The following is a 227,095-nucleotide window of genomic DNA, read 5'->3' as shown; positions in this document are numbered from 1 at the left end:
TGATATCATCAGTGCCTGAAACCGGAAGTGACATCATCAGGGCCGGAAACAGAAGTGACGCCGTCAGGGGGCAGAACCAGAAGTGATATCATCAGGGCCTGCAACCGGAAGTGACATCATCAGGGCTGGAAACCGGAAGTTATGTCATCAGGGCCTTAAAACCAGAAGTGACATCATCAGGGCCAGAAAACTGGAAGTGGTCTGCAGTGGAACGAGAGAAAGGATAAGCGCACTCTGTCACCCACTGGTCAGACATGGAATACATGGAATTGTCACTATTCAAGCCCTTTAGCTGTCTCCCATGCGCACGTGTGTGACAGCCTGTATGGATGCATGGACTGTCATGTTCCTGCCTGTCGTGTGAGTACAGGAGTTAGACTGCTGGATGTGCTTCGTCAGAGGATCACGCTCCCAATCTCATCACCCCTCACACATCAGGAATACCAGTAGGATTGTTTTAACGTTATTTACAGCGAACCGTTCCCTGGATTTTCTTTTTTCCTTCATTCCACATCTTCAGTTGCCGCTTCATTGGGACAATGCATTGGACTGGACTTTGTGTTGACTGTGCTTGTTATTGTTTTCAAGTTTTGTTAATCTCTTTGTTTCCGTGTCTCTGTGTGTAAATGTGGCTCAATTAGTTCACTCACGGTTTTATTTAGTCACATATAACCATGAAAATTGAACATTTATTTTTTGTTTTTTAGTGCATTTATAACTAAAGAAAATAAAATTGTTTTACTTAAAAATTGTTTTTTATATATACTAGGGGGCTTCGCCCACCCCCGGGTTTGGTTTACCGGATATGGAATTTAAACAGATTGTTATTTTCGTGTGAATTGTTACATATGCATTATTTTAACTTTTACTTTAAAACTTTTGTAAAAACCTGCCCTGGGCTTGGTTAAATCTCTTTCTCGCGGGACGTGTAACGCTGCTCGCCTTGTGAAGGGCGGTGGCTGAATGCACGCTAAGGAGATGCCGTTGGATTGGCTGCTGTCTTTCTGTTGCATGTTCCCCTTGTTTTGCTTTGCGTCGATCATTTCAAAGCCTGTACTGCAGCTGTTCTTTTGCTACTTTGTGTCTCTGCAGCTCACATTGTGAAGGGGGCTGAACACACGCTAAGGAGATGCACTTGGATCATCTGCTGGCTTGCTGTAGCTGCTGCTGGCGAGCTGCATGTTCTGCTTGTCACTTGTCATTGTCTTAAGAGCTGGGAGCACATGATGTCTGTCTGCCAAAAGCATTCCAACAACTGCTTGGTTAGATGTCCGTGAACTTGTTTTAAATTGTTTGTAAGTAGTGCATGACGTGCAAAAGTCACCATCTCACGGGTTTTGCTTCCTAAGGTCATAATGTCTAGTCTCGTGTGTCGTCAAAGTGTCTCACAGAGGTGATCAGGTCTCGATTGTTTTGCTCAATTTAGAGGTGCGCTATGCTCCCACCACTTTGTGTCTCTCCCGCTCATGTTGTGGAGGGTGGGAGCTGAATACACGCTAAGGAGATGCGGACGGATCAGCTGCTGTCTTGCTGTTGCTGCTGCTGAGGTACGTGTTTTGCCTGTCCCGCTGCGCGTCGCTCATTTCAAAGCCTGTACTGCAGCTGTCCTTTTGCTACTTTGTGTCTCTGCAGCTCACGTTGTGAAGGGGGGGGGCTGAACACACGCTAAGCAGATGCACTTGGATCATCTGCTGGCTTGCTGTAGCTGCTGCTGGCGAGCTGCATGTTCTGCTTGTCGCTTGTGATTGTCTTAAGAGCTGGGAGCACATGATGTCTGTCTGCCAAAAGCATTCCAACAACTGCTTGGTTAGATGTCCGTGAACTTGTTTTAAATTGTTTGTAAGTAGTGCGTGACGTGCAAAAGTCACCATCTCACGGGTTTTGCTTCCTAAGGTCATAATGTCTAGTCTCGTGTGTCGTCAAAGTGTCTCACAGAGGTGATCAGGTCTCGATTGTTTTGCTCAATTTGGAGGTGCGCTACGCTCCCACCACTTTGTGTCTCTCCCGCTCATGTTGTGTAGGGTGGGAGCTGAATGCACGCTAAGGAGATGCGGACGGATCAGCTGCTGTCTTGCTGTTGCTGCTGCTGCTGCTGAGGTACGTGTTTTGCCTGTCCCGCTGCGCGTCGATCATTTCAAAGCCTGTACAGCAGCTGTCCTGCTGTCTCACTGCCTTGTCTCGCGGGACGTTTAAGTGTCTCTCGTGGGACGTTACTGTAAATTGTCTTCTGAGAAGATCACATCTCATCTCTCTGGTCTCCCTGCCAAGATTTTTTTTTTTATAATAGAAAGATTTTATTTCTTTCTCATATACCAAATATAGGGAAAGTATTGGAGTCCTCCAAAAAAGTCATTTTCGAGATTTTAACCAATCTCAACATTTTAGACCTCCCTGAGTCTGAAAGTACCGCTTTTGGAATTATGTCTGTGTGTGTCTGTGTGTGTGTGTGTTTGTAGGTGTATAAATGAGATAACTTGAGTACGCATTCACTTAGGTCAACCAAATTTTGGATACAAGTATTAGATACAAAATGTAGATTTCTATCAACTTTTGGGCTATTTCAGTTATTATCTTAATGTTCGATATTGTGAGGGTCACGCGGAGCCCTACCTCGATACAGGCTTGTCAGACCCTCTCCCTTGTAAAACATGAAGCAGAAAATAACAATCCCTCAGGTTGATTTGCCGTCCATGCCTGACCCCGGGCTCACTTGATTCCTTCTGTTAGAAACGCAGTTTCCTCTTCAGTTTTTCAGTTTTCCTCTGCCATTGTTCCTTGACTTTTTTTCTTCATTAAGCCACTGTCCCTTCACCTTTAATTCAGTCTGGTGAGCCCCTCCCTTGTAAGATTTCATTGGCTCTCCGAGTCAGGTGTTCCTTGACAGGTAATACCCAAATCCCTAATACCTGTTGAGTTTTTGACCTTCTGGAATGTACGGAGAATGTACAACCCGACAAGGACGCTTGCCCACGCGTGACAATTGTTACAACCTTAATAAAAGGACAAGTGTCTGTGTGTACCTGTGTGTCCGTCTAGTCACTACGGTTAGGAAGAAAAATGTAAAAATAGGAAAAACATTTGGAAGAAGGGTAAAAAAAAATGGAATATGAAAATGAAAATACCAAGTAAGGGTCTAAAAAGTAGGAAATTTGGCCTTATCGGCCTGCTCTGTTATGTAATGCAGAGCACTCCTGGGTTGGCCTCCCTGTTTTCCTAACCATATGGGAGACCAATTCAATGGAGAGATCAGCCATCTCACTAGATGGCAGCATCCCTGAGCTTCGGTACTCATTTGGACACCCACAAGGTATGCTGGGAATTGTAGTCCAGGGAGCTGCACATTCTACTTTATAGGATATTTCCTTGTGACCCAGAAGTGCTTCCATCTGGCAATGCCCTCACAATGGAAGGACTCCTGGATATTCAATAAAAGGAAGTTGGAGCCGGGAGAGGAGACAGGCATCACTTGTCTGGGAGGAGGAGCGAAGGAAAGAAAGAAGAAGAAAAAGAGAGAAACATTGCCATGCTGAAGGATTCTGTTGTATAAAAGTTTGCACTTTGAACACCAGAACTGTGTCAGTGCATCCGTGACTGGGGTTTGGGACTCTGTGGTGGCCCCCTGTTGATCACAGCCGGCAATAGCATCCTGGTAGAAACTTTCCTGTATCTCTTTGGGCGACATGAATGATCTTCATAACTGTCATGATAATACCTGATAACTTCACGTGGGGTCAATGGATGAGTGAAAATAACGATAACTTGAGGTGCATCTTGGGACTCCAAAGCTTCAGACAAAACTAAATCAGATCAATGAGGTAGCCATCAGAGCTGCATTTTCCTAATAAAATAATTTAACTATAAGAGCAGTCAGTCCGACAAGCAACACCGAGATGTACGAAAAAGGAAAAGGCCGCCACTGCAGGAAGGAACGGGGTGTGCATTGTTATTATACGAGAGCAAATGGAAAAAGCCAGGTATGAAATAAAAAACACGAGGTCTTCATTGAATGTTTAGATTGCAGTTTATCGTAGACGGGCAGCTTAATTAGTAAGCATTTACTGTAAAAGAGAAGCAAATTCACAAATCACAACATGGCGTTGTTTTTCAACTCAGGTTACAACGTCGCAGTGCAAAAACGAGTGTGAAAGGTTCGGTGAGTCAGCCTGAGTTACTTTAGAGCACAAGTATTGTCCAGAGTGTGTGGGTGTGTGTGTACGCGTGTGTGTGTGTGTGTCTGTCTGTGTGTGTGTGTGTGCGTATGTGTGGTGTGGTATTTGTGTGTGCACGTGTGCATGGTCCTTGTGCGCAGTGTGTGTGTGTGTGTGTCTGTCTGTGTGTGCGTGTGTGTGTGTGTGCGTGCGTGTCTGTCTGTGTGCGTGTGTGTGTTTGTGTGTGTGTGTGTGTGTGTGCACACAATTCTGCAGACAGCCATGTTGAATGCCGAGCTCTCAAAACAAAGGCCTTTATTTACTTTCCACCCCCAATCCCTGGCCCACAAATCAAAAAAGTGGGGGCATTCTGGAATTGCCCAGATTGTTGAAGAATTAAAGAAATAAAAAAATCAGATACAAAATATTTTAGGCACATCCTAACTGAGAGTTTATGAGAGGTGCTACTCGTTTAGTGCAGGTGTTGGTTTGCATGTGTGTGTGTGTGTGTGGGACGCAGGGCAAAAAATAATAAAACAACTGCGATGAGAACTAAATGAGCAGCCATCTAAAAAAAGAGCGAAACAAAATAGAAAGCCAGCCAAGCACATTCTCAACTCGCAGCCCCTCTCTGGCAGATCCTGCCTCAATTAACCTTCACGGCCTCTGACCCCCAGAGCTGAGGCACCCTGGGCCCAGACTGACTTCTGACCTTGTCGGCTGAGCCAGAAAGCGATAAATAAACAGGAACAGGAGAGCTGAGCAAATGGAGACCATCTGCTGAGGGAATCGTGAGAGCGTCAGAGACAGATAGAGACACGGAGGAGTGAACGAGCCATCTACTCAAGGGCCTCCCATGACCCTCCTCCTCCTCCTCCTCTATGATGCTCATACTGCTCCGGTCTCCATTGGTTTATTTGTTCTTCCACAATGAAAAGTACAAAGTCTGGCACTTGATTGAGGAAGAAATAGTAGGGTGGGAATAGGCACTCATTTTATTTGAGCTCATAATATTGACTGTTTTACATAATAAGAATTCCAAAATACTTAGAGGAGTAGATTTGAAAGGTGCTATATGAGATGGATAGATAGATAGATAGATAGATAGATAGATAGATAGATAGATAGATAGATAGATAGGAAAGGCACTATATGATAGATAGATAGATAGATAGATAGATAGATAGATAGATAGATAGATAGATAGATAGATAGATAGATAGATGTGAAAGGCACTATATGATAGATAGATAGATAGATAGATAGATAGATAGATAGATAGATAGACACAATATAATAGATAGATAGATAGATAGATAGATAGATAGATAGATAGATAGATAGATAGATAGATAGATAGATAGATAGATAGATAGATAGATAGATAGATAGATAAATGGGGAAAATTACATCAGGAATGGTATCAAGTGTAAAATTTTGCCATATCAATATGTGGGCAAGAATACAAATTTCCTTACCAGTCGAGGCCCGTGTTAACAAAGGCCACCACCAGTACTGTCAGGGTACATCAGGGTGCTGGTGGAAATAGGGCTATTTTTGGCTGAAGAAATAGAAGAAGATGGGGATGGTGTTTCCGTAAACAGGAGGAAGGTTAGGAAAGCGGAAATGAGAGTTGGAACTTTGAATGTTGGCAGTATGACTGGTAAGGGGAGAGAGTTAGCTGATATGATGGAGAGAAGGAAGGTTGATATATTGTTCATGCAACAGACCAGATGGAAGGCGATTAAGGCCAGGTATATTGGAGGTATGTTCAAATTGTTCTACCATGGTGTGGATAGGAGGAGAAATGGGGTATGGGTTATCCTGAAGAAACAGCATGTCAAGAGTGTTCTGGAGGTGAAAAGAGTGTCAGACAGAGTAATGATTATGAAGCTTGAAATTGGAGGTGTGATGATGAATGTTGTCAGCGCATATGCCCTTCAAGTTAGGTGTACGTTGGATGAGAAAGAAGATTTCTGGAGTGAGTTGGATGAAGTGGTGGAGAGTGTACCCAAGGGACAGAGAGTGGTGATTGGTGGTTGTTGAAGGGAACAGAGGAGATGAGTAGGTGATGGGTAGGTATAGTGTGAAGGAGAGGAATGCAGAATGCAGAAGTAGTAAGGATGACAGCTAGAAGGGTGTTTGGTGTAACATCTGGACAGAGGAATGAGGATAAGGAAACCTGGTGGTGGAATGGGAAAGTACAGGAAAGTATACAGAGGAAGACGCTGGCGAAGAAGAAGTGGGATAGTCAGAGAAATTGAGAAAGTAGACAGAAGTACAAGGAGATAAGGTGTAAGGTGAAGAGAGAGGTGGTGAAGGCAAAAGAAAAGGCATATGATGAGTTGTATGAGAGGTTGAATACTAAGGAAGTAGAAAAAGACCTGTGGGCTAGACAGAGGGACTGAGCCTGGAAAGATGTGCAGCAAATCAGAGTGATAAAGGATAAAGATGAAAACGTTCCCATAACTGAGGAGGCTGTGTTGAGCAGATGTGTGTTTGAGAGGCTGATGAATGAAGAAAATGAGAGAGAGAGAAGGTTGGATGATGTGGAGATAGTGAATCAGGAAGTGCAACGGATTAGCAAAGATGAAGCGAGGACAACTTTGAAGATGATGAAGAATGGAAAGATGACATACCTGTGGAAACATGCAGGTGTTTAGGAGACATGGCAGTGAAGTTTTTAACCAGATTGTTTGATGGAATCTTGGAAAGTGAGAGGATGCCTGAGGAGTGGAGGTGAAGTGTACTGGTACCAATTTTTAAGAATAAGGGGGATGTGCAGAGCTGCAGTAACTACAGGGGGATAAAATTGATGAGCCACAACATGAAGTTATGGGAAAGAGTAGTGAAACTCGATCAAGAAGGGAGGTGATGATTTCATGCCAGGAAGGTGCACCAGAGATGCGATGTTTGCTCTGAGGGTGTTGATGGAGAAGGATAGAGAAGGCCAAAAGGATTTGCATTGCATCTTTGTGGACCTGGAGAAAGCATATGACAGGGTGCCTCTAGAGGAGTTGTGGTATTGTATGAGGAAGTCGGGAGTGGCAGAGAAGTACGTAAGAGTGGTACAGGATGTGTATGAGGGAAGTGTGACCGTGGTGAGGCCTGCGGTAGGAGCAACAGATGCATTCAAGGTAGAGCTTGGGATTACATCAGGGATCGGCTCTGAGCCCTTTCTTATTTGCAATGGTGATGGACAAGTTGACAGATGAGATTAGACATGAGTCTCAATGGACTTTGATGTTTGCTGATGACATTGTGATCTGTAGCGAGAATAGGGAACAACTGAAAACACACAAGCCCACATCAACATGGCGAATGCCTTTAGCAGAAAAGACCAACGGACTACATTGTCCACTGTTGCTGCATGTTTGGATATCAGCTCTGGATCTGCGCCCGCCAGAGTGCGTGACAACTTGTGGTACCATAAAGTTTGCACAAGATGGTGTAAAATGTGTGCGCACAGGGGACAGCTGAAGGGCTCTAGTAAGTGTAATACCCTGCCACTCCAGGGGTTGATGCCATGTACTAATGTGTCTACTCCCTCTAAACTAATGTCACTTCCGCTTGGACCAACCTCTTCCTGCTCGAAGTCTTTAAAGCTGGAATATTCACCATCTAAGGGCAATCAAGATGTTCCTTGACTCTGCAAAAGGTCAGGGCCTGCGAATTGCTGGATCCTGGTTCCAGCGCCCAGAATTGCATTGTTGGACTTGGTACTCCAATACTGGTGGTGCGGTGAAGGAGATTGATCACATCCTCATGGGCAGATGCTGGAGGCTCTTGCAGGGTCTACAAAAGTGCCCAGTTTGTGAATTCTGACCACAGACTTGTTGTTGCTACTCTTAGGATCCAGCTTAGGTCCAGCAGGTCACCACCTACTAGGAAAATTCCCCTGGACTTGGCCAGACTACAAGACCAGGCTGTTTCTAATGAATTTGCATGCAGTTTGTGTGAGGAACTTGCAGATTTGGGTGTGACTGCCAATCCTAATGTGATGTGGGAGACCTTCCGTAACAAGACCTTCTGTGACAGTGTATAGGCCGGCCATGATATCCAGTGCAAACAGTAGAGAAGAAATTCAAACAACAGCCCTCCATCAAGAAAATCACAATGACCTTCCTTTGGGACATGGAGCGCCCTATTCTGGCCCATTTTCTTGAATATGGACAATCAGAGACCAGTGCAACGTACTGTGCAGTGCTTAGAGAGACACCTGAAACCTGAAACTGTGCCATACTGATAAATTAATTCATGTTTTTATTTCTTGTAGGACTGACTACTGCAATGTGGTGTTCACTGGATGTTCAAACTGTTCTTTATTCAGCCTTCAGTTAATCCAAAATGCTGCTGCAAGAATTATTACAAGAACAAGAAAATATTAACACATCACACCAGTTCATACATCCTCACACTGGCTCCCAGTTAAGTTTAGGGCCAACATCGAAATACTCCTTTTAACATATAAAGCCTTAAATGGCTAAGGTCCGGCTTACTTATTATGACTTACAAACCAAAGCGTACATTAGGATCTCGAGATGCCAGTCTGCTTACGATTCCAAGGATTAATAAAATAACAGTGGGAGGTCGAGCTTTTAGTTACAGGACACCCCTAAACTGTGGACTGGTCTGCCTGCTACTATAAGAGATGCCCCTTCGGTCTCAGCTTTCAAATCCCAGCTGAAGACTCACAACTTCAGTTTAGCACACCCTGACTAGAGCTGCTGATTAACTGTGCAGACTGCGCTTATCTCTATTTATTATCAAATTTTAAATTAAAACAATATTTTCACACTTAGGGAGGTTGAAAACAGTGGTGGAGTTTTTTCATATAGTTTTTATATATGCATTACCGAGATTACGTACAAAGTCAAAAGAGTTATAGTCACCATCCATGGTGGCCCAGATCTAATTATGCAGATCCAGATCGTCTGGGTGACTTTGATTTATGTCGGGACGATTCCAGTTCGGCGCGAAGACGATTCTTCATGTTATCAGTTCTCACACTTCTCGATGGTCCGGGATTTTTCGGGTGATTTTTCTATGTAATAAACTTAATAAGCTATAGCGTAATTAAAATTGCATAATTAGATCTGGACCACCCTATATATATATATGTGTGTACACATTTAGATTTTCCATGATACAAAAATTCGGATGGTTGTTTAAATAAAATACTACTTCCAGGTGAGTCATTTTTATCAAAATTCATATCTGTTTGCTTTTAATCATTATAAATATTTATACAAAATTTGAATCATCTCTCTGTAATTATAACCACAATTTACTTGAAAATGTGCAAAAGTACTCTGTTAAAGTACCACTTCCGGTTGAGCGATTTTTCTCAAATTTCATATCTATTTATTTTTCATCATTTCTAATATCCACACAAAATTTAAATCATATATCTTTATTAATAGCCATAGTTTACTTGAAAAAATCCAAAATATGTTCAGTTAAAGTAAAACTTCCATTTGCCAGAAGTGGCCCAAAAGTTGACAGGATTTCTTATTTTCGATATAAAGCAAGTGTACAAAATCTCATTGACCGAGGGCAAAGCGTTTTCGAGTTATCGTGTTTACACACAGACAGACAGAATTTCAAAAATTTTATTTTCAGACTCCGGAAGGTCTAAAACGTCAAGATTCATCATAATCTTGAGGTCGCATTTTTTCACGATTACTATACTATGCATACGAGAAAGTAAAACGTTTGTTTGTAATACCGATAATCTCAACAGTTTTCGTCTCATTTCTCATTTACTTGTTCTGTTTAAAGTTCTTAAGCGTGTCGTGGCCTCCTACTTCACCAATCACTTAACTTGTAATCAGCTTTCAGTCGGGTTTCAGAGCTGCTCTGCTTCAGGTAACTAATTATGGCGGCAGACACTGGACAAACCAGCACATTCATTCTGTTAGATCTTAGATTTGACACTCAGGTCAGACATGACATCCTACTGTCCAGAATGGAGAACATTCTGGATGTCTCTGGCGCAGCCCTCCAGTGGTTCAAGTCCCATCTGACTGATAGGTAAGAGCTTGTTAGCCTTGGCCACAGCAGATCCAGCTCAGTGCCAGTCACACACAGTGTTCCTCAAGGCTCAGTCTTCTGCCCTACATTTATTTTAATAACATTTTAATTTAGATGATACTCAGATCTAGTTCAGTGTTAAAAGCGAAAGACCATCAGAACTTTCACAACTCACAAATTTCCTCAGTGAAATTAAAACCTGGAAGGAGTTTATCCCTTAAAAATAAAACTCCAACTTAACCAAAGTCATGCTGTCCCTTCGGACCCTTCTGTCAGTTGTACCCTCTCTGCTCAGATGCCCAAGAAGATGTGTGTGTTGTGATTGACAGCCAAAGGATGGAAGGATGGGGAAAGCAGCTACTTTGTGACACTGCCTCCCCCAGGACACTAGATGGCGGTTTCCCTGCAGCATAGTGGTGCCCCAGATTACCGCAGGGCACCATGGGATCTGGAGTTCGGCTTCACAGCCCTGCTGGGTACCGTGGGTGCCGCCAAGAGATGCTGCAGGAAGACCGGGAGATTTTTAATTTCTGTATAGACCGGAAGTACTCCCAAGTCATGGGGGCGGAAGCCCCGAAGTATTTCCAGGCTGAAAAAGACTCAAGCCGTCCATCTGACCTGGAAGTGTTGGCAAGTCACATGAGAAGAAGAACAAAAGCACTTCTGGGTCAAGGACTATATAAAGGGCTGCTGGGAACCCAGCAAGTGAGCCGGAGTTGGGAGGAACATGACAGAGCTTGCCGGGAGGTGTGGAGGAGAGAATTGTGAATAATTATTGCATTTATTACTATTTTTACTTGCCTGTGTATGGTGGTTGGGGTGCTTAGTGGCACTATTACCTGGTGTCCTGGGCGTTTGTCTGTCGGGTTAGAGGAGCGACTACACCCTCTAATGTCACAGTGTGTACCACAAATAATGCTGTTCCTTCAGAAATTTCTTATTTTTCATTTTTTTGTTTCATATTTTGTTTGTATGTTATTTTTTTTTATTATGGCTGTCACACCCGTGCGCATGGGAGGCAGCAAAGGGACTCAAATGAGGGTCATTCCACGCCAGACCAGGGGGTGGCGGAGTGCGCTAATCCTTTCTCACTTTCCACTGCAGACCAGTTACGGGAAACTCCTCCTGGCCAAGATGACATCACGTCCAGTCCAGATGACATCACTTCCTCTGCTTTGCTTTAAAGCCGCCATCTTTACCTCACCCAAGCAGTTCTGTTTTGGACTCCAATCTGTACGCAACTGTACAGTCGGTTTATCAAAATTTGGGTTCAAGTATACGGGAGAGGCCACCGCAAACCTGTTTGTGGCTCATTTTATCTTTCTTATTGTCTCTTATTCTATCTGAATGCTTTTCTGTATCTTTATTTATGGTTTATGTGTTTTATGTGAATATTATTTCTATCCAATATTGTATACGCCGTGTTGTTCTTTCTAAATTTATGTGAAGCACTTTGAATGTGGGAAAGGCCCTATATGAATAACATTATTATCCATCCATCCATCCATTTTCTTTTTTTTTTTTTTTTAATTTTTATTTATTAATTTTATTACAATCAATACATAGCAATCAAGTTTTTACAAAAAAAAGAATTATGTTAAGAACAGATCGATCCCACCCTTGAGAGAGAGAGCAAGCAAAAGCGGTGTAAAATTTAAGGCTTGTAAAAATACCTAAATTAATAAATTCTCTGTGCTTTATAAACTTATTTTAAAATATTACTGATTAGATCCTGCCATGTTTTGAAAAAAGTCTGCACAGATCCTCTAACTGAGTATTTGATTTTTCCAATTTTAAATAATATAACACATCAGTTTCCCACTGACTTAAAGAGGAGAGTTTGGGTTCTTCCAGTTTATCAGAATAAGTCTGCGTGCCAACAGTGTAGTGAATGCAATCACAATTTGTTTGTCTTTCTCCACTTTAAGACCCTCTGGAAGAACCCCAAACACAACTGTTAATGGGTTAGGAGGGATTGTGAGTCCAAGGCTGTCTGAGAGGTAATTAAAAATTTTTGTCCTGAATAATGTTAATTTGGTGCAGGCCCAGAACATGTGACCTAGTGAGGCTGGGGCTTGGTTGCAACGTTCGCTGGTTGGATCATGACCTGGATACATTTTGGAGAGTTTTAGTCGAGACAGATGTGCTCGATATATAATTTTGAAATCATCCATCCATTTTCTAACTCGCTGAATCCGAATACAGGGTCACGGGGGTCTGCTGGAGCCAATCCCAGCCAACACAGGGCACAAGGCAGGAACCAATCCTGGGCAGGGTGCCAACCCACCGCAGGACACACACAAACACACCCACACACCAAGCACACACTAGGGCCAATTTTGAATCGCCAATCCACCTAACCTGCATGTCTTTGGATTGTGGGAGGAAACCGGAGTGCCGGAGGAAACCCACGAGACACGGGAGAACATGCAAACTCCACGCAGGGAGGACCCGGGAAGCGAACCCGGGTCTCCTAACTGCGAGGCAGCAGTGCTACCACTGCGCCACCGTGCCGCCATAACATTATTATTATTATTATTATTATTATTATTAATAATCTGCATATAGAGAGCCAATGGACTGGGATTCACATTCAGGACTCCAATGTACCGTCAACAATTAAACTTTTATGTTTAATTATGCTCATGTATGCTTTTATGTTTATGTACGCATTTTAATAAAAGAACCCAAGAATTATCTATATATATAAAGGAGAGTTGGGATCCGAGAGACTGTGTTTGTGTGTTTGTGGAGGGATGGAGAGTTAAGGTAAGTGGGGGAGTCACGTGATCATCTCCCCTCCCATTCACGTCATTTCATTCATTTCGCTCCGATCTGAGCTCCGCAGCTGACGCGGTCTTGCCGTTCTTTTTCCTTACTGTTTAGTCCTCTCTCCTTTACTGATTTACTGTTTACTAGATGCAGTACTTAGTGAATAGTATTTTTTCCTGTAGTGTTTCTACTTAGTGTTAGTGTTTAGTAGACACAGTGTATCGGTGTTCCCGGCGGTGTTCCGGTTTACTGTTACTTTCTACTCTACTTCGTTTTTGTATTTTAGTGTTTAGTAGACTTTTACTTTATGTCATTTACTGTTGTTTTTTACTGTTGTTCCCGGCGGTGTTGCCGTTATTCCCGTTTCTATTTTTTGTACATGTTCACAAATTAGTCATAGAGAAAATTTATATACTTCGGCTCCAGGAGGACAAACCAAAAATGTTGTATGTAAAGAAGCTCAATAAGTCGCGTGTAGATATATAATTATTCCAACTACAGCAACTGCAGCGAAGCGCACGAGGTCTGCTAGTTAAAAATAAGTGCTAATCCATTCTAATGTTTTACTTTAAATTGGACTTCTAGAATCTTTACAATCTAGCATTTTCAGTTTCTCTTAAAAAATAAAATAATAATAATAAAATAAGGAGCCCATTGCAGCGCTGCCCCCTCCTTTATGGTTTGTGTAAAGCGGCCGCCTCGTCCTCATCAGAGCTCTTTGTCTGCCAGGGTGCCACGCTACTCAATCCGTGCCGCTCTGACAGCAATATGCGACTGTGCTACACAACAGGGGGGAACCGCTGAAAAGACAAATTCGGCATCCCACCCCCTCCCTCCCGCCGGGGCCGATAGAGCCTTTACAGAGTGGCCAGCACAGGGTCACTCCTTTCTCTCGGCTCCGCACAAGAGTGGGCTCGTTTGAATGAGAAAAGGGCGCTGCGAGCAAACAAGTTGACCTTCACCCCGTGGGTCATGGCCCCCATCGCTTGGCTGCTCAGTGATGTGTGGGCGTTTGGGCCTCTCAGGGGAAATAAAATCTCCTTCGTCCAACCAGCTGTAAAATCGTTCTGTCTCTGTGCCCCGGCGTGACACTAAAAGCCGAAGCCATTGTCAGTCTTTTGTTGCGCTTTTCTCAATGTGGCGACGCCAGGGACAGACTCACAAAACGGGGCGAGGCTCAGCGGAGCGGCACAGACAAGCAGCGGCCTTTGCTCTTCAATAGTGGAGTCACTGCAAATCACAGATGGTCATTTAAAGGAGAATTCTAACTCCCCAACTATAAAAATCTGTGGAATTATTTGGCAAGTTTCAGATTTCAGACAATTATCTATTATATCCCAAAAACTTCATGTCCAAAGATGGCTCTGGTTCTCCTTAGGTTTTATACACTGTGACCTGGTGAACACACCGCAGGAAGCCAGGAAAACAGCAGAAAAGAAAAGTTGTCTCTACACAAAAGGATCCATCAGCAGGAGCGCTCTGTCCTGGTTGAGGGTTGTACGGTCAAAATCGGACCTCTTCAAATGGAAAGGGTAGAGCCTACTCGGGGCACTGTGGGTGGAGCTAGGCATCTTCCTAGTGCACCTTCTTGGTACGACGGGGAAAGAGAAAGTCACCCACCTGAAGCTAAGCACGTTCAGGCCCAGTTGGATGGGATACCATCAAGGAAAAACTTGGGTTACTGCTGGAGGAGGTGTTGGTAAGGCCAGCAGGGGGCACTTACTCTATGGTCTGAATGTGGATCCCAATGCCACAGTGCAGTGACAGGGGGAGACTGTGCTGTAAAAATGGCACCGTAGGAGACGTACAATCGAGGTCGTCTACGGTCATAAGACTATAAAACCATTTTACAGTCCCTCCCTTTAAAAGATCCAAGAGGACGGTGGGAAAAGGCGCTGTTGCCTCGCTTCCTGGGTCCTCCCTGCGTGGAGTTTGCATGTTCTCCCCATGTCTGAGTGGGTTTCCTCCCACAGTCCAAAGACATGCAGGTCATGTGCGTTGGCGATCCTAAATTGTCCCTAGTGTGTGTGCTTGGTGTGTGAGTGTGTGTGCCCTGTGGTGGGCTGGTACCCTCTCCGGGGTTTGTTCCTGCCTTGCGCACTGTGTTGGCTGGGATTGGCTCCAGCAGACCCCCGTGACCCTGTGTTAGGATATAGAGGGTTGGGTAATGACTGACTAACTGACTGACTGACTGACTGACTGACTGACTGACTCAATTTCTTATTCACCTATTAGTTAATTAATTGATTAATCTGCTATATAGTGCCTTTCACATATATCTATCTATCCATCTATTATATAGTGCCTTTTATATCTATCTATTTATCCATCTATTATATAGTGCCTTTCACTTCTATCTATCTATCTATCTATCTATCTATTATATAGTGCCTTTCATATCTATCTATCTATCTATCCATCTATTATATAGTGCCTTTCATATCTATCTATCTATCTATCTATCTATCTATCTATCAATTATATAGTGCCTTTCACACCTATCTATCTATCTATCTATCTATCTGTCTATTATATAGTGCCTTTCATAGCTATCTATCTATCTATCGATCATATAGTGCCTTTCATATCTATCTATCTATCTATCTATCTATTATATAGTGCCTTTCATATCTATCTATCTATCTATCTATCGATCATATAGTGCCTTTCATATCTATCTATCTATCTATCCATCTATTATATAGTGCCTTTCATATCTATCTATCTATCTATTATATAGTGCCTTTCATATCTATCTATCTATCTATCTATCTATCTGTCTATTATATAGTGCCTTTCATAGCTATCTGTCTATCTATCTATCTATCTATCTATCGATCATATAGTGCCTTTCATATCTATCTATCTATCTATCTATCTATCTATCTATCTATCTATCTATCTATTATATAGTGCCTTTCATGTCTATCTATCCATCTATTATATAGTGCCTTTCACTTCTATCTCTCAATCTTATTCTAATTGTTTATTCTCCCCTTTGGCCTTCAAGAGGCTCCTGCGACATTTCAGCATATTTTCTTTATACGTTTCTGGGTTTAAAGGATCATTATAAGTAATCTTGTTTACATTTTCATTTTATCAATCAATTATTTTATTCATTTTGGCCTTGCAGGTTTATCATATTCTGGCCAAAATCAGAACAGCTCCTGCAGAGTTTTCAGCATTTGTCTGTGTTTTTCTTTCTTCTTTATACATTTGGATTCCGTTGTGGCCAAAGCTATCAGAGATCTCCTTCCACCTTCTATGTTTCTCTCTTTTTTGCCAGTGTCTTCTTTGGGGTACGCACTTTAAACTGAAATCAAAGGGTCTGCCCAGACACCGTTTAAAAGCACTTGCATGTCTTTTTTAATATTCCCAATTAGAGCAATGATGCCGGTGTCTAAGATGATTAACGGATTCATTTTCATTCTGAGGCTGCTTATGTATTTTTAAATGGCACGTCTCTGTTCCGTGAGTTGAAGTTACGCCAAGCGCCATCCATCTCCCCACAGGGCCTTCTGCATGTTTTCTGTTTAATCCGCGCAGACAGAAGGTCAGGAGTGGCTGTGTTGCTTCGCGTTGTCATCATTCTCTACCCTTTGACACCCACATGACGCAGACCTGGAGCCACTTTGACCTTTACTGGGGCCCACTGTGACTCCTCATTCTGACCCCTCGCTGCTTCTATTGGCCCCGTTAGGTGGACAGCCGGGTGAAGGTGGCAGGAGAGCCGCCGTGGTGCCGCTCAGTTCCAATCCCAGGCGCTGTTCTCGTGACCCCCCCAGTGCTTCTCCCAGCTGGTTGGGGGGGTGTGGGGGGCGGTTAGGGGGTTGCCTGAGGTCAGCCTGACAAGCTTTGATGGAAGAGGAAAATAAAAAGCTTTGCCCTGAATTGTTTTGACAGAGCCGAGGCCGAGCTGTTCAAACAGCAGCACCACATTTTTTTTTCTTCTTTCCCAAAACAAATGGCTCCGTGGGGTTTGTTTATCAAGCTGCTCGGCATTCCTGATTTGACGGGCTGAATGACACTTTAATTCCATTTTTTTTTTTTTGCTCTTTTTAGTTATTCAAAGGCTTGAAGCCCCTTGGAATTCATTACTGGCCCCCTTTTTTCAACATGCAGGCGTCAGCAAAAGTGACACAAAGGCCGAGCTTGCAGAGGAAAGGAAATGGCAACAGCATAGGGGCCGACAGAAGAATGTGTGTGTGTGTGTGTGTGTGTGCCAGTCCTCACAGGGTCTTCTGAGTGTTCGGCCCACTCCTGTTCCCTGGGTATTGCTGTATGATTTTTAAGGACAGGAGAGCCAACATCATGCCACACACCATGGTGTGCCCCATCAGTCCCCAATGGGATGGGATCCAAAGTCGCTATATAATAAGCAGGCACTTTAATCTCTTGACTTTTATGCATGGTGCTCATTGTGAATAGAGATACTGTATATTATATGCATATACACACATATACACATATATACTGTACATATATATACACATATATACACACACACATATACACATATACATTGTCACACACGTGCGATTAGGAGGCAGTCAAAGAGTCTGAAAGTAAGTGAAACATCGCAAGAGGAAGGGTTAATCATGTGGTACTTACCTGAACCTCTTCTCTCATCAGGAACACAAAAGGAAACTAAAGGCGGCTATTTCCAGGCTTCAAAATGGCCGCCATGGCTCCACTTCTGGCGATTCCATTTTGCATTACTTCCGGCTCTCCCCATGGACATCACTTCCGGTTCCTCCATCATGATGCTGTTTCCGACACCTAAATTCATCGTCATTTCCTGCCAACCATTTCCTGTTACCATAATCCTCTATGCTATAAAAACACCATTTTGTCAACTCCAAATCATCAACTGTATTATAATTATATGTACTTTTGATCTTGACCTTTTCGTGCTCCTTTTGCTTCATTTGTCCGCAAGGTCCCCAAACGTTTATATTTGTGAAGATTCTTTTATTGTGGGTTTTATACCACAAAATACACATATATACACATACACACACACATAATATATAATATAATATATTCCGTGTATTGTATATATATATATATATATATGGTTTCCTCCCACAGTCCAAAGACATGCAAGTTGGGTGGATTGGCAATTCTAAATTGGTCCTAGTGTGTGCTTGGTACGTGGGTGTGTGCATGTGTCCTGTGGTGGGTTGGCACCCTGCCTGGGATTGGTTCCTGCCTTGTGCCCTGTGTTGGCTAGGATTGGCTCCAGCAGACCCCCCGTGACCCTGTGTTCGGATTCAGCAGGTTGGAAAAAGGATGGATGGATGGATATATATCTCTATACTAATAAAAGGCAAAGCCCTCACTGACTGACTGACTGACTGACTCACTGACTGACTCACTGACTCATCACTAATTCTCCAACTTCCCGTGTAGGTAGAAGGCTGAAATTTGGCAGGCTCATTCCTTACAGCTTCCTTACAAAAGTTGGGCAGGTTTCATTTCAAAATTCTACGCGTAATGGTCATAACTGGAAGGTATTTTTCTCCATTTACTGTAATGGAGTTGAGCCCGAAAGTCGTGGGGGCGGAGTTTCGTGTGACATCATCACGCGCAATCACGTGAACTGACTGTCAACGCAGTGCGTAGAAAACCAGGAAGACCTCCAAAAAGCGCTTAAGAAAACATGCATTATATAATTGAGAAGGCAGCGAAACAATAAGAAGCAAGCGAGTGACATATACTACCATATTAATGAGTGATGCTACCTCGGAAAGAAAGCAAGGTGTAAACCTAAACTTTAAATTAAGTTCATAGACAGGCTACCGCTGGCAATTCACATGCCCACAGGTAATGCGGGATACAAGTTTAATGAGAGGACGCAGGATATAAATGAGAGTTTTGATCACTTTGTAACTAAGTTAAAATTGTAGGTGAAGGGGTGTGCTTATGCAAATTCCGAGAGACTGTGTTTGTGGGGGATTGACAGTTAAGGCGGGTGGGGCAGTCACGTCATCATCTCCCCTCCCATTCATCTTATTTCGCTCTGAGCTGAGCTCCGCGGCTAATGACGTCTTCCGAAGCAACTTCGTCACACTGCCACCAAATACTCACAGAAAAATCCACAAGTTAATACACACGCTGTCTCTAGAGTTTCTCTACACTGAATCCTCCAGGCACTACTTACAAAAGGTCACATTGACAATCGTGTTACGTTATTTTTAAAATGTTTCCTTTTCTTAGCACTAGCACAGCTGAGAAGCTTCGATGCATGTGCTCCATAACGCGTTAAAAATCACGCATTTAATCACACTGCATTACAAGCAAAGAGGAACTTCTGTCAATGCATGATTTCCTGGTACACCGATTACATTGACCAGCACACCCCGATTCATTTTACCCTCGTACCACCTTAGTTTGAGAAGAAGTATGAAAAAATATGAGGTTAACACAGAAAAACAGATCACCAATTCAAGCTTTATGAATAATCGATTAATTCGCCATCAATAATTGTTTTGGTAAAGCCATACTCAGTGTAATCCTCCTTCCATTTTATCATTTTTCCGCCACTAGCCATAATTATATGAACGGTAAAAAAGTAAGAGCGAAGCGACGGTGACTTATTCAGGCAGGCAGGCGACAGCTCAATAGCTCGAATTTGGATATAAGTAGGTTCTACTTAGTCGCCAGAAATATTTTAGTTAGGAATGGAAGTTGAATTTAGTCTTAAAATTTCTATGGTAAAGAAAAAGTTATGCAATGATAAATAAATTTAACTATATAAAGTCAAAACTTGATTATATAAAGTCATTCCCGAATATATAAAGTCAAAACCTGAGTATATAAAGACAGCGTTGGAATATTTCGGAATATATAAAGTAAGCGCTAGAATATATAAAGTCAGCGTCAGAATATATAAAGTCAGCGTCAGAATATATAAAGTCAGCGCTGGAATATATAAAGTCAGCGTCGAAATATACAAAGTCAGTGCTGCAATATCCATCCATTTCCCAACCCGTCGAATCCGACCACAGGGTCACGGGGATCTGCTGGAGCCAATCCCAGCCAACACTGGGTGCAAGGCAGGAAAAAATCCTGGGCAGGGCACATGCATCATTTTCAAAACATTAACCGAACAGTGTTTTTTTAATTTATTTTTCTGAATACGTTTTTGTTCACTTAGTTCAGTTCAGAGTCGTTTCAATCAATAGACTTTGACTTTATATATTCAGGAGTGAGTTTATATACTCCGATGTTGGCTTTATATAATCAGGAATGACTTTATAAATGCTGACGCTGACTTGCTATATTCAAGTTTTGACTTTATATATTCCAGCGCTGACTTTATATATTCTGACGCTGACTTTATATATTCAAGTTTTGACTTTATATATTCGGGAATAACTTTATATATTCAAGTTTTGACAATTACATTGTCAATCATGTTACGTTATTATTAAAATGTTTCCTTTTCTTTTTACTTCTCCGCTGCCAAGCGCGGGTATTTTGCTATATATATATATATATATATACACTCACCTAAAGGATTATTAGGAACACCTGTTCAATTTCTCATTAATACAATTATCTAATCAACCAATCACATGGCAGTTGCTTCAATGCATTTAGGGGTGTGGTCCTGGCCAAGACAATCTCCTGAACTCCAAACTGAATGTCAGAATGGCAAAGAAAGGTGATTTAAGCAATTTGGAGCGTGGCATGGTTGTTGGTGCCAGACGGGCCGGTCTGAGTATTTCACAATCTGCTCAGTTACTGGGATTTTCACGCACAACCATTTCTAGGGTTTACAAAGAATGGTGTGAAAAGGGAAAAACATCCAGTATGTGGCAGTCCTGTGGGCGAAAATGCCTTGTTGATGCTAGAGGTCAGAGGAGAATGAATGGGCCGACTGATTCAAGCTGATAGAAGAGCAACTTTGACTGAAATAACCACTCGTTACAACCGAGGTATGCAGCAAAGCATTTGTGAAGCCACAACACGCACATCCTTGAGGCGGATGGGCTACAACAGCAGAAGACCCCACCGGGTACCACTCATCTCCACTACAAATAGGAAAAAGAGGCTACAATTTGCACGAGCTCACCAAAATTGGACAGTTGAAGACTGGAAAAATGTTGCCTGGTCTGATGAGTCTCGATTTCTGTTGAGATATTCAAATGGTGGAGTCAGAATTTGGCGTAAACAGAATGAGAACATGGATCCATCATGCCTTGTTACCACTGTGCAGGCTGGTGGTGGTGGTGTAATGGTGTGGAGGATGTTTTCTTGGCACACTTTAGGCCCCTTAGTGCCAATTGGGCATTGTTTAAATGCCACGGGCTACCTGAGCATTGTTTCTGACCATGTCCATCCCTTCATGACCACCATGTACCCATCCTCTGATTTCTACTTCCAGCAGGATAATGCACCATGTCACAAAGCTCGAATCATTTCAAATTGGTTTCTTGAACATGACAATGAGTTCACTGTATTACAATGCCCCCCACAGTCACCAGATCTCAACCCAATAGAGCATCTTTGGGATGTGGTGGAACGGGAGCTTCGTGCCCTGGATGTGCATCTCACAAATCTCCATCAACTGCAAGATGCTATCCTATCAATATGGGCCAACATTTCTAAAGAATGCTTTCAGCACCTTGTTGAATCAATGCCACGTAGAATTAAGGCAGTTCTGAAGGCGAAAGGGGGTCAAACACCGTATTAGTATCCATCCATCCATCCATTCTCTTCCGCTTATCCGAGGTCGGGTCGCGGGGGCAGCAGCTTAAGCAGAGAGGCCCAGACTTCCCTCCCGTATTAGTATGGTGTTCCTAATAATCCTTTAGGTGAGTGTGTATATATATATATTTATCTATATCTATATATCTCTATCTATCTATCTATCTATCTATCTATAGATAGATAGATAGATACTTTATTAATCCCAAGGGGAAATTCAGATAATCCAGCAGCAGTATACTGATAGAAAGAAACAATATTAAATTAAATAGTAATAAAAGTGAAAAAATGAAAAAAAAATGGAAAAAAAAAAAAGCAGACAATAACTTTGAGTAATGTTCGCATTTACTCCCCCGGGTGGAATTGAAGAGTCGCATAGTGTGGGGGAGGAACGATCTCCTCAGTCTGTCAGTGGAACAGGACGGTGACAAAAGTCTGTCACTGAAGCTGCTCCTCTGCCTGGAGATGACACTGTTCAGTGGATCCAGTGGATTATTCATATATATATTTATAAATATATATATATATATATATATATGCATATACAGATAGATATATATAGATATGAGAACAACACTCATATCAATGACAAAACAATTACATTAACAATCATGTTACGTTATTTTAAAAATTTTTCCTTTTCTTTTTCATAACTTCTTGAACACACTACTTCTCCGCTATGGCTGGTATTCTGCTAGTATAATATATATATATATATATATATATATATATATACATACATACACACACACTCACATATATATATATATATACACACACACACACACACACACACACACACAGAGTGCACATAGTCTACTCAACAATGCACATTCTTCTTGAAGTCATTTCCTTTGTGCCAGTAGAAGGAGGTGTGGCCAAGATGACATCATCTTCACCTCTGACCCCTTAATCCCTAATGTAGTCACACCCACAGTCTGGTGAGAAAAAAAAAGAACATGTCAAAGAAAGCTTTAAAATTCATCAGTGTGGTGCTTAGAGAGGCCCACTCTGGCAGGAAGAATATGGCAGCCAAGACAAAATGAGAAAACTGGATCAGTTGGGGCTTTCATTTTACTGTAGGGAGATGAGAGGTTGGGAGCCTGTGCTGATTTTAATGATTTTCTCTCCCTCCCCATGCAGACAGAATGACTGACAGCTCTGACATCTCCGACGTGAATTACAGTGTCCATCCGCCAAGACCCAGCCTCTTACTACTGGAAGGACATGCTGTATAACTGGAAGTTCGGACATTTTGAAATCTATTTAGTGGAACTCCTGTCTGAAAAAACATTGCTTTATAATTGCTATCTCTTATATAGTGCCTTTCATATCTATCTCTTTATCTGTCTCTCTGTCTAGATATCCATTTTCCAGTTAAACTCAAAAAATAGAGAACCCAGAGCTAAAAATTCAGGTAGCCTTTTTCATTTTATTTTAATAGTGTGTGCCTCTACCAGCCACTGGTAATAATGCCAGCGTGACGACTGCAGTGTTAACAGTTGGTATTTGCTGGTCTGTTCCGTCGTGTTCAGAACACCTGGATGTTTCCCTCCTTCAGTCCGTTTCTTCTCCAGGGTGAGTTCCCCACATCTCCACATGTTTACAAGGCTTTGGAATTCTTTAACACAATTGGATTTGACAGGGTTCACTGGACAGCGTGGTGCTGGGCCTGTCACAGGGTGGTCTCTGCCCGTTTATTTTCCAGCTCTCGAAGCTCGTTCTTCAGGCCACTGATCTGCATGCTGTGCCGTTCCTTCATCGCCACCATCTGCCGATCCAAAAGCCACAGCTGCTCCTGGTACTTCCTGCGAGCTCCCTTGTAGGCAGTGGCCACGCTGCTGTAAGAGTTTGAGATAAAAGGTGTTTAAAATGGGCAGAGGAGGGAGTGAAGAATGTGGATTAGTTGAAATGCATGCATGTTATTCATGTAGAAAATGGAGGGTAGCGGCTCTGCAACAGCACAGGATAATTGGCAGTTATGTCACAGATGGAAGTAAAGTGTTTTATATGATTTGTCTGCTATTTATTTCCATCTGACTGTCTATCAATTATCAAACATGTGCCCCTGAGGATCACCTTCAGGGCTCACCTAAGGTATGTGGTATGAGAGGGGGCGCTGTCACTGGCAGTCCTGTCTCCCTTAACTCTCACAGCCTCGAAAAACTGGCCCTTGATGGCAATTGAACCAAAAATGCCACAAAAGATGCTCCCAGTAAGTGGCGGCTCACACTGGACCTGACTGCCCACAAGGACGGTGGTCACACAGAATGCCTCACGTGCTTAAAAATGGCAACTTTGCCCCGTTGGTATCCCAACTATTTTTGGTCTCACGTTGTGTCATCCTTTGACTGACTACACTATCTATCTATGATATAGTGCCTTATCTATCTATCTCTCTCTCTATCTATTATTCAGTGCCTTTCATATCCATCTATTTGTTATATAGTGCCTTTCATAGCTAGATAGCCATCATTCTATTATATAGTGCTCCATCATTCTATTATATAGTGCCTTTCCTATCTGTCTTTTATATAATGTATGTCATAGCTCTCGTTCTACAATTCTATTATACAAGAGTGCCTTTCCTATCTATTATATATATAGTTCCTTTCATATCTATCTATCTATATGTTTGTTATATAGTGCCTTTCATATCCGTCTACCTGTTCTAGCATGCTTTTCATAGCTAGCTAACTATCATTCTATTATATAGTGCCTTTCCTAACTATTATACCGTATGTATAGTGCCTTTCATATCTGTCTGTCTTTTCTATGTATAGTGCCTTTCGTGTCTATCTATTATATAGTGTCTTTCATAGCTAGCTAGCTAGCTAGCTAGGTTTTATTCTATTATATAGTGCCTTTTGTATCTATTATATGTGTAGTGCCTTTCATGTCTATCTTTTATACAGTGCCTTTTGTATCTATCCATCTATGTATCTATCATATTGTGCCTTTCAAATCTATCTATTATATAGTGCTTTATTTCTTTGCCTTGTTGGTTGTTTCTGTTGGTCTTATTCTCTCATTTTTATTGTTTCTTGATTTCTTAACCAGCAGCCAATTCACAATGATATCCACAGCTCAGAGGAGTCAGCCGCTAGGCTTGTCTAACCCAGGGTGGGCTCGTCATGACGTGTCTGTCATCAGGAATGATTTGGAGAGAAATTAAAAAAGAAAAAAACTGAAGATCCCAAAGTTATCGATTTGCTGTGGGCCATAAATCGTAGCTGATATTCTCATCTACAACGTAAGAATGGCCTGCTGTGGCACAATGAAAGCCCTCACATGAAATCACTTCTGTCCTTTGTAAGGACCTTCTTCTAATCAAGCACTCTGCGGCACTCCAACCCCGTCGGTCAGCCCTCTTAATCTCCGGCGGATACTTCTCGGCGCTGTCGAGCGTTACCTGTGCGCCCTCGTCAGCTCCCTCGTCAGCTCCCCCGTCCGTCTTCCTCGTGCCGAACTCTCAGCCATGACCGCCTCCAGGGAGCTGCGCAGAGCCTGCGTGCGCTTCTTCAAGGTCTGCTCCCTGCACGACAGACGGGGAAGGTGGACAAGAAAGAAGAGCACAAGAGAGATAGATAAAGACAGCTTAAAACAAGAAAAAAGGATACTGGAATTACGGAGAAATACCTGCAGCACGTACAGCGCGTTACCAAAAACTAGCAGTTCACCTGCCGCCGCACACCTGAGTGGACAGGAATGTCATGTGACCACAGTCTAGTTCTGGGGTGAACGTCGTCGGTCCTGGGGGGCTGCAGTGTCTGCAGGTTTTTGATCCAACCCATTTACTTAATTAGAAACGAATCCCTCCCTGTGTTAGATCTTATCTAATTTCAATTCTTCTTAGTATTTTAATTCAGCCATGTCAGGATATTGTTATTTCACATATTTCCCCTTCAGTCTCATTCGTTCACTTTTTTTCTTTTCAATTTCCTTCTAAACATTTTATTAAACCGGAGAACTGACGATGAATCAACACCAAGGTGTAAATGGAGAACTGCTGGCTCATTTGTCGTTTGCATCTTATTGCTAATATGAAGCCATTAAAACAGAGAATGCAGCTCTTTAAGAGTGAAAACAGCAATTAAGGGTGGGGAACCTCAACAACCGAGACCACCAAAGTGAAGTATAAAAATGTCACAAGAGCAGTAAATGCTTCACCAGCAATAATGGTCTCCTCATGAAGAAACAACAACCTACAGCCACTGCAACTCTCCAGGACCGACGTCTCTCACCCAGGGGTCTAATCTGACAAGGACGAGTCACTGTCACCGTGCAGGGTGACATAGGAGCAGAGGGGCGTGTCACATTGTCATGACAGCAGACTGCAGTGAAATGGTCACTAGCCTGTGCTAATCATAAAACATCACCACTATAAGGAGCCATAATTAGTGACAAGAACAGATAGATAGATAGATAGATAGATAGATAGATAGATAGATAGATAGATAGATAGATAGATAGATAGATAGATAGATAGATAGATAGATAGATACTATATATAAGTTAGAGACATAGACAAATCACCATATGATCGACAGACAGATAGATGTGAAAGGCACTATATAATAGATAGATAGATAATCATATACATACATAATTTATATATATATTTCCCGTAATACACATATACATATATATATATATATATATATATATATATATATATATATATATATATATTGTCACACACGCGCATGGGAAGCAGCTAAAGGGCTTGAGTGAAGGCGGTTCTGAGTCATGCCGGGATGTGGCAGAGTGCACTGACTCTTTTTCTCCCTTTCCTGTAGACCATTCCCAGGAGATTCCACCTGGCTCTCTTGACGTCACTTCTGCGACCAAGCCAATGGAAGTAGACCATACCGGCTCCGGCCCCTGTGATGTCACGTCCGGGCTTGAACCAATGATTGAAGAACATGGGCCCGATCCTTATGACCTCACTTCCTGTCTTCCCCTTTAAAAGCTTGCTCTTTTTCCCCTGTCCCTCAGTCTTGTTCTGGACTCAGTTGTATGCACATCAGGATACCATATTATATGGGTGGCTGCCCCAAACCTTTATCTGTTTATGTCTCATTTTGTGACTATATATATATATATATATATATATATATATATATATATATATATATATATATATATATATATATAAATGTTACTAGATAGATAGATAGATAGATAGATACTTTATTAATCCCCAAGGGGAAATTCACATACTCCAGCAGCATACTGATAACTGGCCACTCTAATCTGGCCCTGTGTGTGTCCTGCAATGGAGTTGTTCCCTATCCAGAGTTGGTTCTTGTCTATGAAATTTTGTTTCTAAATGGATGTAGGTTAATTTGTAAAACAGTAAAACAGTTACGTATTAACTGACCAGTTATTCTTTTTCCGCTCTACTGAACACTTTCTGTGCCAGGAACAAGGCGGAAAGGTGTAACAGAATGGAGCAGCAGTGTCCTCTAGTGGCCAGGATCAAAAAGCTCCAATCCGTTTTCTGTATATATTAGAATATTAGAACAGCACATGTTATGTGAAACCCTTCTCTTTGTATGGGTATGCGCATCAGAGGCACATTTTCAATTTGGAACTTTTGAATTATTAAAAACTTAATGACTCTAAGCAAAACTTATATCCAGAAACTTGTTTTAACTGAATATATTATTTTTTTTTAAAGGTAAAAAATATTTCAAAGAAATGTTATTGTATGTTATAATTTAATTTCTATCTATCTATCTATCTATCTATCTATCTATCTATCTATCTATCTATCTATTATATAGTGCCTTTCACATCAATCAATCTATCTATATATTATATATTGCCTTTCATATCTATCTATCTATCTATCTATCTATCTATCTATCTATCTATCTATTATATATTGCCCTTTATCTATCTATCTATCTATCTATCTATCTATCTATCTATCTATCTATCTATCTATTATATATTGCCTTTCACTTATCTATCTATCTATCTATCTATTATATATTGCCTTTCACTTATCACAAGTTCAGAGTGGATGGTTTTGATTATGTGGTTTTTGTATCATCAGAGTCCATGAAATGTTTTAAGTGCGGTCAAGTGGGACACAAGGCTAGCCAGTGTAAGCGCTCTGAGGTAACAGCAGACTTAACAGTACCTGGTGTTTCTAAAAGTAGCCGTGAGGACTACTCGATATTATATGACGATGAAGGCAGTGAGTCTTCCGTCAGTTTTTCTGATATGGAGGAGGACTTAATGGAGGGCCCTGGTCAGAGTGTGCAGGATCAGAGCAGTTCTTTACCTTCTACGATGGAGCAGCCAAAACCTGAACATGCAGCTGAGCCGGCGGATGCGGCTGAGTCCGCGCCCGCAGCTAAAGATGTGCAGAGTGGTGAGAGCGCCCCTGAGAAGGACGCTGCGGCCGAGGTCGGATCACTGCCTACGGACGGTGTTACTGTTAATTCTGCACATACGAGTGACAGCGCTGAGCTGCCTGTGAGTGTGGCTGCCGTTCATGATGATGGGGCTCTGCCCAGCGCCGAGCTCATTGAAACAGAAGCTGTACAACAGATACGGGAGGTTGAGGAGAATGTTAGGGCTGAGAATGCGATCAATAAGATCAGCACCCCAGCAGACGACAGCGAGAGTGCTGTTCTAGAAATAGAGGATGAGACAGAGTGGGTAAAGCCCGTGACAAGAAAAAGGAAAGACGGGTCCGCATGTAGTGGTGTTGCAGTTAAGTACAATAAAGTTGAGAGCTCAGTCTCCGCAGCTGACGACTCTGAGAATGTTCAAGATGAGCCTGAGGTGCCTGCAGACGTCGGTACTTTGAGTCAGGATGAAGGCGGTGGCTCGGGGACGTCAGTGAGGTCCAATCTGTCACCTCAGCTGAGCTTCCATGGTGGCTACAGTAATGATAGCTGTGGAGGACTGCCGGCTTTGTACTCCGGTCCTCGACCCCAGGCCGCCAGGAGGAGCTCTCCCGACAGCAGGATCGTGCCCTGACTTCCAGCAGGGCATCATGGACCTTGGAGTGTTTTTACACAGCCCGGCTGGATACCTTGGGGGCCGCTGGGAGTCGCTGTAGGGGGGCTCGTGGGCTCATCTGTGCCCTATAACCCGGGAGTACGTCATGGTCACGTGACAGGAAGAAACGACGTGCTCCCGGGTTGAAGAAAAGGACTGTTTACCCTGACCCGGAAGGAATAAGGAACTGTGGACTGATTGGGCAGGAACACCTCCGGGTCAGGGTGTATAAAAGGACTCTGGGAAAACCCAGAGCTGGGAGGTAGGGTGGCTAAGTGTCTGGGCGAGGAGGAGAGTATTATTGTGGTATTGTAGTGTAATTTATGAGTAGTGTGGAGGGTGCTTTGTGCACGTTGTGTGAAGAAATAAAAAAGTCTTGGACTTTTATCCATTGTCTAGAGTGGTACCTGAGGGTTCAAGGGAGCACTAGCGCCCCCTACTGCCACATAGCATAATCCGCTTTGTGAAATTTATTGAGGGCAAGAGGGGTGTGAATGTCAGTCACCATTTCCCTGATCTTCATCTGTTTTTGAGCTCGGCTAAGGGGGTCCTACGCCAGGCTACAGCTTTAAGAGAACAGAAGCTGTGCGGCTGAAAAATGTTATGAGCAGGGTGAAACGCTCCTTAAATCCCAAGCCAGTATGATGTACTGCTGGACACGTCCTTCCACGTCTTTATTAAAGTTGTTTTTGGTGACCGCTTTTCTTTTTTGCCTTTTCATGCCTTTGTGTAATTTTGGCACACTTAACATCAATGGAAGTCGACATGACAACAAGCGGGTCGCGGTGTTTGATTATCTACTTAATAAACAGCTTGGAGTTATTTTTTTACAAGAAACTCACACACTGACCCTGCTAACCAGGCAGACTGGCACAGAGGCTGGCAGGGGCAGGTGTGTTTGAGTCACGGGTCGAGCGTTAGTGCCGGGGTCGCCATTCTCTTTTCTACTCTTTTCTCACCCGAATCAACTAGCGTGACAGAGGTGGTTAAAGGCAGACTGTTGAAAGTGGAAGGGGGCACAACGTGGGTATTCATAAATGTTTATGCACCCAATGAAGGCAGGGAGCGTTTGCAGTTTTTCTCTTTACTTCATGACTTACTTGTGCGGTGCAAAGATGAAGATCTTGTTTTTGTTGGGGGGGATTTTAACTGCACAGATGATGCCACCTTAGATAGGAATGGCCTGGAGCCTCACCTCAGCTCCGTGGCTCACTTGAAGTCAGTCCTCAGCAAGGCCGACCTTTTTGATGTCTGGAGGGCATTACACCCAGGAATTCGCCAGTACACGCGGGTGAAGGGTTCGGGAGGCTCAATCTCCATGGCGAGACTAGACAGAGTGTATTGCTTGAATCACCACAGCAATCTTATAGCGAACTCCTCCATTCATCCTTCTGGCTTCTCTGATCACAGTCTTGTCCTTCTCAAAGTTTCCCTTCCATTTCAATCTTCCTTTCCGTCATACTGGCACTTCAACAACAGCCTACTGAAAGATCTCCGTTTCATTGAAGTTTTTGAATTCTTCCAGAAGAGGTGGAGGTTGACGACAAGTTACTTTTCATCTCTGCGGCAGTGGTGGGACTGTTCAAAAACTGAAATCAAAGTGCTGTGTCAGCAATACACGCAGAATGCAACTCAGAACATGAGGAAGGCAATGGCAGAGTTGGAAGAGGACATCTTAGAGCTCTCTTCGTCTTTAGACAGCTCTTTTAACGATGGCGTCTTTGAGAATCTAAAGTCAAAAAACAAGATCTCATGGACTTATTGGACAGACGGGTGCATGGTGCTCTTGTGCGCTCAAGAATTCAGGAGTTGGCTGAAATGGATTCTCCCTCTCAATTTTTTTTGGACTTGAGAAAAAAAGATCACAGAGTAAAGTGATTCACGCTCTGAAAAATGAGGATGGGAGCATCATCGAGGAGCCTGAGGCCATCAGAGCTCTAGCTCAGGATTTTTATAAAAAGCTGTTCTGTGCCGAAACAACAGAAGATTCTTCTGAGACCAGGAGCCTCCTAGACAACCTGCCACAAATCCCCAAAATGGTAAAAGAGCTTCTGGATACAACCTTCAGCTTAGAGGACTTGACTACGGCCCTCAGCAGACTAAATACAGGAAAGTCACCTGGCATAGACGGCCTGACGGTTGAGTTTTTTAAGACATTCTGGAATTTATTAGGTGCGGATTTATTGGCAGTCTTCAGAGAGAGCATAATGAACAATGAACTGCCATTATTTTGTCGGCAGGCTGTTATTGCTCTGCTCTCAAAAAAAGGAGATTTGTCCGACCTCAAGAACTGGCGTCCTGTTAGTCTTTTATGTACGGATTACAAGATTCTGTCCAGGGCTCCGGCTACTCGCCTGCGCAGGGTAATGGGGTGCATCATCAGGTCAGATCAGACTTACTGTGTGCCAGACCGCTCCATCTTTGATAATATATTTCTGGTGAGAGACCTGATTACGACTTCAAAGCTTCTTGGTTTAAAGGCAGAAATGATCTCCTTGGATCAAGAAAAAGCTTTTGACAGAGTGGATCACCAATATCTGTTCAGAGTCCTACAAGCTTTTGGGTTTGGGTCCTCCTTCTCCAAATACATTGGAATGCTTTACTCAAATATATATGGCGTTCTGAAGATTAACGGTGCCCTGACAGCCCCCTTCTCTGTCACCAGGGGTATTCGCCAGGGCTGCCCCCTCTCAGGGATGCTCTACTCTCTGTCAATTGAGCCACTCCTAGAGCAGCTCAGGGTGTCGTCTTTCTGGTCTCAGCATCCCAGTTTGCCCCACTACTTGTTTTAAGGGCGTTACCTACGCAGATGATGTTACTGTCTTTGTGTCTTCTACATCTGAGGTAAACACTTTAGTCAACTGCTTAGACGTTTTTCAAAGACTGAAGTCGGCTCAATTGGCTCAAGAGCAATGCTTTCTTGCTGGGTGATTGGGGACTCGCGTCTCCTTCAGCTCTTCCTGGGATCCTCCAATGGAATACAAACGTGTTTAAGTACCTGGGGGTGTATTTAGGCACAGATGGCACCGCTGTAGACAATTGGGTGGGGTGGACAGATCTGATCCAAGCAAGGCTGAACCGTTGGAAGTGGCTTCTGAGGGACATTTCATGTAGAGGCAGGGTGTTAATCCTGAATAACTTGATTGCCTCCATGTTTTGGCACAAGCTCAGGTGTGCTGATCCACCAGTAGCTCTGATCAAATCCGTACAGATGATCATCCTTGACTTCTTTTGGGACAGTCTACACTGGGTCCAGAGAGGTGTGCTGCACCTACCAGTGGCAGAAGGAGGGCAGGGACTGATTGATGTCAGGAGTAAAATCGAGGCCTTCAGGCTCCAGACGCTGCAGAGGCTGTTCTATGGTCCAGACGGCCTGCCTTGGAGAGACCTGGCGTTTGTAATTTTACACAAAGTGAGCGAGTTAAAATTTGACAAACAGCTACTCCTCTTAGACGTTTCCAAACTAACTTTATCATTTTTGCCAAAATTTTATCAGTCCATGTTGCTTACTTGGCATAATAAATTTATGAGATCTCGTTTTGTTTTTGGCAATCTTCATTGTTTTTTAGAGGAACCTCTGATTTGGAATAATGTGCTGAAATCTCCTCTGCTCTTCTCTTGTCACTTCACCTCAACCCTTATTTAAAGTGGAATCACGAAGATTGGCCATCTTTTAAATAACCACACTGGCACATGGCACACTTCAGCACACCTCACATCGGTCCTGGGCGTGAGGTCTGAACGTCTTGTACACCACTTTCTGTGCCAGTTTAAGGAGGCCTTGGTCAACTTAGGTGCAGGGTCACTGTGCCAGAGCGTCTCTCCGGACAATCCGATCTTCAACTCAGATGTCACAGATCTCGTCATCCAAGTCAAACCCAACGTCACAGACTGCACTGACCATCTAGGATCCATTCTGATATTTGGCAACTTAATAGACAAGCAGTTTGACACAATGGGAAAAAATGAGCTCTACCGGGTGTGTGTTAGGTGACTTTTTATAAATTACTGAGAGACTTGCCAGACACACAGTGGAGACAAGAACTGCATGTTGGAGTGAATGAAACTCCAGCATGGAGAACTTTTTACGAACAACCACTGCAAAAAAGAATTGGCGACCTGCAATGGAGGATTCTTCATGGGGCTCTCGCCACCAACTCCTTTTTGTCGGTTATTTCACCAGGAACATCAGACTGTTGTCCGTTTTGTCAACAGCGAGAGACTGTCTTTCATCTTTTTGTTAACTGCAAAAGGCTTGAACCATTTTTTACATTTCTCAAGACACTTTTGGATAGAATAGGACTGTCATTGTCAAGTGTTTGTTTTATTTTTGGTGTTAAGTATACTATGAGACAGAGAAACAAGTGTGTGCTGGGAAATTATCTTCTGGGCCAAGCAAAACTGTCAATCCTCAAAACCAGGAGGAACAGAGAGAAAAACTCAAAGACCACCGATGTGCTCTTGATGTTTAAAGTGCTGGTGAAGTGCCGATTGAAGCTGAAATTCACTTACCATCAACTCATTGGAGACATGCAGACCTTCTGTGATTTATGGGGGCTTGGGGGGGCTTTGTGTTCTGTTGAGAAAGGCAAGCTGGCGACTTGGTGGTGACTTCTTTAAATGTCCTTCAAAATATTTTCATACTGGATGGTTGAAAGCGCAGAATAGGAGACTCCTGGGGAATACAATGCTGTGTGTATAATGGAGAGCGATGTACGGAGTAGGAGACGAGTACAGGGGGAGTGATGGTGGAGTAAACTGATTATGAAATGTGTGTTTATTATGGACAATTATTTATATTTGTGGATCAGGAGGCATGTTTAAGGGAATAGTGGTTTAATGAACAAATTATGAATTACTTATTTATTATGGAAATTCGGTACTTTGTGTCTGGAGTAGGAAGTGTGTACGGGGCAATAGTAGTGGAGTAATGCAGCATATTTATTAACTGCATACTACTGATGTGTTCATGTTTTTTTGTCATTGCACAAAGTAAAGTTAAATTTAAATTTTAAAATAATCTATTAATGTGTGGAGTGGGAGAAGTGTAAAGGGGGAGTAATGGTGGTCTCTGTGTTAATGTGTTATAATGAATTAACATTTGATTTTCTTATTAATGTGCGGAGTAGAAGGAGTGTAAAGGGGGAGTAATGGTGGTCTCTGTGTTATAATGAATTAACATTTGATTTTCTTATTAATGTGTGGAGTAGCTGCGGTGTGTTGGCACCCTGCCCAGGATTGGTTCCTGCCTTGTGCCCTGTGTTGGCTGGGATTGGCTCCAGCAGACCCCCGTGACCCTGTATTCGGATTCAGCAGGTTAGAAAATGGATGGATGGATGTGTGGAGTAGGAGGAGTGTAAAGGGGGAGTAATAGTGGTCTTTGTGTTATAATGAAATAACATTTGATTTTCTTATTAATGTGCAGAGTAGGAGGAGTGTAAAGGGGGAGTAATGGTGGTATGGTGTATGGTTCTTTTGTTTATTCTAAAATTTGGCTTTTTTTTGGTCATTTAACTGTGTATATTGTTATATTGATTTTTTTTAATGTTCACAATAAAGGTTGTTTTAAAAATAAAATATCTATCTATCTATCTATCTATTATATATTGCCTTTCACTTTTCTATCTATCTATCTATCCATCTATCCATCATATAGTGCCTTCATGTTTATCCATCTTATGTATAGTGCCTTTCCTATTTATTATACGGTACCATTTATGTCTATTGTATCTATTTATTGCCTATCAATCTTCATTAAAAAGGTTTCAGTTTAAAACTTGCAGCTCAGAGTTGACAGGACTTCTTAGGTTGAACAGACAGAATGATTCAGGAGACAAGGATAGAAAGGCGTCTCTTCTAGGCTCAGTAGCATTTAGCAGTGACCAAATATTTAAATAAATAAAAAAATATACATATATTGAAAATCTGCAGTGATGATTTAGGATCTGTTAATTGGCAAGGACAATATTCATAAAATCCTTTTCAAGGTTGAATAAAATGAAAATGCAGACAAAGTTACTTATAATGACCATAAAACCTACAAAGAAACTTCCTGCTTTGTATGTTGAAATGTCATAGGCGCCTCTTGAAGGCCAAAGGTGGGCATAAAGAATTCAACTAATCCTCAAGATTGGAAAAGAGCAAAAAGCCAATAGACAGATAGACAGACATGTCACAGACAACATTTCCATAATATTTAAAAACATTTTAAAGACCTTTCCCTTTTAAAGATCCCAGAGTAGAGTTCGAAAAGGATCTCTTACTCGACATTTCAGAAATGGAGTGGAAGGCAGCTGTGCACAGAATTCACTCGAGCTTCATATGCGCAAAGCATACAATTATTTAATTTAAAATCTTTTATCAAGCACACCTGTCTCATTTAAAATTCTCCAAAATGTTTCCAGGATGAAATCCAACCTGTAAACGTTGCAATCGAGCTCCAGCCTCTCTGGGCCACATGTTTTGGGCCTGCACCAAATTAACATCATTCTGGACCCAAATCTTTAAATGTCTTTCAGACAGCCTTGGGGTCACAATCCCTCCTAATCCACTAACAGCTGTGCGTGGTGGGCTTCCAGAGGGGCTTAAAGTGGAGAAGGACAAACAAACTGGAATTACCTTTACGTTCACTATTAGCACGTAGACTTATCTTACTCAGCTGGAAGAATCCTAGCCCACCTTTACTAAGTCAGTGGGTAACTGATGTTATATGTCAGTGCTGCCCAAACTCAGTCCTGGGGGACCCCCTGTGGCTGCAGGTTTTTGTTCCAACCAGCTTCTGTGTTTAGTTGGACTGCCAGCCCAATTATGTGAGCTGCTATTTCCAAGTTTCTGTGTTTTGGAGTCAATGGAGAAATAACACAACAAAATTTATTAAAATGTACTAAGCCAGTGGTTCTCAATCTGTGGGGCAGGCCCCCCTAGGGGGGCGCGAAGATGTGGAAATAAAGAAAACAAGAATCAAAAAAATGAAAAATACATCTGTTGAAACCAAAACAAATGAACTTAAACTACATTCTGATACTAGAAAAATAAATATAGAGTTAGATAAATGTCGATAAAAGTTAAGTAGGTGTAATAAAATATGCATCTATGATACATCATTAATTGAAATTGGTATTCGTTGGCTACTTTCAAAAAAAACGTTAGGGGGGCGCGATTAAAACTGTTATGAAAACTCGGGTCGCAAATACTTAAAGGTTGAGAAATGCTGTCCTAAGCACTTTAAGTTTTTTTAACTTTTTAACAATTTTCAACCTGATTTTCATTCTGCTTGTACAGGTGTCCCAATTGTTTAATTTATTTATCTACTAATTAGTGGGTCTGCTGCTAACGTTATTGCAGCCTTTCATCATTCAGTGTTGGTTACCCGCCTGTCAGCTCTTTTTGTTTTTAATTGTCATTATTAGGATACAATTTTAATACTAATTTGCAACGGTGATGGACAGGTTGACAGACGAGATTAGACAGGAGTCCCCGTGGACTGTGATGTTTGCTGATGACTTCGTGATCTGTAGCCATAGTAGGGAGCAGGTCGAGGAGACCCTTTAGAGATGGAGATCTGCTCTAGAGAGGAGAGGAGTGAAGGCCAGAAAAAACGTTTTGCACTGATCCTCTAAGTGAGAATTTGATTTTTTTTTTCCCAATTTCAAACAGTCTAGACCAGTGGTTCCCAAACTTGGTCCAGTGGGCCCACTGTGGCTGCAGGTTTTAATCCCATCCAAATTCAAAATTTGGATCTGATCAATAACATTTAAGAATAAGGATTTATATCGGAGGAAAGGATTTTCTTCCCCTTGGTCTTCCAAGGCTGTTGACCTTCCTCTCTTTCTCATAGGCGGAGGGGCTGATTTGATTTGAATTTAGTTTTGTCAAGTCTGACTTGCTTGTTTGGAATGCTTTTAATAAATTCAATTAAATGTTAAAAAGAAGAAAAAGAAAATGGCGGCACTCAATAGAGCGTTGTGAAATACCATATATACTCATGTTTAAGTTCTCCAGCGGATAAGTCGGGCCTTGATGTTACCGTATAATTTCCTGTATTTTATAATGTCGGTCGTATAAGTCGAATGCAGAAACTCACGCTATTGGTCCAAGAGATTACGATATGCTAACGCCCACCTGAGAGAGTCACCACGGAGCACACGGCCTTTTTCTTCTATGTATTGTGCCTACGTGACCACACAGTAATACCCGAACTATCCCAAAGTGATGTTTGCACTGATTTGTCTTTTTGGTATCTCTCACCCTCATACACCTTTATCGTAAGAGCATCCCTTATCTACGATGGAGTGCTCGATCAGAAGAAAATATGAAGCTGGCTTTAAATGTAAAGTCTTTGAAGTGGTGAAAGGAATCGGTAATTGCGCTACCGCAACAAAATTCAATGTGTCTGAGAAACTGATGAGAGACTGGAGGAGTGTAATCAGAATATAAGTTTAAGATGTCACTGTGCTCTGTGCATATATTTTAAATCTGTTTTTCTTTTCTTTCTACATGCACAGCTGAGGCAGATTTAGTACAAAGGGGCTCAGCATTTAGAACTGCTAGGCCAGCGGTTCTCAAACTTCCGTATTTCGTGCATCCCCCTTTTCTACCTGGAATAATTCTGTGCCCCCTGCATAATATACTCGACAAAAAAAGAAACGTTCCTTTTTCAGGCCTGTGTATTTCAACAATAATGTTTTAAAAATCCAAATAACTTTACAGATCTTCATTGTAAAGGGTTTAAACAATGTTTTCCATGCATGTTCAATTAACCCTAATCAATTAATTAACATGCACCTGTGGAATGGTCGTTAAGACCTTAACAGCTTACAGAAAGCAGGACACTAAAGAGACTTGTCTACCGACTGTGAAAAACACCCAAAGAAAGATGCCCAGGGTCCCTGCTCATCTGCGTGAACGTGCATTAGGCATGCTGCAGGGAGGCATGAGGACTGCTGATGTGGCCATGGCAATAAATTGCCATGTCCGCACTGTGAGACGCCTAAGACAGCGCTACAGGGAGACAGGAAGGACAGCTGATCATCCTCGCAGTGGAAGACCACGTGTAACAACACCTGCACAGGATCGGAACATCCGAATATCACACCTGCGTGACAGGTACAGGATGGCCACAACAACTGCCTGAGTCACACCAGGAACACACAATCCCTCCATCAGTGCTCAGACTGTCCGCAATAGGCTGAGAGAGGCTGGACTGAGGGCTTGTAGGCCTGTTGTAAGGCAGGTCCTTACCAGACATCACCAGCAACAACGCCACCTATGGGCACAAACCCACCTTCGCTGGACCAGACAGGAGTGGCAAAAAGTGCTCTTCACTGACGAGTCGCGGTTTTGTCTCACCAGGGGTGATGGACGGATTCGTGTTTATCGTCGAAGGAGTTGAGCACGTCTGGGACCTGTTGGATCGCAGGGTGAGGGCAATGGCCATTCCCCCCAGAAATGTCCAGGAACTTGCAGGTGCCTTGGTGGAAGAGTGGGGTAACATCTCACAGCAAGAACTGACAAATCTGGTCCAGTCCATGAGGAGGAGATGCACTGCAGTACTTCAAGCAGCTGGTGGCCACACCAGAGACTGACTGGTACTTTTGATTTTGAGCCTCCCTTCATTCAGGGACACATTGTGAAACATTTTTAGTTTATGTCTTATGGTGTTGACTCTTTTAGTGTTCATACAAATATTTACACATTAAGTTTACTGAAAGTAAAAACAGTTGAAAGTCAGAGGACGTTTCTTTTTTTGCTGAGTATATAAGATAGATGAGAATAACCCATGATACAACTAACAAAGGTGTGATACTCGTGTGGTGTCGCGGTGTCTTATCATTTTTACTTCCATAGGATTTGCATGTGTTCGGCTAACTTTGATGAAATATTAGCAATTTATTTTTTTTCAAGTGCTTTAATAACTGTTAAAATGCTTTGTGTGGTTTTTGGTAGCAATTCTAATCCCAAAAACAAAGAATAAATTATTTATTCTTATTTAATTATTTTTTTATCTAAAGAAACAATTAAATATGTTTTAATTTTTTAAAATCTCGTAAACGAGGTGTGGTCCATGGCCGGCCATTTATCCCGGCCAATACCCCCAGGCCACCAGAGGGAACCCTCCCTGCGACATGAAGATGCCTCAAATTCCAGCAGGGCATCATGGACTATGGAGTTTTCCTGTAAAGCCCTGCTGGATAACGTTGTGACCACCAGGGGTCACTCCAGGGAGAACCAGGGACTACTATTTGCCCTACGCCCCGGAAGTACGTCCGAGTCACATGGACAGGAGGAATGATGTACTTCCGGGGTGAAGAAAAGGACTTTTTAACTGACCCGGAAGTGATAAGGAATCATGGACTGAAAGATTGGAAACACTTCTGGGTCAGGGACTATAAAAGGACTGTGGGAACTCCCAGATGGCGAGCTGAGCTGGGTGGAAGGGTGGCAACGCGTCTTAGAGTGGTGGAGAGTTTATTGATTAGTGTATTGTTTAATTTAATGAGTATTGTGGAGAGGAGGGTGCTTTGTGCACTGTGCATTATTAATAAAGTCAATATTTGGACTTTTACCTCATGTCTGACGTCTTGGTCAAGGGTTCAAGGGAGCGATAGCGACCCCTATCTGTCACAGAGGACACAGATGAAGTCAATCTGCACGAGACGAACATATTTTCGTCTGACAAATATTATACTGCTGTTAGTTGCATCATGAACATAACCTAATACGCACTAAATTATTTAACTCAATTTGGCAATATTGGCTACGCTGCCAATGTGATGCAGTCGCGCCGCATTATCACCTGATCTACTGTTACCCGAATGTTCGCGACAGATACCGATACGTCTCAAACTTTCTGGATTGAAAATACGCGACTATAAAAGCAGCAGCAGCAGCGGCGCCACTCATCATAGAAACAAACTTCAAATAGAAAAGGAGCTCAGAGTGTCGTACCTCAAATATCAAACCAAACTGGACAGGCTGTGTACGTTAAAGCAGGCACATATTAGTCATTAGATCTACGCCTTAGAAATGTTTGATTTTGATTTTAGTTATAATGCATTCGTTGTGATTATATGCTTGCAAATTTAAATTTGAAATAAAAATGTAAAAAATTAATTTTGATGTCATGTTCATTTATTCAACACCCCGTACAGCTTCAGGGGGCGTGCCTGACAGTTTGAGAACCGCTGTGCGAGGCCAAGCATAGGACAAGATAGACAAAGACAAATGAGCAACGCACTATTTCTGCGTGTTCGAGTCAGCATGATATTGGATCTCCATTTCCTTGTTTGGAATATCATGAGGTCCTGCACATGGAGAAAGAGTATAAAGCCTTGGAACTTTGCCCAGCACACCTTTTGAAGCCGACAGATGGATGAAAGATTACGTCACCCGATCCTGAAAATCCTTCCAGCGCAGCAACGAAAATGGCAGACTCTACACGAGGTCTTGTCATGGCTTTCCGTCTGTTATGTCGCATAAACCATCATTAAAGAAAGCTAAATTATTTTCTCTTATGTGATTTCTTACCGCTGTATCACTACGGGAGGGATATCGCCTTGTTTTAATATATCTATTGTGGGAGACGGTTGGGCACCATACCCAGCTGGGACACCTGGATGGTCCAAGAGAAGGAGAATACCTTCCCTGGGCCACAAGAGGGCAGCCGCCCTGATCTGCTTGGGGGCCACCGGAATAGAGCTGGGAAGCTCATCCCTGTGGGAGGACGTGGCCACTGCCAGGGGGCGCCCGGACGGTCAGGGAACCGTGGATGGCAGCACTTCTGCCATACCGAGAAGTGTCGTTGGACAGAGCACCTGGAGCCCTTCCGGGCAATTTATAAAAGGGGTTGCTTCCCTCCAGTAGATGATCCGGAGTTGGGAGGAAGGAGACGGAGCTTGTGAGAAGGGGGAGTAGATAGTTGGGGACTAAGGCGTTGTGGTGCTGTTTAAGAATAAAACGTGTGTGTTTTGGACATTCTGGTGTCTGTCTGTCTGTATCCGGGGGCTGGCTTTCCACACTATTTAGGTTTGGGTTACTTAAGAAGCCTCAATTAAAAAAGAACGTATTCCAACCAGGGAGTTAGCGCCCCCTAGAGGAAAACAAGGAGGCAAGAAGATGTCAAAGAAAAAAACTAAGTGTCGCATTTTTCAATGGGCGTATAAATCGTGGTCTGATTTTATGATCGATTTTTCAGGTTTCAAGACCCGACTTATACGCGAGTATATACGGTAACAATAAGAACTGATAACTTTTCTTAGGAGGCTTTAAGTTATTGCTGTTCTACCGGAAACAGAATCCCTCCAGTAAAAAAAATCAACAACATCAAGAGACAAACTCGTTATTCCCACAAGATTCAGAAAACTCCAAATTAAAGAGTGGATAACATCCATCGTAACGTCTCACCGTTGCTGTGCTGCCTGAATCTGACGCATTACAGGATGGTTTCTGAAGGCCAGCGCCGCCTCGCCCGTTGTCACCCAGTCAGCTGAGCTCTGCTAGGATGAAGTGAGAATTGTGTTAAAATGCGCCCGTTCCTTCCTCTTGGCATCCTCTTTCCCCTCACTAGTCTATATATTATGAGGGACGTTCAAAAGGTTTCCGCACTTTTTTTAAACTCTATTTATTAAGAATCTCAAAAACAAATAACATCACTTCTCTACATAGTCGCCTTCGTTTGCCAGGCAATTTCCCCAGCATCGTACCAACGTTTTAATGCTCAATTACTACTCTTCTGACCTTCACCATTTCCAACAAAATTTAAAAGTGTGGAAACTTTTTTAACCTCCCTCGCATATATATATATATATATATATATATATATATATATATAAATTATTTTTTTTAATGGTCCCCACCGGTTTTCATTCCAACCCCATTCCTCACCTTCGCCCCGTCCTTCTCTTCCTCCTCCTCCTCTTCACTTCTCCGACACTCCAGGATCAAAGCAGTGGCCACCTCCTGTGCTTTCTGAACGGACAAACACCATTCCAGGTATCGGCGCTCTTTTTCTGCAAGTTTTATTTCACTCCGGAGCTCTGCCATCTCCTCCTGGCGTCAGAGGGCACAAAATAAAATGGCTTCATGTTATTAAAGGTAGGGAACCGAAAGATGAGCTCACAACGGCGGCTCTTAGATTTATGCTGACGGGTGTCTGATGGCTTCTTTGATTTTTCAGAGGCTTTTTCTATGATAGAACGATGATAATCTGCCAGTTTTAACAGGGTGAAATCAGTGAATTGGAAAATGTAGAAGTAACGTTTTGATTCAATTGGCCCAAAAACAAATACATCCCCAGGTCTGCTCCATACTCCCATCACTCTTTCAGGGAGCCTCTTGAACCCGACACCATTGGTAATGTAACCGGATGAGCTGGACAATGAGGACACCAAACGAAAGCAAGGGGAAGGTGGAAAGTACAAACACAGTGTTTTTGTTAAAAACAGTCAAACCCAAAACAGTGTTCAAAAGAAAGTACAATGCTGCCAAACGTCAATCCTCTTTAATAAAAGCCCTGTGTGCGTCCAGGTGTCCGTGTGTGTGTGTGTCTTCTGGTAAAGTGCGCATGAGTGGGGCCGGCACATCACACCATGCCCCGCCCATGCGCACGGCATCTTGGTCGCAAGCACACTCGAAGCTGAGAACACAGTGAATGGCCTATCCGCGGCAGCGCATAATAAGCAAATAAAGCACACACACTGGAAGCTGGGCACACAGTGAATGAGGTCAGGGTCCTTGCCATTTAATATAGACTGTTCCTACTAATGTTTATGCACTACCTGTTCTAGCGCCTGTTAATGTAACAGGCTTAATGTCTAGTAAATAAATAATCCGTTAAAAACAGTGCAAATGTGGAGGTTAAAATCCAATAAATAGTTATATTAAAAATGAGGTTAGAACCAAGGTTACTATAGTTAACAAAAACTAAAATCAAAACTGAAATTGTAGACACGCGACGGGCGCTGAGCAGACTCCTGTCAATTATGGAGAATCCACTGCATCCACTGAACAGGATCATCTCCAGACAAAGGAGCAGCTTCAGGGACAGACTGCTGTCACCGTCCTGCTCCACTGACAGACTGAGGAGACCCCACACTATGCGACTCCTCAGTTCCACCCGGGGGGGTAAACGTTAATATTATATAAAGTTATTGTCTGTTATACCTGCATTGTTATCACTCTTTAATTTAATATTGTTCTTTATCAGTATGCTGCTGCTGGAGTATATATAGCGCCTTTCACATCTATCTATCTATCTATCTATCTATCTATTATATAGTGCCTTTCACATCTATCTATCTATCTATTATATAGCGCCTTTCACATCTATCTATTTATCTATCTATCTAATATATAGCACCTTTCACATCTATCTATCTATCTATCTATCTAATATACAGTGCCTTTCACATCTATCTATCTATCTATCTATTATATAGTGCCTTTCACATCCATCTATCCATCTATCTATCTATCTATTATATAGTGCCTTTCATATCTATCTATCTATCTATCTATTATTAAAAAAAACATTTTCGTAAACAAATAAAATAATTAACAAAGCCGAAATGAAAAACTAAACCATTAAAGTATTTGGAACGACTAACGGAAATAAAATAATAACATACCAAAAGTATTTTTAGTTGTCATTTTTGAATGAATATTCTTGCCATTAGTCTTTAACCCTTGTAACTTTTAACTCAAAATAGAATGTTATCCCCCACAAGCCACCCCATTATATTCATCCAGTGAATGGCGGCTGGTGATGGCGGGCAGATGTTCACATAGCATTTGCAGTGACAGAGCGAGCTGACTATAGGCGTGTAAAGCATGTGGAATAGAAAGCGATTACTGTGCTTTCTTTGTGCTTGTTGTATGTCAAGATGTAATTGGAACTCCTGAAATCAGAATGTCAGGCAGTCAGTCAGTCATCTTCCAACCTGCTATGTCCACCAATTATTTATTTAAAATCTGTCCTTTTCTTCTAAGCCGCGGACCCGCTATACACTGAAAAAAGTATAACATTGATGTTGTTCATTCAAAGTAAAATTTTCCTTTAAAGCAACTTAAGATTAGTCATTTAGTATTGTAGCTTAAAATATTTGGTTTCTGATCTGAATCAAAGTAAAACAATTTGTTTGTACCAAAGTAAGTTATGGTGGAGGGAATAAACATCCATCCATCCATTATCCAACCCGCTATATCCTAACTACAGGGTCACGGGGGTCTGCTGGAGCCAATCCCAGCCAACACAGGGCACAAGGCAGGAAACAAACCCCGGGCAGGGCGCCAACCCACCGCAGGGGAATAAACATAAAAATCCTATTTCAGTTATCCTAATACTTTAGGTTGTTCGTGTGCTGCGTGGGAGAGGCCCTTTGTATTTTCTTCCGGTCGAACTTTCCAGTGTGCTGGCTTTCCAACTGCCAAAAAAGAAGAACACTTTCCTGAGTGGAGTGGACGTGGCTATACAGGTCTGGTCATTTTCAGTAGCAGACTTTTATAACGGAGGATTTCTGGTAGGTAACCCTGTTTCTCAACTGTTCATTTTAAGTATAAGAACTCATAATAAAACATATTTTCAAGAAAGCTGTAGAAACATTAAATATTTTTTGTCATTTATTTGAGATTTACACTGCAAAATGCTTATGTATTTGCACTAGATTTTTAAATAAATGTAAAAAGTACAGCATTGTAATATGTTATGTTCATAATATTTCTAATAGCATAAAAACAGGTCACAACCAATAAACCATTTTAAATTGTAACAACTTAAAAAACAGATTTACTTCAGTAGAAAACAAGTGAATTACTGTACACCCAATCACTCTAAATGATTTACCTCAACTTAAAAATTGTAGGTTCAATAAGATAAAAAGAATTATATTGGTTCAGATTGAAAATATTAAGTGTGAATCATTATCTTAATTATTTTAAGTTGAATGGTGGTTGTACTTTTTCAGTGTACCACAAGGGATAGAAAACATTTATGCTTGAGTGCTTAACACGTTGACTACTGGACCGTTCATTACCAGGACTCTGCAGTATTGGTCTGTGCATATACGATAAATAATGAACTCTGTGAAAACTCGTACAAAATGTAAAGAAATATATTTGGGCCAGTTTATACACATACCTAAAGGATTATTAGGACCACCATACTAATACGGTGTTTGACCCCCTTTCGCCTTCAGAACTGCCTTCATTCTACGTGGCATTGATTCAACAAGGTGCTGAAAGCATTCTTTAGAAATGTTGGCCCATATTGATAGGATAGCATCTTGCAGTTGATGGAGATTTGTGGGATGCACATCCAGGGCATGAAGCTCCCGTTCCACCACATCCCAAAGATGCTCTATTGGGTTGAGATCTGGTGACTGTGGGGGCCATTTTAGTACAGTGAACTCATTGTCATGTTCAAGAAACCAATTTGAAATGATTCGAGCTTTGTGACATGGTGCATTATCCTGCTGGAAGTAGCCATCAGAGGATGGGTACGAGGTGGTCATGAAGGGATGGACATGGTCAGAAACAATGCTCAGGTAGCCCGTGGCATTTAAACAATGCCCAATTGGCACTAAGGGGCCTAAAGTGTGCCAAGAAAACATCCCCCACACCATTACACCACCACCACCCGCCTGCACAGTGGTAACAAGGCATGATGGATCCATGTTCTCATTCTGTTTACGCCAAATTCTGACTCCACCATTTGAATGTCTCAACAGAAATCGAGACTCATCAGACCAGGCAACATTTTTCGAGTCTTCAACTGTCCGATTTTGGTGAGCTCGTGCAAATTGTGGCCTCTTTTTCCTATTTGTAGTGGAGATGAGTGGTACCCGGTGGGGTCTTCTGCTGTTGTAGCCCATCCGCCTCAAGGTTGTGCGTGTTGTGGCTTCACAAATGCTTTGCTGCATACCTCGGTTGTAACGAGTGGATATTTCAGTCAAAGTTGCTCTTCTATCAGCTTGAATCAGTCGGCCCATTCTCCTCTGACCTCTAGCATCAACAAGGCATTTTCGCCCACAGGACTGCCGCATACTGGATGTTTTTCCCATTTCACACCATTCTTTGTAAACCCTAGAAATGGTTGTGCGTGAAAATCCCAGTAACTGAGCAGATTGTGAAATACTCAGACCGGCCCGTCTGGCACCAACAACCATGCCACGCTCCAAATTGCTTAAATCACCTTTCATTCCCATTCTGACATTCAGTTTGGAGTTCAGGAGATTCTCTAACCTCTCTCTCATTTCTCCTAGGGCACGAAGTAGAAAATGGCCGACAGTGGGGTAACTCGCGTTGAAATCGTAATTGAGGAACTCCAAGCACTTGATGAAAAGATTCAGAAACTCCTGTCCCGACGGAAATACCTGAGAAATCTGAAGGCCCGGCTGTTGGATAAACCGTCCTTGCCATCTGGAACCGGCGAAACATCAACCCCGCGTTGTGCCGACCTCACCCCCGCGTCTCGTAGGAGCGAGCCGCTGCTGACCTCGGTGGATTTCAGCTATGCAGGCGGGGTTCAAGGCCAGAGCACCTCCATCGGCACAGGCAAGCATTTTATCTCAGAACCGGTTTGACCCTCTCCGCGTCCCCATTTCGCCTTCAGCACCTGGTGATGTATTAGTGGTAGGTGATTCCATCGTTAGAAACCTTAATGTCGCATGCCCTAATGCAAAATCGTTTGTTTCTTGTTTTCCCGGTGCTCGTGTCCGAGATGTAATGAAACGTGCGCCAGCAGTCTACGAGAAACACAAGGAGAGGGCAGTTGGATCAATCGTCTTGCATGCCGGCGTAAACGATATAAGGCACCGACAATCAGAAATCCTGAAGGCTGACTTCGCAGCTCTGATTAGAGACACGAAGGAGAGGACCCCATCGGCAAAGATCTTCGTTTCGGGTCCACTACCTCTCGTCAGACGATCCAACGAGTACTACAGTCGTCTGCTAGGGTTGAACAACTGGCTACAGGGTTTCTGCAAGAAGAAGGATGTCGGTTTCATCAACAATTGGAATCTCTTTTGGAAAGGCGCGTCTCTTCAAGCGTGATGGCCTGCATCCGAACAGTTTCGCGCCGGGTCCTCTCCGAAAACATATCAAGGTAATTCGTTTTTCTTGACTATCTATCTCTGCTCTTAACCCCTTCCGAAATAATACTGTTGTGCCAGGACATGATGAATGTTTAATAGAGTCTTCCGTTAAAGTGCACACCATTAATACTGTAATAAGCAATCTCAATGCACGTAGAAAACCTAGGAAATACGGCATAAACTCCAATAATCTAATTAAAATCACTATTTTAGAGGAACAATGTATTAAAACTATAAAACAGATCACAGATTAAACAAAAATATACACAGAGCGCTAATAATAATAATTTAGTTCCTATTCCAAATAACAATAACGCACATAGTACTCATCTCTGCACCTCCGAAACATTAAATATGGCACTATTAAATGTTAGAGCTTTAACTAACAAAACGTTTTTTATCAACGATCTTATTAGTGATAAAAAATAGATCTTATTGCACTAAATGAAACATGGCTTAATTCAGATGCGCGCAGTTTTAATCGAATCTGCCTCCGGATTACAGTTTTACTCATTCAAACCGCCAGGGAAAAGGGGGCGGATTGGCTAACATTTACTCGAGCGATTAAAATGTAAAGATGTCAGTTTTGGTAAGTTCAAGTCCTTTGAGTATCTCGCCGTTGTTATTCATGGAGATTCTCAAGTTCTAATACTATCCGTGTATAGACCTCCTAAATATAACGCGCTTTTTGAGGAATTCTCTGACTTAATGTCAATTTTAATTACTAATTATGACACACTCCTAATAGTTGGCGACTTTAATTTTCATATAGATAATCAGTGTGATCTAAAAGTAAAAGAATTTATGAACCTCCTGGATTCTTTTGATTTGAGACAACTCATAAATCAGCCTACACATAAAGCAGGTCATACATTAGACTTAGTGATTACTAAAGGACTGAAAGTTGATATAAAACAGATCATTGATATTGGTCTATCAGACCATTTTCTTCTACTTTTAATATAGAAATAATGATAAAAACACTCATGAGAAGCATATTGTTAAAAACGCTTCTTTGATTGGCAGCAGCTTTAAAACTTACAAACATTTTAAGCAATCAGTCCGTTTATAGTGCCAGCTATAATAGCGAGGACAATGTAAATAGTAAGGTGGAAAGATTTAATTCTAAAGTGAGAGCTGCTGTTGACATAGTTGCACCTGAAAAGACAGTGAAAAAATCTTCTAGCATTGTTATACCATGGAAGACCCAAAGAGTGTCTGATTTAAAGAGAACATGCCGTAGAGCTGAGCGTCAATGGAGGAAGAGTAAACTTACTATCCACCACGAAATATTAAAAGTCAAAATAACAGAATACAATAACACTGTCCGTCTTGAGAGACGCTGCTATTTCTAAGATTATAAATAACAATTCTAGTAATCCTAGAGTCTTATTTTTCAACAATTGATCGCCTACTAAACCCAGGTAGCTCAAAGGAATGCCTCCTAAGTGCTTCCAGTGAAACCTGTGAGGCTGTCGCTGTATTTTCAATCAAAAATTAATGATATTAGAAATAACATAGTATATCTCCCCAACACTAAGGATCCCCTAAACCCCAACATCCTGTTATAAACAAATTAAACTCTTTCACTAGGATAGATTTACCTGATTTACAAAAATAATATCTCAATTAAAACCCTCCACCTCGTCCTTGACCCGATACCAACAAGGTTTTTCAAAGAAGTATCAGGCGTGCTAATTGATAATGTTCTTGACATAGTAAATTCGTCACTAGATACTGGGGTCTTCCCAGACTGTCTTAAGACTGCTGTAGTTAAACCCCTACTTAAGAAACATAATCTTGACCCCTCGCTCTTGAAAATTTTAGACCCATCTCTAACCTGCCCTTCTTAAGTAAAGTTCTAGAGAAGGCAGTCATTATGCAGTTAAATGACCACCTAAATAAACATGCTATTCTTGATAAATTTCAGTCAGGTTTTAGAACAAATCACAGCACAGAAACTGCACTCGTTAAAGTAGTAAATGACTTGCGGGTAAATGCAGACAGAGGCCATTTATCTGTTCTCATCCTCTTAGATCTGAGTGCTGCATTTGACACCATTGATCACAACATTCTTAGAAATCGCCTTAGTCAATGGGTGGGCCTCTCTGGCAGTGTCTTAAATTGGTTTGAATCCTACCTGACAGGGAGAAAATATTTTGTTAGTTGTGGGAATTACAACTCAAGACACATGATATCCAATATGGTGTTCCACAAGGCTCTATCCTGGGTCCGCTGTTATTCTCAATCTACATGCTTCCGTTAGGTCAGATTATCTCAGGGCACAACGTGAGCTACCACAGCTATGCTGATGACACACAGCTGTACTTATCAATAGCACCTGATGACCCGATTCTATTGATTCACTAACACAATGTCTGACTAGTATCTCAGAATGGATGAATAGTAATTTTCTCAAGTTAAATAAAGAGAAAACTGAAATTTTAGTGATCAGCAATAATGGATACAATGAGGCTATTAGAAATAAACTGGATACATTAGGATTAAAAGTCAAGACGGAGGTAAAAAGCTTAGGGGTGATTGTTGACTGTAATCTGAATTTTAAATCACATATTAATCAGATCATTAGGACAGCATTTTTCACTTAAGAAACATAAGTAAAGTTAGACCTCTTATATCACTGAAAGATGCTGAGAAATTAGTTCACGCGTTTGTTTTCAGTCGACTAGATTACTGTAATGCACTCCTCTCAGGACTACCCAAAAAGATATAAATCGTTTGCAACTAGTGCAGAATGCAGCTGCTAGAATCCTAACTAGGAAAAGAAAATCAGAACACATCACACCAGTTTTGATGTCACTACACTGGTTACCTGTGTCATTCAGAATTGACTTTAAAATTCTGCTTATGGTTTATAAAGCCTTAAATAATCTCGCCCCATCTTATATATCGGAATGTCTGACACCTTATATTCCAAATCGTAACCTCAGATCCTCAAATGAGTGTCTCCTTAGAATTCCAAGAACAAAACTTAAAAGAAGTGGTGAGGCGGCCTTCTGCTGTTATGCACCTAAAATCTGGAATAGCCTGCCAATAGGAATTCGCCAGGCTGATACAGTAGAGCACTTTAAAACACTGCTGAAAACACATTACTTTAACATGGCCTTTTTATAACTTCATTTTAATCGTAAGTTAACTTAATCCTGATACTCTGTATGTTCAATTCATCATAACAACTATTCATGGTGGCTCTAAAATCCGTACTGACCCCTACTCTCTTTTCTGTTTCTTTTTCCGGTTTCTTTGTGGTGGTGGCCTGCGCCACCTCCACCTACTCAAAGCTTCATGATGCTCCAACAATGATGGACGGATTAAAAGGAAGAAGTCTACGTGACCATCATCATCATCAAGCCCTTCCGTGAGAACCCTAAATCCAAAGAGGACTGTTTCATTTATGTTAGGTAGAATGCCCAGAGGGGACTGAGCGGTATCATGGTCTGGAATCCCTACAGATTTTATTTTTTCTCCAGCCGTCTGGAGTTTTTGTTTTTCTGTCCCCTGGCCATTGAACCTTACTCTTATTCGATGTTAATGTTGATTTATTTTTTTTATAATTATGTCTTTCATTTTTCTATTCTTTAATATGTAAAGCACTTTGAGCTACTGTTTGTATGAAAATGTGCTATAGAAATAAATGTTGTTGTTGTTGTCTTGACCAGGACCACACCCCTAAATTCATTGAAGCAACTGCCATGTGATTGGTTGATTAGATAATTGCATTAATGAGAAATTGAACAGGTGTCCCTAATAATCCTTTAGGTGAGTGTACTTCACGCTCAGAACACTGTCATGGCTGCCAGAGCTCTTTTGATGCGTTCCTTTGAGTACGTAATCAGAAATGAACGCAATGTGTGTGCGAGTCGCAGTACCAGCAAAAACCTGAGTGGCGTGTGTGTTTGAGTTTTGGTACGTGACGTCAGCATCGTTGTTGACTATCAACATGTGACAGCAAGGGATCAATGTGAGCGCTTCAAATGTTTTGATGTGGTGAAGCAATTCATCAAACTAAAATGCTGACATGTGAAAGTATTCACTTTGCTTATTTTCACCCATTTCTCGCACAGGCAATACGAGTGTCGCATATTCCCCACCATAATGACGCGATACATTTAAAGGTCTCACATACCACTGTTACAAGAAGAGACCCGAGACATTGCAAAGGTTTGGGGCAGCCACCCATATAATGTGTTCATGGCTGCAAAAGTAAAGGGTTTGGTAGCGAGTAATGTTTACAAGACAGAGTCCAAAACAGAACTGCCCTTTTATAGGAGGTCCGGGGGAAGTGATGTCATCCTCGGGGCCGGGGCTGGAAGTGGCATGTCCTGGGTCGAGGCAGTGGTTCCTGGTGGGATTTCCTGGGAAAGGTCTGCAGGGAACTTAGAAAGAGCGTTAGTGCACCCTACCAACCCCTGGGTGGATGTGTTACCATTATTCTCCAAGCCCTTCAGCTGCCTCCTATTCACCTTCTGTGTTGCTGTTAACGTCTTTTCTTTTTTTTTTTTGCACCTTCACAACAGCATCAGAATGCCAAAAATGTTTATCTTAAGATCTTTACTCACAACACAGCGAAACTGGATGTTGTTCTCTCAGCGTGCTGGTTTCTCACACTGCCACCTGGTGCAATCCTCCAGATTTACATAAAGTACGCGCGTAAGTATAGTCAAAAACTGAGCCGAAGGTTGATCTTCATACAACATAATGACCCTAAGCACAAAGCAAAGACATTGCAGGATTGGCTAATGGACAATTCTCAGAATGTTCTTGAGTGCCAATCTTGAAGCCAATCGAATATCTTTGGAGTGTAGGAGAAAGTGGGCACAGGGCCATCTTAACATATGGGCACTGGCTGGGGCCTCCAGGATCATTGGGGCCCACGATGTTTCTGATGCCTATGTATGTTTCTGGTTTTCTATCAAAACACAGGCCCCAACATACTACTTTGCCCAGGGGTGTATGATGCTGTTAAGAGGGACCAGAGTGGGCTTTGCCCATTCTGCTAGGCTTTAGAGGCACACCAAGCCTGTTAAGACAGCAGATTTAAAATGGATGCAGACAGGCCACTTCACCTACCCTCAACCTACATTCCAAAAAACTGGGTGAACTCTTCATACCAGGGCCAGCCTGTACTGAATTTAAGTCACTTCCATCTACACAATCGTTCATAGATGGTCAACCCTTCATCTCACTCTAGCTGGACGAATTAACATTGTTAAGATGAATAACTTTCGTAGCTTCTCTTTTTATTTCAAAACATTCCATGATACATCAATAAATCATTTTTTAAGAGGATAGATTCAACCCTAACCTCATTTATTTGGAATTCAAAACATTCACGTATCCAAAGAGCGACTCTACAAAGACCTAAGGCAGAAGGTGGCATGGCTCTACCTAACATTCAATTTTATTGCCGGACAACAAACATACAAACTATAAAAACCTGGACATGGACACAAATAGATGAACACACACAGGCTTGGTCCACAATAGAAATAAAATCTTGCAGTACTTCTTTATATCCCTTGCTTTGTGCTCTAATAAATGCCAGTTATGGCCAATATACTAACAACCCAATTGTGCTTCACTCATTCAGAATATGGAACCAATGTAGGAAGTATTTTAAGATAGGGAAGCTTTAATCTGTGGCATCTCTGCATGAGAACCACCTTTTTCCACCCTCTCAAATTTTTATTGCCTGTAAAACATTTGGGATTAAATCACTTAGAGATCTGTACATAGACAACATCTTCACATCCTACGAACAATTGCACTCCAAATTTTACTTTCCAGCAACAGATTTATTTCACTACCTTCTAATCAGAAACTTTGTTAAACAGAACCTGCCTAATTTTCCTCACCTCTCACATCCCTCTATGCCGGAAAAAATATCGATCAGTCTTGATAACTCAGACAGCTTTTCTGTAGTATATAAAAGCATTTTACAGTCCCAAGAGGACGGTGGGAAAAGGATCTCTCACTCAACATCTCAGAAAAGGAGTGGAAGGCAGCAATGCAGAGAATTCACTTGAGCTCCATGTGAGCAAAGCATACAATTATTCAACTCAAAATTATATATCGAGCACATCTGTCTCATTTAAAATTGTCCAAAATGTTTCCAGGGCAAAACCCAACCTGCGAACGTTGCAATCGAGCTCCAGCCTCACTGGGCCGCATGTTCTGGGCCTGCACCTAATTAACATCATTCTGGACCAAAGTCCTTAAATGCGTTTCGGACAGCCATGGGGTCACAATCCCTCCGAATCCATTAACAGCTGTGTTTGGTGGGCTCACAGATGGGCGTAAAGTGGAGAAGGACAAACAAACTCCCTTTACTACACTATTGGCACGTAGACTTATCTTGCTCAACTGGAAGAATCCTAACTCTCCTATTCTAAGTCAATGGGTAACTGATGTTTTATACGATTTGAAATTGGAAAAAATCTAATTCTCACTTAGAGGATCTGTGCAGAACTTTTTCAAAAAACATTTTAGAATAAGCTTTTAAAGCACCGAGGAAGCAGATTCTCTCCCCTTTTCTTTTACTTCTCTATTTATCTTTATTCACTAATTCATTAATTCATCTATTTACTTTTTTTTAATAGCTTTAAGTTTTACTCTGCTGGCTTAGCTCTCTTTCTCAGGGGTGCGGGTTGATTTGTTTTTGATCTTACTTTTGTAAAAATTGATTTATTTGTATGAAATGTTGTGTGATTTCAATAAAATAATAATTAAAATAAAAGATTGAAAACATCTACACAATCGTTGTCTTCACATAGGCGCATTATTTTGTCCGTTACAGTTATCATTCGTTATAGCTGTTAATTTGGTCTTTTAAACCCAACATGTACTTCATTAGATAACAGAGGCGTAAATCAGAGTTGAACTTCTTCTGACCAAAGGCACCAAAGTCCAAACCAAGAGCTATGCTTCAACGAATGACATCTGTGACGGACTAATTAACACGCCTAGGAGAAGGCACTGATTTTGTAATTGGATGTGACTTAAATTCTAATCATTAAAGATTACACATTCATGCATAAAGTAGCTGCACTCCTCACATGAAGAACTTTCTCTGAAATGACCTCTTGCACTCCCTGAAATAAAAAAGCTGATGAGCTGCTACCTCTTTTTGGGGAGCTTAAACTTGACAGTCTCTTCTCTTTGTGGACCAGAAAGCTGAGGCGCAATTAGCCAAGCCGAGTGCTAAGCCTAGTCTGAATAGACTGAGTAGCATCCATTATTTCAAGAAGGGAACTTGACCATCTACACTCTTGGGTCAGGAAGAGTAACGCTGTTCCATATGATGTTGCAGAAGACACAGCAAAGAATTTGGCAAGAAAAAGCACAACACACCAGATACAAAGGACCATGTCGCTAAAAGACACCTGAACCCGGACTCCACACAACATCCAACAGCATCCTTAAAGACTGTGCATCATAAAATTGTTAATCTTTGCTAAGATAAACTCTTTAACTTCTTCTTTATCTTGTCTATGTTAAATGGTTGTCTGTCTCGTCTGTCTTGTCGTGTCCTGTCTTATATGTCAATATAAGTTGCAGTTATGATATTTTTAAAATTCTTGTGTTTATTAATGCATTTTAATATTCTTTTTCTTAAATCAAGTGTTCTTCAGTTAAATTAATATATGAGGGGATACCTAAAAATAACTGGAATCTGTACCTGGTGCAAAATCTCGACTTAGTTGCGAATTTCGCCGCTAGGTGTAGCCTACTTACAGTATTCTGTGGCAGTCTGCCAAGTGGTGTTGTCCTGTACTGTTTGTACGGCATTCCGTGTCGGTTTTTCTTGGTGCTTATTAAACGTGTTCTGCGTTTTTTGTGACGGGTGATTATAAAGAACAGCGAGTCTGCGTTAAATTTTGTTTTCTCTTCGGGAAAACAGCTGCTGAAACTGTAGTCGTGCTTAAAACTGCTTTTAAAGAGGAAGCTTTAAGTAAAACACAGGTCTACAAGTGGCTTTCACATTTCAAACGAGGGGAAATGTCACTTATTGACCAACCAAGATCTGGCCAAACTTCCACAATTAGGAATGATGAAAATCTTGGAAAAGTTCGCAATGAAATTTACGAAGATCGTCGTTGGACTGTTGAAGAGATTTCTGAATTGACTTGTGTGTCTTGGAGTTCTTGCCACCTTCCCTACTCGCCTGATCTTTGCTCCATGCGACTTTTTCTTGTTCCCGCATATGAAAGAAAGAACTTAAAGGAAATCAGTTTTGTACCGTGGATGAAGTCAAAGAAAAATCGTTGCAGGCCTTGGACAACGTTCCCCTTCAGCAATTCCAAAAATGTTTCCACCAGTGGGACAAACGTTGGGACAAGTGCATTCATTCACATGGAGAGGACTTTGAAGGAGACTAAAGTTTCAGTACGTAAAAGTTATTAAAACATTTTTTTTTCAATTCTAGTTATTTGTGGGTACCCCCTCAGACGTCTAATGGCCAGAGAATGCTTCCTACAACTGAACAAGGTAAGGTAAATAAAAGTATAAGCCTTACCGAATTCTTCAATTAATTACAGGCATTGCTGAAGGCAAAACTGATACCAAATTAAATCTTTTCCTTTTCCTATAGGAGAGACTTGAAGACAACTGTCTAATGATGGTCTCCATCCAACCTGCGAGAGGCTTAAGAAGAAAAATCCCCAAATCCAACTTGAGTGAAGCTTGTCCCACCAAAACCCAAGAATACTGCAGGCTGGAATGGCTAAAGGGGCTCCAACAAAGGGTCTGAATACTCGTGTCAATGTGAGATTTCGCATTTAATCTATCTCTCTATTACAATAAAAAAAATCTTGGGAAGAGAACCAAGACGTGATTTTCTCAGAGAGATACTTTCACGTCCCGCAAGATGAGACTTTGGGCCAAGAGATTTATCCACACCTTGGGCCGGAAATAAAAGACAAAGAGTAGATGACAAAGTAGAACATTGTAAAGAATTCAAAAATGTTGGTTAGGTACACATTAGAGATTACAGAAGTACGAAAATTTGAAAGTCTCAAAAAAATGATAGTAAAGATCGCATTAGCGCAAACGGAAATTATTACTCAGTGAAATAATGGAACATCGAAAAGAGATCGAATATATCGTTCAGATTTAAACTTTAAATTGGAGACTTGTAGATCGTCTAATTCGTGTTGCCATCATGGAAAAAAAAAATGTAGTGTTTCTTCCCAATGAAGAGGTGTATCCGGGAGAATTAAAAGATTTGTTGTTTGGTGTAAGTGAAATCTCGCAGGAGAAAATTTCAAGCCCCGCAAGACAAAACTTTATGCAAAGAGATTTGGAAAAGTCCTGCCCACATCTAAAACATTTACAACTATGCACACGGTTCAATCATTTTTCATTTGAGTGAATGCTACAGTTAGATACAGTTCGTGTAGAGAGAAAGAAACAATATTCACTCACGTTATATATTATACGATGTGTTGTCACGATGTAATTCCAAACACGGAATCAAAATTCAATGTGATATTGATAAAAAGGTTAAAGCGAAAAGAGATTAAATATATAGACATAGGTAATATGACAGAAGTATGTAGATATTGTCAGAAACTTGTAGATTGTCTAATTCGTGTTGCCATCAGGGAAAAGTAGTGTTTCTTCTCAATAAAGAGGCGTATCCACGAGAAAAAAAGTTTTGTTGTTTGGTGAAAGTGAAATACGCGAGAGGCAGAGACACGAAGTTGCTGGCATGTAGCGCAGGCAGGGGGCTTGGCGAGCAAAGCGAGCAGGAGGCGAAGTCCCCTAGTCTATTATATTATAAAATACAGAAGCCTGTGTGTCAGGTACCTCTACACAATCTGATTGGTCAGTTTGGCTTTGATGTGATTGGTCAGTCTGGTGATGTGACTGTTAGAGGAAGTGTGAATGGGAGACGCACAAGGCACACTGAGAGTGTCACCTTCAAAGACGACAAGTATAAAACTGGACCTCAAAAATAATGGCAGACTTTATGGGAATGTGCTTGAGAGATGGAGCGTTGGTGAAGAGACGATAGTAAAGGGGTAGGACGCACAATGACAGAGGCGCGTTAAAAGGCTCAAAGTATTAAACCAGATAGGAGGCAAGCAAGGTGCCTCGAAAATCATGACAGGGTCTGAGGAGCAGGCTTTACAGGAACGCACGCTGAGAGAGTCGCCTTCAAACTCTGAAAGTGAAAAGCCAAGATACGAGTGGAGAAAGGCTTCTCGAAAATAAACACAGAGACTGAGAAGCAGACTGTATGGGAACACGCTTCAGAGAGGGGGCGCCGGTGAAGAGATGTCAGTAAAGGCGTAAGACGCACACAAGGACAGAGGCGCCATTCAAAGACTGAATGTATACAACCGGATAGGAGGTGAGAGAGGAGCCTAGAAAACAATGACAGGGTCTGAGAAGCAGGCTCTATGGGAATGCACTCGACAGATGAGGACGCCGGTCAAGACGTAAGGGTCGAGATATACTTGATGCTATACGACACGTACACTTGAAGATGCTACCGCTATGCAAGATGTGTACTGACTATATTTGCATGTGTACTTTATATAAATCTGGAGGACTCCACCGGGTGGCAGTGCGAGATGCTGTTGTGAAGAAGTAAAACAGACGAAAACAGCGACAAGAAAGATGGTATGTGAGACCTTTAAAAGTATTGCATTATTACGATGGGGAATATGTGATACTTGTATTGCCTATGCAAGAAATGAATGAAGAAAAGCACCATGAATGTTTCATGTGTCAGCATTTAAGTTTGATGATTTGCTTCACCGCATCGTATCATTCATCAAACATCGAAACGCGCACATTGATCCTTTTGGATCGGCATTGCGGCTTGACGTCACACTGTGTTATCTTGCAACGGCCCCCACTTCTTTTCTCGTACATTTTCTGCTTTGCACTGACATATCCGTCTCGAATTTGTTTCCATTTTATCTTGTACGTTTCCACATCGACTTTCAAAGAGCTGCTGATTTGACGGCAGCAGTTCTGACAGGCATCTTTGTCACTTTGGAGACGATTGTAAACAACAATGCCGATGTCACATACCAAAACTTTGACACACACCGCACCAAAATTTTTGTTGGTATTGCCACTCATGCATGCGTCGCGTTCATTTCTGACGACGTGCTCAGAGGACGTGTCACAAGGGTGCTGGGAACGCGTGGCAGCCATGAAGTGTACGTAAGTATACACCAGCCCTAAAACACACAGTGAATGAGTCACCTTCAAAGTCTGAAAGATTGGAGGCGAGCAAGGCGCCTCGAAAATAATGCCAGGGTCTGAGGAGCAGGCGTTACAGGAACGCACATGAGAGAGAGGGAGCATTGATGAAGGCACATTAGTAAAGGCATAAGACACGTGCTGAGAGAATTGCCTTCAAAGTCCGAAAGTATAAAACCAAGATAGGACCGGAGACAGGCATCTCAAAAGTAAAGACAGAGACTGAGAATTAGGCTGCACGGCAACAAACTCGCCGGTGAAGAGACATTCAGACCCACATGAATAAGGAGGAGAGGTGCCAAAGGTACACGTAAAACAAGAGGTAGCAAATATTCTTTAATAATTATTACCTATTTTCGATGGGTACCGTGCTTAGTTTTTAATAAATTTGCAAAAGTTTCCAAAAATCCGGTTTTCGCTTTGTCATTTTTGGTGTATTCAGTGTTGCTCGAGATTAATTTCAATGATTTTAGCACAAAGCTGCAACATATTAAAATATGAAAAAAGTGAAGGGGCCCGAAATTCACTGTATGTTCCGAGACGGGTTTAATTAGGACTTAATTATGAATTTTGCAGTTATTGGGAAATGTTTTGTGGCATTTACACCATCATTTTGTTCTTACAATTTTGTGACACCATGGAATGCAGTCACATGATTAACGTTATCAGCGCAACGCTACAAGAATCTTAGATTACGCTCCTTTGTCATTAGATCCGGGGAAGCAGCCATAGGAGAAACGCTATGTCCCTCGGAACCTTTGTTGGCAGCCCCCCTGAGTTGTGTTGGGGCCACTTTCATGGAACACCGGAGCTCATCTTGGCATAAAGAGTTGCACGGCTTAACGAGCCTGTCTAGGCGAGGGGCGCAGCCACAACCGGAAGTAGGTCAACGAGCACCTGCAGCACTTCCGGGTGGGTTATAAGAGGAGCCTGCAGCCACTACTCAGGGCGCCAGAGTCGGGATGATGACGATGACAACGATGCTGCACTGGGAGGAGTGGAGGAGAAAGAGTATGTTTTGGGGTGATTTTTCTTTGTTTTTTAGGACTGTGTAGGGCTAGTGGGACACGGGGAAGACATGCCCCTCAACTGAAGAAAATAAAAACTTTTTGTTGATTTTGCCCGTGCCTCTGGTGTCAGTCTGTGTCGGGTCGGCGCCAACCAAGTGCCAATATCACAATTAGTTAGATGTCAATTCTTAGATGAGTTAGATGTGTCACTATCTACATTTGCGGATATTCTAATACATTATTTGTTCTATTTAGATCTCTTGGTTCCCGACGATTGCTCTGATTATCTATACTTCAATTTCGGTATTAGTGATTTGGCTTGGTTGAGAGATTGGACTGATTTGTGGTTTCGATTCTCTCCTTATCTTACGTTACTTCCTATGGCTGTCTCTTTAAACTTGGTTGCCTTCCCTGAGAGGCTTAACCTGATACTCCAAGGCTATGCAATAAAGCAGATGTGAAGGGAAAGTCTTCTAGAGCGGATGTCCTCTGGCCTTACCCTGACTCCTACAAGTTCTTGCAGCAGGGTGGCTTTCTCCCGTTTCGGACTCGGAGTGTCCAAGGCGTGTAGCGGTCTGGGCCCAGGAAGGGTGTCTGTGTCCGGCGTAGGCCTCCCCTCTGCGCTTGCTTCCAGTATGGGGATCTTCATTGCTGCTCTTTCCTGCTTGAGCTGCTGGATGTGGGCCCGTAATGCTACTTCTCGACCTGTAGGGGGAGCCCCATGGATTCTGTGAAAGAGACAGGGGGACATAACAATGTAGAGAATCGTATAGATGAGAGAAGGTCATTTAGTCCATGTATAACTTGTGTGGTTTGTGCTGACTGCAGCAGTAAAAGTGTTACAAGGAATCAAGAGATGAAACAAAGTCAAGAATCGTAACTGAGAATTTAACAAACCAGTAACCCGAGCCAAAATGTTTATCTTAAATCGTAGTCGGAAAACAGAGCAGCATTTTGTAAGCCAGAAACTTCAAAAAGAAAGTAAGGAAATAATCTAATCAAGGACTTTGTTAAATGGTGCGACTCAAACCACTTACACCTGAACACCAGCAAAACCAAGGAGCTGGTGGTGGATTTTAGGTGACCCAGGCCCCTCATGGACCCCGTGATTATCAGAGGCGAATGCATGCGGAGGGTGCAGACCTTTAAGTACCTGGGAGTGCAGCTGGATGATAAATTGGACTGGACTGCCAATACTGATGCTCTGCGCAAGAGAGGACAGAGCCGACTATACATACAAGGCTGGCGTCCCTCAACATCTGCAATAAGATGCTGCAGATGTTCTACCAGATGGTTGTGGTGAGCACCCTCTTCTACACGGTGGTGTGCTGGGGAGGCAGCATAAAAAAGAGGGACATCTCACGCCTGGACACACTGGTGAGGAAGGCAGGTTCTGTAGTAGGCACAGAGCTGGATAGTTTGACATCCGTGGCAGAACGATGGACGTTGAGCAGACTCCTGTCAATCATGGAGAATCCACAGCATCCACTGAACAGGATCATCTCCAGACAGAGGAGCAGCTTCAGCGACAGACTGCTGTCACCGTCCTGCTCCACTGACAGACTGAGGAGACCCCACACTATGTGACTCTTCAATTCCACCCCGGGGGGGGTAAACTTTAACATTATACAAAGTTATTGTCTGTTTTTAGCTGCATTTTTATCACTCTTTAATTTAATATTGTTTTCATCAGCATGCTGCTGCTGGAGTATGTAAATTTCCCCTTGGGATTAATAAAATATCAATCTATCTATCTATCTATCTATCTATCTATCTATCTATCTATCTATCTATCTATCTATCTATCTATCTATCTATCTATAATGTAACTCCTTTCCTATCTATCTATCTATCTATCTATCTATCTATCTATCTATCTATCTGTCTGTCTGTCTGTCTGTCTGTCTGTCTGTCTGTCTGTTTGTCTGTCTGTCTGTTATATAGTGCCTTTCACATCTACCTGTCTTTTTCACATTATTTGCCATTGTACAATATTGGTCACCATTGGTTTCTATTATATTATGAACACATTTCTTTCCATTCTGCATGAAATCACAAGATTACATATTTTCTCTGTCATCAGTACAAACTACACGGTGTAAGTTACATATAAAAACATGCCATTTTTGGGCCACTGTGTTCCTTTATTAACAATGAAAGGCAGAGGCTCCCAAAAACACAGTTAAACGAAGGGTAGAATATGCCTACAGTAATTCTGCATTTGTTTCATTTTTGGTTATTGAAGTCTAGAAATCATACAACATTGACCAAAAAGTTATGCATGAACCTTTTGTGCATTGCTCCTTCTGATCCTTCCAATGGTTCCCGGAGTGATTTCTCCATCTCTGGACTTTTCCCTCTCCCATTTGGCTCCCCTACAAATGAAATCAAATATTATATTTGAAACATGAAATGGCAGAAGAACATAAAAACAAAAGGCCACTCTGCTTTGGATCTTCTTGTCTTAGCTCTCCATTTAGAGTCGGTATGCTTCCTAATCTCATCAGCCATAGAACATCATGGTTGCAGGTTCAATCCCTGCCTCTGGCTCACCAGGTTAACCTCAGGAATTCATTTGATCTTTTTGAGCTTCAAACGTATAGGGCTGTGTTTTGTTATCACTAAAGGTAAACCAGTAAATGACTGGGAACTTTATTTTTTGTTTGCCTGCCCTGTCTCTTTTGTGCTGTGCCAAGTGAGGCAGGGCCACCTGATTAGGCAGCCGGGGTACTCTGTTACTCCAGTTATTCTGTAAATGTGCCACAAACAAACACACAACAATGGAGCATATCGACAGAATGGTGTTCTTCATTCCGTGTCGCCCCATCCAGCTCTCGCTGGATCCGCTCCTCGGCTACCAACGAGAGTAACGTCTGTACTTCCTCAATAGACCAGGAAACAGCCATTTTTGGTTAAAACAAAATGGCGCGTCCGAACCTTCGCTGGCTGTGCTAAAAATCTAGCGGGTCTGTTGTGTCTCGTGTCGCAAGTTCAGTGACGCAGTAATGACGATTTTCTCTGGCCAATCAGTGACCAGCAGAGTTTACACGTCACGTTTTGGTAACGGTTCTGCGCGCTTGGAACCTCGGCTGAGGTGGTACTAAAAAAAGGACCAGGTACCAGGTACTCTTCCCTGTGGAAAACCCCCCAAAAGTGAGCTGAACTGAACCGTGTCGTGCCGTACTATGCAGTGGAAAAGCCCCTTATTGTGTTGTATTTTGCTCTCTCCAGAGTTCCATCTTTTCATTCACTTACTGCTGTATTCTCACACCAACCCATTTTAGACATCTGTGTCTTTCCAGAAGTGCTTAGCATTCAATAAATAATTATGCATGACATTGAGCGTGTGTCTACTTGGCGTGGGTAAGCTGTTGAACCCCATTCGGGCTGCAAACCGTGGAATTCCCACTAAGTGCGACTCATACGCTCCCACTGGTTATGTCCCAACCCTTTGTACACACCCCCCTCCCACCTCGCTACTACCGTGGTCGGGTGTCTTGGTGGAGGTACATCTGGACTGTGTAAAGACGACGACTCAAGTGACGAGTTGGAGGTGGGCACATGAGCGGGCAGTGCATACTGAACGAGAAATTAGCAGACTAGCATGAAGGAGGGAGCTGAATGGACGTCCTTCTCCTCTCCTCCCGTTCCACACTCCGCGCCGTGCACCCCCATCCTTCTGTCTGGCAAGAGAAGGTGCGAGGACGGTCCGTCAGTTTTCAGTCACGAACGATTGTGTGTTGGTTCGTTCCTTGCATTGTTACAATGTTGCTTTTCTTGCTGATTTATTACATTACCGATTTTTCAAATGTTAATTTTCTCCCTGTGCTTAAAAATCATTAAAAGTCCGGCCTCATTATGGGCGTATGGTACGCCGCGGGTTGGCTAGTACGTTTTAAAGCTTTAAATGGTCAGTACTCACCTGTCACTTGTGTGCTAACCAGGTCCACATTCCTCGTCTCGTACATCTCCAGCAGCTCCCTGAACATCTGCTCACAGGCCTCACTGCAGAATACAACACAGAAAATCACCGCTGACGGGATTAGACAAGGATTTGTAAAGAACAAAAGTCTGTGATGCCGAGTAGAAGTCAAGGTGCAACCTGAGACGATGGAATAAAAAAAGAGAAGGAAACCCCTGGAGCTGCCAGTCATTCATACCTGGACTTGAGCGCCAGCTGCAGGGCAGTGTGACGTGATTCATGCTGATCCAGCACCATACTGATCTGCTCGGCCTCTCCTTTCCTTCTGTCCAGAGCTGCAGACAGGCGGTCATTACGTGCTTTCAACCTCTCGATGCATCTTAAGGAGGACAAAACAAAAAGGAAGACACCATGAAAACAAAAAACGACAAGAAACAAAAAGGCACAATGCATACAGACTATGGTTTGGACTCCTCTGTAGACTGACTATCTATCTATCTATCTATCTATCTATCTATCTATCTATTATATAATGCCTTTCACTCTATCTATCTATCTATCTATCTATCTATCTATCTATCTATTATATAATGCCTTTCACTCTATCTATCTATCTATCTATCTATCTGTCTATCTATCTATCTATCTATCTATCTATCTATCTATCTATCTATCTATCTATCTATCTATCTATTATATAATGCCTTTCACTCTATCTATCTATCTATCTATCTATCATATAGTGACTTTCACATCTATCTATCTGTCTATCTATCTATTAATTATATTATGCATTTCACATCTATCTGTCTATCTGTCTATTTATCTATTTTATAATGCCTTTTCTTTCTATCCCTCTATTCCATAGTATCCTTCATGCCATATCTGTCTCTATAAATTATATAAGGCCATTTATGTTTGTCTCTTTATTCCAATTTTCCATTTCTACCTATACATCTATTATATAGCACTTCTCTCATTTATATTATATAGTGCCTTTCACATCTGTTTATTGCATAGTGTCTGTCATATCTGTAAATCTGTCTATTGTGTATTTCCCATCTGTTACATAGAGTCGTTTACATTTTCTGTCTATTATATAGTGCCTGTTCTCTCCTGTCCATCTGTCATATGCCATCTTTCACATCTGTCTGTCTGTAGATGACGTTCTGCACTCTGTGAGGCTCCAGGCCTGTGTATTTGATGTAGATGGGAGTTACACTGGAGTGCCACATGAACAGGCCTGTTTGCTTCACTCTTCACTTTGTACGTCTCCAATTATAAATATAACAGCAGGTCAGGTCACTTGTGGAAATTCTCAGATGATTCTGTACTCATGGGTGGTATTGATAAGGGGGATAGAGACTAAAGAGAGGAGTCTGGGGGTGAACTTTAAGAAGTGTCTGCAACGTAACATCAGGAAAACCAAAGAAGTGCATATCGACGTTGGCCAGGGAGGGGATCTGGAGGTGTTGCACTGCTACAAGTACTTGGGGGGTCCATATCTGCGATAGGCTGGATTGGTCTAACAACACAGAGGAACGATTTCAGAAAGGACAGAGCAGGCTCTTGAGCAGGTGATTAAAACAAAGTGAGGGTGTGATACATTTATGAGTACCTCAAATACCCGCAATTGGAATCAGGAGCAAATCATTAGCACTTCAGGAGAGAGGATCCTGACTTATTTAATCCTCAGACATTTAGTTTAGTTTGAAGTTTGAGGTTCTACCATGCTGAAATTAAAAGAGCTCTCTGACTTTCTCACTCAAGATCAAATCTTGGGATTCCCACATGTGTTAAAAACAAGAAAAAAAAACATTTTAAGGGGGTGCACTTACTTTGCCACATGACTACCATCATTGTCCCCTAATCATAATAAAGGCCCACAAAAATAAAACCCTATGGCCAAGCACAGCCCACCCAAAGACGACTAACCCAGCATTACCTTTGAAGCCGCTCAGTTTCGCTCTCAAAGCCGCCTGCCATCAAAGCCTGCGGAGACATCTGTGCCCTGGTCAGGGCTGGCGGGCTGCCTGGTGTGTCACCTCCGCTGTCCCCCAGGGGTGAAGAACACAGTTTGCCTATCGCGGGCCCAGGAGAGCTGGTGTGGGGAGGTGAAGCCCAGCATGAACTGGACACCTCGCTTGAGGAGCTGGAAGGGCTGAGAGGGGGTGAAGACCCAGATGACCTCACCTGCAAACTGCTCTGAAGATCCAGCACCTGGAGAGACCAAAACCATAACGTGAGCACGGCTTGACATTTTCCTGCATGTTAGTAGCATTACGTGGCTTCAGATGTCAGAGTGTTTACAGAATAATAAAGACAATGTGGTGCGGACATCGGTCACACAGATGTCAGCATCATCTAATCACTTTCTTTGGTCAGAATTTATGAAGGTAAGCCAATAATTATCTGCACTTTTTGTTTGGGCTGGCCTTCCCCGCTCATATGTGGAAATATGGCGTGTCTGAGTGCCTGAGTCTCTTTCTAGCAGAACATGAGAACATGACCACTCCACTCTCCATCTTCACCATAGAAGAACAAACAGTAGTGGGCCACTTTTTATGAGCTGCAGATGTACCAGGAGCTGAAACCCTCGTCGGTTTGTTAAAATCACGGCAAGCTCGAAGTCATCATCAGTAGTGGAAGTGGATGGGCCTCTTGCTGCTTCTTCACTCTGAACACTTGTTCAACCAGTTGTGACCTTCTCGATCCATTGGTAAAAACTCTGCTGTGGTAAAGCGGCATCTCCGTGTAATTTAGCAGAACAACTTCTATGGATTTTGACTGAGGAGGAGGTTGGGAGCGCACACTGATACAACACACGACGAACCACCTTAGGCTCCCAAATTTGGACCCGAGTTCAGCCATGCAATGGGTGACACCTCAGCACCACACTGGAACAGTGTAACTTTTTTTTTTTTTATGGTGGCTGTAGTGCCAATCCTGTCACCAACCCCCAAGTTTTCCTGTAAGTTGGAAGACCTGCTTGCAGGTTAACGTCCTTCATATCTAGAATGGAGCAATTGCAGGTTAAGGGCCCAATGGAGGTGAATCGCTTCTGGCATTTATGGGATTCAAACTCGCAACCTTCTGATTAGCGGGCTCAGAGTGACCACTCCGACATTGTTGGCTAAGATTAGTCATTATAATGGGTGGGTTGTGTGGCGGTCCTACAGTGGTGTAAATGCCTAGAAGTCCATCTAAAGAGTAACGTGGTCTTCATCATGCTATAAAAAATGAGCAGTCCAGAGAATAACATGAGCTCCCTTAACTGAAGCGTTCTTTGTGAAAATCAAAGACAAGCCATACGGTTCAAGAAAGATCTAATGTTAGAACGCAATGGAGACTTTAGAGACGTTTTGATATAAAATAAATCAGGAGTGGTCTCCCCTCGACTTTTTCATATATTCAGATATGGGGATGGATATTTCTGCGGGGGGCTGGCGCCCTGCCCGGGGTTTGTTTCCTGGATGAGATGGATATTTGAGGAGTAAACTGTAAGATGATGTTTATATTTTTAGATTATGTGCATTAAAGAACCATCAACAACAAATCAAATGAAATGAATAATATATTGAACAATTATTATAAAAGTAAAGTTGAATAAATTGGACTCTGCAGCTGCATCAATAAAAGGTAAAGTATACTTCAGTTAGCGGAAATTGCCCAAAAATTGATAGAAATCTACGTTTTGTACCCAATACTTGTATGCAAAATTTGGCTGACCAAAGTGAAAGCGTACTCAACTTATCATGTTTACACACACACACAGACACAGTGTCAAAGACGAGACATAAAAAGGTTTGGAGAAGCTACAAAGTATCATTTTTCCTGCCTCCAAAAGTGTTGGATAAAAAGTGCATATGTGTACAGATCTGAGTCCAAACCAGAACTGACTTGATGAGGCAAAGATGGCGGTTTAAAGGGAGAGTAGAGGAAGTGAGGTCATCAGGGCCAAAGGCGGAAGTGACGTCATCAGGACATTAACTGGAAGTGACGTCATTGAGCCCACAACCAGAAGTGACATCATCGGGGCCAGAGGTGCCATCACTGGGCCCAGAACCGGAAGTGATGTCATCGAGAGCAGGCGGAATTTCCCGTAATTGGTCTGCAGTGGAAAGACCTCTCGTTCAGACCCTTTAGGTGCCTCCCATGCACATATGTGTGAGAACAGACACACAGACATAACATATTCTTAACAGTATTTTTTGTGGTCTTCTTCTTAATGGACTTTAACTTTTGGTTTTCATTTCAAAGTTGTGACACTCTTATTATTGTCTTCTGGTTAGAATACTTGCTTGCCTTTCAACTCTTTCTGTTCTCCTGATATTTATCTTCTCTTTCTTTTCTCCTGATATTTATCTTCTTTTGTTGTTATTTTTCTACTCTTAGTGCCATAAAGATAATTATTTGGATTAGGAAGTCAGAGGTTTCCCGATAAAGAAGACATCAGTTTTAAGGTGAGGATGACAGAAGTTTCAAAGTAAGGTCATTATTTTCACGGGTCTTGACACCAGTTAATGGTGAAATGGGGGCAGCTGGAGGGCTTTGGTGACTGTAGTTCTACTGCTGCTCCAGGAGATGGCGCTGTGCCCTAATGCCTTTCTCCTCCACCTGCAGACTAGATGACTGACAGCAATAACGACTCTGATGTCACTTCTGGTCCCACCTCTTCCTTTCAGAAGGATCCAAAACCAGTAATTCCACCATCTTAGGACGGCTCTTTTCTAAACTCACAATTATTGTAGATGACTCTACAATAATTGTGTGTATTTTTTGTTTATTTCCCAAAACCAATTTTAATTGGTGACCTGGCTGGTATCCCAACTCTTTATCATTGCCATCTGTTTCTCTTATGGCACATATGAGTAAGAATGTCATTGTATTCTGTACATGTGACAAAACTGGCCCTATAAACCTACTGTATGCTCCTACCCCAGTTGTCACACCCATAACTCCACACACATGTCACCTAAATGGTCAAGCTGAACAATGGCATCCCCGTCGTCTCTAGTAAAACACTGACAGATCAGACATCTTTAAGGAATGTCTCAGGGCCCACTGTCTCCCTATTAAGTGTACAAGTGGCACCAGTGGGTCCGACAATTTCCTTGTGATGTTCATAGTGTAATGGACTGCATGTATGGGTTGGCATCCTTACTGGGGTTCATGGAAGTTCCTCAACTGTCCAGGATGCCAATATCACAAAGGGATCGTGGGAAGCTTCATTTCAAGGCTGTATGTTCCCCCGACCAACTGGATGCCAGCATCCCTGGACATTGGTACCCATTCTGACATCCACAGAGAATGCTAGGAATTGTAGTCCAGTAGCACAACCCTGCTGGGGTGTGTGAGTACCACTAGGGGGTGCTACAGGGAGTTACACTCCCTGCTGTTTAGGACTTCCTTACAGCCCACAAGTGCTTCCGATGAGTGAAGCCCTGGCATCGGAAACATTCAATAAAAGAGACCACACTGCGAGTTGGAGCCGGGAGAGGAGACAGGCAACACTCACCTGGGAGGAATAGAAGAGAAGAAGAACAAAGAACTGTGCCTTTTTATTGCTGTTTGGAGATATTTTGTTTAAAATAAAAGCCCTTTGGTTTATACCTGAGACTTGTCTAAACATTCATGATTAGGGTTTTGGGGGCTCTTTGGTGCCCTCTAGTGGCCACAATGGTTATACCTTGTAGTCTTTCTCATCATCCCTTACCTTTTTCAGGAATCTGACCCTTTCTTGTTCTAGCGAGCTCAGGCTGACCTTGGACTTTTTAAGCTCCTCTTCCTTACACGCCAAGGCTGCTCGGAGCTCCTGATTTTTACATCTGTAGAGGGTGACGTCCTTCTCATATCTGCTGCTTTCCTCTGAGTTCAGTCCCGAAGCAGATACAATCCCGAGGTCTCGTTCCAATTCCTCAAGCACCTGTGATGAAAAAAAAAACAAAAAAAATAAATCACCAATTAGCCAAATGACATCAGACTCAGAGTGGGATTATTGGAAAATCTGGTACAGTTAGGCAGAGCCAGTCCTATTTCTTAAGAGCTTGTCACACACGTGTGCATAGGGGACACCTTAGGGGGTTCCGGCCACTCCAAGGGTTGGCGCTGTGTTCTACTGCTTCTTCTCATCCTCCCTCTGTAGACGATTAACGGCTATAGCATCAGTGACGTCACTTCTGGTGTCTGTCCACCTGGATCCTACCAGATGAACTAAAGACCAGATGATCGCCATCTTGAGACAATTCAATTGGAAACTCATATCTGGAATGACCTTTTTGCAATTATTGCGTGTTTTTGGTGCTTTTATTTGTGATTATTTCACTTCAATTACGCAGGATGCCTGCTCAATAGAAGGACCGGGGGAGAGAATATACACAGAGCAGTATCTCTCCCAGAGCGATAGATAGATAGATAGATAGATAGATAGATAGATAGATAGATAGATAGATAGATAGATAGATAGATAGATAGATAGTGTGGACGCTGGCCCGGACACAGACAGACGGACAGCATATCTCACCCAACACACGTTTATTTTTGACTATTATTAACAATTACATGCACTCACAAACCCCAGTGCCTCCAGCACCGATCCCCCAAAGTCCAGGCCACACAGTCCTTTTCTGGCCGCCTCCTGTCCTCTCGCCAGCTTTGTCTTGCTTCCTCCCGACTCTCGCTGTCGACTGGAGGGAGGTGGCCCCTTTTATGTATGCCCGGATGGGCTCCAGGTGCTTTCTGAGGAGCTTCCGTCGACAGACCCGAGTGTGGCGGAAGCACCAACTGTGTAGCCGGAAGTCCTCCGGTTGTTCCAGGTCCTCTTCCCCCCAGCACTTCTAGGCATTGGGGCGCCGCCTGGCGGTAGCCACGGGCCCCTACAGGGCTGGGCTTCCAAGCCCTCTACCCGTGGCCCCCAATACAACCAGGGCGGTCGCCCCCTCACGGTCTGGAGGAGGCACAAGTCCTCCTCTGGTTCTCCTGGGCGTCCCGGCTGGGCTCCAACCCCAGCCGCCTGTGACAATAGATAGATAGATACTTTATTAATCCCAAGGGGAAATTCACACAGGGGGTGCTGCAGAGCCTGCGGAGCTTTACTATGTCAGGTTTCCACCTCACAAAAAATACAGTGATCCCTCGCTATATTGTGCTTTGACTTCTGCAGCTTCACTCTGTCGCCGATTTTAAATGTAAGCATATCTAAATATATATCACGGATTTTACGCTGGTTCGCAGATTTCTGCGGACAATGAGTCTTTTAATTTTATGGTTCATGCTTCCTCAGTTTGTTTGCCCAGTTGATTTCATACAAGGGACGCTATTGGCGGATGGCTGAGAAGCTACCCAATCAGAGCACGTATTAGGTATTAAATAAAACTCCTCAATGATATACGATATGCTTCCCACGCGGTGCTTTGCATACTTAAAAGCTCTAACAGCCCGTATTTATTTTTGATTCTTTGCTTTTCTCTGTCTCTCTCACTCTCTCTGACATTCTCTGCTCCTGACGAGGTGGTGTGAGCTGAGGGGCTGTTTGCTTAGAAGATACGGACGCTCCTCTCAAAAATGCTGAAAGACTACCTTCACATTGATTCCTTCATTCCGGCCACTTTATCACAGTGCTTCACATACTTAAAAGCCCAACAGCCCTATTGATTTTTGATTGTTTGCTTTTATCTCTCTCTCTCTGACATTCTCTGCTCCTGACGCGTGCACTCCTTTGAAGAGAAAGATATGTTTGCATTCTTTTAATTGTGAGAAAGAACTGTCATCTCTGTCTTGTCATGGAGCACAGTTTAAACTTTTGACTAAAGGGTGTTATTTCATGTCTAGAGGGCTCTAATAATGTTAAAAAACGTATTTAGAAGGTCGTAAACAGGTTTTCTATGCTCTAACTGCGAAAATATTAGATTTATAAATAAAGAATCCTACTTCGTTGAAATTCATTTATCTGTCTGGAGCGGATCAACCGCTATAAACGAGGGTTTACTGTATAACTGTGTGGAGAATATTTATAAACAGTGTGGGAGAGTTTCTAAGGGCTTCAAATATATAAAAATAACTACACAAACATATGGTCTCTACTTCGCGGATTTTCACCTATCGCGAGGGGTTCTGGAACGCAACCCCCACGATCGAGGAGTGATTACAGTAATCCCTCCTCGATCGCGGGGGTTGCGCTCCAGAACCCCCTGCGATAAATGAAAATCCGTGAAGTAGAAACCATATGTTTGTGTAGTTATTTTATATATTTTAAGCCCTTATAAACTCTCCCACACTGTTAACATTATTAGAGCCCTCTAGACATGAGATAACACCCTTTAGTCAAAAGTTTAAACTGTGCTCCATGACAAGACAGAGATGACAGTTCTTTCTCACAATTAAAAGAATGCAAACATATCTTTCTCTTCAAAGGAGTGCACGCATCAGGAGCAGAGAATTTCAGAGAGAGAGAGAAAAGCAAACAATCAAAAAATCAATACGTGTGCTTTTAAGTTTGCCGCGGCATTTTTTAGAGGAGCGTCAGGATCTTCTAAGCAAACAGCCCCACTGCTCACATCTCCTCCGTCAGGCGCAGAGAACGTCAGAGAGAGAGAGAGAGACCGAGATTAAAGCAAACCATCAAAAAATCAATAAGTGTGCTTTTGGAAGCACCGCGATAAAGCGGCATTTCTTAGAGGTGCGTCCGTATCCACTAGGCAAACAGCTTCTGTGCAAACAGCACCTCTGCTCACAGCCCCTCCGTCAGGCGCAGAGAATGTCAGAGAGGGTGAGAGAGAGGCAGAGACAAGCAAACAATCAAGCTCAATAGCATTGAGGAGTTTTAGTTAATATGTAATACATGCTCTGATTGGGTAGCTTCTAAGCCATCCGCCAATGGCGTCCCTTGTATGAAATCAACAGGGCAAACAAACAGGAAGCGTGTAGCATAAATTAAAAGACCCATTGTCCGCAGAAATCCGCGAACCAGCGAAAAATCTGTGATATATATTTAGATGTGCTTACATTTAAAATCTGCGATAGAGTGAAACCGCGAAAGTCAAAGCGCGATATAGCGAGGGATTACTGTACTGCACTCCCAGGTGCAACATGAAAGAATCCCACTGTCAGTGCCAGAGTCGGGAGGGAAACACAATTCTTGCTGGAAGAGTAGTGGAGGTGGACAGAGAGAGGAGAAGAGAGAAAGAAAGCAAAGGCAGAGAGTGCTTTGTACTGCGGCTGAATTGTGGGAAACACTTAAGGAAGACTTTTCCACAGTTAAATAAAAGTCCGTGTGTTGTGCTGAACTCATGTCTGCTTCTGTCTGTGCGCCCCCTGCAGGCCACAGGGGTCTTCAAGGTGGTGCCCTAGCTCTTTATCATGGTCAGGCAGTTTTCTTACAAGACACAAGCCTATTTCAAATCCTCAGTTGGATTGAGATCTGGACTCTGACTCGACTACTCCACCTTATTATTTTGAAGCCATTCCTGTATTGTTTTGGCTTCCTGCTTGGGGTTGGTTGTTGTCTTGCTGGAAATCAAATCTCCCAGAGCGTAGTTTTCTTGCTGACTACGCCAAGTGTTCCTCTGAGATTTCCTTGTATTCATTTACTCCACACAAGCCTTCCATATCCTGCTAAAGAGAAGCATCTCTACAGCCTGATGTCGCCACCACCATGCTTCACGGCAGGGCCGCTGTGTTTTTGATAGTGTGCAGTGTAACATGCCGTTTAGCCTGATGGCCAAAACGCTTCATTTTGGACTCATCTGATGAATGAACCTTCTTCCAAGTGTCGTCTGACAAACTCTGTGACCGAAATGTGTGTTTTTCCTCTTTGCCGCTCTCCCATAAAGCTGCAAAAGGTGCAGCACCCGAGCACAGCTGTTGTCTACACAGTCCCTCCAATGTTAGGCACTGTAATTTGTAACTCCTTCAGATTGCTCAGTGGTCTCTTGGTGGCCGCCATCACTCATCTTATTCAGTTTTTGTGGGTGGCCTGCTCTAGCCGATTGCAAGCAGATACTAATTGTAAGCCGTTCTTCTATGGACAACGAGCCAACAAAAAAGAACAAGAATCCATCAGACTGGCCCTGGAAAGCACCAGTATGGTTCTATCATCCGGCTGAATGTAGCATACTGTATATCTGTAAACTAGGGGTGCCCACACTTTTTTGGCTTGCGAGCTACTTTTAAAATGACCAGGTCGAAATGATCTACCTACATTAAAAATGCTATATATATATGTATAAATATATATATTGTCAGGGATGCCAGGGGCCATGACCCGGCCGGGACGCCATGAGGGACCGGATGTGGGTCTGTGCCCACCCTGGATCACATGGGGGTCGCCTTCCTGGTTGCTTTGGGGGCCACGGGTACAGGGCATGGAAGCTCCACCCTGTAGGGGCCCGTGGTCACCGCCAGGAGGCGCCCCAATGTCTTGGGCACCTGTTACTTCCTGGTGTGGCGGAAGTGCTGGGGGGGAAGAATTAGGATGGCGCCCGGAGAGCTGCCGGGAGGACAGCCGGCACTTCCGCCATGCTGGGGCGTGGCTAGAGGAGGAATGCCGGGGACACCTGGGGCTCATCCGGGGACTCTATAAAAGGGGCCGTCTCCCTTCATTCGAGGCTAGAGTCGGGTGGAAGGAGGACGAGGCAGAAGAGAGTGGAGGCGGCCCGAAGAAAGGCATTTGTGGCCAGGACTGAGTGTTTTGGGGTTTGTGCACTACTTTGGACTGGGTCTTAGTGACCATATTATTGTAAATAATATTGTAAATAAACGTGTGGTGGTTTGATAACAACATGTCCGCCTGTCTGTGTCCGGGTCGGCTCCACAATATATATATATATATATACTGAGTATCAGAGGTGGGTAGTAACGAGTTACATTTACTCCGTTACATTTACTTGAGTAACTTTGTAAAAAATTAGTACTTCTAACAGTAGTTTTACTGCAGCATACTTTTTACTTTTACTTGAGTACATTTGTGAAGAAGAAATGCTACTCTTACTCCGCTACTTTGGGCAACACTCGACTCGTTACTTTTTTTCTATTTGATAAAGTCTGACAGACAATTTTCAATCAGCTCTGTGTAGCGGACGCTGTCAAGTTGCACACACGCCTTCCACTGCGTCTTCAGCTCTGACGCGAGGTTTTCGATGTTCCCCAAATCAAGGCGCTGCAGCTCTGAGGACATATGTTGCATTTTTCGTTTGAAAGCATTAACTGAGCTAATCATATTGACCATATTGGTTTTCTCTTTTCCTTGCAGCTGTAAATTAAGCTCGTTCAACATGTTGGTCAGATCGAAACAAAAAATGGCAAGTCTAGCAGCCATTGATCGTCATTAAGTTACTTGTATTCTGCATGTTTAATAACAAGGAGAAACTCCTTTATCTCCGGCCAGGGATCTTGAAATCTCAGCAGGAATTTCTCCCTAGCCATCTGCCTCAATGAAGGCCTCTTTTTATCATCTCTCCATCTTGGAAGGACTTCTTATGCTTAATGATCGAGTGACTCTCCCTGGAACGATGCTTCGGTGTGTCTGCCTTTGCTTTTGAATTCAGCCGAGTGAAAAATGACGGCTGTCCGATTAACTGCGATTTTAGTTCCTTCTCCTTTCTCTTTTTCAGATCGCCTTTTGGAAGGACGTCAGTTTCGTAGTTTTTATGAACAGTTCGAAAGTGCCTTTCCACATTTTCCTTCTTTGGAATAGCAATGATAGATTGACAGATCAGACAAACGCACTTCGATTGTGACATTGTAAGAAAAAAATCCTCTTCCAATCCCACATCCAGCCCATAAACAACACATTTTTTTTTAAATCCCTTCTTTAGTCGATATAAATTGGAAGGCTAACTAGAGTTTTGCAGTAGCTTGCGCGTTTGATCGTGCGTGCGGCATGACCAGTGTGTTAAAAGAAAAGAGATCTCAGACTGGCCGCCCTGTATGTCAATCAAGTGGCAATGCCATAGGGAGGATATATGATAGACTAACGTTTAAAAAAAAATTTATTTTTTTGCACTACCTTTGCGATCTACCAGTCGATCACGACGTATTGGGCTCCCCTGCTGTAAACACACACACACACAACTTGTCATTGGTGGTGTCATGTGGCTTATTTTAATTCCTTGCAGGTGTTTTCAGACACCTGGACAGGTGACTGGAAGTTCTCGTCATATCAGTACTCGTGATTCCCTGTCAGGACCCCCAGCAGTTCTTTCGACTGCCCTTGCCACTGGACTTTAATGCCACCTGGACAGTCTCAGACTCCTCTTGGAAGTCTGTATGAAGATCGTCCACCTGATATGGATACCTGCTTCATTTATGTCACAAGCAACAATGATTTTATATGCTACTTTAAGATTTAATGATGGCACCCAAAGCAACTTCACAATAAAGAATTCTGGAGCACAGTAATTAGCAATAACTCTTGAAACTGGATTTTTTGTGACTTATAGTCTTGCCAACTTAGCTGCTATGGCACACTAATTAATAGATGAGAATTGAAAGAAAAGGTGCCAATAAGCCAATAAGGAACACAGAACTCCTCAGGAACGTGTGAAAGTTGCCATCTATATCTACGCTAGCTGTACCCCATGGCTTTGCCCACATAGTAATGAAACAGGACGGGTTTAAAAACTCAATAGACGTTGGCACTGTATCTGATCGCGTTCAGGTCTAACAGAAAAACGTTCCCTCTGTAAGGAGAAAAGCAAATGGCCGTGATATCTCTGCCAATCAGCAGCTACCCTCTAAAACACATGGAGCTCTGATCTCTCTCTCAAAAATGTCAAACGTTACTCCTTAACAATCTCTAGATGATAATGTCTGTTGAACAAACAGGTATCGCTAACAAAGCGGAGGGGAGGTGCACTACAACAGGGAGACGTGAGACCAGACGTGAGACGTAGACCAACTCGAGCAGAGGCTGGCGAGTGAAGGAGGAAGGTCCCGCCCCCCTGCTCTCAGCCCGCAGCCACTCCGTTGGATTTGCATAAATACGTGAACTCTGGTACTTAGCGCGATGAGAGAAGTCACAAAATCAACCGGAAAGTTCAAGCAAAGTATAGAAAACAACCAGATCTAAATCCGTTTTGAAAAGTGGACAGACATACAGACATAGAACGTGCTTGGACCACAAAATTTTTAAAACCGTTTGTTAGCGAGCACCAATGGGCCAAGTTTCAAGTCCCAAGTCCTCATGGTTCGGGAGATTTCATGATGAGTGAGTCAGTGGTATTTGGCTTTTATATACAGGGTGGTCCAGATCTAATTATGCAATTTTCATTACGTACACTATAACTTATTAAATTTATTACTCCGAGCCTGTATCCAACTGAATGGAGGACAAGTGGGACATTACATGGAAAATCAGTGAATTAATTCAATGTAAGTCCATTTTCATTTATTCCAAGATATTTCAAGCAATTCTTTTGTCTTGTATTGTGTTCCTGCAGTGCATTAAAAGTTGCATAATTAGATCTGGACCACCCTATATAATGCCCTACCGTGGCTGTTTGTTTGTCTGTCCAAACTTTTAAATCACTTTAGCTTGCAAATTGTTTCACCTATTGACCTGAAATTTGGTACACATATACTACATGACGTCTACTATCCACTTTTGGGTGATGATTGACCTCCAAGGTTATTCCTCTTTTTATTTTTATTTAGTTTTATTGTAGAATCAACTCCCGGCAACGGGCAGCAGGGCAGTCATGTGGAGCAGGCATACGGGTGCCGTTCTCATCCCTACCACCTTCACTGTCACTTCCCCTACCTCTTCATATCTTAAATCATTCTTGAGGCAGATTGAAGACTTAAGTGCCAGCTTCAGTGAAAAATGAAGGAAAACATCCTAAGTAATTGCAGCACAAACAGTTTTAAAGTGAAAAGATGTCAACGAAAGAAGAGAAGAAGCGGGCCACTAGGGTGGAGAAAAGAAGATCTGGTCAGGAAGCAGCAAGCGCATCAACCTCTGAGCAAATGAATGATAAACGTACAGAGAAAGAGGAGGAAAACTAGGAATACTCAAGTCAAGTGGATTCACTGCACGTTATCGTGCAGTACGCCGTCACTGCTTTCTATATAAAATCAAATGTCTGTCTGTATGTCTGTCCGCTTTTCACCAGAGGACTACTTCACGGATTTAGATTATGTTTTTTTCTCTAATTCATCTGAACATTCTGGTTGATTTTGTGACTTCTCTCATCACACTAAGTATCATAGTTTGCCTGTGGCACCGATTTATTTGTGCGAATCTGAGAGAGACGCACTGGGCTGAGGGGAAGGGGGCGATACCCTCCTCACTCATGCGCCAGCCTCAGGGCGTATCTTACATCTACTTAGATAACGAACGAGAGGATGACTTCACGGATTTAGATCGGGTTTTTTCTATAATTTGCTTGAACATTCCGGTTGATTTTGCGACTTCTCTCATCGCGCTAAAAATCATACTTCGCTTCACTTCTCTTCGCTCCGAGACAGAGGCTGCGGGCCGGGGTGGGGGAGAAGCGTGATACCAGGAGTGGGGAGTCAGTCCACCTCTGTGTTTTGGAGTGGAAACCTCAGCTTAGCTAGCGATACCTTTTTGATTATTGATTTTTAAAGTTTGTCCTGTTTCACTACTACGCGGGCGGAGCTGCAGGGAACGGCTAGTATCTATTGTAGAGGACTGCCGGCTTCCCAGGCTGGTCCACACCCCCAGGCCGCCAGGGGGAGCTCTCCCGACAGCAGGATCGTGCCCCGAGGTCCAGCAGGGCCTTATGGACTCTTTAGTGTTTATACACAGCCCTGCTGGATACCTTGGGGACCACCAGGAGTCGCTGTGGGGGGACTTGTGGGATCTGTTGTGCCTTATGACCCAGGAGTACGTCACGGTCACGTGACGGGAAGGAATGGCGTGCTCCCGGGGTGAAGTAAAAGACTGATTACCCTGACCCGGAAGGAATAAGGAACTGTGGACTGCTGGGACAGGAACACCTCCAGGTCAGGGGCTATAAAAGGACGGTGCCTCAGTCCAGACACTGAGCTGAGCTGGGAGGTTGAGGAGCAAAGTGTCTGGGCGAGGAGGAGAGAAAATTATAGTGTTGTGTTTGGTTTACTTTATGAATAGTGTGGAGGGTGCTTGGTGCACTGTAAAATATAATAAAGAGTCTTGGACTTTTATCCGGTGTCTAGAGTTGTACCTGAGGGTTCAAGGGAGCACTAGCGCCCCCTACTGCCACACTATATAAAATCCAAACATCTGTTTGTCTCTCTGTATGTCCGATTTTCACGAGACAACTACTTAACGGATTTAGATCGTTTTTTATTTCTATAATTTGCTTGAACATTTCGGTTTATTTTGCGACTTCTCTCGTTGCGCTAAGTTTCATAGTTTGGTTGTGGTAGCGATTTATTTGCGCAAATCTGAGAGAGAGGCAGTGGGCTGAGGGGAGAGAGGTGTTCAAATCGCTCTGCCTCCCGCCACGTGTCGCCTCCGCTTAGCTAGCGATACCTGTTTGTTCAGCAGACATTATCATCTAGAGATTGTTAAGGAGTAACGTTGGACGTTTTTGAGAGAGAGAGATCAGAGCTACGTGTGTTTTAGAGGGTAGCTGCTGATTGGCAGAGATATCACGACCACATGCTTTTCTCCCCATGAAGGGGACGCTCTCCCGTCAGAGCTGAACACGATCAGAAACAGTGCCAACATCTATTGATTTTTAAAGTGTGTCCTGTCTCACTACTAGGTGGGCACAGCCATGGGGGACAACTAGTGTAAAAGACAGACTGATTGAGACACTGAAAGATAATTAAAAAAAAAAAATGGATTTAGATGGCGTACCTGGGTGGCATGTGTCCAGCACTCTTGGGCTGCCTTCAGGTTCTTGTGGGTTCTTTCAGCATCTTGTGCGGTGGTAGAGGCCGCCTCTGCCCTCCAAGTCCGAATGCTGTTCTCCAGGTCTGTCATGACGTGCTGCAACTCCAGCCATGACCCTGCGCTGCCCTCTGCAGGACAACACAGTCACAAGTTTTCAGCAGAGAATTACTGACCCTACAGGTTTGAGAAGTATCCAACTGCAGAGCAGCATGAGCCGTACGTCACCGTAGTTTGGATGTGTCACAGCAACTCTTGACCACAGTTTCTTAGCGGAAGTGACATTACGTCAGGTCTATACTACATGTACAAGCTAACAACATAAACCCCTAACCTTACGCTACCCTTAATCTGACTTTGGCCAAAAAACTGCCTTGACGTATGGCCCTGTGGAGCTGCAGTTGGATACTGTTGATGGGCTTTGCAGTAAATTTGGTTTCAGTTAATTGCATCTAACCATTCATCATCACAGGTGGGTGAAGGGCAGAATCTGCTCTGGCTGAGGAGGCAGAAGATCATATGGACTCACACAGACAACAGCAAGAGAAAGAGAAAACTGCAGACCTGATATCAAAATTTGAAGTGTTAGTTCAAGTAAGGTTGGGACGCATACAGGGTCGTCTTAACGCATGGGCATGCTGGGCAGTTGCCTAGGGGGCCAAGCTAATCTATGTATGTTGTGACTTGCTGAGATGTTTTGTAGGTAGGGGCCCCACTGCACTGCTATAATGCTATTAAGACGATCCTGGGAGCAAACACTGGTAGAGCGCATTGCCACACCCAAAACACAATGAAATAGCTCGAGATCCCAGCTGGCAGCTCCCCAGCTCGGTAGGACCATCTTGCCCTGGGTATGACGTTAAACTGCCTCCGTCCCTGCAAGTGGTCCTCCATACTGCAGGGAAAAACTTGAGGGTTGGTTGCAGGATTGACACTCCAGCTACTGTAAAAATTTCAAACAGCTCCAAAATGGCAGACAGGACTCCTATATGTTCACCGCTCTGTGCCTAGCTGCTCGCATTATGACAGGGATGGGGAAACGCCCTCGGGAGCCTCATCCCTGAAAACGTCAAGACCGCCGGAGAGCCAACATGGTCCTGCCTTTTGGGGATCGGAACTGGTGTGCTGTTAAAAGTGTTGCCCATTGCATGCCAGCACTTGGGTCCCAAACGTATGAAAGAACATGTTAATATCACACATGCAGCACCCTCTAGTGGCACTCACACAACCCAGCAGGGCTGTGCTACCGGACTACAATTCCCAGCATTCCCTGGGGATGTCCAAATGGGCACTAGCGCGAGTTGTAAATGACATTCTGATATCCTCTGATGAAGGAAACTCCACAATTATGTTGCTAGATTTAAGTGCAGCATTTGACACCATTGACCATTCTATTGTACTGCACCGGCTAGAAAACGATGTTGGGCTCACAGGCCCTGTGCTCGCTTGGTTTAGTTCTTATTTAACAAATCGATTCCAATACGTACAGAAATGTGCTGACAGGACTCCATCATTAAACACAGAAGTGAGATTTGGTGTCCCGCAGGGCTCAGTACTCGGACCTTCTGTGTTTCCACCTTACAGTCCGTTTACAGTGCCAGCTATAATAGTGAGGATAATAGAAATACTAAGGTGGAAAGATTTAATACTAAAGTGAGAGCTGCTGTTGACAGAGTTGCACCTGAAAAGACAGTGAAAAAATCTTCTAGCATTGGTATACCATGGAAGACCCAAAGAGTGTCTGATTTAAAGAGAACATGCCGCAGAGCTGAGCGTCAATGGAGGAAGACTAAACTTACTATCCACCACGAAATATTAAAAGTCAAAATAACAGAATACAATAACACTGTCCGTCTTGAGAGACGCTGCTATTTCTCTAAGATTATAAATAACAATGCTAGTAATCCTAGAGTCTTATTTTCTACAATTGATCGCCTACTAAACCCAGGTAACTCAAAGGAATGCCTCCTAAGTGCTTCCAGTGAAACCTGTGAGGCTATCGCTGTATTTTTCAATCAAAAAATTAATGATATTAGAAATAACATAGTATATCTCCCCAACACTAAGGATCCCCCTAAACCCCAACATCCTGTTATAAACAAATTAAACTCTTTCACTAGGATAGATTTACCTGATTTAAAGAAAATAATCTCTCAATTAAAACCCTCCACCTGCGTCCTTGACCCGATACCAACAAGGTTTTTCAAAGAAGTATCAGGCGTGCTAATTGATAATGTTCTTGACATAGTAAATTCGTCATTAGATACGGGGGTCTTCCCAGACTGTCTTAAGACTGCTGTAGTTAAACCCCTACTTAAGAAACATAATCTCGACCCTCGGCTCTTGAAAATTTTAGCCCCATCTCTAACCTGCCTTTCTTAAGTAAAGTTCTGGAGAAGGCAGCCATTATGCAGTTAAATGACCACCTAAATAAACCTGCTATTCTTGATAAATTTCAGTCGGGTTTTAGAACAAATCACAGCACAGAAACTGCACTCGTTAAAGTAGTAAATGACTTGCGGGTAAATGCAGACAGAGGCCATTTATCTGTTCTCATCCTCTTAGATCTGAGTGCTGCATTTGACACCATTGATCACAAAATTCTTAGAAATCGCCTTAGTCAATGGGTGGGCCTCTCTGGCAGTGTCTTAAATTGGTTTGAATCCTACCTGACAGGGAGAAAATATTTTGTTAGTTGTGGGAATTACAACTCAAGACACATGATATCCGATATGGTGTTCCACAAGGCTCTATCCTGGGTCCGCTGTTCTTCTCAATCTACATGCTTCCGTTAGGTCAGATTATCTCAAGGCACAACGTGAGCTACCACAGCTATGCTGATGACACACAGCTGTACTTATCAATAGCACCTGATGACCCCGATTCTCTTGATTCACTAACACAATGTCTGACTTGTATCTCAGAATGGATGAATAGTAACTTTCTCAAGTTAAATAAAGAGAAAACTGAAATCTTAGTGATTAGCAATAATGGATACAATGAGGCTATTAGAAATAAACTGGATACATTAGGATTAAAAGTCAAGACGGAGGTAAAAAGCTTAGGGGTGATTGTTGACTGTAACCTGAATTTTAAATCGCATATCCATCAGACCACTAGGACATTTTTTCACTTAAGAAACATAGCTAAAGTTAGACCTCTTATATCACTGAAAGATGCTGAGAAATTAGTTCACGCGTTTGTTTTCAGTCGACTAGATTACTGTAACGTACTCCTCTCAGGACCACCCAAAAAAGATATAAATCGTTTGCAGAATGGAGCTGCTAGAATCCTAACTAGGAAAAGAAAATCCGAACACATTTCTCCAGTTTTAATGTCACTACACTGGTTACCTGTGTCATTCAGGATTGACTTTAAAATTCTGCTTATGGTTTATAAAGCCTTAAATAATCTCGCCCCATCTTATATATCGGAATGTCTGACACCTTATATTCCAAATTGTAACCTCAGATCCTCAAATGAGTGTCTCCTTAGAATTCCAAGAACAAAACTTAAAAGAAGTGGTGAGGCGGCCTTCTGCTGTTATGCACCTAAAATCTGGAATAGCCTGCCAATAGGAATTCGCCAGGCTAATACAGTAGAGCACTTTAAAACACTGCTGAAAACACATTACTTTAACATGGCCTTTCTATAACTTCAAAAAAAACTTAATTTAACTTAATCCTGATACTCTATATGTTCAATTTCCTCATAATAACAACTCATGGTGGCTCTAAAACAGAAGTAACATGATAGTTAGAATTTGTTACTAACCCTCACCTATTCTGTTTCTCTTCTTGGTAGTCAAATGTGGCACTTGGTGCCACGGCCTACCTGCCAAGTTGTTGTGCCTGCTTATAGTAAAGTCATCCCTGATGGAGGATTTCAGGAATTGTGGGGTAGAGGGGTCCTTTCATCAGATTAGCTGGCCCAGCACTGACTCAGCGGTGGAATGGCCAAATGGGGGAGTTGTTATACTAAGGTTGTTATAATATTAAGAATTGTGTCACTGTATCTGTTTTAGCCCGCTTTAAATGTATTTTTCATTCTTTTTCTGTGTAACATGCCATGAAGAGCTGAGCCAGCTTTAGCACAGGGTGTCAACTTTCAGAAGTGCTGGGCTAGGCAAAGCATAAAGATAGACAAGAACAGCTGTTGTCAGCCCTAAAAGGCCTAAGTGTTATATGATCTGACTGTCTGCTGCTTAGCCTAAGTTTGTCTACCTTGTTTGGCATTGTACTGGGGGATTTGGTCGTGTGGACACAATATAAAAGAACACTGGAACCTTGCCAAGCTTTGAAGACCTGCGGGAGTGGAAGCTATAGACTCCAACGCCACCTCCGCTGTGACAGAAAAAAGACATTTCTACACGACCGAATCCCCGGGTTAAAGATGAAATGTGACTGGTCTTCCCTGTCATTTTAAAGCAACGTAAGCCGCATTAAACAAGCTAAGTATATTCTGTCTTTTCTGTGACTTTGTCGCCGCCTATCACCGAAAAGAGGGATATCGCCGTTATACTTTATACTTATTTAACTAAAGGGTTATTAAAACGTCGCAATATAAAAGAACATATTTCCACGGAGCTAACACTCCCATCGGAAACAGGAGTCCGCTTGATGGCTGAGGTCTCCAGGACTTTAAACAAATCCAAATCATATTATGTGATAACATCCACAGTTAAATTCTGGTCCATACTTGTAAAATTTTTATTTTTATACTGTATTGAGGATTTGTTCTGTTCTGTGTACTGTACTGTATTGTATTGACCCCCTTTTTCTTTTTGACATCCACTGCACACCCAACCTACCCGAAAAGGAGTCTCTCTTTGAACTGCCTTTCCCAAGGTTTCTTCCATTTTTTCCCTACAAGAGTTTATTTGGGAGTTTTTCCCGTTGTCTTCTTAGAGAGTCAAGGCTGGGGGGCTGTCAAGAGGCAGGGCCTGTTAAAGCCCATTGTGGCACTTCCTGTGTGATTTTGGGCTATACAAAAATAAACTGTATCGTATTGTATTGTATTGACATCCGGGGATGCTGCCAGTAGGCCACATGCCTGTCCCCATGAATGACAAACTCAGTCCATTTGAATAACTTTCAGCCTGTCTATCTGCCCATTCATTGTTGGACTGTAATGACGCAGAGCAAATAAAGGACACGATGAGAGAGGTGCATATGATATGAGCAATCTGAATTCTCAGAAAGCATTTGATTGATTTCATTTGATACCATTGATCACAATATTCTTAGAAATCACCTTAGTCAATGGGTGGGCCTCTCTGGCAGGGTCTTAAATTGGTTTGAGTCCTACATGTCAGGTAGAAAATTCTTTGTTAGTTGTGGTAATTATAATTCAAAGACCCCTGCTATTCTGTATGGTGTTCCACAAGGCTCTATCCTGGGACCGCTGCTCTTTTCGATTTACATACTTCCGTTAGGTCAGATTATCTCAAAGCATAATGTGAGCTACCACAGCTATGCTGATGACACACAACTGTATTTATCAGTAGCACCTGATGACCCCGACACTCTTGATCCACTGACACAATATCTTACTTGTGTTTCTGAATGGATGAGCAGTAATCTTTCAAACTAAACAAGGAGAAAACAGAAATTTTAGTGATTGGCAAAAATTGATATAATGAGATTGTTAGAAATAAACTTGATCCATTAGGATTAAAAGTCAAGACGAAGGTAAAAAATTTTGGGGTAACTATTGACTCTGACCTGAATTTTAAATCACATATTAATCAGATTACTAGAACAGCATTTTTTCACTTAAGAAATATAGCAAAAGTTAGACCTCTTATAGCCTTGCAAGATGCTGAGAAACGAGTTCACGCTTTTGTTTTCAGTCGACTAGATTACTGTAACGCACTCCTCTCACGACCACCAAAAAAAAAGACATCAATCGATTGCAACGAGTGCAGAATGGAGCTGCTAGAATCTTAACTCTTTTAGGGCTAATTTTTTTTTTGTTTCTTATCTCCCAGGGCTGAATATTTTTCCAAAAACTAACATTTTTTAAAAAAGAACACAAAGCAATTGTTTAACATATCAAATCAACAAAAATATTTACTTTTGACAAATGTTACTGTCTTGCATGTTGTATGAGCCTGCATACCCTATGATTTCATATACATATCACATACATTTTACACAGCAAAGCACGTTTGGACCCTGAAGTTATATCACCAGTTCTGTCCCATCTCTATTTGTAATACCACAGCACGCGTCATCTCGTCTTTTGTTGTGGGTTTACACTTTGAAAATCGAGAATGCGATGCAAACGCAGCCCGCAATTCAAAACATTTCTCTGCCTACCTGTTTGTCTCGTCAGCATCAGGAGAGAGCAGCCTGAAGTACAGCAGCTGGTGATCTGTCGTGTCCAACAGCGAGCCATGCCGTCTTGTGAAGTCCAGTAGCCAGATCGGCTCTCAACGGATCAATGTCTGTGTATTTATCCCACGCGAACCTTGCCGTAGATGCATCGGCTGCATAAAGGCACTCAACTGGCAGCAGATCCGCTGGCGTGGCATCGGCTGGTGTTTGATCAGCTGATGCCGGCTTCTCACTCTCTTGCTCGATCTCCTGATCACTGTCAATAAAATCCGATTCTAAAAAATCTGAATCCGACTCCGCGATAATGCGCAAAACATTGTCTGCCGAGTGTTTTCTTTTCTGCACTCACTTCGCTCCCTTGTCACATGTCGATGCCATCTTGCCATTGTTTACATTTCGCAACTCACGCACACGCAAGGATTAGTTGCCGAGTCAACGAGTCTAGCATTCCTCCAAGCACAGAGGGAATGCCTGTGACGTGACAGTGAGATTTGTCGCCATTAACAGCTGATTATCGCCTCTATCCCTGGATGTCGACTTTAGTCGACATTCACCCTCAACCCCTCCTGTCGACAAAAGTCGACATCCGCCCTAAAAGAGTTAACTAGGAAAAGAAAATCTGAGCACATCACACCAGTCCTAGCGTCACTACACTGGTTACCTGTGCCATTTAGAATTGACTTTAAAATCCTGCTTATGGCTTACAAAGCCTTCAATAATCTGCTCCATCTTAGAATGCCTGTCACCTTACACTCCAAATCGTAACCTTAGATCTTCAAATGAGGGTCTGCTTAGAATTCTAAGAGCAAAACTTAAAAGAAGTCGTGAGGCGGGCGGCCTTCTGCTGTTATGCACCTCAAATAGGGAATAGCTGACCGATAGAAATTCACCAGGTTAACATGGTGGAGCACTTTGTAAAACTGCTGAAAACTCATAACTTTAACATGGCTTTCACATAACTTAATTTTTGTTTAAGTCTGATGCTCTGTATATTCAATTAATTATCATTATCATTCCCGATGGCTCCACAATCCATACTAATAACTCCTCTCTCTTCTGTTCTTTTTCCGGTTTTCTATGGTGGTGATCTGTGCCTTCACCACCCGATCAAAGCACCGTGATGTCCCTACATTGATAGATTAAAGGCCAGAGGTCTGCATGACTGTAATCATCAAGTTCTTCCATGTGAATCTTGAATACAATGAGGACTGATGGAGGTCATTTATGTTAGGTACAATGCCTAGAGGTGGCTGGGTGGTCTCGTGGCCTCTGAACCCCTGCAGATTTTCTTTTTTATCTCCAGCCATCTGGATTTTTTTTTTTTATTGTTTTTTTCTATCCTCCCTGGCCATTGGACCTTTATTTTATTCTTATGTTATGTTAATTAGTGTTGCCTAGTTTTATTTTCTTATTTATTTTGTCTTTTTTCTCTTTCCTCATTATGTAAAGCACTTTGAGCTCCATCATTTGTATGAAAATGTGCTACAGAAATAAATGTTGTTGTTGTTGTTGTTGATTAATACAAAATGGGAGACACTGACCTACAGGAAGCAACCTCTGCAAAGGATTGAGGCAGGTCTGCCGGTCGTGCAAAGCGTGCATGCACGAACATAGGCCTCCCTCAACAAAACGAGCAAGGCCCAACACGTGGATTGTGGCAGCTCAAGTACGCAGCACATCAATCAAAAGTTTTTGTAGTGTTCAATGTTTAAACAAGTGAAGGTAAGGTAAGGTAAGGTAAGGGGGCAGCTGAAATTAAGTGGCACGATGGCGGCTTCGCCTCTAGAACTGGGCCTGGATTGAGGGGTTTATGTTGACCAAAGTACAGAAGCAATTAAAAAACCAAATAAAATGTTACATTATATCATACAAAACTGTGGAATTTAAGTCAAGGAACGTTATGCTTCTTCCTGAATTGTACCTCACTTTTAAAACATCTGTGCTGATGACAGATTGAGGTCATTGATATTAGGTAGAATGCCTAGAGGGGGCTGGGTGGTCTTGTGGCCTCGGAATCCCTGCAGATTTTATTTTTTTCTCTGTCTGGAATTTTTTTTTGTTTTTTCTGTCCTCCCTGGCCATCGGATATTACTTTTATTGTGTGTTAATTAGCGTTCCCTAATTTTATTTTTGTTTTTTTCCTTTTTCTTCATCCTGTAAAGCACTTTGAGCTCCATCATTTGTATGAAAATGTGCTGCTTCACCAGCTGAGGCCACAAGTCCGCCACGCCCTCAACCATCTGAAGTTCGCATACCAGGAGAAGGTGGGAGCGAAGGATGCCATCATCTACATGCTACACCGATCCCTCTCCCACTTGGACAGAGGCAGTGGTACTGGAAGAATTATGTTTCTGGACTTCTCTAGTGCCTGCAACACCATCCAACCTCTGCTCCTTATAGACAAGCTGACAGAGATGGGAGTAGATTCACAACTGGTGGCAATGGTGGATCGTGGACTATCTTAGAGGCAGACCTCAGTATGTGCGTCTTGGGAACTGCAGGTCTGACATTGTGGTCAGCAGCACAGGAGCGCTGCATGGGACTGGACTTTCTCCGGTCCTGTTCAGCCAACATACATCGGACTTCCAATACGACTCGGAGTCCTGCCACGTGCAAAAGTTCGCTGACGACACTGCTATGGTGGGCTGCATCAGGAGTGGGCAGGAGGAGGAGTACAGGAAGCTAATCAAGGACTTTGTTAAATGGTGTGACTCAAACCACTTACATCTGAACACCAGCAAAACCAAGTAGCTGGTGGTGGATTTTAGGAGGACCAGGCCCCTCATGGAGCCCATGATCATCAGAGGTGACTGTGCAGAGGGTGCAGACCTATAAATACCTGGGAGTGCAGCTGGATGATAAACTGGACTGGACTGCCAATACTGATGCTCTTTGTAAGAGAGGACAGAGCCGACTATACTTCCTTAGAAGGCTGGCGTCCTTCAACATCTGCAATAAGATGCTGCAGATGTTCTATCAGATGGTTGTGGCAAAGCCATCTTCTACGCGGTGGTCTGCTGGGGAGGCAGCATAAAGAAGAGGGACGTCTCACACCTGGACAAACTGATGAGGAAGGCAGGCTCTGTTGTAGGCATGGAGCTGGACAGTTTGACATCCGTGGCAGAGCGACGGGCGCTGAGCAGACTCCTGTCAATCATGGAGAATCCACTGCATCCACTGAACAGGATCATCACCAGACAGAGGAGCAGCTTCAGCGACAGACTGCTGTCACCGCCCTGCTCCACTGACAGACTGAGGAGACCCCACACTATGCGACTCTTCAATTCCACCTGGGGGGTAAACGTTAACATTATACAAAGAATTTCTCCTTGGGATTAATAAAGTATCTATCTATCTATCTATCTATCTATTATATAGTGCCTATCTATCTATCTATCTATCTATCTATCTATCTATCTATCTATCTATTATATAGTGCCTTTCATATCTATCTATCTATCTATCTATCTATCTATCTATCTATGTATCATTTTCCTAGTTATATAAGATTCATGAATATTTTTGTAGATGACAAAGCACAAGCGGTTCCTATAACCCCTATAAGTTGAGTAAAATTGGTATATTCCATCTATTTCTATCTGCTCTGACTAAACCTTATTCTTCAGTTAGTGACCAGCCTTGCCATGCGTAAGGTGAAGAAGGCATATGGTTTTAAACCGTGCCTGTGCAAGTGCCCATGTGCCAACGGGCCTATGGGCCTTTTGAATATGTGAAGTAACACGTAAAACAGCACTTATTTAAGTGTTGAGCCGTACGTTTAAAGAGTACAGAAAAAGAAACTAAGAATCTTTAAAGATAGAAGAAGTTAAGAATCTTTAAGTAAAGAAGAAGTAAAGAACTTTTAAGTACAGAAATAGCTAAAGTTTCTCAAGAAAAGCTAAGTTTAGAGAAGATACATTTTTCCTTTTCTTTTTTTTTTTGCCTTTTATTCTACGTGGGTAACTATTTTTTCTTTTATTCTTGTGTGGATTATTTGCTTTTAACTTTCACTAAATATTTTTAAAAATGAACTTTGGGACTGAGAGATTCTTTCGGCACACGTTTTACCCGTGTTTGATCTCACCTTATACCAGTGGTTCTCAAACTGTGGGGCGGAAAAAAAGAAAAAAAAAGAAAACAAGAATCGAAAATATGAAAAATACATCTATTGAAAGTAAAAAAAGTTAACTTAAACTACATTCTGATGCTAGAAAAATAAATATAGAGTTAGATAAATGTCGATAAAAGTTAAGTCGGTATAATAAAATATGCATCTATGATACTGTATATCATTAATTAAAAAAGAACAAATTGGTATTGGATACTTTAAAAAAAAATGTTAGGGGGACGCGATTAAAACTGTTATAAAAACTCGGGTCGCAAATACTTAAAGGTTGAGAAACGCTGGCTTATACTTCGGCGGCTGCAGTGCTATATAAATAAATGTTGCTGTTGTTGTGCTAGCAAGCAGAAGCCCAGGGAATGGCGTCTTTATGTTTACTTTATACCTTGCGAACGGATGGGCACCTGGGACAAGGAAGTGCCAAATTGGTTTACATTCTTAAACAGATCAAAGAATTTGAGTGAGGACCTCCATCATATCGACAGCCAGCCAATCAGATGTGTGTAACATCACATATTCCGGGATTCCACATGGAATTTTAAAATAAATATAGCTTGTCTCCCATAAAAGCGACTCTATTCTGTTGGGCCCTTGAGTAGGCCCTTAACCTGTGTGGCGAGTAGCTGGGCATGGTACCCAGCCGGGACACCCAGGAGGACCGGAGGAGGGCTTGGTGGCTTTGGGGACCACGGGAATGGAGCTTGGAAGCTCAACCCTGTATGGGCCCGCAGTCACCGCCACGGGGCACCCCAATGCCTAAGGAGCCCTGGCCCTCAGCACTTCCACCACACCAGGAAGTACAGGGGGGAAGAAGATCAGGGTCACCCGGAGTGCTTCCGGGTGTGCAGCTGGTACTTCCGCCACACTGGGGAGTGCCGGCAGGAAGATTATCGGGAGGCACCTGGAGCACATCCGGGTGGGGATTATAAAAGGGGCTTGAGTTGGGAGGAAGCAAGATGGTGCTCAGGAGGAGAGGAGTGGAGGCGGACCAGAGAAAGAGAGGCATTGTGAGGCCTGGACTTTGGGGGTTGTGTGTGCACCTTTGAAAATATTAACAACTAGACATTAAGCCCGTTACAATAACGGGCGCTAGAACAGTAGTGCCTAAACATTAGTAGGAACAGTCTATATTAAATGGCAAGGGACCCTGACCTCATTCTGCTTCTTGTCTTAATTTTTTTTTTTGTCAAAAATATTTTCGCAAGAAGCCTAAAGTAAAATAATAATAAAAATAAAATAGAAACGTATGACAATACAGTAAGTATTATTAATATTGCCTTAGTGTAAACCTTTGTAAAAATCTGTAATACACAAAATCTGAAGAAGATATTTAGGAAAAATTTTCTATTTTTTTACCTCATGAAATTTTTCTATACAATTTCATTATAGACAACATTTCTTGTAAATATTCTGTCTGAGTTTGCCTTGTTCAGGACCCTCTACAACCTTGACAACAACATCTGGAAAACGTCAAACTCATGATAATGCAACATATAACTGACCGTGGCTGAATACTGGCTCTAGCAAGTAAACTCCAACTTTTTGTAAGGTTCGCTCTTCTGAGTCTCGCTCTTTTAGCGTTTTTCTGACGCTCATTTTCTTTTTCTTCAATCGATCTATTTGTTTGTATTTTTTTTTTTTTGTGTCTTTCAGCCTTCATTTTGTTGATGTTTACTTGTTGAGCTGACTGTTCTTCCAGGAGATGTTACTTATATTGGATTTGATTGTCTGTGTCTTTTGTCCTACTTGACGTGTCCTTTTTGTTTTTTGGGTGGCATGTTGTTAGTAGATACGTCCGTAATATTTTCTCTTACAGTAATACTGGCTTGTATGTGGCTGTAATTTGCGCCAGTGTATTGTGTGCCTTTAAATTTCCCTCGCAGTAATACTGGTTTGGATTTCCTTAAAATGCCTGGAATTTTCTCTGACAGTAATACTGGCTTTGATGTCCGTAATATGACTTCAATTTTCTGTCACAACAGTGGGCAATCAGCAGAGTGTCCCCAGCAACTGATGTAATGTGTGGCTTGCAGTTGATAATCGTGACTGTGTCGTCTCCCCAGCAAGTATTTTAATCTGTGTTGGCGTGCAGCTGATTATTGTATGTGTGGCGTCTCCCCAGCAATGGATTTTATGTGCGCGGCCGTGACTACCCAATCAGCAATCTCCCCAGCAATGATGTCTTTTATTTGCTTATCATGCGCTGCCGCGGATGGGCCATTCACTGTGTGCCCAGCTTCGAGTGTGTGTGCGACCAAGGTGCTGTGCGCATGGGCGGGACACGGTGCGATGTGCGTCACGTCCCCGCGCATGCGCACTTCAGCAGAAGACACACACAGACGGACACCTGGACGCACACAGGGCTTTTATTAAAGAGGATTGTAAATAAACGTGTGTGGGTGATTATACGATGTCTGCCTGTCTGTGTCCAGGCTGGATACCAAACCTGCAATGGCTCCGTCCTGGGAGTGACGTTAATCTGCATCCAGTCCTGCAAGTGGGTCCTCCAACTTACAGGGAAAAGTTCGGGGTTGGTGGGCAGGATTGGCACTCCACAGCCAAGGTGTGGCAACGCACTATCAGCACATGTTCACAACCTCCTCCTCCTCCTCCTCCTCCTAAGAGGAGAAAAGACAGAGTGACGTCAGGAGAGGGCGAGAGCCGTGTGACTGTTTCATCTAATTGTCAGTGAAAGCCTCTCACGAACAACATTGACTGCTAATTCAGCGCCGACAGGGGACATTCATCTTTAACATCTTCGTGAGCTTTTTCTAAAGACTATATACAGTGGTGTGAAAAACTATTTGCCCCCTTCCTGATTTCTTATTCTTTTGCATGTTTGTCACACAAAATGTTTCTGATCATCAAACACATTTAACCATTAGTCAAATATAACACAAGTAAACACAAAATGCAGTTTTTAAATGATGGTTTTTATTATTTAGGGAGAAAAAAAAAATCCAAACCTACATGGCCCTGTGTGAAAAAGTAATTGCCCCCTGAACCTAATAACTGGTTGGGCCACCCTTAGCAGCAATAACTGCAATCAAGTGTTTGTGATAACTTGCAATGAGTCTTTTACAGCGCTCGGGAGGAATTTTGGCCCACTCATCTTTGTAGAATTGTTGTAATTCAGCTTTATTTGAGGGTTTTCTAGCATGAACCACCTTTTTAAGGTCATGCCATAGCATCTCAATTGGATTCAGGTCAGGACTTTGACTAGGCCACTCCAAAGCCTTCATTTTGTTTTTCTTCAGCCATTCAGAGGTGGATTTGCTGGTGCGTTTTAGGTCATTGTCCTGTTGCAGCACCCAAGATCGCTTCAGCTTGAGTTCACGAACAGATGGCCGGACATTCTCCTTCAGGATTTTTTGGTAGACAGCAGAATTCATGGTTCCATCTATCACAGCAAGCCTTCCAGGTCCTGAAGCAGCAAAACAACCCCAGACCATCACACTACCACCACCATATTTTACTGTTGGTATGATGTTCTTTTTCTGAAATGCTGTGTTCTTTTTACGCCAGATGTAATGGGACATTTGCCTTCCGAAAAGTTCAGCTTTTGTCTCATCAGTCCACAAGGTATTTTCCCAAAAGTCTTGGCAATCATTGAGATGTTTCTTAGCAAAATTGAGATGAGCCCTAATGTTCTTTTTGCTTAACAGTGGTTTGTGTCTTGGAAATCTGCCATGCAGGCTGTTTTTGCCCAGTCTCTTTCTTATGGTGGAGTCGTGAACACTGACCTTAATTGAGGCAAGTGAGGTCTGCAGTTCTTTAGACGTTGTCCTGGGGTCTTTTGTGACCTCTCGGATGAGTCGTCTCTGTGCTCTTGGGGTAATTTTGGTCGGCCAGCCACTCCTGGGAAGGTTCACCACTGTTCCATGTTTTTGCCATTTGTGGATAATGGCTCTCACTGTGGTTCGCTGGAGTCCATAAGCTTTAGAAATGGCTTTATAACCTTTACCAGACTGATAAATGAGAACAGAAGTAATTGAGATCTATTCTTGAATTTCTTTGGATCTTGGCATGATGTCTAGCTTTTGAGGTGCTTTTGGTCTACTTCTCTGTGTCAGGCAGCTCCTATTGAAGTGATTTCTTGATTGAAACAGGTGTGGCAGTAATCAGGTCTGGGGGTGGCTACGGAAATTGAACTCAGGTGTGATACACCACAGTTAGGGGGCAATTACTTTATCACACAGGGCCATGTAGGTTTGGATTTTTTTTCTCCTTAAATAATAAAAACCATCATTTAAAAACTGCACTTTGTGTTTACTTGTGTTATATTTGACTAATGCTGAAATGTGTTTGATGATCAGAAACATTTTGTGTGACAAACATGCAAAAGAATAAGAAATCAGGAAGGGGGCAAATAGTTTTTCACACCACTGTGTATGGTTTGTGTATGTAGAGACATTGCTATCTACAATTTTTATGCTTTTCTCTATTGGTTTTATTTCCTTTAATAAACACCACTTTGCTTTTAATTCTCTATACTTTTTCTTTAAATCTAATTGTACTGTCATGAGTGTTAACATTTAGCAATTTGACTGAAGCCTGTAAATCATGAAATGTAGCTTTTGGGTTTTTCGCAGTTTCTCTGAGCATTACACGGTCTGACCTTGGGGTGAATTGCTGGGACGTCCACTCCTGGGAAGATTGGCAACTGTCTTGAATGATTTCCATTTGTGAATAGTCTTTCTCACTGTACAGTCGGGGCCAGAAGTTCTGAGCATGACCCAAGTGTTGGTTTTCACAAAGTCTGCTGTTTCAGTGTTTTTAGATCTTTTGATCTGTTTCTATGGTGTACTGAAGTAGAATTACAAACATTTCATAAGTTTCAAAACTTTGATAGACAATGACATGAAGTTTATGCTCAGAGTCAATATTTGCAGCGTTGGCCCTTCTTTCTTTTTCAGGACCTCTGCAATTTGCCCTGGCATGCTGGCAATCAACTTCTAGGCCAAATCCTGACTGACGGCAGCCCATTCTTGCAGAATCAATGCTTGGAGTTTGTCAGAATTGGTGGGTTTTTGTTTCACCACAGCATACTGATAAAACACAATATTAAATTAAAGATTGATAACCATGCAGGTATAACAGACAATAACTTTGTGTAATGTTAACGTTTACCCCCCCGAGTCACATAGTGTGGGGTCTCCTCAGTCTGTCAGTGGAGCAGGACGGTGACAGCAGTCTGTCGCTGAAGCTGCTCCTCTATCTGGAGATGATCCTGTTCAGTGGATGCAGTGGATTCTCCATGATTAACAGGAGTCTGCTCAGCGCCCGTTGCTCTGCCACGGATGTCAAACCATCCAGCTCCGTGCCTACAATTGAGCCTGCCTTCCTCACCAGTTTGTCCAGGCGTGAGGTGTCCCTCTTCTTTATGCTGCCTCCCCAGCACACCACCGCGTAGAAGAGGGCACTCGCCACAACCGTCTGGTAGAACATCTGCAGCATCTTATTGCAGATGTTGAAGGACACCAGACTTCTAAGGAAGTATAGTCGGCTCTGTCCTCTCTTGCACAGAGCATCAGTATTGGCAGTCCAGTCCAGTTTATCATCCAGCTGCACTCCCAGGTATTTATAGGTCTGTACCCTCTGCACAGTCATCTCTGATGATCACAGGGTCCATGAGGGGCCTGGTCCTCCTAAAATCCACCACCAGCTCCTTGGTTTTGCTGGTGTTCATTTGTAGGTGGTTTGAGTCGCACCTTAAAGAATATGTATGGGGACGAGGGTCACCCTAGGACCCTACCTCAATAATACAGGACGCTAATAGAATGTTAGCGTTCATGAGGTATGGACTACAAGTCAAGGGAGGTTATGCTTACATTACTTCACACATTAGTGACACCCTAGCCTGGAGTTCTGTGTGCAGTTTTGATCTCCATATTACAAAAAAGACATAGCGGTACTAGAGAAAGTCCAGATGAAAGCGAGCAGGGTGATTAGGAGTGAGAAGTATGAGCGGTGAGGAGAGACTGAAGGAGATGAAGTATATGGAGATTAGATTAGATAGAGACATAACTGAAGAATTTAAAATTACAAAGGGAATAAGTCCAGTCGATCCTGACTCTAACTTTAAAAATAACAAGAAAAATGGGACATAGTTATACAATTGAAGGGCAGATTTCATATAAATGTTAGGAAGTTTTTCACAAACACAATCCCAAGCACACAGAATAAATTACCAAGTGATAGATAGTAGGACTTTAGGGTCCTTCAGATCTTCACGGATGTCATTTTGTCAAAAATGGGTGGAAAGGATTTACAACATTATTGGGATGAACAGCCTGTTCCTGTCAAAATTATCCTACTGCTCTATTTACCTTTTGCGTCAGGAGATGCTCTAGAGGACTCTAGAGATGCTCTGGCCTGCAGGAGGCACTGTTTTGACCCAACAGTCTGGGATTCTCTCATGGGAATGCTGGGTGCCCCCATTTCAGCTGGTTCATCACATGCATTTGCCCTGCACGTAAAAAAAAAATGTCAACGTGTTAAGTTATTAGAGCAACAAGGAGCCACTTTCACTCCAAAGTGTATATTCAGTCCCAAGCCATAAGTCCCTCTTAACATTTATTTTAGTTTTTGTGAATGTCTGTCTTCCCTCTTATGGCCCTTTCTCTTCCTGTCAGCCTTACCGAGATCCACTCAGACCGCCGACCTTTGCGTTGAGTTCAGCAATTACATTCAGGAGTGCGGTGATCTCGTTCTCACAGTGCAGCAGCTCCTGCTCTGACTCCATCAAAGACGCTGACTGTGGGCCCTCCTGACTTACTGATGTGTGTGCAGCCGAAACGGACACCTGCTGATAGGCATATAAAGAAAAAGGAGAGTTTAAAATATAACACTCATACACCCTCACAGACACATTACAAACAATCAAGATAAAATGATTTGTGATTAAGAATTTTGAGTTTTGTGGATTTTCTGTTTAATTTTAACACTTTCTCTTTCAATCCACAATTCCTGATGAAACGCACGGTGGCAGCGTAATGAACCTGGTCAGATGTGAAAGGCACTATATAATAGATAGATAGATACTGTAGATAGATAGATAGATAGATAGATAGATAGATAGATAGATAGATAGATAGATAGATAGATAGATAGATAGATAGATATGAAAGGCACTATATAATAGATAGATAGATAGATAGATAGATAGATAGATAGATAGATAGATAGATAGATAGATAGATAGATAGATAGATGTGAAAGGCACCATATAATAGATAGATAGATAGATGTGAAAGGCACTATATGATAGATAGATAGATAGATGTGAAAGGCACCATATAATAGATAGATAGATAGATAGATGGATGTTAAAGGCACTATATAATAGATAGATAGATAGATAGATAGATAGATAGATAGATAGATAGATAGATAGATAGATAGATAGATAGATATTTTATTTTTAAAATGACCTTTATTATGAACAATAACAAAAAATACAGTCATAAGACAAACAATCCCAATATTCAGGATATTAACAAAAAAGTCTGTATCACACAACCACCACTGCTCCCCCTTTACACTCCTCCTACTCCGCTCATAAATATAAGCAAAAGGTTGACAATTCATTATAATACAAAGACCACCACTACTCTCCCTTTACACTCCTCCTAATCCACACATTAATAAGAAAATCAGATGGTAATTCATTATAACACAAAAACCACCATTACTCCCCCTTTACACTCCTCCCACTCTGCATATTAATAGATTATTTTAATATTAAAAATTAAACTTTACTTCGTGCAACAACAAAAAAAAAAAAAATTGAACACAGCAGTAGTATGCAGTTAATAAATATGTTGCATTACTCCACTACTATTGCCCCGTGCACACTTCTTACTCCACACATAAAGTACAGAATTTCCATATTAAATAAGTAATTCATAATTTGTTCATTAACCCACTATTCCCTTATACATGCCTCCTGATTCACACATAAATAATAAATAATTGTCCATAATAAACACACAATTCATAATCAGTTTACTCCACCATCACTCCCCCTGTACTCGTCTCCTACTCCGCACATCGCTCTCCATTATACACACAGCATTGTATTCCCCAGGAGTCTCCTATTCTGAGCTTTCAATCATCCAGTATTTAAATATTTTGAAGGACATTTAAAGAAGTCACCACCCAGTCACCAGCTTGCCCTTCTCAACAGAACACAAAGCCCCCCCAAGCCCCCATAAATCACAGAAGGTCTGCATGTCTCCAATGAGTTGATGGTAAGTGAACTCCAGCTTCAACCGGCACTTCACCAGCACTTTAAACATCAGGAGCACATCAGTGGTCTTTGAGTTTTTCTCTGTTCCTCCTGGTTTTGAGGATTGACAGTTTTGCTTGGCCCAGTAGATAATTTCCCAGCACACACTTGTTTCTCTGTCTCTGAGTATACTTAATACCAAAAATAAATCCAACAGTTGACAATGACAGTCCTATTCTATCCAAAAGTATCTTGAGAAATATAAAAAATGGTTCGAGCCGTTTGCAGTTAACAAAAGATGAAAACAGTCTCGCTGTTGACAAACGGACAACAATCTGATGTTCCTGGTGAAATAACCGATAAAAAGGAGTTGGTGGCGAGAGCCCCATGAAGAATCCTCCATTGCAGGTCGCCAATTCTTTTTTGCAGTGGTTGTTTATAAAAAGTTCTCCACGCTGGAGTTTCATTCACTCCAACATGCAGTTCTTGTCTCCAGCGTGTGTCTGGCAAGTCTCTAAGAAATTTATAAAAGTCACCTTAACACACACCTGGTAGAGCTCATTTTTTCCCATCGTGTCAAACTGCTTGTCTATTAAGTTGCCAACTTTCAGAATGGAGCCTGGCGGTCAGTGCAGTCTGTGACGTTGGGTTTGACTTGGATGACGAGTTCTGTGATATCTGAGTTGAAGATCGGATTGTCCGGAGAGACGCTCTGGCACAGTGACCCTGCGCCTAAGTTCACCAAGGCCTCCTTAAACTGGCACAGAAAGTGGTGTACAAGACGTTCAGACCTCACGCCCAGGACCGATGTGAGGTGTGCTGCGGTGTGCCATGTGCTAGTGTGGTTATTTAAAAGATGGCCAATCTTCGTGATTCCACTTTTAATAAGGATTGAGGTGAAGTGACAAGAGAAAAGCAGAGGAGAGTTCAACACATTATTCCTAATCAGAGGTTCCTCTAAAAAACAATGAAGATTGCCAAAAACAAAACGAGATCTCATAAGTTTACTATGCCAAGTAAGCAACATTGACTGATAGAATTTTGGCAAAACTGATAAAGTTAGTTTGGAGACGTCTAAGAGGAGTAGCTGTTTGTCAAATTTTAACTCGCTCACTTTGTGTAAAATTACAAACGCCAGGTCTCTCCAAGGCAGGCCGTCTGGACCATAGAACAGCCTCTGCAGCGTCTGGAGCCTGAAGGCCTCGATTTTACTTCTGACGTCAATCAGTCCCTGCCCTCCTTCTGCCACTGGTAGGTGCAGCACACCTCTCTGGACCCAGTGTAGACTGTCCCAAAAAAAGTCAAGGATGATCGTCTGTACGGATTTGATCAGAGCTATTGGTGGATCAGCACACCTGAGCTTGTGCCAAAACATGGAGGCAATCAAGTTATTCAGGATTAACACCCTGCCTCTACATGAAATGTCCCTCAGAAGCCACTTCCAACGGTTCAGCCTTGCTTGGATCAGATCTGTCCACCCCACCCAATTTTCTACAGCAGTGCCATCTGTGCCTAAATACACCCCCAGGTACTTAAACACGTTTCTATTCCATTGGAGGGTCTCAGGAAGAGCTGGAGGAGACGAGTCCCCAGTCACCCAGCAAGAAAGCATTGCTCTTGAGCCAATTGACTTTCGCTGGCGTCAGTTTTGAAAACGTCTAAGCAGTTGACTAAAGTGTTTACCTCAGATGTAGAAGACACAAAGACAGTAATATCATCTGCGTAGGCAACGACCTTAAAACAAGCAGTGGGGCAAACTGGGATGCTGAGACCAGAAAGACGACGCCTGAGCTGCTCTAGGAGGGGCTCAATTGACAGAGAGTAGAGCATCCCTGAGAGTGGGCAGCCCTGGCGAATACCCCTGGTGACAGAGAAAGGGGCTGTTGTGGCACCGTTAATCTTCAGAACGCCATATATATTTGAGTAAAGCATTCCAATGTATTTGGAGAAGGAGGACCCAAACCCAAAAGCTTGTAGGACTCTGAACAGATATTGGTGATCCACTCTGTCAAAAGCTTTTCTTGATCCAATGAGATCATTCCTGCCTTTAAACCGAGAAGCTTTGAAGTCGTAATCAGGTCTCGCACCAGAAATATATTGTCAAAGATGGAGCGGTCTGGCACACAGTAGGTCTGATCTGACCTGATGACACACCCCATTACTCTACGCAGGCGAGTAGCCAGAGCCCTGGACAGAATCTTATAATCCGTACATAAAAGGCTAACAGGACGCCAGTTCTTGAGGTCGGACAAATCTCCTTTTTTTGGGAGCAGAGCAATACCAGCCCGCCGACAGGATAATGGCAGTTCATTGTTCATTATGCTCTCTCGAAGACTGCCAATAAATCCGCACCTAATAAATTCCAGAATGTCTTAAAAACTCGACCGTCAGCCGTCTATGCCAGGTGACTTTCCTGTATTTAGTTCGCTGAGGGCCGTAGTCAAGTCCTGTAAGCTGAGGGTTGTATCCAGAAGCTCTTTTTCCGTTTTGGGGATTTGTGGCAGGTTGTCTAGGAGGCTCCTGGTCTCAGAAGAATCTTCTGTTGTTTCGCACAGAACAGCTTTTATAAAAATCATGAGCAATAGCTCTGATGGCCTCAGGCTCCTCGATGATGCCCCATCCTCATTTTTCAGAGCGTGAATCACTTTACTCTGTGATCTTTTCTTTTCAAGTCCAAAAAAAAATTGAGAAGGAGAATCCATTTCGACCAACTCCTGAATTCTTGAGCGCACAAGAGCACCATGCACCCGTCTGTCCAATAAGTCCATGAGATCTTGTTTTTTTTTTAGATTTTCAAAGACGCCATCGTTAAAAGAGCTGTCTAAAGACGAAGAAAGCTCTAAGATGTCCTCCTCCAACTCTGCCATTGCCTTCCTCATATTCTGAGTTGCATTCTGCGTGTATTGCTGACACAGCACTTTGATCTGAGTTTTGAACAGTCCCACCACTGCCGCAGAGATGAAAAGGAACTTGTCGTCAACCTCCACCTCTTCCAGAAGAATTCAAAAACTTCAATGAAACGGAGATCTTTCAGTAGGCTGTTGTTGAAGTGCCAGTATGACGGAAAGGAAGATCGAAATGGAAGTGAAACTTTGAGAAGGACAAGACTGTGATCAGAGAAGCCAGAAGGATGAATGGAGCAGTTCGCTATAAGATTGCTGTGGTGATTCAAGCAATACACTCTATCTAGTCTCGCCATGGAGATCGAGCCCCCCGAACCCTTCACCCACGTGTACTGGCGAATTCCTGGGTGTAATGCCCTCCAGACATCAAAAGGTCGGCCTTGCTGAGGACTGACTTTAAGTGAGCCACGGAGCTGGGGTGAGGCTCCAGGCCATTTCTATCTAAGGAGGCGTCATCTGTGCAGTTAAAATCTCCCCCCACAAAAACAAGATCTTCATCTTTGCACTGCACAAGTAAGTCATGGAGCAAAGAGAAAACAGCAAACGCTCCCTTCCTTCATTGGGTGCATAAACATTTATGAAGACCCACGTTGTGCCCCCTAAGCAGGCTTCCACTTTCAGCAGTCTGCCTTTAACTACCTCTGTCACGCTAGTCGAGTCGGGTGAGAAAGAAGTAGAAAACAGAATGGCGACCCCGGCACTAACACTCGACCCGTGGCTCAAAACATCTGTCCCTGCCAGCCTCTGTGCCAGTCTGCCTGGTTAGCAGGGTCTGTGTGAGTTTCTTGTAAAAAAATAACACTAAGCTCCTTATTAAGTAGATAATCAAACACCGCGACCGCTTGTTGTCATGTCGACTTCCATTGATGTTAATTGTGCCAAAATTACACAAAGGCATGAAAAGCAAAAAGAAAAGCAGTCACCAAAACAACTTTAAAAAGACATGGAAGGACGTGTCCAGCAGTACATCATACTGGCTTGGGATTTAAGGATCTTTTCACCCTGCTCATCACATTTTCAGCCGCACAGCTTCAGTTCTCTTAAGGCCTAAAGCTGTAGCCTGGCGTAGGACCCCTTAGCTGAGCTCAAAACAGTTGGAGATCGGGAAATGGTGACTCACATTCACACCCCTCTTGCCCTCAATAAATTTTACAAAACGGATTATGTTGTCGTTACTGTAGCCACCACGGAAGCTCAGCTGAGGTGACAGATTGGACCTCACTGATGTCCCCGAGCCACCGCCTTCATCCTGACTCACAATACCGACGTCTGCAGGCACCTCAGGCTCATCTTGAACATTCTCTGAGTCGTCAGCTGCGGAGACTGAGCTCTCAACTTTATTGTGTTTAAGTGCAACACTGCTACATGCGGACCCGTCTTTCCTTTTTCTTGTCACAGGCTTTACCCACTCTGTGTCATCCTCCATTTCTTGAACATTGCTCTCTGTTGTCTGCTGAGGTGCTCATCTTATTGATCGCACCCTCAGCCCTAACATTCTCCTCAACCTCTCGTATCTGTTGTACAGCTTCTGTTTCAATGAGCTCGGCGCTGGGCAGAGCCCCATCATCATGAACGGAAGCCACACTCACAGGCTGCTCAGCACCATCACTCGTATGTGCAGAATGAACAGTAACACCGTCCGTAGGCAGTGATCCGGCCTCAGCCGCAGCGTCCTTCTCTGGGGCGCTCTCACCACTCTGCACGACTTTAGTTGCGGGCGCGGACTCAGCCGCATCCGCCGGCTCAGCTGCACGTTCAGGTGCCAGTTGCGCCATCATAGCAGGTAAAGAACTGCCCTGATCCTGCACACTCTGACCAGGGCCCTCCATTAAGTCCTCCTCCACATCAGAAAAACTGACGGAAGACTCACTGCCTTCATCGTCAAATAATATCGAGTAGTCCTCACGGCTACTTTTAGAAACACCAGGTACTGCGGAGTCTGTCGTTTCCTCAGAGCGCTTACACTGGCTAGCCTTGTGCCCCACTTGACCGCACTTAAAACATTTCATGGACTCGGATGATATAAAACCACATAATCAAATCCATCTACTCTGAATTTGAGAGCCACATCAAGTTCACCTTGTAAATCGTTTAAAATCATGTGAACTTGTCTCCTGAAAGAAACGACATGTTTTAAGTCGGGTGATCGACAGCCCAAGGGAATCATTGAAACTTTTGATATGATCTGCCCATATCTTTCAAGTTCTTTGATGAGAATATCATTCTTTAGAAACGGAGGAACATTTGAAATAATCACTCTCCGTGCAGGAGTAGAAAGAGGTAAAACTGAAATTAAGGTACCGTTAATAATCACACCATTCTGAACAAGAGTATGCACCAAACTCTCATCATTTAGAAACAGGACAACACTTTTATTCATCCAAGACGCTGAACGTACATTTTTACAGCCGATTAACTTGCCGACTTCCACTACACACGCCTCAACAGAGACCATCGGATCAACCAACAACTTCACGCCATGCCGGCGTGTTAAGTTTTCAAAATTGCGCGCATCAAGCCAGGCGGTGTTTGTCTCGGCGCGGCCATTGCGGCCACGCCGCAAATACAATACTGGAGTCAATAAGAAAAACAATATGTAGACAGCAAAATAACCCCTACACATTAGAGAAAACAAAAAACAAAAAATATAAAGATTAGGAAAAAAAGAATAAGAAATACTCACGAGCCCACCCGGCACGCCACCACCTCCTTCACCTCCCGCCAGCAACCCACAGACACGCCCACGAAAGACCTACGCAATCAAACCACAGACCGACAGCGAAACAGCATAGAGAGATAGAGAGATAGATAGATAGATAGATAGATAGATAGATAGATAGATAGATAGATAGATGTGAAAGGCACTATATACTAGATAGATAGATAGATGTGAAAGGCACTATATACTAGATAGATAGATAGATGTGAAAGGCACTATATGATAGATAGATAGATAGATAGATAGATAGATAGATAGATAGATAGATAGATAGATAGATAGATAGATGTGAAAGGCACCATATAATAGATAGATAGATAGATAGATAGATAGATAGATAGATAGATGTGAAAGGCACCATATAATAGATAGATAGATAGATAGATAGATAGATAGATAAATAGATAGATAGATAGATAGATAGATAGATAGATAGATAGATAGATAGATGTTAAAGGCACTATATAATAGATAGATAGATAGATGTGAAAGGCACCATATAATAGATAGATAGATAGATAGATAGATAGATAGATAGATAGATAGATAGATAGATAGATAGATAGATAGATTGTGAAAGGCACTATATAATAGATAGATAGATAGATAGATAGATAGATAGATAGATAGATAGATAGATAGATAGATAGATAGATAGAATGTATTTCATGCACATCTTTGCAGGCGTTTCTTTTTTCCTTTCCTTCTGCCCGCTCTAATGAAGGGGAAGCGCGTGTTTTTCCTCAGTGGCATTGTTTTAAAGGGATACACAGCAGGAAAAGAGAAAAATCCTGTAACGCAATATCCTGTGAAGACAATAAAACAGCAAATTGTAAACAGAACTTGGAGAGAATGAAAACACAGCAGTTTTCTCGGTGTAGGCTTGCATACATGTGGTTTTGAAAATATGAGACATTAGAATGTGTAATGAAATGTTAATTTGAATAATATAAATTTGTGATTTGTATAATATGTCATGCTTTATCCTAGATTATGCCTTCTGTGGTACTAGTTTATAGTGTTTTCATGACAAGCACTGTATATCCAGTCAATTAATGAATCTTTATTTTTATAACACTACTAAGACGCTGTATTCTACAAAGGAAACAAGATTACAATATTAGTTGTTCAGTCCAGTTAGACAAACAGCACATACAGATCAAAACAACACACTGATAAAATCAGAGGTGGTGCAAGAAAGTCTGTGATTTACTAACCCACTTAGTCCTGAAGAGGGTCGCTGGGGGTGCCAGAGCCTGTCCCATGTAGCATAGGGCATAAGGCAGGACAAACCCTGGACAGGCCAACAGTCCATCACATGGCAAACTCAAACACAGACGCACTCCAGTCACACACTTGAGCCAACTTAGTATCACCAATACACCTGACCTGCATGTCTTTGAGCTGTGGGAGGAAAGTGGAGCACCCGCAGGAAATCCACACAAGACAACATGGAGAACATGCAAACACCACGCAGGGAGGACCCAGGACTCGAACCCTGGTATCCTAAATGTGAGACAGCAGTACTAATACTGTATTAGTGTTCCTCCTGGTGCAAGAAAGTATAACTGAAAATATTTGAAAACAATAATACATCTAGAGGTACTTTGTGACTAATCTATTCTCAGAAGTGTGCAGGGCAAAACTGAACAAAGTAATAGTGAAGAATAAACTAACTGAGTCATGTTGGATGTAACTATGGCAGCAGAGAAGATGGACTCGAATGCAACATCAAGAGAAATTTAAACTCAGGAAGAGAACAGAGAGAAGAAAGCGCAATACTGACTGTCCTGATGAGATTTTCTAAATGTCAGATGTTAACTGTCTAACAAGCAAAGTATACATTATACTGTGTATATATACAGTATATATAATAATAATAACAATAAATTGCATTTATATAGCACTTTTCACGGTACTTAAAGCGCTATCTACACAGGGAGGAACCAGAAAGCGAACCCACAATCTTCCACAGACTCCTTACTGCAAAGCAGCAGCACTAAAACTGCGCCACCTGTATCTTTATATACACACACATACAGTATATGTAGTATATATACAGCATATATGTCTAAATATATATATATATACTGTATACAGTGTCACACACGCACTATTAGAAGGCAGCCAGAAGGACCGATGGAGCGTGAAAACTTAGAAGACATCGAACTAATGCTTCTCTCCTTTTTTCATCTGAAAGACCGAAGACCAGACGAATCCCGATACGTGAATTCTCCAACAAAAACCCAGTCCCATGATAGGAAGAACTTCCACATTGTGACCGTCCCAACTTGATGACTTCAACCCGGTGGCCCTCTGATGACATCACCTTCGTCACCCTCTGTTCACATCATCTCCTCCCTGCACCAATTTCTGGGTCATTCACCATAACATCATTGTTGAATGTATGTGCTTACTTTGACTGTGCTGTATAAAGAACAATTAATTTTGGTTCATCGACCGTATATGGAGACGGTTCCCCAACCCTTAATCTGTTTCTCTGGTCTCTTTTCTTCACAACAGTAAATATACAGTATATACATATATATGTATATATTTATTGTCACATACACCTTACAGGAGTATACTTGTGGCTCTGCATAGGAGGTAAAATGGGGGACAAGTAACAGGGGACGGGTTTGGGGGAGACACTGGCATTAACTTTTCTTCCTTCTTCAACCCCAGAGAAAAGGATGCCTTCACATACTAGCGACTTCACTGGCAGACTGCTTCAGAAGTGCCACCTCTTCCAATTCCAACCACATGAAAGAACAGAGCCAGCTAGAAGTTTCCGTACACTCCAAGTTTCCACTTCGGTCCCTAGAATGGAAGAGAAGTCCTGACGTCACTTCCTCATCAGCGCTTAGTCCCACACCTTCTGGTCCCACGGGTATATAAAGCAACTCCACACTGGAAATTGGCATTTATTGGGTTTCCAGCCTATGAAGAAGGACACAGTCACGTGATACAAACCTGAAACTAAGCTCCTCAAAGAGGTTTTCACTCATGAACTCAATCTTTCTTTTTTGCCTTACAATTTTGGACGTTAAACACGGTCCCAGTGGAACTACAATTGTTTTTAAGCTTACATGTGCTTTCTCGACTATATGCTGTACAGTATATACTAGCAACGGTACCTGTCAGAGACAGGCAATAAGAGGAGGAAGAGGAGGCTGGAAGCATGCGCTCTACAGCACATTACCACACCCACCACATGACAAAGCACCTGGATTGGGACCCGAGTGAAGAAGGTGATACCTCAGCACCACACTGGAACTGTGTGAGGTTTTGTTACGGTGGCTGAATTGTCAATTCTGCCACCACCACCACTACAATGGGAAGTTTTCAATCCCTTACCCTTTATGCATCTTCAGCACCTTTCCTCACGTGTCCTCACATTCCCATGTGTGTGAACGTCTTTTCACCTGCACTCCCCTCCTGTCTGGTTTTGCCTTAAAATTCTGCTTATGGTTTATAAAGCCTTAAATAATCTCGCCCCATCTTATATATCGGAATGTCTGACATCTTATATTCCAAATCGTAACCTCAGATCCTCAAATGAGTGTCTCCTTAGAATTCCCAGAACAAAACTTAAAAGAAGTGGTGAGGCAGGCGGGCGGCCTTCTGCTGCTAGGCACCTAAAATCTGGAATAGCCTGCCAATAGGAATTCGCCAGGCTGATACAGTAGAGCACTTTAAAACACTGCTGAAAACATATTACTTTAACATGGCCTTTTATAACTTTAATTTAACTTAATCCTGATACTCTGTATATTCAATTTCCTCATAATAACCACTCATGGTGGCTCTAAAATCCGTACTGACCACTACTCTTTTTTTCTGTTTCTTTTTCCTGTTTCTTTGTGGTGGTGGCCTGTGCCACCTCCACCTACTCAAACCTTCATGATGCTCCAACAATGATGGACGGATTAAAAGGCAGAGGTCTACATGACCGTCTTCATCAAGCCCTTCCGTGAGAACCCTAAATCCAAAGAGGACTGTTTCATTTATGTTAGGTAGAAAGCCCAGAGGGGACTGGGCGGTCTCATGGTCTGGAATCCCTACAGATTTTATTTTTTCTCCAGTCGTCTGGAGTTTTTTGTTTTTCTGTCCCCTGGCCATTGGACCTTACTCTTATTCGATGTTAATTAATGTTGATTTATTTTGTTTTCTTATTGTGTCTTTTATTTTTCTATTCTTTATGTAAAGCACTTTGAGCTACTGTTTGTATGAAAATGTGCTATAGAAATAAATCTTGTTGTTGTTGTTGCCTTGTGCGTCTCCCGCTCACGCTTCCTCTTACAGTCACATCACTAAACTGACCAATCACACCAAAGCCAAACTAACCAATCACAAAAAAACGAAACTGACCAATCACACCCCAGCCAAACTGACCAATCAGATTGCATAGACAGACTGGACACACAGACCCTAGCGTTTTATATACAGTATAGTGTATGTGTATACTGTGTGGTGGACGGCCGGGACGCTCCTTCGACATATGTTCAATACCTCCCCCGGGATGCTTGGTGGCAGCCTCCCTGGGTGACGGTGGTGCCTCAGCTTCCTGCAGGGCTCCATGGGAAATGGAGTTCTCCACAGCCCTGTTGGGATCTGGGGTGGCCACCAGGAGGCGCTGCATGGGTCCCTGAACCCGGCTGGATGAGTCTTCAGCCCCACCCAGAAATGCAACTGGAAACGGGTGATCAAGCACCTGGAGCACTTCTGGGTGGGCTATTAAAGGGGCCAGCAACCACCACTCAGTGGCCAGAGTCGGGAGGAGAAGGACGAAACTTGACGGTGGTGGTGGTGCCAGAGAAGAGTGTTTTTTGTGCTTGTGTTGTTTTGGACTGTGTTGTGCCAGTGGAGTTCACGGGGAAGACGTGCCCACAGATGAAGAAAATGAAAGTCTTTTTGTATTTTTACACGTGCCTCCGTGTCAGTCTGTGCCAGGTCGGGCGCAATATAATGCCTTATAACAACTGTCACAGGTGGACTGGCATCTTAGCTGGGGTGGCAGGTGTGTCCTTAACTGGCCAGGAGGCCTTGAGGATGGATGATGGAAGGGGATGAAAGAATATCCTAAAGAAGAAGAACGTTGTTCTTTCCACCAGCCAGAAATCTAGCATGAAATTGCAATATAATGGATGGACAGACAACCTCCCCAGCTGGTATGGGCCAGAAGAGGGGTGATGAATGGATGGGCATCTCAACCTGAATGGGCACTGTTTTCTGCCTCAATTGGGTGACCGGAATTGCGGATAGACAGAGGGATGCTCCCTCCCAAACTGTAGGTGGCAGTGATCCTATGGAGTGGCTTCGCTTTGGATACCCGCACATCTGCATGGGACCTGAAGTCCTTAGAGCAGCGTTTCTCAACCTTTAAGTATTTGCAACCCAAGTTTTCATAACAGTTTTAATCGCGCCCCTCCTAACAGTTTTTTGAAATGTAGATGCATATTTTATTATACCTACTTAACTTTTATCGACATTTATCTAACTCTATATTTATTTTTCTAGTATCAGAATGTAGTTTAAGTTAATTTGTTTTGGTTTCAACAGACGTTTTTTTCTTATTTTTGATTCTTGTTTTCTTTTTTTCACATCTTCACGCCCCCCTTTTTGTTACTTCACGCCCCCCTAGGAGGGCCCACCCCACAGGTTGAGAACCACTGCCTTAGAGGGCAGCCCTGTTGGGTTCCTTGGGTGCCAACAAAGAGTGTTGCCAGGTGAGGACTCCCTTACTTTATGACCCATAAGTACAATGCACTGGTGCTGGAAATATTCCTGGGGTCTGGCAAAAAAACAGCCATGCTGCCCTGCTCAGATGATTTGGAATCTGGAGAGGAAGATGACAGTGATCGCCTGGGAAGAGTAGAGGAAGAAGGGAAAAAAGTCTAAGAATTGTGCACTGTGCGGTTAGGTGTCAAAGATTTTAGGCTCTGCTGCACCCCCTAGTGGCTACACTTCATATTTGGTTTATATGTAAATATATTGACATTAATATATAATAAGAGCAGTTCTTTACATTTATATTCTCACTACTTAAACACTTTACATAGTTAGTGGAGAGCCACGTCAACCACCACTAATATGCAGCATCCACCGGGATGATGCAATGGCAGCCATTTTTGTGCCAAGACATTCACCACATACGAGCTGTTAGGTGGTGAAGTGGTGGAAGATAGTAAGCCAATTAGAGACAGGGGATGACTAGGGGGCCAGAATGACCAGGCCATGGAGGGCAATTTAGCCAGAACATCAGAGTGCACCCTACTCTTTACGAAGGATGCCCTAACAGGGATCTTTAATGACCACAGAGAGTCAGGCCCTGTCTCATCTGAAGGATGGTGTCATATTTACAGCACAGTGTCCTTGTTACTGTCACTTGGGCATTGGGATCCCCATTCACACCACAGAGTAAGCGCCCACTGCTGGCCTCACCAACCCCTCTTCCAGCAGCTGCAACCCAAGCTTTTCCTTAATGGTCTCCCTCCAAGTACAAGCCAGGCCTGAACGTGCTTAGCTGCAGGTGGGTGACCTCTTCTGAAGTACATGTGGGTACAGCATGGCGGGTCATCTGCCCCCAGGTTTGAAATCCACCCGTAAGTCTTTCCATATGATAAATGCATGCGTGTTTCATTAATTGCTATTGACCCCATGTCATTGCGTGCTTGAGTGAGCCCTGAGATGGACTGGCATCTGACCCGGAGCTTGTGTTGGATGTTGCTAGAGTGGGCATACTCAGAGCGATGAGTTTTGAGAATGTTATGTTGTAAACGATTAATTGATTGGTTGGAATCTCATGATGAAGTGTTTTGTATTAATATTCACGTGTTACTGTAACTGACAGACTAAAAGAAAGCTTGTTAGTGTCCGGTTGATGCATACAATGGTGACAAAACAGACAGAAAAGCTTGCCCACTGCGTCATAAAGAATCACAAAGTTAAAAAAAGGGTATCTCAGATGCTGAATCAGCTTTCGGAGTCAGGACCCCACACAGATGCCTTGACCCGATCTGATCTGCTTTCTTTGTTTTAGCCTTAAGCATACAAACGTGACAAATTCTCTCTTCCTGTCACACAAAGCAGCTGATCGGAGATCCATGAACCCACAGCCCCTAACCCCAATCTCACTACAACCTTGAAATATGTTTCTTAGCAACTGATGAGTAGCCGTCCAATTAGAAATGTGGGTTTAATGAGTTAAAATTGCTCAACTAAAGTGATTTTTTAAAAAAAAAAATGTGGGCTACCCACCTCACTTGGAGACCACCGCTCCCGTGTGTCTCTCTGGGGTGCCTCGTAATGACGGGTATCCATTGAAGTAGCTAATGCTGTTGGCATCAACGTCTTGGCTGTGCTCCACCTTAGCTGTGAGCTCAGTAGCCTTGTCCTAGTAGTGGTCTCCTTCTCCAGGGTGGTCTCTCCGGTGGTCCTATACGTTTCACTCAGCTCCCCTTGTTACGTCTGTATCTTTACGGTCTCAGATGCTGGATGTGAACAGTTGTGTTGAACAGTCAGGCTGGAAAATCAAGCTTGGCTGTACTTACAGAGGAAAAAAAGCAGGGGCTTCCTGCCTCACGTAGTGCTTTTTATCTGAAACACACACACACACACACGCACTCACACAGAGAGACACACACATTCACATGCGCGCACACCCAAAGATACATAATATGGGCCTTCATAGCTCTTTGTCTGCAGTTGTAGCAATTTAAAGTGAGAACCTGAAGGTGTTTTTTATCTGTGAACATCTGCTTGAGGTCGGTTTCATTTACTTATTTGGCTGATGCCTTTTTCCAACGCATCTTATGACATTTTTCATAAAATTGGTTACATTTCTTTTGGTTTTTCTAATTGGCGCACAGGCAGATCAGGGGCCTCATGTATAACGCCGTGCGTAGAACTCGCACTATAACATGGCGTAAGCACAAAAGCCGAAATGTGCTTACGCACAGAAAAATCCAGATGCAGGAATCTGTGCGTACTCCAACTTCCACGTTCTTTCGTTACATAAATCCCGATCAGCGTGAAAACTAACGCTCGTGCACGCGCATTATGGAACGCCCCAAATCCTCCCAGAATTACGCCTCTTTGAATATGCAAATCAATATAAATCGCCCTTAAGCGCAGCCTTCTGTGAAAAGACAATGGGAAAAGCGCGGGGAAAATATAAGAATTTCAGCGAATACCAAGTGGAGGCAAATGAAAAACATACTATTTGTTCAAATAAACCGTGGTATAATCAACAAAATGAAGTTAATCGAGTGACATAGCGTGTTGGAGAAACTTGAAAGCTCACATTCACAAAATCGCACAGTGCCGGAAATAAAAAGAAGTCACATATCAAAGTCGCCGTGAAAAGAAGAGTTGTAAGCCCACTGTCTGAGTGTCATATGAAAGCTTATTAGGGTACAGAGAAAAAAGGCACACGGTGGGGAAAAAGCACGAAATGTCAACTTTAATCTCGAATTTTCCACTTTAATCACGTAGTTTATTTTGTCATTTAGTAGAACATTATAAACTTCATCTTAAAATCGTTTAATTAACCAGTTTCTCAAAATTACATCGTAATTAAAGTAGCACGTTAAATGCTTTGTTTTGTATTTGATCTTCTACTCGTATGTGATCTATGTGTGTGAATCACTACTTGCTTCTTAAACCGGCTCTCTTCCTCCAACTGGACACAGAGTCCATGACATTCGTGATATTACAGCTCTCTGAATAACTAAAATACTGAGATGTATACGTGATGTCATTTTCATGATGATAGGAGCTAAAGCACATTATTAAACATGGGTTTCATGAGCCTCGTGCTCATGACAAGCATTATCTTTTGTCGAAATTTGTCGCTGCGTTTTTAGCTGTGTTGTTATTTTCTCTTTCTGTTTTATATTCAATATATATTGGCGTGGCCGCCCCAAGAGTCCTTGCTTTTCTTTCCCCAAGTAACCGATCGCCACACAATCAGCTCTGTAATAGAAGTTAAGCCATCTGTAAGCTTAGCGCCGATTCTTCAAAACGTTTAAAGAACATTGAAATATCTTCGTAGTACATGTTTAATTATTCTATCCTTCACGACACTCCCAGTGAAGAATATAGATTATTTAAATGAAGTTAAAGTTTTATCTGTATAATTTAACAAACATATTTTGCTGCATTTCACCTTAAAAATGATATTGTCATCATATGTAAATACGCGCTTTATAAAGTGGCCCAGGTTGTGAGATATTATAACTGTAGTGCAAGTTTACAGTGGGGTGATTGTACTTATAAGTACAAACCGTTCTACAAGGAGCAATTGATTTGAGTGCATTTAAAGTTCTTGGGATTAAACTGTTTCTGAACCGCGAGGTCTGTACAGGAAAGGCTTTAAAATGTTTTGCAGTGGCTGAGACAGCGTGTCCATGAAACTGTATATCGATAATTCTCTTTCCGATCAGCTGCTGCTGTGATTCACACTCAGATACAGTGATATAAATACTCCGAGTCGTGCAGTGAGAGTAATATGGAAAAAGATGATCCGCTGTGGCAACTCCTAACGGGAAGAGCTGAAAGAAGAAGAAGAAGAAGAAGAAGAAGAAGAAGAAGAAGAAGTGAGAGTAACAACGCTAAAGCAGTTATGGTATTTGGAATACTATGGCTGTTCCCTCTACCATTATATTGTTACAAGTTAATTACAATCAGATGCATTACACTAATAAACAATATGCGGTTAGTTTCTGTGTATTTATAAAGCCGCGTCATGAAAATAATGAGTAATCACACAAGAACAGTACCATTGCTTTGACGCTGGGTGCCTCCAGTTTGCAAAACCGAGCGGAGAACTTGCATACGACAAGGAATGAGGTACCGTGAGAAAGTGCGTGGATTTACGCCAAGTGTAGGTTTTATACATCGCGATTTGAACGTGGAAAAGTTCTTACGCAACATTTCTGTGCGTACGCACCGTTTATACATGAGGCCCCAGGTGACTTGCTCAGGGTCACACAGTGTCAGTAGCAGGAGATGAACCCACAGCCTCAAGGACTGAAGTCCAAAGACTGAATCATCATGCCACACTACCAGTACGCCACCGCATAACATCATGAACTCCTTCTAGATGACAATGGACATCAGGCCACGGCCTTTTTTTTTTCGCCACTTTTTAAAGTTTTTGCTGTTTTTTACACTGTTGACTAAAACATTTTTATCTTCACATGGACAGTTCTGTTGGACCAACACATTGGAAAAAATCAGGAGTGGTCTCCCTATATTTCTTATTCAAGAAAGTAAAAAGGAAAAAAGCTGACTTCGGAAAGATTTGATATTAAGCTTTTATATAAAAACATTCTCTCTTGGTAACAGTGTTGGTGCATAAAACTAAAAGTACTATATTTATATTAACTTTGTGCAATGCTCATTTTTTAAATTTTTTTTATAATTTGTACTGGGTTGGCACGGTGGTGCAGTGGTAGCTCTGCTGCCTCACAGTAACGAGACCTGGGGGTCCTCCCTGCGTGGAGTTTGCATGCTCTCCCCATGTCTGCGTGGGTTTCCTCCCACAGTCCAAAGACATGCAGGTTTGGTGCATTGGCGATCCTTAATTGTCCCTAGTGTGTGCTTGGTGTTTGTACGTGCCCTGCTGTGGGCTGGCACCCTACCCGGGGTTTGTTTCCTGCCTTGTGCCCTGTGTTGGCTGGGATTGGCTTCAGCAGACCCCCGTGACCCTATAGTTAGGATATAGCGGGTTAGATAATGGATGGGTGGATATCCAGAAGATTGAGCTGCCACAGATGGACAATGTGCAGACGATTCCTCCACCCTATGTGATTCGGACGCTGCTCATCTACAGCCGACACACCAGCCAACCCCAGTTTAGCCTCTCTGAAGGAGTCAGTGTAAGAGTTTGTGCATCTCCTAGATCTCTCGACTGGTTCTGTTGTGTGCAGGAATTCTGCAAGCTATGGCTTCTGTTGTGTGTCCAGTTTCCAATGTAGGTCAAGTAAGTGAGTAGTTCCTACTTGTAGTTCAGATTGCTTTTGGAGCAACTGTGTCTCTGTCTAGAAATCAGGAGCGGCCTCCCTTCAACTTTCTCGTATACTTAGACATGGGAATGGATATTTGAAACCGCAAGACAATGAATATATTTTTATATTATGTACATTAAAGAACCATCAACAACAAATCAAATCAAATCTCTCTATGTATAAAATCCAGTGTCTGTCTTTCTGTCTGTATGTTTGCTTTTCACGAGAGAACTACTTAACGGATTTAGATTGGGTTTTTTTTCTAGAATTTTCTTGAACATTCCAGTTGATTTTGCGACTAAGAATCATAGTTTACTTGCAGCATCAATTTATTTGCATGAAACCAAGAGAGACGCAGTGGGCCGAGCGGAAGGGGACGGGGCCCTCCTCATTCACGCGCCAGCCTTGGGGCGTGTACTTTACCTCTGCCGAGCTAGCGAACAAGAGACCTACTTGGGGTTTTACCCATAATTTACTTGAACTTTCTGGTTGATTTTGCGACTTCTCTCATTATCAAAGTTTGCTTGCGGTACTAATTTATTTGTAATCCGAAGAGTTTGCCAGCCTTGCTTACCTCCGTAGCTAGCGATACTTAACAGATTTAGATTGGGGTTTTACCCATAATTTACTTGAACTTTCTGGTTGATTTTGCGACTTCTCTCATTGCGCTAAGTATCAAAGTTTGCTTGCGGTACTAATTTATTTGTGCGAATCCGAGAGACACACAGTGGGCCAAGAGGATGGGGCACGTGCCAGCCTCGGGGTGTTTCTTACCTCCGCTTAGCTAGCGAACGAGAGACTTGCTTAACAGATTTAGAGCAGGGTTGTTTTTTCTAGAATTTGCTTGAACATTCCGGTTGATCGCACTAAGAATCAGAGTTCATTTGCAGGAGAGATATTTTCATGCTAATCTGAGACAGAGGCTGCGAGACGAGGGGTGGAGGAAGTGTGATGTCAGGAGTGGGGAGGCTGGCGGGGCCATCCTCACTGTCCTGTTTCACTACTATGTGGGCAGAGACACGGGGGATGGCTAGTCAATAATATATTGAACAATTACTATAAAAGGAAACTTGAATAAATCGGACTCTGCAGCTACATGAATAAAAGGTAAAGTACCACTTCCGGTTAGTGAAAATATCTCAAAACTTGATAGAAATCGACGTTTTGTATCTAATACTTGTATGCAAAATTTGGTTGACCAAAGTGAAAGCGTATTCAAGTTATCGTGTTTACACACACACACACACACACAGACATACAGACATTATTCCAAAAATGGTAAAACATCGAGATTCATCAAAATCTCAAAATCGAATTTTTGGATGATTCCAATACTTTCCTTACACTTTCTATATGAGAAAATAGAAAGGAGTGCTCACCTTACAGCTTTTTTACACTCCTAGTCCATTTGCTTTGTTTCAGATTGTGAGAACATTAAAGCAACCTGAATGAGAACAGGCCATTCAGCACAAACAAATCTCCCTAAAGTCCTCCTGTCTGCCACACTACTTGGTGGCTTATTTCATGTGTCTGTGGTCCCCTGTATGAAGCAAAACTTCCTAATGTTTATGCGATGATGAACTCATTTTAAAGTCACCGTCTCGATCCACTGGACTAACTCCCTTCATTATTTTAAACACTTCAGTCAGGTCTCCTCTTAATTTTCTTTTGCTCAAACTGTAAACTCAAACTGTAAAGGTTCAGCTATTTTAATTTTTCCTCATAATTCATCCCTTTTAGCCCTGGAATCAGCCTAGTCGCTCTTCTCTGGACCTTATTTCCAGTGCTTTTTCTAGCCTGGAGAGCAAAACTGCACACAATACTCCAGATGAGGCCTCACCAGTGTGTTATAAAGTCCTGATCATGGGATGATTCATTACTTTGTTTCCATTTCCAGCTAGTTTGGTTGCATTTCACACTGCTAACGTTCAAACAAACTAAACATCCCATGGGTATCTCGTTGACTTCTTTCATTGGGCAGAACATTGTTTTTTTCCCAGGAAAAAAGTAGCATGGAAGGTCAACAACCCTTCTGTTTGCATTTTCAATAATTACTTGGTTTGCTAACCCAAACCATCTCTATGAGCAAAACAGCCACCTGTGTCTGAACTTGAGAGGGAAATAATATTAGTAATACTGGAAGTAATAATAATAAACTGGAAATAATAATGTGTGATCACCTGGGTCTGAACTTGAGAGGATAATAATAATAATACTGGAAATAATATCTCTCTATTATTTAACAAAATCAAGAGACGAGACGAAATTATTGCCAAGAGATTTTTTCAAGTTGGTAGAGGGGGTCCCAGCCTCTTCTCAACCATTTCCGTTTAACAGCCCACGCCCACGATGCTCTCACGTCTCATTGGTGTGAATGCTTTTGTCAGTCACAGTTCCTGCACTCTCAGCTCTTATAAATTTTAACATTTTCCTCACTTTAGGTTCCCAATAAAAGAAGACTTATTATATCCAAATCTTATTGGAGAATTTTATCAAGAAGGGTTATCAACAGCAGAAATGACTACGCGGGCAATTCTAGCACCAAGAAACGATGCCAGTTACACAGCAAATTGGTTAAATGAGTATCAATAGACTCTGCTGAAACAGTTGGTGGTGATGGTGCGGAAGATGACAACATCAACTTACAATATCATGTAGAATATCAACAAGTGTTAACACCGTCTGGTCTTCCACCGGCCAAATTACTGTTGAAAGAAGGATGTATCATAATGTTATTGCATAATTTTTGTATGAGTGATGGGCTATGCAATGGGACAAGATTAGTTGTATTGAAAATTGGTGAAATAATTCTAACATGTAAAATTTTAACAGGCGACAAGAAAGACATCTTCAGAGGATAACATTAGACAATAAAGAAGATCTTTATATGCCATTCGTATTAAAATGTTTACAGTTTCCTGTTAGAAGAGCTTTTGCTATGACAACAAATCACAGGGACAAACATTCAAAAAAAGGTTGGTTTATTTATTAGATAGATAGATAGATAGATAGATAGATAGATAGATAGATAGATAGATAGATAGATAGATAGATAGATAGATAGATGTGAAAGGCACTATATAATAGATAGATAGATAGATAGATAGATAGATAGATAGATAGATAGATAGACAGATAGATAGATAGATATGAAAGGCACTATATAATAGATAGATAGATAGAATTAGAATTAGAATTAGAATTAGAATTAGAACAATCTAGACGAGAACAGGCCATTCAGCCCAACAAAGCTCGCCAGTCCTATCCACTTGTTTCCTCCAAGAAAACATCAAGTCGAGTTTTGAAAGTCCCTAACGTCTTACTGTCTACCACACTACTTGGTAGCTTATTCCAAGTGTCTATCGTTCTTTGTGTAAAGAAAAACTTCCTAATGTTTGTGCGAAATTTACCCTTAACAAGTTTCCAACTGTGTCCCGTGTTCTTGATGAGCTCATTTTAAAATACAAGTCTCGATCCACTGTACTAATTCCCTTCATAATTTTAAACACTTCAATCATGTCACCTCTTAATCTTCTTTTGCTTAAACTGTAAAGGCTCAGCTCTTTTAATCTTTCCTCATAATTCAACCCCTGTAGACCTGGAATCAGCCTAGTCGCTCTTCTCTGGACCTTTTCTAGTGCTGCTATGTCCTTTTTGTAGCCTGGAGACCAAAACTGCACACAGTACTCAAGATGAGGCCTCACCAGTGTGTTATAAAGGTTGAGCAGAACCTCCTGTGACTTGTACTCCACAGATCGTGCTATATAACCTAACATTCTGTTAGCCTTCTTAATGGCTTCTGAACACTGTTTGGAAGTTGATAGCTTGGAGTCCACTATGACTCCTAAATCCTTCTCATAAGGTGTACTCTCGATTTTCGACCGCCCATTGTGTATTCAAACCTAATATTTTTACTTCCTATGTGTAATACTTTACATTTACTGACATTAAATTTCATCTGCCACAAATCTGCCCAAGCCTGTATGCTATCCAAGTCCTTCTGTAATGATATAGCAGTTCCAAATTATCTGCTAATCCACCTATCTTGGTATCATCTGCAAACTTAACCAGCTTGTTACTTATATTCCTATCTAAATCATTTATATATATTAAAAATAGCAGCGGCCCTAGCACTGACCCCTGTGGAACACCACTCTTAACATCGGCCAGTTCTGATGAGGTTCCTCACACCATCACCCTCTGCTTCCTGTGTCTGAGCCAATTCTGCACCCATCTAAAAACATCACCCTGAATTCCCACTTCTTTTAACTTGATGCCCAACCTCTCATGTGGCACCTTATCAAATGCTTTCTGAAAGTCCAGATAAATAATATCATAAGCTCCACTTTGATCGTATCCTTTTGTTGCCTCCTCATAGAATTCCAACATGTTAGTAAAACACGACCTCCCTCTTCTGAACCCATGCTGACTGTTCAGAATAACTCCTGTCCTTGTCATGTGTTGCTCAATCTTATCCTTAATAATTCCTTCCATTAATTTTCCTGTGATGCTTGTTAAGCTTACTGGCCTATAGTTGCTTGGATCTGCCCTGTCACCCTTTTATATAATGGGATGATATTTGCCATTTTCCAGTCCTTTGGAATCTCTCCAGTGCACAGTGACTTCCTAAAAATATGTGTCAAGGGTTTATATATGTACTCACTAGCCTCCTTAAGAACACGAGGATAAATATTATCTGGGCCTGGTGATTTGTTTGATTTCATCTTATTTAATCTGAGCAGCACTTCTCCCTCTACAATTTCCAAATCCCTCAGTACCTCCTTAGTAGTTGTGTTTACCTCTGGCAGGTTATCCACTTGCTCACTTGTAAACACCTCAGAAAAATGTAAGTTTAGGGCATCTGCTATTTCATTGTCTGTATCTTTTAATTCCCCTTTACTATTCCTGATGAACTTGACCTCCTCCTTAACTGTTCTTTTACTACTAAAATACTGAAAGAATCTCTTGGGGTCTTCTTTCGCCTTATCTGCTATATTCCTCTCCAACTGTCTTTTAGCCTCTCTGATATCCTTCTTAATGGTTGCCCTCATTTTCTCATATGCTCACGGTTCTCTTTGCAGTCATTAGTCTTATATGCCTTATACAGCAGTTTTTTCCTTTGCAACTTCTTTTTTAAATCTTTATTAATCCATCGTGGAGATTTTTTTAGTTTCCTATTACTTCCAAATTTAGGTATGTATCTGTCCTGCATTACATGTAAAACATTTTTAAACCTGTTCCACTGCTCCTCGACTGTCTCCACAGTCAGATAGATAGATAGATAGATAGATAGATAGATAGATAGATAGATAGATAGATAGATAGATAGATAGATAGATAGATAGATAGATAGATATGAAAGGCACTATATAATAGATAGATAGATAGATAGATAGATAGATATGAAGTGCACTATATAATAGATAGATAGATAGATAGATAGATAGATAGATAGATAGATAGATAGATAGATAGATAGATAGATAAATCTTACTGCAGATGTTGAAGGATGCCAACCTTCTCAGAAAGTATAGTCGGCTCTGACCTTTCTTACACAGAGCATCAGTATTGGCAGTCCAGTCCAATTTGTCATCCAGCTGCACTCCCAGATATTTAAAGGTCTGCACCCTCTGCACAGTCACCTCTGATGATCACAGGGTCCATGAGGGGCCTAGGCCTCCTAAAACCCACCACCAGCTCCTTGGTCTTGCTGGTGTTCAGGTGTAAGTGGTTTGAGTCGCACCATTTAACAAAGTCCTTGATTAGGTTCCTGTACTCCTCCTCCTACCCACTCCTGATGCAGCCCACAATAGCAGTGTCATCAGCGAACTTTTGCACGTGGCAGGACTCTGAGTCATATTGGAAGTCTGATGTATATAGATTGAACAGGACCGGAGAAAGTCCAGTCCCCTGCGGCGCCCCTGTATTGCTGAACACAATGTCAGACCTGCAGTTCCCAAGACGCACATATTGAGGTCTGTCTGTAAGATAGTCCACAATCCATGCCACCAGGTGTGAGTCTACTCCTATCTCAGTCAGCTTGTCCCTAAGGAGCAGAGGTTGGATGGTGTTAGAGAGAAAGAAATGATATTCACTCACGGGCAGTTACTGTATGTGTTGCATTGTCACGATATAAGTCCAAACACAGAATCAAAATTCAATGCGATATTAAAGAAATGTTAATTCCAAATATTGTTTTTACTGGAGTTTTATAGTAAAAGTGTAAGTTTAAAAATAGTAATAAAATTTTCTTTCAATTTATTACTTTTTACTCTTTTTTTACTCACTGTAATGTAAAATAATTAGTTCTATTATGCATATGTAACAATTTCCATGAAAATAACAATCTGTTTAAATTGTACATTTGCTTCTCCATACACCCGGGGGTCAGCAAGCAAAGCATGCAGGGGGCAGAGCCGCCTAGTAATATATAATAATATGCACGTTTCAAATAGGTCAGTGTACAAAAGATGGCGAGCTCCAGTGAGGACACACACTGAGGTGCTTCAGTTTTAGGACAGTAGACGTGTCTGGTGAGTTTCATTTAACTGTATGATGCTGCGTCTTTCCTCACCAGTAGCCACCATACGAACAAAACCTGAATCTAGGTTATATCTGATCTCATGTGTACTGTTTTAACTCCTTTAACTGTTTGTTAACAATATTCATTTTCATTTTTGAATGCCTGATTAACATTTAATATATACATACCTGCCAAAAGTTTTAGAACACCTCAGTTTTTTCCAGTTTGTGTTCAAATTAAATTAGTTGAAATACAATGAATGACCTAAAATGGTGAAAAGGTAAGCAGTAAACTGCCAGAGGATTACATTTAAAGTTTAGGTAAACAAAAACTGAAAAAAAATAAATTTTAGAAAATTAAAAATGGACCTTCTACATGGAACAACTAATAGGTTGCAACCTACAGAAGTGCTGCAGCAATTAAAGTAAATTAAGTCTTACAAGTTGAAGTAAACAGTTTGCACAGGTGTCCCAACTTCTGTTGATTACTTAAAAAAATCATCAATGTGTCGTAAAGCAGAGATGGAACAGACTACGTTACTACACCCTGTGAAGCTCTACTTGGATTCCAGTGATAATGGTAAGAAAACGGCAATTAACAAATGAAATGAGACAGAGTGTTATTACCCTTTGAAGTGTAAACGCAACAAAAATCCAAGTGTCAGTGAGTCCGGTGGTGTTCTACACAATCTAAAGGCAATTAGATAGATAGATAGATAGATAGATAGATAGATAGATAGATAGATAGATAGATAGATAGATAGATAGATAGATAGATAGATAGATACTTTATTAATCCCAAGGGAATATTCACATAATCCAGCAGCAGTATACTGATACAAAGAAACAATATTAAATTAAATAGTAATAAAAATTAAAAGAATTTAAATAAAATTAATGTTCGCATTTACTCCCCCGGGTGGAATTGAAGAGTCGCATAGTGTGGGGGAGGAACGATCTCCTCAGTCTGTCAGTGGAGCAGGACGGTGACAAAAGTCTGTCACTGAAGCTACTCTTCTGTCTGGAGATGACACTGTTAAGTGGATGCAGTGGATTCTTCATGATTGACAGGAGTTTGCTCAGCGCCCGTCGCTCTGCCACAGATGTTAAACTGTCCAACTTTAATCCTACAATGGAGCCTGCCTTCTTAACAAGTTTGTCCAGGCGTGAGGCGTCTTTCATCTTTATGCTGCCACCCCAGCACACCACCGCGTAGAAGAGGGCACTCGCCACAACCGTCTGGTAGAACATCTGCAGCATCTTACTGCAGATGTTGAAGGATGCCAACCTTCTCAGAAAGTATAGTCGGCTCTGACCTTTCTTACACAGAGCATCAGTATTGGCAGTCCAGTCCAATTTATCATCCAGCTGCACTCCCAGATATTTAAAGGTCTGCACCCTCTGCACAGTCACCTCTGATGATCACGGGGTCCATGAGGGGTCTAGGCCTCCTAAAATCCACCACCAGCTCCTTGGTCTTGCTGGTGTTAAGGTGTAAGTGGTTTGAGTCGCACCATTTAACAAAGTCTTTGATTAACTTTCTGTACTCCTCCTCCTGCCCACTCCTGATGCAGCCCACAATAGCAGTGTCATCAGCGAACTTTTGCACGTGGCAGGACTCCGAGTCATATTGGAAGTCTGATGTATATAGACTGAAGAAACTGGAAGAAACTCTGATAGGACAAGATCAGGCAAAGCCAGAGTCACAAGGCAATTTGTGAGGGTCACTAGCTTGCAAGATGTGTGCCTCGCAACACAAGAGCTTTAATCACAGCTTAACAGTGCAGGTCGTCAAAAGCAAATATTAGTTTGTACTGTGAAGAGGAAACTTTGCGCGCAGGTTTGACAAGGTGAGTGGCAGAAAGAAAGCCATTCCTTATAGGAAAGAATAAGGCCTTGAAATACCAGCTCTGGACTACTGCAGACTGGAAGAAAGTCTTATGGACTGATGAATCCATATTTGAAATGTTCAGGTGTCTGTACGCCGTTGAGTTGGTTCCTCAGCGTGTGAGACCAACTGTCAAACATGGAGGAGGACGAACAATGTTCTGGGGATCTTCTGGTGGAGGCAGAGTTGGTAACTTGCATTCAGAATCACCAGGATTACCACAGATTGGCTGTTATATCAGCAGAAGGTGCAGGCTACTTTGATGAATCAAAAAGTTGAATCACTCACACTTTGTACACTTAATGATTCCTTCGCTTATTCTTTTTTATTTGCCATTGCTTATTTGTTCTATGCCTTAATTTCATCCATCCATCCATTATCCAACCCGCTATATTCTAACCACAGGGTCACGAGGGTCTGTTGAAGCCAATCCCAGCCAACACAGGGTGCAAGGCAGGAAACAAACCCCGGGCAGGGTGCCAGCCCACTGCTGGCCTTAATTTCATGAAACATTAAAACATTAAACTGCCTGCATTTCCATAAAAACTGAAAAAAACTGAGGCATTCTAAGACTTTTGTCTGGTAGTGAATGTCATATCCACATAGTGCAGCGTTTCTCAACCTTTAAGTCTTTGCGACCCGAGTTTTCATAACAGTTTTAATCGCGCCCCGCTGAACATTTTTTTGAAATGTAGATGCATAATGTATTATACCTACATAACTTTTATTGACATTTATCCATCCATCCATCCATCCATTTTCTAACCCGCTGAATCCGAATACAGGGTCACGGGAAGAAATGATATTCACTCACGGGCAGTTATGTGTTGCATTGTCACGATATAAGTCCAAACATAGAATCAAAATTCAATGCGATATTCAAGAAATGTTAATTCCAAATATTGTTTTTACTGAAGTTTTATAGTAAAAGTGTAAGTTTAAAAATAGTAATAAAATTTTCTTTCAATTTATTACTTTTACTCTTTTTACTCACTGTAATGTAAAATAATTAGTTCTATTATGCATATGTAACAATTCCCATGAAAATAACAATCTGTTTAAATTGTACATTTGCTTCTCCATACACCCGGGGGTCAGCAAGCAAAGCATGCAGGGGGCAGAGCCGCCTAGTAATATATAATAATATGCACGTTTCAAATAGGTCAGTGTACAAAAGATGGCGAGCTCCAGTGAGGACACACACTGAGGTGCTTCAGTTTTAGGACAGTTGACGTGTCTGGTGAGTTTCATTTAACTGTATGATGCTGCGTCTTTCCCTCACCAGTAGCCACCATACGAACAAAACCTGAATCTAGGTTATATCTGATCTCATGTGTACTGTTTTAACTCCTTTAACTGTTTGTTAACAATATTCATTTTCATTTTTGAATGCCTGATAAACATTTAATATATACATACCAGCCAAAAGTTTTAGAACACCTCAGTTTTTTCCAGTTTGTGTTCAAATTAAATTAGTTGAAATACAATGAATGACCTAAAATGGTGAAAAGGTAAGCAGTAAACTGCCAGAGGATTACATTTAAAGTTTAGGTAAACAAAACTGAAAAATACATTTTAGAAAATTAAAAATGGACCTTCTACATGGAACAACTAATAGGTTGCAACCTACAGAAGTGCTGCAGCAATTAAAGTAAATTAAGTCTTACAAGTGTCCCAACTTCTGTTGATTACTTAAAAATCATCAATGTGTCGTTAAGCAGAGATGGAACAGACTACGTTACTACACCCTGTGAAGCTCTACTTGGATTCCAGGGATAATGGTAAGAAAACGGCAATTAACAAATGAAATGAGACAGAGTGTTATTACCCTTTGAAGTGTAAACGCAACAAAAATCCAAGTGTCAGTGAGTCCGGTGGTGTTCTACACAATCTAAAGGCAATTAGAAGAAACTGGTAGAAACTCTGATAGGACAGGATCTGGCCAGAGTCACAAGCCAATTTGTGAGGGTCACTAGCTTGCAAGATGTGCGCCTCGCAACACAAGAGCTTTAATCACAGCTTAACAGTGCAGGTCGTCAAAAGCAAATATTAGTTTGTACTGTGAAGAGGAAACTGTGCGCAGGTTTGACAAGGTGAGTGGCAGAAAGAAAGCCATTCCTTATAGGAAAGAATAAGGCCTTGAAATACCAGCTCTGGACTACTGCAGACTAGAAGAAAGTCTTATGGACTGATGAATCCATATTTGAAATGTTCAGGTGTCTGTACGCTTGAGTTGGTTCCTCAGCGTGAGACCAACTGTCAAACATGGAGGAGGACGAGCAATGTTCTGGGGATCTTCTGGTGGAGGCAGAGTTGGTAACTTGCATTCAGAATCACCAGGATTACCACAGATTGGCTGTTATAACAGCAGAAGGTGCAGGCTACTTTGATGAATCAAAAAGTTGAATCACTCACACTTTGTACACTTAATGATTCCTTCGCTTATTCTTTTTTATTTGCCATTGCTTATTTGTTCTATGCCTTAATTTCATCCATCCATCCATTATCCAACCCGCTATATTCTAACCACAGGGTCATGAGGGTCTGTTGAAGCCAATCCCAGCCAACACAGGGTGCAAGGCAGGAAACAAACCCGGGCAGGGTGCCAGCCGACCGCTGGCCTTAATTTCATGAAACATTAAAACATTAAACTGCCTGCATTTCCATAAAACTGAAAAAACTGAGGCATTCTAAGACTTTTGTCTGGTAGTGAATGTCAAATGCACTGTGCCTTCATATCCACATAGTGCAGCCTACATAACTTTTATTGACATTTATCCATCAACCTTTAAGTCTTTCTGCTGGAGCCAATCCCAGCCAGTTTTCATAACAGTTTTAATCGCAATCCACCGAACATTTTTGGACTGAAATGTAGATGCATAATGTATTATACCTACTTAACTTTTATTGACATTTATCTAACTCTATATTTATTGTTCTAGTATAAGAATGTAGTTTAAGTTCATTTGTTTTGGTTTCAACAGATGTTTTTTTCATATTTTTGATTCTTGTTTTCTTTTTTTCACATCTTCGCGCCCCCCCTAGGGCGGCCTGCCCTACAGGTTGAGAACCACTGACATAGTGTCCTAAAAGCAGTCAAAGTGAGAGTTCGCCTCACCTGTGCGCATCACTTTTGTGTCTCACAAGGCACTGCTGTTCATTTCTTGCCACCTCTTTATTTGATTTGATCTACCTGTTCACAAGTGAATTTGCTTTTTTCCTTCAATGCAGGTGTGATGATCTTGTGCCAGGTGCTAAGGTTGCTCTGATTGACTGGTAATTGTGCAAGCTCTCATATGTGAACTGTGTCACATTTGTACCTTTTTGCATAGACATTGTTACCTTCTTATACAAAGTTATTGTCTGTTATACCTGCATTGTTATCACTCTTTAATTTAATATTGTTTTTAATCAGTATGCTGCTGCTGGAGTATGTGAATTTCCCTTGGGATTAATAAAGTATCCTATCTATCTATCTATCTATCTATCTATCTATCTATCTATCTATCTATCTATCTATCTATCTATCTATCTATCTATCTATCTATCCAATTGTTCTTAATGCTCCATGTTAACCTTTGACTCTGCTAGGAATGAAATTCAATAATTGCCAACAGCAGACACTTGGCATGACTGCCATGGCATATACAGTTTGCACCAGTTTTGCGCAGCATTACTCATAGATGGATCAGTCCTATGTCTGATCACATTCGTACGTCATGTGAACCACTCCAGGGTTTGCTTGGTTCTGTACCAAGACCACTCTTTCCTAAGGGTCTTGGTTCACTTGTTTTGGTCGACACTCAAGTGCAATTGGTACGTTCACATCTAAAATCCTGCACCAGGGGGATTGGTCTTTTATCTGATGACTCAACACATCCATAAGCAGAACATAGAGGTAAGGACTTCGAGAAGATCCCTGGTGCAGATCTCCTCTAAATGGGATCTTGTCTGTTACCCTAATACTGCTTTTAACCCAAGTCCTCACTCCCTCATGCATATACTGGGCAATCGCCACCACACACACATCTCTGGTCCTTCTTTCACTCTAATGCATCTCCAGACCTCTTGACGTGGCACCTTCTCCAAATCAATACCCACCATATGCAAATCTTTCTGTTTCTCTCGATGCTTCTCTATCAGCTGTCACAATGCAAAGACTGCATCATTTGTTCCTTAAAACCAAACTGCTCCTCCTCTATGGTGTTCTCTTCCCTAAGCCTTCTCTTTATAACTGTTTCCCAAATTTCCATTGTGTGTGACATCAGCTTTATCCCTCCATTATTTCCACAATGCTGAATGTTGCCCTTCTCCTTAAAAATGGGTTCTATCACACTGTTCCTCCACTCCTCTGGTAGAGATCACTTAGACCATTTATGTTAGGTAGAATGCCCAGTGAGGGCTGGGTGGTCTCGTGGCCTTGGAACCCATGCAGATTGCTTTTTTCCGCCAGTGCTCTGGAATGTTTTTTTGTTGCTTTTTCTGTCCTCCTGGCCATCAGTCATTCTTTATTACTTAGTATTGCCTAATGTTATTTTTATATTTTTCTTTTTTCTTTCTTCATCTTGTTAAGCACTTTGCACTACAACATTTGTATGAAAATGTGCTATAGAAATAAATATTGTTGTTGTTGTTGCTCTGAGCCCTTTCTTATTTATAATGGTTATGGACAGGTTGACAGAAGAGATTAGACAGGAGTCCCCATGGACTATGAAGTTTGCTGATGACATTGTGATCTGTAGCGATAGTATTGAGCAGGTTGAGGAGACCCTGGAGAAGTGGAGGTCTGCTCTAGAAAGGAGACGAATGAAGGTCAGTAGGACCACCAAGACAGAATACATGTGTGTGAATGAGAGGGAGGTCAGTGGAATGGTGAGGATGAGGGAGTAGAGCTGGTGAAGGTGGATGAGATTAAATACTTGGGATCAACAGTACAGAGTAATAGGGATTGTGGAAGAGACGTGAAAAAGAGTGCAGGCAGGGTGGGGTGGGTGGAGAAGAGTGTCAGGAGTGATCTGTGACAGACGGGTATCAGCAAGAGTGACAGGGAAGGTCTACAGGATGGTAGTGAGACCAGCTATTTTATATGGGCTGGAGACGGTGGCACTGACCAGAAAGCAGGAGACAGAGCTGGAGGTGGCAGAGTTAAATATGCTAAGATTGGCATTGGGTGTGATGAGGATGGACAGGATGAGAAATGAGGGAATTAGAGGGTCATCTGAGGTTAGACAGTTGGGAGACAAAGTCAGAGAGGCGAGATTGCGTTGGTTTGGACACGTGCAGAGGAGAGATGATTAGTATATTGGGAGAAGGATGTTAAGGATATAGCTTCCAGAAAAAAGGAAAAGAGGAAGGCCTAAGAGGAGATTTATGGATGTGGTGAGAGAGGACATGCAGGCGGTAGGTGTAGCAGAGCAAGATGGAGAGGACAGGAAGATTTGGAGCAAGATGATCTGCTGTGGCAACCCCTAATGGAAGCAGATGAAGAAGAACTAGTTTTTGGTATTCTCTCCTGTTCATATATCTTCTGTATTAGATCCCACAACCCATCTACCCCCTCTTCCGATAAACTTTTTCACACTTCTGCTGGTATTTCATCTGGTATCACCAACTGGGAGGAGGCCTTGGGGCACAACCAGGAGCCGCTGGAGAGATTATCTCTTGGTTGGCCAGGGAACACCTCAGAATCCCCCTGGAGTAGCTGGAGGAGGTGGCAGGGAAAAGTGATGTCTGGGCATCTTTGCTTAGACTGCTGTCCCTGCGGACTGGACCTGGATAAGACGCAAAAAATGGATGGATAAATAGAAAATATTAATGCTGAGAGGATTGGGAAAACGTTATTTTGTAGAATTTAAATTATCTATAAGATACATAAACTTAACCAATAGTGAATCAGCTTCACCTGCTTTGGTGCAAATGAAACTGAAAACAGGGAATGGTTTTGCAAGTGGTGGCCACAGACAATTGCTCTCTCCTTATCTTTCCTGACTGATTCTTTAGTTTTGGGTTTTGCTCATGTCCTTGTCACTACTGGTAGCATGAGGCAATACTTGCCGTTGATTCAAGTGGCACGGGTAGTCCAGCAACAACAGGATGGCACATCCTTACATGCCATCACAAGAAGGTTTGCTGTGTCTCTCAGCACAGTCTCAAGAGCATAGAGGAGATATCAGGAAGTGGGCTATTATACAAGGAGGGGTGGACAAGGTAGTAGAAGGGCATCAACCCAGCAGCAGGGCCGACATCTGCTCCTTTGTATGAGGAGGAACAGGAGGTGCACTGCCAGAGCCCTACAAAATGACCTCCAGATGTCTACTGGTATGCATGTATCTGACCAAACTGTCAGAAACAAACTCCATGAGGGTGGCATGAGGGCCTGATTTCCTCCAATGGGACCTGTACTCACAGCCCATCACCATGCAGCTTGCGTGGCATTCGCCAGAGAATACAGACATGGCTGCTCTGCCATTGTTACCCCGTTCTCTTCATGGATGAGATCAGGTTCACACTGAACACATGTTGCAGACGTAAAAGTGTCTGGAGATGCTGTGCTGAATGTTATGCAGCCTGCAAAATCAGCCAGCATGACTAGTGTGGCGGTGGGTCAGTGATGGTCTGGGGAGGCATATCCTTGGAGGGTCTCACAGACTTTCACGTGCTGGGTAATGGTACCCTGACTGCTGTTAGGTACCGGGATGAAATGAAATGAAATACGATACCTGGCTTCATGTGGCCAGAGTGTCTAGGCAGTTCCTGGATGATGAAGGCATTGATGCCATTGACTGGCCCGCACATTCTCCAGACCTGAATCCAATTGAAAACCTCTGGGATGTTATGTGTCGGTGCATCCGTCACCACTAAGTAGCGCCACAGTCTGTCCAGGAGCTCACTTGTACCCTGATCCAGGTCTGGGTGGAGATCCCCCAAAGACACCATCCGCCGTCTGATCAGGACCATGCCCAGATGTTGCCGGGAGTGCATATGGGCATGTGGGGTCCACACACACTACTGAGTCACTTTTGAAGTTGCCTTGATGAAATTCACACAAGTTGGATCAGCCTGTGATTTCAAATTTTGAATTTGATTTTTGGTATGATGTTGAATCAGCGTGGGTGGCGCAGTGGTAGCACTGCTGCCTTGCAGTAAGGAGACCTGGGTTCACTTTCCGGGTCCTTTCTGCATGGAGTGTGCATGTCCTCTCACAGTCCAAAGACATGCAGGTTAGGTGCATTGGCAGTCCTAAATTGTTCCTAGGGTGTGCTTGGTGTGTGTGTGCCCTGCAGTGGACTGGCGCCCTGCCCGGGTTTGGTCCTGCCTTGCACCCTGTGTTGGCTGGGATTGGCTCCAGCAGACCCCTGTGACCCTCTAGTTAGGATGTAGTGGGTTGGCAAATGACTGACTGACTGTTGAATCAGCTCTCAATGGGTTGGTGATTTTGGTTTCTATTGACTGTTGTTACGTCATTTTGTTCTCAACGAATTACACAGTAATACTCAGTAAAGATTTTCCTCTTGAATATTTAATTCATCAAGATCTGATATGTGATTTAAGTGTTCCCTTCATTTTTCTGAGCAGTGTATTATGAGACAACCAACTGGCTGACGTCTGGTTATGCTGGACAGTTAAAAAAGATGTCTTACGTTTAATTGGGGTTAATTCAATAGTTGAACTGAGTGCTGGAGCAGGTCATTTTAAAGATAAAATTGAGCAGCAAGCCAAGCAATGGATACCACAGCTCTCTTATAAAATCCCTGAAATTGTTGCAGTACTACTTAACATAATATTTGCACCTTCTAAAATCCATCTTTATTTCAGTGACATATAATAAACCCAATTTGTGTTGCCATACCTAAAATTGGAATTAATAGGAAATTTAAAAACTCTACAGTGGATTAATAAAGATTTAAAAAAGAAGCTGCAAAGGAAAAACTGCTGTATAAGGCATATAAGACTAATGACTGCAAAGTGAATCTAGAGCGTATGAGAACATGACGGCAACCATTAAGAAAGATATCAGGGAGCTACAAGACAGTTGGAGAGGAAAATAACAGATAAAGCGAAGAAGACCCTAAGAGATTCTTTAAACAGTAAAAGAACAGTCAAGGAGGAGGTCAAGTGCATCAGAAATAGTAAAGGGGAATTAAAAGACACAGACAGTGAAATAGCAGATGCCCTAAACTTACATTTTTCTGAGGTGTTCACAAGTAAGCAAGTGGGTAACCGCTGGGTGGTAACAGGGACTACTAAGGAGGTACTGAGGGATTTGGAAATTGTAGAGAGAGAAGTGCTGCTCAGATTAAATAAGATAAAATCAAACAAATCACCAGGACCAGATAATATTTACCCTCGAGTTCTTAAGGAGGCTAGCGAGTACAGATAGAAACCATTGACACATATTTTTAGGAAGTCACTGCACACTGGAGAGATTCTGAAGGACTGGAAAATGGCAAATATCATCCCATTATATAAAAGGGTAACAGGGCAGATCTAAGCAACTATAGGCCAGTAAGCTTAACAAGCATCACAGGAAAATTAATGGAAGGAATTAGTAAGGATAAGAACACCTTCCAAGTACAGGAGTTATTCTTAACAGACAGCGCTGGGTCAGAAGAGGAGGTCATGTTTAACTAACATGCTGGAATTCTATAAGGAGGCAACAAAAGGATACGCTCAAAGTAGAGCAGATGATATTATTTATCTGGACTTTCAGAAAGCATTTGATAAGGTGCCACATGAGAGGTTGGGCATGAAATTAAAAGAAGTGGGAGTTCAGGGTGATGTTTTTAGATGGGTGCAGAATTGGCTCAGACACAGGAAGCAGAGGGTGATGGTGCGAGGAACCTCATCAGAACTGGCCGATGTTAAGAGTGGTGACCAGAAGGGGGCAGTGCTAGGGCCGCTGCTACTGTATATTTAAAATATATAAATGATTTAGATAGGAATATAAGGAACAAGCTAATTTGCAGATGATACCAAGATAGGTGGATTAGCAGAAAATTTGGAATCCTTTATATCATTACAGAAACCGCACAACGCATCATAGGGACTCCACTTCCAGTCATTGAGGGCGTTCACAAGAAGAGATGTTTACGCCGAGCTCGTTGCATTCTTAAGGACTCCTCTCATCCAGCCAACAAACTCTTCCAGCTCCTTCCCTCCAGAAGGCGCTACAGGAGCCTTCCAACTAAAACCAGCTGGTTTAGGAACAGCTTCTTCCCACAGCAGTCACACTTCTGAACTCAGTCCCCTGTTGAACCTTCACATCCACACACTTAATCCTCTACTCTACTCCTCCTCCCTTCCTTGTACATATCTGTACATACCTGTGCACACACAGCACACCTGTACATTGTACATCATATATCATATATTGTACATCTGTATATATTACAATACTCATAGTATTACAGCACATACATATCACATCTGTATATTGTACATCTGTGTATATATATATATATAATAGTACTTATATTATTACTGCACATACATAACACACCTGTATGTTGTACATCTGTATGTATATATATAGTACTTATAGTATTATAGTACATACAAATACATGTATAGGTACATAAATGTATATTGTAAAATATGTATATTTGCCATCCACATTTAGAACATTTGTATATCTATTTATATATATCTATATATCTATTCCCATCTTCACTGTGCTCTTAACTGTACATATCGTATTTAACTGTATATATCGCATTTAACTGTAAATATCGTATTTAACTGTACATAATATGCACATATTATATTTATTGTACTTCTGCTCTTTGGACTTCTGATTATATGCTAAACTGAATCTCGTTGCCCTGTATTTTTATATGTGTAAAGACAATAAAGTGAATCTAATCCAATCTAATCTAAGAAGGACTTGGATAGCATACAGACTTGGGCAGATTTGTGGCAAATGAAATTTAATGTCAATAAATGTAAAGAATTACACATAGGAAGTAAAAATGTTAGCTTTGAATACACAATGGGCGGTTTTTAAAATCGAGAGTCCAGCTTATGAGAAGGATTTAGGAGTCCTAGTGGACTCTAAGCTATCGACTGTCAGTCAGTGTTCAGAAGCCATTAAGAAGGCTAACAGAATGACAGGTTATATAGCGCCTTGATGTGTGGAGTACAAGTCACAGGAGGTTCTGCTCAAGCTTTATAACACACTGGTGAGGCCTCATCTGGAGTCCTGTGTGCAGTTTTGGTCTCCAGGCTACAATAAGGACATAACAGCAGAAGAAAAGGTCCAGAAAAGAGCGACTGGGCTGATTCCAGGGCTACAGAGGATGAGTTATTAGGAAAAATTAAAAGAGCTGAGCCTTTACAGGTTAAGTAAAAGGAGATTAAGAGGAGACCTGACTGACGTGTTTAAAATTATGAAGTGGAATTGGTACAGTGGATCGAGACGGTGACTTTAAAATGAGTTCATCAAGAACACGGGGACACAGTTGGAAACTTGTGGAGTAAATTTCACACAAACATTAGGAAGTTTTTCTTAACACAAAGAACGATAGACACTTGGAATAACCTATCAAGTAGTGTGGTGGACAGTAAGATGTTAGGGTCTTTCAAAAATCGACTTGATGTTTTCTTGGAAGAAATAAGTGGACAGGACTGGCGAGCTTTGTTGGGCTGAATGGCCTGTTCTCATCCAGAGTGCTCTAATGTTCTAATGTTCTAATTTTCACTATTTTTTGCACATTGTGTGTCTATTTAGATGATAAGGCTGTGAACTGTTTACTTAATTTTTCATTCTTATTTTAATATTTGAATGTATTGGTCTTGTCTCTGGTGTAGTGGTGCCTCATCTACTGCTGCCAGGTATCCCAATATGGGAGGCACAGTCTAAGTCAGATCCACACTCACAATTACCAAACCTCGAGTCATCGCCGTGATGCAGGCTGCAGTTATGTACTGATCACAGGTGCTTTTTCACGCTTGTGACACAAAGTTGCACACATTCATTCAGGGTTTTCAAGAAACAGAAACTTTATTTGAAAACAGCATAATAAAGCATAAAGAATAAAGCAGAGGATGTCTGGGGGAAGAGAGACAAGGCAGTGAGACAAAAGGACAGGTGTGGTGCGTGCGGACTTTTAAATGTTCAAAGCCCTGTGCGAGATACAGATCATGTGGCATGGCAGCAGCAGCATGCATGCATCTGATCCAGCAAAGAGGAGATAAAAAACTGTGTTTGCTTCCCATTGAATCACTGTTTAAGAAGGGGTTTTGGAGGAGCGGCCATGTCCCCATGTTCAAACCCCCTCTCTCAGCTTTGTTCATATCTTTGTAAATTAAGCGACTCTCAAAACCGGGCCTGGGCAGGCTGAGAGTGATTTGTGGCCAGAGCGAATGTTCCATCCTGTCTCCAAGCAGCCTAGGAGCTTTCCAACCTTCGCACCAAGGTGTACAGCGAGTCAATATCGTGGCAAAGGAAATTGTCGCGGAGCTCTTCTGGTATCCCGGCCAGCACCACATCGATGGCAACCTTTTCCACTATGTGCTTGATTAGGTCCACGAGGAACCAACTCTGAATTTGATGAAGCAAGTCCTGCAGCTGGGCATGGATAGTGCGATCATGGTCCAGCTGCCAAAGCCCGAGCACACGCCCTTTAGCCAGGGAACTCGTAGCTGAACAAGGAAGAACTTGTTGCTTCAAGTAATCATAATCACCTAGCCTCTCAGGAGGAACATTCCCGGACAAATAAGGGATGAAGATGGCAGCCCAGGTTCATCTATCCCAGTGCATCAAAGTCGCTGAGTGCTCAAAGCCCAGCAGGAACATCTCAGGATCATCTGAAGGACCCATCTTCGCCAGCAGGTCCTTCTGCGGAATAGCAAGTACAGGTGGCAGATCCTCTGGGCCCGGAGGAAAACGTGAAGAGCCCCCAGAAACACATCATCTTGAGGATCCATCTGTGCAACCACTTCTTTTACCACTTGTCACGCTTGGGTCACAAAGTTGCACAGATTCATTCAGGGTTTTCAAGAAACAGAAACTTTATTCGAAATCAGCATAATAAAGCATCCTTATACAGTAATCCCTCCTCGATCGCGGGGGTTGCGTTCCAGACCCCCGCGATAGGTGAAAATCCGCGAAGTAGAAACCATATGTTTGTGTAGTTATTTTTAGATATTTTAAGCCCTTATAAACTCTCCCACCCTGTTAACATTATTAGAGCCCTCTAGACATGAAATAACACCCTTTAGTCAAACGTTTAAACTGTCCTCCATTACAAGACAGAGGTGGCAGTTCTTTCTCACAATTAAAACAATGCAAACAGATCTTCTCTTCAAACGAGCACCTTCAGAAGCAGAGAATGTCAGAGAGATAGAGAGAGCGAGCGTGACAGAAAAACAAACAATCAAAAAATCAATACGTGCTGTTGGGCTTTTAAGTATGAGCACCGCGATAAAGCAGCCGCAAAGAAGGGAGCAATGTGAAGGTAATCTTTCAGCATTTTTTAGAGGAGCCTCCGTATCTTCTAAACAAACAGCCTCTGTGCAAACAGCCCCTCCGTCAGGCGCAGAGAACGTCAGAGAGAGAGCGCGCGAGATTAAAGCCAACAATCAAAAAATCAATACTGCTTTTGGGCCACCGCGATAAAGCGGCATTTCTTAGAGGAGCGTCCATATCTTCTAGGCAAACAGCCCCTCTTCTCACACCCCCTCCGTCAGGCGCAGAGAATGTCAGAGAAAGACCGAGAAAAGCAAACAATCCGCTCGGGGAAGCACATCGTATATCATTGAGGAGTTTTAGTTAATATGTAATACATGCTCTGATTGGGTAACTTCTAAGCCATCCGCCAATAGCGTCCCTTGTATGAAATCAACTGGGCAAACAAACTGAGGAAGCATGTACTTTAAATTAAAGACCCATTGTCCGGAGAAATCCGCGAACCAGCGAAAAATCCGTGATATATATTTAGATATGTTTACATTTAAAATCTGCGATAGAGTGAAACTGCGGAAGTCGAAGCGCGATATAGCGAGGGATTACTGTATATAATTTGATACTATCCGTATGTATGGTGTTCACGTCAATACCTTGACTTAATACAAGTTAGAACCATGCAATGGGACTCTGCCTCTGTAGTTAGAACATAACGTGATGCAGTATTGCATGATTGACTAAGAATGTTCGAATGCTTCAGTGACGCTGCTAGATGGCCGAGTACAACAACAACAACATTTATTTATATAGCACATTTTCATACAAACAGTAGCTCAAAGTGCTTTACATATTAAAGAATAGAAAAATGAAAGACACAATTATAAAACAAAATAAATCAATATAGTAACTCGGTGTTGGTTCGAGCAGATAACAGTAAGTTCGGTTAGTTTTTGGAATGTTGGTTTGGTGGGGCGTACTTTCCAGGACTAACATCGTCGATTGACTTAAATCCTTTGACAGCTCCGGAACTGTAAGTAATTTAGAACGTATCGCCATTTGCTCGGTACGTCGAAATCTATCTTTGGGCAGTTCGGTTTTGGCATCCATCCTTCTGACATCTATTGGCAAACTGAGTAATGACGGCTGGGTATTAACAATGATCATTGTTTAAATTTTAGCCGATCTCAGATCTAAAATGACCACGGCAACATAATTATTATTCCGACTCTGATTACAGTCGTAAAATACGGTTTGTTTTGAAAACTTGTTTGCCGGAAAAAATCAAATGAGGTGCGCCAAAGAGCTGAGTTCACGTCTCGCAGCCCTGTTTAAATAGGAAGCTCTTCATTACATCGGCTGAAAAGGTCTATTTTAAGAACAAATCAGTGCCATGATAACAAAATCATTTCAAGGACTCAAAAAAACAAATAATTCTTTGCAGAGAAAGTATGGATTTTACAAACGTAGAATCCTGTCGCTAGTAAAGAATAAAGCAGAGGATGTCTGGGGGAAGAGAGACAAGGCAGTGAGACAAAAGGACAGCTGTGGTCCGGGCTTTTAAATGTTTCACACCCCGTGCAAGATGCAGAACACGCAACACAGCAGCAGATAATAAAGAGATAAAAAAAACTGTTTGTTTCCTATGAATCACTGTTTAAGAGGGGATTACGGAGAAACGGCCACGTCCTTCAGCGTGTTCACAATTTGTACTATTCTGTGATGCATTTCTGTAGGAAAAATATTATGTGAGGGTTATTTAAAGTTAAAATAAATGTACTGTATTCTCTAGACAAAATCTTATACCTTCTCATTGTTATATTTTTACTTTTGGTACTTAAGTACTTTTGAAAGCAGATACTTTTTTTTTTTTTTTTGTTTTACTCAAGTATTTTTTTAACTGAAATGCTTTTTACTTCAGTGAAAATAAAAATTTGGCAAAATACTTCGACTTTTTCTCAAGTGTTTTTTTTACAGCTCTGCTAGTGGGAAAACCCACAGCCACAGGGAGGGAGCTCCAGTGCTGAACTAGTACCCTACTGAGTTAAAGGAACTACACTTCCCAGAGCACTCTACGACTCGCACCGGCGAAACACATAAAACTATTTTATTAGCACTACATTTCCCAAGGTGCCATTCTCCCCGGGCCACATTCTGGATATCCGGGTAAGAAAGATGGCCGCTTACACATAGGAAGTGTTCTTTCGTAGAAGTGGATCCTGCTTAATTTTGACAGGTTTTTGAAATTACGTTTTGATGTTTTCTTCATCCGGAAAAGGGATGCTTTAGACATTACTTTAAATCGGCGTGTAAAAGAACGGGATTTTTGAGTTGTTGCGTTAGGATGAATTCGAGTTTTTCTTATATATGTGGTGTCAGGATTGCTTCTGTTGCTGTCATCGTTTGTTTTATTTTTTCCCTTTTAATACGCGCCTTCCGAGATCCTTAGACAATTGTGTCATACCGGCCTGTAAACGACTGCAACGGCTCATATTGGTGGTTTTGCATGTGAAACAAAATAAGATCGTTCGCTGAAAGTTCAGATAGCAATTCTTAAATAGTAAAAAGGAAGGAAGTCCGTTGTATATGCTGTGCATGTTGACAGCTGGCAGCAGCTACTTATGTTTTATACTAGTCAGATAACTGTAGGTGCAATATTAAAACTGTCCATATCTCGGTTATTCGATCATAGTTAAAAAAAATAGGAGTAATAAGATGTATTGATATCTGGAAAGGATTCCTTTCTAAATATATTGGGTATAAAAATTTTCTTTTTTAAATCCTAATTGCGTTGAGCACACCGCCTGCACGCACAGTACGACGCGAACTGTCCGAGCTGCGGAAAACGTTAAACGCAACAAATCGGGTGTCCCGTCCAGGGTGGGAGGAAGCGGTTGGTGGACGCAGGCAAGGGGACGTGGTGCGAGTCGCAAATGGCGAACTTCGTCTCGAGGGAGTCTGGCGATCTTGCGATCCGTATTTTAAAGGCGAACAATGTCACTTACTGAAATCATTTGCAACCGATTTTTAATCACTAGCCCCACCAGCGTTATCTGTGTTTACGTAACACATTTCCATCCATCCATTTTCAAACCTGCTGAATCCGAATACAGGGTCACAGGGGTCTGCTGGAGCCAATCCCAGCCAACACAGGGCACAAGGCAGGAACCAATCCTGGGCAGGGTGCCAACCCACCGCAGGACACACACAAACACACCCACACACCCAGCACACACTAGGGCCAATTTAGAATCGCCAATCCACCTAACCTGCATGTCTTTGGATTGTGGGAGGAAACCGGAGCGCCCGGAGGAAACCCACGCAGACACGGGAGAACATGCAAACTCCACGCAGGGAGGACCCGGGAAGCGAACCCGGGTCTCCTAACTGCGAGGCAGCAGCGCTACCACTGCGCCACCGTGCCGCCCGTAACACATTTTAAAACGTAAAACAAAATGAAGCAAGGCTGTTGAAATTGATGATACGAGGTGAAGGAGTTCGTTTTAATTGATATTACAATTTTATGGAGAACTTTTCACAATAGGATAGCCCAAAGTGCGGCATGGACACGACTTGCATTGTTTTTTAATTCATGTCCGTAACAATCTGTCTGACGTGTGTGGAATTCATTTTAAAATATTACACACAGTTCTAAGCAGGGCTGTCTTAACAGCATCATAGGACCCCCAGGAAAAGTAGTGTGCAGGGGCTCGTTTTTTGCCAGCAAAACAGAAACATGCGTGGGCATCGGAATCATTGTGGACCCCCGGCCTGTGCCCATATGTTAAGATGGTACTGATCCTAAGTCTGTTGAACCTGCTCACGAGGTGGTCTAAATTAGTTCACTGTGTCCCCCTTCTCCGACTCCCAAGAAGCACACCGTAGCTGCACTTGGTCCGAGTCTCGGACCTCTGCTAGTCCACAGCTGTGAGGCACACTACAACACCGCTAATCCCCAAAGGTTAGTCTTGTTACCGTAAATAAGTACTAAAACCAGATCAGCACGGGATCAGCCTGAGCTGATGGCACACTGCAACGAACTGAAATGAAGTAAACAAGCAGCATGACATCAACATTTAGTTCTATGGCATATTTTCATATCTCCAAGTTCTCCACATGATGGCAAAGAAAAAAAACAATTTAGAAATTGATTAAAAATAACAATATAAGAGTAGTTGGGTTTTGTACCGTGTTAGGCATTATGGATGCAGTGAGAAGTCCAACATAATGACACCTTTTATCAGTGAACTGAACAGATTACAACATGCGAGCTTTCAAGGCCATTCAGGTTAAACTGTTAGCCAATAAACGGTGTGAAATAAGAATACTCAAATATTTGATAAGAATAAATCAGTATGCAATTACATAGCTTAGATATACAATTAATAAAAAAAAGTAGAGTCAATATATACGCATACAGTATAAATATTATGGCTGAGTGCAGAAACAACAGGTCCACAAAAGGGGTGCCAACTGGGTTGTCTCGTGTAATGTCCCAAATGATCTTCGGTGTATGTGCCCTACAAAAATCAGGGCTGTAAAGCAAAGCATTCATCTGGTTAACCACAAGAAAGGTCATTTCCGTAACGGAGCTCCGTCTGGTGGGTAGCTCTTCCATAAAAATGACACCTCTGTGTGGGAAGCTTGGGCTTTTATAGAGAGTGAACCAGAAGGGGTGGAGTCACTTGGCCTCATGGGGCGGCTTCTCGGCACTGTGGAGAGAGAAGGAGATAACAATGTTAGTGATGGCGCCCCCCCTAACCCTTCTTATTACATACCTTTGACCGAGCCTGTAAGGAGATCCGTTGATGTGCATGTCTGACAAAATGTATACACAGATAGACAGAGTGGCTTAATGTGGCTAAATGCCTCTGCCCATGTCAGTCTTTACAGACATCTTTATTGTGTGTTTTCATTTCTTTGTTTTCATCATCAGGGGTTTTCACTTAAATTTCTTTGAATGTGTGTGTGTGTGTGTGTGTGTGTGCGCGCCCTGGTTGTACCTCAGTGTGTTCTTACATGTATATTTAAATTATGCGTCTCAAGAACTCTGCGGTGGGCTGGCGCCCTGCCCAGGGTTTGTTTCCTGCCTTGCGCACTGTGTTGGCTGGGATTGGCTCCAGCAGATCCCCGTGTCCCTGTGTTTGGATTCAACGGGTTGGAAAATGGATGGATGGATGGATCTCAAGAGCTTCTTGTGTAAACAAATGTGCAAATCAGAAGGCTTTGTAATATGACTAAAGGAGCAGACTACACTTTTGACAGATTAAACAACTTTTATGAGATTTTGCTTTGGGCATACTGTAGGTCGGACCGTTTTTAAAGGATATGGGGATAAGTGCTGGATCAAAAACAAAAGGCCTGGAGCCTGTACTTGAAGTCTGCTGCTCCAGCATTCTGGATTACAATCCTGGTTTAAGTCGCTGTGTTTGTGGAGTTTATTCTTCCTGTATTTGCATGGTGTCTTCACCAAGTACTCCAGTTTCCCTCATATATCTAAAAAAAAAAACAAATAGGTTAGGATACTTGGCAATTCTGAGGCCACCTTTACACTGCCAGGTCTTAATGCCTGAATTGGTGGAAGAAATCCAGTCCAGTGTCTGTGATATTTGCATTAAACTGTGTATTAGATAGATAGACATACATGAAAGGCACTATATAATAGATAGATAGACGTGAAAGCACTATAGATAAATCGATGTGAAAGGCACTATATAATAGATAGATAGATGTGAAAAGCACTATAGATAAATATATATGAATGGCACTATATAATGGAAAGGTAGATATGAAAGCCACTATATAATAGAATAGATATGAAAGGCACTGTATAATCAATAAATAGATGTGACAGGAACTATATGATAGATAGATTGACATGAATGGCACTATATAATAGAAAGACAGAACTTTATTTGTCCCCAGAGGGAAATTTGGCATAAACATCCAGTTTGTGTGGAATATTTGTGCTGTACATGTGTAGTTGAGGGGTAACTTACTGACATGGGTAAGGGGGTGAACATGGATTCCCACGTGTCTTTTTCTAATTATGCTTTTCAGTTTTCTACATTTTTTAGAAGCAGAGTGAATATGGTGAGTCAGAACAGAAAGTTTTCCATTTTCGACTGTGTTTTCCTCCAGCTCCATTCCGTAAAGATTTCTGATACACAATGGGAGTTGACTTTGATCTGCTGCAGGAGTCAACAGTGTTGAGATTATTAGCTACTTTGACGACTTCCAGTTGCTGCTAACTTTTAAATGAGTCAAGTAACGTTTCAATATCTGTGCAGCCATCTCTCTCCACACCTCTTCCTGTTTGAAGAGGATAGGTCCATGTTTTTGGAAGTTATCATTGCACACAGGTCTCTGCGTTCAGGGTGGATATCTCGGACACCGCCTCTTCTAAAGTGTTCCATCTTTGCAGTGCAAAAAAACATATAATTTTCTGTGGAAATTTTAGGATGTGAAAATCAATGCAGATTTTCCAGTGACAAACATACAGACACCCTGCTAAAATCAACTTTTCTAAACATTTTGAACATCATAGAATCAGAATCTGAACTTAAGTCAATAGTGAAATCTATTCATGTAGAAGTGAAATAGAAAAAAAAGATTAAAAGTCAAACATACAAAAGTAAAAATGTACTCTGCTACATAATAAAATACTATGTGTCTATTCCTCCTGAGTGATCAGATTGGTCAGTTTTAACTTTGTGTGATTGGCCAGTTTGGTCAGTTTTAGCTTTGGTGTGATTGGCCAGTTTGGTCAGTTTTATCTTTGGTGTGATTGGTTAGTTTGACTTTGTGGTGATTGGTCAGTTTGGCTTTGGTGTGATTGGCCATTTTGAATTTGGGGTGATTGGTCAATGTTAGCTTTGGTGTGATTGGCCAGTTTGGCTTTGGTGATCGGTGTGAGATGCATTAGGAGGAGTAAAGGCATCTGAGGCACACTGAGAGGGTCACTTTCAAAGGCAGTTAAGTATAAAACCGGACAGTAGGTGAGAAAGGCCCCTTGAAAATATTGAGAAAGTCTGAGAAGCAGGCTTTATGGGAACACACTTGAGAGGAACACGTCAGTGAAGAGAGGGTCAGACATGCAAATCCAGAGGAACACGTAGGGCAAGAGATAGCAAATAATTTTTTCTTTATTCTGTTCCCTGTTTTCATCAGGTACCGTGGCTAGTGTGTTTATAATTTTTAAACGTATATTGTCTACATATACTTTACTTAAATGTGACAAAGGATGACAATACAAAGAAAGTTACAAATATGAATTTTCCTTTTCCAAGCTGTCATGGAGGTACCAGAAGCTGGCCCTGCCGATGGAGAAGAACGGATAGTGGAATTGAGACCGAGAACCCGTTCAAACCCAGAAGGAGCAGAAGACCGTAGAAGCAGTAACAACAACAATGCCATTTCAGTAGGCAGCAGAAGTGAAGGGGAGGGCGAGGCGGCCATCACTGATAGCCCCACTCCGAGCACAAGCAGTGCAGTACCTTCTAAAGATCGCCCAAAGCCAGCTGGCCCACCTGTTGCCCCTCTGCCTGTGGCTCCTACAACAGAGTTTCATCTGCGTGCTCCCCGGGTCAACTGCCCCGAGAAAGTGGTAGGTGTGGATTTATATATTATGAGATTCAGAATGTTAACCAGTACCTCATAATCTCTATCTATCTATCTATCTATCTATCTATCTATCTATCTATCTATCTATCTATCTATCTAAATCAACCCTAACCCAACCCCTTCTGGGTAGGTGTGGGGTGTGGTCTTGCAGTCTTGTATGCATGTTATCATCCAGTTGACACTCGGAACGACCATCATAGGACACTGGAGGTGACTGCCAGCTTTCCTTATGTCTGGGCTCCACCACACTTCTATGGATTTTGAAATTAAATACAGTTAACCGGGTTGGCATCTCAACTGTTTTTGGGACTCATTCTGTCTTTGTGACTCGAACAGCCATATATATATATCTTATATATAAACGTCTACACGTGGAAGTGTGTGTGTGTCCGGCCCAGAAGTGAGAGGTAGAGTCTAGGTGAGACCTCTATCTCCGAGGCACACCGGCAAAAGGAAACCTCAGAAGAAAGACAGTCGCTTAGCTGCTAATGCACAAACGATGTGAGCACGTCGGCAATATGAATCCTCCTAGGAGAGAGATGCCCAGAGTAGTTCTGACGATTTCAATACTTTCTAAAAGCACGGGCTTACACAGTAAGTTAGTATATATATATATATATATATATATATATATATGTATATATATATATATATACACACACACACTATGTTAATATCTGTATATGTAAAAGCCAAATACCACTGAGTCACTGAACCATGAGGACTTGGAACTTGAAATTTGGAATGTATGTTGTCCTTGGCCCATTGGTGCTCGCTAAGAAACGGTTTTAAAGTTTTTGTGGTCCAAGTGCATTCTGTCTGTATGTCTGTCCGCTTTTCATGAGAGAATTACTTAACGGATTTAGATCTGGTTGTTTTCTATAATTTGCTTGAACATTCCGGTTGATTTTGCGACTTCTCTCATTGCAGTACCGATGTATTTATGCAAATCCAACAGAACGGCTGTGGGCCGAGAGCAGGGGTGCAGGGCCTTCCTCATTCACTTGCCAGTCTCTGTTCGAGTTGGTCTGCGTCTCGTCACGTGTTGCCTCCACTTAGCTAATGATACCTGTTTGTTCAGCAGACATTATCATCTACAGATTGTTAAGGAGTAATGTTTGATGTTTTTGAGAGACAGATCAGAGCTACGTGTGTTTTAGAGGGTACCTGCTGATTGCCAGAGATATCACGGCCATGTGCTTTTCTCCCCACGCGGGGAATGCTTTCCCATCAGAGCTGAACACGATCAAATAGCGTGCCAACGTCTATTGATTTTCAAAGTTTGTCCTGTTTCATTAAGTCTATGTGTGTGTGTGTGTGTATGTATGTATGTTCCAGCATCATGATTTTCATGAAACTTGGTACACATGTTTCTCATTGGTCGACTATAAATACTGTAGGGTGAAATCAGCCGTAACCCACCCCCTTCTGGGTATGGTTTGGGGGGGTTCAGCGGTGATCTTGTGGTCTTGTATGCATTTCATCATCCAGTTGACACTTGGAACGACCACCAGAGGGCGCAATGGAGGTGACTACCAGCATTCTTTATGTTTTGAGCACCACCATGCGTCCCTGCTGCTTTTCAAATTAAATCGAATTGGCCGGTTCTGAGTGTCAGCTGGATGATAACATACATACAAAACCGCAAGACAAGCACATTAGTGAGTCTTTATTGTTTGTTAATTTATTTTTATTTTTAAAGTTGTGTTTTCTAAAAATTTTTTCTCTCAAATAATTAAAAAGGAAAAAAAACACTTTATTTTCCTCCCAGGCAATGCCAGGTATTTCAGCTATGCTAGTTTTATATAATATTAGCTGCCTTCTGTGGCTCTGCCCACATAGTAATGAAACAGGACAAACTTTTAAAATGAATAAAGATTGTTACTTGCAACGAATGAGGACTGCAATGGGCTGTCTGTTTGCACCTCACTATGCAAACCTATTTATGGCAAAACTGGAGGAAGATTTCATGTCAATGTGCATCTTAAAACCAATGTTGTATCTCTGTTACATTGATCACCTCTTTATATCTGGAGTGCCAGTGAGAAGGACCTCCTCCATTTTCATAATGAATATAATTCTTTTCACCCCAACCTAAAGCTGAAGCTGAATTACTCAGAAACAGAAGTCAGCTTCCTTGACACCACCATTCAACTGAAAAACAACACCCTTGGAAACTTCTGTTTTTCACAAACCAACAGACAGATGGGCCTACCTGAGAAGTGATAGCTTCCACCCCAAGCATATAAGGCGCTCCATTATTTTCAGCCAAGCAATACGGTACAATCGTATTTGCTCAGACCTGACGGATCGGGATCAACAACTGCAGGAGCTCAGACAAGATTTCATCAGACAAGGTTATACCTCCAAAATGACAAACACTCAAATAAGAAGAGCTACTGCCATACCCAGAGACAACCTTCTGAAATATAAAAACAAAGACAACAAGAACCGCATCCCCCTTGTTGTCACCTACAACCCACATCTTGAAACACTTCGAACAATTATAAAAGAACTTCAACCAATGTTAATCAACGAGCAAACACTGAGAAATGTATTTCCTGAACCTCCCCTCCTGGCATGCAGACAACGACCAAACCTTCAGCAACTATTTGTCCGAAGCTCCCTAAAAGAACCTACAGAAAATGGCACATCTCCCTGCCTACAGAAAAGATGTAAAACGTGTGCCCACATTTATAATACAAACCATGTAGTTATACCACACTGCCGACTTCAACATCACATTAAAGGGATCATTTTCCTGCAAATCATCTAATGTGGTCTACCTAATTCTCTGCATGAAATGTCCTGACACTTTATGTGGGAGAAACTGAACAAACACTCCGTCAGAGAATGAATTTACACAGGTGCCACATTAAACGTGGCAACACAGATGTTCCCGTAACGGTCCACTTCAACAGCCATGGACACTGTGAGAGGGACTTTAAAGTCACAGTGCTTGTGGACAACTTCAAAACACAGCAAGAGAGAAAAGATTGAATATATTACAACATGGCTTGAATAAAGACATGGGTCTTATGGCCAGGTATGAGGACTGTTTAAATCTCTCAGACTGACACAGACAACCTGTCTAGAGACCCATATTGTTTTGAAAAACTCAGTAGAAACTTCAAAAGACTCTGTTGGACAGTCATCTTTTCCAAAGATCTTGACCATACATTGTTCTTCTCTCTCTTGTTAAATTAACCCTAGCCTTAATGAATCTATTAATTTTTTACATTTAAGATTTCTCATTTAAAGATTTACTAATGTTGTTATTTATGTGTTACTAGTGTGTATATAAACACAGGGAACTCCAGTTTCTGTATTACATCTTTGCCTGAAGAAGGGGCCTGAGTTGCCTCGAAAGCTGGCATATTGTAATCCTTTTAGTTAGCCAATAAAAGGTGTCATTTTGCTTGGCTTTTCTCTAAAAAAATTTTAAAAAAGAATGTAATAATTTGTATTGAGAAGAATTTATATTGATAGCTTTCGTATCCAAGAGCCTCTTGATTTACAGTATTTTTGGTTTTGCTATCAGGGGTGAGAATGTAGCTGTGATCACTTTGCCAAAAATGTAAAAATGTTGGCAAGGTATCTCTGGCCAAGCAGAAAGTAGGTGTGCTCTAATTTCAAACATTGGCACTGTTTCTGATCGTGATGAGCTCTAATGGGAGAGCGTCCTCCGCATGGGGAGAAAAGCATGTGGCTGTGATATCTCTGGCATTGAGCAGCTACCTTCTCAAACACACATAGCTCTGATCTCTCTCTCTCTCTCTCTCAAAAACATCAAACGTTACTCTTTAACAACCTCTAGATGATAATGTCTGCTGAATAAACAGGTATCGCTAGCTAAGTGGTGGCGAGGTGTGCTCTAACACGTGTGGCGAGAGGTAGACCGACTCGAACAGAGGCTGGCACGTGAGTGAGGAGGGCCCCGGCCTCTCCCTTCGCTACCACAGATCACTACCACAAGTGATACTTATGATACATAGCGAGATGAGAGAAGTTGCAAAATCAACCGGAATGTTCAAGCAAGTTATATAAAAAAAAACCCGATCTAAATCCGTTAAGTAGTTCTCTCGTGAAAAGTGGACAGACAGATAAATGTTAGATTTTATATTTAGAGAGAGATTTTGAGCTTTGGCATTAGTGTGCACAAAGCCTAAATTTGTGGCCTGTGTCCTCGGACTTCTTCATTAGCCTCAGTCACAACTGATTTTGTTTTGGGAAAAAAGATTTATTTTTTATCCTTACAGAAAGTCTTATTTATTGTAAAGTATAATATGTTTTGTCACTGTAATGATTTTTTTTTCCATTTTCTCTCAGATTATTTGTCTTGACCTATCAGAGGAGATGTCCTTACAAAAGCTGGAGTCTTTCAATGGGTGAGGTTGTTAGTAGATTTCGTGCCACACATAAATATTTGCCCCATCTGATGGCTGGCACTACACCGTCATTTTACCAGTGAACCTGGCTAAACGTGTCAGTGAGTTGTTTTTAATCACGTAGAGTCTCAAGGGAAAAAGAGACACTGAAGGCTGGTGCTTCTTACGTTTGTTTGGTGTGCCAGGTAGTCGAATGTGCAGTCCTGAGATGTAAAAGTGTTCTCATCCTTCCTGGTGAACTGATCACGATTTAAAGTATAATTGGTGTCAGTTGTTCCAGCCTGTCTATCTGGAATTTATTTTACTTGTGTGTGCTTGGTGCCTTTGCCAGCTACTCCAGTTTTCCCTCATATATCTAAAAAAAAAATTAACAGGTTAGGTTATTGGGTCATTCTAAGGCTGCGTTAAACTCATCATCATCATCATCGCCTGATACGCATAGGCCGCCGACAAAGTTTCTCCAGTTATCTCTGTCCTCTGCCTTCTTCTCCAGTTGGCTCCAGCTGTGCCCTGTTCTCTTCATGTCCGCTTCCACCTCCCTAAGCCATGTGTCCTTTGGCCTCCACCTTTTTCGCTTGTCCTGAGGGTTCCTATGTAATGTCTGCCGAGTTATACTGGTCGCTGGTTTGCAGAGTATATAGCCTAGCCATACCCAGCGCCTCTTCCATATTTCATATTCTGCAGGTAGCTGGTCAGTCCAGCATGAAACTACAAGGCCTGAATGCCTAAATAGGAATTGATGGAGAATTCCAATCCAGTGTCTGAGATATTTACAATACGCTGCATGTACACAGATCAGGCACAACGTTAAAACCACCTGCCTGATATTGTGTAGGTCCCCGTTGAGGCATGGACTCCACAAGACCTCTGAAGGCCTTAGCTGCAGATCCTTTAAGTCCTGTGAGTTGTGTGGTGGGGCCTCCATGGTTTGGACGTGTTTTTCTCTCACATCTCACAAGTGCTCGATCGGATTGAGATCTGGGAAATTTGGAGGCCAAGTCAACATCCCAGACTCTTTGTCACATTCCTCAAACCATTCCTAAACAGTTTTATCAGTGTGGCAGGGAGCATTATCGTGCTGAACGAGGCCACTGCCATCAGGGAATGTCATTGCCATGAATGGGTGCACATGGTCTGCCACAATATTTAGTTAGGAAGTTCATGTTAAAGTAACAGCCTTATGCATGCCAGGACCCAAGATTTCACAGCAGGGCATTGCCCAGATCACACTGCCACCCACTGGCTTGCTCTTTTTCCCAGAGTGCATCCTGCTGTCATCTTTTCCCCAGGTAAATGATGCATGCACACACCCGCCCATCCACATGATCTAAAAGAAAACGTGACTCATCAAACCAGGCCAACTCCTTGCACTGCTCCATGGTCCAGTTCTGACACTCATGTGCCCATTGTAGGGCGCTTTGTGGCAGTGGACAGGGGTCAGCATTGGCACTCTGACCAGACATAGACGTAGCAAGCTGTGATGCACTGTGTGTTTTGATACCTTTTTGTCATGGCCAGCATTTATGTTTTTCAGGAGTTTGTACTACAGCAGATCTTCTGTAGGAAAGGAACAGACAGGTTAGCCTTCGCTCTCCATGTGCATCATTTAACACTGGGTGCCCATGACCCTGTTACTGGTTCACTGGTTGGCCTTTCTTGGACCACTTTTGGTAGTTACTAAGTACTGCATGCTGGGAACACCGCATAAGACTTGTTGTTTTGGAGATGCTCTGACCCATTTGTCTAGCCATCACAATTTGGTCTTTGTCAAAGTCTCTGTGATCCTTAACGCTTGCTCATTTTTCTTAAAGTTTTAAAATTGTGTTGTTTAAATAAAATATATTAAATATGAAGAATAAACACACTTTTTTTTCTAATTTGATACTTAAGATTAGCTGCATCCTACATCTTTATATGTTTCTAGCATTGTTCTGTTTTTTCATTTTCAGGTCAAAAACAAATGCATTGAATATCTCTCAAAAGATGATTGAGATGTTTGTGAGGACAAAACACAAAATTGACAAACGTCATGAGTTTGCTTTGGTGGTGGTTAATGATGATGCACTCTGGGTAAAGACAATCTTTTTCACCCTTTTAAGTCTACGATGTATTTTTCATTTTATCACAGGTTACATATTTAATGTTGTTGTTTTGTTTCTATTGCAGCTCTCTGGTTTCACTTCTGACCCACGGGAGCTCTGCAGTTGCTTATACGACTTGGAAACGAATATCTGTGAATCTTTCAGTATCCTTTCAAATACAGAGAATGGTATTTAGCAGTCAGTATACTTAAAGTTCAGGCATCATATTGAGTCTATAATGGCCTTAACACTAGAATCCCTTAAGCCTATGAAAAAAGTTGCAATCTCAGGCCACCTTAAATTCCTTTGCACCTCTCCATTAGTGTCTTTTGTTTTGCAAATATGCCGTTAATGGAGGGGTACTAAGGAATTTAAGGTAACCTGATCTGACTTTTGTAAACTTCAGGATTCTAGTGTTAATAAATTTTATTTTCTGTCATTTTTAAATGGTGGTTGAATTTATTGCTTTTGGAAATCGTCATTTAGTTATTAGTAGACTTTTAAAGCAATTTTTAATGCAGATAATGACATCCTTTACGTGTTCTACAACTCTGTGATACTGGGGCAGTAATGTCACATGAAGGCTGGGTTTATACTTAATGTGACGCGACGCATGCTCCAGTGGACGCTACTGCTATGCAAGCGGTGTACTGTTTAAACTCGCATGCGTACTTTATGTAAATCTGGATTATTCCACCAGGTGGCAGTGTGAGATATCATCACGGTGAGCAAACAACGCTCGGCTTCACTGTGTTGTGAATTGCCTGAAACATCCATTAAATTCCCAGGACACCTTGCCACAATATCTCTGAAAAGGATGGCTGTTTAATGGTTACATCCATCAATCCAGGAACGCACCCATTCCAGCAAGCATCGGGTGTGAGGCAGAAACAATCCCTGGACGGGGCATCAGCTCATTGCAAGGCGAACACAAGCACACGCACACACACTGGCGTCATTTTAGCGTCACCAAAACCCCAAACCTGCATGTCCTTGGAAGGAAACCGGAGCACATTGTGGAAACCCACCATACAAACTCCAGGTGGGGAACACCGGGGACATTGACTCCCTGTGAGGCAGCAGCACTACTGTTCCACCACCCCACATGTGTAATTATTAACAGTATTCATTATTTAAATGAAGTTAACGGTTTATCTGTAAAATGTAATATACATACTTTAATGCATTTCATCAGGAAAGTGATATGAAGTATAAATCTAAGAATTATAAATGTGCAGAGAGCTGGAATATCATAAATGTAATGTGTTTTGTGTGGTAATTGCTGCCTGCCACTGCTGTCAGTTCAGGAGGAAGCCCCAGAAGCACGTAGCGATTAACAACTGGGTTGGTTTTAAGATGACATTTATGACGGTCTGCTTTAATGACACATTAAACTACAGGATTAAAGTGTAAATTTCGAGATTTAAGCCGAAATTTCCACTTTAATCACAAAGTAGACCTTTTCACTGTATCCCAATTTTTTTTCTCTCTGTGGCTCAAATACGCTTCTGTACATTCTAATGCTGTTGTGAAGGTGCAAAAAAATAATAGCACAGAAAGTGGTATGAGAAATGTATCGCGTCATTACGATGAGGGATGTGTGACACTTGAAAAGAAAAACACCACAAATGCATTTGTATGTCAGCGTTTTGCTTCACCACATCGAACCATTCATGAAACATCGAAGCAAACACATTGATCCTGCAAAGCGTCTTTCTGTCACATGTTGATAGTATACGGAGACTCTGACGTCACCTTCCAACTTGAACACACTGCACAACCCCAAATTATTATTATTTTTTTTTAATGGTACTGCAACTCCGCGCACACGTCGCGTTAATTTCTAAGGACGCGTCAAATGAATGCTGGGAACTCGTGGCAGCCATGATGCGTGCACGTTCATATTCTGAACGTGAAGTATAAACCGGCCCTAAGAAAGGATCATTTATGGGGAAACCCTCTGAACCAGCTGGAGGTCTTAGCAAAGGAGAGAATGAAAATACTGAGTGCCGTTATGAGCAATGCTGCACATCATCTCTGTGACACACCAACAATTGAGGACTTTCCGCCATTGAAGTGTTCAGCAGACATGTGTCAAGAAACATGATGGGGGCTATTTAATACTTGTGGTAATATGCCTGCATTATGTCTTCCTTTGACTGTGATTGCTCTTTCTGTCTTTAGCCAAGTAAAGTTTTTCTTTTTTTTAATTTCCTTTTCATGATAATTCTTTACATTTAGATTGTGCTTCCCTCGTTACTGAAAGCACTTTAGTGAGCGGGGAACCACTTCAGCCACCACCAGTGTGTGGCATCCACCTGGATGATGCAGCGGCAGCCATTTTTGTGCCAAGTACACACCCCCCACATGAGCTATTACAGTAGGTGGTGATTTGGTGAGAGAGAGACAGTTAGAGTCAGGGGATGATTAAGGGGGCCAGATTGACTAAACCCTGCTCTTTTCGAAAAGATGCCCAGGGATCTTTGAGCCGGGACCTCAGTTTTATGTCTTCTCTGAAGGGCAGCACCATTTTTACAGCATGGTGTCCCCATCAGTGCACTGGGGCCTAGGGATCCACATTCAGACCACATGGTAAGCGCACCCTGCTGGCCTCACCAACACGTCTTATAGCAGCAACCCAAGCTTTTCTTAGGTGGTCTCCCATCCAAGTCCTGGCCGGTCCCCAACATGCTTAGCTTCAGGTAGATGACTTGTTCTGAAGTGCATGTGGTATGGCTGCTGTTTTACGCATTCTGCTGTGTTGTTTTTTTTTGTGTTAAAATAACATTTATTTATTTATTTTTGGAGATTCTATAAAGGACACGTTTCCCTCTTGATCAATAATTTCTTTCTTTTTTTTTCTTAAACTACCCTTTGTTCAATTTGAACCGTACTTTTTTCCATCCGAATCTCTCTATTATAAAAAAAAAAAAAATCCTGTGGAATGAATGACTAGGAGACGATATGTGATCTTCACATTAAGATCACGAAAGACAAATAACCGCGAAATGAATGAGAATGGGCAAAAAAAAATATCAGTAGTTGAAAGGAAAGCAGCACACACAGATACAGGTGTCTCAGTGCATATAAAGCGTGTAAAGGACAATACGTTATAAATGAAACGTCGCAACAGTTAAAGCAACGACAAGTTTAATTTCAGAGAAAACACAATTCGGTCAGGTGTATATTTATGATCACGGAGAAGCGATCACAACGTGAGCAGCAGAGAGACAAAGTAGCAAAAAGGACAAAAAAGATCGAAGGGCAGCGCGACAGCAGCGGTCGCCACCCCACACCCCCGTCCGAGAACGCGAGCAGCGTTATACGTCCTGCAAGAAAGAATTTAACCACGCCCGGAGCTGAAATCAAAGGCAAATATTATTTTTACAATGTCATGCGAGACCGGGCAGTGAGCCATCATTTAAAAAAAGTCCACAGACATTTAACCTAGCAGTAGTTAGATTGCATTTGGCAGTATTGTATTGACCCCCTTCTTTGTGACATCCACTGCACACCCAACCTACCTGGAAAGGGGTCTCTCTCCAAGGATTTTTTTTTGGGAGTTTTTTCTGGTCTTCTTAGAGTGTCAAGGCTAGGGGGCTGTCAAGAGGCAGGACATGTTAAAGCCCATTGCAGCACTTCATGTGTGATTTTGGGCTATACAAAAAATAAATTATATTGTATTGTATGTCCGGTAAACCAAACACGGGGGTGGGTGAGCGAAGCGAGCAGGGGGCGGAGCCCCCTAGTATATCAACATAAAGATCTGCGTGAAACCCATACTTAAAAATCACGTTGATTCATTGCACCAACGGGAAGTGTATTAATATAATGGCTATTTATTTTTCCTTGATTTCCTGCCATTAGATTTTGAAGACCTTTTAAATCTAATGTAAGTTTTTACAAAGCCTGCGATTGAATTGAAATGTGTACTTTGGAAACCATAACTTTTGTTTGCAGGACTTTACACATGGTTCTTGTGTTTTGGATATCATCTATTACCCTTGTGCTCGAATATTGTTCTTTATACATTACATTATAACAGATTTAATATTTTTTCCTATTTTTTGTGTTCAGAATTGTCTGCCTAAGGCCTTCGTCACCAAGCACTGTAGTTATAATTTTAATATGGGGAAAAATACACATAGTATGCAGTAAATACACACACACAAATAAGGTTTATGATGTAAAAGTGAGTTTATTTTCAACACTACAAGACAGAACATATAACAACAGGAACAACCCACGGATGATACAATGCCTGGTTTAGTGGGCATATTTCAAGTTTAAATGCGAAAGCTAAATATCATCAAAGGTGAACCAGAATTCATTCTGTTTTGGTAATTGTGTGTTACACAGAACACATAAAGTGTCTGGCATTACAGAACCAGTTTATCTTGTCTGTCATACAGAGGAGGCACAATATCATTTTCTGAAAATTGTCGGGATGTTCTGGCAGCTTTCAGAGCTGTGCAGTACAACTATGCCCTTGAGGAAAATGCTCTGTTTAACATTATGGATCCTGAGCATGGTTCAAGTAGCAACTGGTAATGAAGGCATTTTGTGCAGACAAGTACAGGGTGATTAAAAAAGATTCATCCGCTTTCAAAATTATTTATTTCACTTGTAAATCATTACAGAACAATACAGTAAATTGTAAATGGTTTAGGTGAGCAAGCAGAGTGGTGGCTCTGAGGTAGGGATCTGCACTGGTAATCTGAAGGTTGCCACTTCAAATTCCGCAAACGCCAGAAGTGACTCTACTCTGTTGGGCCCTTGAGCAAGGCCCTTAACCTGCAGTTGCTCTGTGATGTTAATCTGCATCCCTCCAACCTACAGGGAAAAACTTGGGGGTTGGTGGCAGAATTGGCACTCCAGCCACCATAAAAAACCTCACATTGTTTCACTCCATCTGAACTGGTGTGGTGCTGAGGTGTCGCCCGTTGCATGGCTGCACTCGGGTCCTAATCTAGGATCCTGAGTTGGTTTGTCATGTTGTGGGTTTGGCAATGAGCTGTATCAGCATGTGCTTCTAACCTCTAGGTGAACATAAAGTTGATTATGTAATTTTACAAGGGCTCAATATGACCTCCTCCAGCTATACGGACAACATCAACACGATGGAATTTTCGGAGGATTCCAAAACTTTCCCTATACTATATATACGAGAAAATCAGGGAGGTCTAAAACGTATCAAAATCTCGATGTCAAATCTTTGAATGATTAGAGTATTTTCCCTATACTTTGTATACAAGAAAGTAAAAAAGGAGGAAAACTGATTTGGGAAAGATTTGGTATTAAGTTTTTATCTCTTTGTAACAGTGTTGGTGCATAAAACTAAAAGTACTATATATTAACTTTGTGCAATGCTCATTTTTTAATTTCATTTTAATAATTATGTTTTTTTTCTATAATTTGTACTTAGTCTCCAGAAGATTGAGCTGCCACAGATGGACAATGTGCAGACGATTCCTCCACCTTATGTGATTCGGACGCTGCTTATCTACAGCCGACACACCGGCCAGCCCCAGTTTAGCCTCTCTGAAGGAGTCAGTGTAAGAGTTTGTGCATCTCCTAGATCTAAAATTCTGGTTTCCAGGAATTCAGCAAGCAATGTTCCTAAAAATGAAGTCCAATGCTTTAAGCAATTTTCTTCTCAACTTGGCTTCTGTTGTGTCCAGTTTCCAATGTAGGTCAAGTAAGTGAGTAGTTCCTATTTGTAGTTCAGATTGCTTTTGGAGCAACTGTGTCTCTGTCTAGAAATCAGGAGCGTCCTCCCTTCGACTTTCTCATATATTCAGATATGGGGCTGGATATTTGCAGAGTAAACCGCAAGACAATGATTATATTTTTATATTATGTACATTAAAGAACCATCAACAACAAATCAAATCAATAATATATTGAACAACTATTATAAAAGTAAAGTTGAATAAACCAGACTCTGCAGCTGCATGAATAAAAGGTAAAGTACCATTTAGCAGAAATAGCCCAAAAGTTAATAGAAATCAACGTTTTGTACCTAATACTTGTATGCATAATTTGGTTGACCTAAGTGAAAGCGTACTTAAGTTATTGTGTTTACATACAACCGCACACACAGAGACAGACACACAGACATAATTCCAAAAATGATATTTTTGGACTTGGGGAAGTCTAAAACATCGAGATTCATCAAAATCTCAAAATGGAATTTTTGGAGGATTCCAATACTTTCCTTACACTTTTTATACAAGAAAATCAGGGAGGTCTAAAATGTTGAGATTCATCTAAACCTCGACATTGAATATTTGAATGATCATAATACTTTCCTTATACTTTGTATACGAGAAAGTAAAAAAAGATATTTAACGTATAGTATGAATATAGGTATGGTAGTGTAGGTCCCAAGTACCAACTGTGGGGAGACTACTTAGTCTCCTTGTATTTGTTGAGATCTTCTGTGGATAGTTAGGCTTCCTCTTTCATCAAAGAGATGTCCAAGTTATGGTAATGTGTGAATCGAAATTGTAGTTTAAGTACGTGTGTGCAAGATTGCACCCTATGATGGTCTGGTACCCCGATCCAGGGCTGGATCTTACCCCACACTTAGTTCTTTTGGGATAGGTTCTTGAAGTCCATATACCCATACAAGGTTCAACAATGGTGGATGGACAGACAGAAAGACGCAATTGTTTTTGAACAGGGGAGGGGTAAATTAGGACAGTTATTTTCCAGGCAGTAACAGCAACATTTATATTTATATAGCACATATTCATACAAACAGTGTAGCTCAAAAGTGTTTTATAATATTAAAGTTACAAGAAAAGAAAAAAATATAAATTTAGGCAATTATAATAAAGAATAAGTAACAAAGAAAAAAATCATTCCGAACAAACAAACAAAAAAGCTGGAGGAAAAAAAAAAAAAAAAAAATCTGCAGGGGTTCCAAGGCCAAAACACTGTAAACTGACATGTAAACTGATGAAGTCCTCATTATTTGGCTACAGAACATACAAGTTATTAAAGAGTTTTAAGGAGTTGACTCTTCCAAGTTTAAGCAAACGGAAATTAAGTGATAACGTGATAGAAGTGCTTAAACATTATGAACTGAATTAGTAGAGTGGATGACTCCTCCTGTTACAGTAAACACAGTGCTATAACAACAACACACAAACGCAAAGGAAGCCAGTGAACTGTAAATTTCACACCAATGTTAAAAGCGTGAAATAACGTGAGCTGCGGAGGCAGCTGCTGACATTCAGAGCCACAGTGACAGATTAAAACTTTCTTCTTTGCAGTGGTGATGGACAGGTTGACAGACAGGAGTCCCAATGGACTATGATGTTTGCTGATGACATTGTGATCTGTAGCAATAGTAGGGAGCAGGTTGAGGAGACCCTAGAGAGGTGGAGATCTGCTCTAGAGAGGAGAGCAATGAAGGTCAGTAGGACCACCAAGACAGAATACATGTGTGTGAATGAAAGGGAGGTCAGTGGAATGGTGAGGATGAGGGAGTAGAGTTGGCGAAGGTGGATGAGTTTAAATACTTGGGATCAACAGTACAGAGTAATAGGGATTGTGGAAGAGACGTGAAAAAGAGAGTGCAGGCAGGGTGGAGAAGAGTGTCAGGAGTGATTTGTGATAGACGGGTATCAGCAAGAGTGAAAGGGAAGGTCTACAGGACGGTAGTGAGACTAGCTATGTTATATGGGCTGGAGATGGTGGCACTGACCAGAAAGCAGGAGACAGAGGTGGAGGTGGAAGAGTTAAAGATGCTAAGATTTGCATTGGCTGTGATGAGGATGGACAAGATTAGAAATTTGGACATCTGCAGAGGAGATATAATATATATATGGGTATATTGGGAAAAGGATGGTAAGGATAGAGCTGCTAGGGAAGAGGAAAAGAGGAAGGCCTAAGCGAAGGTTTATGGATGTGGTGAGAGAGGACATGCAGGTGATGGGTGTGACAGAGAAAAGATGGAGAGGACAGGAAGATATGGAAAAAGATGATCCACTAACGGGAGCAGCCGAAAGAAGAAGAAGAAGAAGTGACAAATTAAAACTAAGTGCCACAATGCTGCTTAGCTGCAACAGCAAACCACAAGCCGCATCCTCTGTCCTCTATGCTTTTGTCCTGTGAGATCTTTTTGCCACCTACCGACTTGATCTAACTGTCATAAGGTGAAAGTTTTCAAATGCGATGCTGGGGACCCACGGAGGTTGCAGGCTTTTGTTCCAACCAAATTGTTTTTTATTGGACTATTAGCCTAATTACGCAAGTCATTTCCCAGTTTTTGTGATTTGGGGTCAGTGTAGAAATTACAAGACTAAATTTGGTGAATTTTTATTGGTTATATGGGGATAATGTAGTTTTACTTTTTAATCATATGGTCATCCTGAGCTTCATTTTGGCTTTTCCAGGTGTTCTGGATATTTATGAATTAGTGGGTCTGACACTAAAGTAGTTGCAGGCTTTCGTCATTCAGTGTTGTTTGGCCAGATGGTTACTCTGCTTGTTGTTAATTGTCATTATTAGAATACACAGGATGGTAGTGAGACCAGCTTTGTTATATGGGTTGCAGATGGTGGCACTGACCAAAAAACAGAAGTCAGAACTGGAGGTGGCAGAGTTAAAGGCGTTCAGATTTGCATTGGGTGTGACAAGGATGGACAGGATTAGAAATGAGGACATTAGAGGGTCAGCTCAAGTTGGACGGTTGGGACAAAGTCAGAGAGGCGAGATTGCATTGGTTTGGACATGTGCAGAGGAGAGATGCTGGGTATATTGGGAGAAGGATGCTAAGGATAGAGCTGCCAGGGAAGAGGAGAAGAGGAAGGCCTAAGAGAAGGTTTATGGATGTGCTGAGAGAGGACATGCAGGTGATGGGTGTGACAGAGAAAGATGATGAGGACAGGAAGAGATGGAAGAAGATGATCCGCTGTGGCAACTCCAAACAGAAGCAGCAGCAGAAGAAGAAGTTGTTGTCGGTATTCTCTCCTGTTCATACATCTTCTGTAACAAGGTGATCTGCTGTGGCGACCCCTAATGGGAGCAGCCAAAAGAAGAAGAAGTATACAATGAAAGGAGTAATAGAAAAACAACAAAAGAGAGCTAAGCATTTTAACATGTACCAAAAATGGAAATATTTCTAAATGACTTATAAATGCATAAATCATACTGCTGTGTTTTTCTGAATGCAGAATAAGAGAAGAGAAAAAAATGGACCAGCTAATTCAATGAGTTATTTTCAGTGGTTATGAATGTGGTTGGAGCAAAAACTTGCAGCCAAAATGGGACCCCAGGACCAAGTTTGGGATCCGCTGCTCTACGGGGTTACATCCATAAGGTCTTACAGGGCCTTTAATAATAACTAGCCAACCCGCGGCAATCAGGCCGCTTTTTAAATGATTTTTAAGCACAGAGGAAAAAATAAACATTTGAAAAATTCGTAATTTAATAAACCACCAAGAAAAGTAACATTGCAACAGTGTATGCTACGAACCAACATACAATTGTCCGTGACTGAAAACCGGAGGAGCGCCGTCGCACTTTCTCCATCCAAAGCGAAGGACGGGGTTGAGCGGCTCGTTCAGTACGCACTGCCCACTTATGTGCCCGCCCCCAACTCCCTACCTGAGTCGCTTTCGTCTGTCCACACACACCTGTGAGTCACGTTGACTGTTAATTTTCCAAACACCGCCTCAGTCGGTTTCCACGTTGATTTTTCATTGTTCTTTGCGGTTCCGGCTGCTTTTTTTTTATATATAATCGACCATGGGGGGCTTTACAAAGGGCAGGGACGTAATCAGTGCGAGCGTATGACCCGCACGTACTGGGAATTTCTCGTTCGTGGGGAACAATTGGAAGCCACAGTCTCCATCACGAATGGGGTTCAACGGCTTACCCACGCCGGGTAGACACACGTTGATCCATTCAGTGTAGCACGCGTGCAGTACCGGACATACAAGTGCATCACAGACCTGTTAATGCTCAATCTCACGTGGCTGAAAGCCACTTGTCTCTCTAAGAATTTGGACGCCGACCGCTGTTGGGTCGTGTAACTATTTAGCAGGTGGGAGTCTCGTTCGTTTTGGAAATAACCAGCCAAATCGCTCCACCAACTAAGAACTGCCATGCACCACCACCCACAGAATCGAGAAAGAGCTATCAATCTGTCAATCCTGTCTGTGTCGGGCGGGTGAGGTTTCCTGTGTTGAGTCAAATGAAGCGAAAGGCTCCACACCTGGTGGTGCCCTTCTGTCAATTCCTTTAAGTTTCAGCTTTGTTAACCATATTCCTCCCCTGAACCCAAAGACTTTGGTTACCCGGTTGGCTGCCCTGGATCGCCTGTTGCGGGGCCTGCATTGGTGAAGCAGGTGAGACGGTAATGAAACAGAGGCACAGGGATTATTGGTTTTTAAAGACTGCTTCCTTCATTGGGTTTTAACCAATGCACGGAACGAACCAACACACAATCGTCCGTGCGGCTCAGAGTGGAACGGGAGGAGAAGAGAAGGACATCCACTCCGCTCCCTCCGTCATGCTAGTCTGCTGATTTCTCGTTCAGTATACACTGCCTGCTCATGTGCCCACCTCCAACTTGTCACTCGAGTCGTTGTCGTCTTTGTACAGTCCAGATGCACCTGTGACTCACGTAGACTTTTCATTGCTCTGTGCGGTTTTGGCTGCCTTTCTATATATAATCCACCAAGACACCCGACCACGGTGGGAGGGGGGGTGTGTACAAAGTGCAGGAGTATCTAAGAAGATGCATGTTTGTCGCGGATGCGAATTGCTGTATGTAGCGTGTAAAACAGTTTGCTATGGTGCACGCGGTCGTACGTCGTAACCGAAAACTCGTTTTTTAAAGACTGCTCACTTCATTGTGTTTTAACCTCAGTTGTAAAGGAACGTTTTAAGGATCCCATGGCATACCCTCGCAAACAGTTTTACACGCCGCATGGCGATTCACCTCCAAGAAACATGCCTCTATTAACAGTCAGCGTGGGTGGAGCTGCATGTGACCTTCGACAGACGAATATAAATGACGCCGGTTTTTCTGTGTCGTCACGTCCGAGTTGGTGGGCGTGGCTCTGTGAGTTGTCGTCGTATCCAATGGTCTTGGAGTTGGTGGGCGTGGCTCCTTCCTGCGTGCGCCATAGGTGTCTCACTTGTCGGCGGCTTAGTGAATCCACGCCCCTTCCGGCGTGCTTTCCATGGTTGTCTTGCCTTAGTGAATTATATATATAGATACTGCAAAAATGTTCTAATAAACTTAAAATAGACCAATTAATATTGTCAAAGTTACAGGTCCAACAGGAAACCTTGTAGCTTCGGACTAGTGGTCTCTCACCAGTTTCAAGCCCTGTTAAACTTTGTTCTTCACTATCATGATTAGCCTTTCAGCACACCTTACAGTGTTCTTTATTTATTTCTAATAATAATAATACATTTTATTTATGTATCACCTCTCCCATCCTCAAGGCGCTTATTCTGCTCAGCATCCACCAGTTCTTCATGCACCATAAACCAGGATAAGGAGGGAGGGAAAAAAATAATTTCACTGAACAAAGGATTTATCTTTTGCTTTTGAAGTCATTGTTGCCATGTTTTTTTTTAACATTGTCTGTTGCTCTTTGTATACTGTAGACCACATGTGTCGAACTCCAGGCCTGGTGGGCCACAGTGGCTGCAGGTTTTCATTCTAACCCTTTTCCTAATCAGTGACCAGTTTTTACTGCTAATTAACTTCTTTTCCTTTCATTTTAATAGCCCAGTTTTTAAGGATTCAGTCCTCTGAATTGAATCTTTTCATCATTAAATGGCAGCCAAACAGAAATGAGATGCGAAACAAACCAACAGTTGACCAGCTAATTTGGGGCTTCAAATGCCAACCAATTTCACTCCAACCAGTTTCTTAAAGAGAAGCCAGACCTTGCTGTTAATTAAACTCAATACTCCATGATTTGTTGCTGTTCTAATTCTGCCACAGTAGACATTGATTTTCTGTTTTTTTTTTTTTTTCTAAGACCTGAGAGATCAGTCTTATTGAGACCTTTCTTTATTTTCAGATATTGCATGACAGGCACAGATGAGCTGGTCATGTGGTGTGTTATTGTTTGGCTGCTAATTAAGGAAAAAGAAACAACTAAGGGGCCTGAGTCAAGTTAATTAACATAAAGGCAAAAGAAGTGAATTAGCAGCAAAAACAGGTCACTAATTAAGAAGATGGTTAGAATGAAAACCTGCAGCCACTGCGGCCCTCCAGAACCGGAGTTTGACACCCCTGCTGTGTTCTGTCGCTGCTGCTTTTATGTGCTATGAAAATTTTACACTTGTAATAATAATAATAATAATACATGTTGTTTATATAGTGCCTTTCCCATGCTCAAAGCTTGCGACATTTTACCTTCCATTTTGCTCGGTTCCTATTAATGCCTTATTGGCATTTTGGGAAAAAACATGGGATCATGGTAGATTTGCTTCTCAATCCACACTGGAAGCAATTATAGATAAGCTATACATTGTGAAATGGTAGGTAGCACTGTTGCCTCTTTATCCTCGTAGGTGGCGCAGTTTTAGTGCTGCTGCTTTGCAGTAAGGAGACTGTGGAAGATTGTGGGTTCGCTTCCCGGTTCCTCCCTGTGTGGATAGCACTTTGAGTACTGAGAAAAGCGCTATATAAATGTAATGAATTATTATTATTATTATTATTAAACCCAAAGGACAGACACTCGGGACACAGGTTGAAAGCACCAAGGAGATGTTTTAATATTTTCTTTTTTAAAATAGTACCATTAAGCACCACAGCCACCAATTAACAAACAAATACCAAGCACAATAATTTTAAATCTCTCCTCTACACCCTCCCAGCAAGCTTTGTCCACCTCCACCCAACTCTGGCTCGCTTGCTGAGTTTTCAGCAGTCCTTTATATATGTTCTGCTTCCATCCACGTGACTTGCCAGCACTTCCGGGTCAGATGGAGAACTTGAGTTTCTAGTTAGCCTGGAAGTACTTCTGGACTCCCGTCCTCATGACTTGACAGTACCTCCGGGCTATGTAGGAAATAAAGAGCCCCAAGGTCTTCTCACAGCGTCTCTTGGTGGCACCCACGGTACCCAGCAAGGCTGTGATGCCGAATTGCAAAATCCTTGATGCCCTGAGGGAATCTGGGGCACCGTTAAGCTGCCATCTAGTGCTTTGGGGGAGGCAGTATGCAAATGTAGCTTTCATTCTCAGGGCGTCCCTTATATCATTTATATGTGTGAATATAAAATGCAGACTAAACATATTAAGGCCGTGTTGCATCACTCCAAAGACAGTATGAACACGAACATAATAATTATAGGAGACCTGGTAAGTATTTTTTTGTAATAATGACATGAAATGTGAGGTCAGCAATACATCACAACTTGGCTAATGTGGGGAAAAAAGGTTCTCCTGGGAGCTACACGGGTATTGACCTGTCATTTCTCATTGGGAAGCTGCCCCATAATAATGAATACATTTTTGGTGTTATCTAATCACGGCGGCTTTTCCTCTGACTTTTTCTCATCCACAGAAAATGTTGCAGTCTCCGTACTTCTTTTTTGATATCATTTATCTGCACAATGGAGTTGACGAACAAGTTGACGAGAGCAGCTCAAAGGTGAGACCTGGTTGTGCAAGTGTTGCGTTTGTTTCTTAACAGAAGAATCACATCATGTGTTTAATTATAGTATTATTTGTGTGCCATTTGTCATTTCTTGCCGTGAAATGTAAAAACTGTAAAATCAGACCACACTAACATTTTGTATTGTTTTGCACTGAAGATGGTGTTGTTTGTCTACCATCTGAAATAAAACTACCGAGGCCTATAGTTGAAACAGAAGCCTTGACAAACCTTTCTGAAGTATCTGGATGAGATATCAGGGACAGCTTAGCAATTAGCTAAAGAAACAATCATGAAGGACTGAATTGTCTTCTCTCATTTGTCAAATTCCATATTTGTTGCCCCAGTGCTGCCAGGGTAGACTCAGGACCTGATTAGGGAATGTTACGTTAGGTTAATTATTTTTGATTTGATACACTATATTAGTCCCCGAGGGGAAATTGTCTTTTCACGTGACCTTTTGGGATGATTAATAAAACTCGCTTTACTCTCCGACTCCATGGCCTGCGCTACACGCCAGGCACTTGGCATCTCTGCCACTCGTGTTGTGAAGAGGGGGGCTGAACGCACCCCAAGGAAACGCGGTATCTCCTCCAAAACCCCCTCTTAAATGGCGATACGATGGGAAACAAAAACAGTTTTTTATTTTTATCTCCTCTTTGCTCGATCTGCTGCTGCTGCTGCTGCTGCCGTGCCACGTGATCTGCATTTCGCACAGTGCTTCAAATGTTTAAAAGCCAGTACAGCAGCTGTCCTACTCTTTATCTTTTATTTCCGGCCCCGGGCGTGGTTAAATCCCTTGGCACAAAGACTTATCTCACGGGACATGAGTTCTTGATATTTTTTAGTTTAGAATTTGAAAATGGAATAAGAATCTGAAAACCTAACAACAAAACATTAAAGTCTGATAAATTCTGAAAAGAATGATACATACATATACTGTATATGTAGGTTTTAAAATAAGCGTGACACAAAATCGTTGCACTTTAAGGCTTAGGATTTTATATATTCTATATAATAAAAGCCCAGCATCGTGTCCGTGACTGCGTTCCTTTTGGCTGTATAGCCGCCCCGTAGAAAAGCCCCAGTCCATCCCCTCTCAGAATTCCTGCTTACCCTCCTCCGTTCTTTCCCCTTTGCTTTTATTTTTCCTGTTCCCGAAAATCTTTTCACAACAAAAGTAAAGAAATAGACAGAGTTTCACATTAACGTCTTCTCCCCTCTGCCTATTAAATAATCAATAAAATGAAGTAAAAAAATCACGAAAGAAACAGAAACCACAACCTACCCTTACAGCGTGCACCGCGCTTCTGGCGTTACAGACAAACACGTAGTGTATGCAGGTTATGAGGTCTGACGCTAATTAACGGCCGTACTACAACAGATTATATTGTTCATATACTATTAACTATTTACAGGGATCAACTCTTTTGGGGAAGTTCATAACAAAAAAAAAAAATTCAATTATAAGTAAGTATTTCGAGCCCCGCGTCTGAGTCGGATGGTTCCCCTGGTCACCAATTCGTGTGTTTCACTATGCCCACTATGCCTTTCTGTCTTCAGCTACCCTTGTGCACTTGTGCGGAGGAGACCTTACGGAACAAAGCCGAAACGAAACGCAACTAAACCTGCTGCTGCGAGAGAGGACACATTACAGCGTGATCATGAAGTAAAGTAGCAAAGGCGTGACAGTTGCTCGCAAGAAACGGACACTCAGCATTCACACAGATTAGCTCAATGGCGCACCTCTGTCGCTGAACGAAAGGCAACTGAAACCCCTACAGAGAGAGAAGACAGATTACGCCGTGATCACGAAAGAAAGAGACAAAAGCGTGCCAATGAGACACCCGATGAGAGGTCCATGCAACCTTCACTGTGTTCATGCAACACGCAGCGTAGCGCGCGCCAAGTTGCTAGTATATATATAAATAACTATATACTGTATATATAGTAGATAATGACTTATAGGTATCATACAAGTTATTGTAGTGTCTCAGGTTATCTGCAACGTCTTAAAGGAGCCAATTAAACGGCTTACATGGTTTGTTTCAGTTCATTTACATATCAGTAACCTTATTAAATTAGTTTTGTAAATGTGTACGTTCCTTGGGTAGCAGTTTGGAACACACATTAGTGTTGGTAGCTTTTGGCTTCAGAGATATCTGAGTCTCTGCCTAGGGCTGGAATGTTCTCCCTGTGTCTCCATTATGCTTTTCCTCCCATCCTGAAGTTGTGCAGGTCAGCTTGCTTGACACACCATCCACAGCGGTTTCCTGTCCCGTGCCTTACTCTCCCTACAATAAAGTTAAGCTGTCTGTAGCCCTGTAATGGATAAAAGTGAAGGGCATCTCAGGTGATAACGTACTGTCGTGGCCAAATGTTTTGAGAATAACACAAGTACTGGTTTTCTGCTTCAATGTTTTTAGATCTTTTTGTCAGATGTTTCTATGGTATGTCGAAGTAGCATTTCATAAGTTTCAAAGGCTTTGATTGACAATTACATGAAGTTTATGTGCAGAGTCAATATTTGAAGTGTTGGCCCTTCTTTCTTTTTTAAGACCTCTGCAGTTCGCCCTGGCAGGCTGGCAATCAACCGCTGGGCCAAATCCTGACTGATGGCAGCCCATTCTTTTATAATCAATGCTTGGAGTTTATCAGAATTGGTGGATTTTTGTTTGTCCACCAGCTTCTTGAGGATTGACCACAAGTTCTCAACAGGATTAAGGTCTGGGGAGTTTCCTGGCCATGGACCCCAAATTTTGATGTTTTGTTCCCCAAGCCACTTAGATCTCACTTTTGCCTTATGGCCCGGTGCTCCATCATGCTGGATTGTTCATTGTGGGTCATCAAGACTGTTCTTGGATGGTTGGGAGAAGTTGCTCTTGGAGGATGTTTTGGTCCCATTCTTTATTCATGGCTATGGTCAGGCCAAATTGTTAGTGAGCCCACTGCCTTGGCTGAGAAGCAATCCCACCCATCAATGGTTTCAGGATGATTTACTGGTTTTATGACACAGGACAGATGGTAGCGCCGTTCACCTTTTCTTTTTTTCCGGATCAGAAAGGGGGATTACTCAGAGAAAATTACTTTCCCCCAGCAGTCCTCAGCAGTCCAATCCCAGAATCTAAGTCTGTCCCTGATGTTTTTCTTGGCTTCTTTGCTGTCCTTCTTGACACCCACCAGGCCATCCTCCACAAGTCTTCGCCTCACTCACACCTGGCTGTTGCCATTCCTGAGCAAACACTGCACTGGTGCTGCCTAAGAACACAGCCATGAATAAAGAATGGGACCAAAACTTCCTCTGAGTGCAACTTTTCCCAACCGTCCAAGAACAGTTTGGTGACCAACATGATGGAGCACCGGGCCATAAGGCCAAAGTGAGAACTAAGTGACTTGGGGAACAAAACAGAAAATTTGGGGTCCATGGCAAGGAAACTCCTGAATGAGAAGTTGTGGTCAATCCTCAAGAGGCTGGTGAACAAACAAAAACCCACCAACTCTGACAAACTCCAAGCATTGATTATGCAAGAATGGGCTGCCATCAGTCAGGATGTTGATTGACAGACAGCCTGCCAGGTCGAATTGCAGAGGTCTTGAAAAAGAAAGAAGGGCCAACACTGTAAATATGGACTCTGTGCCCAAACTTCATATCATTGTCAATAAAAGCCTTTGAAACTTCTGAAATGCTTGTAATTCTACAGTTCACCATAGAAACATCTGACAAAAAGATCTAAAAACCCCGAAGCAGCAAACTTTGTGAAAACCAACACTTGAGTCATTCTCAAAACTTTTGGCCCGGACTGTACAGCGTATTTTCACATTCGTGTTTCCTTACCAATTGAAGTTCTGATTATTTGCCTTTCATGTCTGCAGGATGTGTATACCGTTTTTTGTAACTTGGACTCCAAGGGGATGTGCTACAGGTTTGAAGTGTCACTGTGCGGACCAGCCATCGAATTGCACAACTGCATGGCCAAGCTTTTGTCTCACCCCTTACAGAGGCCCTTTCAGAGCCATGCTTCCTACAGTTTGTTAGAAGGAGAAGAGACTCAAGAGATTGAAGCCACCGTGTAAAAAAAGGAAAGAAAAGGAAAGGTGGCAGAAAGGAGAATTAACTTTGCAGCCACTTCTGAAGGGCACGGAAACAAAACGGAAAGGCAATGAGACTGGAAATGTCTGCGTCATGGTGGCTTGACGGTGGCGTCTGTTCTGCCAGCTGAGAATGGATTTGTTTCAGAGCAGCGGTGGTCTGTTGGTAACGGAGAGTAAGTAAGGTCAAAATCTAACTGGCCTTCTACATGTTATTAACAAAGTGAACATTTTGATCCCATTAAATTTTTTCCAAATGCCTCAAAAATGTCGCCCTTTAAGGAGAGTGACAAGCTAAATGTGTAAGATTTCCGTTTTCTTCTACGGGAGCCCACGTCTTTGATAACTTAGTCATTGCACTGACAGAATTAACAGATGTAAATAAATCTTGCTAAAATCATCAGCTTTTGTTTTTTCTACAGAGCAGTAACTTTACTGTAAATACACTGCTCAAAAAATGAAGGGAACACTTAGGCCGGGTTTGTACTTCACACGACATGACACGTTTAACGCAGGTACTTTACATAAATCTGGAGGATTCCACCAGGTGGCAGTGTGAGATAATCATCACTGTGAGAAAACAACTCTCGGCTTTGCTGTGTTGCAAATTGCCCAAAACATCCAATAAATTCCCAGGACACAATATCTCTGAAAAGGATGGATGGTTAATGATTACATCCATCGATCCAAGGATGCGCCCATTCCAGCAAGCATTGGGCGTGAGGCAGAAACAATCCCTGGACGGGGCATCAGCTCTTCGCAAGGTGAACACAAGCACACATATAGGGTGGTCCAGATCTAATTATGCAATTTTCATTACGCTGTAACATATTAAGTTTATTACATAGAAAATCACCCGAAAAATCCCGGACTGTCGAGAAGTGTGCGAACTGACGACATGAAGAATCGTCTTCATGCCAAACTGGAATCATCCCCGTATAAATCAAAGTCATCCAGATGATCTGGATCTGCATAATTAGATCTGGACTACCCTGTACAGCAAATCCCCAAACTTGCATGTCTTTGGATGGAAACCATAGTACACTGTGGAAACCCACCAGGAAAACGTGAAAACTCCAGGCAGGGAACACAAGCGACGTGACTCCCTACTGCGAGGCAGCAGCGCTACCACTCCGCCACCGTGTGTAATTATGAACAGTATTCGTTATTTAAATGAAATTAAAAATGTATCTGTAAAATGTAATATACATACTTTATCACATCTCATCATGAAAGTGATATGAACTATAAATCTAAGGATTCTAAAAGTGCAGAGAGCTGGAATATCAAACATTTAATGTGTTCTGTGTGGCAATCACTGCCTGCCGCTGCTGTCAGCACAGGAGGAGACCCCAGGAGTAGGTAGCAATTAACAAGTTGGGTTGGATTTAAGATAACTTTTACGACATTCTACTTTATGGACAAAATAAACGATGAGATTAAAGTTTTTAATCTCATAAATTTCCACTTTTATCATGAAACCAGTAACGACGTACTATACAGTTGACTTGAGCGTTCCTAGTTTTCCTCCTCTTTCTCTGTCTGTTTACCATTTGTTTGCTCAGAGGTTGATGCGCTTGCTGTTTCCTGAGCGTTAAAACTGATTAAGTTAGCTTTGTGTTGCAATTACTTAGTACGTTTTCTTTCATTTTTCACTTAAGTCTTCAATCTGCCTCAAGAATGATTAGCACTCTGTTGGGTAGGGAATGAGAACGGCGCCCAGACGCATGTGCCGCACGGCCGCTCTGCTGCGCGGTACCGAGAGTTGATTCTACAATAAAATAAAAATAAAAAGAGTAATAAAAATCATCACCCCAAAAGCGGATAGCAGATGTCACGTAGTATATGTGTACCAAATTTCAGGTCAATAGTTCAAACGGTTTGCGAGCTACAGGTGATTTAAAATCCTGGACAGACAAACGAACAGCCACGGTTGCGTATTATATAGAAAGATAGACCTTGTTTTTTTTCTTCACTATGGCCCTCATCTTTTTTTCTCTGTGGCTCAAACATGCTTCCGTACATTCTGATACTGTTGTGAAGGTGCAAAAAAAATGTGAGACCTTTAGAATGTACTGCGTCATTATGATGGGAAGTATGCGACACTAGTATTGCCTGTGCGAGGAATATATGAAGATAAGCACCACAAATAAATTTGTATGTCAGCATTTAATTTTGACGATTTGCTTCACCACATCGAATCATTCATCAAACATCGACGCGCGCACATCGATCCCCGTAGGATCTGCATAGAGGCTTTCTGTCACATGTAGATAGTAAACAGAGTCTCTGACGTCACATTCCGACTTTTAGCACACTGCGCCCCCCGACTTTTTGCTGGTACTGCAACTCGTGCACACGTCGCGTTAATTTCTGAGGACCTGCTTAGAGGACGCGTGAAATGAAAGCTGGAAATACGTAGCAGCCATGATGCGGGCGCGTACGCGTTCTGAGCGTGAAGTATAAACCGGCCCTTAGAATGTACTGCGTCATTACGATGGGGAGTATGCGACGCTAGTATTGCCTATGCGAGAAATATATGAAGAAAAGCACCACAAATAAATTTGTATGTCAGCATTTAAGTTTGACGATTTGCTTCACCACATCGAATCATTCATCAAACATCGACGCGCGCTCATCAATCCTGTAGGATCTCCAAAGCGGCTCTCTGTCACATGTAGATAGTAAACAGAGTCTCTGATGTCACATTCCGACTTTTAGCACACTGCGCCCCCCCGACTTTTTGCTGGTACTGCAACTCGTGCACATGTCGCGTTAATTTCTGAGGACCTGCTCAGAGGATGCGTGAAATGAACGCTGGAAATACGTAGCAGCCATGATGCGGGCGCGTACGCGTTCTGAGCGTGAAGTATAAACCGGCCCTTAGAATGTACTGCGTCATTACGATGGGGAGTATGCGACGCTAGTATTGCCTATGCGAGAAATAGATGAAGAAAAGCACCACAAATACATTTGTATGTCAGCATTCAAGTTTGACGATTTGCTTCACCACATCGAATCATTCATCAAACATCGACGCGTGCTCATTGATCCTGTAGGATCTCCAAAGCGGCTCTCTGACACATGTCGATAGGAAACAGAGACTCTGATGTTATGTTCCAGCTTGATCACATTGCTCCCTACCGATTTTTTGCTGGAACTGCAGCTCACTTACGCGTCACGTTAATTTCAGAGGATGTTCCCAGAGGACACGTCAAATGAACACTGGGAACACGTGGCGGCCATGATGGGTACGAGTATGCGTTCTGAGTGTGAGGTATAACCTGGCCTCTAATCATCCCATTTTAATACCAAGTCAGTAACACTTAATGGATATTAATCTGTCCAGTTAGGATGCGTAGGCGATTGTGAATCAACATCACCTGCTATGGTGCAAATTAAAGTGACAACAGGTACGCTGGAGAGGCCACCGCAACACAGCCTCCCAAAATTAGAATGGTGGCCACAGACAGTTGCTCTCTCTTTATCCTTCCTGACTGATTCTTCTCTAGTTTTGCATTTTACTAGTGTCCTTGCCACTAATGGTAGCAGGAGGACAGCACCCGCAGCTGATTCAGGTTGCACAGGTAGTCCAGGTCCTCCTCCTGGCACCAGGAGATCTGGGGGACATGCGGGCCAGTCAATGGCATCAACACCTTTATCATCCATGAACGGCCTACACACTCTGGCCACATGAGGCTGGACGTTGTCCTGCGCCAGGAGGAACTCGGGGCCTTCCAGTAAAGGTTTAAGAGAATTTCTTTTGCTGTGTTTCAATGGAAGACATATCTGAGTATCATCTGCGTAGCAATGGAAAGAAAATACTGTGTTTATTTATTTTTTAATGGATCCTAAAGGCAACATCTACAGTGAAAAAAGAATAGATCCTTGAAGGACCCCACAAGTGAGAGAGGGGCTGAGGATGAGGAGAGATTGCCCTGGCTGATGATTATGATGTACAGATCATATTTTAGTTCCCTTTTAAGAGGGCCAATGCTGTGTATTTGCGTTGAAGAACTTATTTGGTTTTTCGTTTATATCGGCTACCTGTTGTCACTTCTCAGGGAACAGGGCGACGGTTAAGGAACATCTCAGTCAAGCTTCAATCTGCTGTGCCCCCTGCGCTGGAAGACGTTAACTGGCCAGCGAGGCTCTGCATCCAATTTTCATATGGTACACATACATACAGTGGTGTGAAAAACTATTTGCCCCCTTCCTGATTTCTTATTCTTTTGCATGTTTGTCACACAAAATGTTTCTGATCATCAAACACATTTAACCATTAGTCAAATATAACACAAGTAAACACAAAATGCAGTTTTTAAATGATGGTTTTTATTATTTAGGGAGAAAAAAAAATCCAAACCTACAAGGCCCTGTGTGAAAAAGTAATTGCCCCCTGAACCTAATAACTGGTTGGGCCAACCTTAGCAGCAATAACTGCAATTAAGCGTTTTTCAGCGCGATAACTTGCAATGAGTCTTTTCAGCTCTGGAGGAATTTTGGCCACTCATCTTTGCAGAATTGTTGTAATTCAGCTTTATTTGAGGTAGACAGTTTTCTAGCATGAACCTTTCTTTTCTGAAATGCTGTGTTCCTTTTACGCCAGATGTAACGGGACATTTGCCTTCCAAAAAGTTCAACTTTTGTCTCATCAGTCCACAAGGTATTTTCCCAAAAGTCTTGGCAATCATTGAGATGTTTCTTATCAAAATTTAGACGAGCTCTAATGTTCTTTTTGCTTAACAGTGGTTTGCGTCTTCTCTGCCATGCAGGCCGTTTTGCCCAGTCTCTTTCTTATGGTGGAGTCGTGAACACTGACCTTAATTGAGGCAAGTGAGGCCTGCAGTTCTTTAGACGTTGTCCTGGGGTCTTTTGTGACCTCTCGGATGAGTCGTCTCTGCGCTCTTGGGGTAATTTTGGTCGGCCGGCCACTCCTGGGAAGGTTCACCACTGTTCCATGTTTTGCCATTTGTGGATAATGGCTCTCACTGTGGTTCGCTGGAGTCCCAAAGCTTTAGAAATGGCTTTATAACCTTTACCAGACTGATAGATCTCAGTTACTTCTGTTCTCATTTGTTCCTGAATTTCTTTGGATCTTGGCATGATGTCTAGCTTTTGAGGTGCTTTTGGTCTACTTCTCTGTGTCAGGCAGCTCCTATTGAAGTGATTTCTTGATTGAAACAGGTGTGGCAGTAATCAGGCCTGGGGGTGGCTACGCAAATTGAACTCAGGTGTGATACACCACAGTTAGGTTATTTTTAACAGGGGGGCAATTACTTTTTCACACAGGGCCATGTAGGTTTGGATTTTTTTTCTCCCTAAATAATAAAACCATCATTTAAAAACTGCATTTTGTGTTTACTTGTGTTATATTTGACTAATGGTTAAATGTGTTTGATGATCAGAAACATTTTGTGTGACAAACATGCAAAAGAATAAGAAATCAGGAAGGGGGCAAATAGTTTTTCACACCACTGTAAAACATAACATTTTGCCAACATAAAAAACTAAATTTGCAGCCGTGTCTGGTTCTCTTATCATAATCGGAGAAATGTACTGCAGTATGGGCATCTAGTGAGAATGACGCTGCTCTTGTTAACCGTGAACAGTAACAATACATTAATGCACAAGTCATCTGTGCAGATGTTTTAAAAACCTAAGACATTCCTCTTACTTTTTATTCTAATGCTATATACGTTTTTTAATGGCAGCTTTTTTTTTGATTCACATAAAGTGTTTGCTGTGGTGGGCTGGCACCCTGCCCGAGGTTTGTTTCCTGCCTTGCGCCCTGTGTTGGCTGGGATTGGCTCCAGCAGACCCCCGTGACCCTGTAGTTAGGATATAGCGGGTTGGATAATGGATGGATGGATGGATGGATAAAGTGTTTGACTCAGTTGATCGAGCTGCCCTGTGGGACGTCCTGAGACTTTGCGGGATCGCCACACAGTTGCTAAATATCATGGCCGGCCTGTACACTGGTTCTGTGAGTGCTGTGTGGAGTTAACCTCTGCGTTCTTCTCTGTTGATTCTGGTGTGTTCTGCTCCTACTCTGTTTAATGCTTGCATGGACTGGGTGTTGGGCAGAGTCGTGGGGTCCAGTGCCTGTGGGGCATCTGTTGGTGAAGAAAGATTCACTGATCTTGACTTTGCGGACGATGCTGTGATCTTCACACAGTCAATGGAGGCTCTGATTGCGGCGCTCGAAAGATTGAGTGTCTGGGCTTGCGAGAGTCCTGATAAAAACCAAAGATCCCCTTCTGGGCACGACCATCAGCAGTGTCTGTCTGTGGAGAGAGGGTCAACCTCAATAAGAGGTTTGCTTACCTCGGCAGTGACATTCATGTCTCTGGTGACTCTTCCTATAAAGTCAGTAGACAGATTGGGAAAGCATGGGGCGTCATGAGGTCATTGGACGGGGGTGTGTGGCGCTCCTGATATCTATGCAAAAGGATGAAGGTCCACAAGGCGTTCCTGATATCTGCAAAAGGATGAAGGTCCAAGTCTTTAGAGTTCTGCTGCTTCTTGTCTTGCTATATGGTTGTGAGACATGGATGCTATCCAGTTACCTGAGATGAAGACTGGACTCCTTCACGTGTGTCTCTTCAGAGAATCCTTTGGTCCCGCTGGTTTGACTTTGTGTTGTTCATGGAGTCTCGAATGAGGCACATGACCTGCATTGTGATGGAGCATCAGTTATAGCACTACGGCCCTGTGGCGCGATTACCCGAGGGTGATCCGACTTGTAAGATCCTCATTCTTGAGGACCCAAGTGGCTGGACCTGTACAAGGGCATGCCCACGTAACACCTGGCTATGGCAGATAGGTCATTTCTGGAGAGTGGGACTGGATTGTGTGTCTGCCTGGGGGGTTGCCAACCGGGATCCCAAGGTGTTTCGTCGTGTGGTGGGTGTGGAAACACACTGTACCAGTGCATGCCCCCCAACCTAGCCTTCTGACAATGATTTGAGGTAGCAGCAAACTGATCTGTGCTTGTGGGATTCTCACAGCAAACAAAGTGACATGGCAGAAAAATGATGAGGACCAGTGACATCTGTTTAGTGTAAAGTGCGGGAGATGGAATGTTAAGAATAGCTAAGATGGGAGAAAGGCATGCAAGCAGAGGTCCACATGTAAGTATTAGGGCTAGCACCTTGATGTTGGTCTTCATCAAAAGGTTTTGACCCGATACGTTATGGAAATTCAAAAAAAATTCAGGTAGCGGTAACCCGTGCAAGCTGACTTGCACTCATGGCTTTATTATGGCAAAGTGACCGGCAGGCAAACAGAGTGACATGATGGAAAGAAGAAGAGGACCAGCGACATTTGTTGAGCGTCACACACATCGCAGAGACGGATGACATGATGAAGAACTCCATGATAGGAAGACGAAGAAGAGCAGTGCCATCTGTTAAGCGTCAGGTTTGAGGTACAGAATGTAAGAACAACAAGGATGCACCAAAGGTCTGTGTGCTTCACTTGTATGTAATGAGAAGCTCCTTGACTGCATTAGAAGATTAGAAAAGACAACAATAAATACGACTGTATACATGTAATGGCGCTGTTAGGCTGCATCAGCCAGGAATGAGTCAATCGTAGTATGAGCTGGCATTCCACCACCTGTAACAACCACAAGCCTGCAATTTCACGAACAGAAATCCTTCTAGCGTGGCAAGGATGAGCTGCCCTTTTATGGATATTGAGCAAAATAAAAAGAAAAAATATAAAGAGAAACAGAATCCATCATGGCACTTCAGTAACAATAAAAATCAGCCTGTACAATGACAGCAATAGTGTGCATTATATTAATGCCATAAAAATACAGTTAGGTCCATAAATATTTGGGCAGACAACTTTTTTCTCAATTTGGTTCTGTGCATTACCACAATGAATTTTAAATGAAACAACTCCGATGCAGTTGAAGTGCAGACTTTCAGCTTTAATTCAGTGGGTTGAACAAAACGATGGCATAAAAATGTGAGGCAACTAAAGTATTTTTTGAACACAATCCCTTCATTTCAGGGGCTCAAAAGTAATTGGACAATTGAATCAAAGGCTATTTCATGGCAGGTGTGTTCAAGTCCGTCGTTATGTCTTATCAGTTCAGCAGATAAAAGGCCTGGAGTTGATCTGAGGTGTGGTGCTTGCATGTGGAAGATGTTGCTGTGTGCGGTCAAAGGAGCTCTCCATGCAGGTGAAAGACGCCATCCTTAAGCTGCGAAAACAGAAAAAACCCATCTGAGAAATTGCTACAATATTACGAGTGGCAAAATCTACAGTTTGAGAAAGAAAGCAAGCACTGGTGAACTCAGCAACGCAAAAAGATCTGGACGTCCACGGAAGACAACAGTGGTGGATGATCGCAGAATCATTTCCATGGTGAAGAGAAACCCCATCACAACAGCCCACCAAGTGAACAACACTCTCCAGGGCTTGGTCAGCGTGTCGATATCCAAGTCTACCATAAAGAAGACTGCATGAAAGTAAATACAGAGGGTGCACTGCAAGGTGCAAGCCACTCATAAGCCTCAAGAATAGAAAGGCTAGATTGGACTTTGCTAAAGAACATCTAAAAAGCCAGCACAGTTCTGGAAAAACATTCTTTGGAGAGATGAAACCAAGATCAACCTCTACCAGAATGATGGCAAGAAAAAAGTATGGAGAAGGCTCATTATCCAAAGCATAGCACATCATCTGTAAAACACGGTGGAGTCAGGCAGTGTGATGGCTTGGGCGTGCATGGCTGCCAGTGGCACTGGGACACTAGTGTTTATTGATGATGTGACACAGGACAGAATTCTGAGGTGTTCAGAGACATACTGTCTGCTCAAATCCAGCTAAATGCAGTCTGATTGATTGGGCGGGCGTTTCATGATACAGATGGACAATGACCCAAAACATACAGCCAAAGCAACCCAGGAGTTTATTAAAGCAAAGAAGTGGAAACTTCTTGAATGGCCAAGTCAGTCACCTGATCTTAACCCAACTGAGCAGGCATTTCACTTGTTGAAGACTAAACTTCGGACAGAAAGGCCCACAAACAAACAGCAACTGAAAGTAAAGGCCTGGCAGAGCATTAAAAAGGAGGAAACCCAGCATCTGGTGATGTCCAGGAGTTCAAAACTTCAGGCTGGCATTGCCAGCAAAGGGTTTTCAACCAAGTATTAGAAATGAACATTTTATTTCCAGTTATTTTATTTGTCCAATTACTTTTGAGCCCCTGAAATAAAGGGATTGTGTTAAAAATGCTTTAGTTGCCTCACATTTTTATGCAATCGTTTTGTTCAACCCACTGAATTAAAGCTGAAAGTCTACACTTCAATTGCATCCGAGTTGTTTCATTTAAAATTCATTGTGGTAATGTACAGAACCAAAATGAGAAAAAAGTTGTCTCTGTCCAAATATTTATGGACCTATCTGTATTTAAACAATAGGGCATCATGTAGCTCAGAACTACTGTACATGGAAAAAAATTAAACAGCAGGGAACCGAATAAAACTGCTGTGGTTTTAAATGCTAACATAAGTTATGCAGAACACCGACTTCTTTTAAAAAGCCGAGAAATTCCTCTTATTATTCTAACTCTATATACGTTTTTTTAATGGCAAATAAGACTACCCAGTTAACTGGGGAAAAAATTCAGTACTGTATGTTGATTTTGTTCGCCTCTTCTGTAATTTATCGAGTTTATGGATTAACTACTACGTTTCCATAATCTGACAGAGAACAACTAAATGATACGGAGATTTGAGCGCCAGAATAATAAACACAGGGCTCAAAGTATTGCCCAATCACATCCTCGCATTTCTTTTATTGACAGGCTCGTCGGCCTATGAGGACTTGCTGTTGCTTCCCAGGGCAGTCCAATAGACGCCGTGCGTGCTCTGAGATCAGCTCCTCCCTTCTGTTTGAGTTGACCGGCGCAATGGCGGAGGGAAATTTAATATGAGATCGTTTTCCCTTCACAAGGACAAAAATATATAGAGATCTTTTTTATACATACATTATGCACTGACGGGTCAGCGATGAAATGCTTTAAAGGTGAAAGAAATACCCGAACACTCAGGAGGTGCACATATCAGCAACACATGGACGACGAGATGTGAAAACTTAAAATATTAATGATAAAAAAAAAAAACGAAGCGGCCATGAACCTTAACCCCAAGCACTTAGCCCTGCGGCTTTGCAAAACAGTGGACGCCGGGGAGCCCAGGTATGTTCTGGCCAAGGTTAATTTCTTGTCATTTGTTAGAATTGCATTTTTTTTCCTCTTTATAAGACAATAAGAGAGCATTTTAATTCTTCCCTGCTTGTTTTACGCTACCGGTAAACGTGTCCTCTGTGGTTTAGTTGCCGAAAGTGGAAGTCGTGAGATGTCCTCTCCTGTTGAAAAGTACCTGTGCTGATTTTCAGACCGAATGTCTTTCTAATGCTGGCTTTACAAAAGCGTTTTGTTTCTGGGCAGACATGTCCCGGGCTTGTACTCAATCTCGTGCGAAATGCACTAAAAAGGAACTGGTCGGGCGCCCCCTAAGTGTCCGGCTGCAGTCAGTACAGTTTTAGGCTTCGGACAGATCCGAGCACTTAACATACTATGAGGTCCATAAATTGACGCCCCTTTCTGAAGCCGTGTCCCTGATTCGCTGGTGAACTGACGCCCCTCATGACGATTTCAATCTCCTTTAGTTCCTACACTCAAACGTGTATTCAGCGTTTACTAAACTTCAGAACTATCGAGGTATCTCAGTTCTGAATCAGAAGCAGTTGTTTTGGTGTCATATATTAAAAACAAAAAATCGTAACATTGTGTATTTTATACTTCACGTTTTATATCTGCGTTTGCCATGTCTTCATCACGAGACTGCACTTTTTAATACATTAGTTATATGCTGCAATCAACGGAGTAGTGGAATCTGTGGCTAAGGATCTACACTGGTAATCTGAAGGTTGACCCCATATAAAAATGGGCATGCTAAGGAAGAAGACGACGAAGAATGAATTATATGCTGCAGTCAGCTACAGTTAACAGTACATATTATTATAGACTCGAATAAATCATATACTGTAATCTGTGTAAACAGTCAAAATATGCAATCCTACGTGCTGGACGTTTAGGAGCTCTTTAGAGTGCTGTCTTTGTGGTCCTCCCTGTGTTATAGCATTATGTATTATGGGCTGTATTATTACTGGTGTACAACATTGTATTATTTATATTAACGTTGTATTAATTGTGGTGGAGTTTATGCTCCAGAGGAATGACGCACGAGGTATAAAGTGGTCGTTTGAATCACCCAGCTAAGACCTTTTCTATTAGCCGAGCGGCTGTGCTTACCCATTGCGGATGGCTCGCGACCTCGCAGCAAGTACGAAGAGACGTTTATTACATAAGCACGACAGTTTATCCTGGTGAAGCTTTTTTTTTTATAATAGATATTTTTTGGACATACGTTCAGTTTGCCACCATTACTACAATAGCACAAGAGTGTACCGCAAACACGGGATGGGGGCGTGGAAAGTGGGTGGAGTTAACAGAGACGCAACTGACAGGGGCGTCATATTAAGGGCACCAGAATGTCTCAGGCCCATAGACAGAATTACTAGACACCGCATGACCAGCTGTATCATACGTCAACGTCACCGCCATATTGCGAGTGGCACTGCCGTGGCGCGAAGTAATGAATAATGCACAGCTTGGGATTGGACAAACCGCTGTTCGCTCCAAACCAGATCCTGGGGGATTACATTTCATAGGTAAGGCTGAACAATTGTTTTGGTTATATTTGGCCATTACAAAATCCCATTTTATGTGAATTTCCCCTTGGGATAAATAAAGTATCTATCTGTTATATAGTGCCTTTCACATCTATCTATCTATCTATCTATCTATCTATCTATCTATCTATCTATCTATCTATCTATCTATTATATAGTGCCTTTCACATCTATTTATCTATAATCTTAGCACTCAAGGTCACCTTACAATAAAATGAAACAACATTAGTAAAATTAAAACAAGAGAATGATAAATCAAAAAGCAATAATTAGCAAACAAACATTGATAACTGGCAGTAACAGTGCAGAACTCACAATTGGTATGTCAGTTTGAAAAGATAAGTTTTGAGGGCAGTCTTAAAATGTGTTATTGAATCGAGCTGACGTATATGAGAGGGAAGAGAATTCCCGAGTTGAGGAGCACAATGAGAGACGTTCGAGCTCCCATAGCACTGAGTCTGACGTGCGGTACAGAAAGCCGAGCTGCAGATGAGGATCTGAGTGAGCGAGAGGAGTGTCAGTCTGGAGGAGATCAGTGAGGTTGTGGAGAGCTTTAAATGTTCAGACCGGTATTTAGTATTGTATTCTGTAGTGAACAGGGAGCCAGTGAAGTTGAGAGAGAATCGGTGTGATGTGTTCAGTGTATTTAGAACAGCAGGTTATTATCCTGGCAGCAGAATTTTGAAGAAGTTGTAAGCGATGGATACGTTTTTGTGGGATGACCGATAGAATAGCATTACAGTGATCTATACGTGAGGTAACTCGGGCATTAACTGATACTTTAGTAATGTGTTGCGTAAGAACAGGACGAAGTCTAGAAATGTTTCGGAGATGGAAGAAGGCAGTCCGAGAAATGTTACTTATATGGGAGGAATTATTTAATAATAATAATTATTTAATAATTCCCATTATTAGTGTATAAATGGATTTAAATAATTGCATGTAAACAAATTGCCAAAATCTGTTTTATGTAAATGATACTGTTTAAAACGTTATTGTTTTTTCATCAGAAAACCGGTTTCCACGTCTACGTGTATTAGTTTAAATGGCACTTTTGCCAATCGCAATAAGGCTGACGTATCGTGTCAACTGGGCAACACAGTGAATGCGGCGTCTACCTATATATGTCTGTGCTCAGGCCGACCGAGAGATAGCCGAATATCGGCTAACATTCCCTACTTACGGAAGCGTATTAGGGCCACGGTGAAGAAAAAAAAAACAAACTATATCTCGACATTTCCACTTTAATCTCGATGCTAATGACTAGAATAAAGTCGACATGTTGACTTTATTCTCGCCGTTTATGTCGAGATTAAAGTCGACATTTCCAATTTATTTTTATAGTTTATTTTGTCATTAAAGTAGAATGTCGTAAACTAAACTTCCTAAAATGAATGTTTAATTTACTAGATTTTCTCAAGCCCTGTCATAAGTTAATGTAGCACATGAAATGCTTTGTGATACGTTTTCGCCGACCCAGTTGTTAATCGCTACGCGCTTCTTAAACTGAGTTCATCTTGCACTGAGGAGGTGCTGGCAGTGATCGCCGCACAGAATCCATTCACTTTATTGCAACATTTAGAATGCTAAGGTAAATACTTGGTATCATTTTCGTGATAAAATGCATTAAAGCAGGTATTAAACATGCACGGTTGTGCGGTGGTAGTGCTGCTCCCTCGCAGTAAAGTCTGCGTTCAGTGTAGAGAACTTTGTGACGAGGCTCCAAAAAACTGGTTGTATGAATGGGGATCGCGCTGGCTTAACTGAAATATGGTGTAAATGTTGGGTAAATGATCTGGTGGTCGGATACACGAACACAGAATTAAATGGATGTTCTTCTGAGCGGGCTTTCTTTATTGCATGCATGCTGTCTCAATCTGACGTACCAAAACCCCAGTTCATATCCTTCCATTTTCTTTCTCCACAAAACCAATCGCCACACGATAAACATCTGTGACATTAAAACTAGTTATAAACTCAGACCACGGAGTGCTCAGAACTTAAAAAAAAATTTTCGTTATACTCTACATGTGTAATTATGCCATCCATTCAGGGTTGCGCCCATCCCAGCAAGCATCGTGTGCGAAGCAGGAGCAAATCCTGAATGGGGCACCAGCACATCGCAGGGTGAATACGAGCAACACATACACACTAGGGGGCAATTTAGCATAACAAGACCCCACATGGGTTTGAAAGAAAACTGAAGCACGCCGAGTAAACCCACCAGAAAAACATGCAGACTCAAGGCAGAGAACACCTGGGACCCCCTGAGGCAGAAGTGCAACTTCCACGCCACTGTGCCTCCACATGTGTAATACACGCTTTAATGCATTTCATCAAGAAAATTATTTCAAGTATTTTACTTGGCATTTTAAATGTTCCGGGAGCAGGAATATCATGAAATTAATGTATTCTGTGATTGCTGCAAGAGGAAATCAGTTTAAGAAGCACGTACCGATTAACATGGGTCGGGGAACACTTAACACAAAGCATTTAATGTGCTATATAATTTATGGTGGGGTTTGAGAAAATCTAATAAGTTAAATATTAACTTTAAGGTGAAGTTTAGTTTACGAGGTTCTACTTTAATGACAAACTACAAGAATAAAGTCGACGTGTCAACTTTAATCTCGACATAAACAGCGAGAATAAAGTAGAAATGTCGAGATTGAAGTCAACACGTCGACTTTATTCTCCACATCTAGTTTTTTTTTTTTTCTTCACTGTGTCCGTATTTTTTTTTTTTTTCTTCACCGTGGCCCTAATACTCTGCCGTACCTTGTTTCAAATTGTTTTCAAAGTTATTTTCTAATTCACAAGAGCAACCCTGGATCAAATTATGGGATTTTGAGAATATGAAGTCATGTTGGGACTGAAAAGGCCATACTAAGGATCATCAATTCGCATTCATTTGCCATTTCTGAAATAAAATCAATTAGGAAATAGAGGGTTCTGTTCATTCAAGCAGTTTAATTCAATTACAGGCCTGACATAAGCGTGTTGTATAGGTTGCTTTATTTAGTCCTGTTTACACAAGAAAACATGAAATTTGCCTTTCTCAGTTGCATCTAATAAGACAGAAAGAAACAAAACAACAATTAGAGACAAGACAGGTTAAGGTAAGGCAGTTTGATAATGCATATTTACACAAGAATTGTTGCAGGATAGACTCGTATCAAACCTTAATCATTATCTCTGATATTCCTTATTAAAAAGTCATATGGCACTAGGAAGAAAGGAATTACTGGAGTGATTTGTGTGGGTTTTCAAAGACACTGTCCTTCCTGGTTTCCTGAAGTTCAGTTCTACATGTAATGGATGTCTTTCATTAGTTGAGATGATTTCTAGTTTCTTTAGCATTGTCCTCTGACACACACTTGCCAGATCATCTACAACAGTCCCAATAACTTTAGCTGCATGCATCCTGTTTCTCGGCATCCTTATCTGCGCTGACATCTCCTGGACAGACAACATCACAGCAGTCATCAAGAAGGCTCAGCAGCAGTTACACCTCCTGAGGGTCCTCAGAAAGCACAACCTGGACTCCAACCTGTTACTGACCTTCTAGCGCTCGTCCATCAAGAGCCTGCTGGCGTACTGCATCACAGTATGGTATGGTAGCTGCACCATGGCAGACAAGGAGAGGCTTCAGAGAGTAGTAAAGGCAGCACAGAAGATCATCAGCTGCCCTCTCCCCTCCCTGATGGACATTTACACCTCAGCAGAGCAAAAAAAAAACATCAAGGACAGCTCCCACCCTGGCTCTGACCTGTTTGACCTGAGGGAGGTGCTACAGGTGCATCACCACAAGGACAAACAGGCTCAAGAACATTTTTTTCCCAAAAGCCGTAACCATTCTAAACTCACACATGCACTGATTACACAGTCTAACTGCCCAACCCCTGGACTTCCTTCTGTCCATTAACTGTGAAGTATCCAATATCTAAATGGTACTGATAATAACTGTGCAATATCATTACTCTCAAAGTCCAACATCCACTACTCGCTGCACAGGATCATCACACCCAATGCAAATCTTGGTATCTTTAACTCTGCCACCTCCAGCTCTGTCTCCTGCTTTCTGGTCAGTGCCACCGTCTCCAGCCCATGTAACATAGCTGGTCTCACTACCGTCCTGTAGACCTTCCCATTCACTCTTGTCTATTATGGTAAACTTAATTGTGGTTAAAGATGTGTCTCAAAAACCACAATATTTAAAGCATTTATCATTGCATGATAGGCTTCCTCTTTAGTTAAGCAGATTGCAGAAGTTTTATTTATTTTTACCTCTGGAGTACCAGGGTGTTGTACTGTGTTAGCCATATATTTGATGTGTGTGTATATATATATATATATATATATATATATATATATATATATATATATATATATATATATTATGTATATATATATATGTGTAGAGACACGTGTCTTCTGGTGAAGTGCGCATGCGCGGGGCCACACAGCACGTGTTCAGTCTCTTCCTGTGCAGAGAGATACACACACGAGGCACGCACGCACACAGGCACGCCCGCGTCACACACACGCACATACACAGGTGTGCCCGCGTCACACACACGCACACGCGAGACAAACAGGCACGCGCGACAGACAGACACACACACACAGACACAGAGGCGTGCGCTTAAGAGACACACACGCGAGAGACACACACACAGGCGCACGCATGCATTGTTGCAATGTTACTTTTCTTGGTTGTTTATTAAATTACAGATTTTTTAAATGTTCATTTTTTTCCCTGTGCTTAAAACTCATTAAAAAGAGTTTTTAGCGGGGGTCATAAGGCTATAGCGCAAACTCTTGCAGTGTTAGTTTTCTCTGTTGTTCAAGGTTTTCTTAGTGTTATTCAATGTTTTTACATTTAGTTTAGTATTACGCTGTGCTTTCTATGGTATAGTTAACTATATTTGTACTTACTTAAAAAAATATATATTTACATACAGTTCATACGGTCTGGAACGGATTATGGTCGTGAACCGAGGTTCCACTGTATTACTTTTAGACAAAATTACAGGCATTTCATGGAAATACAAACCAGTATCACTGAGAGAGAAAATTAAAGGCACACAATACAGTGACGCATATTACAGCCACATACAAAGTCCTTGCCATTTAATATAGACTGTTCATACAAATGTTTATGCACTACTGTTCTAGCGCCCGTTATTTTAAATTTTAACGGGCTTAATGTCTAGTATATGTGTATATATATATATATATATATATATATATATATATATATATATATAGTGTGTGTGTATATGTATGTATGTATGTGTGTGTATATTTTTACCTAGACACCAGGTAAAAGTCCAATAATAATTTTTATTTGGACACAACAGTGCACAAAGCACCCTCCACTCCACAATGCTCATAAATAAAGACCAATCAATAAACAATTATCTCCCAGACGCGTTGCCACCCTTCCTTCTGGTTCAGTTCGTCTGTCTGGGATCTCTCACAGTCCTTTATAGTCCATGAACCGGAAGTGCTTCTGAAGCCTCAGTCCATGTGACTTCCTAGCACTTCCGGGTCAGATCAAAACTCCTCTTCTTCATCCTGGAAGTATGTCATTTCCCCTGTGGCTGTGACTAAGACGTACTTCCAGGTTATAGGACAAATAACAGTCCCTGGGCCTCCCTGCAGCGTCCTCTGGTGGCCCCCAGGGTATCCAGCAGGGTTGTGATGGAAAACTCCAATGTCCATGATTCCCTGCTGGCATTCGGGGCACCTCCATGCTGCAGGGAGGGCTCCATCTGCTGGCCTCGGGGTATTGGCCGGGATGACTGGCCGGCCATAGTCCACAATAGATAAATAGATAGATAGATACTTTATTAATCCCCAGAGGGAAATTCAAATACTCCAGCAGCAGCAGCATACTGATGATTAAAAAAACAATAGTAAATTAAAGAGCAATAAAAAAAGCAGTACAAGTTAAGAAAATGCAAGGTGGAGAGTGCAAGGCAGGTATAACAGTCTATAATCTTGTATAATGGTAACATTTACCCCATGGATGGAATTAAAGAGTCACAATTTTTTTTTTGCTATTTTGCAAAACATTCTCAACCTTTTCCCGTTCGGTAGTATTGTGATTCATGTCTCAGTGTGACCCACAGGTTAAGAAACATATTTTAAGAAGCTAAGGAAATGTTTGCATTCAGACAGAGTTGAGTTGAATTGAAGACACAATGCATCTGTCTTTCTTTCTTAATCTAATTCCACCTGTGCAAGTCCAGTTCTCATTTCACTTTCATAGGAACCAAACCGAATGTAGAAGTGGTCCCAGAAATCCACACACTTGTAACAAGTTAATTGATTTGAATTAAAATGCTGCTTCCTGGTGTTATTCCCAGTGGTATTTTTATTCCTAGTGGTGTTTTTGTCGTGTTTTTCAGGGAGGTGGAGAGGCTCCTGTCCCAAGGTGCAGATCCCAGTCTAGTGCTGAAGAGAGGTGTTGCTGCTATGCACTTGGCAGCTGGCAAGGAAACAGAAAAGAGAATCCGCTGCTTGAAACTGCTGCTGCAGCACGGGGGAGATCCAAATATAAGGTGAGAAAGCCAGCACAGCTTCTTCTGAACATAATGATGCTAAGTGTGAATCGCTTACAAAGGAAGATAACCGACCAGAAATGAAAATGTATCCATTTTCTGAAATTGTTTAATCATTTTATTGAGTTGCTAATTGATCTAATAAAGTCCAAATTGTGTTAAAATACTGAGCTTATAATGCCTATAAAAAGTATTCACTCCCCTTTGGAAGTTTTTGCAATTTATTGTTAGGCAACGTTGAATCACAGCGGATATAATTTGGCTTTTTGCCACCGATCAACAGAAAAACAACTCTTGAATGTCAAAGTAAAAACTCATCTCCAAAAAATTGGTCTAAATTACAGCACAAGCAGGAGTATTGATTGCATAAATATTCACCTCCTTTAATGTGACACCCTTGAATCATCCCAGGAGCAACCAATTTGGTTTGGAAGTCGCATCATTTTTTCAATGGCGATAAACCTGTCTGGGGTTTCAGCCGATTGTAGTATAATTGCACCTGTAGCCTGGGAGGACCAGCTTGTGGCAAGTCAGTATCATGGGCTAACCTACACAAAGAAGACAAAAAGAACAAAAAGGTGATTGAATAGCACAAATCAGGAGATGGAAACAAGCAAAGATCCAAGTCACTGAATATCCCTTAGAGTTAGGACTGGGCGATATGGATTGATATTGCGATTATTTTGAGCCAATATGCGATATCTCTTGATATGTTCTCGAAAACACCTTGAAGATTAGCACCAAGCAAATTAATATTTTTCTGTAATACAGAAAAAACTCTGTATTTAATTTCTAATACAAAACTGTTTTAATAATCACTTACAATGCAATCCATAATTTGATACTATCTGTATGTATGGTGTTCGCGTCAATACTCCGTATGTATGGTGTTCGCATCAATATCTCGACTCAACACAAGTTAGAACCATGCAATGAGACTCTGCCTCCATAGTTAGAACATCACGTGTCAAACACGGATGCAGTATTGCATGATTGGCTAAGAATGTTCGAATGCTTCAGTGACGCGGCTGGACGGCCGAGTATAGTAAGTCGGTGTTGGTTCGAGCAGATAACAGTAAGTTCGGTTGATTTTTGGAACGTTGGTTTGGTGGGGCGTACTTTCCAGGACTAACATCGTCGGCTGACTCAATCCCTTCGACAGCTCCGGAACCGTAAGTAATTTAGAACGTATCGCCATTTGCTTGGTACGTCGAAATCTATCTTTGGGCAGTTCGGTTTTGGCATCCATCCTTCTGACATCTATTGGCAAACTGAGTAATGATGGCTGGCTATTAACAATGGTCATTGTTCAAATTTTAGCTGATCTCAGATCTAAAATGACCACGCCAACATAATTATTACTCAGACTCTGATTAGAGACATAAAATACGTTTTGTTTTGAAAATTTGTTTGCCGGAAAAAATCAAATGAGGTGCGCTGAAGAGCTGAGTTCACGTCTCGCAGCCCCGTTTAAACAGGAAGCTCTTCATTACATCGGCCGAAAAGGTCTATTTTAAGCACAAATCAGTGCCATGATAACAAAATCATTTCAAGGACTTCAAAAAACAAATAATTCTTTGCAGAGAAAGTATGGATTTCACAAACGTAGAATTTGTAGCCCGATTCGATTGGGCTCCCAGTCGCTAGTACAATTTATTTTTGTATAGCCCAAAATCACACAAGAAGTGCTACAATGGGCTTTATCAGGCCCTGCCTCTTGACAGCCCCCCAGCCTTGACTCTCTAAGAACACTTACCTCCATCCATCCATCCATCCATTATCCAACCCGCTATATATCCTAACTACAGGGTCACGGGGTTCTGCTGGAGCCAATCCCAGCCAACATAGGGCTGGCTCTTGGTTTTTATCAGGACACTCGCAAACCCAGACACTCAGACTCCTCACTCAGTCTCTCAAGAGCCCCGATCAGAGGGCATCACCAGAAACCGAACTGACCCACTGACATTCGTTCTCCCACTCAGACTTATACCTCGACTGCCTCTTTTACTGAGGGACTTGGATTAGCAGACATCACCACAGTAATGTTTATGCTGTGTGCATTGTCCTATTCTGGATATCCCATTATATTGAGTGATGTCACTTCTTTTCTTTTTAAAAATCCGCGTGTGAAAGCTGCATAATGGCACTGACGATGCAGATGCCCAATCTTACTTGTCCATCTGTCATGTTTGAATGCCACGAAAATCAAACTCATTCATTCATTTGTATAACTGGCTTGATTTGAATTGTTATGTTATTTTTTCTGCACCAGTGTATATGAAATGATATGTATGAAAATATGGGACAACTCGTGTCCCTTATCAATTCAGTACAGAACACAGTATCTTATGTTCCAATGCGGGACAACCAAGGATGGGTGGCAACCATACTGGTGCGTGTAGAAGAAACCACACAGGAATTGATGAAGCGCCGGTGACCCACTTCTGCTGATAATAGGCCTGGAATCTTTTGGCACTGATTCATTAACAACGTGTGAAGAGCGCTCAGATTAACTGAATTAAATTAACACTTTTAGGGGTTGCACTAAAAAATGTAACTGCAGAAATGTTCAACTTGTTAATGGTAAATAATCAGCAGATTTATTAAAAAAGAAACAACAGAAAAGAATTAACCAGCTGCTTCTAAGTCTGATTATACAGTTCAGAGGATTATTGAATTAAAAGACTTTCCTCCTGCTGAGTGAATCTTAAGGGCTCCAGATCTCCCATTCACTTGCCTGGGATAAGGCGATGGATAACCTTGGTGTCAATGGCCTGGCTATAGACACCAAAGATAATGTGAATTTCTTGGTTTCCCTTTTTCTCTGGCATTTACAAAATGTTTTCTTGTTTGTTTCAGGTCTGCAGAGCAGTTAACACCTTTGCATGTTGCCGCCCTGTGGGGTTGCTACCAGAACCTGAAACTGCTCTTGCAGAATGGAGCTGACCCGACTTTGTTAGACCAGGTGAATCTTGAACCATTACCATTTTGATTTTTCTTTATTAGTGGAGTCTGTTCAAGTTAGAATTAATGTATTATTAATTCAGCTTTGCTTATTTTATAGGTTAGCTGTTTTTCCCAACTTCTTGTAAATGTCCCAAATCTGTCCTTTGTCTTATTGTCTCAATTGGTTTGTGACATGTGCTTTTAAAATATAACGTAATATAAAATTAATCTGATATATTGCTGTGGGGTCCAGGAGCCCATCCTGCCATCCCAAACAAACACTGGAACAGTACTAGCCTACTCAAACACACGTTCACTTGTATTCGCACGAGGCCAGTTTGGAGTCTCCAATTAATCTGATGTCCAACTATAATCTGATTTGTGTGTATTTACAGTTTCTTTAAGTGTTTGCCATCCTCTAAAGTAATGTGGAATTTGTCTAAGTATTAAAAGGTACCTCTTTTCCTACATGGGAATTGGAATATTGGGTGGCAAGTTTTTGTCAGAGACCTGCCCCTAGTGCCCAGTGTAGCCATTATCTAGTATAATTAACTGATAAGTGGTAGTTTAGAACAGTCTCATTATAACTGACTGGGAATTGACAGCCAGGAGAGAACTGATATTCTTGAGTTTGGACAGATAATTTGTCTTGATCTTCCTGCATATTGTCTGTAGGAACTGTGACCCAACATGGAGGGCCATAGAAGGAGCAACAATTATCTCACTAGATTTCCAAGCATTAGATGTTACATAGCTGACAAGAACACCCATTTGTTGACTTTTCTCTTGTGCTGTTTTTTCCTTTTGGCAATGATGAATGCTCTTGCCCAGCTCGTTGTTGGTAGTTCACTGTAATCATGACTATTTCAGAGTTGACATCCTTACTGTACTGTAGTCCTCTTTATGCTTATTCATGTTGTTTAAAGGTGTTACTGATGTTTGGCCTGTTAGTACAGTAATCCCTCCTCGATCGCGGGGGTTGCGTTCCAGAACCCCCCGCGATAAGTGAAAATCCACGAAGTAGAACCCATATGTTTGTATGGTTATTTTTATATATTTTAAGCCCTTATAAACTCTCCCACACTGTTTATAAATATTCCCCGCACAGTTATACAGCATAAACCCTTTGTATTCTCTTAGATATTAGGTAAGATTCATTGAAATTATGTATGTAAACACACTGTTTTTATACAGTAAAACCTAAATATTATTTTAAAGATATCGAGCATCTCCGATATCACATATGTTACAGCCATTACGATAGCTTGGCCACCAGCAATAAATACATACAATGCAAGAAACATTGTGTACAGTAAATGTGTGTACAGTGACACTAAACGTACGTACATGTACTAAGTACTGTAAGTAGAAAATTAATTATGGTTACTCACCAACAATGACACAACAACTTGTCCGATAACGATGAGTTTAGTTTTACTGCACAACAAAGGAGAGCGTTACAGCCCTTAAAGGAGCCACTTCAGGCGATTGTGTAGCACTGCCGTTGTTCTTCTTCTGGCAGTCTTCAATCCAAATCCCTAAAGCAGATTCCATCCAGACTACTGCCTTATTACATCCACGTACAACTTGTTTTGCACCCTGGTTAAAAGGACACTGCGGCCATAGATCTTATATTCCTTTCCTACTTTTTAAATAAAAAGAATCATGGACTAATTGATGCCCTAATGACGTCCTACAGCGGTGTAGCTTTTCCCTTCCTTCAACATATCCAAAACTTTTACCTTTTTGGCAATCATTAACATCTTCCATTGGCGCTTGGGCGCGGCCCCTGAAGCAGCAGGAGGATCCGATCATTTTGGAGCCATAATGAAGGGCTTGACTATGCACAAAGATAAACACAAAAGAGCACAAAAGTTAACTCTTTACACAGCGAAACACGTTGATGCTGAATGAGCGAGGCAAGACTTCCTGGTTAACACCGCGGAATCGAATTCGGTGCTCCGTCGCTGAGCCATTCAGCACACAGGAACTTAACTGCGTGCTCTGATTGGTTAGCTTCTCAGCCATCCGCCAATAGCGTCCCTTGTATGAAATCAACTGGGCAAACCAACTGAGGAAGCATGTACAGGAAGTAAAAAGACCCATTGTCCGCAGAACCTGCGAAGCAGCCAAAAAATCTGTGTTATATATTTAGATATGCTTACATATAAAATCCGCGATAGAGTGAAGCCGCAAAGTCGAAGCGCGATATAGCGAGGGATGACTGTAGTGGACTGTTTTTATTGCATTTACTCTATTGTTATATTGCTGGACTGTCTACTTGTCAAATAAAACTGATCAAAAGGTATTCTATTTAAGCCTTAACTGTAACTGATTTTATACTTCATATTTCTCTCTATAGGATGGACAAGGGGCTGCTGAACTAGCAAGCCAGCAAGGAAATGTGAGATGTGCCAGTCTATTGCAAGAATACCTTTGTTATAGTAATTTTGAGTCTGAAAAAGAAGAGCAACCAATGTTTCAATACTGTAGGTAGTATTAAAGGTTTCAGCTACTATGTCATTCATTTTTAATTCACCAAAAGATTTATGGTTACTCTTCCTAAAATGTCAGTTTCAATCCAAATACAGTGGAAGCTCGGGTCACCACCGTAATTCGTTCCAAAACTCGCAACCTGATTTGGTCGTGACCCAAAGTAATTTCCCCCATAGGATTGTATGTAAATACAATTAATCCGCTCCGGACCGTACGAGCTGTATGTAAATATATATTTTTTAAGATTTTTAAGCACAAAAATAGTTAATTATACCATAGAATGCACAGTGCAGTGTAATAGTAAACTAAATGTAAAAACATTGAATAACAATGTGAATAATAATGTGAATAATAATAATAATAATGTGAATTTCCCCTTGGGATTAATAAAGTATCTATCTATCTATCTAACACTGAGAAAACCTTGAACAGAGAAAACTAACATTCCAAGAGATCACACTATAGCCTTGAGAACCGATCTCTGTAAACACTTTTTAATGAGTTTTAAGCACAGGGGGAAAATGAACATTTGAAAAATCTGTAATTTATACAAAAACTAACCATAAACAACCAAGAAAACTAACCTTGCATGAGTCGAGTTCTGGCATGAAGGAAGTGAGGAGGAACTGGGTGGAGTGGAGATTACAGTTTTGAGGTAAAGTCTGTGAAGATGCGGGTTCGCTGCATGCTCCCATCTCGCTTCCGAGACCCTTAAACCTGTCACCGTCGGTAATGTTACCGATGAACACAACAGTGAGGCACTACAATGGAGCAATTGGATGGTGCAAAAAAGTGGCAAGTGCTTTTATTAAAATCAACAAAACAACAATCAAAAGCAAAGTCCAAATTAAAGTGCAGTGCTTTCAGAATCCTTCAATAAATACACAGGGAGACACTGAACACGTTCGGAAATCATCGGCGTGTGCGAACCGGAAGGGAAACTGACTTGTTTGTCACCACCCAAATGTGTGGTCGTGAACAGATGCAAAAGTTTGGCGAACTTTTTTGGTCGTAACCCGATTTGTATGTGTTCCGAGACGTTCGTGACCCGAGGTTCCACTGTGTATCCCATTCCACCATGCACTACCAATCAAAAGTTTTACAACACCTCAGTTTCTCTTCAAACTTAATCATTTGCAGTGTAATAAATGACCTATTTTGAAAAGGTAAATAGACTGTCAGATGTTTAAATTTAAAGCTTAGGCTAAGAAAAAAAAAAAAAACGGAAATTTCAGAATATTACAAATGGGCCTTCTTCATGGAACAACTTATCGGTTACAACTACAGATGTTCTGCAGCAATTGCAGTCAATTAATTAGACCTTGCAAGTTGAAGCAAACAGTTTGCACAGGTGTCCCAACATGAGTTGATTATTTAAAAACCCTCTGTCTGTCTTAAAGCAGAGTTGGAACAGACTGTGTTACTGCAGTAGTACTGAAGTACTACTTGGACAATATTACACCGTAGAAAGTTGTAAATTTTAGACAAAATGGCAAGAAAATGGCAATTAACAAATTGAGACAGAGCATTATTACCCTTACAAGCGTAGGCCTTTCGTAATTGCCAAAAAAAAAAACAGTCAGTGAGTGAGTATGGTGTCCTACACAGTCCAAAGGCAATTGGAAACTGGAAGAAACTCTGATAGGACGAGATCTGGCAGAGCAAACGTCACAAGCCAATCACAAGACAAGATTCTGAGGGCCACCAGCTTGCCTGATCACAGGCGCCTCACAGCACAACAACTTCAAGCACAGCTTAAGAGTGCAGATCAAAAAACAGCAAGTGTCAGTTTGTACTGTGAAGAGGAGACTTTGTGCTGCAGGTTTGACAGGACGAGTAGCAGGAAGAAAGGCATTCCTTAAAGGACAGAATAGGGCCTTGATATGCCAGCCATGGACTACTTCAGACTGGAAGAAAGTCTTACGATGAATCCAAATTTGAAATTCATCACTCAGGGTGTTTGTATACCGTCGAGTTGGTGAAAGGATGGTTCCTTAGTGAGTGACACCGGCTGTCAAACATGGAGGAGGAATTGTGATGTTCTGGAGTTCTTTTGCTAGAGGAAGTGTTGGTGACTTTCACAGAGTGACTGGCTTTCTGAATCAAAAGGGTTACCACCGTTTGGCTCTTATACCAGCAGAAGGTGGCTACTTTGATGAATGAAAAATATGAATTAAAGTTTGTATACTTATTGATTCCTTGACTTATTTTTTTATATTCCTGTGTTTATGTGTTTTATGCCTTAATTGCATGAAACATTAAGACATAAAACTGCATCCATTTCCTTAAAAAACTGAGGTGCTCTAAAACTTTTGACGGTTAGTGTATGTCTTAAGCAAGTAATCCCATTGACTGTGGATATTTTTGCCATTTAATATCATAATAGCTTTTTGTTCCAAAGGGAAGCATGCTTGACAAACTACATGATATACAATAATGTACATTAAATGTACCCCCGATACAATTTATATCGCTCATTAAGTATAAGTAATGGCACTTTATATGGTCTTTATATGCAATCAAATTAAAGCGTCACAGACTTTTATCTCCCATCAGTCTTTACAGAGGCTTTAATTGTTCAGGTGACTTAGTTTACCACTGATTTATTAATAATTGCAGTTGTTTTTTCTTTTCATATTCAGCTTTTTATCAAAGCCACGGCAGAGACAGCATCTTCTTGCCAGACCTTTCCCGATGTAATGTGTCCGAGGAGGACATCAGAGGCATGACTGTCTTAAGTGGTCCACTGAGCAGCACTCGAAGATCACTTGAAGATTTACCTCCCCTGAATCTCTCCAACATCAGTATCACAAGTAGTCAGCCCACCTTGGAAGACAGGTCTGCGTTCCCTGAAAAGCAAAGAAGAGATCTGGGCCATCCTCAAACCTGTGGTCTCTCCAGTGCTGGCTGTTGCCTCACAGGCCAACAAATGGAGAATGTTTTATGTAACATTCCCGAAAATACCGCCTTATCAGATTCTTTAAGCAAGTCTAAATCTGTAGATCACTCTGCTGATGCTACTGATGTTAAAGATAATCTCCCAGACAAGGTGAAGAAGACAAATTCTGGTGTCTCCATGACTAGACGAAAGAGTGTAAGTTTTAAGATCAATGATGAATACTTGTCTCTGCCAAGGCACTCACATGTACCCTGTGAGGAGAATCACTTGTGTCTTGCAGACACCACCACTGAGGACTTAACCAGATATTCAGAATTCTTTAATTTTGAAAGGCTAGCTACGGTCTCAAAGACTCAAGGCATTGATGCCACATCTCCAGATCATGTGTTCGTTTACTGCAGGGATGAGAATGGCTGTGATCCTAACCTCGACAAAACTGTAGTAGGAAACTTTTTTTTAGTGGGAGAGAAAGAAGAGGAGAATATGGGCAATGAAGAAGCACTGCTTGAGAATAAACCCCAACCTACGAGAGAAGCAGCTTTAGGTTCAGCAGTAAGCAGCAGCTCCAGTGGCAGTAGAAGCAGCCAGTACAGTAGTTGTGAAAGTGAAAGTTACCAGACTGCAGTGGAGACCTCTGTGTGCTATGGAACTCCATCAGCTGAGCACAGGAAATGTTTGTTTAGCCCATTGACCCCTCGTGCGCAGAAATCTAGACGTGCTTGTAATGGCTGCATGGCTTTTCAGAGTCCCACAATTCATAAGAGAGCGGACCAATCTATAGCAGAAGGCAACACTCACTGTATGCATCCAGCTATTAGTTTATCGCAAAGTTCCACCTCATCTGCAAGCATTAGTGGACTAAGTCATGGTACAGTGTGCCGTACTCCTGAAACTGTTCCTGTTACAACAAGATGCAGCCCACTGTCTGATGAACCAGATTTGAGTGACCTGTTGTCTAATTTATTGCTGTCAACAAAGGTACCTCAGCAGAAATACGCTCACCTGGAGGACAATGTATGCTCAAAAGATGTAAATACTAGTTCTGAAAATGATCTCTGTAGTAGAGACAGCAGCCTAAAAAGTGTGAATAGGAAGCTTATTAAGGAAAGCCCACATGTGCCTACATCACACGATACATATTTTGAGGAAGCAGAGGCGGGAGATGATTCATCAAAGCCTTTGACACCATCTTCATTCATCACAGGAAGAACCAAGGCTAGACAAAGCCAGTGTTCTCTTAGGTACTCCAGCACTGATTCTTCTGCCTGCTCCTCCCTTTTTGACGAAACCCTCCCCATGCCTGTACGTCTTCACCGTCGAAACCCTCGAGGTACTCCGGTCCAGGATGATAAAATTGGGAACAAAACGTGGAGAAGATCCAAAAGTCTTAATGAGATGGATCTGTGTAATCAAAGATTTAATGCTGGAATTACATGTTGCCAATCAAATCCTGGAATTGTTAAAGGATTTATTAATAGTCAGGCCAGCACCATCCTAGTTGACCGAGGTGCTGGTGATAGTCAGGCCAGCACTGTTTTGGTTGACCGAGGCGTTATTGATAGTCAGGCCAGCACTGTTTTGGTTGACCGAGGCGTTATTGATAGTCAGGCCAGCACTGTTTTGGTTGACCGAGGCGTTGGTGATAGTCTGGCTAGCACTGTTTTGGTTGACCGAGGCGTTAGTGATAGTCAGGCCAGCACTGTTTTGGTTGACCGAGGAGTTAGTAAAACTAAGGCCAGCATTATCCGAGATGTTAGTGATTTGAAGGCTGTCACTATGGTGATTGACCAAGGTGCCAGAGATAATCAATCAAGCACTGTGTTGATTGACCATGGTGTCCATGACAGTCAGGCCAGCACTATAGTCAAAGAAATCAAGATAGATGATGATTTTTGCATTTATCAAAAAGTGTCATCAGAGTCTGTACAAGATTCTGATTCAGCTGACAGTTCTGCTAAAATTAGTTTAGTTGGAGCAGAGATTACTGGTCACTTTTCTAATGAAAATAATTTCTTTACAAGTGATTCGTCTTCTAGTAGTGATGCATTAAACTGTATCCCAAAGCAGTCCTTTATGGCAAATGGAATGTTCCAGAATCTCAAAGATACAAACCATACTAGCCTTTGGTTCACAGAAGATGATGAAAGTACTCAAAATGAAGACAATATAGGAAAAGAGTCATTGCCTCACCCTGTGAAGCTTTCTGATTTCCCTTTAGTTTCTTCTAAACATCTACCAAGGCACAGCATCAGTCGAGTGTCTGGCTGCCCACCATTTCAAGATAAACCTACTTGTGATTTGTCTTTCTCTCCTGGTGGTCGTCCTGTGGTTGTGGGTATGGCAGAACCAGTGGAATTCTTATATACCGATACAGAGGAAGGCCACGTTCTAATTGAGTCCCATGTACCACCCACCACTAGCAACTCCTCCAGGTCTGAAGATTCTCAAAATGAAGAAACAGTGCTCTGTGACTGGAAAAGCTTCCAGAAAAGCCCCGAGAAGGGAAAAGAAAACAGTTCTCTTGAAGCAACCCTTGGCAAGCTTACAAATATTCAGCTCCGTCGCAAGCTACAAGAACTAGGAGAGAACCCGGGACCAGTCAACCGTTCAACTCGATCACTCTATCTGCAGCAGCTTTCTCGCCTACTGAAGGACCAGCAGCACCACGACAAAAAAGGACCTCAAAGTAAGAATCCGCATTTGAACTTTATATGTTACAAACAGATTCATTTCTCATTTCCTCTGGTTTTATTTTAGTCTGAATACAAAATGTGATATAATCTAAAAGAGCTATTCTAGGGCAAAAAACACCATAGATAGCCCATAAAGACTTCTTCTTTTTTATTCTGTGTATTTAGGCCCCTGTCCGCCAGATTATTTTAAACGTCTGGGACTTTTCGCTTTTGTCATTTGTAGCGTATTGAGTATTAATAGAAGTCTTTTAACGAACCGTACAATCTTACTGTTCAACTGGATTCTTAGCTGCCTTTTTCATGGAGCTCTTGGATCAAGTCCTGGAAGAATTTCAGTTTTAGCTAACTAGTTCATCTTGATGAACTGAGCATATTTAGGAACGTCGTCATTTCTTGCTTCTTGGCATCCGGTGTAAAATTTTGCCAAATCAATATGCGGACAGATGATCCGCTGTGGCAACCCCTAACGGGACCAGCCGAAAGGAGGAGTCATTTCTTGTTTCTTATATCAGTCATCGCCTCGTTTCTCTCTGACTTCTCTTTTTTATTCGGAGTGATTCCTTATTCTTAGTTTGAATTTTACATTTACTTTTTACCCACAACAAAATCTTAATTTTTGTATCAAAATGTTTTGTTTATGACACCCAAATGACTTGCTAGGTGACATGTTTTGCTAAGTGATAAATTGTGATGTATGTTTGTGTTTAGGATGCACAGACTAATTTTCATTTTTTGAGTACTCGTACCTGAGTAGTTGGTTAAATGCACTTTGTCCAACATCAACGTCTCGTACGTTAAAAACTTAATTTTCCCACTATGGTTTAATTCAGCACACGTGTTTATGTGTTTGACAGCGGTAGTGTATAAAAATATGGCACCACAATTTTAATTTTGTATTGAACTTTGTATGGCCCTGTTGTTAAGGCGGTCCAGATGTTTGTTGTAATTACTACATTCTTCATTATTTAGAGCTTCACTTTTAAAGTTTGTGGCTATATCTTCATGCTGCTTCTTTACACCCTTAGTAATGGCTTTCTTAACCAACATAAACCTATCAGCATAGCTAATTCATTCGTTTAGAACACTTGCTTTTCACAAAGCTGAGGGGTAGCATTTCATTTCTTTACGTTTTTGCAGTCAGTACTGCCATTATTTTTGCTTGGACTGAATTGCATTTTCTAGCTTGGGTACTTAATGCAGTTGTTGGAGTCCACTTGTGTTCCCCTGTTATTAGGTTGAGAGGTTTTGAATTGTCCTTCAGTCTCACGTGATTCAACACTGAACTGCCCTACAAACATCTTCCATTACAAATTTTGCTATCTGCGTCAAAACATTGTTATATATGACTCTATTTTCTTCCTGACTTTCCATGAAGTAATACTCCTATAAAATACCCAAATAATGAAGATTATGATACCTTAGATATTTCATAATCCCTGTCAAATTTTTTTTTTTGGGAATGCTGCTTCTGATATGCTTGACTACAAAATGTATCATGAATTGGCTTTTAATTCTCCTTGCTTTTCTCAGCTTCTTCAGTGTATAGCCCTGAACTGGTTGTCTGTCTGGAGTCTTTTACTCTGCCCAACTGCCATGCTGATGAGCTGGAACTGTGCCAACAGTTTGATCGCCCTGACCAGAACAGAAAATGGAGAGAAGGGGTGATTAAATCCAGTTTCAACTATCTTCTTTTAGACCCTAGGTCAGTACTACAGGTGGCACAGTATGGAAGTAAACAGTGGCATTTGTAACATACTGTATACTATTTTTGTAAATTGGTTTGGACAAAGTTATCTGCGAAATATATAGGGTGGTCCAGATCTAATTATGCAATTTTCATTACGCTATAACTTATTAAGTTTATTACATAGAAAATCACCCAAAAAATCCCAGACCATCGAGAAGTGTGCGAACTGACGACATGAAGAATCGTCTTCGCACTGAACTGGAATCGTCCCCACATAAATCAAAGTCATCCAGACGATCTGGATCTGCATAATTAGATCTGGACCACCCTGTAGAATAACTGGCCATCCCCCGCGGCCTCACCCGCGTATTAGTGAAACAGAGCAGTGAGGAGGGCCCGGCCCAGCTTAGCTGTCTACTCCTGACGTCACTCTTCCCCGTCCCCTCGGCCCGCAGCCTCTGTCTCGGATTAGCGTGAATATATCGCTCCTGCAAGTGAACTATGATTCTTAACACAATGAGAGAAGTCGCAAAATCAACCGGAATGTTCAAGCAAATTATAGAAAAAAAAAGATCTAAATCCGTTAGGTAGTTCTCTCATTCACTAACTAAGCGGAGTTAAGGTTATGCTCCGAGGCAGACACGTGAGTGAGGAGGGCCCCGCCCCCCCTCCCCATAGCCCGATAAATCTCTCTCAGATTTGGGCTAATAAATCGGTAACGCTAGCGAACTGTAATACTTAGCGTGATGAGAGAAGTCAGAAAATCAACCGGAATGTTCAAGCAGATTATAGAAAAAAACCAGATCTAAATCCGTTAATTAGTTCTCTTGTGAAAAGCGGACAGACATGCAAACGGGTCTAAAAAACTATACGAAATTTTGCCCTTGGACCACGAAAGTTTTAAAATTGTTTCTTAGTGAGCACCTATGGGCCAAGGGTAATCGACATTCCAAATTTCAAGTCCCAAGTCCTCATGGTTCAGGAGATTTCATGATGAGTAAGTCAGAGGTATTTGGCTTTTATATACAATCATATGAAAAGGTTTGGGAACCCCTCTCAGCCTGCATAATAATTGACTTTCCTTTCAACAGAAAAGATAACAGTGGTGCGTCTTTCATTTCCTAGGAACATCTGAGTACTGTGGTGTTTTCCGGACAAAGATTTTTAGTGAAACAGTATTTAGTTGTATCAAATCAAATCAAATGTTAAAAACTGGCTGTGCAAAAATGTGTGTCCCCTTGTCATTTTGCTGATTTGAATGCCTGTCACTGCTCAATACTGATTACTTGCAACTCCAAAATAAGCCTTGAACTTCATAGACAGGGGTGTCCAATCATGAGTAAAGGTATTTGAGGTGGTCAATTGCAAGTTGTGCTTCCCTTTGACTCTCCTCTGAAGAATGACAGCATGGGATCCTCAAAGCAACTCTCAAAATATCTGAAAACAAAGATTGTTGAGTCTCATGGTTTAGGGGAAGGCTACAAAAAGCCATCTCAGAGGTTTAAACTGTTAGTTTCAACTGTAAGGAATGTAATCGGGAAATGGGAGGCCACAGGCACAGTTGCTGTTAAACCAACTCAGGTCTGGCAGGCCAAGACAATACAGGAGTGGCATATGCTGAGGCAGGATTGTGAGAATAGTTACAGACAACCCACAGATCACCTCCAAAGACCTGCAAGAACATCTCGCTGCAGATGGTGTATCTGTACATCGTTCTACAATTCAGTGCAATTTGCACAAAGAACATCTGTATGGCAGGGTGATGAGGAAGAAGCCCTTTCTGCACTCACGCCACAAACAGAGTCGCTTGTTGTATACAAATGCTCATTTAGACAAGCCAGATTCATTTTGGAACAAAGTGCTTTGGACTGATGAGACAAAAATTGAGTTATTTGGTCATAACAAAAAGAGCTTTGCATGGAAGAAGAACTCCGCATTCCAAAAAAAAAATACCTGCTACCTACTATCAAATTTGGAGGAGGTTCATTCTGTGGGGCTGTGTGGCCAGTTCAGGGACTGGGGCCCTTGTTAAAGTCGAGGGTCGGATAAATTCAACCCAATATCAACAAATTCTTCAGGATAATGTCCAAGCATCAGTCACAAAGTTGAAGTTACGCAGGGGTTGGATATTCCAACAAGACAAAAACACAGTTCGAAATCTACAAAGGCATTCATGCAGGGGAAGAAGTACAATGTTCTGGAATGGCCATCACAGTCCCCTGACTTAAATATCATCGAAAAATCTATGGGGTGATTTGAAGCAGGCTGTCCATACTTGGCAGCCATCAAATTGAACTGAACGCGAGAGATTTTGTATGAAGAATGGTCAACAATACCTCCATCCAGAATCCAGACACTCATCAAAGGCTATAGGAGGAGCATGGGTTCAGAAGAGGGAGGTCGTGTTTTACTAACATGTTGGAATTCTATGAGGAGGCAACAAAAGGATACGATCAAAGTGGATCTTATGATATTATTTATCTGGACTTTCAGAAAGCATTTGATAAGGTGCCACATGAGAGGTTGGGCATCAAGTTAAAAGAAGTGGGAGTTCAGGGTGATGTTTTTAGATGGGTGCAGAATTGGCTCAAACACAGGAAGCAGAGGGTGATGGTGTGAGGAACCTCATCAGAACTGGCCGATGTTATGAGTGGTGTTCCACAGGGGTCAGTGCTAGGGCCATTGCTATTTTTAATATATATAAATGATTTAGATAGAAATATAAGTAACAAGCTGGTTAAGTTTGCAGATGATACCAAGATAAGTGGATTAGCAGATAATTTGGAATCCGTTATATCATTACAGAAGGACTTGGATAGCATACAGGCTTGGGCAGATTTGTGGCAGATGAAATTTAATGTCAGTAAATGTAAAGTATTACACATAGGAAGTCAAAATATTAGGTTTGAATACACAATGGGCGGTCGGAAAATCGAGAGTACACCTTATGAGAAGGATTTAGGAGTCATAGTGGACTCCAAGCTATCAACTTCCCAACAGTGTTCAGAAGCAATTAAGAAGGCTAACAGAATGTTAGGTTATTTAGCGCCTTGATCTGTGGAGTACAAGTCCAAGGAGGTTCTGCTCAACCTTTATAACACACTGGTGATGCCTCATCTTGAGTCCTGTGTGCAGTTTTGGTCTCCAGGCTACAAAAAGGACATAGCAGCACTAGAAAAGGTCCAGGGAAGAGCGACTAGGCTGACTCCAGGTCTACAGAGGTTGAATTATGAGGAAAGATTAAAAGAGCTGAGCCTTTACAGTTTAAGCAAAAGAAGATTAAGAGGTGACATGATTGAAGTGTTTAAAATTATGAAGGGAATTAGTACAGTGGATCGAGACTTGTATTTTAAAATGAGTTCATCAAGAACACGGGGACACAGTTGGAAACTTGTTAAGGGTAAATTTCGCACAAACATTAGGAAGTTTTTCTTTACACAAAGAACAATAGACACTTGGAATAAGCTACCAAGTAGTGTGGTAGACAGTAAGACGTTAGGGACTTTCAAAACTCGACTTGATGTTTTCTTGGAGGAAACAAGTGGATAGGACTGGCGAGCTTTGTTGGGCTGAATGGCCTGTTCTCGTCTAGATTGTTCTAATGTTCTAATCTAGATGCTGTTATTTTACAAAAGGAGGCTCAACTAAGTATTGATGTCATATCTCTGTTGCGGTGCCCAAATTTATGCACCTGTCTAATTTTGTTATGATGCATATTGCATATTTTCTGTTAATCCAATAAACTTAGTGTCACTACTGAAATACTACTGTGTCCATAAGGCATGTCAGATATTAAAATGAAGTTGCTACTTTGAAAGCTCAGCCAATGAGAAACAAAAATCCAAAGAATTTAAAGGGGTTCCCAAACATCTTCATATTACTGTATTTATAGATAATGACAAAATGAACATGCAAACTCTACATAGATGGTGATTGGGCCTAGAGTCAAATGTAGTTTCCCAGAGCTTTATGACACAAGAGTGCCCACCACATGTTGGAGCTGAAAACCTAAATTGATAAAGACCTAGAATTAATTGATTCTAACTATTTAAGGTGGAGGTCAGTTGTGAAGTATCTCATTAATTAAATGCCTTATGTCTAGTTTACCTGCATCTTTCAGAATTTTAACAGAATCTTAGCATTATACCTCATGCCCCTAGACATAGTGTTGCATCGAAACATTTCTGAAATTCTGTATTAACAAGCTACCAGGTTCGAAGGGTTAAACTGCTATATACTAAAACACTAAGGTCTATGTGTCCAGTACTTCTGAGCAATCGGATTGGTCAGTTTGGCTTTTCTGTCTTGAAGAGAGAGGAAGTGTACAAGGAAAGAGTAAAGGTGTGTGAGACATGCTGAGAGAGTCGCCTTCAAAGATGGCAAATTTAAAACCGGACAGAGGTGAGAAAAGTGCCTTGAAAATAATGGCAGGGTCTGAGAAGCAGGCTTTACTGGAACACACTTGAGAGACTGAACACCGGATAAGAAACATTCACACATGCAAATACTGAGGAAAGGAGTTAAAGGTACACATAGGGCAAGAGATAGCAAATATTTCTTATTTATTCTATTAGCTATCTTTAATAGGTACCTTGGCTAGTCGTATACATGTAAATCCTTGCCTTTTTCATTTCATCAAGCTTTTACACAAACTGACAAGAACTTTCAAATAATTTGGTATTTTCTTTCAATCACACAGAGTGACTAAGAACTTGCCATCCTATGGGCAGACAATAAACACTGGCGTGTGCTTCCAGACCTTCATCAGTGCCATTTTTTATGTGGGAAAAGGAAAACGTACTCGACCCTACTCCCACTTGTATGAGGCCCTGGAGTATTACAAAGGAGAGAAGATGGCCAAGGTGAGCTTTGGAGCGGGGAGAAAATGTATTTCTTAAGGATATTATATCACATAAATGATGTTTTATTGTTGTATTTTTTTTTTTTTTTAAATAATAATTTTTATTCTTTTAAGAAATTATGCTCAAAGGTGGAGCATATTCTGCAGATTTGGGCTGGTGGACATGGTGTGATTTCCCTGCACTGTTTCCAAAATGTCATCCCTGTGGAAGCGTACACTCGGGAGGCCTGCATGGTGGATGCCATCGGTAAGTAGTTTGAAAGGTGGGCAGAAAAAGAGAAAGTTCAAAGAGGATCAGAGGATTATGACAGGACCTCATTATTATTTTTATTATTACTTTACATCTTGCTGGCGCCTTTCATCAAAAACTTCCTTAAAGTATTGGGTATGTTTTCACAATTAGAGCACAGGCAGATTAAGTGACCCATTTATAGTTACACAGTGAGATGAAAGCAGGAATTGAACTGGCAACTTAGAGTTACTACACCATGTGCATTGTTTAAGACCTCGTGGAATGAAAAAAACAAAACAAAACAAGGATTACTTCTCACTTCCTATTGTAATGTGTTGCTAGTAGGGTTGTAGTACTTCAGCCCAGACTCCAGGCCTTTTTTGTTTTAAGACTTGCCTCAGATTGGGCTACTGGTCTTACTGAATATGGTCTTAGGTCACGTTTAAGTTATTTCTGTTTTAGTTTTAGAATTATTACTACAGTATTTTCCTTTTCATTCTAATAAATTACTTTACTTTAACTCTTTGAATATTTTTCCAGTTTTCTGAAAAGCACACAAAGCAATGGTTTCGTACAGAAATCAATATGAAACGTCCTTTGCTTCATGCCGTGGCTGCTGTCGGTGTTCGTTCTGCAACTTTGGCAGCAGCAGGAGCAACTCAGTGACCAGTTTTGGGAATACGCGATGGGCCGGCTGCCTGGCTGTCTTCGTGCAGCAGTGTGATGCAATCTGGTTTGTACCTCTTGTCATCGTAAGAGGCGGACCTCCCGGGTGAACGTTGGCGTAGGCCCATTAGCTACACAGACATGTTCAGCACCACGATGAGCTGATGCTGGTCCCTTCATTTTCATTTTCGATCTCCAGATCACTTACACCAAAATCCGACAACTCAGAGTCCGACTCAGTGATATGATACGCAAAACGTCGTCCACAGAGTATTTTGTTTTGCACATTCGCTTTGGTCTTTTGCCAGATGTCAATGCCATTTGAGGGGGTGTTTGCTCTTCGCTACTCACGCACACGCATGAAATCTTTAAGGAAAACATTAAAGAGAGTCGAATTAAAGCATAACGGCGAGTTTTGTCACAGTTTACAGCTGATTACGGTCCTCTACCCCTGAATTTCGACAAAAGTCGACGTCCGCCCTGAAAGAGTTAATGGGCACCCAAAACTACATCTGATCTCTTGTTTGGAAGCAAAGGGAAGAGTCGAGCTAGTAACGGACAATAGGTATTCATGTAAACTTTGGTGACAAATTGTGTAAGACTGGGAAAACCACCCATGACTTTTGAGTTTTGATTAGCGTCTTGATCTGTCCTTCTGCTACAACAGCAGCTGCTTCATTTGTTTCAAACGATTGTAGCCAATGCACCTGTGGCTTCATTTGGTTTTATTCTTAGGATTTGCATATCATAAATACTTAATAAACAAACAATATTTGAGTCATTGAGAATCTATTTGGCTAACTGGATATGACGTATATCTTGTAAGTTCCATGGTGGATGGACTGGCATCCCGCCTAGGATGGAGGATCAAACTCTGCCCAGCCAGGGTGACCTTTAACATAAGGACAACGCGAGAGGAGACACAATCCGGTTGGGATAGTTTTTAATTCCTATCCAAGTCAGGATAAAAGTTTAATGGATGGACTGGGGGTATTCTAAACAGTTCATCCCCCAGTATGAGAGCGGGCAGTGCTCCTCTGGTTTGGCCCCAGACTGAACACCCACAGAGTTGCTAGGGACTTGTATTTTCGAATGGCAACTATTTTAGATTCTTTAGTTGCCTCCAGGGGGTGCTGTTGTGAATACGCCTCCCTGGACTAGGGGGCTTCTGTTTGTCCCAGAAGTATTTCTGTTATGCGTGGTCATGGCTCTGGAAGTACTCCCGGATCTGTTATGAAAGGAAGCTGTCTTGTTTCAAGGATTGCATCAGAGTCAGTTGAGGAGTGGAAGGAGACATTGTGTTCAATGGTGAATGTGGTGTGTACTTGGAATACTGGACAAAGGAGGTATTGTGAATGAAAAAAACATTTTATTTTCATCTGGGACTGCCTTGGTGTAATTGTGTCTGGGGTTTCGGGGCTGGCTGGTGCCCCCTGGAGGTCACAATGTGAGCAGGTTACTTGTTCAGAATCTTTGTTATTTATAAAAGAAAGTAACGATCCATAGCTTTTATCTGTATGCTGAATTTAGCAGCTACAAAGACTACAGCTTGGCACTTGTGCGTGGTATGATGGAGTGAATGAAAAATCTGTATTTTAGTGTTCACTTGTAATTTTCCATTTTTTAGATCAAAAGAGAAAAAAATCAAGCTTATATGTCCATAACCTGTTCTTCAGTCCAGACTCTTAAAATACAGGGTGAGGCAGAAAGGACGGACGTGTTTCTTTTTTTACAAAATCACAAAATTGTTAATTTTTTCTTACAAAGAAATTTATTAAAAGATTTGAGTTCATATTGAAGTAGCATTTGACAATTTGTAGGGATGGAAATGCAGGGTCTAAATGCAAAATACGCCTTAACGATTACTGAGGCCAAGTTCAGAAGAATGCTTCCGAGCAGATCAACTTGGAGTGCGCAGCAGGGCTAGTCGCACACTTTCCACATTTTCAGGGGTACGTGCTGTTCGTGTAGCCCCCAGTGGTGTTTTGTTCATTAGTGTACCTCGTATACAAAGTGCTTTAACCCAACGTAGGATAGTGTTACGAGCGGGAACAGCTTTATTTCTGTGGATATTGAAATGGCAACAAAACTCACGCTGAACTGCGGTAATAGATTGGTTGTTCTTGACCAAACAGTCGTACATAAAAACACGGTGTTATATCGTCCACGGCGCCATGGCTTCAACTAAAAAGAAAATAAAAAAATGCTAAGACTTCGCAAACCATCCCTTTCACAGATCCAAGAGGAAGACCTCTCAATTAATATATCAGAAAAGGAGTGGAACGTAACAATGCATAGAATTCACTCGAACTCCATATGTGCAAAGCATACAATTATACAACTCAAAATTATATATCGAGCACATCTGTCTCGTTTAAAACTCTCGAAAATGTTTCCAGGGCAGGATCCAACCTGCGAACGTTGCAACCAAGTCCCAGCCTCACTAGGTCACATGTTCTGGGCCTGCACCAAATTAACATCATTCTGGACCAAAAATTTTAATTACCTTTCAGACAGCCTTGGACTCACAATCCCTCCTAACCCATTAACAGCTGTGTTTTGTGTTCTTCCAGATGGGTTTAAAGTGGAGAAAGACAAATTGTGATTGCATTCACTACACTCTTGGCACGCAGACTTATTCTGCTAAACTGGAAGAACCCAAACCCTCCTCTTTTAAGTCAGTGGGAAACTAATGTGGTATACTATTTGAAACTGGAAAAAATCAAATACTCAGTTAGAGGATCCGTACAGACTTTTTTCAAAACATAGCAGGATCTAATCAGTAATATTTTAAAATAAGTTCATGAAGCACAGAGAATTTATTCATTTAAAAATATTTATGTTTACAAGCCTTAAATTTTACGCCGTTTGGCTTGCTCACTCTCTCAGGGGTGGGGATCAATCTGTTCTTAACTCAATTTTTCTTTTTGTAAAAACTTGATTGCTTTGTATGGATTGCAATAAAATTAATAAAGGAAAAAAAAAAAAGACTTTGCGAACCTAACACCACCTACTGCACATCTGTCACTCCACCTAGTGGTGAGTTCTAGCCATTTTAAAGACGTCCGTCCTTTCTGCCTCACCCTGTATAAATAAACTTTTTTTTTGTTTTTACAATATTACATTTGAAAAGTAAAATCAAATGAGCAAAATGTTCAGAGAACTCTCAATAAGTAATGTCTTCTCTAATATTTCTTAAGTGAAACCTTTGACTTGTGTACTTCTGCAAAGGACTAAAGGAAAAATAATAGTATTTTAGGACAGAGATGTGCATTAAACACTACCTCCAAGAGAACACTTCAAAAAATTATTAGACGGTAGTTACTTAATTATTTTGAAGCGATGTACAGTAAGTCCGCTACATATGAATGAGTTTCTATTCCGAGAGCCTGTTCGCAATTCCATTTTGTTCGTAAGTTGGGCAAAGTTAGCCTAGGCATCCAACAAATACAATGCAACCCCCAACCCTCAGGTCCTGCAGAAAACGTGTACAGCTATGTGAAAATTCTTTTAAAAGTTATTATTTGTATTTTGAGACTTCTTGTGTATTTTAACAGTAAACAACAAAAAATTATTTTTTTTTTCCATTGTTTTCCATCAGCTGATATCACTGTTTACACTATCAGGTAGCCTACGTATACAGACCTAACCTACCTCTCCTCAACTTTTATCGAAAACAGATTTGTACAGTAACAAAAAGTGCTTTTAAAAGTCCCATTCATCCATTATCCAACCAGCTATATCCTAACTACAGGGTCACGGGGGTCTGTTGGAGCCAATACCAGCCAACACAGGGCACAAGGCAGGAAGTAAACCCCGGGCAGGGAGCCAGCCCACCGCAGAGTGGGCACACACACACCAAGCGCACACTAGAGTCAATTTAGAATCGCCAATGCACCCAACCTGCATGTCTGTGGACTGTGGGAGGAAACCCACGCAGACACAGGGAGAACATGTAAACTCAGCGCAGGGAGGACCTGGGAAGCAAACCCAGGTCTTCTAACTGCGAGGTGCTTTTAAAAGTTAATATTTGTATTTTTTGTTATAGAATTCTAGTGCATTTTAACGACAAGCAATTGAAAGTTATTTTTTATTTCCATTGTTTCCCACCAGCTGACCTCAGTACAGTAGATTCACTTACCGCTACCGAACAAGCCTTACATGATTGTCTTCAAATCCACTTCCAACTGCCACACACAAAATGAGCAATCTGATGGTATCATCACTCGACACCTACTGCCAACCACTTAATAACTGATAGCGGGTGAATGTTCACGGTGAAGGTAGGACCAAAAAAAAGAGTACTTTCAGCACTAACTCCAGTTTGAATGCATCAAAACTCTCACTTCTGAGTTTTTTTTTATTTTTAGTAAATTTGCAAAAACCCCAAGTAAACTTTTTTCACATTGTCATTATGGGGTGTTGTGTAGAATTCTGAGGAAAAAAATGAATTAATCCATTTTGGAATAAGGCTGTAACATAACAAAATGTGGAAAAAGTGATGCTCTGTTAATACTTTCTGGATGCACTGTGTGTGTGTGTATATATATATATATATATATGTATATATATATATATATATAATGTCACAAGAACGAGACATGGACAGATAAAGGTTTGGGGCAGCCACCCGTGTAATGTGGTATCCTGGCTGCAAAAGTCGTTTCAGCAAAATAATCAGCACTGAAGTGCATACAACTGAGTCCACAACAAGACTGAGGAAAAAGGGGAGAGGGGCAGGTTTTAAAGGGGAAGACAGGAAGTGAGGTCATATGAATCAAGCACGTGGTCTTCCACCATTGGATCATAGCCGGACGTGACATCAGAGGGACTAGAGCTGGTGTGGTCGACTTCCATTGGCTCGGTCCCGGAAGTGATGTCAGGAGAGCCAGGTGGAATCCCCCAGGAATGGTCTACAGGCAAGGGAGAAAAAGAGTCAGTGCACTCTGCCACACCCCGGCATGCCTCAGAACTGCCTTCACTCAAGCTGCCTCCCATGCGCACGTGTGTGACAATATATATCTCATAGCTGTCAGATAATGCAAAGTGTATGCGACACGTGTTTCGCCCTTTACGTTGCGCCACGGCGTGTGGTTCGTTTATTTGACATCATGTAGATCAGGGTAGTTACATTCATGGCATTCGTAGTCTGAATCACCATCTGATTGTATGGGTAGTTACCTACCAGGTAACACTTGTGTCGGCAAACATCCGCCACGGTGCCCTCTTTAGTTGAGAGAAGCAGATCATAGAATGTTGCAAAGTTTTACTGTCAAATAATGCAAAGAGTACGCAACACGTGTTTCTCCCTAATTCTGGGCTCATCAGGTGTACACACTCACTGCATCCCATCTCGGGAATCAAACCTCGGATTTGCCATAATTACATTCATGGCATTCGTAGTCTGAATCACAATCTGATGGTATGGGTGCATGTGGGATGACCAGTGTGTTATTAGAAAAGAGATCTCAGACTGGCCGCCCTGTATGTCAATCAAGTGGCAAATGCCATAGGGAGGATATATGATAGACTAATGTTTAAAAAAACAATTTTTTTAATGCAATACGATCTACCTGATCAGATACTAATACACTTGCTCTAAACAACGCCCGCATTTGGCATTGCTCTCAAACACCGCCATTTCAGCTTTTACTGATGCATCCAGTTTCTTGTCATCATTCTGTGATGGCAAGTTTCTTGGCACAGATAATGCAGATGCAACAGACTGACGCATTGCAATTTCAAGTTGCTGTTCAAAGCTGTTGTCTGACAGACGTCAATGAAGTCTGCCCTGTCCCGGCATTCGTGAGCTGCAGAGTGCAGACTCTTCCCAGTCCACTGTACTTAGTCTCAGTCAGAGCCGGGAGACTGACGACTGCTGCTGGTTGACTGAATTAATTTGCAACACACTACACCGTGGGCCAAAAAACTGTGCCACTTAATTATTTTCAACTATAACTCTGTTATTTCTTGATCGTTTTTTACACTTTTAGGTGCTATATATGCAAGCTTGGGCAGTTTTCCCTAATGCTAACGTATGTTGCACAGTGACTTTTGTCACTGGCAAGGAATTTCAGGGTCTTGCCCTCTCCATTTGTCCTCCTTACACAGTGTGACTGAATGTGAACCCAGGGTCTCTGAATCAGAAGTTAGTGAACACTTATCAGCTGAGCTAAAGGAAACTTCCCTCCGCCAGAACTGAACAAACAGGCTTATGTCTTCTACACTTTAGCTGGGAGGGCAGCAATTACACAGCAATGGTCTGGCTACCCCCTCCCTTCATTCTCATCTTGCCTCAATCTTCCCGCAATCCCAGACAAGCCTGAATTGTCACCGGCAATAGAATTAGCCCTTTTTATGCTCTTCCTTATTTTTTTCTTTTGTGAGACATCATCAACAGGAAAACTCTGTTTTGGTTATCCTGCATAATGGTGTAATTGTGAAAGAAGAGCATCTGTAGTTGTCCATCTGTGCTCAGATTCTAAACAAAGCCATCTTTGCCTGAGTTTCAACAGATTTCCCCCATGATGAAGCATAGAGAAGAAAATCTAAGCAAACGTAAGAGATAAACGACCACATTTTTGTATGCCATGGCAGTGTTTTTATTTCCAGATAGCACTTTAAGTCTGATGATTACATAAAGTTGATATGCTTCCCTAAGACTGATTCTGTCTCATTTTAACTGGAGTGACTTTTATGTCATGTAGTCCATGGGAATCCTCTTTTAAAAGGGAATGTGCGTATCTTGGAGTTAACATGCAGAGTACAGCAGGACTCTTCTCATTGGAACACAACACCACCTGCTCCTGGTCAGTATATACAACTTACAATAGCAGCAAGTTTTATTTTTCCTGACTAACAATATTAGCCATATGTTTAAATGATGTATGTTTGTGCGTTTCATGCCTGGAACTTAATAATTCATCTACAGCAGATATGAAAGTCTTTTGCAGGAAAAATGCCAACTTAAATGTAGCTAGGTGAACATTGACAGAATACAGTCATTTCATAAGATTACAGCTAATTTCTTTATTCCGTATGCTGATATCTGTCAAAAATCAAAGAACTAATGCTAAAGAGAGAAAATCGGGAGTGGTCTCCCCTAGACTTTCTTGTATACTCAGGTATGGGGATGGATATTTGAGGAGTAAACCACAAGACAATGATTATATTTTTATATTATGTACATTAAAGAATCATCAACAACAAATCTAATCTAGTTAATAATATATTATAAAAGTAAAAGTAAAGTGTATATATATACTGTATGTATATATATATATAAATATATATATATATATATATATATATATATATATATATATATATATATACACACAGTATACAGTGAACCCTCATTTATCACGGTTAATCCGTTCCTGACTCTACCGTGATAAATGAATTTTCGCGAAGTAGGATTCTTTATTTATAAATCTAATATTTTCGCAGTTAGAGTATAGAAAACCTGTTTATGACCTTCTGAATACGTTTTTTAACATTATTAGAGCCCTCTAGACATGAAATGACACCCTTTAGTCACCATTACACTCGTATTACCCAATATATTAGGCAAAATAAGAGAAAATAAGACATATTAGACGTTACAAATATCATATTACTAGGCGCACTCGCCTTTTAAGGCGACCAACTTTTATCCTCAATTTTTGTGCGCTCCATGTGTACATCAGGCATGTAAGTGTAGGGAATGAGAACATCAAAGTGCCCATTCATAACATCTCCCGAAAACCTACGTTTTTTTTTATCCCCTCAAGTGCCTATCCAAAGTCGTACAATGTCAGCCCGAATCTGTACCGCTAAAGACGGAGTTTCATGCACTAAATAAGCTATAGATGAGAATAAGCAAGCACCATCTCCCCTGATATTTACTACACGGTGAGGCATTTGTACTCCATCAACATTAATTATTTCCAGAGACATAATTTTGTCTATTTTTCCAGTGCATCGGGCACAAAAGCAAGGGAACGATGAGAGCACCAGAACTCTGCTCACATCGCGTCGCTTCATACCTCAAGCCGCAAGTAGTAAGTCTGTGATAAGCAGAATACCGCTACGATTTGCACTCACGGGATGGAAGGACAATCCCGAACGTTTTTATATAGTAGATTATTGTACTGTATATTTAATTACACACAACCACTAACCTATGAAGGCACGACCTCAGTAGGAGAGTCTTCAGGTGGTGCAGTATCTTCAGCAGGTGCGTTGTTGTCTTCAGTGAAGGAGTACTAGGAGTAGGCAGTGGGTGTCTGGGTGCACGGCTGAAGAACATCTTGATAGGCAGTTGCTGGCGCTGTCTTTTCATATGCGTGAGGAGGCTTTTGTAGGGTATTTCCATCTTTAATCATATCCAGGAGTTTCACCTTCTCCTGGATAGTAAGCATCTTCCTCCGGTGCTTAGTTTTATTGTCAGAAGGCTTAGAAAAAGCAGCACGTTTAGGAGCCATCGTAGGGCTTAGATAGTAGATACGTAGTGACGTAAGCGTGTATGAGAAAAAAATCGCAATAGAGTGAAGCCGTGAAAGTCGAAGCGTGATATAGCGAGGGATCACTGTGTATATATAAATATATATATAAATAAAAGTAAAGTTGAACAAATCAGACTCTGCAGCTGCATGAATAAAAGTTAAAGTACCAGTTCGGTTAATGAAAATAACCCAAACATTGATAGAATTCTACGTTTTGTACCTAATACTTTTATGTAAAATTTGGTGGTCTTAAGTGAAAGTGTACTCAGATTATCAGAGACAGGCACACAGACATAATTCCAAGAAAGGAATTTTTGGACTAATTGTTAGGAGTATGTGCTAATACAACGTATTGCCGTACCCACCACATGACAAATCAACTCAGGATCCCAGAATAAGACCTGAGTGCAGCCATGCAACGGGTGACTCCTCAGCACCACACCAGTTCAGGTGGAATGGAACAGTGTGAGGTATTTTTTATGTTGGCTGGAGTGCCAATTCTGCCACCAACCCCCCCAGGTTTTTCCCCTGCAGGTTGGAGGGTCTACTTGCAGGGCTGGATGCAGATTTATGTCATACCCAGGTGAAGCAATTGCAGGTTAAGGGCCTAGCTCAGGAGCCCAACAGAGTGGAGTCACTACTGGCATTTACGGAATTTGAACCGGCAACATTCCGATTACCAGTGCAGATCCCTACCTCCGAGCCACCACTCTGCCCTGTTCGGACTTGGGGAGATCTAAAACGTCGAGATTCATCAGAATTTCGAAATGGAATTTTTGGAGGATTCCAATACTTTCCCTATACTTCGTATACGAGAATGTAAAAAGTTTGCTGAAGCTTTTAGCATGCTGGAAATAGAACGTTGACAGATTTACCTTAGTAATCATAAAGGAATAGGACATCCCCTCTCCATTTTTTTGCTTTTGTTTAGTTCTTTTCAACAATACTTCTTATATTGCAAAAATCGTTTAGTGGAAGTAGAAAAGCAGAATAAATGCAATTCATTTCTGGCCAGTTAGCAGTGTGTAGATTTACTCATCAATTCGTCACTTCAAAAAATTGTGTAAAAAGAGCTAAGTGCTCAGGGTCTCTCTCACCTTACACCCATTTCTGGTCGCCAACCCAAGGCTTCCAAGTAAGACACAAATGCTTATCTGTCTTTCTTAGTTATAAAGGAAATTACTCTTCCCCAACTGAATAAATTGCCTTGTAACTTTTACACTTTCAGCTGGGAGGGCATCATATTACTCAACTGCATGCTGGCCCTCTCTGTCTCTCTCTCACCCTTTGCTTTCCTCCTCGCTGCAGTGGAATATCTTAACCCACAAATTAGTGTGGTGGGGTCCATGCGAGCATCTAACATGAAAACCGATGTTTGTATTTGCCAAAAACATTGAGATTATAAGTATGCATATTTTGTTACCTCCATTTCTGATTGTTTAAATATTCATCCATCCATCCTTTATCCAACCCGCTATATCCTAACTACAGCGTCATGGGGGTCTGCTGGAGCCAATCCCAGCCAACACAGGGTGCAAGGCAGGAAACAAACCCCGGGCAGGGCGCCAGCCCACCGCAGGGACAATTTAGGATCGCCAATGCACCTATCCTGCATGTCTTTGGACTCTGAGAGGAACATGCAAGCTCCACGCAGGGAAGACCCAGGAAGCGAACCCAGGTCTCCTAACTGCGAGGCAGCAGCGCCACCACTGCGCCACCGTGCTGCCCCTTGTTTAAATATGTAGTCAGGAATATTTGTTTTTGATCTAACAAGTTTTTCAATTTCCAATTCCAAGTATATCAGTTTTTATTAATACAAATATTTACAGTCATGTGAAAAAGAAAGTACACCCTCTTACAGTTCTCTGATTTTACGTATCTGTGTCCTTACCAGGTTTCTAAAATGATTTAAATCTCGCCTCAGATGTAAACCAACACACAATAGATTCCACTGTGTCATTATTTTTTTTAACAAAAATGAAGCCAAAACGGAGAAACCATGTTTTAAAAACTAAGTACACCCTATGATTTAGCAACGTTTTCTGCCTGATTTTATCAGCCTCTCTCATCATTGTGGAGGAATTTTGTCCCATTCTGCTTTACATCGTCCCTTCAGTTCATTTCTGCACAGCTCTCTTAAGGTCCCGCCACAGCATTTCAATCAAGTAGAGGTTTGGATTTTGACTTGGCCATTGCATCACCTCGATTGTTTTCTTTTTCAGTGATTCTGTTCTAGATTTACTAGTGTGATTGGGATCATTGTCCTATTGCATTTACTATTCGGTTGACGCCTTTATCTAAAGTGAATTACAGCATTTATGATACGATTGCTTACATTTCCAGTTGAAGCACAGGCAGGTCAAGTCACTTGCTCAGGGTCACGCAGTGTCAGTGGCAGGATTTGAACCCACAACCTCAGGGTTTGAAGTCCAAAGCCTTGACCACTACACCACACTGCCTGCAAAACCTTAACCACTACACCACACGGCCTCTCGTGTTGCATGACTTCATTTTGGCCATGCTTTAGCTGTTGGACAGATGGCCAACTTGAGTCTAAGCTTGACTGTAGAATACTTTGGTATAGAAAGGAGTTTATGGTTGATTCAATGACTTCAAGGTGCCCGTGGTTACAAAACAAGCCCAAATCTTCACCCTTCCACCACCGTGCCTGACAGTTGGTATGAGGTGTTTGTGCTGATATGTTGTTTTTGGTTTTCACCAAACATGGCGCTGTGCAGATATCTCCACTTCGATGTTGTCTGTCCAAAGGACATTGTTCCAGAGATCTTGTGGGTTTTTCAGATGCAACTTTGCAAACCTAAGCTGTGCTGCCATGTTCTTTTTAGAGAGAAGAGGCATTCTCCTGGCAGCCCTTTCAAACAAGCACTACTTGTTCAGTCTTCTTCTAATTGTATTGTCATGAACATTTAACAATGTGACTGAGGTCTGTAGATTCTGAGTTGAAGCTTTTGGTTTTTTTTTTTTTGTTGTTTTTTTTTTTTTTGCAGTTTCCCTGAGCATTACATGGTCTGACCTTGGGGTAAATTTGCTAGTACATCCACTCCTGGGAGGATTGGCAACTGTCTAGACTGTCTTCTACTTGTGAATAGTCTTTCTCACTGTAGAATGATGGATTAATAAAGTATCTATCTATCTATCTATCTATCTATCTATCTATCTATCTATCTATCTATCTATCTATCTATCTATCTATCTATCTATCTATCTATCTATCTATCTATCTATCTATCTATCTATCTATCTATCTATCTACTTCAATTTTTTTGGAAATGGCCTTGTAACCCTTCCCAGACTGATGGGCAGCAACAGTTGTTTCTCTAAGATCATTGCTGATGTCTTTCCTCCTTGACATTGTGTTGACACACACCTGAATGTTTCAGAGCAGCAGAATGTCTGCTTCTATTGAGGTGGTCACACTTGCTGATGATCAGTTAACTGAGGGCATTTGATTAGCAGCACCTGGCTGCTACATACCCTCTTCATTAATGGAAGCAGTAAGGGTGGACTTCATTTTTCACACACTGCTTCCTCATTTTGGCTTAGTTTTTGTGAAATAAATAATGACACGGTGTAATATGTCATGGGTTGTTGCACATCCTTGGCCGTATTTTGCTAATTTTAAGACCTGCTAAGAACCAGATGATTTTTATTATGTTCTGATATGTGTGTAAAACCTTAGAATTGAAAGAGGGTGTACTTTCTTTTTCACATGACTGTGTTAATATGTGCAGTGGAGAAAAATAATAATTGAATGTGTCAACGTTTTTCTCAGTAAGTGTATTTCTAATGGGGCTATTGACATGAAATTTACACCAGATGTCAGTAGCAACCCAAGTAATCTACACATACAAAGAAGTCAAAGCAAATAAGTCCATAAATTAAGTTATGTGTAATAAAGTGGAAAAAGTATTGAACACATGAAGAAAAGGAGGTGCAGAAAGTCATGGAAAGCCAAGAAACCTGCTGACATCTGTGAGTATTTAGAAAACAGTCCTGATAGCCCCCTATCAGTGCAAATGAATATCAGCTGCTTTAGTCCTCATTGATGACCTAAGGTGTCGCACAAGAAGCATCTCATGATTGGTAAAAGCACAGAGCTCTCTCAAGACCTTCACAACCTTATTGTTGCCAAACACATTGATGGCATTGGTGACAGACATATTTGTAAACTTCTGAATGCTCCAGTAAGCACTGTTGGGGCCGTAATCCAGTAGTGGAAAGAACATCATACAATACAATACAATACAGTTTATGTTTGTATTGCCCAAAATCACACAGGAAGTGCCGCAATGGGCTTTACCAGGCCCTGCCTCTTGACAGCCCCCCAGCCTTGACTCTCTGAGAAGACAAGAAAAACTCCCAAAAAAAACCTTGTAGGGAAAAATGGAATAAACCTCAGGAAAGGCAGTTCAAAGAGAGACCCCTTTCCAGGTAGGTTGGGCTTGCAGTGGGTGTCAAAAGAAGGGGGTCACTAAAATACAATACACAGAACAGAACAAATCCTTAATACAGCATAAAAATAAAAAATTTAGAAGTACAGAGCAGACTTTAACAGTAGATGATATCACATAATAAGATTTGGATATTTTTAGAGTCCTGGAGACCTCATCCATCAAGCTGCCTACCCCATTTGGCCATTCCATGGCTGAAACAGTGCTGGGCCGGCCAATCCAATGAAAGGACCCCTCTTTTCCATGATTCCTGCGATCCTCCATCAGGGATGACTTTACCATAGGCTGGCAAACAACTTGGCAGGTGGGCCGTGGCACAAATAAACTGTGAATTTCCCCTTGGGATTAATAAAGTGTGTGTGTGTGTCTGTCTGTCTACCTATTATATAGTGCCTTTCATATCTATCTATCTATCTAAACTGGCCATGACCACGTGCACCTCTCAAAATTTCTGATGGAGGAGTCAAAAGAATAATCAGAAAAGTTGTCCAAGAGCCAATGACCACTTGTGGAGAGCTTCAGAAACACCTGGAATTAGCAGGTCCAGTTGTTTCAAAGAAAGCGATAAGTAATGCACTCCACTGTCATGGCCTCTATGCACGCTTACCAGTCAAGACTCCACTGTTGAAGCTTGTGTAAAGTTTGCTGCCCAACATTTGGACCAGCCAATGAAATACTGGGAAAGTAGAGTCTGGTCAGATAAGACCAAAATTGACCTCTTTGGGTGTCATTGGACACACCATGTTAAGAGGAGAAATGGCACTGCACATCACCCCAAAAACACTAACAGTAAAGTCTGGAGGTGGGAACATCATGGTGTGGGGCTGTTTGTCAGCATATGGTACTGGCAGACTTCATAGAGCTGAAGGAAGGATAAATGGAGAAATGTAGCGGGACATTTTTGATTAGAGTCTGCTGCTATCTACCAGGATGCTGAAGATGAAATGAGGGTGGACATTTCAGCAAGACAAGGATCCCAAACACACAGCCCAGGAAACTCTCAATTGGTTTCAAGAAAGAAAATAAAGCTGCTTGAATGGTCGAGTCAATCACCCGACTTGAATCCAGTTGAAAATCTATGGAAAGAACTGAAGATTAGAGTTCATAGAAGAGGCTCCCCAGAACCTTCAAGATTTGAAGACAGTTTCTGTGGAAGAATGGACCAAAATGACACCTGAGCAATGCATGCGACTAGTTTCTCTGTACAGAAGGTGTCTTGAAGCTGTCATTACCAACAAAGGCTTTACTTATATAAATTTCGGTAAGTGTGTTCAAAACTTATTCCCTGCGTCATTCCACTTTATTACACACTAGCTGTGTGAGCCCATTGTGTAAAATGCCCGGGATCCTAGAAACTATTGAAGTCGTCAGAAAAAAACCTGAAATATAGAGACGTCAGGCAATTGAAAGGAACTACTCTGGGCATCTCTATCCTAGGAGGATTCATTTTGCCGACATGCTCGCCTCACTTGTGTATTAGCGGCGGGAGGAAAAGTAAAAGATATATTGATTTGCCGATGTTAGCTGCAAATTTGTCTTTCTTCTGAGGTTTTGTTTTGCTGGTGTGCTCGCCTCGCTTGTGTTATTAGCGGCTAAGCGGGTTTTCTGTTTCCTTGGAGGAGGAGCCTTTACCCTCTCACTCTCACACATTTCCATGTGTAGACTTTTATATATAAGATAATTTATGGACTTGTTTGTTTTGATTTCTTTGTATGTGTGGATTACTTGAGTTGTTACCAACATCTGGTGTAAATTTCATGTCAATAGCCCCATTAGAAATATATTTACTGAGGAAAACGTTGATGTGTTTAATACTTATTTTCCCCGCTGTATATACTGTAGTCATTTGTAACACTAGCATTAATGTGAAAGCTTTATAATAAATATTGTCTTGCAGGTCTAAAGATGCTGACCAATCAGAAGAGAGGAGACTATTATGGAGTTGTGGCCACCTGGCCAATGAAACGTCGACGGCAGCTGGGCGTGCACCTGCTGTATAGAGCTATGCAGATCTTCATGGCTGAAGGAGAGCGACAGCTGCGTCCAGCAGATATACGACAGTGAATTCAGCTCTGGTTCTATTCTCAGGATTTGTAGTGGTATACTGTGTATATATTTATTTGTTTTTACAACTGGATTTTCAATCCTGGGCCAACTTCTTTTGGGCAAGGATTGTTTTTTAATAGAATGCTTTTTTTTTTTCTTTCATGGGAAAGAAAGAGACACTAATTTTTTTGTTTTCTTGGTATTCAGCCTTTTGGATGTAACATTAGAACAGTCTGTTTCCTTCATGTGGATCCCCACCATATTGTAAGACTGAGTGGTTAGAAGACAAAGTGAAGGCTTGCAGGGCATCCTAAGGTATGGAGACGCCTTACAGAAATAGTTCATCACAAAGCATCACGTGACCTCATTTTTGGAGCTCATGTTGTAATTGACTGTGGTTCATCTAGAACTTTGGAATCCATTCAGATTTTTTTATGCACCTTAACTCTTCGGGAGAATACTTTTTAGCATTGCTATGAACTTAATTTTTTCAGTCTTACAGTTGTGGAAGAAAGTGTTTGTTTTATTCAACAAGTTTTACATGGACTCGGTTGTAAATGTCATTTTCACAATTTCCTTTGGGGTTACTTAAACTGAATTTCTGGATTATCGCTGTCTCTGTCAAGAATCAGTTGTCATTTATTTTTGCCACAAGAAATATTTTCTCACTATTTTCACTTGTGATTAGGTTGTCAAAAATAGACTCTTAACTTTAACAAAATTATGAACTTTAAAAATCAAATAAAACAAAACAGATTTAACAAGACATGGTGTGCCTGTTCACAAAACAGAGACCAGTTAGAACTGATAAATATACATTTCTTTTTGTGTCTTTCTGGAATCATTTGTTTTTAATTGTCCAGGAACACCAGTGGTGGCCAAAATGTGGAAACATCAATAGGAAGCTGCTTAATAAGGTGTTATAGCATAATGGAGCAGACAGACTCTTACAATCACCATGTCTTGTTGATGGAAGTAGTAAGCACTGTCTTGGACTTCATTCCATAATCTGTTATAAAAGTTTGATTGAAGTTTCATCTTGACAACAGAGAAGACAGACCCATTCCTTAAAGTACAACATAGGACCTTGAAATACCAGCTGTGGACTGCTGCAGACTGGACAAAGTCTCTTCTTCATGGTAGAAACAGATCATTGCTTTTTTGTGACCACTGTTAAGATGTGGTGCTGTGAGGGGCCTATCACACAAGCTGGTGACCCTCAAAAACAAGTCTTCTGATTGGGTTGTGACTTTTGGTCTGCCAGATCTCTTCCTATCAGAGTTTATTCCAGTTTCTAGTTGCCTTTGGACTTTGTGGGACACCACTGGACTCACTAATACTTTGATATATAGATAGATAGATAGATAGATACAGTACAGGTCAAAGGTTTGGACACACCTCGTCATTCAATGTGTTTTCTTTATTTTCATGACCATTTCCAGCACTCTATCACTCTTCTTCTCGGTCAAATAGCCCTTACACAGCCTGGAGGTGTGTTTGGGGTCGTTGTCCTGTTGAAAAATAAATGATCGTCCAACTAACCTGACTTCTGCACAACACAACTGCTGGTCCCAACCCTGTTGATAAAGCAAGAAATTCCACTAAATAACCCTGATAAGGCACACCTGTGAAGTGAAAACCATTTCAGGTGACTACCTGTTGAAGCTCATCGAGAGAATGCCAAGAGTGTGCAAAGCAGCAATCAGAGCAAAGGGTGGCAATTTTGAAGAAACTAGAATATAAAACATGTTTTCAGTTATTTCACCTTTTTTTGTTAAGTACATAACTCCACATGTGTTCATTCATAGTTTTGATGCCTTCAGTGAGAATCTACCAATGTAAATGGTCATGAAAATAAAGAAAACGCATTGAATGAGGAGGTGTGTCCAAACTTTTGGCCTGTACTGTATGTGTATATATATATATATATATATATATCTATATAGATATATAGATATATATATATATATATATATATATATATATAGATTTGTTTTGCAATTTCTCTAAATGAAAGGACTACGCGTGTAAAACTCTGTCTCATTTCTTTTGTTAATTGCAGTTTCTTGCAATGATCACTGGAATATTGTCCAAGTAGTACATCCGAGAGTGTAATAATTCGGTCTGTTTCAACTCTACTTTAAGGCAGACAGACGAATATTAAGCAATCAACAGAAGTTGGGACACCTGTGCAAATTGTTTGCTTCAACTTGAAAGGCTTCATTTAGTTCCATTGCTGCAGAACATTTGTAAGGTGTAACCTGTTAGTTGTTGCCTGAAGGAGGCCCATTTGTAATATTCTGAAAATTCTTTTATTTTTCAGTTTTTGCTAACCTAAACTTTAATTTAAACCTTTGGCACTTTACTGCTTACCTTTTCACCATTTTAGGTCATTCATTGCATTTCAGCTGATTAAATTTGAAGAAAAACTGGAAAAACTGAGGTGTTGTAAAACTTTTGACCGGTATGTATAAAAGATGAGCATACTTGCATTAAAAACAACCAAGCTGTTAGTCCACAGTGAAGTGTTGATCACTAATTGTGTGTGTCTGTGTGTTTTTTAATTAACTCCGACTGTGCATTTTTTGAAATGGTGAAGCAAAACAAGTTTACTACAGGACTATTACTAAGAGGAAAACAAAAATTGCTAAAAAAAAAAAAAAAGTGTAATTGTCCATTAGGATCAGTAGGGGATGGGGAGGGCAACATCCCAAACTCCTGACACAACCACCATGACACCAGTGGCAGGTGCACACAATTGATTTATTTTAAGAATACCTTTGTAATACAGTCTTTCTCTATCAAATACAAAGAACTTTCTTTCTTTCTTTTGCCAGAGTGGTGAGTGAGTGGAGCTCTGTGAGAGTTGGAGAGTTGAAGGTTTGTGATTTTACAGTTTTTTCCTGTTTTTTTTTTTTTTTGTTCTTAATTGATATTCTGTTTCTGTTTATTTTGTGTTGAGTGGTTTATTCTGAGGAAGAACAGAATATTCGGAAAGCTCACCCGGCAACATGGAGTGAAGCTAATGCCAGAAGCGACCTGTTCTCAAGAAGAATATATGTTAGCTATGGGGAATGTGATAGGCTGTGATGATTTATTTTCTCTTTCTTTCTTTCTTTCTTTCTTTCTTTCTTTCTTTCTTTCTTTCTTTCTTTCTTTCAGCTCCACTCCTCCTCTTGTCCTTCTTCTACCCGACTCCAACTCACCTGGATGAGGTTTAGTGGCTTCGACCAGTGAGTACTTCTGGTGCTGAGGCACAACCCTTTGGAAGCCAAACAAAGCAGGGGTCATCGATTCCAGTCGTACCCACGTAGCCTGACAGGACTTGTCCCTATGGAACTATGGGTGTCCGTTTGACAGTTTGTACTGTGTAAAAAAAATTACGAGCAGGCCATTGTTTTAGAAATGCAGCTGCTTAAGATTTCAACCTTGAGAGATGGTTGTATCAATGAATAAGAATTGGTTAAACAATGGGGAACACCTGCACAGGCTGTGGCTGTGAAGTAATGATGTCCAGTTTCGGTCAAGCGATGGACATTCGGTAATGGTGGGAAGAGCTGGAAGGAGGTGAGTGTTTTGCATCAATGGTAAGATATGTAATATAAACTGATGCGTGTCCCGTTTTGTGCACTTGCACCATTTGTTACATTGCTGTGTAATAAAGATTTTTTTTGCTGCACTTAAATCTTGGCTCCAAGACTGCCCCGTTTCAAGAGAGCATCTTCTGCTTGTCTCCCATATGAGACAGGACGAAGATCTCTGCCCTCCCATCCAGGTTCAAGATCCTTGCCCCATCCCAGCTGGGATGCCCGTCCATGCACACTGTCCATCACACCATTTGATGCAACGCCAGAGATCTAATCGAGCGGCTCTCGTCCACTTGACTTGACAGCACCTTTTTAGTTGCCATTGCTGCTCTTTACAACTATACAGACAAAGAGGACACAGAGGATGAGAATATAGACGTTTATTTTAACTGCAGGTAATGGCACTATTGCACATGACAAGTTGTCAACTGTTGGGAAATTCCAGCTGAGCTGATCTATGACAAAAGACTTGCAGGCTTTCTTTAATTATTTTACTTAATGAATTACTGTTAACAGCAAATACACATTTCTACCACATGGGGGTGTACAGTGGCAATTGGACATGTGGACATTTTGCACAGGTTGTAGAAACATAAATGAGCTGTGCATGAGTGAATCCTTGAAATCTTTAGGTAGTTGGAGGAAGTTCTCCCGTTTGCTAATGTTGTCTTTCGTTGATTTTGCTTTTCATGGAACATCACCCGTAAAAGCCAGAGCAGACTCTGGTTACACTTTGTGTACAAAATAACTTTTGGTTTCATTGATCATCGTTGCTATCATCATCATCTGAAAAGCTGCAGTCCCTTTTCTGCATGCAACTGGCTGTTGTGTCGCATTCAACGTCACAGTCTGATATAATCCAGAAGGCCTTCTTAGAAATGGTAGTGTGAATTTCTAGATTATTGTTCATGAGCATCTCTTGGTCGATTATTAACAGCTAGATGGATGAGATTTTGGGCAAATGTGCTTAACCAATAGATTCCGAGACTCGATTGTTTTTTTGTTTCTACAATTTTATTTTATGTAACGCAGCCAGAAAATGTTTGGTGTCATACTGGTAGCATTTTTTCTGTAGGACTACAATTTTAGGAAACTAAAAGAGAAAAATAGAATTGAATTCCTCAGTTCATAGTGCTATAAATTCGATGGGCATGTACAGAGTACAGTGAAATTTAACTTTGCAGAAAATTATTTTGATCCAATTTTATGAACTTTCCATTTGGAAAAAAATAAAAGATGATCCCAATCCACTGTCAATTATAAATTGCATTTTCCAGTTTCTTGCATTTTTGCCAGAGGATCACCTTCCAAGTTCGTCTAAAGTTAAGTAGTACCACCCCAGGACGAGAGGGGGCGCTGTCACTAACATTCCTTTTTTTTTTTTCCCCCCCTCACAGCCCTGCCCATTGAGGGCACCAAAGCAAAGGAAGCTCCGCCTTTTCCAGCCGGCCTGATCTAAAAAGAGAATATTCCTGGAAGGCGGCCTCTCATTTCAGTGCTGACCTACGCCAGAGTCGGTAACTTGTTGTTCCAGAGTGATTGTATTTTTCTAAAATGTGCATATCTTTCATTAATATTCTTTGTTCCAAATAAACAGGGTTTTTCCTCCAGTTGGCACCCTAAGCATTTGCCTTTGCCCCACCATGCCACGAAACAATTTTAAGTATCCATCTCTCGATTGTGGATGTGATGGTTTCTTGTGTATTTCTCCGTCTCTGTTTCCTTTAGAAGCAAAAGCTGCCTTGTTGGAATAAGTTCTCTTAAATTGCGGCATTTTAAGTAACCGAAAATATAGAGATACAGTGGTGTGAAAAACTATTTGCCCCCTTCCTGATTTCTTATTCTTTTGCATGTTTGTCACACAAAATGTTTCTGATCATCAAACACATTTAACCATTAGTCAAATATAACACAAGTAAACACAAAATGCAGTTTTTAAATGATGGTTTTATTATTTAGGGAGAAAAAAAAATCCAAACCTACATGGCCCTGTGTGAAAAAGTAATTGCCCCCTTGTTAAACAATAACTTAACTGTGGTGTATCACACCTGAGTTCAATTTCCGTAGCCACCCCCAGGCCTGATTACTGCCACACCTGTTTCAATCAAGAAATCACTTCAATAGGAGCTGCCTGACACAGAGAAGTAGACCAAAAGCACCTCAAAAGCTAGACATCATGCCAAGATCCAAAGAAATTCAGGAACAAATGAGAACAGAAGTAATTGAGATCTATCAGTCTGGTAAAGGTTATAAAGCCATTTCTAAAGCTTTGGGACTCCAGCGAACCACAGTGAGAGCCATTATCCACAAATGGCAAAAACATGGAACAGTGGTGAACCTTCCCAGGAGTGGCCGGCCGACCAAAATTACCCCAAGAGCGCAGAGGCGACTCATCCGAGAGGTCACAAAAGACCCCAGGACAACGTCTAAAGAACTGCAGACCTCACTTGCCTCAATTAAGGTCAGTGTTCACGACTCCACCATAAGAAAGAGACTGGGCCAAAACGGCCTGCATGGCAGATTTCCAAGACGCAAACCACTGTTAAGCAAAAAGAACATTAGGGCTCGTCTCAATTTTGCTAAGAAACATCTCAATGATTGCCAAGACTTTTGGGAAAATACCTTGTGGACTGATGAGACAAAAGTTGAACTTTTGGAAGGCAAATGTCCGTTACATCTGGTGTAAAAGGAACACAGCATTTCAGAAAAAGAACATCATACCAACAGTAAAATATGGTGGTGGTAGTGTGATGGTCTGGGGTTGTTTTGCTGCTTCAGGACCTGGAAGGCTTGCTGTGATAGATGGAACCATGAATTCTACTGTCTACCAAAAATCCTGAAGGAGAATGTCCGGCCATCTGTTCGTCAACTCAAGCTGAAGCGATCTTGGGTGCTGCAACAGGACAATGACCCAAAACACACCAGCAAATCCACCTCTGAATGGCTGAAGAAAAACAAAATGAAGACTTTGGAGTGGCCTAGTCAAAGTCCTGACCTGAATCCAATTGAGATGCTATGGCATGACCTTAAAAAAGCGGTTCATGCTAGAAAACCCTCAAATAAAGCTGAATTACAACAATTCTGCAAAGATGAGTGGGCCAAAATTCCTCCAGAGCGCTGTAAAAGACTCATTGCAAGTTATCGCAAACGCTTGATTGCAGTTATTACTGCTAAGGGTGGCCCAACCAGTTATTAGTTTCAGGGGGCAATTACTTTTTCACACAGGGCCATGTAGGTTTGGATTTTTTCTCCCTAAATAATAAAAACCATCATTTAAAAACTGCATTTTGTGTTTACTTGTGTTATATTTGACTAATGGTTAAATGGGTTTGATGATCAGAAACATTTTGTGTGACAAACATGCAAAAGAATAAGAAATCAGGAAGGGGGCAAATAGTTTTTCACACCACTGTATGATATTAAAAGGCAATATCCCTCCCATAGTGATTACGGCGGTACAAACAAAGAATCGCATGAGAGAATTATACTTTGCTTTCTTTAATGACAATTTTACGCAGTATAACAGACGAAAGGAAGCTTATAGCAGACATTACCAAGGTCGGATCTTGATCTATAGAGTCTGCCATGTTTTCGTCACTACGCTGAAAGGATTTTTGGGACGAATGACGATATCATCCGGCCGTCAGCTCAAAGGGTTTGGCAGCAGTTCAAGACTTATATACCGGTTTCTCCACGTGCTGGTTGGTCTTCTATGGTCTCCAAAACAGTAAAAAACTCAAACCCCACCTCCAACAAGAGTAGCACAATGGTCACACTGCAGTTTGTCTCATTCTCCAAACTGCTAGGCCAATGGTTTCTAAATGCAGCCTAGCCCCTGTGTACCATACTTGGTCTGCCTGTATGAATGAATCCATAACAGTGTGCACAGAGACAGTGACATTAAACTTAATATTATAACAAAGTGATTATAACAGTCAGTAAATTTCTCTAATTTCAATTAAAAAGTATATGCCCTTTTCTAACTCTGACTACTTGGGTATAAAGAAAATAAAAACAATCTTATTAATTTCAGAGAAGTTCATGGGTTACTTTTAATTCTCCAAATTTCTTCCCACAGGTGTGCATTTTAAGTTTAAGTTGATTGGTGCCGCATGTATGTATGATACCACAGTCACATGACAGTGAGCTGGAGCTCTAAACGTGCCCAGCGTAGCTATGTGTGAGCATGTGAATGTGCCCTGCAGTTGGTAGGATTGGCTTCTGTGTTGTACGCGACGCTAATGGGAGTAGGTGTTTGCCTCCATGCCACTCTGCAATGGAATAAGCAAGTTGAAAAACAAAAAAGATAAAATGTAGTGCTGTGCAAAAGTATTCATCCCCCTCGGTGTATGTCCTGTTTTGCTGCATTACAACCTGGTATTAAAATGGAATTTTTTTTTGGGGGGGGGACAAACACTGAGGGGCACTTTCACAAGGCACTGTTCAGTGTCGGGCTCCCGAGTGTCTTCATAAAGCATTGAACCGCACACTATAATTTTGCCGATGTAATCGCATCGCCGGCTGCTGCTCCTATTAAAGATATGCGTTATTCAAATAAGAAAAGACTTTGGATCAACATGTCGGCCTCATAAATGTATCAAAACATTTTCCCGAGCTTAACAAAGCCAACACATTTTACACTGCACAAGTTAATAAGGCAGGTCAACAGTTATTTGATTGTATCAAGAACAACATGGGGCATTGGTAAGGCAAAGAGAAAAATCAAAGTCCGAACCCAACTAAAGACCCAAGGTTGTGACTTGGGCACTCGCAGACCTCCACCTCTAGCACTGCAGATTATGACCACCCAGTTCATAAACGGTGTGATATTATGACAGAACACATTGGCACCTATGATAGAGTTTTAGTTTTTAAAACATTGTTCTTACTCTTTTGTACATTGGTTTTAGAGTATATAGTCTCAGTTGAATGTAAGTATTCTTATAT

General features: G+C 41.8%; 3 protein-coding genes and 1 long non-coding RNA gene across 8 annotated transcripts; 3 read left to right on the top strand and 1 right to left on the bottom strand.

Moving 5' to 3' along the window:
* Nucleotides 1-23,080: 23,080 nt before the first annotated feature.
* Nucleotides 23,081-110,666, bottom strand: ushbp1 (Usher syndrome 1C binding protein 1). Of its 4 annotated transcripts, none has more exons than XM_039767070.1 (14): nucleotides 110,356-110,666; nucleotides 95,885-96,051; nucleotides 95,573-95,712; nucleotides 78,750-78,913; nucleotides 68,661-68,870; nucleotides 64,890-65,164; nucleotides 63,183-63,323; nucleotides 62,945-63,027; nucleotides 61,310-61,397; nucleotides 59,522-59,750; nucleotides 41,571-41,735; nucleotides 41,091-41,182; nucleotides 25,081-25,203; nucleotides 23,081-23,509 (listed from the first exon to the last, which is right to left on the bottom strand). In XM_039767070.1, the coding sequence occupies exons 1-14, from the start codon at nucleotides 110,440-110,442 to the stop codon at nucleotides 23,344-23,346; spliced, it is 2,130 nt and encodes a 709-aa protein (XP_039623004.1). In that variant the 5' UTR covers nucleotides 110,443-110,666; the 3' UTR covers nucleotides 23,081-23,343. The 4 variants fall into 4 exon arrangements, with proteins under 4 accessions (XP_039623004.1, XP_039623005.1, XP_039623006.1 ...); XM_039767071.1 differs by having other exon boundaries at nucleotides 41,091-41,179; XM_039767072.1 differs by having other exon boundaries at nucleotides 95,885-96,048.
* LOC120537841 lies at nucleotides 97,567-117,122 on the top strand. Its single transcript, XR_005635397.1, has 3 exons — nucleotides 97,567-97,651; nucleotides 116,407-116,409; nucleotides 117,100-117,122. It is a non-coding gene; the product is annotated as an uncharacterized LOC120537841 (long non-coding RNA).
* A 19,941-nt stretch (nucleotides 117,123-137,063) lies between these two features.
* On the top strand, nucleotides 137,064-167,136 carry babam1 (BRISC and BRCA1 A complex member 1). 2 transcript variants are annotated; one of them, XM_039767069.1, is made up of 9 exons: nucleotides 137,064-137,083; nucleotides 142,207-142,523; nucleotides 146,870-146,928; nucleotides 148,878-148,998; nucleotides 149,095-149,173; nucleotides 152,877-152,901; nucleotides 154,435-154,564; nucleotides 162,558-162,644; nucleotides 166,521-167,136. In XM_039767069.1, the coding sequence occupies exons 2-9, from the start codon at nucleotides 142,212-142,214 to the stop codon at nucleotides 166,719-166,721; spliced, it is 1,014 nt and encodes a 337-aa protein (XP_039623003.1). In that variant the 5' UTR covers nucleotides 137,064-137,083; nucleotides 142,207-142,211; the 3' UTR covers nucleotides 166,722-167,136. The 2 variants fall into 2 exon arrangements, with proteins under 2 accessions (XP_039623003.1, XP_039623002.1); XM_039767068.1 differs by having other exon boundaries at nucleotides 137,082-137,153.
* Nucleotides 167,137-176,595: 9,459 nt separating this feature from the next.
* Nucleotides 176,596-219,954, top strand: ankle1 (ankyrin repeat and LEM domain containing 1). Its single transcript, XM_039767066.1, has 9 exons — nucleotides 176,596-176,949; nucleotides 184,925-185,077; nucleotides 187,937-188,042; nucleotides 190,386-190,512; nucleotides 193,162-196,104; nucleotides 197,642-197,813; nucleotides 202,498-202,660; nucleotides 202,774-202,906; nucleotides 218,413-219,954. Exons 1-9 carry the CDS (start codon nucleotides 176,858-176,860, stop codon nucleotides 218,577-218,579), a joined length of 4,056 nt encoding a protein of 1,351 aa, XP_039623000.1. The 5' UTR covers nucleotides 176,596-176,857; the 3' UTR covers nucleotides 218,580-219,954.
* Nucleotides 219,955-227,095: the final 7,141 nt, after the last annotated feature.

The sequence above is a fragment of the Polypterus senegalus genome, chromosome 10, assembly GCF_016835505.1.
Source record: "Polypterus senegalus isolate Bchr_013 chromosome 10, ASM1683550v1, whole genome shotgun sequence".
Classification (NCBI taxonomy): domain Eukaryota; kingdom Metazoa; phylum Chordata; class Cladistia; order Polypteriformes; family Polypteridae; genus Polypterus; species Polypterus senegalus.
Note: the sequence above shows the minus strand (reverse complement) of the source record. Positions and strands in the feature narration are given on the sequence as shown.

Excerpts from the sequence above, each read along its gene's own strand:
- ushbp1 (XM_039767070.1), bottom strand. The coding sequence starts at position 110,442 with ATGCCAACAGCATTAGCTACTTCAATGGATACCCGTCATTACGAGGCA. Across the intron at positions 68,871-78,749 it reads GCTGGACACATGCCACCCAG|GTGCTTGAGGAATTGGAACG; the intron begins GTACGCCATCTA and ends TTTTCATCACAG. Across the intron at positions 61,398-62,944 it reads GGTTAGCACACAAGTGACAG|GGGAGCCAAATGGGAGAGGG; the intron begins GTGAGTACTGAC and ends TTTCATTTGTAG.
- babam1 (XM_039767069.1), top strand. The coding sequence starts at position 142,212 with ATGGAGGTACCAGAAGCTGGCCCTGCCGATGGAGAAGAACGGATAGTG. Across the intron at positions 142,524-146,869 it reads TCAACTGCCCCGAGAAAGTG|ATTATTTGTCTTGACCTATC; the intron begins GTAGGTGTGGAT and ends ATTTTCTCTCAG. Across the intron at positions 162,645-166,520 it reads TTGACGAGAGCAGCTCAAAG|GATGTGTATACCGTTTTTTG; the intron begins GTGAGACCTGGT and ends TCATGTCTGCAG.
- ankle1 (XM_039767066.1), top strand. The coding sequence starts at position 176,858 with ATGATAAAAAAAAAAAACGAAGCGGCCATGAACCTTAACCCCAAGCAC. Across the intron at positions 176,950-184,924 it reads GTGGACGCCGGGGAGCCCAG|GGAGGTGGAGAGGCTCCTGT; the intron begins GTATGTTCTGGC and ends CGTGTTTTTCAG. Across the intron at positions 190,513-193,161 it reads GCAACCAATGTTTCAATACT|CTTTTTATCAAAGCCACGGC; the intron begins GTAGGTAGTATT and ends TTTCATATTCAG.